Consider the following 288,358-nt stretch of genomic DNA (forward strand, 5'->3'; position numbering starts at 1 on the left):
AAGATCCATACCAAGCCAACAGAAATCACTAACTAAACTAACTACAGAATAAATGAAATATACAGTTTTAATTTGTGCTGTATCTTTAGTTATTAGTTTGCCAGTAAAATTTTATATTACTTTAAATGAATGGAGTTAATACGCAAAGCTGCAAATTATTTAAACATCTGTTATGCAATACAAGAATGAACAGTTACTGATGCTGAAAAGTGGTCATTAGTAAAGACACAAAACTGGCTGTAAATAGTTAATCAATTTTCACCTTTTTATGACACTTGGTGAATGCGTGGAAAGGAAAGGTGCCCTGCCTGGTAATAATGTCTGAGGACAACAACCAGACAGCTGCCCTACAAGCTTTAACTGTTAGTCAAACTTTGTGAAAGAAATTCAACTGGATAAAGCCTCTACAGTCCTATATCTGTCAGTTAGCAGTCTTACGCTGCAGTAGCTGTGCAGACGACTAAGAATGCAGCTGACGACGATGCTGACCAGTCCCTGTTGCTGCTGCTGCTGTTTGAGAACCCGGAGTCCTCTCCAGAGCCACGGATAATTATGGGACAGCCAATAGTTAGAACTGCAGCTTCCCCCTCCTGTCCACGCCTACCATACTCTCAATACGAATTAGACGCACCTACACTGACGCTATAATAGCTGCACCCCGCATCTGCGGGAGCGCCCAACAAACACTTCCGCACTCTTTCATGACTGAGTCTACTCTGCATCCTCTCTGCTCGGAATGCGACCGAGACTCTCCATATGCAAAGATAAGCAATGGCACAGCTACTGCCATTTCCTTGTTGCTACCGATATATTTAAATAAAGTTCCCTTAGCTATTGCCCAGCAATTTACAACATTTTCATTATATTTCCAATCAATTGTATAGAAGCAGAAATAAATACACTATTACATGGAATACATATTAAATATAGTTTCTGTAATACAGCTTACAGATTCAAAGTCAGAAGTACAGTACAAGTTATCAACGGATATTAAACAGCGAAAATTTTGGATGGTGCAGAAGGTATTTTATCTGCATTTTTGGTATTATCAACTACTGCAATGGCGGAGAATCAATAACCTTTGACAGGCTCGCCGACGGAACGTAAATTTCAAAACGTTAATGATGTTGCAGATATCGGAGAAAATATGAGCGAAGTAAGCCGAAAGGAACTTGCTGACCCAAAAAAGTTGTCTCGAATCTATTCCAAGACAATGGCTTTGCACTGTCAGCTGTGAGGGTATCGATTTCTAAAAGATCGCCTTTAATCAGTAACGAACTGTATCAGTAGTTTTGAATTATGCACTGGGAAATGACTTTTGTAGAATTCAAAGAGGTTCTCTATGAACACGAAACAGCGCCTCTTCCAGACAGCGTCGGAAATACCAATACTGACTACAGTTCAAGGGCATTAACGTTGTCACCTACGAAATCAGGACGAGAAGATGAAGATTTAGGGTACCAACCAGAATCAAATATGTAAGGCTTGGAAGAAAGTACCACTGGACATCAGAATAACTGTAGTTACATTGGCGAAGCGACATCGTAATTGGAATTTGAAAACGCTACAGAGGATGAGAGAAACTTTCAGGTTAATGAGAAAGTACTTATCGAAGAGATGGGAAGCAAACATTCAAAACGAGGTCGGTAAATTAACTCATTTAGTTAAATGGTTGTTCTACACATATGTTGAAGCCAAAGAGGGTGAAGAACACGTAGCAACAAAAACTTTTCAGCAAAGGGCAATAGCAACAAGTATGCAGTAGGAAGCAGAGAAGAGTGGTTATCAGTTCATGGCATCATCATCATGGGCAAAGCTGTTCAAAGCAAGATACAGAATACACCAACGTCATGTCGACAAATACGTTTCTGAGTAAGAAGTGACAGTACTTGAAGTTGTCTAGCTCTTCCAATGGCAGCTCAAAGCCCTGATTGCAACCTATGACCGAGATATTGTCATAAACACCGACCAGACTGGATGTGAATATCGTGTCAGTATAACATGTACATCGACACATTAAGACGAGAAAAAAACGTCTGTTGACATTGGTAATGTGAATAATGTGACACACTCGTACATTGCACAATATTCTGTCACTGCATTCAGGAAAATGCTGCCGACAGAGTTCTTGTGTTTGCAAGAACACAATGGAAAATTTGGTTTACTGGTCTATCAAGAAGTTGAAGCTCTACAGAGGAAATTTGCAAACATGTTCGTTATGTGATCAAAATTGGGGAAGTTGACCTCCCAACTATATCAATCATATTTGGATCACAGTTTGAAATCTCATGTGCCACAAAATAAATTTTGCCTGATACTCGATTCATAGGGTGGCCAAACCTACATGATGTGCTATGACTGGACTTTTGTAGATAATGATGCTTAACCGACTTGCACTGTGAAATTATACTACCGTAATGTATCTTTCTTTGTCATTCATGTAACTTTTACTTTTGCCAACAGGTAAAGAATTTCATTGCACATCTTAAAAATCATGTGACATCACATCAGAACAGAGAATTACAAAATAAGATTGATCTGATAGAAATTCATGCAATTGTCCGTAATTAGCTGCCACACCTGTCTTTTGATATGCTTTTATGTGTTTCGTACCCAACCAAAATTGATATGCAGCTGATCTGCATTTAGCATTGCGAATCAGATATGTTTTCCATGAACAGTGTCAAAGGGTTGAGATTTCGTTCATGTCTTACACATGGTGTGAGAAGTATTTATATTTTGCATATTTAAAGGTAAGTTTCACCCACTCTACAAGAATACTCGTGAGTAGATGACCAGTTAGGATTCCGCAAAAATACACTTCAAATGCATTTTTGTGCTATATATCACAATGAAAGTAACTGTAAATATGTTATACACAGTATACGTTTTTGATTATTAGTCACACCTTGCAATGTTTTACCTAAAAAAAGGGCAAAGAAAATTATTCCATTGATCAGAAAATTATGAGAGACACCAAAAAGAAAAACTCTAATGAAGAAAAGCCATGACCAGGAATCAAACATGGACCAGCGGTTATGTAGTCTAGCACCTTGATCACTCGATTGTCAACCTTGCACTGCTAGACATTTAGAATGATGGGTACCAAGCTACAACATGAAAATAAAAAATGTTAATAACTCGAATGTTAATAACTTTTGAACTCGTATTACAATAATAAAAAATGTTTGTTTTCAGCTGATCTTTCACTGTATAGCACTGAACATACAATTTCCAATCATCAAATTTGAACTCAATTATTGTTTCAAAAACTAGAGCATGTCTAGCAAACAGTCTAAACATATGCCTCTTTATTTTCGATATAGAACATCCTTGTAAAACTTGATCAAAATTGTCGATAGACACATTAGATTCTCCCCTTGTCAACAAAGGAAACTGGCGCTGAAGGTTTCTGAAGATGGCCTGGTTTCTGATTGAGTGTTAATTAAAAGGAAAACTCACTTTGCCGGATTTTGTGTCTCACACTGAATTTTCATTTGCTTGGGTATGGATCTTCCAAACACCGACCGATCAAACTGTTTCTTACAGAAACTAGTCCTCTCCCTCTAGCTGGTTAACCAGTAACATGTGTGCTACCATCCTTTACAGAAAAAGAATGTCGTTCTTTCTCTCTCTGTTACTTCGACAAATGAGGTGCACTGCATTGTTACCGTCGGTGTCTCCTCCTAACTTATGATCTATTTACGTGAGCCAGTGCTGACGGGTCTTACATTGCATACACATTTGGTTTTTGCACAGCCGAAATATTTGGTGGTGTATCACATTTTCAAAGCCCAGGACTGCGCGTTCTCTATCTGTTTCTGAGGTGTTTATCTCTAGTTTTTCAGTGCTTTCTGGGAAAACGGCCAGCTTTCTACATTTTGAGTTCAGTGCCATCTGCTAAAGTGAGCTACCTTCGTAATTCCATTTCCAGATCGTATATGTTTTCGCCAGGAGTTCGTTCCACTGGATATACTGTCTGTGTTTCTATACAAAGCCCGACATCTTGCGGCTGTGCCACAAAGCAATAGTCGTTGCCCAGTGGGCCATTGATCCTCGAGCCTCTGTCCAGTGGTCTTCCAAGGACTGGCACTGAGGGGTGGCAGACTGCATTGCTTCAGGCGATCTGCCCATCTTTTCACAGTCCAGCTACTTTCAACGTTTTCTTGCTTCCATAGGGCATTCAAATTCTAATTAAGGGAAAAGAGTGGTAAGGCTGCATTAGTTCTTTACCAGCAGTCACTAGTACTATTGTTTATCATACTTTTCAGGATGTCAGTTAAGTCTTCCAATCAAATGGGATTCATTTTGTGGATCTGCACATGTTATGAGACTGTTTCCAGAAAAACAGTCCTGTAGCAAGATCAGATTAACTCATCTACATCTACATCTACATACATACTCCGCAAGCCACCTGACGGTGTGTGGCGGAGGGTACCCTGAGTATCTCTATCGGTTCTCCCTTCTATTCCAGTCTCGTATTGTTCGTGGAAAGAAGGATTGTCGGTATGATTCTGTGTGGGCTCTAATCTCTCTGATTTTATCCTCATGGACTCTTCGCGAGATATACGTAGGAGGGAGCAATATACTGCTTGACTCTTGAGGTATGGTCTCGAAACTGTAAGAAAAGCCCGTACCGAGCTACTGAGCGTCTCTCCTGCAGAGTCTTCCACTGGAGTTTATCTATCATCTCTGTAACGCTTTCGCGATTACTAAATGATCCTGTAACGAATCGTGCTGCTCTCCGTTGGATCTTCTCTATCTCTTCTATCAACCCTATCTGGTACAGATCCCACACTGTTGAGCAGGATTCAAGCAGTGTGCGAGCAAGCGTACTGTAACCCAATTCCTTTGTTTTCGGATTGCATTTCCTTAGGATTCTTCCAATGAATCTCAGTCTGGCATCTGCTTTACCGACGATCAACTTTATATGATCATTCCATTTTAAATCACTCCTTATGCGTACTCCCAGATAATTTATGGAATTAACTGCTTCCAGTTGCTGACCTGCTATTTTGTAGCTAAATGATAAGGGAACTATCTTTCTATGTATTCGCAGCACATTACACTTGTCTACATTGAGATTCAATTGCCATTCCCTGCACCATGCGTCAATTCGCTGCAGATCCTCCTGCATTTCAGTACAATTTTCCATTGTTACAACCTCTCGATACACCACAGCATCATCTGCAAAAAGCCTCAGTGAACTTCCGATGTCATCCACAAGGTCATTTATGTATATTGTGAATAGCAACGGTCCTATGACACTCCCCTGTGGCACACCTGAAATCACTCTTTCTTCGGAAGACTTCTCTCTGTTGAGAACAACATGCTGCGTTCTGTTATCTAGGAACTCTTCAATCCAATCACACAATTGGTCTGATAGTCCATATGCTCTTACTTTGTTCATTAAACGACTGCGGGGAGCTGTATCGAACGCCTTGCGGAAGTCAAGAAACACGGCATCTACCTGTGAAGGCTCTCTGAGTCTCGTGGACGAACAGCGCGAGCTGGGTTTCACACGACTCTCTTTTTCGAAACCCATGCTGATTCCTACAGAGTAGATTACTAGTCTCCATAAAAGTCATTATACTCGAACATAATACGTGTTCCAAAATTCTACAACTGGTCGACGTTAGAGATATAGGTCTATAGTTCTGCACATCTGTTCGACGTCCCTTCTTGAAAACGGGGATGACCTGTGCCCTTTTTCAATCCTCTTCTAGTGACGTACGGTACACCGCTGCAATAAGGGGGGCAAGTTCCTTCGCGTACTCTGTGTAAAATCTAACTGGTATCCCATCAGGTCCAGGGCCTTTCCTCTTTTGAGTGATTGTAATTGTTTCTCTATCCCTCTGTCGTCTATTTCGATATCTACCATTTTGTCATCTGTGCGACAATCTAGAGAAGGAACTACAGTGCAGGCTTCCTCTGTGAAACAGCTTTGGAAAAAGACATTTAGTATTTCGGCCTTTAGTCTGTCATCCTCTGTTTCAGTACCATTTTGGTCACAGAGCGTCTGGACATTTTGTTTTGATCCACCTACCGCTTTGACATAAGACCAAAATTTCTTAGGATTTTCTGCCAAGTCAGTACATAGAACTTTACTTTCGAATTCATTGAACACCTCTCGCATAGCCCTCCTCACACTACATTTTGCTTCGCGTAATTTTTGTTTGTCTGCAAGGCTTTGGCTATGTTTATGTTTGCTGTGAAGTTCCCTTTGCTTCCGCAGCAGTCTCCTAACTCGGTTGTTGTACCACAGTGGCTCTTTTCCATCTCTTACGATCGTGCTTGGCACATACTCATCTAACGCATATTGTACTATGGTTTTGATCTTTGTCCACTGATTCTCAACACTATCTGTACTTGAGACAAAACTTTTGTGTTGAGCCGTCAGGTACTCTGTAATCTGCTTTTTGTCACTTCTGCTAAACAGAAAAATCTTCCTACCTTTTTTAATATTTCTATTTACGGCTGAAATCATCGATGCAGTAACCACTTTATGATCGCTGATTCCCTGTTCTGCATTAACTGTTTCAAATAGTTATTGCCACGAGTCAGTTCTCTGTTTAACTGCTCAAGGTAGTTTTCAGATAAAGCACTTTAAAAAATTTCACTGAATTCTTTGTTCCTGCCACCCGTTATGAACGTTTGAGTCTCCCAGTCTATATCCGGCAAATTAAAATCTCCACCCAGAACTATAACACGGTGGGGAAATCTACTCGAAATATTATCCAAATTATCCTTCAGGTGCTCAGCCACAACAGCTGCTGAGCCAGGGGGCCTATAGAGACATCCAATTACCATGTCTGAGCCTGCTTTAACCATGACCTTCACCCAAATTATTTCACATTTTGGATCTCCATCAATTTCCTTCGATACTATTGCACTTCTTATCGCTATAAACATGTCTCCCTTTCACTGTCCAGCCTGTCTCTGCGGTATACATTCCAATCTGAGTTTAGGATTTCATTACTGTTTATGTCTGGTTTCAGCCAACTTTCTGTCCCTAGTACTATATGGGCGTTGTGGCCATTTGTTAATGAGAGCAGTTCTGGGACCTTTCTATAGACGCTCCTGCAGTTTACTATTAGCACATTAATATTGTTATTCCCTGTTGCATTTTGCCTACTCCTACCTTGCCGCGTCTCAGGAGGCGTCTTGTCGGGCCTAGGGAGGGAATTCTCTAACCTAAAAAACCCACATGTGCACTCCACACGTACTCCGCTACTCTGTTAATACCAGCATATTCTCTTAACATTAGCATATTTTTCATTAATGATTTAATAACGAGATATCTGAGGTCTCAAGTTATTTCTGGCAGTATCCTTGCGTAACTTCAATGAATTATAGGCATCTGAAATTGCACTCACCTTACAGAAAGGAGCCTTTCATAACACATTTGAGCCTCAATTCACACTCAAATGGTATCTTTGCCAATTTCAACTTCTTAGCAAATAATTCTCAGATGATCTATCTACAGATGAAGACTAAGAGAGATAGTAAAATATTAGGAAGCTGAAATACAAAATTAAATTAAGTTCTATACACAATTACAATCACTTGAATACGTCAAGTAGTAACACATCAATGTACAACAAAACAGGCCAGGAGAGATAGTGTGCAAACATATCTGCACTGTGATTGTTTGAACTGAAGGCTACAGTTAACTACATCATTACATATAGTTTGTCACTATGAGCTTAAAATATTCATGACATAAAACTGAGAGCTGAATACCACTTCCCCAAACTACAAACTAGTGAAACATAACATAAATACAGGTACAGGTGAGCTAGATCTGCAAAAAGTGTGTTAAATAATAGTAACCTACATATTTAATAGACTTGTGGTAAACTCGTCTCAGGCAATCGCACATGTACACTGTAAACAATCAGTATGAAATAACTGCTAAATTAAGAGCAGTTTGACAAGTGTGAGCCAGCAGAAAAACATAATCAAACAAAAGAAATAGTCAAATAGCAGGCAGAAGAGGCATAATAACATATTAGCAAATAATTCGAAAAAACTTTTTACAGAATTTACTTTGTTCATTTAGCGACCAATATGGTTAATTTTTCCATTATTAAAATAATCATCTGATGATGACCTGCTCAGAAGTTGAAAGTAGCAATAATACCATTTGTGTGACCTGAGGCTGAAACATCTGCTGATATTTACAATTAATTGAGATATAATTTACTGCTGTGTGATTTGAGGCAGACTTCGCTTAAAACAGTTACTGACTTAATGCTTAAAAGTAATGTCTTATCAAGGAAATGTGCATTTCACTTTATTATGTGAATAAGCTAAATTGGAATGGTATGTTTCCTTATGTTGATGTTTTTGGATACAAGTTCAAAGTTGCTATAGAACGACAAGAGGTGAAAACTTGAGATACTAGTGTTGCATAAAATAAGGAAAAGGCAATCACTCACCTATAGCAGACCGATTCATGGAGCACACTGACAGAAAAATGTACTAACACAGTCTTTCTGATACTAACTCTTTTTCTAGTAATAGCACACACATTCACACACACAACTGCACAGGCATTCAAACACATACTCCGATGGCCACATCAGATGACTTTTGCCATTGCCACAGAAATGTGCCCTTGTGGTTGTGTGTGTTAATGTGTGTTTTACTGTTAGAAAAAGAGTCTTCAAAATCTAGTGCGAATTCTGTTTTCTGTTATGTCCAACTGTGTTCCATGTATCAGTCCACTACAAGTGAGTGATTGCCTTTCACTTATTTTACATATTGGTCCATCCAAGAATTTCCATTGTTGTTATACTGTTGACTTCAAGTAGGAAAGCATTATTGTTCTTTTTGACACTGTTCTATAGTTGGTTGGTGGCTGCAGCCACTTGCTATTAGTTAAGGCTAGCCATCGGCAGACCATCACACCACAACATGTCAACATCAGGATGTATTCACATTGGACGTCTCATCACATCAATCAGCTTAGCCCAGTATCGAACAGTGAAAGTGAGATTACAAGATATTATCCATTATAGGAAAAGCAGGAGTATAGTACTAGAATTGAGGAATTTATGATGATAAAGCTTATTAATGGCCAAAGCAAATTTCATTATGGATATTCTTGATGAGATTTGTACTCTAAATTTTTGAGAAGTTAAACAACATTTCAAAACCACGATATATATTTGCTAGCAAAAAATATATACATAGAAACTTGTCAAACAATATTTATAAGGGAATAGATAGACCCTATTTACCTTGTCCATTATGTTTTGTCCGATTTAACAAATAACACTTGTGTTCCTCTCCTTCAATAGAGCTTCCTTTGTCACTTAATTGAAGGTTATGTAATGAAAATTGTTTCATCAATTTCTGTTCTTATTTATACATGAGGAGGAGTTAGCTCTGTTTTGTTATTATAAAACTTAAATAATTTTACTCTTTTACATTTATGCTCCCGCTTATGGAAGAACAGTCAATGGAATATCCAATTAATCAAAATAGTAAAAAATTAAGATTAGGAAGGCACAAAAGCACAAAACAGGATACTATAACAGAAGTGAGCTTGCGGAAAATATGTTAGCGTCTGATTTTAGCAGACGACAACGCATTTCCGGCTCCCTTCCCCACCTCCCCCCTTCAGCCAACAAACGTCACAATAAGAACTTTCTTCTCGAGAAACTTTGAGTTGAAGTTCGCAGCCTGTATAATGCAGCCATTGGGAGTGCATTGTGGAATGTTTTGATGTGAGGTGATGGAAATTGGTAATTGCCCTTTAGTTCGTTTAGTTTTATTTTCATATTCCATAGAAAATATTTTCGACAACTCACCATGATGTGGAACATGGTAGGTTCACAGATAATATACGTTTTCTGTGTGAAATCATGGCTATATGTGGATCATTTACAGAATTCTATTTTTTGAAATACTAGCTTACAACAAAATTTGATGGAAATAACTCAACCACGGTCATGCTACCTACTCAAAAAATCCTTTTATCGAATAACTGAGAAAGAAAGAGAAAACTGTGTCATTTTTTGTAAACTATGATTTATTTGTCTCATAACATACAAATGCTAGTCATTTCATTGGAATACAGGAGACAAATTAATATAAGCTTAATACAACTTCACTCATATAAAACAACAGTAAGTAAGATAGAGCAGTATTTAAACATTAATGTAACATTTTTGTGAAAATACTTCTATATTTACATAACAAAACAGTTGATAAATACATCTTGCTTAAATATTTAGTTCATTCTTCATTAAATCTTCACCTGAATAAAACATATTCAGTTCATTCTTCATGAAATTTTGAACTGAATAGTAGCATCACTGAAGCAGAGTATCTTTAGTGTCCTTTTCAGTGAATCTACATTCATATTCAAAATCTTCATGGCTTTTAGCTTATTGCAAATTTTGATTGTGATACATTGGGAAGTATAAGACATTAATTTAAACTATGGGCAGGGAGTGTCTTTATTTCCTGTATTATAAGTGTGATCGAAACAGTTTTCATTGTATAGTTCTAAATTGCTATGAAAAAATTATAGCATAGATATACAGGGTGAGGACCATTAATAATTTCAGATTTTTAAATAAAGGAAAACAATATTTCCTTGGATGCACACCACACACATTTTCAAATGATTCTTTCTGTAATTTCAGTATGCACAATATGTTGCTAGAGTATTCCCAAAAAACAGTAACATACCTTATCACCGAATGGAAGAAGCTATGGTATGCAATTTTCCTTGTGTCCATGTCAGTGGCATTAGCTAATATTTGTAATACAAATGTAAAGCTAGATTGTTTACTAGATATTACACATAATTATTCTAGTTCAAATTTTTGTCTAGGTTTAATCTAAAAATTTCACAGAATCCTCTTCGTCTAGTGTTTGATTTTTATGGTTTATTTTAATTTCCTGGAATGTTGACTGTTTTGCTTTGAACTGTGTCAAGGGTATTTTTGGGATGTTCAGGCTTAATCCATTGAGCTGAAACCATATTTCAAAATGATCTATTTACAATGCAGACAGGGTTATTTTCTGACTCATTATCCTCATTTGATACACATGTATCTTATACAAATAAATGTGATGGGTCATTTGTATTCACTGGTATGGCATGAATGTAAAACAGAAATAAAATATATCCTAAGATAGAACATTGAGGGACTCCTTGTGTAACTGTCTTCCATTTAGTAGAATAATTTATTGCATTTGTAGAGAAAATCACTCTTTTCTTCTATTATATAGGCACAAAGTAAGCCAATGTAGAACACTGCCAATAATTTCATACCTGTCAAGTTAATGGATAAAAAGTGCATGATTTACTGACCCAAAGGCTTTAGTGAACTCGCAAAAAATCTGTGCAACTTTCTTCTTATTGTCAAATGATTTGTTACTCTTGTAAACAATCTTGTTCATTGCATCTGTAATGCTTTATCTACACTGAAAGCTAAAGTGGTTTTTCAAAATGATCTCATATTTTTCTACAACAGCAGCAGCTTTTTTCAAATACATTTGACAAGATTGGAAGAAGAGAGATGGGAGAATAACTTCCCATATCTACTCTTGATCATTTTTTTCAATAATCGGTGTCCAATTATTCTACATAAAAATAAAACAATGGAAACTCCAGGTAGGAAAAGATATATTGTTACTTATCATGAAGACACACCAAGTTGCAGACAGGCACGATTAAAACACTCTCACATGCAGCATTTGACCACAGCCTTTGTCAGTAAAGACACTCACACACACACACACACACACACGCACACACACAAGGAAGCACACTTCACGCACACACGGCAGCCAATTCCAGCACCTTGGGTCAGAATGAAACATCATGTTGGATGCAAGCAGCAATATGTGGGGGGGGGGGGGGGAGAAGGGGAAGGGATAGTAGTAAATGGGTGGGGAGAGAGACGAATGCTGTTTGGTGGAGTGTGCAGGGACTTGGCACCAATAGGTGCAGTGTCAGGACTTTGTGGGGCTGGGTGGTGGGGAGAAAAGAACGAAAAAGGAGAGGAGTGGGGAAATATGGGCAGATACATTGGCAGAGAGCTGCAAATAAACATACTGGGAGACAAGAATGGGGATCAGATGATAGGACATAGGGGGTGGAAACTTGCGTGGAGGTTGTGGGGACAGTATGTTACTGTAGGTTGAAGCCAGGATAATAAAGGAGAATGCGTTGTAAGGATAATTCCCATCTGCGCAATTCAGAAAAGCTGCTGGTGTAGGGAAGGATCCAGATGGCTCAGGTAGTGAAGCAGCCATTGAAATCAAGTGTGTTACGTTCTGCTGCATGTTGTGCCACAGGGTGGTCTACTTTGCTCTTAGTCATAGTTTGGCAGTGGCCATTCATCCTGGTGGACAGATGGTTGATAGTCATACGAATATAAAAAGCTGTGCAATGATTGCAGCAGACCTGGTAAGTGACATGGATACTTTCTCAGGTGGCCCGACCTCTGATAATCCTGTGACAGTACTGGAATAGGAAGTGCTGGGTGGGTGGATTGGGCAGGTTTTCACCTGGGCCTTCCACAGGAATATGATCCTTGTGGCAAAGGGCTGGGATTGGGAGTGGCATAGGGATGGACTAGGATGTTGTGTAAGTTGGGTGGGCGTTAGAATACCACTTTAGGAGGGGTGGGAAGTATTTTGGGTAGGATGTCCCTCATTTCAGAGCACAATGAGACCATCACTAAACAAGGGAGTTTTGTCACTGCAGATATGCTGTCCTTGCGTAGCCAGGCTATATGGGAGGGATTTTTTGGTGTAAAAGTGATGACAGCTTTCAGAATGCAGGTACTGTTGTTGGTTGGCGGGTTTAATGTGGACAGGGGTGCAGATGCCGCCATCAGAGAGGAGGAGGTCAACATCTAGGAAGGTGTCACACCGGGGTGAGGAGGACCATGTGAAGGAAATGTGAGGGAAGGGGTTGAGGTTGTGAAGAAATGATGGGCAGTCTTGGCCCTGGGTCCAGATCATGAAGATATCAAAAATGAACCTGAAGTAGACTAGGGATTTGGTGTTTTGGGAGGCTAGGAAGGTCTCCTTTAGATGACATATAAAAATGTTGGCATGAGAGGGTGCCATGTCGTGGCCAATGGCTGTGCCATGGATTTGTTTATATACCTTCCCTTCAAATGAGAAGTAATTGTTGGTTACTAACTTTACCCTAACCTGTTGAAATGTTCCTTGATATAGGAATTTATCTTTGCTCTGTACTTGTAATTTACTGTCCTTCTGTTTATCACATCGCTTATTTCAAGTTTAGAAGCTTTGTAGATGTCTGGCTGTTCAAATGATAATTATTGTCTCACTGTAAATTTATTCCTCGTTGCTGTTTCAGAGACAATTCGTCTCCATGTGTCTGAATACAGGTTTGTGGTCCCAGCTGCATTGATCATGTGAAGCTTCTCCCAAACACAATATGTTATTCAGATGTTTACTCTTTGCTGAGGTTGGATTCCTGGAAGTACACCAATTTTTGCATTTGGTACTCCAACGTTTTTAGGGTTCCATACCTCAGTTCGTAAAAAGGGAAACCTTATAGGTGCACTGTGTTGTCTGTTTATCTGTCCAACTGTGAAGAGCCCTTTTTCTCAGGAATGGGTAGGTCTATCAAGTTCTGATTTATGTCACATATTAAGGTCACTTGGCGCTGTAAAAAACATGCTTCTAAATCATTGCAATCAAAAGATATGGTCATTTATGCCACATACTTTGATATTCCAAACTTACTCATCAAAACATATAGGTACTTCTCTTTGGCCTAAGATCATGAAATTTAGTGTGAAGCAAGGTTTCATAGTCCAAGTAAAGAAAAAATCCGAAACCTGTTAATTTGTAACAAAATCACATTAAATATGTTTCTTGTCATTTGTTACCTACCTGTCTGTCTGCCCATCTGTTAAGACCTCTTTTCTCCAGAATGGATAGGCATATCAGGTTCAAATGCTTAGGTCTATGGTCCCTTAGCGGTGTACAAAATTTAAGGTTCTAAGTCAATACAATTAAAGTTACAGCCATATTCCATATATTTTGATACTCACAAACTCACTCAGTAAAACCCATAGGGTACTTCCCATTGACCTAGAATCATGAAATTTGGCAAGAAGCAGGACTTAACAGTATAAATCAAGGAAAACTATCTGAAAATTCTTAAAGTGTAATTATATCACATAAAAATATCTTTTTTGCCATTAGAATTTTTATTGGTTGGTTGGTTGTTTTGGGGAAGGAGACCAGACAGTGAGGTCATCGGTCTCATCGGATTAGGGAAGGATGGGGAAGGAAGTCGGCCGTGCCCTTTGAAAGAAACCATCCCGGCATTTGCCTGGAGCGATTTAGGGAAATCACAGAAAACCTAAATCAGGATGGCCGGACGCGGGATTGAACCGTCGTCCTCCCGAATGCGACTCCAGTGTCTAACCACTGCGCCACCTCGCTCGGTAGAATTTTTATTGGATTCATCATCCATCAAAAGTATAGAAGAAAATATTACTGCATGCAAACATAAATTATAAGTTGTAGTTATTGTTTTAGTAAGTAAATAACAACATTTTGTTAAATATTCCCTCTCTTCATATAGAAACTGAAGACCTCAGCTAGCTTCCTTCCGTATGTCCGGGCTACTCTCAGGAACTGCTATAGACAATTGGAATTCCAGAACCGATATCTTGCCAGTATTGATATCGATAGTAGGCAAAAATCGATTCCAGGGATGGACGAATTATCTGTATACATAATTAAGTTTGTGCAGAGCCCTCAGTGCACGAGTCCTGCTCGCACATGGCCAATTTTTTAGCATACTGTCGTCCATATCGCCAATCTCATCTCTGACAGTATTAGTTTCATTATTGCGAAGTTTATTTACTCTTGTATGTTGCTTTGGCCTGTTTAAATTTATTAATTGACTACAGTATTCAGTTTGTTCCACAACTGCTACGCATTCTTTTGAGAAATAATATATCGCTTTGCTGATTTTCGCGTCTTTGTCCATTACTGATATTTTACTCATTTTCTTGGTTATAGTCCACAACAACTGGTGTTTTCAGGCAACTACAGTTCTGTTGACGCTTCAGGTCTTCATTTTCCTCCGTCAATAATCGGATCTCACTTTTCAGAATCTCTATTTCACGTAACAGCACTTTTACACGTAACAGCACTTTTATAATTTCATCTTCCGACTTCACTGCCAATGCTAAATACGGGTATTGTTCTAAACGCTCGGATCACGGCCATTGTAAATTGTCACTAATGAATTTTAAACATACTTTGGCGCATTTTTCAAGTAGCAGTAACCAATCGTTGCAGTTAACTCAGAAAATTCCTTTAATTAAACGTTGAATAATAATTGTTTATTTTATTTTGTAGAGCCTTTGGTTTCTCGGATACGAAAATGCCTGTAAATGTTGGCATCGGATTGGCCAGCCTGACTGGTAAATCACCGACAGACAACTTTAATGCACTTAAGAGCAAGGGACTAAGCTGCTAGGCGCGATGAGGGCAAATTAAGTGGCTGGTGTGTCAGTGGAAACTAGCACAAAAGTACATAGGTACGTTGTTTACTCTTTTACCAATAGCTGTAGAAACTCGAATTGAGTGAAGTAGGTGGAGAGTTAATAACGTTGAATGGCTTTAATTCAGTCAGTGTTTATTTTAATACCGCATTTTGATGTTAACCTACCTAATAGTTTTCGGCTTGCAATTAAACGCGCTGCAGTGAAAGCTGTGTAACTGTTTGAACATGTGTGTTTTAATGTGTGTGTTGGTATTAGCCATTTAAATCGAGAATGACACCGCAAGCCTGTTACGTAAGTTACGAACAGATGGCAGCATAGAGCATAAGCAACGTCCAACGAAGATGGTTGATGTCCGACTGCCCGTAGTTGTTGCCATACATGGACGAGATTAGAGACCTGAGTTTTTACTGGCGTATGCAACGTTCAAATAACTATGGGAATGCAGTCGGGTGACAAGTTATTTGGACAAAAATGCGATTATTTTGTGTGTGTGTGTGTTCAATTAGTCCTTTCAATAACCTTGAATCAACTGATGAATGCGAGGTGTCACGCAGGCATTGATAAATCATTTTGAATACTTATGAGCGCAAAGGAGAGTATTGAAATTGTTTTGTTAACTTTAAAAGAGCAAATCAACACACCAGTGTGGCATTGGAACGGGATGACACGCAGAAGAAAACGAATTTCTGAGCTTTGTAATTCCTGATACAGTATTCGTTGTCGATCTGAAATATGTTGCAAGACGACATAACGCGTGTACTTACACAGAGTAAAATCACCGAAAATTAGCGAAACACTCATTTCGTAGTTGCAAGTGCAGTTGCATTTGTTGTCCATTACACCTTGTAAATATGTATCCCGTTTACACAGTGCGTAATAATTGTTGCCCAGTGGTATCATGTAATTAAGTGTATTGTAAGAAATGACTGGAAGACAAATAATACAAAAATTGTAACAGCTCTGTATTCAAATTTGCACATTTTGTATAACTTGAGAGTGTTCATGCAACAGGTATCTCACACCAATCAGTGGAGTTCGTCCACCACATTTTCGTTTATGTGGTGATGTACATTTTAATTTGATCCACACTTCTCTCGTAATAAACAGGCTGCACTGTATGGATGAATGAAATCTTACTTATCGTTGATTATTACAGACCAATAATTTCTGTCATTGGAAGTGAAAATAATTAAGTTGTTATGTATATGCAGTAGATGGATGTCACATGCCCTAACAACTTATTTTCTTAGCTTTTCTCCAGACATATCGAAATTTGGAGATTGTAATACATGCAACTGAATAGGAATAATATCATTTTCTCAGTCACCTAGATCTCCCATAAATTATTCAGTTTTCTAAGTAAATTTATCGAAAATAAATTGGTAGCTTGATATTTAACTGTGCTTATTGTAAATCATGGGCTTTCACTCTTATGGCTGTTTAATGAGTTACTGTCATTACTTCATATGTGAAGAAAACGGACATAGATTGGCATCAGATATTGCAGCTGGGTGAAAGATAGACATTTTTTATTTTCAGAGTAGCAGTTTTACAGTTAATTGCATGGTTCATTTAAATTGTTTTTCTAACACAAATAAACTGCAGGAGACTGAAGATATGATACAATAGCTTAAGAAGTACTACAATCCCTACTTCTCTGTTGATATGGATTTTGATTCTTTTCACACTCCTTAATGGTGGGATTAATTTAACGAAACCGGGGGGGGGGGGGGGGGGTTAAAAATGAGCAAACCAATATGAAACTAGTCGGGCAGTAACAGACTGAATTTTCAAAATGTAATACTTGGTAGTTGATTCATATGTTACCCAGTGTTGATCTAATATGTTCTTAGTCATCAGAAGGAATAGGATTGTTCTAAATGCCTAGTAATTTTTGTTGACAGCCGTTGCTGGTTGAATGCTTATGACAGTAACCATGAATGAAGGGTATTCTTTGATTGATTTGTTTGTGAGCAATTCCATGACAGCCATTTACTGTAACATTGTGTGTACAATGGAATTTGGGACTTAAATTCTTATTGTTTGATTTTAACGCAGCTCATAAAATTCTGATACACTTTTTGTTCATTCAGCAGTTGTCACGTACACCTTTCCGTGAATTAGTAGAGCTGTATCTTTTAATAGGTCATTGAACACTCGGTTAAATGAAACCATTAAATCCCAACTTTTCAAAGTACTGGATGCCATTATTAGCAGATCTTCGTGTCATTTTATCTGCAGATATTATTTCTCTCCCACCAGAACCAGGTGTATTGTATTGTGCTTAGCCTGGATGTACTGGTGTTGAACTTCAAAGGTGTTGATAGACATTTTCAGGAAATACGGAAGCGTCCGATCCCTAACGGGACAAGCGCGGGAAATGGGGTGTTTTGGGTGGGGGGCAAACTAAATATAAACAAATTTAGACGCCTTGCGTAGCTACAAAGTGTAAGTGAAGACAGCCATGCATGAATACCCACCCACCTCCCCAGGGGTCGTAACCCCTGCAACCCATAGAAGATAAAGATGCTTCAGTAGCTGATTAGTGTTTTTTGTCTTTTTAAAAAAAATCTCATGGGATAGAACGAACAGATCAGAAAAATAAATACAATAAACTAAAACAGAAATTGGAGGAAGCAGATAATTAAAATTAGTAATAAGTGTTTTTAAATTTAAAAAAAAAAACTCACGAGATAGAACGAACAGATCAGAAAAGTAAATAAAATAAAACAGAACTGGAGACAGCCACACTCAAACCAAACTCCGCGCCGTCATGACGTCACACATGACGACACCCTTCCGTCACGGGTCAAAGCCGACGCGTGGGATCGGACGCTTCTGTCGACCCCATTTTCATTAACTAGAAGTTTTCCAACAAGGGAAGGAGAGGCAGTACTGTACAGTTCCATGTAATTATGCACCAATGCCCCCCTGTCAGCAGTCGGCACATGAAAAGTAGTATGAAGATTGGGAGGTGTGTTGATTTAAATGAAGAGAGTGAATCGAATTGAGCAATCTACATCTGCGTAGTTACTCTGCAATTCACACTTAAGTACCTGGCAGAGGGCACATCGAACCATTTTCATACTACTTCTCTACCGTTCCCCTCTCGAATGGCGCGTGGGTAAAAGGAACATCTAAATCTTTCCATTTGAGCTCTGATTTCTCTGATTTTATTATGATGATCATTTCTCCCTATGTAGGTGGGTGTCAACAAAATATTTTCGGATTCGGAAGAGGAAGTTGGTAATCGAAATTGTGTTCACTAATCCCTGTATCCGTCATGACGCTCTCTATTAGATCAGGATTATTTGTGGCTAAGAGGTCAAGTGTGTTTTCGCAACCATTTGCAATTCGTGTGGCTTCATGAACTAATTGTTCAAATTGATTCTCAGAGAAAGCATTTAGTACAATTTTGGAAGATATTTTCTGTCTTTGAACACGTATTTTCGCCAACAAATCTAGGGTATTTTGAAGTCTCCACCAATGAAAACTGTATGAGAGGGGTACTTATTTGTAATGAGATTCAAGTTTATATCATCTGAGTCGGGGGGAGGGGGGGGGGTAGGAGCAGCCAATTATTATTATTTTGGTATGGCTGTTGAGTATAAGCTCTACCCATAGCAATTCTCAGGAACTATCTGATTCAACTTCACTACAAGATAAACTGTTACCAACCGACACAAACACACCACCACCTACTTTATTTACTCCATCCTTTCTGAACACGGTTTGCGCCTCTGTAAAAATTTTGACAGAATTTATTTCCGGCTTCAGCCAGTTTTCTGTTCCCATAACAATTTTAGCTTCAGTGCTTTATATTGGCGCCTAAAGCTCTGGTACTTTTCCAACACAGCTACAACAGTTTACAACTACAATACCGACTGTTGCTTGGGCGATTCTCGTCGTTTCTTTGCCCTGTACCCTTTGAGACTCGAGCCTGTTTTGATCTTTCCAGAGACTGTCTAACCTAAAAAAAAAAAACCCTAGTCCACACCATACAGCCCCTGCTACCCATGTAGCCGCCTCCTGTGTGTAGTGGACACCTGACCTATTTAGCGGAACCCGAAACCCCACCACCCTATGGCGCAAGTCTAGGAATCTGCAGCCTACATGGTTGCAGAACTGTCTGAGCCTCTGATTCGGACACTCCACTCTGCTTCGTACCAAAGGTCCGCAATCAGTCCTGTCGATGATGCTGCAGGTGGTGAGCTATGCCTTCATCTCGCTAGCAAGACTGGCAGTCTTCACCAACTCAGATAGCCACCGGAAACCAGAGAGAATCTCTTCCAATCCATAGTGACACACTTTGTTTGTGCCAACATGAGCCACCACCTGCAGTAGGCTGCACCTGTACCCTTCATGGCATCCGGAAGGACCCTTACCACATCTTGGATTATTGGATGACTCCCCCCACGTGGTATGCACACGGAGTGCTCATTGGATTTCTTCCCGTCCTTAGCTGCCATATCCCAAAGGGGCTCCATCGCCCGTTTAACATTGGAGCTCCCAGTGACTAACAACCCCACCCGCTGCGCTTGTTCGAACCTCTCAGGAAGACCGGCGACTGCCACAACAGGCAAGGCCGCCCTTGTTGGTTCAGAAGTACTTTCAGCAGTGGGCAGTACCTCAAACCTGTTAAGGAGGCGTAAGGGTACAGCCTTGCGGCCAGCACCAACTTTTGCCTTCCGTCCTGGGATTTGCGACCCCCACCGTGGTTCGCCAATCACCGTGGGGCAAGTGAAGTGCAGGGATGTCTGAATCCAAGGGCGCAGTGGCATCTGAGATCTCAGGCGATGCTACAGGTTCCGGAGGCATCGGAAGCGCTCGCCTTGGGTGTCCCAATGTCACCAAGGCCCAGGGCAACAGCCTGGTGCCTGTCGACGACAGCTTCCAGCTGTTTACGGACGGTGGCCAATTCCCCCTGAATCCGTACACAGCAGGCACAGTCCCTATCCATCCCTAACAATTTTTATCCTCTCTTTCATCTCACAAGCCTTTCAAAACAAACAGATGACTGACAAATATGGGAATTTACGCTCTACGGGCACTAAAACGCAATGCTTCAACTCTCAAATACTATAATATGCCCGAAATTTGTGATTAAACTATGCAAGTACCCAAAATGATGCAAAGAAATTAAGAATTAAACTACAAATAAGTGAGCTAAGAGTGCAACTTGCTTCTGGCTGCTGCTTATCCAATGGCGGCAGGGAGCCCACTGGCTGTTCAAAACAGAAACAGATGACTGACGACTACGCGAATTTACACTATTCAGGTACTAAAACACGATGCTACAACTCTCAAATACTATAATACCCCGAACTACTGCAGTGTAGAAATTTTTGGCACCAGTTGACTAGAAGAAGGGGCTGTTTGATAGGACACATCCTGGAGCATCAAGGAGTTGTCAGTTTGGTAATGGAGGAAGTGTGGAGGTAAAAAATTAGAGAGAGCGAAGTATGAATACTGTAAGCAGGTTCAAATGGATGTAGGTTGTATTAGTTACTCAGAGATGGAGAGACTTGTGTAGGATAGACTAGCTCTCCACAGAGCTTCACCAAATCAGTCTTTAGACTGAAGACCACAGTAACAACAGTCTGTGTGTAGATTCTCAGTTCCCTTTGTTTGTTTGTATGTTTGCAACAGTTCAGAAGTACCTTTACAGCTGCCCTTCTCCTTGACTTTTGATATACATAGGGCAGATGTTGCCAGTGGCAAACAACAGATTCAGTAGATTGTTATAAGCATCTTCATTGACTGCGTAAGATTAGGTATTGTGTGTATCTTGACTGGCTTCGTTCTGGGATATGATTACAGTTTCAGATTTCTACCATTGTCTGAAGTTAGATGAGAAGTTTCCTAGAAGAAACTTGTGGTCTTGGGTATCTCGTAACAAGAGAGAGATATGTCCTGGTATTTGTGAAGTGGTGTACGCGTTTTACTGTAGTTTATAAAACTAATTTCCAAAACACAGTATTTCCTTTGTCTTGTTATTCAGTAGGTTACATGAACAATGGTTAAGAGGGCAATAGAAGGATCCAATTATCATTTTATGCCCACCCCTGATACTGAGTTTTGCCCAAACAATCTCACATTCAGCTTTGATTTCTGTGTCAGTGGATTTGAGTTTCTTGTCTACTGCAACAAATACACCAACCCCACTTCCCACTTGCCTATCCTTCTCATATACACTTAAATTTTCCTAAAAAGTCTCAGCCATCAATTTCAAGTTCCAACCAACTTTCTGTACCTTGTATTATGTGAGTGTCACTGCTTTTCTTGAGTGCTTCAAACTCTTGCAACTTGTTGTGATTGCTTTGACAGTTAGCAATTAGGATTTTAATATTCCCATGTGTGGGAGGCTTTTTTTTTTTCTATCTTACACTGATACTTCTGTGTTTCCTACAGCTATCGTTGTCTAGATTGGATGGAGAGTCATCTACTCTAAAAAACTGTCGTGTGCACTCCACACATTGTGAGCTACCTGAGTAGCAGCCTCTGATGTATAGTACACACCTGACTCACTTGGGGGGGATCTTACATTTCTCAGCCCTAAGGCATAGACTAGGAAGTTGCAGCCTAGCTCGTCACAAAACTCTTGAACTCTCTGGTTCAGTCCTTCCACTTGACTCAGAACCAAAGGGCCATGATTGTTTCTGGGGGCAGTGCTGCAAATTGTGAGCTTTGTTGAATCTCCTTACATGAGGCTGGCATTCTCAACCTTCTCTGCCCATCGCTGGAATGACCCAAGAATGACTTCCGAGCCCAGACAACAGGCATCATTTGTTTCAGTGTGTGCCACAAAGGACCTCAAGCGTTTTGGTTAGGGGGATTGTTACAACACCGTGAGTCCTCCCTGGTTCCCATCCACCCTGTACGGGACACCTAGATCTACCACTGACCAGTGGCGCATACAGAAAAACCTCAAAGAAGGGGCACTAAAGATATCTTGACTTACCTCACAACCGGTTGTGAGCTCTGCAACATCCATGTAGGCCTACTAATTTATATTTACGTGACAAACCCTATTTCTAGGGCTATATTTTAATTTTGACAAATGGATTTATGCTGACATTTGTAAAAACGGCGATGATACATCAGTCCATACTAATGTAAAATTGCCTGCCTTCTGAAGAAGACAAATTTAAATTTGTTGAAACCTAGGTAAAGAAATTCTTTATCCATTGCAACTGGTCAGCTGTTAATAATTTTATTAAGTGGAACCGTTGCTGTTGTGCAGCTATGTTTAAAATACTGAATTACTAGTTTCCTAAAACATTTTGATGTTATAGTTGTTAGCAAACTTGATAACAGAGTTAATTTATGATAAATGCAGATAATATATAAGGCTATTCCTCTTTCAGGGAAAACTTGATGTAACACAATATTTAGTTAGAAATTCTACTACAGTAACTTAAATCACAAACGCCGATTTGTTACAGATTGCTCATAGGTTATGCAAAGGTCAATGGTAAGTTCCAAAAATTCTCAATAACGCACATTCACTTGCATAGATATACAATTATATTCAGAGGTGATGTGTACTTGGGCTGAACTGTGATCCATAAACATTGATTTTCTATGAATTAAATTGTGTATGTGAAACACTCGTACCACTAACTTACAAAAATATAGTTTTGTAAATATCAAAAAATTCTGAAACTATCTATTTCTCACATAATTGTGCCATAAAATCAGAGAAATAATGTTTTGAATGAGGATAGACCTACTGTCCTCAAAAATTTTGAAAAAGCACAATTTAAACCTACAGTTGACAATATCAGTACTAGTTTATTGTGACACTTGTGAATCTTCAAAATTTCGCAATACAAATGGGTACTGATACAATCAGTGAAAGACTATGCAGAAGAAGCGACATGAACAGTAAAATATGCAAATCTAGAACTTTAAATCAACTCGTGGTCTTGTGCAAGGGGCCTCACAGAAGGGGAAATTCTTATGTCAGCTTTTATATAAAAATAAAAATGCATATTGCAGGAATTTTTCACTTGGCTGATTCTGTGCACACTTCTACTCTGGTGTGCCAAAGGAGAAAACTGCAGCCTAAGTTTATTTTGATCAAAATCACTAAAATGTGCAGCATAACAAAGCACGTCTTCTGTCTGTTGCAGCTAACAATGCAATGCAGCAGATAATGTATGGATACATGCCCTTCGCAGTACTTTCTGTCATTCTTATCAGCTTGTCTAATCTCAGGCTGTCTTATTCTTCACTCAAGGGGACCAGCCAGTAATGGCCAACTACGCATCCAAGCTGATGGCTGACCAGTGCCATCAGTCGTCCACTACTGTAACCTCTGGGTATGCTTCAGGGACCACAATTGAGGGTGATGGTGAAACATTCTGTAACAGGGAGCCGAGGTCTGAACTGCTCAGACTGTGGGGAATATATTTATTTATTTATCCTGATCAGATTAGGGCCATCAGGCCCTCTCTTACATCGTACCAGTGTTTCACACATGCAGCATTTTACACATCATAGTTACATCATGACAGTAGTTTGAATAAGTAAAAACTGGCAGTATTTTTACAACAGCTGCTATACATAAAAATTATGATAAAAGCAATAATAATAACAGTAAAAGAGAAAATGAAATAGTAATTGTAAAATGAAAAAACAAACTGTCAATAGTAATGAAGATTTGTGCAGATGTACATTTATATATTGGTGTATAAAGTAGCTGTTTACTGGTATAGTGAGTTTTGGGGAAGGGAGATTTAAGGAGGCCGCATCAGTTAAGAAAAAACTGGGAACTGAGGAAGATCTAGTAGGAAAGAAGGAAGTAATGGAGTGAAGTGCATTCATGTACAGAGGAAGGCATTACTGTTGCTTAAGTAGATACATCATTAATTGTTGTTTGAAGCCAGACATGTTTTTAAGTTCTCTAATATAACGAGGGAGGTTATTCCAGAGTCGGGTTCCTGCTACTGTAAAGGACTTTGAGAAGGTGATTGAGCAATGTAGTGGAACAGAGAGGATTTTATTATAATGGGAATGTGTATTTCTGACATGTTGTTCAGACAAGAGCGTTAAGGACGAGGAGAGATACGAGGGACAGTGTACATTTATAAGACAGTAGACGAGAGTGTTTGTATGGAAATCTCTGCGTTCATCTGCACGCAGCCAGGACAGTTGTGCATATGCTGGTGAAATGTGATCAAAAAGTCGATCGTCACAGATATATCTGACATTCATGACCAGTTCCAGATGTAGTGAATCTACCTGAAGGAGACCTTGTAGGATAATATCGCCGTAGTCAGTGATTGGGAGTATAAGTGTATGGACTAATTTCTTTTTCAGATCAAAAGGGAAGAATTTTTTATATTTTTGTAGGGCTGATGCTTTTTTGCACACTGCAGTTACGTGCTCTGTCCAATTTAGATTTTCATGTATTATTACTCCCAAACTCTTTGCTGAGGGAGAGAAGTTGATATTTGTTCCATTTAGGATTAGGGATGGTTGTTGTTGTTGTTGTGGTCTTCAGTCCTGAGACTGGTTTGATGCAGCTCTCCATGCTACTCTATCCTGTGCAAGCTTCTTCATCTCCCAGTACCTACTGCAACCTACATCCTTCTGAATCTGCTTGGTGTATTCATCTCTTGGTCTCCCTCTACGATTTTTACCCTCCACGCTGCCCTCCAATACTAAATTGGTGATCCCTTGATGCCTCAGAACATGTCCTACCAACCGATCCCTTCTTCTAGTCAAGTTGTGCCACAAACTTCTCTTCTCCCCAATCCTATTCAGTACCTCCTCATTAGTTATATGATCTACCCATCTAATCTTCAGCATTCTTCTGTAGCACCACATTTCGAAAGCTTCTATTCTCTTCTTATCTAAACTATTTATCGTCCATGTTTCACTTCCATACAAATACTTTCAGAAACGACTTCCTGCCACTTAAATCTATACTTGATGTTAACAAATTTCTCTTCTTCAGAAACGCTTTTCTTCCCATTGCCAGTCTACATTTTATATCCCCTCTTCTTCGACCATCATCAGTTATTTTGCTCCCCAAATAGCAAAACTCCTTTACTACTTTAAGCGTCTCATTTCCTAATCTAATCCCCTCAGCATCACCCGACTTAATTCGACTACATTCCATGATCCTCGTTTTGCTTTTGTTGATTTTCATCTTATATCCTCCTTTCAAGACACTGTCCATTCCGTTCAACTGCTGTTCCAAGTCCTTTGCTGTCTATGACAGAATTACAATGTCATCAGCAAACCTCAAAGTTTTTATTTCTTCTCCATGGATTTTAATACCTACCTCGAACTTTCCTTTTGTTTCCTTCACTGCATGCTCAATATACAGATTGAATAAAATTGGGGAGAGGCTTCAACCCTGTCTCACTCCCTTCCCAACCACTGCTTCCCTTTAATGCCCCTCAACTCTTATAACAGCCATTTGGTTTCTATACAAATTGTAAATAGCCTTTCGCTCCCTTTATTTTACCCCTGCCACCTTTAAAATTTGAAAGAGAGTATTCCAGTCAACATTGTCAAAAGCTTTCTCTAAGTCTACAAATGCTAGAAACGTAGGTTTGCCTTTCCTTAATCTAGCTTCTAAGATAAGCCGTAGGGTCAGTATTGCCTCACGTGTTCCAATATTTCTATGGAATCCAAGCTGATCGTCCCCAGGGTCGGCTTCTACTAGTTTTTCCATTCGTCTGTAAAGAATTCGTGTTAGTATTTTGCAGCCGTGACTTATTAAACTGATAGTTCGGTAATTTTCACATCTGTCAACACCTGCTTTCTTTGGGATTGGAATTATTATATTCTTCTTGAAGTCTGAGGGTATTTCGCCTGTCTCATACATTTTGCTCACCAGATGGTAGAGTTTTGTCAGGACTGGCTCTCCCAAGGCCGTCAGTAGTTCTAATAATGTAATGTTGTCTACTCCCGGGGCCTTGTTTCGACTCAGGTCTTTCAGTGCTCTGTCAAACTCTTCACGCAGTATCATATCTCCCATTTCATCTTCATCTACATCCTCTTCCATTTCCATTGTCCTCAAGTACATTGCCCTTGTATAGACCCTTTATATACTCCTTCCACCTTTCTGCTTTCCCTTCTTTGCTTAGAACTGGGTTTCCATCTGAGCTCCTGATATTCATACAAGTGGTTCTCTTTTCTCCAAAGGTCTCTCTTAATTTTCCTGTAGGCAGTATCTATCTTACCCCTAGTGAGATAAGCCTCTACATCCTTACATTTATCCTCTAGCCATCCCTGCTTAGCCATTTTGCACTTCCTGTTGATCTCATTTTTGAGACGTTTGTATTCCTTTTCGCCTGCTTCATTTACTGCATTTTTATATTTTCTCCTTTCATCAATTAAATTCAATATTTCTTCTGTTACCCAAGGATTTCTACTAGCCCTAGTCTTTTTACCTACTTGATCCTCTGCTGCCTTCACTACTTCATCCCTCAAAGCTACCCAACCGAGCGAGGTGGCGCAGTGGTTAGACACTGGACTCGCATTCGGGAGGACGACGGTTCAATCCCGCGTCCGGCCATCCTGATTTAGGTTTTCCGTGATTTCCCTAAATCACTCCAGGCAAATGCCGGGATGGTTCCTCTGAAAGGGCACGGCCGACTTCCTTCCCCATCCTTTCCTAATCCGATGAGACCGATGACCACGCTGTCTGGTCTCCTTCCCCAAAACCAACCCCAAAGCTACCCATTCTTCTTCTACTGTATTTCTTTCCCTCATTCCTGCCATTTGTTCCCTTACGCTCTCCCTGAAACTCTGTACAACCTCTGGTTTAGTCAGTTTATCCAGGTCCCATCTCCTTAAATTCCCACCTTTTTGCAGTTTCTTCAGTTTTAATCTACAGTTCATAACCAATAGATTGTGGTCAGAGTCCACATCTGCCCCTGGAAATGTCTTACAATTTAAAACCTGGTTCCTAAATCTCTGTCTTACCATTATACCTTTTAGTATCTCCAGGGTTCTTCCATGTATACAGCCTTCTTTCATGATTCTTGAACCAAGTGTTAGCTATGATTAAGTTATGCTCTGTGCAAACTTCTACCAGGCGGCTTCCTCTTTCATTTCTTCCCCCCAATCCATATTCACCTACTACGTTTCCTTCTCTCCCTTTTCCTACTTCCGAATTCCAGTCACCCATGACTATTAAATTTTCAACTCCCTTCACTATCTGAATAATTTCTTTTATTTCATCATACATTTCTTCAATTTCTTCGTCATCTGCAGAGCTAGTTGGCGTATAAACTTGTACTACTGTAGTAGGCCTGGGCCTCGTGTCTATCTTGGCCACAGTAATGCGTTTACTATGCTGTTTGTAGTAGCTTACCCGCATTCCTATTTTTTAAATTCATTATTAAACCTACTCCTGCATTACCCCTATTTGATTTTGTATTTATAACCCTGTATTCGTCTGACCAAAAGTCTTGTTCCTCCTGCCACCGAACTTCACTAATTCCCACTATATCTAACTTTAACCTATCCATTTTCCTTTTTAAATTTTCTAACCTACCTGCCCGATTACGATGGTACGGATTCCCAATGTTTTGGGCTAATGAGCTTAGAGTGACCAACAAGTACCGCTTGGGCTTTAGATGGATTGAGGTTTAGTCCTGTGTTCTGTGCCCATTTTGATAGTGCATTGAGATCAGTATTGAAATTTTCTATAGCCTTCTTAAGATTGATTGGTTTTGGATTTCGATACAACTGAAGCTCATCAGCATACATGTGATATTTGCAATATGTCAGAACCAATGACACATCATTGACATACAGAGAGAAGAGGCCGTGGGGAAAACACTGGTGCTTAAGGAATCATTGAAAATGTCTGGTGTAGAGGGCAGTTGTGGATCATTAATAAGTTGTACCATCTGGATAGTGATGCCATCATGTCCAGTAGATGCTGATCTAATCTACATGATGGCTTTCTTGACAGTACTGCAAGTGACGTGCTGTAGATAGAATGTTTCTTTGCTACAGTCGTTAATCCCCATGAAGTAATCAATGACTATCTGTTTTTTTCCGGTTCAATTGTGGTTTTGGGTAATGTGAAGAAAGTCCCCATAAAGAAAAGACCCTGAACCAAGTGATGTGCTGATGAGCTGGATATAATTCTGTTGGTGCCAAACCTCAGGGGAACCTACTTCACTCCAGTGTTATAAAGCTTACCTGAGCAATTGGTGCTATTGTGAAGACTGAATAGAAAGAAACTTGGACCCTGTTATATGGAAATCCCTCGAACAAAAAAGATGGTTCACAGGGTGTATACGCCCTCAGACAACCGGCAAAACAACGGGAATTTTAAACACACACACACACACACACACACACACACACACACACACACACACACACACACACACACACACACACACACACACCTGCCATCAGGCTCAGATCAGACGTTCAAGATCCTTCAGTGCCTGTCCTCCCACATTGAGTTTCAGAGGGTCTGCTTCTTCTGGAAAACTTTCCTTCTAAATAATGGTAAAATGACATATGTGAGCATTGCATTGGGGTCAATTTCAGTTGCGTCAGGAAAAAGGGGCTGATGACCCTGTAGTTTGGTCCCTTTATACCCCAAACCAGCCAACCAACCAATTTCAGCAATAGACCCCCATACATTGAGATGTTAAGTCATAGGATACCTCCTAATATTGCGTCGGATCTTCCTTTCATCTGCAACACAGTGTAACATGGACTCGCGAAGTCATTGGAAGTCCCCTGCAGAAATATTGTGCCATGCTGTCTCTATAGCTGTACATAATTGCAAAAGTGTTGCCAGTGCAGGACGTTGTGCACAAACTGACCTATGGCCCATAGCTGTTTGATGGGATACATGTTTGTGATCTGGGTCACCAAATCATTCACTCGAATTATCTCTAATGTTCTCCAAACCAGTTGTGAACAATTGTGGCCCTGTGACATGGTGCATTGTCATTCATAAAAATTCCATCATTGGGAACATGAAATCCATGAATGACTCCGAATGGTTTCCAAGTAGCTGAACATAACTGTCTCCAGTCAGTGATTGGATCAGTTTGACCAAAGGACCCAGTCCATTTCATGTAAACACAGCCCACACCATTATGGAGCCATCACCAGCTTGCACAGTGACTTGTTGACAACTTGGGTCCATGGCTCTGTAGGGTCTGCATCAAACTTGAACCCTACCATCAGTGCCTACCATCAGTGCTCATTAAACACCGGAAGTTAATTTCCTGCAATTATTGCTTATCAGTAGCGTAATCTCCATAAGAATAACACAGGGCGGAAGTGAATTTTTGAGCAACACGGGTTAAGTAAATATACTGGGCGCTGAAAATTTCTAAGTCCGAATCAAGGTCACGCGCAGCCACAAGTCACAGCGCCGCGCTGGCAGACAGGCCACAATTTTCCAGTAACTGATATTGTTACGAGCCGAGGAGAGGTGCTGCAGACAATGTCGTACTGTTGGCAAAGGCACTTACATCGACTGTCTGCTGCCATAGCCCATTAATGCCAAATTTTGCTGTACTGTTCTAATGGATGCATTTGTCACATGTTCCACATTGATTTCTGCAGTTATTTCATGCAGTGTTGTTTGTTTGTTAGCAGTGGCAACTATACACATACATCGCTGCTCTGTCATTAAGTGAAGGCCATCGGCGACTGTGTTGTCCTTGGTGAGAGACAATGGCTGAAATTTGTTTTTCTCGACACACTCCTGACACCGTGAATCTCGGAATATTGAATTCCCTAATTTTTTATGAAATTGAACATCCCTTGCATCTACCTGCAACTATTATTCTGCGTTTTTCTGTTAATTCCCATTGTGTGGCCATAATCATGTTGAGAATCTTTTCACATGAATTGCCTCAGTACAAATGACAGCTCTGGCAATGCCCTTTTATACCTTATCTATGCGATACTACTGCCATCTGTATATGTGCATATCGCTATCCCATGACGTTTATCACCTCGGTGTGATATGCTAGCTTGTGCGGATGCTGCTTTGTGGGAAATTGTGAGTGGCCTAGATACCAGTGTCTACTTCTGTACTTAATCCATCTTGCAACGAGCAATATTTAAATGGCAGCTGCAAAAATATCTTCTCAATAGGACTAAATAGACTCTTTACAGCCAGCTTACTGCAATACAGGAATATTTGAGTGGTTGGATCATATGAGAGAGGTTATCCACAAAGCTGCTGATGCGCCAATTTTAAAATCTACCTCTCATCTGAAGAGACAGTCTTTTCCATGGTGGAACTGCAGATTCTTAATCTCCAATGAGGAACAGGAGAACGGCACTACGAAGATTCTGAAACAGTCTACCTGCTGAAAATATAGCAACATTTCACATATTTAGAACCAGGGCCAGGAAGATTTTCCAGAAGAGGAGTGAGGTCCTGACATGGATTTCTGAGTTGAACAAATAATTTCTGTGAAAAGTACAAATATTTCGAATCACTGCTATATTGAATAGTAACTTTCTAGTTTCCACTTCCAAAGATACAACTCAGGCAAAGACAGAACACTTTTTTCCAAATGACTTGTTCAGTCACATGAAGTGTCCCTTTCCATCAGTGTTGTGAAGTTGCAGAGAGGAACAGTCTGTATTTTATGTTTTGCAGTACAGAAATCCATTCACAGTGTTGCACTGTTGCCTGCAATTCTTCACCTTTGGAGGCTAAGATTCAGTAAACTATGTTACACCATCTCTACTTACGTTCGCAAGAAACCCCCCTCTTAATGCTTTCAGCAGAATGGCCACTACCTTGACTCCTGCAGATAACAATCTTAATAACCTTTCTAAAACCAGGGACCTCTAGTCACAACAGCTACTTCAGTACAACTTCATGAGATACCACTCCATCCAGTATAATTCCTGCTGCTGGAGGTGACAGCAAAGGAAACCTTCTTTCACAGACAGCACCTTGCAGAAATGTTATTCGATGTTGAGTAAATCTACAGTAGCACTTACAGGCAGAATATTATCAAGCCACTCTATGAACATTAAATACAACTCGGAGACATATACCAATGGGCTGCTTGTGTCAAGCAAATGCTATATTCTTGAAAAGTGTATTCAGCATAATTTCTTTTGCCACTGACATTTGCATCCGTAGTAAGACTTGGCAGCACAATGATTTCAGTTGATGATAAAGAGGTGGGAAAAATGGATAGAAAAAACAGGTTTTAAAGTAGGGTAAATTGGAATGTCAGTGGTGCTTATTGCAGGATTCTAGTGTGAACCGTTTACGAGATATCGTACTTTGAAAAGTTTCCACACTGACACTTGGTTGTGCCATTCAGCTGCGTAATTGCTATCCACAACGTTGTTATATTTAATTTCATTGTTTTTATGTGTTCCTTCAGTTCATGCAACTTGCTAGTCCATTAGTATGTGACAGTCCAAGCAGTAGCTTTTGAGCGGAAGATGGGATTTATCAATGCAGAAAACACCGACATGCTCACGGTGTATAGAGATTGTAGGAGGAATGCAGTTTGTTCTTGCAAGCTGTATGTGGCAGTATACTCCAGTAGATGTCAACCATCTCAGCAGTTATGTGAAAGTGGTAGTGTAACAGCTAGCTGACCTAACAGAAGAAAACAAGTGATGAGAGGAGAGGGGGGAAATTAATATGCTTGCTGCTGTTGCAGTCGATGCACATGTTAGCTCCTGCACGATCGCACAAGGAAGTGGTATGAGTCTGGCAAGTGTCCTGTGTGTTCTTCATTGACATAAGTACCATTTCTATCACATCTCTCTCCATCAAGAGCTGCATGAAAATGATCATGACAATCATGTTAACTACTGTACATGGCAATAAGACAGGATACTTCAGATGAATCATGTATCTTGTTTAGTGGTGAAGCCATCTGTACTAGTCATGGCCAGATAAACCACCGAAACATGCACTATTGATCTGTTGACAATCCTTGAGGGATTTGTTAGGTGGAATTTCAGTCTCCATGGAGTGTAAACATGTGGTGTAGGATAGTGAACCATCAGCTCACAGGCCCATTTTTCGGAACACTGTATACACACAAGTATCACAGCCTCCTAACAGACTATCTTCCACGGATGCTAGAAGACATTCCTCTGCAGACTAGGAGGAACCTGTGGTCCCAACATGATGGCTGTCCAGACCATAGTGCACGAAGTGCTGCAGTATGTCTTCACAGTCATTCAGTTCTCAATGTGTTAAATGCAGGACAAGTGACTCGAGGGAAACCTGTTAAAATATAATTTCAGAGTGCGTACCAAGAATAGGTGGTACATTAGTCCAGTAATATTTTTGTGAAAGAAGTTAGAACACAGTAAGGGAATTAATGAGTATTTTAAATGTTTGTTGAGCACAAAACACACAGACACCTGTAGAGATCCGACTCCTTACAGTGTCATCCCTGCCAGCGATAGCAAGATTTAAGACAGAAATGCTGCAGTGTTAACTGCAGATTAAGGATATTTTTATGCGCAATACTCCATGTGTAGTGTTAATGAAATAATTCAAAATGGTGGATGAAATGTGTTTAGCAACATTCAGTGTTTTTATTAAATCCAACTACTTGGTCTGATTTAAGTGTATCATATTAACAGAGACAAATGGATTCTCATTTCTTGTGACCTTGTTGAAGTTTCAGAATGATTTGTGTATGTCTGCAGTGGCAGGTGGACTGAAATGGATGTGTGTAATGGATTAAATATGTAAATTGAGTTGAATCACCAATCCCACTCTTTTCATTCTATAGGCAGTTCCTACATATTAATCCATTTTATGTTGTATACTTTTCTCCAAAGTGTGCCGGTATATGCTACACAGTAGACTGTTAAACAGAATGCATAGTAGAATGGTGTAGCAAAGGAGATGTGAAAGAAAGAAATATCCTGGACCACAAGAAGTAGCAGAAAAGGTTCCATTCAGGTTCAGGACAGATAAGGAATGGATTCAATGGCTAATACCAATAGGAAATTACATTATATTTGAAAACTGAAAAAAAAGTAACCAGTGACAGTTAAAAAGGGAATAAATGAGCAATGTAGGACTAAACGAAATGAAACCAGCAAGCATTATTATGTTATAATGAAGTAAATAACAATAGGTTGACATTTATAAAGATCAAAATGTAATTGGTAATAAATTATTAGAACTGCATACAAATGTGTAGGATCACAGAAAGACAGTAATTCCATTAGGCTTATGTGCCTTGAACATAATGATGAAAGTCTTATCATATACATGAAAATTCTAGTGACTTGCTGTAGTGTTCAAAACTTTGGGTGATATGGACCTCCATTTAGGAGGAACAGATTTGGGTTTCCCTTGTGCCTCAAGTTACTTAAGGCAAATACTCAGTGGTTCCTTTGAGGCGGATATGGCTGATTTCTTCCCTTCGCTTGTATCTGAGCTTGTCCTTCATGTCTGCTGACCTTGTTGAAATTGGCCATTGAAAAGGATATGGTCAGTTTTCTTTCCTACATGGAGTGTGTTCAAAAAGTATCAAATCTTTTGTTGGCAGAATTACATGTATTGATTTGGAGGTACATCTACCTACATACATACTCCACAGGCCACCATATAGTTCATGGCGGCTACCGTGTCATTTTCTTTCCTGTTCCACTCATAAATAGAGGGAAAAATGACTGTCTGTAAGCCTTTATATGAGCCCTAACCTCTCTGATCTTACCTTCGTGGTCCTTACATGAAATGTGCATTGTGGTAGTATAATCATTCTGCAGTCAACCTTAAATGCCAGTCTTCTAAATTTTAGTGCTCCTCAAAAAGAACATTGACTTTCTTTCAGAGATTCCCATTTTAGTTCCTGAAGCAGCTCTGTAGTACTTGCATGTTGCTCAAACCTACTGGTAATAAATCTAACAGACCGCCTCTGGTTGCTTTGATGTCTTCCTTTAATCTGACCTCGTGCAGATCCCAAACACTTGAACTGTACTCAACGACGTGTCACACTAGTGTTCTATATGTGGTCTTCTTTACGGATGAACAACACTTATCTAAAATTCTCCCAGTAAACCGAAAACCAAAGTCGATTATTCATCTTCCCTATTACATTCCTTATATGCTCATTCCATTTCACATTGCTTTGCAAGATTGTGCATGGATATTTCATAGATGTGACTTTGTCAGACAGCACACTACTGATGCTACACTCCTGGAAATTGAAATAAGAACACCGTGAATTCATTGTACCAGGAAGGGGAAACTTTATTGACACATTCCTGGGGTCAGATACATCACATGATCACACTGACAGAACCACAGGCACATAGACACAGGCAACAGAGCATGCACAATGTCGGCACTAGTACAGTGTATATCCACCTTTCGCAGCAATGCAGGCTGCTATTCTCCCATGGAGACGATCGTAGAGATGCTGGATGTAGTCCTGTGGAACGGCTTGCCATGCCATTTCCACCTGGCGCCTCAGTTGGACCAGCGTTCGTGCTGGACGTGCAGACCGCGTGAGGCGACGCTTCATCCAGTCCCAAACATGCTCAATGGGGGACAGATCCGGAGATCTTGCTGGCCAGGGTAGTTGACTTACACCTTCTAGAGCACGTTGGATGGCACGGGATACATGCGGACGTGCATTGTCCTGTTGGAACAGCAAGTTCCCTTGCCGGTCTAGGAATGGTAGAACGATGGGTTCGATGACGGTTTGGATGTACCGTGCACTATTCAGTGTCCCCTCGACGATCACCAGTGGTGTACGGCCAGTGTAGGAGATCGCTCCCCACACCATGATGCCGGGTGTTGGCCCTGTGTGCCTCGGTCGTATGCAGTCCTGATTGTGGCGTTCACCTGCACGGCGCCAAACACGCATTCGACCATCATTGGCACCAAGGCAGAAGCGACTCTCATCGCTGAAGACAACACGTCTCCATTCGTCCCTCCATTCACGCCTGTCGCGACACCACTGGAGGCGGGCTGCACGATGTTGGGGCGTGAGCGGAAGACAGCCTAACGGTGTGCGGGACCGTAGCCCAGCTTCATGGAGACGGTTGCGAATGGTCCTCGCCGATACCCCAGGAGCAACAGTGTCCGTAATTTGCTGGGAAGTGGCGGTGCGGTCCCCTACGGCACTGCGTAGGATCCTACGGTCTTGGCGTGCATCCGTGCGTCGCTGCGGTCCGGTCCCAGGTCGACGGGCACGTGCACCTTCCGCCGACCACTGGTGACAACATCGATGTACTGTGGAGACCTCACGCCCCACGTGTTGAGCAATTCGGCGGTACGTCCACCCGGCCTCCCGCATGCCCACTATACGCCCTCACTCAAAGTCCGTCAACTGCATATACGGTTCACGTCCACGCTGTCGCGGCATGCTACCAGTGTTAAAGACTGCGATGGAGCTCCGTATGCCACGGCAAACTGGCTGACACTGACGGCGGCGGTGCACAAATGCTGCGCAGCTAGCACCATTCGACGGCCAACACCGCGGTTCCTGGTGTGTCCGCTGTGCCGTGCGTGTGATCATTGCTTGTACAGCCCTCTCGCAGTGTCTGGAGCAAGTATGGTGGGTCTGACACACCGGTGTCAATGTGTTCTTTTTTCCATTTCCAGGAGTGTATATTGGAAAATTATGGGTTTGTTTTTGACTCATCTGCATTGACTTATATTTTTCTGCATTTAGAGCTAGTTGCCATTCATAACACCAATTAGAAATTTTGCCTAAGTCATCTTGTATTCTCCTGCAGTCGCTCAACACACCAACACATTATACATCAAAGAATGATCAGCAAACAGCCACAGACTGCTGTTTACTGTGTCTGCCAGGTCATTTATGTATGTAGAAAATTGACAGTGGTCCTAACACACTTCCCTAGGGCACTCATGACTATACCCCAGTCTCCGATGAACACTCGCTGTTGAGGACAACATACTGGGTTGTGTTACTTAAGAAGTTTTCGATCCACTCACATATCTGGAAACTTATTCCATGTGCTTGTACCTCGTTAACAGACAGCAGTGTGGCACCGTGTCAAGTGCTTTATGGAAATCTGTTGCTCTGCATCCATAGTTCGCAGTATATAATGTGAGAAAAAAGCAAGCCGAGTTTCGCACAAGCAATGCTTCCTAAAACAATGCTGATTTGTGGGAAGAAGCTATCCCTTCTCAAGGAAATTTGTTATATTTGAACTGAGAATAAGTTCAAGGATTACGCAGCAGGCCAATCTTAAGGATATAGGTTTGTAATTTTGCAGGCCCGCTCTTTTGCGCTTTTTATGTATGGAATCACCAGCACTTTTTTTTGCGGTCACTTGGGATTTTGCGCTGGGCAAGAGATATGCGATAAATGCAAAGCTAAGTAAGGTGTCAAAGCTGTAGAGTACTCTTTGTAAAACTGAATTGGAATTCCATCAGGACATGGTGACTTATTTGCTTCCAACTCTTTAAGTTGTTTCTCTGTTCCAAGTATGATTATTACTATGTTGACTGTTTGGGACTCTGTGCAGTGGTCAAACAATTGTATGTTTGTATGGTTCTCCTGCATGAACAATTTCTTAAACACAACATTTAAAACCTCTCCGTTGATTTTGCTGTCTATAACTGTCACACCAGGTTAGTCAATAAGTGACTGAATGGAAGCCTTAGACCCATTACCGATTTTACATAGGATTCGAATTTTCTTGGATTCTCTGCCGTCTATCTGCTCTTTCAAGCAGAAATACTCTCCTAGCCTTCTTGATTGATTTATTAGCTTTACTGACCAAAGTTGCTATGATGACATCATGCTCACTAATCCCTGCCTCTATACTGATTAGTTTAGGTCTGTTTTTAGCTACAAGGTCTAAAATGTTTCCATGGCATGTGGGCTGCTGAACTAGCTGCTCAAGACAGTTTTTGGAAGAGTATTCAAAAGAACTTCGCAAAACTGTCTATCTGTACCCACTGCAAATGAATCTATAGATGTGCCAGTCTATACTTTGTAGGTTAAAGTTGCCTCCAACTAATATGACGTGATCTGGATATTTCTGCGCTACTGAACACAGACTTTATTTCAGCGACTCTAAAACCATCCTAATAGAATTGGGTGGCCATTAAAAATGTGCTACAATTAGCTTGATTTCACAGTAGACCCATTATACATGCCCACATAACTTCACTATCACACCCAAATTCGACCCCAATAGAGACAATATTTTTGTCAGTTGCAACCAACAGCCACACGGCCAGCCTGCACATTGACCCACTGCCTCAAGCGATGCGAAAGCATTACCACCCATCACTCACCCTCCTGTGAGTGCAGATCCAGTGCATCATGTATACTGGGCGGTGCACAAAAGGCCATGGGCGAAACAAGTGACTCCTGATACGTCTCATGCAACATGCCAGATTTTGCACCACTGATACATCATGAGGCAGCAGCCTGAAGAGTGAGCGTGACCAAAAGCACATTCAGCTGTTCGCAAACTGTGGACAGCTCCTCCTGCGTCTGTACACACAGCATACACACGTCATATCCATCCCAGTATTACTAAAATCAATATAATAGAGGGAAACTTTCCACGTAGGAAAAATATATCTAAAAACAAAGATGATGTGACTTACCGAACGAAAGCGCTGGCAGGTCGATAGACACACAAACAAACACAAACACACACACACACACACACACAAAATTCAAGCTTTCCCAACAAACTGTTGCCTCATCAGGAAAGAGGGGAAGGAGAGGGAAAGACGAAAGGATGTGGGTTTTAAGGGAGAGGGTAAGGAGTCATTCCAATCCCGGGAGCGGAAAGACTTACCTTAAGGGGGAAAAAAGGACAGGTATACACTCGCGCACACACACACACATCCATCCACACATACACAGACACAAGCAGACACATTTAAATTGTGTCTGTGTATGTGTGGATGGATGTGTGTGTGTGTGTGCAAGTGTATACCTGTCCTTTTTTCCCCCTAAGGTAAGTCTTTCCGCTCCCGGGATTGGAATGACTCCTTACCCTCTCCCTTAAAACCCACATCCTTTCGTCTTTCCCTCTCCTTCCCCTCTTTCCTGATGAGGCAACAGTTTGTTGCAAATGCTTGAATTTTGTGTGTGCGTTTGTGTTTGTTTGTGTGTCTATCGACCTGCCAGCGCTTTCGTTCGGTAAGTCACATCATCTTTGTTTTTAGATATATTTTTCTCAGTATTACTAAATTATGAAATGACAATAAAAGCACAGACAGAAACCTAGATATGCCATCTGCTAACCTCGTGACATGTCGCCAGTGGACGCTGATGCTTTATGGCTGTGTAGCTGGCTGTTAGCAAATGACAACAATTTACAGTAATGAAAACGTGAAATTACTCTTCTTAAATAGGAAAAAACGCCCAAAATATAAGAAATATGCTACTAAGGGTACATTGAAGAAGTTAAATATGTTACTTACCACTCTCCAGACGTGTACCAGGTGCTAGCTGGAGTCTGACTGATGCTTACTAGGCTCAAACGAACGGTCCCCGTCTCTTCAAAACAAGCAAATGAATGACTAGTGCACTACTGACTGTCTGAATTTATACTTAGCTACAGACCTGCAATTAAACCTCTTAAATAGAGGAAAAATGCACACAAAATTTAAGAAATATGCTGCTAAGGGGACAAGTACAGCACAGGTGGGTGCATTATCATGATAGAGCTACCAAGGTTCTTTTTTTTTGTGCTGCACAGCATAACAAACATGATGTGAAAGACCTCTTGGTAGTATTTATTTGTGATTGTATGGCCTTGTAGTGCATACTTATGATGCACCAACCCCTGAGAAATGAAGAGAATGGTCAGGATGTCCACTGGCCACTACACCTTTACCCATGAATCGCTCGTGGCATCGACTCAGAAATCCTGTTGAATATTGTTTGCCTAAATTTCATGCAGTATTGCTACTCAATTTGTTCAGTAATTTTACAAGTTAATGGAATTCAGAGGGTGCTCTCTACATGTCATCAACCAACTGAGGTGGCACAGTGGTTAGCAAGTTGTACTCTCTTTCTAGAGGACGAGGGTAAAAATCCCTGTCCTGTCAGTCAGATTTAGATTTTCCATGATTTCCCTATACCACTTTTTTAAAGGCAAGTTCTGTTATGGTTCCTTTATTTCCTTTCCCATTCTTTCATAATCTGAGCTTCTGCTCCATCGGTAATAACCTCGTTGCCAACGGCATGGTATGCACTAATCTTCCTTTCTTGTTTTACCAGTCGTTACTCATAGGCTGATTGCCAGTGATTGACACTTCCTGATGACAGGAAAAACTCCATGATTGCACGTGGATATCCCCCACCACATGTACTCCAGAGAGTCTCCCACACTTTTTCATTAGTTTACATAGGAAAGGAGGCAATTTGTTACTCTTTGAAAACACTTCGTTTTTTGTTGTATCTGAGCTTGTGCTGCATGTCTAATGACCTTATTGGCACTGGACCATTAAACCATAATATTCATTGTATTATTTGACATTGGAAACTTCTCGAAAATGTCATATATCTGGATACACTTTAAAAAAATGTGCAAAGAAGTTAAAAATTCATATATAATACAGGATGTTTGGAAATTCCCATTACAAACTCCTAGGACTTGTAGAGGGGAGTGAGTACATAATATTTTGAATAACATCACATGTCTAGAAATGTACCGTTTCTGTGCTATAGCGATTTGAAAATGTGTTTACCAGGTAGGTATGCAACAGGGCAGTAATGGGGGTGGGGGGCAGGATTGTTATGCAGGATCAGCTTGTGTCATTTGATGTCTTGTCCTACCTCTCTGTCCGGGTTTGAGCCTCATTCAGCTGTCTGTGAGTGTTAGAGCAACATGGTTGATTAGACGTTTCCAGTATACACTGATATGATACTTCTGGGTGGTAATGGAAGAGCTGCACTTCATGTTTATCAACATTGTTCTCCACAATGTCCGACTCCATCATATACCCTCTTTGCCGAAATGGCTTTGAGAAAAAGTATCTTCACCATTAGCAGGCTTGACAAGGTGATGCAGCACACCTGAGTTGGAAGATACCGTACTGCATCACGTTGAAGAGAACCCATCAAAGAGTTGATGGTATTGACAGTGGCATTAGACTGTTTGCCAATGATGCTGTAGTGTACAGGAATGTAGTATCACATGAAAGTTGTGAACAAATCAATGAGGATTTGCAGAAAATAAATGTGTGGTGTAATGACTGGTAGTTATCTCTCAAAATTAGTAAGTGTAACCTACTGTGTATAACAAGGCAAAAATTCCCATTAATGTACGAGTACAAAATAAATGCCCAGTCTTTAGAAGCGGTAACATCCATCAAGCATCTGGGTGTGACTGTTCGAAATGATCTCAAATGGAATGATCAGATTACACAAGTAACGGGTAAGGCGAACTCTAGATTGCGGTTTATTGGTAGAATCTTGAAGCGATGCAGTCCTTCAACAAAGGAAATAGCTTACAATACATCAGTTCGTCCAGTCTTAGAGTATTGTTCATCTGTATGGAACCCTTACCAGTTGGGTCTGATTCAAGAGATTGAGAAGATCCAAAGAAGAGCAGCAAGATTCGTGACTGGTACATTTAGCCATCGCGAGAGCGTTACAAATCTCATAGAAAGATTGAAGTGGGGCACAGTCGCAGATAGACGGCGCACTAAACGGAAGGGGCCACTCATTAAATTCCGAAATCGGATCTTCACTGAGGATGTAGAGCATATATTATTACCACCAACTTTGAAATCGTACAATGGTCACCATTCAAAGATAAGGAAAATTTGAGCTCATACTGAGGCGTTCAGACAGTCATTTTTCCCTTGCGTGATCTGCAAGTGGAACAGAGGGGGGGAAATATGACTGTGGCACGAATTGTGCCCTTCGCCACACACCGCTTGGTGGCTAGCAAAATATAGAATAAGCAATTTCTTTGGTTATTAATGAGGGGAACTGTAAAACAAGTGATACAATGCGTCACGCCTATTCAGTTACTTGTAAAAGTGGTTTCTTACTGACATGTCTTCAAATGGTTGTAGCATGGAAATGGTACATTCCTGGACATGTGCTCCAGTTCAAAATATTATCTTCTCACTTCCCTATACAAGCCCTAGAAGTTTGTAATGGGAATTTCCAAACACCCTGTATGAGAGATATTTGATTTTTAGATCTTTGTCATGTTTTGTCAATAATTGAGAAATTTGGTTTTGCATTTTCTCTCTCTCTCTCTCTCTCTCTCTCTCTCTCTCTCTCTCTCTCTCTCTCTCTCTCTCTGATAGAAACTTTTCCCGCTTATTCCCTTCTTTTCCTACCACAGCAGGGCATGTGATGCATAGAAGAAGAACTTGATACGTCAGTAAAATTTTGATAGTTTACATATGTGAAATTGAGTTAACACGAAAGTAATTTTACACCTCAGACCAGATTTTATGTGCATGGAATTGTGAGATCCCATATGATTATAATGGAGACACTTTAAGTCATATTTCTCCATAGTTTGTAAATTATGTTTTCACGTCACACTGCATTTTATACGCACAAGTAAGGTAACTTTGAACCTCTGCACCTCAGAAATGGGTAAAGGTACGTAGAGAATTTTCATGGTTCTATGAGACTGTAATTTTAGGAATTTACCATAAAATTTACAGCTGTTTACCGTGCTTAGCTGTCTTGGAATCCAAAACTGGGATTTGGTGTGCTGCTGATGGCAAAAAAATGGTGAAAAATGCCTTTTTGGCTGTTTCCTCAGGAATTGCCCATGATTTATGCAAATACACCATTTATTCATTCATTCATGGCAATACCCATCAGTTTAATTAAATCATGGGTTTATCATGAGTATTCCCATCACCAATCAGTTTATTTAATTTTTACATGCTTATTTTACGTGTATGAGTAGAGTAATTTCAAACCTCTGTATCTGGGAAAGGGATAATATATCAAGAAAATTTTCAACGTTATTTATGTGCATATTTTACTTATGCTAATAGTGTAACTTGGAACCTGTGTGTCTTGGGAATGGATAAAGATATAGAGAAAATTGTCAAGGTTGTGTGAGATCTGGATCTTAGGAATATTGTAACATTCTGATGACTTAAAGTGTGGGTGTGGGTTGTACTGATTTATTTCCCCAAACCACCTTTCACTTCTTTACGAGGTGACATATGTGGAATTTTGCAGCCCCTCTTCTTTATGGGATAGTTGGCTTCTGGAAAATCTCTTGAATTCTTCTCTGTCAAATAGCGCTAGGCACAGGAATTTTTAAGCCTGTTTCTACTTATAAAATGAAGTAGACATACAAACTTTACTTTTCATCAGTTAACGATGTATTTGACTTTTCATGCACAGTATAATTCACACTTTCAACATACATATGTAACTTTCTGTAGGTACCTCATACTGTTGAACATTAGAAACAAAATGAGTTACAATTAAAAGAAAGTTGGCTTGACTACCATGAGTTTCTTAAAATGAATCTGAAAATACGTCTTGCCTCTACCAAGGCTGAGTCAAGAGTCTATATGAGTACTTATTCAACTATTCTTGTTTCACATAACAATAGTCAATGACACAATAAGCACAGAGCGGCATGTAAACTCCACGGTTCTTCATTACACATACACTAAAACCTCTATGGATTGCCCGACAGGTACTTGTCGGTGCCGTTCGACCGCTGCGTCTACTTGCTTCCTGTGATTGATTTTAAACCTGCACACACTGTTGAGGATTGGCAAGAGGGTCAACCCACTAATATAAGGGAAGCCGAAAGGCATGCGTTTTAGCTCACGCAGGCTGGCGTGAGGTCTGGAACAGGACAAGGAAGTAGACTAGAAAAAAAAGGATGTAGCTGGTGGAATACTTAATTTTAATCCATTAATGTTGAACGTAGCTCTTGTCTGTACATTCTTTACAATATCAATAGCAACTGATAATGGCGCCTTGCTAGGTCGTAGCAAATGACATAGCTGAAGGCTATGCTAACTATCGTCTCGGCAATTGAGAGCGTAATTTGTCAGTGAACCATCGCTAGCAAAGTCGGCTGTACAACTGGGGCGAGTGCTAGGAAGTCTCTCTAGACCTGCCGTGTGGTGGCGCTCGGTCTGCAATCTCTGATAGTGGCGACACGCGGGTCCAACGTATACTAACGGACCACGGCCGATTTAAAGGCTACCACCTAGCAAGTGTGGTGTCTGGCGGTGACACCACATTCCTCCCCTGCAAATCGGCATACGGTTGTGTTATAAGGCTTCCGCCCGCCGTGGGGAGGACCCCATGTTGACGTATGCGATGAGGTGGGGAGCCTAACAACAGGCGAGGCTGTGCCACCCGCACCCTGCCATTCGGTCCGAGGGGAGCTAGGAAACGCCTGTAAACCTGCTCCAGGGTGCATGCCAACATGCGGTGTATGCGCCCGCAGAGAGACAGGAGGGGCCGAAGGGTCGACCTCCATCGGGCCGGGGCACCCGATGGGCGAAGACGCCATATGGTCCGGAGCGGGCAAGAGGTCCATGTCGGAGGACAACTGGTCACGGGACGCGATCAGCGGCGCTTGACCCAGGGAGGCACCCGGCGGTTGCAGCGACGCGTCCACTGCGGGCGTCGCCGGCGGGAGAACAGGCGGCGGCGCGTCGCCATGGGGCAAAATGGACGGCAGCGTCGGTAACACCTGGGGCTGAGGCGAGCCAGTAGATGGGTCCCAAGGGCACTGACCGGACAGCACCGTCGCTGAAAGCAGACGGGGAGCGGCAGAACCCGTGCGACGACAGAGGCGCAGCTGATTGAGATGCTGGCGCACCTCACCAGAGGCCCCCAAAACCAGATACATAGCGCGGCCGAGGCAGCGGAGAATGCGCCCTTCCAGCCAACGCCGTGAACCTCGATAGTGACAATAGTAGACAATGTCGCCTGGAGCAAAAGCAGGCGTCTGCCGCTGCACAGGAACCTGATGCGGCAGATGTAGCAAAGACATCAAGGTTTGATGAGGACGACCATGGAGCAACTCAGCCGGCGAGCGACCATCTCGGGGCTGAGAGCGATGCGAGGACAAAAAGAGCAATAACGCGTCCTCCCGAGAATGCGACTCTTTTAACTTCAACATCTGTGACTTGAAAGTCCGGACCAATTGTTCAGCGGCACTGTTTGAGTGTGGCGAAAACGGCGTGGTTGTCAGATGTTGAATACCATTGGCCTTGCAGAAAGACTGAAATTCTGCGGACCTTAATTGTGGGCCAAGGTCGGGAACAATAGTCTGCGGAAGACCTTCAATGCAAAAGATAGCAGATAACGCTTGGATGGTGGCAGATGACGTCGTGGAAGACGTCCAGACAACAAAAGGAAAATTACTGAATGAATCTACCAGAACCAACCATCGAGCATTCCAGAATGCACCAGCAAAATCGATGTGTAAGCGTTACCAAGGGGAAGTGGGTGTTGGCCATGCAAAGTATTTCCGCGGTGGTGCGGATTGTTGTTCGGGACATGCCATGCAAGAAGAGCACATAGTCGTAATCGCAGCATCGATTCCGAACCAAGTACAGTGCTGACGAGCAAGTTGTTTCGTTCTCACTATACCAAATGTCCTTGGTGGAGAAGCCGTAAGACAGAGGACTGTAACGAACGTGGGACCACGACCCTGGACTGATCATTATCAGAACGCAACAGCAAAACACCATGTCAAACAAAAAGTCTCTCCTTGTGAGCAAAAAATTGGCGAACCAACGGATCCCCGATCCGTGACTTTGACAAGGGCCATTGCGTAGCAACAAAATGCAGAAGGTAGCAAGGACAGGGTCAGCAGCTGTGGCTGTAGCTACACGATGAAAATCAATCGGAAACGATTCGACCACGTCATCAGTTTCCGCATCAATGAACATGCAAGCAAGTTCGGAGGAATCGAATGTCCTATCCTCAGCAACAGGCAAACAGGACAACGCATCGGCGTTTCCGTGCTTAGCAGTGGACCGATACAAGATATCGTAGCGGTAATGCGAGAGGAAAATAGACTAGCGAATGAATTTCTGCGCTGTACGTGGAGGTACAGGCTTGTTCGGATGAAAAAGCGATGTCAAAGGTTTGTGGTCTGTGATGATGGTAAAGTGACGACCATACAAGAAATCATGAAACTTTGTAACACCAAATACGAGAGCCAATGCTTCTTTCTCGATCTGTAAATAATTTCTTTGCGCAGACGAGAGCAATTTGGACGCAAAGGCAATAGGGCGATCATGTGATCCATCTTTGTGCGCAAGCACAGCACCGATCCCGAAATCTGATGCATCCACTATCAACAAAAGGGGTTTCTGGGGATCGAATGGCATAAGGCAAGTATTGGAAAGCAACGCCGATTTCAAATGGCGAAAGGCGCATTCGCATTCCGTCGTCCAGACGAACGGAACACCTTTACGGCGTAAGCGATGAAGCGGGGCTGAAATGGAAGAGGCTTGCGGCAAATATTTGTTATAATAATTATTTTTCCCAGCACACTCTGTAGCTGCTTCAAATTCTGCGGCGAAGGCAAGTCTTGTATGGCTCGGAGGTGCTCGGGACTGGGACGTATGCCTTGGGCATTGAGTACATGTCCCAGGTAGGGTAAGTCACGAGCAAAAAAACACACATTTGTCCTTCCGCAAGCGAAGATCATTTTGTCGCAAGACCTGAAATAATGTTCTGAGATTGGCTAAATGTTCTTCTTCCGTCTGTCCGGAGATCACAATATCGTCCAGATTCGGACAGTACATCTGGAGATTGTGGCGAAGCCATTACACAAGTAAATCAGTGCAATATCTGTGGTGTCACCGCCAGACACCACACTTGCTAGGTAGTAGCCTTTAAATCGGCCACGGTCCGTTAGTATACGTCGGACCTGCGTGTCGCCACTGTCACTGATTGCAGACCGAGCGCCGCCACACGGCAGGTCTAGAGAGACTTCCTAGCACTCGCCCCAGTTGTACAGCCGACTTTGCTAGCGATGGTTCACTGACAAATTACGCTCTCAATTGCCGAGACGATAGTTAGCATAGCCTTCAACTACGCCATTTGCTACGACCTAGGTTGTAGCAAATGACGTATCTGAAAGCTATGCTAACTATCGTCTCGGCAAATGAGAGCGTATTTTGTCAGTGAACCATCGCTAGCAAAGTCGGCTGTACAACTGGGGCGAGTGCTAGGAAGTCTCTCGAGACCTGCCGTGTGGCGGCGCTCGGTCTGCAATCTCTGATAGTGGCAACACGCGGGTCCGACGTATACTAACGGACCGCGGCCGATTGAAAGGCTACCACCTAGCAAGTGTGGTGTCTGGCGGTGACACCACACACACAAACGTGATGTTCAGTAGGTAGGATTTTACCATGCCACACTCATATCTAGAATATGGTGTGTTTGAGATGGTAGAAGGCTGAGTGGTTCTAGAATTTACACAGAAATTCTCGAATCACTACAATATATCATAAAAATTTCAGCCATTTGCTGTGCATAGCCATCATGGAATCCTTGATTGTGTTTTGGTCCCCTGGCGACAGCAAAAATATAGTAAAAAAACCTTTTTGGGTTTTTTTTGGAGGGACCGCCCGTGAACTAACAGAATCTCCATAAAGTCTCATCAATCCCTCCATACACTACATTGAATGCAAAAACTGTCCAACAGATTCGCTCCATTTGTGTAACCAGAAAGAAGTGTATAATACTTGTACATTAATACTGTACTGTAGGATAGTGACACTAAGATGATCCTTCTGTTGTGTATACAAATGGTCCCTAGCCCCAGGACTATCCAGAACACTTGACCCTAATCATCAATAGAACCTGAGGTATGAGCACTGGAAAATCCCATTTTGATGTGTGGCATTTTGGAACTAATTCTTAACCAAGGTGTCACATGCATACCAATTAGACTACATTTTCATGGAACAGTCTGTTGGCAATTGTAGGGAATGCGGAGATAGTGGTAGTTGCTGTGAAGAGAGTCAGTATTTGAACTAGTAAAATTAAGAAACTTGGTAAAGATGAGTGGTCCGCAGCTCGTGGTCTTGCAGTAACATTCTCACTTCCTGCGCATGGGGTCCCAGGTTTAATTCCCAGCAGGGTCAGGGATTTACCCTGCCTTGAGATGACTGGGTGTTATTGTGTTGTCTCCATGATCATCATTCATCCCCATTACGGTCGGAGGAAGGCAGTGGCAAATCACCTTCACTAGGACCTTGCCTAGTTGGCGGTGCGGATCTCCCGCATTGTTCCTTACACTCCTCAGAGTATGGGACCTCATCATCATCATCATCATCATCATCATCATCATCATCATCAAAGATGAGTGACAATGTAAGAAATACAGCCTAAAAACAATGTATTTATCAACATCAGTTGTTGAGCTGTAATTTTGGGAAAGAAAATTCATACAAGTATATATTTATAAAGCTCATGACATGTAAAGAATTTTGTGGCCATTTCTACAGCATGGAAAAGTGTGACTGTCATATGGACACTGGAAACTTGATCTTGTGGTTAAACATTTAATAATAGCATCAACTCCATCACATGCATTTTTGCCTTGACTAGTGCAAAAAATTCCATTATGCAGTTACTCCATTATCTTTCTTATGATGGCACAAATTTACAAAATTCTTGGTATTTACATTGTACAGAACTGCCGTCATGGAAGTAAATGATGTGTTGGATGTATGGTATTTGCTCCTGTATATAGGTGAGAACAGCATTCTGGTAAACACAGAATGTATTTGTATCAAGCTGCAAACAGTCACTTAATCACAGTGAGATCGCCATAATGTGATCTTCTATTTTATAGTTGAAAACAGCAGGATAAAGAGTGACTTGTATGTTCTGCCAGTGAAATTCTTGTGTGGCATCCAGAAGGAAATATGCATAATTTTCTACAAAATCCACTCTAAAGATGCATGAAGTATCAGGGAGCGTCCTCTTGCTTGATTTTAAGTAGTGACTCTTAGATTTCGATATGTAATGAAGTTGGTTCAAGTTTTTAGACATGATGATCAACAAAATCATTCACTGTCTTCATTAATGTGTCCATTGTAGGTTGATCAGCTTGGATCCATTGCTTGTAAATAACATTTTCAGAATCTTGTAAGGATTCCAAGGAAGAAATTAAACAGTTTGTACTCTTCAGTGATGTAGCATTCACTCCTCATTTTCTAGATTGTAGTTAAGTTTCTGTATAAGTTCAGTGAATGTTTCTTTAACATGTTCAGCATGCATCATCAGTTTTGTATTTTGGTTTTGAGGACATACACATAGGATACACGTTCAAAGATGTATACAGTAATGCATTCTTTTTTTTATCTGAAGTTAACAAAACTTTGTAAAACCAATTTTATCAGAAGGATATTTTTCTTTGAAACCTAAGTGCATACTTTCAGATTGTGCAAAATGAGTCTTTTCTTGTCTTGTACACTCTTTTGCCAATTTCTCAATGGACATATAAACAATCCTTTTTATGTTCAAGAATTCAACTCATTCCATTGTCATAGTAAAAGCCATAGTAAAAAATCTGGACATGTTTAGGCACATCCTTACGTATTCTGTTTGCCACTTTATAATAGAAATGTCATTGGTTTCCTTGCCACGTACGCAGTAGCATTGAAAAATATTCATATTTTTTCTTGGTCTCTGTGAAGCTGGTGCTAAGCTAAGTGTATGCAGTTTTTCTGTGACAGTGCTTCTTTTAAATTTCTCTTTACATTTTTGCTTTAAACTATTACAGTTTGTGCATTCAGGACTGCCATGTTCTTCAGACAAATTTTCCACAGGGACATGCAGCACTCCTCATACTTTTTGCTGGAATTTTAATGCTAAGTGACAAGACTTGGATCAAATGTATTCTGGGTGACTTGTGTCGTGTTCTTATGGTAACCTTAAATAGTGAAATTTCAAGAAATTCATGGCTTTCATTAAGTTTTCAGAGGGTTGTACGTGGATCTGATGAATATTGTGTATTGAAAGCTTCACAATCATCCATTTCTAGCAAGCTATTTAATGTAGAAGATAAAGTGGCCTGTTATCCACCTTCAAATGTTCCAAATTAGAACCTCTGATGAGAAGAATGAGCACTGTCAGTGTTTCCACAGCTACTTCTTAGCTTCAGTAATTAGTTGTGACCTAAGAATAATTTAATTACAAATACAATTATCATGGGAGATAATACCACTGATAAAGCATGTGTAAATATTCAGTCAATCCCTCTGAGCAGGCATGTCCACAGGGAACCAGACAAGCATGTCTGGGGAAAGTGAGGCAACTCAGAACAGCCAATGTGAGGTAAACGTGATGGGCTGAACTTCATGGTTAGACTTTTACTGCTAGTAGATATTCAACAGTTAACTATGGTAGCAGTATGTGGATGTTCACCTGCAACCTATGACTGAGGCTTATCGAAATTTAAACAGTAGTGCACTGTCCATGTAACTGTGTAATATTGGGAGTTGTGAAAAGTGAAAGTAAAAGACAGTGAAACACAACTGTGCCTCTGTCAGCTACATCATTTAAAGTAGTCTGTGTTGTAATTCCAAAACCCATCTTTCAGCCAGTGTAGCAACGCAGTACATCGACACCGAGAACAGCAAATGAAGAAAGAAACAAAGTAGATGAACCGCTACAATTGCATAGCTGTCACCTTTCCACCATCAGTTCATTACACACTGTATGACTATACATCTTCTTTAAGAAGCATTGACTCCTTGCTTCAATTTATTCTAGACTAGCATTTTATTTCAGACTTTGCCTACATGTACATATATCATGTATATTACACTCATATCACCCTCACCCTCTCTTTTATCCATCTCCTCATCTGCCCTCTTTCTGTCCGTCACCTCCTCCCCCTCTCTATTCCATCTACTCTCCCTCTCCCTCCAACACCTCCTCACCCGTCTCTCTGTCCATCTCTTCTTCCCCTCTCTTTATCTCCTTCTCCCACTCTTTCTGTCTGAATACTCTTCCCACCTCTCTCTGTCCATATACTCTCCCTCTTTCTAGCCATCTCTTCCCCCCCCCCCCCCCTTTTCTGCCCATTTTTCCCTGTCACTCTATTTTCAACACCACCACAATGGGAGCTGGTTCTTAACACCACTGTACTTGTGATTACAAAGGCTTTCTTGGCATAATAATTCATAATATTCTTCTCGGGTGTGCAGCCGGATCATAACATCATCTTGACACAATATTTTTGCGGTCCAACTGGCCGCCATCTTCAGGTGAGAGTGCTGGTACACGATCTCGCCGGAACTGACTTCTCAGCGCAAGCGGCGGCCCCTATATAGACCGCAGAAGGCCCACAATGCGTATGTGAGAAGGTGCCGTAACTGCCCTCTAGCGCAAGTAAACATACCGCGCTGCCAGTGGTGGAAAGAGGCGAAATCGAGATATTGCTATCAAAAATTAAAAATTATTCCGACGATCGAAACACAAACCGTTGTTTTTTAATGTCTGATAACACCAGGTTCCAAGTCTTACTTAAAAGGTAACCCTTGTCTCTATTAATAAGATTATCAAATAAGCGAATCTCTATTGTTTCCCTCCCTCGCTACACCATGGGAGGAATGTAGGGCTACAGAAAGAAGAGAGCCATATGCGCCTTGGTATTTAGTCTGTAGGATAATGAATGGGGACTCCTTTCTACCTGTGAAGCCTCAAGTTTTTGTTGAACATGTTAAGGATAAGTTTGGGGAAGTGACAGCACAGTCCAAGACGAGAAGCGGTGCAGTCTTGATTCAGACAACATCCCCAACGCAATCCTGCACATTACTGGCTGGGTTATATTCACGTTTCCGTCACCCCCCGTGAAAGCCTCAGCATGGTCCAGGGGATTATTTTCCATCGTGACGTCCTCTTGCAGTCTAATGATGAGCTCCATGCCAATCTAGAATGGTGGAGTGTTCATTTCATTCTGGCACAGTTGCAGGAGACCCAAAGACAACAGGGTTGCTACCAGTGACTTCGTCTAGGCATTTGAGGGTGATTCATTCCCTAAAAAGGTCAAGGTGATTGTTTACCTCTGTGATGTTAAACCATACATCCCTCCCCCTATGCGGTGCTTCAAGTGCTGTAAATTCAGGCACATGTCTTAGTCAAGACTGTGGACATCCACTGCATCCAGATACTCTGTGTATGCCTTCTCCCACTTGTATCAGCCGCGGAGAGCAGCACACCCCCTGCTCACCAGACTGCACCGTACTCCAAAAGCAGCGGAAAATCATGAAGTACAGGACCCTGGACCAGTTGACTTACCAACAGGTTAAATGTAAATTTGAACGATTACACCCCGTTCGGTTGATGTCCTCATAGGCTGCAGCTGCATTACCATCGCCATCACAAGTACCAGTCGTACCACACACTGTGCCATGAACAGTGGTCCCTCTGGGCCTCCAGAATACATCTGCCTCTTATTGGTAGGGGGAAAATCCCCTTCAGTTGCTCCCAAAGTACCTACTTCAGGAGCAAGGACCCCCAAATGCAGGGGACCTCCACCCCCTCCCCCGCTGGAGAAGCAACAGCCTCCTCCAGCTCCTCTCGTGTAGAAGGGGTCTTGTGGGACCCTCTCTCCCAAGGTGTCCACTGTTGCCACAGCGGACACTCGCCAGTACTAAAGGAGCCAAAAGCTGCTGGACGAAGGGCTTCATGGTCTTCCTCCGTGCCTGAAGCTACTTCAGAGAAGTCCTCCCAGCTGGTCGCCAAAGAGAAGTGAATGGGCAAGCAAACAAAGAAGTCTGCTAAGAAAAAGGACCCTGTGGTGGCCCCAACACCACAACTCTCTACCAATTCTGCACCTGTGGATTAGGTGGAGATTTCAGCGTCCCCTAAGGATCTGGATCTCACTGATGCCTCATCCACAATAGTAATGGATACAAATACTCAGTTGGTGGCAGCAGGTGACCCTGAGGCATAACCTGCCTCCTTGCATGCTTCATGACTTCCCAGCCTCATGATAACGTCATACTCCAGTGGAACTGCTGCAGGTTTTTCCACCACCTGGCTGAGCTGCAGCAACTGTTAAGCTTTACACATGCTTTCTGCATTGCCCTCCAGGAAACCTGGTTCCCCTGCCCTTCGCGGCTGCAGGGGTATTACAAGAACCATAGTGACTATAATAGAGTGTCAGGTGGAGTTTGTGTCTATGTCCTGAACTCAGTATGCAGTGAACCTGTGCCCCTTCAAACCCCTCTTGAAGCTGTGGCTGTCAGGCTAAGGATGATGCAGGACATAACTGTCTGCAACGTATATCTTCCTCCAGATGGTGCAGTACCCCTGAATGCATTGGCTGCACTGATTCATCAACTCCCTAAACCTTTCCTACTTTTGAGAGATTTTAATGCCCATAACCCCTTGTGGGGTGGCACTGTGCTCACTGGTCAAGGTAGAGATGTCGAAACTTTCCTGTCTAAATGCGACCTTTGCCTATTAAATACTGGGGCCCCCACACGTTTCAGTGTGGCTCATGGTTCCTACTTGGCCATTAATTTATCCCTCTGCAATCCAGGACTTCCCCCATCTGTCCACTGGAGAGCCCACAGTGATTTGTGTGGTAGTGACCACTTTCCTATCTTCCTGTCACTCCCCCAGTGCCATTCTCCTGGACATCTACCAAGATGGGCTTTAAACAAGGCAGACTGGGAAGCCTTCACCTTTGCTGTCACTGTTGAATCTCCCCCACATGGTAACATCAGTGTGGTAGTTCAGCAGGTCACCAGAACGATTGTTTCTGTGGCGGAAAACACAGTCCCTTGTTCTTTAGGGTGCCCCCGGCGAAAGTTAGTATGTTAGTGGTCGCCAGAAATCACTGAGGCCATTAAAGAGCGTCGACAAGCTCTACAGCAACATTAGTGGCACCCTTCCCTAGAACACCTAATAGCTTTTAAATGGCTCCCTGCCCACATTTGCCAGCTTATAAAAAGATGGAAACAGGTGTGTTGGGAGAGGTATGTCTCAACCATTCAGTGCCACATGTCACCTCCCCAAATCTGGACGAAGATCAGACAGGTTTGTGGGTACCAGACCCCAACAGGTGTTACTGGCTCAACATTAATGGCATGTTATCTACCAATGCAAACGCAGTTGCCGAGCACTTTGCTGAGCACTATGCTCGAGCCTCTGCGGCAGAGAATTATTCCCCAGCATTTTGCACCCTCAAAGGGCAGATGGAAAGGAAAGCCCTCTCGTTCACTGAACATCACAGTGAACCCTATAATGCTCCATTTACAGAGTGGGAGCTCCTCAGCGTCCTTGCACATTGCCCCGACACAGCTCCTGGGCCAGATCGGATCCACAGTCAGTTTATCAAACATCTCTCGTCTGACTACAAGCGACATCTCCTAGTCATCTTCAACCAGATCTAGTGTTATGGCAGCTTTCCATCACAACAATGGGAGAGCACCATCATTCCAGTGCTCAAACCCAGTAAAAACCCTCTTGATGTGGACAGCTATCGGCCCATGAGCCTCACCAATGTTCTTTGTAAGCTGTTAGAACGTATGGTAATTCGGCAGTTGTGTTGGGTTCTGGAGTCACGTGGCCTACTGGCTCCATGCCACGGTGGATTCTGCCAGGGTTGCTCTACCACTTATAATCTAGTTTCCCTTGAGTCTGCCATCCAAACAGCGTTTTCCAGATGCCGACACCTAGTTGCCGTCCTTTTGGATTTACAAAAAGCTTACGACATGACCTGGGGACATCATATCCTTACCACATGTAGGAGTGGGATCTCCAGTGCCTGCTCCCGATTTTTATCCAAAATTTCCTATTGCTCCGTACTTTCCATATCCAAGTCAGTGCCTCCCATAGTTCCCCCCATATCCAGGAGAATTGGGTACTGCAGCACTCTGTATTGAGTGTATCTATTTTTAGTGGCCATTAACAGCCTAGCAGCAGCTGTCAGGCTGTCAGTCTCATCTTCTCTGTATGCAGACGACTTCTGCATTTTGTACTGCTCCTCCAGTACTGGTGTTGCCGAGCGGTGCCTACAGAAAGCCATACACATGACACAGTCATGGGCTCTAGCCTGCGGCTTCTAGTTTTCAGCCGCAAAGTCATGCTTCGTACACTTCTGTTGGCATCGTACCATTTATCTGGAACCAAAACTTTATCTTAATGATGATCCACTCATTGTAGTGGAGACATATTGTCTCTTAGGACTGGTTTTCGATGCCCGTTTGATGTGGCTTCCTCATCTTTGTCAGCTGAAGCGGAAGTGCTGGCAGCACCTCAATGCCCTCTGCTGCCTAAGCAACACCAACTGGGGTGCATATCGCTCTACGCTGCTGCAGCTCTACAGAGTCCTTGTTCAATCCTGCCTTGACTATGGGAGTCTGGTTTATGGTTCGGCAGCACCCTCAGCATTGCGTTTACTTAACATAGTGCATCACTGTGGCATTCGACTGGCAACAGGAGCTTTTAGGATGAGTCTGGTGACCAGCGTCCTGGTCGAGGCCGAAGTCCCTCCATTGAAGGTTAGGCATTCACAACTGCTGTGGGGTTTATAATCTCAGAGCACCAGTAGTCTCAGAGACACGGGCAAAAACTTTTTTTTCCCCTTCCTAGCATATAGGCTGCCCTGCACGGCAGACATTTGTATAGGAACAGTATCGGCCTGTCAAATCAACCTGCTTTGCAGGGCAACTTACGTGATACAGTTTTCCCAATCCCAACATGTAGGCTCCCCTACATTAAAGGTATATTGTGTTGGAGTGGTATTGGCCTGCTTAATCAACATGTTTTGCAGAGCAGCTTGTACGTCAGATGCAAATAAAGGATTTTCAAGCCCCTGATATGTAGCCTGCCTGACATGACAGACTTGTTGTGAGGGCAGTAACAGCCTGCTTTATTGAACTGTATTGCAGGTGAGCATGCCGATGAGCATGGCTGGGGACAGATTGAAAGGGATAGAGGAGGAAGTGGACAGTTAAGAGGGAAGGAGGGCAAGATGCTTGAGGCAGTTGGAGGGTTTAGAGGGATAGTGGTCAGGTGGAAAAGAAATAGGGGGAGTCATAGATGGAAATAGAGAGAGGGAGGAGGATATTGCCAGAGGGAGGGTAGAGGAAAGTGTGAGCAGAGAGAGGGGTGGAGGAAATGGGCAGAGAGAGGGGTAGCAGGAGATAAAGGGACAGACAGAGTGGGAAGCAGGAGATGGGTAGAGACTGGAGGATAAGGTGGACAAACAGAGGGAGATTGAGGTGAACATGGGGGCAGGAGGAGATCTGTTCAATATATGTGTCGAACACACGTGCAGGTGAAGCTGCAGGAAAAGGCTAGTAATTGCATAAGTTGGAAGGAGAGAATTGTATATAATTGTGTAACTTGGAAGACATCTCACACTTAACCAGTTTATGACAAAGAAAAGTGTGTAGCTGAGAGCACAGTGGATAGCATGTCTTATGTACAAAGCATACATTACTGCCGCTGTCATACCTTAGCAGAAGATCGTTCTGAGAACCCGAGGAAATTCTGGTCCTACGTAAAATCACTAAGTTGCTCAAAGGCGTCTATCTAGTCACTCATTGACCAGTGTGGTGTGGTAATAAAAAGACATGAAAAGGGAAGCTGAAGTGTTGAAAAAAATTGTTCACTCATGATGGTCATTCAGGCATACCTGACAAAAAGAAAATTACAACACCAAGGAGGGGTTCTGCGACATGTGTGAAAGTTGGTATGCGTGTTCAACATCTGAAAGATGATGTCTGTTAAAATTTTGCTCCAGTTGCATAAGAGTGGCAGTAGTAGTGCCACTATGAGGATGCAATCAGGTTTGCTTTAAATATATGCTATAATATTCGTGAGCAATAGTTACCTTTGACACTGGACATGTTGAGTTGATGTTAATCAAGAATGCCTTTATGGGAACAAAGATGCCATTCTCAACACCTCTCTGCATTTGAATGAGGTCGTGTAATAGGGCTATGAGAAGCTGGATGCTTCTTTTGCAATGTTGCAGGAAGACTTGATGTGAATTTAGCCACTGCTGGCAATGGAAGATGACTCTGGACGCCATGTGGCACTACCATTGTGTTCGGTGGATGGCTCTGGCAATTGTACTTCTCTTTATCTTTATTTGCCATTGACCACATGTAGTGAAATAGGCTTTATAATGATGTCAAGATACATATTAGTTAGTGTTTACATTACAAGTACAAATTATTTATGCTGCATTAATCAGTTGTACAGTATTGCACTCATAGACTTTAAACTCAATTTCTATGTTAAAAGTATCCAAGAATTCTGTAAGACTGTCTGTTAACTGTCTGTGCAGTTTACTTTTAAAATTATTGAAAAGTGTAGTGAGTGCAGTAAGTGGTAATCTGTTAAATAATTTCAAACAGTTCACTTTGTGAGAGTTGCCTGTTTTTGTCAGCCTATGTCTAGGAATGTCAGTACTCTCTTTGTTTCTGGTGTCATGAAAGTGTACATTCTCTCTGGTGTTAAATTTTGTTCTGTTCTTTTTAGCATATATCAGTGATGCATAAATATAAAGATTTATCACTGTCTTTATTTTCATTTTGATGAATAAGAGACGACAGTGTTCCCTTGGGCCAACCTTGCACATTATTCATAGCACCTTTGTCTGCATCAGTATTAAATCTCTGACATGACATTAGCGGCCCCATGGTAACAGCCCATAAGGTATATGAGACTGAAAAAATCCAAAGTAAGCTGTTCTGTTACTCACTAGATCAGACAGTTTCCAGATGAGATAGGACACCCTTAATAACTTTTTGCAGACCTGATTGATACGGGGTTGCCAGTTAAGTTTGGAATCAATGTGTATTCCAAGCAATTTTACGGATTTTGGTTCTGCCTCTTTAGCCAGTCCCAACTGCAGATGCTGAGTTTTCTCCGGATTACATAGAAGTTTGTTAGCTGAGAACTAGTTTAGTGTTAAGGTGAGTGTGTCCTGTAATTTATCGTGTAGCTTTGATAAATCTCAATCTGTGCTGATTAAGGTTTAATCATCCACTTAGCAGATAACTGACTCAGGCCAACATAAGATGGCAAATCATTAATTTCAACAATGAAGAAGAAAGGACCCAGGACAGAGTCCTGAGGTATACCAGATGTGACACTATACATAGAAGAGTGTCTATTTTGAATTGACACAATTTGTCTCCTGTTATTTAGATAAGAGTTGATTATTTCTAACTGTGTGTTATTTATACCATAATACTTTAGTTTGGTTAGTAGGATGTCAAAGGGGATAAGCTGTACTCAGATCACAAAGTTCAAGTGAGACTGTTTGTTTATTTTCAAATGCAGTTTATGTCTGATTAACTATGTCAAGGACTGCAGAGGTGGTATTTTTCCCTTGTCGAAAACCATGCTGTCTATTACACAGAAGTTCATACTTTTCAAAATAGTTGGTTAGCTGTTTGTGGAAAAATGCTTCAGATATTTTGGAAATGGTTGGTACAATAGACACTGGTCTATAGTTGTCAGGGAGGTGTTTTTCCCCCTTTTTGTATATAGGTATAACTTTGGAAATTTTTAGCTGATCAGGGAAAACAACTTCTGCAAAAAAGCAAGAGGATTGCAAATGAAGTGTATTGTCCTTTTTATTGTGTAGTTAGATACCCAATAGTAGTCCATACTTTTCGAGTTTGAACATTTTCTAACAATATTTATTAGATCTGTGGGTGCAACTTTATGTAGCTGATCAGCAAGTATATCAACCGCTAGTATGTCTGACTGTTTAATTTGTGATTGTAATTCATTTACTGTAGTTGTAAAATATTTAATGAGCTCCTCTGGCTCAAGTAGAACATCTTGTGTTCGGTTAGAAGCATTTCTCATTTAAAATATCCCAAGTAGCCTTGAATTTGTTTGGGGCTCCTTCTATGTAATTTTCATAGGCAGCTTGTTTAGAAAGTTTAAGGTTGGCTTCATAATGTTTTTTACATTTCAGGTAGTCTTTATAATAAGTATCCTTTTTTTCTGTTCCACATTTACCATCGTTTTTATGCTTTTTGTACAGCGAAAGCATCTTTTCCTGGATACTAGCAAGGTCATCAGTGTACCATTTAAGCTTTTTACCTTTTCTATTTGGTTTAGTACTGATTCTTTTCATTGGAGAGCAAGAGTGCCGTAAGTCAGTGTATGTCTTATGGAAATTATGAAATAGAGTTTCAACAGTTGATAGATCTGTGTCATATTCATAAACAAAGTCCCAGCTTATCTTTCTGAGGGAGTCTGAATAACTTAACTTATTACTCTTTCTGATCTCCAACCCATGTCAAGTTTGGCTTCTTATTTGCAACCTTATAATTCTTATCTGACTGTGTGTACTAGTATCTTAGGAGTAGAGGATCGTGATCTGCAAAAACAGTCATCTGCAATGCTTACACTATGTAAGTCTCTTGAAAAATTAACTATATTATTGTCCAAACAGGCATTTCCACATGTCAGGCTATTGTTGGTATAATATAGATTTAGTGATCTGAGTAGGTTTAAGAATGTTTCTGTGTTGAGTTCCTTTGTGTCTTGCGAGTCAATGTTGACATCACCACATATTGCTACATTTGTTTTGAGCTTTAAGATTTTTCTCATCAGCTGTTCAAATTTTTTGAAAAATAAGTTAACATCACTGTTTGGAGATCTTTAGAAGATCTTTAGAAGCTGGAGATCTTTAGAAGCTAAAAATAACAATATTTTGGTCTATCAGTCTTACACAAGTAAATTCGCTATTTAATTGTGAAGAATAATAATATGTAGTGTTCACCATTGGAAGTCATGTAGTTACCTGCTAGGCTATTGAACTACGCCGTCACAGTACATATATTCAATACTGAAATTTGTCATAATTTGAGAAGATCAGTAATATCTATACTTACAGCACTAGAGGAAAAATGACCTTTATTACCTATTGTTAAAGCTGTCAGTGGCTTAATAAGAAGCAACAAATATTTTGGATCATTTGCCTATTAACATAAAATGTCTTGAAAGAGAGCAAAGCAACTTTGTAATCTAATTTAAAATCCTATTTCCTGGACAACTCCTCGTGTTCCATTGACAGATTTATACTTAAAAACTGTTAGCCAGTAAAAAAGAAAAGAAAAGATATAATTTCGCAGATTGACAAACCCAATATATTAGTTGTAACTGAACATTGGTACAATGAAGCTCTGATTAGCATTAGTCAACCACTGTATATGAAATTCTGCACAGCCTTCAGTAGAAAAGACAAGACTGGGGGAGGTGTAGCAATTTTCACTGTAAATGAAAGTAATTTTAATGTTATTGATGTGAGTGCCTTCTGCTTGGAAGGAGTCTCAGAATTTGCTGCAATAAATCTAAAATGGGTAGAGATAACATAACAGTTATCGATGTTTACAGGCAACCTGTAGCAAATAAAGATACCTTTTTTGTAAATCTTTCTGACTTGCTTGTATATATAGACACAACATTTTCTGGGCCAAATGGTCATGTAAATATTATAGGTACAGGGGATATAAATATAGATTTATTAACAAATGATGTCAGCACCAAAAAGTTACATCATCTGTGTGATGAATTTAACCTGACCCCATTCATTCGGGAACCCACTAGAGAAATTGGCAATAGTAAAACATGTCTTGACAACATAATAACAAACATGACCCACCTATCCCACAGTGCATTGGTTTTAAAACTAGGCATCTCAGATCACCATGCAGTACAGCTTAAATTGGAGCTCCATGAGGCCCCCACTGTTACCACAAAGCAACAGTTTGTAACTAAAAGAATAATATATAATGGCAACATAAATAGACTAAACTGCATGCTAGCACAAATAAAATGGTTTGAAAATAATAGCTTTTCATATGATAGCTTTGCTGCTGATTTCTATTACTGCTTTGATACCATGTGCCCAGTTGTAATCACAAAAATGAAACAAACAAAAAATATAAACAAACATATTTGGGTAAATAGTAATGTCACCGAAGAGAGGGAAAAATTAAAACTACTCCACAGTGCAATGCTGAATAATAGAGAGATTCCTGAGCTAAAGGAAGCCTTCAAAATATATCAAGCACACTATGAGGACTTACTCACACAGACCAGGAGCAACTATGTTACAAATAAGCTTCAAAACTCACACAATGTAACTGCTGGCTTCTGGGCAGTCATAAACAGCTTTAGAACCTGCAATGACAAATCCTGTATGGACTTTATTATTAACCACAATGGCATGCTTATAAAAGGCCAACTGGAAATTGCAAATATTTTTAATGAATATTTTTCTTCTGTAGGGGAAGCCATAAATGACAAACATAAGAACATGTACTACAGTTTTAAAGGTAATACATGTGACCATAGTATATATGTAGCCCCCACAAACTGTGCAGAAATAATGGGAATCATTAGCTCTCTAAAACCCTCAAATTCAGCTGGGCATGATGGCCTAAATACTAATGTTTTAAAAGCCTGTAGCCAAAATGTCTCTGTACCTCTGTCTGCAGCAGTCAACAATAGAATCAGGCACCTTTCCAGACAGACTAAAAATAGCACAGGTAACACCCATTTTTAAGAAAGGTGACAACAACAAAATAGAAAACTACAGACCAGTCTCAATCCTTCCTGTCTTTTCCAAAATAATTGATAAAGTTATATACAACAGGATTATAAACTTTCTTAACAAACACAACCTGATGTTCGAAAATCAAAATGGATTCCTAAAAGGTAAATCAACTAGCACTGCAGCTGCTCAACTAATTGAAGAGGTGTTAGGAGGTATCAAAAGCAAGGAACGTGTGGCAGGTGTATACCTAGACCTGGAAATAGCCTTTGATTGTGTGAATGTTGACATCCTATTAGACAAGCTATGGAACATGGGCATTAGAGGCGCTGCTTATGACCTAATAAAGTGTTATAAGAGCAATAGAAAACAGTTTGTTCTACTTAAAACGGAAAGTGGTGTCTACAAATCAGAGATCACTTGCATAAAATAAGGCGTGTCCCAGGGCTCGGTGTTGGGCCCCCTTCTGTTCTTGATCTATGTAAATGATGTTAAATACTGTGCTATAAATTCCAAAATTGTTCTGTATACCGATGACACGTCCATTGTATGTAATAAGGAATCATGTAATGAACTAGAGGCCAAGTGTTTTAATGAAAGCCACTTAAATGTAAGCACCAGTAAAACATGTTTGATGGAGTTAAACAAAAGTAGTTTGAATAATGAAATTAAATTATACATGGGCAACAAATTGGTAAAGAAAGAGTCTAGTGTAAAATTCCTTGGCGTAACAATCCAAAGCAACCTGAAATGGGACACAAATATTGACTCCCTAACAACTAAGTTGTCAAAAAATATATTTGCAATCAGTACTATTAGCAAGTTCTGTAGAGACACCGTAGTGCTAAAGACTGCATACCAAGCTCTTTTCTCCTCTCACTTGAACTACGGTATTGAAATTTGGAGGGCAACAACCAGAGCTAATCTAGATAAGCTACTCATTCTTCAAAAAAGGGGTGTGAGAATAATCTGTGGAGCAAAATATAGGGAATCTTGTCGCAACTTGTTTCCAAAAACAGAGGTGTTAACTGTTATAAACACATACATTCTAAAAGCCATATTGCTTGTGGAAAGACTGCACCCAAACACTTATTCAGATTTCCACCAGTACAATAATAGAAATAAAGAAAGATTTTACATTGGCAGCCACAGAACAGCACTTTACGAAAAGGGGCCTCAGTACGCAGGTATAAAATTAGCTAATGCACTGCCTAGTGCAGTCATGGCTCTTCCTACAATTAAACTGAAACATCAGCTTAAGAAATTTTTAGTAAAACACCCTTTATACCCATTAGAAGAGTACCATACTTATATGAAGAACAACAAATGCTTTGTGAAATTATGTGAATAGAAATCAGTAAACATCTTATTGTAATTTTGTTGTAAATTAATGACGCATTCAGAAGAATGTGTCTTGTGTATTGCACAAATAACTTTAATCATTACTGTTTCTTTGTACATGTGCAGTGTACCATTCGATGTTGAATAAAGCTATTATTATTGTTATTATTATTATTATTATTATTATTATTATACTATCAGACTTGGTAACCCGTTTAAGATGAACAACACTAATGCAAAAACTTCCTGGCAGATTAAAACTGTGTGCCCGACTGAGACTCGATCTCGGGACCTTTGCCTTTCGCGGGCAAGTGCTCCACCATTTGAGCTACCGAAGCACGACGCACGCCCGGTCCTCACAGCTTTACTTCTGCCAGTACCTCGTCTCCTACCTTCCAAACTGGCAGAAGTAAAACTGTGAGGACCGGCCGTGAGTCGTGTTTCGGTAGCTCAGATGGTAGAGCACTTGCCCGCAAAAGGCAAAGGTCTCGAATTCGAGTCTCGGTCAGGCACACAGTTTTAATCTGCCAGGAAGTTTCATATCAGTGCACACTCCGCTGCAGAGTGAAAATCTCATTCTGAACACTAATGCACTCTGATCGTAATTGTACCTGTGACACAGAACTGAAAATGTAATCATTTACATATCCATCGGTGATGTGTACATGCATGAAGTTACATTGACATCTGATCATGTCTTCTGAGAGCTTGGCTTTTTTTGTATTTAGAATGGATTGATTGACACATTATGCTGCACTTTGTTTCTGTCCTTTTGGTGTGTAATTTAATAACATGCAATGTTCTTTTGCCTTGTGCTAAGTAGCTTGTCTTTTCTTTGATAGTTTTGTACATATTCATGTGTTTTTCTCTTTTAGGTTCTGAGCTCATAAAAAAAGAATTATTGTTATTACTTAGAGCCACAAGAAACATAGTTGCAGAAAACCGTTGAATATCTATATTTGAGGAATACCTTAGCTCTTTAAAGTGTTTCTTACTTTACTTCTGTGGTCAGCTGTGTATTTACAGCAAAATCGTTAATAACGAGCTTAACACCAGCAGTCAATTTAAAAGGGATAAATAAAAAAACAAAAATATCTATGTTCGCTACATTGAATGCCGTTACAAGCTCAGATTTGAATGGTGCTTTTAATTCTCTCTCTCTCTCTCTCTCTCTCTCTGAATTGATGATATTGTTATCACTTCATTTTTTACATTTCATTGAATTTGTGTCACTTTTATGATGTTACTGTTTTTTTCTAGATTGAGACATGGAGGACATAGATGAGAAAGAAAAATCACCTACCCCTTCAGATTTATCATCAGATGATGAAGATAGTGTTTGGTCCAACACTTCTTTGAGTGTTGGTGAAAGTGAAATTTGTATTGGTGATTGTAATGATGAAGATTTTTATGATGTAGAAGCTGCAGCTAACCTAACAGTGGAAGAACAAAATAAAGTGGATGAGGTAAAGTTTTATCTTTTATCCACGCTAATGATTGAAGCAGAAGAAATGAATTAAAATTTGTGCTTCGATCATTATCGTAGATAATGAAGAGACTTAAATGTCTCAGGGCAACATGTAATTATATGATCTATTTTATCTTCTAGCTGCTGCATCTGTAAAAGAAATAAGGATTTGCAGTATCCAGTAAACATGAATAGAAGTATTTTCTGTTGATTATGCTTCTGGGGAACCTAGTTTTAAAAGATAGTTCGTTACTTATTGTTTTAGTACTAACAGTATCTACTTTCTGGAAGTTGATTTTTTTAACATCTTTAAAAGATGGGTTCTTTGACTTTTAACTGTGGAGGGAAAAGATGGAGTCATAAATTTTTAATACTAAAAAATAAAAAAACACTGTATATGAAACAAAAACAAAAATTAAATGCAAACTGTTTGAAAGTGCATATCAATGCACAGTTGTGTAGTCTAAATCTGCTGCTGGATAACATTCGGTACCATGCTATCCCATCTCATGCATTGTAACATGTTAGGATTGTCCTTGGTGTGCTTTCCATGAGGTGGTCAATACATTGCTGCTCAAGCCTAATTCACTCTTCAAAAATGGCACTCCTGATGTTACCCAATGGACGAGCAAGATTCATACCTCTTTGCATTGCAAGTTTCAAATGATCCCTAGCATGGGTAATTTAAGTCAACTTAGCACATACTACTGACCATTCTGTTCAGTTGATTCCAGCCTCCTGGGGCAAGGGTCAGAGGTGACGACTGACATCTGCACTTAATAACAACTCAAGACATGTCTGGCACAGATCCATGCTGAATGTTTGGGGCTGCCTGCCAGACAGTGCACTGGCACTTCTACAATGACCATCAGGGGTCACATAAGAGCTGCACTCAGCAATGAAGACAGGTCAATTCCATTGGTCCAAGGTCCATTCCAGGTACTCCCTGGCCCACCTTCTTTGCCCTTCACAGTATTAAGAGATTTGTTCTGTTGTTCATAATGGGCAAGTAGACACCAATTTGATTGTGTGCTCTCCACCTGGGTTGATACAGCTCTTCCATTTGCCCGTATCTTCCCTATGAGCCATAATTTTTTGATCCCCTGCGGGTTTGGGGGTAAGAATAGGCCCGCGGTATTCCTGCCGGTCGTAAGAGGCGACTAAAAGGAGTCTCAAATGTTTCGGCCTTAATGTGATGGTCCCCTAAGGGGTTTGACCACTAGATTTCAAAATTTTCTGTTAGTGCGTACCATTTGGGGAAGGACACCTTACGTGGTGCATTCTATATCCATCTCGCCCTAAGATCTGGCACAACTGATATTGTCATGGAGTTGGCCTTACACTGAGCTTCCGGTCACATCAGCTGCTGTGTGTTCCGGGTAGCATATATGCCCTCCATTATGAACTTCCATCTTCGCCCTCCTGATACATATGGATATTCGACACCCGACATCCAGCATGGTAGCCAGTCCGTTGTGGTGGGGTTGTCATGTACCCTCTTGGTGGTAGCCCCCTGACTACACAGGAATCGCACTGCTGATGCCTGAGCTGCTACCTCCCTACGTATGCCGAGGAGTAGATGCCTATCCCTCTGGGGCATCGGGGACTCCCGGCAAAGGCCATCCTGCCAGGTGGTCTTTGCTGTGGCTGGGTGGCACCCGTGGGGAGAGCCCCTGGTCGGAGTGGATGGCATCAGGGCGGATGACCCGCAATGAAGTGTGGTACATCATCTCTCGCTGGTGGGCCTCCACCAGCAGTCTCTACGTGATCGAGGTCGAAACTCAACGGGAAGAAATTTGATCAGAGATCATTTCCCTCCCTGGCCACTCCATGGGAGGAACGTAAGGCTAAAGAAGGCAGTGGAGAATATTCACCCAGGTACCTCGTGTGTACGCGAGTTGATGGGGAATCGCTTATGTCGACCAAGCCCCCGTTTTTTGTGGAGCATTTAGAGGACAAGTTCGGGCAGGTGGAGGGCTTGTCCAAAATGCGCTCTGGTTCAGTGCTTATCAAAACAGCATCCTCTGCCCAGTCATGGAGGTTGCTCAATTGTGACAAGCTGGGGGATGTTGTTGTGGATTGGCCAGAGCGCCAACCCACAATGAGAGGAAGCCGAAAGGCACGTGTTTAACCTCACGCAGGATGGCGTGAGGTCTGGAACCAGACAAGGTCTTTATAGTAGCAAAAATAGTACGTAGCTTCTGGAATACTCAACTTTAATCCATAATTGGTGAACATCGGTCTGACGGTACATGCATCACAAGATAAATAGCAATTGATAATGGCGCCTTGCTAGGTAGTAGCAAATGACGTAGCTGAAGGCTATGCTAACTATCGTCTCGGCTAATGAGAGCGTAATTTGTCAGTGAACCATCGCTAGCAAAGTCGGCTTTACAACTGGGGTGAGTGCTAGGAAGTGTCTCTAGACCTGCCATGTGGCGGCGCTCGGTCTGCAATCACTGATAGTGGCGACACGCGGGTCCGACGTATACTAGCGGACCGTGGCCGATTTAAAGGCTACCATCTAGCAAGTGTGGTGTCTGGCGGTGACACCACATTCCTCCCCCGCAAATCGGCGTAACGGTTGTGTTATAAGTCTTCCGCCTGGAGCCTAACAACAGGCGAGGCTGTGCCACCCGCACCCTGCCATTCGGCCCGAGGGGAGCTAGGAAACGCCTGAAAACCTACTCCAGGGTGCACGCCAACATGCGGTGTATGCGCCCGTAGAGAGACAGGAGGGGCCGAAGAGTCGACCTCCATCGGGTCGGGGCACCCGACGGGCGAAGACGCCATGTGGTCCGGAGCGGGCAAGAAGTCCATGGCGGAGGACAACGGGTCACGGGAAGTGATCGGCGGCACGTGACCCAGGGAGGCGCCTGGCAGTTGCAGCGACGCGTCCACTGCGGGCGTCACCAGCGGGAGAACAGGCGGCGGCGCATCGCCATGGGGCAAAATGGAAAGCAGCGTCGGTAACACCTGGGGATGAGGCGAGCCAGTAGATGGGTCCCCAGGGCGCTGACCTGACGGCACCGTCGCTGAAAGCAGACGGGGAGCGGTAGAACCCGTGCGACGACAGAGGCACAGCTGATTGAGATGCCGACGCACCTCACCAGAGGCCCCCAAAACCAGGTACATAGCGCGGCCGAGGCAGCGAAGAATGCGTCCTGCGAGCCAACGCCGTGAACCTCGATAGTTGCGATAGTATACAATGTCACCTGGGGCAAAAGCAGCTGTCTGCCGCTGCACAGGAACCTGATGCGGCGGATGTAGCAAAGATATCAAGGTGCGATGAGGGCGACCGTGCAACAACTCAGCCGGCGAGCGACCATCTCGGGGCTGAGAGCGATACGTGGACAAAAAGAGCAACAACGCATCCTCCCAAGAATGAGACCCTTTCAACTTCAACATCTGTGACTTGAAAGTCCTAACCAATCGTTCAGCGGCACCGTTTGACTGTGGCGAAAACAGCGCGGACGTCAGATGTTGAATACCATTGGCCTTGCAGAATGACTGAAATTCTGCGGACATGAATTTAGCACTGCATTTGCTTGCTTGCGTGGCAGCTGTGCAGACGGGCGCGAGGGTTGTTTACTGTTCAGTGCAGCGCGCCCGGCGTGCCGGTGAATGCGACACACGGCTGGTGAAGTTTCAAATGATTTCTGAGCAAATTCAAGTGTGTCCTGTCGATCCAATATGTCCATCACTTGTTGAAGGGAGGGATTGACTAGTTTCAAAATCTGTTCCCTTATACGAACATCAGAAATGTCCTGTGCAATTGCATCACGCACCATAGTATCTGAATAAGGGAGTCCACATTGACACTCAAAAGCACAATCCCTAGTAAGGCCTTGAAAGGTTGCAACCCACTCCCGATTAGTGTGACCTGCCGTACGTTGTGTACAAAAGAAGGTATACCTTTTTGCAACGACATTGACTGATTATTTGAAATATGCATCTAATGCAGACAAAATTTCGTCGTAGGACAGAGTTGCTACGTCGCGTTGGGGAAATAATTTCACTATCACACGGTACGTCTGGACGCCTACGGCGGAAAGGAGAAAAGGCTGCCGCTCATTACCTTGAAGTCTGTAGGCGGCGAGATGGAATCCAAATTGGCGTGACCACTCCGTCCATCTTTCCAGTGCAGCATCAAACGGACGAAAAGGTGGTGCAACAGCGTGTTGTGGCTGCGGTAGCGGTGGAGCGGCGGCTGCCGCATCATTTTGCATTGCACGTTGACCCTGGACAAGCTGTCCAAGGGCATCCAATAAGGCCTGCGTCTGCTGATTCTGCAAGCAATAAAATTCGGACAGTACAACTGGAGATTGTGGCGAAGCCATGACACAAGTAAATCTGGGTAATATCAATACGTACGCAAAATTCTCGTCTCCAACTGTTGTGGATTGGCCAGAGCGCCAACCCACAATGAGAGGAAGCCGAAAGGCACGTGTTTAACCTCACGCAGGATGGCGTGAGGTCTGGAACCGGACAAGGTCTTTATAGTAGCAAAAATAGTACGTAGCTTCTGGAATACTTAACTTTAATCCATAATTGGTGAACATCGGTCTGACGGTACATGCATCACAAGATAAATAGCAATTGATAATGGCGCCTTGCTAGGTCGTAGCAAATGACGTAGCTGAAGGCTATGCTAACTATCGTCTCAGCTAATGAGAGCGTAATTTGTCAGTGAACCACCGCTAGCAAAGTCGGCTTTACAACTGGGGCGAGTGCTAGGAAGTCTCTCTAGACCTGCCGTGTGGCGGCGCTCGGTCTGCAATCACTGATAGTGGCGACACGCGGGTCCGACGTATACTAGCGGACCGCGGCCGATTTAAAGGCTACCACCTAGCAAGTGTGGTGTCTGGCGGTGACACCACAGATGTTTCAGTTAGCATCACGCCGCATAAAAGTCTCAACATGGTCCAGGGTATTATATTCCACAGGGATCTTCTTCTGCAGTCCGACGATGAATTGCGCGCCAACCTCGAACAACGAGGTGTTCACTTCGTCCGGCGCGTCCATCGGGGTCCGAGGGATAATCAGGTAGCCACCGGTGCCTTCATCTTGGCCTTCAAGGGTGATGTCTTACCCGAAAAGGTTAAGGTGATGGTTTACTGTTGTGATGCGAAGCCATATATCCCTCCTCCGATGCGATGTTTTAAATGCTGGAAGTTCGGGCACATGTCATCCCACTGTACTTCCGGCATCACGTGTCGAGATTGTGGACATCCTTCCCATCCCAATACTCCATGTGCCCCGCCTCCTATCTGTGTTAACTGCAGAGAACACCATTCCCCCTGCTCACCAGACTGTAGGATCTTCCAGAAAGAAAGGAAGATAATGGAATATAAGACCCTGGACCGCCTGACCTACACCGAGGCAAGGCGGAAATATGAGCGGCAACCGCCTGACCTACACCGAGGCAAGGCGGAAATATGAGCGGCTACATCTTGTGCCAATGACATCCACCTATGCCGCTGCTGCAACACCAATTCAAACCTCTCCCGTGTCGTCGCATACAGGTCGATCTCTGCTCTGTCAGAATTCACCGGTCCCCTTGGTTGTGGGGGGCCCTCCACTCCCTATTGCTCCTGCTCCATCTACTTCAGGAGCAACACCACCCGAACCATCGGCGACATCTGTTCCCCCTTCCCAGCCGGAGAAGCGTGAGCCTTCTTCGGCTCCTCTCGCGCAGAAGGGGTCCCTTGGGGCCCTCCCATCCCAGGCTTTGCCCAGTGCCAAAGCAGACACCCGGAAGTTTCTCAAACAACCACCGGTCGCTGGTCGTAGGGCGTCACGGTCGTCATCAGTCCCTGAGACTGACACAGTGAGGCCCCCCCCCCAGCCTGAACCACCGAAGGCACAGCGCGCAAAGCAGTCCCAGAAAAAGGCTCCCAAGCATCCTGACATTGCGGTGGCACCTGTCCCACCGCAACCTTCCAACTCTGCGTCTGAAGATGAGGTGGAGATTCTGGCGTCCGCTGAGGACCTGGATCTCGCCAGTCCCTCAGACGCGATGGATAGCTGTTGCACAGGTAGTGACTCAGTAGCAGCAGAGGCTCAGGAGGCGTAATCTGCCTCCCCAGTCCCTTCACACCTTTCTCAGTCATGGACAATATCATCCTCCAGTGGAACTGCAGCGGTTTCTTCCACCATCTAACTGAGCTCCGACAACTTATCAGCTTTCACCCTTTCTTCTGCATTGCTCTTCAGGAAACTTGGTTTCCAGCAATGCGAACCCCCGCCCTCCGTGGCTATCGGGGTTGTTATAAGAACTGGGCAGCTTATGAAAGGGTGTCTGGTGGCGTTTGCCTCTATGTCCTTCACTCTCTGCACAGCGAGTCTGTCCCTCTACAAACACATTTAGAGGCTGTCGCTGTTCGGGTGTGGACGCCACAGGCTGTTACCGTCTGCAGTCTTTACCTTCCACCGGATGGTGATGTCGCGCAGCATGTCCTAGCTGTGCTGATAGCCCAATTGCCGCCACCTTTCTTGTTACTGGGCGACTTCAACGCCCATAACCCTCTGTGGGGTGGGTCGGTGGCGACAGGTCGAGGCGCCACCATTGAGCATTTATTGGCACAGCTCAATCTTTCACATTTAAATGATGGTTCCTTCACACACTTCAGCGTGGCGCATGACACATACTCCGCCATCAACCTTTCAATCTGCAGCCCTAGCCTCTTACCGTCTGTCGACTGGAGTGTGCACGATGACCTGTGTGGTAGTGACCACTTTCCGATCTTTCTGTCACTGCCACAGCGTCAGTCTTCTGGGCGGCCTTGCAGGTGGGCTCTGAATAAGGCTGACTGGGACTTGTTTTCCTCCACTGCCACTATTGAGCATCTCTCTAGTGATGGCATTGATGCGGTGGTTCAATTGGTCACCACCGTCATCGTTACTGCCGCCGAATCTGCCATTACCCGTTCTTCTGGGTCCCCTTGGCGGCGGACTGTGCCTTGGTGGTCGCCTGAGATCGCTGAAGCGATTAAAGATCGCGGCGGGCGCTCCAGTGTCACAAGCGGCATCCCTCCATCGAACACCTTATCGCCTTCAAACAGCTGCGTGTGCGAGCCCGCCGCCTTATCTGCCAACGCAAGCAGGAGTGCTGGGAGTGGTATATGTCCACCATTGGCCTCCATGTCACTCCATCGCAGGTCTGGGCCAAGATTCGACGCCTCTACGCCTATCAGACCCCTGTCAGCGTCCCTGCGCTCTCACTGAATGGAACAGTTTGTACTGACTCCGACGTCATTGCAAACCGCTTGGCAGAGCATTTTGCTATGAATTCCGCTTCTGCGAATTACCCCCTGGCCTTCCGCTCCATTAAAGAGCGGATGGAACGTCGGAGCCTTTCGTTTCGCACCCTCCATCCAGAATCGTACAATGTTCCATTCAGTGAGTGGGAATTTCGCAGTGCCCTAGCCGCTTGCCCTGATAGCGCTCCTGGGCCAGATGGCATCCACTGTCAGATGCTGAAACGCCTTTCAGTGGACTGCCAGCGATGGCTCCTCGACCTTTACAACCGTCTCTGGGTCGAGGGTGAGTTTCCAATGCAGTGGCGGGAAAGTATTTTTATCCCCATTCTGAAACCAGGCAAGAACTCTTTGGAGGTGGACAACTACCGTCCCATTAGCCTCACCAATGTTCTTTGCAAGTTGCTTGAATGGATGGTGAGCCGGCGCTTAAATTGGGTTCTGGAGTCTCGGGGCCTTCTGACTCCATCTCAGGGTGGGTTCCGTAAAGGCCGCTCCGCCGCCGACAATCTGGTGAGCCTGGAGTCGGCCATCCGTACTGCCTTTGCCCGCCGTCAGCACCTGGTCACTGTCTTTTTTGACATGCGGAAGGCGTATGATACGACATGGCGTCATCACATCCTTTCTACGCTTCATGGATGGGGTCTTCGGGGCCCTCTGCCGATCTTTATCCGAAATTTTCTGTCATATCGTACCTTCCGCATGCAAGCCGCGACCTCCCATAGTTCCTCCCGAGTTCAAGAGAACGGTGTGCCACAGGGATCTGTTTTAAGTGTCTGCCTGTTTTTAATAGCCATTAACGGGCTCGCTGCGGCGGTGGGAACGTCTGTCTCAGCGTCCTTGTATGCTGACAACTTCTGCCTTTACTACAGCTCTATTGGCATTGCAGCTGCTGAACGTCAGCTACAGGGTGCTATCCGTAAGGCGCAGTCTTGGGCTGTAGCTCATGGGTTCCAGTTTTTGGCAGCCAAGACCCGCGTTATGCATTTCTACTGGCGACGCACTGTCCACCCGGAGCCGCAGCTTTATCTTGACGGCAACCTCCTTGCAGTGGTGAAATCACATAGGTTTTTGGGTGTGGTTTTTGATGCCCGGTTGACTTGGCTGCCTCATATTTGGCAGCTTATACAGATGTGTTGGCGGCATCTAAATGCTCTGCGCTGCTTGAGCCACACCCGCTGGGGCGCCGACCGATCTACCCTGTTATGGCTCTACCAGGCGTTAATCCAGTCCCGTCTGGATTATGAGAGCCTGGCTTATGGCTCAGCATCCCCATCTGCGTTGCGGGTGCTGGACCCAATCCTCCACAGTGGGATACGCCTTGCCACTGGTGCTTTCCGGACCAGCCCTGTGGACAGCATACTTGTGGAGGCAGGTGTCCCTCCACTGCGGTTACGGCGCCAACAATTGCTGGCTGCTTATACTGCCCATATTTTCAGCTTGCCCGGGCATCCCAGTTTTCGTCTCCTGTTCCCGCAGTCAGTCGTCCATCTCCCTGAACGTTGGCCCAGGGCTGGATGTACGATCGCGGTCCGCATCCGAGAGCTTCTCTCCGAGCTTGGGGCTTTACCTCTTCCGCCTCCTTTCCGGGCCCCTCTGCGTACACCCCTGTGGTGTGTGCCTCGCCCTCGCCTTCAGCTTGAATTGGCACAGGGCCCGAAGGACTCAGTCCCTCCTGAGGCCTTCCGCCGCTGCTTTCTTTCCATCCTCGCAATGTCAACGTATCAGGGCTCTGGCATTGTTTACATTGACGGCTCGATGGTTGCTGGTCGTGTCGGTTATGTGCTAACTCTAGGGGACCATTCCGAACAACGTTCATTACTGGCTGGCTGCAACGTTTACACTGCTGAGCTGGTCACCATAATTCGTACCCTAAAGTATATCCGCTCCTGCTCAGGTGAGTCCTTCGTGATGTGTAGCGATTTCCTGAGCGGTTTATGAGCTCTCGACCAGTGTTTCCTTCGTTCTCGTCTGGTGATGGCTATCCAGGAGTCCCTGCATACTCTTGCCCATTGCGGCCGATCTGTGGTTTTTGTGTGGACCCCCGGCCATGTTGGGATACTCGGCAATGAAAATGTTGACCGCCTGGTGAAAGAGGCCACCAGTAAACCACCTCTGGACATTGGCCTCCCGGATACTTGATTTGCGAGCAGTCCTCCGCTGACAAATATTCTCGCTTTGGGACGCTGAGTGGCGCGATCTAACCACGCCCACTAAACTCCGTGTTATAAAGGAGACAACGACTGTGTTGCATTCCTCCATGCGAGCTCCTCGCAGCGACTCTGTTGTCCTTTGTCGGCTCCGTATTGGCCACACCCGGCTGACGCACGGCTATTTACTGCGCCGTGAAGACCCGCCTCTATGTCGATGCGGGTCTGCTTTGACGGTGGTCAACATTTTGTTGGACTGTCCACTTTTAAGTGTGCTCAGGCAGACGTTTGCGCTGCCTGATACGCTCCCTGACCTTTTAACTGATGACTCTGCCATGGCATGCTTAGTTTTACGTTTTATTCGGGCAGGGGTTTTTTATCATTTAATTTGAGTGTTTGTTATGTTTTTTGTGTTGATTCGGGCCTTTGGCCTACGATTTTAAACTGAGTTTTTAATGTGTCTCTCGGTATGGTCGGCCAACCACCGTCACACTCTGTGTGATTTTATTTCGTTTTGTCTGGTCCTTGTCTACGTTTCTCTTCTTCTGTGTCTCTGTCTACATTTCTCTTGTTCTGGGTTGTCTGTCTACTATTCTGTGGCACGTTTTTTATTCTCTGTGTGTATTTTTAGTATTTGGAAAAAGGGACCGATGACCGTCGCAGTCTGGTCCCTTGAATCCCCCAAACCAACCAACCAACCAACCAACCAACCAACCATAAATTTTTGGTAGCAGTCTTCATCTGTATTGTTGACTAAGAGTGAAGCTGTGAGGCAAATCTTAAATTTTGTATGTCTCACTGCCATAAAGTCACAGTTAACACACAGTCTAAGCTTGAGATGGTCCTGTGAGGCATGTTGACAGATTAAGGGTTATATACAAGCCACATTGTCCAGTTCATGACTGGACACTCAGTGTGCTCTACTGAACTGTGTGGTGAATGTAGGTTCACTTTTACCTCCATTACATAGGTAATTTCCTGTGGTCAAAAGAGTTTAGGGAAAGAGGTATCTGATCTAAAAGAAAAAACTATTCAGTGAAAAACTTTTTTGAGCAGTTTATGTATCTGTATAGTGGCAGTGGTGATTTGAAATTTGGTTGTGTCAGAACAAAGCAGCTCCTTTATTTGAGAGCGGTAAACTGCATTTGCATAATATACACAAAGAGACATTAGTTATTTCAACTCCAAAAAAATATGGATAAGTGTGGAGTAGGGCTCGTGCGTCATAGATTCTGTACAAACTTCATTAAATATAGATAGTTCATACATCCCATACTTGGTTTAAGAATCATGAAAGAAGGTTGTATACATGGAAGAACCCTGGAGATACTAAAAGGTATCAGATAGATTATATAATGGTAAGACAGAGATTTAGGAACCAGGTTTTAAATTGTAAGACATTTCCAGGGGCAGATGTGGACTCTGACCACAATCTATTGGTTATGAACTGTAGGTTAAAACTGAAGAAAGTACAAAAAGGTGGGAATTTAGGAGATGGGACCTGGATAAACTGAAAGAACCAGATGTTGTACAGAGTTTCAGGGAGAGCACAAGGGAACAATTGACAGGAATGGGGGAAAGAAATACAGTAGAAGAAGAATGGGTAGCTTTGAGGGATGAAGTAGTGAAGGCGGCAGAGGATGAAGTAGGTAAAAAGACGAGGGCTAGTAGAAATCCTTGGGTAACAGAAGAAATATTGAATTTAATTGATGAAAGGAGAAAAGATAAAAATGCAGTAAATGAAGCAGGGAAAAAGGAATACAAACATCTCAAAAATGAGATCGACAGGAAATGAAAAATGGCTAAGCAGGGATGGCTACAGGACAAATGTAAGGATGCAGAGGCTTATCTCACTAGGGGTAAGATAGCTACTGCCTACAGGAAAATTAAAGAGACCTTGGGAGAAAAGATAGCCACTTGTATGAATATCAGGAGCTCAGATGGAAACCCAGTTCTAAGCAAAGAGGTTAAATCAGAAAGGTGGAAGGAGTATATAGAGGGTCTATACAAGGGCAATGTACTTGAGGACAATATTATGGAAATGGAAGAGGATGTAGATGAAGATGAAATGGGAGATATGATACTGCGTGAAGAGTTTGACAGAGAACTGAAAGACCTGAGTCGAAACAAGGTCCCGGGAGTAGACAACATTCCATTAGAACTACTGACGGCCTTGGGAGAGCCAGTCCTGACAAAACTCTACCATCTGGTGAGCAAGATGTACGAGACAGGCGAAATACCCTCAGACTTCCAGAAGAATATAATAATTCCAATCCCAAAGAAAGCAGGTGTTGACAGATGTGAAAATTACCGAACTATCAGTTTAATAAGTCACAGCTGCAAAATACTAATGCGAATTCTTTACAGACGAATGGAAAAACTGGTAGAAGCCGACCTCGGGGAAGATCAGTTTGGATTCCGTAGAAATGTTGGAACACGTGAGGCAATACTGACCTTACGACTTATCTTAGAAGAAAGATTAAGGAAAGGCAAACCTACGTTTCTAGCATTTGTAGACTTAGAGAAAGCGTTTGACAATGTTGACTGGAATACTCTCTTTCAAATTCTAAAAGTGGCAGGGGTAAAATACAGGGAGCGAAAGGCTATTTACAATTTGTACAGAAACCAGATGGCAGTTATAAGAGTCGAGGGACATGAAAGAGAAGCAGTGGTTGGGAAGGGAGTGAGACAGGGTTGTAGCCTCTCCCCGATGTTATTCAATCTGTATATTGAGCAAGCAGTAAAGGAAACAAAATAAAAATTTGGATTAGGTATTAAAATCCAGGGAGAAGAAATAAAAACTTTGAGGTTCGCCGATGACATAGTAATTCTGTCAGAGACAGCAAAGGACTTGGAAGAGCAGTTGAATGGAATGGACAGTGTCTTGAAAGGAGGGTATAAGATGAACATCAACAAAAGCAAAACGAGGATAATGGAATGTAGTCGAATTAAGTCGGGTGATGCTGAGGGAATTGGATTAGGAAATGAGACACTTAAAGTAGTAAAGGAGTTTTGCTATTTGGGGAGCAAAATAACTGATGATGGTCGAAGTAGAGAGGATATAAAATGTAGACTGGCAAGCGTGGAGGGTAAAAATCGTAGAGGGAGACCAAGAGATGAATACACTAAGCAGATTCAGAAGGATGTAGGTTGCAGTAGGTAGAAGCTTGCACAGGATAGAGTAGCATGGAGAGCTGCATCAAACCAGTCTCAGGACTGACGACCACAACAACAACAACATCCCAGGAAATGAGAGTTTTTAAATTTTTTAACATCCCTAAGGGGTCGTAGACTTTAGAATGTGACATAAATTTCAACTTGATACGTGTATCCATTCCTGAGAAAAAGGGGTCTTAACAAATTCTGAATGGATCCAGAGTTTACTCTTTTTCGTATGCTATCTAATGTGGAAGGATCGTGAGATAACTCATGTTTATTACAAATTACCTGTAGACTACGTCTAGCTAGATGTTTACACCAATGTGCTTAATAACAACTCAAAACATGACTGGCTCATATCTGTGCTGAATGTGTGGGACTGCATGCCAGACAGTGCACTGGTACATATCTGCCTCATAAATCTTCTGCAATGATCATCACGGATCGCATAAAAGTTGCACTCAATGTAGCAAACATACCTGTGTTCATGTTCCTTTCACTTATTTAGCATCTTGAGTGTATTTTGATATTTCAAACAGTTCAGAAAATAGAAGAAAATGAATGATTTGGAAATGCTTTCGGGGTGGTTTTTTTGAGTGGTGTTCAGCCATTCATAGGGAGTCTGACTATCTGAATGACTGTGTGAAAGAGTATGTGTATTGTTCTGAGGACAAAAACCGTGACAGTGATTTTTTTAGACCTATAAAGAAGCATAAGGAGGCAGTGTTGTCAAGTGGTTCCAATAATATCATTGGTGATTCTGTCCGCACGAATTATTTTTGTTGCCATTATGACAGTGATGATAGGTGTGAAGTTGACAGGCAACCACGTACACAACTGTTTGAAAGCACTCTGGGATGATTACACTTCCAATGCAATGTGATTCTGTAGCCTCTGTGAGGATACATATGTTAGTGATGACTTAGTTTGAATTGCTTTGCAACAGTTAGTGCACTTGTCATGATCAAACCTCAGTGAAATGTAAAACATCGCATAAAGCAGTCAATGGTCTCTTGTTACACAAAGAGACATGAGAAACTCCGTGTCCTGATGCTTCTAATGTGACAAACAAGAAAAGATAGATGCAAAGATTATTGGCCAACAGACCCTGTAATAGCTACCCCAATATTTGCACAGTGAGTTGCAAAAGATTTGAACATATTTGGACTTACTGGCAATTTTAATGACACAAAATGGAAAAATAGTTCTGAAAGACTCTTCAAAGTTCAATCTGTGCTGGGTTAAACTCATGATGCTTTACAAATTGGAGCAATAGTTTTCCTTGGATAAAAGGATGATTCCTTGGAGAGGATGCCTGAGGTTTCTAACTTACAACCCTCGAAAGATTACAGAGTATGGGTTACTTGTTAAGATGCTGTGTGAGAGTGACACAGGCTATATCTGCACTATGGAGATTTACACTGGTGAAGGGAAGAAATCGGACGAATCTGTTTTCTCAGTTCATCATTATCTTGGTATGTGGCACCACATCTACCTGGGTAACTATAGTAACAGTAACTCTGCTGCAGAGCTACTACCGATAAACAAAACCAGAGTCTGTGGTACTATTAGGGTTAACAGAGGTTTACAGTAAACTCTGAAAGCCTTAGCATCAAGAATGGAGAAAGGTGGCATAGTTTTTTTGTAGAAAAGGTGACATTCTTCTTCTCATCTGGAAAGACAATCAGGTTGTCAGAATGATATCAACAATTTAAGGCTCTTCTGCCACAAATAAAGGAAAGAAAAATAGAAAAACTGGAGAAGGGTGTTTGTAAATCGTAACAATGCCCATATGAAAGGAGTCGATCATATGGATCAGTACCTTTCTTACTATCCTATTCTAAGTAAATCTATGAAACGCATAAACGAAGTTATCTTTCATCTATAAACTGTGGGCTTTTCAGCTCATTTGGAATTTAGAATGCCATGAATCCAGAGAAAAAAAATAAAGTAGGAGCAGATTCTCCTTTCAGTAGCAAAACACTGGATTATTGATGATGATAACAAAGGCTCTTTTGACACAGAGAGAAATATACCCAGTTCATGCTATAGTGGATCAGGATAACACTACATGAAGAGCCATCTGGAAGGCTGTTGGGCGACGTGAAGCAGCAGGAACATGTGTCCAATTCAAACAATAGAAAAAAAATTACAGACTTGAGGTACAGAACCCTAAACAGAAACACAGAAGCTAGTGTAGCACACAGACCATATTCAGTCAGAAACAGTGTGTGGTATCTGATAAGTCGCATATACCCCTTGGTTCATGCTCAAATGCTGAGTACTTCTGGGAACTCAGTCTTTACTGACTCGATACAGGCTTGGTGAACCCAAGTTTCGTATCCTGGGGTCTGATGGGCACCACCAGTTCTCTGTAACTGTAAGCTCTAGCATGCTTCAGTGGACACCATGTGGAACATTGTGTAGGGAATGAAGATCTCTGCTTTATAATCTGGATGACAAGAAGGGAAAAACTTTTTAAAAGAACCTCATTCTCAAGGTATGCTGCTTGCTGATGGAATGGATGGCTATTGAGGCAGAAATTTCGTTAGCGACAGCCTCCAGAGAACCCACCACAGTTCATTTGTATAAGACTTACCCAGGCAAGTGGGGCTCTGTCTGGGTGGACATCTGTTGTCCGAGCTGCTTGCGGCCCTTCTCTCAGTGAATCAATTGATCTGCTCATGAGCATTCCTAACCAGTCCAACAAGAGAGCCTGTGCACAAATCCTGGGGTCTGATGGGCACCACCAGTTCTCTGTAACTGTAAGCTCTAGCATGCTTCAGTGGACACCATGTGGAACATTGTGTAGGGAATGAAGATCTCTGCTTTATAATCTGGATGACAAGAAGGGAAAAACTTTTTAAAAGAACCTCATTCTCAAGGTATGCTGCTTGCTGATGGAATGGATAGCTATTGAGGCAGAAATTTCGTTAGCGACAGCCTCCAGAGAACCCACCACAGTTCATTTGTATAAGACTTACCCAGGCAAGTGGGGCTCTGTCTGGGTGGACATCTGTTGTCCGAGCTGCTTGCGGCCCTTCTCTCAGTGAATCAATTGAGCTGCTCATGAGCATTCCTAACCAGTCCAACAAGAGAGCCTGTGCACAAATTAGGAAAAGTTATGGTAACAGACCAGAGACATGTCAAAATGTTTTAGTGATTGTTGAAAGGAAAAAGGGCACTTCAGCTAAGGTGTCTTCGTTGTGTATACAGAATGGTCTAGAATTGTGGTCTTTAAACATTTTTGCTCAAGGTTCAGTAGTAACTTTGCGAGGTGGCATCTTGGGCTCCATATGTATCAATCTTATTATTGATTGGTAACGTGCATAAATTAGTATGTTATGCACCCCTGATAGTCTAGCAGTAATTGGCTGCTGGGCCCCAAGTACTGATTATTAAAAGTTGGCACCATTTAGAACACTAGAGTCAACTGTTCTCGGTTTCAGATTGCTACCACCTTCAGCAACCCTAAAGTTGTGAGTCATCTACATTTATATACATACTCTGTAAGCCACCCTACAGGGCATGGTAAAGGGTACCCTGTACCATTACTAGTCATTTCCTTTCTTGTTACATTTGCAAATAGAGCAAGGGAAAAATGACTGTCTGTATTTCTTTTTATGAGCCCTAATTTCACGTATCTTATCTTTGTGGTCCTTATGCAAAACGTATGTTAGGACAGTGGAATCATTTTGCAGTCAGCTTAAAATGCTAGGTCGCTAAATTCTCTTAATAGTGTTCCTCGAAAAGAACATCGCCTTCCATCCAGAGATTCCTGTTCGAGTTCCCAAAGCATCTCCATAAAATTTATGTGTAGATCAAACCTACCAGTAACAAATCTAGCAGCCTGCCTCTGAATTGCTTCAATGTCTTCCTTTAATCCAACCTGGTACAGATCCAGAATAGGTCACTCTAGCATCCCATATGTGGTCTCCTTTACCGATAAACCACACTTTCCCAAAATTCACCCAATAAACTGAAGTCCACCATTCATCTACCCTCCCAAAATCCTCTCACGTCCATTCCATTTTATTTCATTGCAACTTTATGTCTAGATTTTTAAATGTGGTGACTGTGTTAAGCAGGACATTACTAATACTGTATCTGAATGTTATGTATTTGTGTTTCCTCATCATTCGCATTAACTTTCCTTTTTCTGCATTTAGAGGTAGCTGCCATTCATTACACCAACTACAAATTTTGTCTAAGTAGTCTTGTACCCTCAAACAGCACTCAACTTTGACACTTTCTCATACACTGTGGCGACATCAGCAATCAACTGCAGATTGTGATCCATCTACATCTACATGATTACTCTGCCATTCACATTTAAGTGCTTGGCTTGTGGTTCATCGAACCACAATCATACTATCTTACCATTCCACTCCCGAACAGTGCGCGGGAAAAACGAACACCTAAACCTTTCTGTTCGAGCTCTGATTTCTCTTATTTTACTTTGATGATCATTCGTACCTATGTAGGTTGGGCTCAACAAACATTTTCGCATTCGGAAGAGAAAGTTGGTGACTGAAATTTCGTAAATAGATCTCGCCGCGACGAAAAATGTCTTTGCTTTAATGACTTCCATCCCAACTCGCATATCATATCAGCCACACTCTCTCCCCTATTACGTGATAATACAAAACGAGCTGTCCTTTTTTGCACCCTTTCGATGTCCTCCGTCAATCCCACCTGGTAAGGATCCCACACCACGCAGCAATATTGTAACAGAGGACGAACGAGTGTAGTGTAAGCTGTCTCTTTAGTGGACTTGTTGCATCTTGTAAGTGTCCTGCCAATGAAATCCAACCTTTGGCTCGCCTTCCCCACAGTATTATCTATGTGGTCTTTCCAACTGAAGTTGTTTGTAATTTTAACACCCAGGTACTTAGTTGAATTGACAGCCTTGAGAATTGTATTATTTATCGAGTAATCAAATTCCAACGGATTTCTTTTGGAAGTCATGTGGATCACCTCACACTTTTCGTTATTTAGCGTCAACTGCCACCTGCCACACCATACAGCAATCTTTTCTAAATCACTTTGCAACTGATACTGGTCTTCGGATGATCTGACTAGACGGTAAATTATAGCATCATCTGCGAACAACCTAAGAGAACTGCTAAGATTGTCACCCAGGTCATTTATATAGATCAGGAACAGCAGAGGTCCCAGGACGCTTCCCTGGGGAACACCTGATATGACTTAAATTTTACTCGATGATTTGCCGTCTATTACTACGAACTGCGACCTTCCTGACAGGAAATCACGAATCCAGTCGCACGACTGAGACAGTACCCCGTAGGCCTGCAGCTTGATTAGAAGTCGCTTGTGAGGAATGGTGTCAAAAGCTTTCCGGAAATCTAGAAATATGGAATCAACTTGAGATTCCCTGTTGATAGCGGCCATTACTTCGTGCAAATAAAGAGCTGGCTGCGTTGCACAAGAACGATGTTTTCTGAAACCATGCTGATTACGTATCAATAGGTCGTTCCCTTCGAGGTGATTCATAATGTTTGAATACAGTATATGCTCCAAAACCCTACTGCAAACCGACGTCAGTGATATAGGTCTGTAATTCGATGGATTACTCCTGCTACCCTTCTTAAACACTGGTGCGACCTGCGCAGTTTTCCAATCTGTAGGTACAGATCTATCGGTGAGCGAGCAGTTGTATATGATTGCTAAGTAGGGAGCTATTGTATCAGCATAATCTGAAAGGAACCTAATCATTATACAATCTGGACCTGAAGACTTGCCCGTATCAAGCGATTTGAGTTGCTTCGCAACCCCTAAGGTATCTACTTCTAAGAAACTCATGCTAGCAGCTGTTTGTGTTTCAAATTCTGGAATATTCCATTCGTCTTCCCTGGTGAAGGAATTTCGGAAAACTGCGTTCAATAACTCTGCTTTAGCGGCACAGTCGTTGGTAACAGTACCATCGGCACTGCGCAGCGAAGGTATTGACTGCGTCTTGCCGCTTGTATACTTTACATACGACCAGAATTTCTTCAGGTTTTCTACCAAATTTCGAGACAATGTTTCATTGTGGAACCTATTAAAGGCATCTCGCATTGAAGTCCATGCCAAATTTCGCGCGTCTGTAAATTGTAGCCAATCTCCTGGATTTCACATTCTTCTGAACTTCACATGCTTTTTCCGTTGCCTCTGCAACAGCGTTCGGACCTGTTTTGTATACCATGGGGGATCAGTTCCATCTCTTACCAATTTATGAGGTATGAATCTCTCAATTACTGTTGCTACTATGTCTTTGAATTTGAGCCACATCTCATCTACATTTGCATAGTCAGTTCGGAAGGAATGGAGATTGTCTCTTAGGAAGGCTTCTAGTGACACTTTATCCACTTTTTTAAATAAAATTATTTTGCATTTGTTTCTGGTGGATTTGGAAGAAACGGTATTGAGCCTAGCTACAACGACCTTGTGATCACTAATCCCTGTATCAGTCATGATGCTCTCTATTAGCTCTGGATTGTTTGTGGCTAAGAGGTCAAGTGTGTTTTCGCAACCATTTACAATTCGCGTGGGTTCATGGACTAACTGCTCGAAATAATTTTCGGAGAAAGCATTTAGGACAATCTCGGAAGGTGTTTTCTGCCTACCACCGGTTTTGAACAAGTATTTTTGCCAACATATCGAGGGAAGGTTGACGTCCCCACCAACTATAGCCATATGAGTGAGGTATTTTTTTGTTACGAGACTCAAATTTTCTCTGAACTGTTCAGCAACTATATCATCGGAGTCTGGGGGTCGGTAGAAGGAGCCAATTATTAACTTAGTTCGGCTGTTACATATAACCTCCACCCATACCAATTCGCACGGAGTATCTACTTCGACTTCACTACAAGATAAACCACTACTGACAGACACAAACACTCCACCACCAATTCTGCCTAATCTATCTTTCCTGAACACCGTGTGAGACTTCGTAAAAATTTCTGCAGAACTTATTTCAGGCTTTAGCCAGCTTTCTGTACCTGTAACGATTTCAGCTTCTGTGCTTTCTATCAGCGCTTGAAGCTCAGGGACTGTCCCAGCACAACTACAACAATTTACAACTACAATTCCGACTGTTCCTTGATCCAAGCACGTCCTGTATTTGCCATGCACCCTTTGAGATTGCAGCCCACCCCATACTTTCCCGAGGCCTTCTAACCTAAAAAACCGCCCAGTCCATGCCACACAGCCTCCGCTACCCATGTAGCTGCCAACTGAGTGTAGTGAACTCCTGACCTATTCAGCGGAACCCGAAACCCTACCACCCTATGGCGCAAGTCAAGGAATCTGCAGCCTCTGATTCAGACCCTCCACCCGGCTCTGCACCAAAGGTCCGCAGTCGGTTCTGTCAACGATGCTGCAGATGGTGAGCTCTGCCTTCATCTCGTAAGCAAGACCGGCAGCCTTCACCAAATCAGATAGCCGCTGGAATCCAGAGAGAATTTCCTCAGATCCAAAGCGACACACGTCATTAGTGCCGACATGTGCCACCACCTGCAGCTGGCTGCACCCTGTGCTCTTCATGGCATCCGGAAGGACCCTTTCCACATCAGGAATGACTCCACCTGGAATGCACACGGAGTGCATACTGGGTTTCTTCCCCTCCTTAGCCGCCATATCCCTAAGGGGCCCCATTACGTGCCTAACATTGGAGCTCCCAACTACTAATAAGCCCACCCTCTGCGGTTGCCCGGACCTTGAAGGCTGAGAATCATCCACTGAAACAGGGCAGGCAGCTGCATCTGGCTCAGCCAGAGACAGTACCTGAAACCTGTTTGTCAGACGCACCGGGGAGACTTTCTGATCAGCCTCCAGGGACGTCTTTTGCTGCCTGCCATGCCTTGGAACGACCTCCCAATCAACCACAGGCGAGGGCTCAGCCCCACTGCGGGCAGCGACCGGAGCAACCACAGCGGCAGACCGATCTGGGGACAGACGGGACGAGGTTGACATCCCCGTGATACCCAAGTCCGGCTCCCCACAATGGTGCCCATTGGCAACAGCCTCAAGCTGCGCGACCGAAGTCAGTGCCGCCTGCAGCTGTGAGAGAAGGGATGCCAACTCAGCCCTCATCCAAACACAGCAATCACAGTCCCTGTCCATTCTAATCGATGTTGAACAACAGTTACTGAAACACGAGTCTGTGCCTAGATAACACAAGGGAAACACGCAAAGAATGTTTGAACTAACCTGTACAAATGCCTAATGACTGTGCTGCAATCTACCTGAATTTACGATTACAGTAAATAAAACTCAAAATTACACCTCCTATACGAAACTCAACTATATAACAAATAAATAAGCTAGGAGTATACAACTTGCTGCTGGCAGCTGCTTATCCAACGGCGGCAGGGAGCATCCTGTCCGCCATATCATTTATGAATATAGAAAATTATAGCGCTCCTATCACACTTCGCTGGGGCACTCCTGATGACACCCCGATCTCTGATGAACACTTGCTATCGAGGACAACACACAATTTTCTATTACTTAAGAAGTCTTGGAGCCACTCACATATCTGGGAACCTGTTACATAAGCTTATAGCTTTGTTAACAATCTGCAGTGTGGCACCTTGTCAGATGCTTTCAAGAAATTTAGAAATATGTAGTCTGCCTGTTGTCCTTCATTGATAGTTCACAGGATATCGTGTAAGAAAAGAGCAAACTGAGTTACGCACAAGTGATGCTTTCTAAAACCGTGCTGACATGTGGAGATAAGCATCTTGGTCTGAAGAAAATTTGCTATCTTAAAACTGAGAATATGTTCAAGCATTCTGCAGCAAACTGATGTTAGGGATGTTGTTGTTGTTGTTGTTGTGGTCTTCAGTCCTGAGACTGGTTTGATGCAGCTCTCCATGCTACCCTATCCTGTGCAAGCTTCTTCATCTCCCAGTACTTACCGCATCCAACATCCTCCTGAATCTGCTTAGTATATTCATCCCTTGGTCTCCCTCTACAATTTTTACTCTCCACGCTGCCCTTCAATGCTAAATTTGTGATCCCTTGATGCCTCAGAACATGTCCTACCAACTGGTCCCTTCTTCTTGTCAATTTGTGCCACAAACTCCTCTTCTCCCCAATTCTATTCAATACCTCCTCATTAGTTATGTGATCTACCCTGGTCAAACACACTTCAGTTTACTGACAGCCCTTTGTATTACATTGGCTGTTATTGGATATAAACTGCATTTTTCTTTCAAGTATTGCAGTTCCTCACTTTGTGTTTGCATTCCATTACTTGTGATCAAGTTTTGAGCTACGTTAATATAATGATCATTAAATATAATAACCTATCATAAACAGTTTCTGCAACAATATTATGAGAAGAATAGTTGCTACTTACTATAGTGGAGATGCTGAGTCACATATAGGCACAACAAAAAGACTGTTGGAAAGTGAATTTATACAGCCAACAAGCTATTTGTCGAAAATAGATCACACACACACACACACACGATCTCAGTCAATGGCAGCTGAAGCCTGGATGCGAGCAGCAGTGAATGATGGGAGAGGCAGTTGGGTGGTGGGGGTAAGGAGGAGGCTGCAGTGGGGGAGGGGAAGAGATAGCAGGGCAGGGTTGGGGGATGGTAAAGTGCTGCTTTTGGGAGCGAGCAGGGATGAGGTGGAGAGAGAGTAGGGCAACTAAGTGCAGTCAGGAGGTCAGACAGGGGTGGGGGGTTGGGGGGGGGGTGGAAGAGGGGTTAGTGGAAAAGGAGAGAAATGAAGAATGTTGTGTTGGGTGGCCTGCTCAGCAACAGGGTGGTCCAGCTGTTTCTTGGCCACAGTTTGTCAGTTGCCATTCATGTGGACTTTGTTGTTTGGCATTCAGGCGGACAGACAGCTTGTTTGTTTGTCATGGCCATGTTGAATGCATCACAATGGTTGCAGCTTAACTTGTAGATCACATGGCTGGTTTCACAGGTAGGGATAGGTAATGTATGGATAGGTAATGTATGTGACCAGATTGGTATAGGTGGTGGTGGAAACATGTATGAGTCAGGTCTTGCAGCTAGGTCTATTACAGGGATATGAGCCATGAGACAAGAGGTTGGGAGCAGGGTTTATGTGGGGATGGACAAGGATATTGTGTAGGTTTGGTGGGCAGCAGAATACCACTGTGGCAGGGCTGGGAAGAGTAGGGGTAGGACATTTCTCATTTCAGGGCATGATGAGAGGTAGTCATAACCTTTGCAGATAATGTAATTCAGTTCCTCCAGTCTTGAGTGATACTGAGTTGCGACGGGAATGTTCCTCTGTGGCTGGATGGTGAGACTTTGGGAGGTGGTGGGTGACTGGAAAGATAAGGCACTGGAGATCTGTTTTTGTACATGGTTGATAGGATAATCACGGTCTGTAAAGGCCTCAGTGAGACCCTTAGTATATTTCGAGAGTGACCACTTGTCACTGCAGATGTGATGACCATGGATGGCTAAGGGACTTCTTGGTATGGAATGGGTGGCAGCTTTTTGAAGCAGAGTGGTGGTTAGTAGGTTCGACATGGACGGAGATAGTGATGTAGCCGTCTTTGAGGCAGAAGTCAACATCTAGGAAGGTGGCTTGTTGGGCTGAGTAGGGCCAGGTGAAGTGAATGGGTGAGAAGCTGTAGAGGTTCTGTAGGAATGTGGATAGGATGTCCTCACCCTTGATCCAGATCACAAAGATGTCATCAGTGAATCTAAACCAGGTGAGGGGTTTAGGATTATGAGTGTTTAGGAAGGTTTCCTCTAGATGGTCCATAAATAGGTTGGCATAGGATGGTCCCCTGTAGGTAGTAGCCATATTCCAGATTTGTTTGTAGGTAACGCCTTCAAAGGGGAAGTACTTGTGGGTGTGGATTTAGTTGGTCATGGTGACTAGAAAGGAGGTTGTTGGTTTGGAACCTGTTGGACGGTGGGAAAGGTAGTGTTCAACAGTGGTAAGGCCATGGGCATTAGGGATGTTAGTGTAAAGGGTGATGGCATCAATGGTGACAAGCAGGGCACTGTGTGGTAAAGGAACAGGAATTGTGGAGAGTCAATGGAGGAAATTGTTGGTATCTTTTTATATGGTAGGGTAGGTTGCGGATAATAGGCTGAAGGTTTTGGTCTGGTGGGAGCAGAGATTCTCTCAGCCAAGGCACAGTTACCGGCCACAATGGGGCACCCTGGGAGGTTGGGTTTATGGATTTTAGGAAGCATGTAGAAGGTAGAGTGCAGGGTGGGGTGGGGGGGGGGTGGAAGGGATGAAGAGAGAGATTGACTCTGGGAAGAGATTCTGGGATGGTCCTAAGGATTTGTGGAGATACTGTAGATGCTGCTGGATTTCTGGAACGAGGTCACTGTGGCAGAGTTTGTAGGTGGATGAATCTGACAGTTGGTGGAGTCCTTCTGCCAGATAATCCTTGTGGTTCAAAACAACAGTGGCGGAGCCTCTGCCGGCAGCTGGCAGGTAGGATTATAAGGTCGGAATCAGTTTTTAGGTGGTGGATTGCAGCTCTTTCTGAAGATGTAAGGTTAGTTTGTGAGTTGAGGGATTTGGGAAATGATGGTGAGGCAAGGTTCAAGGCTAAGAAATTCTGGGAAGTTAACGGGGTGGGGATGGGGGGTGGGGGGGGTGATTTGGGGACAGTGGCAGTGGATCACAGTTGGATGGAGGAGTGAACTGAGTGAGGCAGGTTTTAAAATTGGTCTTCGATTGAGTCTGATAGGAACTGGGAAAAGGTAAGAAGGACATGAACAAGTCCTGAATGAGTGAATTTAGGAGTGAGGCAAAAGGTGAGACCTTTGGGAAGAACTGATACTTCTGTGGGGACGGGGTTAAGCTTTTTCGCTGCTACTATTACTTCCCTGTACTTTTTACTAAAGCATTTAATATTTGTCTTCAAAGTAGTCTTCTGTTTTTCATATTTATGTAGCATTTGGGACTTTCTGATGACTTTTTGAACCCCTCCCCCTCCTTGTTATCCATGCATTAGATTTTTTTGTTCACTTTAATTCTCTTCAATGGGAATGAATTATTTTAACAGTTTTTATATAAGAATGTGTTGCATTTTACACCTGCAGAACTATAGATTTCCTTGTTTCAATTTACATCTTTAACATAAGACCCTAATGTTGTCTTTATTAAGTAATCTTGTCCCTACATATTTGTGTTTGGTACATTTCTTGAGAGATTTCTTTAAAAGCAGTTTAATTTCTGGGCGATCAGAGAAACCAAGAAACCTGGATTTATGATGTCAGCTTTATATCCACATTTTGATATATCAATGAATATTTGGTCAATTATAGTTTCACTTTTGCTGTCGTATCTTGTGAAATATTCTACACATATATCTGTATTGTATGTTCTTTGCAGAGCGACCAGTTTCTGCCCTTTGTTTACTGTTATCTCTGAAATCAACATTGTAAACCTGCAGCACAAGAAATTATGTATTTTTACTTACTGATTAGACAGTTGAGAGGTTTTCCGTATTATCAGAGAACACTTTCAAGTTGCCAGATGGGGCTCTATATGTTCATGCAATTATAGTTTTACTTTCTGGTAGCTCACATAAACAACACTCAAAATCTTTTTCAATACATTTGACATTTTTAAATCAAATTTCCCATGATTTAATACATGTTCTTACATATAAAGTCAATGGCCTTACTGCAGTGGTAACAATTGGTTCCTGTTGTACCACTGTCTGGCTTGGCTAGCACTTGGATGGGTGACTGGGTCTGGCGAGTGCTGTTGGCAAACAAGGTGCACTCAGTCCTTGTGAGGCCAATTGAGGATCTGTTTGATTGAAAAGTAGCAGCTCCAGTCATGAAAACTGACGACGACTTGGAAAGTGATGTGCTGACCACATGCTCCATACTTGCATCCAGTGACTGTTATTGGCTGAGGGTGACATGATGGTCAGTTGATACTGTTTGGCCTTCCAAGGTCTGCTTGGATGGAGTTCTTACATAAGCACATCTTCCACCAGCTCTTTATGTTTCCCTACACAAGCTGGTAATCATCTGAAAATCTGACATTCCAGCAGAACATTTTTGTATTTCTTACAGCCAAATGTCAACTACACAGAGGGCTGATAGCTGCTTCCATGTATCATTCAAATGGCCCTATAGTTCATATAATTTATTGATTATGCCAGTTAGAGAATTAATCAAGTCTATACGAGGTACATTTCTAACCTTATTGATTCTTGGGAGTGAATATTCTTTTTTCATCTTTGTCGTGATCTTCACACCCTGTAAATCCAAGACTTCTACTTTGTCTTTGTCTGCAGTGGACTGGGCCATAAAACCCCTCCCAACAACGTAGTTAAATGCTACATGTTCACCTTCATATTACATTCTGGATTCACTACTGTATTATAATGCCTTTATTTGCATTTATAGATAGACATTTTTGTTGTATAGGTCTTCAGTTTTACTATAGAAAATATAGCAAAGTCATCTGCAAATGCAAGACAGTTCATTACAATTCCTTTTTTCTTTTTCTTCACAACCCTATTGGTGATATCTTACATTTATTCAGTATTTCATTCCAATTTCTTATTGTTTTTCCTAGAACACAATTAAAAATAACTGGGGATAAGTCGTCACCTTGCCATACACTATGTTTGTTTTGAAGAGCTGAGATGTTTCTCCCATAAAATTCAGTTTAGGTACTGTGCCAGTAAGTGTTTCATGAACTAGATTTTCTGATTTAGACTTCACACCAAATTGTCAGAATATTTTATTTGTCAGTCAACACAATCAAATCCTTTCTTTGAAATCAACAAACATTACTACATCTTTTGAATTTAGTAATATGTGGCAACTGGTAGACATCAAATTAAATTTTTATTCAACAGATGGTCTGTCTTTCCCAAAACCATCTTGTTATTCTCCTAAATGACTGTCTGGTGTTGTTTCTACTCTGTTTAATAGAATCTTGGAAAATATTTTATGTACAACTGGTGGCAAAGAAATTCCTCTGTAGTTGTTAGCATCTTATTGCCTTTTTAATGCAGTGGATATATCAGAGCTACCTTCGACTCTCCTAGGATTTTTTCTGTTGTTGATATTTCTTCAGATATTAATTTTAGCTCATCTTTTTTTTGAATTTTTGGTAGAGACCATTTCAAAAGTTCCACTGTAATAGTCTTTTCCACTAATTTTAGTCTGCAGCTCATGGTCTAAAGGCTAGCATTGCTGCCTCTAGATCACGGGGTCCCAGGTTCGATTCCCAGCCGGGTTGGGGATTTTATCTGCCCAGGGACTGGGCGTTTGTGTTGTCCTCATCATTTCATCACCATCATTGTCATTCATGACAGTGGCTAGATTGGACTGTGTAAAAAAATTGGGACTTTGTACGGGTGCTGATGCCCATGCCCTTGAGCACCCCCCAAACCAAACATCATCATCATCATCCACTAGTTTTATTGTTTTTCAGGGTTTTAATTACTTCTTTCATTTCTTTTATAACTGGATGTAAATCTTCTAGATTTTCATGAGTTCTCAAAATTCCAACTCAAGGATTGGTTCTGGATGATTAAAAACTGAATCAAATAGTTTGCAAGTATTTTGAAATCTTCAGTGCTGCTTCAGCCAAGTCCACCAAGGTTTGGTATCCTTTCAGTTTGTCCTTAAATGTCTGATGAAATCATGGAAACTGCAGATTGGAATGTCAACTGTGTAAGGGAAAAGATAGCTTGCTGTTCACCATAAAGATGACATGTTGAGTTGCAGACAGGCACAATGAAAAGACTGTTACACATTTAGCTTTTGGCCAAAGCCTTCTACAGATAAGAAAACACACACACAAGCAAGCACATCTCATGCATACATAACTGCCATCTCTGGCAGCTCGGCTTGGAATGCAACTGTCATGTTGAATGGAAGCAGCCATCTGGAAGGTGCATGGGGGGGGGGGGGGGGGGAGAGAGAGAGAAGAAGGTATAGCAGATCATAGGTAGGAAACAGAGAAGAGTGCTGTTTGGCAGAACATACAGGGGCTAGGAGGAGGCACAACAAGACTACAAGCAGGTGCTCCATCGGGAGGCTGTAGGTAGAGAGGTGGGAGTGGAAAAGGAGAGGAGCAGGGAAGGGAAAAGACATGCAGGTGCATTGGCAGAGGGTGGGGCACATAAAAAATGTAAGGGGACATGAATAGTGAGGAAGTGATAGGATGGAGGGGGCAGAAACTGTAGGGTAGAGGGTGTGGGGACAGTATGTTACCTTAGGTTGAGGCTGGGATAATTTAGGGAGTGGAGAATGTGTTGTAAGGATAACTGTCATCTGCACAGTTCAGAAAACCTGGTGATGGATGGGAGGATCCAGATTGTGGTGTGGATTGTGAAACAGCCATTGAAATTGAGTCTGTCATTTTCAGCTGCATGCTGTGCCACAGTGTGGCCTACCTTGCTCTTGGCCACAGGTTGGCGGTGTCCATTCATCCTGTTGGACAGCTGGTTGGTAGTCATAGCAATGATTGCAGCAAAGCTGGTATGTGACACAGCTGCTTTCACAGCTGGCTTGGCCTCTGATGGGATAGGATAGGCTTATGACAGGACTGGAATAAAAAGTGCTGGGTGGATGGAATGGGCAATTCTGTCACCTGGGTCTTCCACATGGGTATCATCCTTGTGGCGAAAGGTTGGGATTGGGAGTGGGTCAGAGGTGGACTGGGATGTTGTGGAGGTTGGGTGGGTGATGGAACACCAAGATACACTGTCCCTGGGTGGCCATGCTGTATGGGAGGGATATTTTGGTGTGGAAGAGATGACAGCTGTTGAAACGCAAGTACTGTTTGTGGTTGACGGGTTTAATATGGACAGAGGTGTGAATGGAGCTATTTGGGAGGAAGAGGTCAATGTTCAGAAAGTGGTATGCTGGGTTGATGAGGATCAGGTGAAACAAGTGAGAGAGAACATGTTGAGGTTGCAAAGGAATGAGGATAGGGTATCCTGGCCCTGAGTCCACATCATGAAGATATCATCAGTGAACCCAAACCAGACTAGGGGTTTGGCATTTTGGGAGGCTAGGAAGGTTTTCTCTAGGTGGCACATAAATGGGTTGACAAAGGAGTGTGCCATGTGGGTGCCCATCGCTGTGTCATGGATTTGTTTGTATGCCTGTCCTTCAAAGAAGAAATAGTTATGAGTTAGGATAAAGTTAGTAAGGTATATGAGGAATGAGGTATTGGGCTTGGAGTCTGAAGGACATTGGGAAAGGTAGTGTTCAATAGTTGCAAGACCATGAACACGAGGGATATTGATATGTAGGGAAATGGCATCAACAGTGATGAGTTGGGATCCAGAAGGTAAAGAGGTATGGATGGTGGAGAAACGGTGAAGGAAGTGGTTGGTACCTTTGACTCAGGAGGCTAGATTATGGGCAATTGGTTGGAATCTTTTTCCTTACATTTTTGATAAAACCAGAGTATATATTTTTTGTTTTCCTCAATTTCTGCAAGTTTCCTCTTTTCAGAATCACTTTTACTTCTTCTAATTATCCTTGCTATTTCCTACCATTGCTGTTTAAATATATTATAATGTTAAATATTAATTGAGAATTTCCAGTTTTGCCATTTTTTCCATCTGTGTGAAAGTTTCTTCACATATTTGATTGCACCATCTTTTGTATTTATTTTTCATTGACTCAGATGTTTCCTGTCCAGCATTATTAATGTATTTAGATAATTCTTGTCAATTGTTACATTCAGCTATTATAATTGTCTTGACTTTTTTGAATAAATTCTTTTGTTATAGTAAGTCTTTCTGTATTATATTTTACTAGTTGTGATTTTTTTCATATTTTACTATTTAGGACATTAACATTTATAATTTTTTTCATGTTTATTTTCTAATTTTTTGCTTTTGTTTATTTTGCAATTTGTTAACATACCAAATTTAATGTCACAGGCTTCAAGAATTCAAGAGGAAAATTTTTTTACTGCAGTAACAGACACTGCAGAGAAAATATTATCATGCCACGTGCAGTACAATGATATAAATGATATGATAGCAGACAGACGAAGTTTCTTGGTGGATGGTGATTCCTTGTTGATAAATGCAGTAGAAAGAAGCGGTTTAGAAAGTGCTGGAGGTGGACAAATGTTGCACTGCGTGTATTTATGTGAGCGCCTGCTTCAGATTTTTACAAGAGTTAGTGGAACCTTTGAAATAGTGTTTTCTAAAATGTGGGACAGAATACTGAAGGACAACCACAGCATCCGTTTGGCCAAATCAGTCTTAAAACATCATTTCAGATACAATACAAAATTCTTTGTTCATGAAGTAAAAGCAATTTGGAGTGAAGATTTTAGCCAAATTCTTATGCAATTGAGACCCAGTTTTTTGCTGTGTGACATTTTACCTGAAGAATGTAGCTCATATTTTTCTGAGGATAGTTACAGATGGGTGAAACTGATGTCCTCTGCAAACATTTTGTACAGTGTTGGACAAGGTCTTCCTTGTGTTGATTTTCGTGATATTAGTCTGGGTGTTTCTACAATTTGGGCATATGTTATTGATTCTGTACCTACAATCAGTGAGTGGCTTCCAGTCTTCTCTAGGATGTTTATGAAAATCACAAAAAATGAGGATACGGTGGAGACACTGGTTCAAATTCCACAAGACTTATTTAATGTTAGAAGACTCCTATATATTGGCTCTGCTGTTATGTACCTTACTTCAAGCAAAGACACTGATGCTGTAATGTTAGTAAAGATACTCCTCCTGAAATGTGCAGTTCTAGATGTTATGCCCCTGAAATTCAGAGCATGTCCACCTCCACTTGAAGTGCCAAAGGAAGCTTCACATTTTATAGCAGAAATTCACAAATTCATGCACTTAATAATGGAAAATGTACTGACATCTGATTGTTGTTTTAGTACAGTACCTGACATTTGGCAAGGTAACTTATTTTTGAAGCTTCTTGTGACATTAAAAAATAGTGCACTTGAAAATAATTGTGGACTTGGCAGTGTAATGGGAGAAATTTATGTTAATTTAACAAATATTTTGAGTGCTATTTGGGGAAGCACATTGGAGCCGTTTCCAATAACATTAAAAGGCTTAAAATGGACCCAGGAAATAAAATTTAAACAGAATGAAAATTCAAAACTTAATACTGGAGCTGCAGCTCTTGCACAGTTTAACCAACTTCTCCCAATATCATGCAGTCTTACAAGGGAGTTTTGTGGTGAAGCAGTTTTAAACAATCTTGTTAGACTTCAAAATCATGCAGCAGAAATGCAGTCATTTATTTCTAGAAACCTTGATTTTGAAGAAAGACATCACTGGCATTCTCGGAAGAAATTGACTGATGATTTCAGCAGAATACCTGACAACAAAGCAACAGTTGGAAACAGTGTAGACCAAAGATATGCTAGGAAAAGAGTACAGAAACATCAGGCTCAATTTGCAAGGTACATGAATATTTATGGAACCAATCTTGAAGGAAGATTGATACAAAGAGATGTAATCATTAGAGAACCCAAACTAAGCAACAACACTGCTAGTGTGGTTAAAAGTGAAAAGCATCAAAAGAAGAAGCCTGAAAAACAAAAAAAAGGCAGATATTATAAGAAAACAGAATAATGAGGCAAAAAGGCGTCAGCATGAAGATGATGACAAAATTATGTTTAAAAAGAGCAGCACAATAATTAAAAAGTTTCGCATGAAATTTGAATTTGATGAGGCATTACAGGAATTAGAGTTACTGAAAAAAAAATTAAAAACTGAATTATTTGAACTGGAAATGCTATTACTGCAAGCAGAAATTTTGCATAAAAAATTACAGATTTATTTTGAAGAGAAAGGTGCTGGAAGTTCAGATGTTGTTGAATTGTACAAAAACCTATTCCTTCTCTTGAGAGACATTCTTATTGGTTCAGAGTGCAAGTATGAATTATCTGCTGAAAACAAAAAACAGATAGCATATTATCTAACTTCTTTGAACATGCCTGATATCAGCAGTGAATGGAATTTGCCACATGTTCAAAATAATGCAAAAATGACAATTATAGATCTAAGAATGTCCTGGGCAGAATTTCAACTGAAACATTTAGGACCTTATTTGATACGAACAAATCAAGGTGAAATTGATGATGAACTAGGCTTTGCCCCAGATGATTGGCAGAGAATGCTAATTGATGTTGTAAGAAAACGTCAGTCTGCAGTTGTTGTTGCTCCAACTTCCTCTGGTAAAACTTATGCATCCTACTACTGCATGAAATCAGTACTGAAGGAAGGATATGAAGGAATTGTTGTGTATGTTTCCCCCACAAAAGCTCTTGTTAATCAAGTAGCAGCAACTGTGTATGCACGCTTTAAAAATGTTATAATGCGAGATGGTCAATCAGTTTATGGAATATTTACACGTGATTATAGAGAAAATGCATTGACCTGCCAAATATTGGTGACTGTACCTGAGTGTTTGGAGATCTTGCTTTTGTCACCTCACATGTGCAGTTGGGTTAAGAGGTTGCGTTACATTATATTTGATGAGATTCATTGTTTATCAGGAATTGCTGGTGGGCTGTCATGGGAAACTGGATTGTTGCTCACACGTTGCCCCTTTTTAGCTCTTTCTGCAACAATTGAACAGCCTGAAATTTTGCAACGTTGGTTGCAAGAATCAATGAATTTTAAAAAGAATAGGGATATGCAGGATGGCTGCAAACAGGATGATTCACATTATATGGTATCTCTTATAACACACAGTGAAAGACATAATGATCTTAAGAAACATATCTATGTACATGAACAGAATTCATTGGTTCACATGCATCCATATGCATGTCTGATAAATAAGATAGTGGACACTTACAATGGTATTCCAGCTCATCTGTCCCTCTCTGCTGAAGAGACATTATCATTGTTTGTCACTCTACAAGGCATAGAACAAACACACACAGATGTAGGATATTTAAGACCAGAAAGATTCTTCAGAAGAAATAGCCAGAAACTTTTTATTACCCGATCATCAGTTAAAGAGTATGAAAAGGAACTGAGGGAATTACTGGGTAAATGGGCACATGAATTTAATGATTCATTTGCATCTGTTGTCAGCCATTTGGGTCATGGTGCACAAAATCTTATTCACAATTTGCCAGTGAAAGAAGTAACATCTCAACTTCCATCTTTAATTGAAACTTTGGAAAAAAACAAAATGTTTCCAGCAATTGTGTTCCTGTTTAATCGTAATCTAATACATAAATTTTTGCATAAACTAAATGAATATTATGATGAAAAATCACAAGAAGTTTTGAACAGTTCTTCAGATGATGATGATAGAATAAGTATTGCAACACAACCAAAGACAATAAGGAAAGGTAAAGAAGTTTATCTGAGAGAAAGAAGAACATATTCTTTGGGACTGTTGAAGGGAAATGCCTCTTCTATGCGCAGTGTTGGAGTTGTAGACAGTGATGATTTAAAATATATTGAAATGCGTCTCATAAGGAAAGGCCTCAGGAAAGATCATCCATTTGTGCAAGGGTTAAGAAATGGTATAGGAATTCATCACGCTGGCCTTAACTCAGTACAGAGAGGAACAGTTGAAATGATGTTCCGTATGAAAGTGCTGAATGTTGTGTTTGCGACCTCTACCTTGGCTCTTGGCATACACATGCCCTGCAAGACAGTTGTTGTGGCTACAGATAGTCCATTTCTAACACCACTGAATTATCATCAAATGTCTGGGCGTGCAGGAAGACGAGGATTTGATGTTGAAGGACATGTTGTATTTTGGGGAGTAAAGGAATCAAAGATTCAGAATCTCCTCACTGGAAAACTGCCAATTATGTGGGGTAACTTCCCCATGACTGTATCTTTAGTGCTACGACTTCTCCTCCTTGTCAGCATGTGTGACGTGTCAATGCCAGAAAATAATGCTGATAGGGAATCAATTCAGAAAGAGGCAATATCGAGGTTAGTATGACACATTATTACTGCTGTCCAGTAAACAATGGTTATTGGTGTTTTTTGTATAATGAAACTTCACTTGTGGTAAAAATTTCATGATTTTTGGTAATACAGCTATGTTTTTTTTTTTTTTTTTTTTTTTTTTTTTTTTTTTTTTTTCCATTTCATAATAGAACATTGAGGAGTCATTAATATATTTTAATATTAATCATCCAACATTTTGGCATGTGGACATGACAGATTGATAAACAATTCCTTGAATATCACAGTGATAATAGTACTTTTTCCTGTTGTAGAGACCATAAAGCTAATGTTATTTGCACATTATGAATTAAACTAATGGTGCCACATGTTAATAAAATTTTAGCACATAAAATTGTATGAATTAAAAAAAATATTTTTATTGAGCATTTGTTATACAATATTGTAGGTCTGTAAACTTCTACTTAAAAACAGTTTTCCAGACTTATATCTTAACATCTTTGCTCATTTCTCCCAGGGCTTTGACTTTCCTCAACTGCAACTTAATCTATCAGCATTTTGCAGAATTAAAGCAGCAAATGAAACATTTCTTCGCTTTCTCCACACAGTTGCTGATGTTGCAGGTATGCTATGAAATTGATACGTTAACCTCTTGGGTAAGCTTAACAATTTCTTCAAAAATTTTATGTGTCTCATATCAGGTTGTTTATGCTTAGTAATTCAGACATCTCTGCCCAAACTCTTTGCCTTTACAAATGTCTGCTTGTGTCTGTGTATGTGCGGATGGATATGTGTGTGTGTGCGAGTGTATACCTGTCCTTTTCCCCCCTAAGGTGGTAAGTCTTTCCGCTCCCGGGATTGGAATGACTCCTTACCCTCTCCCTTAAAACCCACATCCTTTCGTCTTTCCCTCTCCTTCCCTCTTTCCTGACGAAGCAACCGTTGGTTGCGAAAGCTTGAATTTTGTGTGTATGTTTGTGTTTGTTTGTGTGTCTATCGACATGCCAGCGCTTTCGTTTGGAAAGTCACATCATCTTTGTTTTTAGATATATTTTTTCCCACGTGGAATGTTTCCTTCTATTATATATATATATATATATATATATATATATATATATATATATATATATATATATATATATATATATATATATATATCTAAAAAGAAAGATGATGAGACTTACCAAACAAAAGCGCTGGCAGGTCGATAGACACACAAACAAACACAAATATACACACAAAATTCAAGCTTTCGCAACAAACTGTTGCCTCATCAGGAAAGAGGGAAGGAGAGGGAAAGATGAAAGGATGTGGGTTTTAAGGGAGAGGATAAGGAGTCATTCCAATCCCGGGAGCGGAAAGACTTACCTTAGGGGGAAAAAAAGGTAGGTATACACTCGCACACACACACATATCAATCCACACATACAGACACAAGCAGACATCTTTTAATATGTCTGCTTGTGTCTGTATGTGTGGATTGATATGTGTGTGTGTGCGAGTGTATACCTACCTTTTTTTCCCCCTAAGGTAAGTCTTTCCGCTCCCGGGATTGGAATGACTCCTTATCCTCTCCCTTAAAACCCACATCCTTTCATCTTTCCCTCTCCTTCCCTCTTTCCTGATGAGGCAACAGTTTGTTGCGAAAGCTTGAATTTTGTGTGTATATTTGTGTTTGTTTGTGTGTCTATCGACCTGCCAGCGCTTTTGTTTGGTAAGTCTCATCATCTTTCTTTTTAGATATATTTTTCCACGTGGAATGTTTCCCCTGGAAATTGAAATAAGAACACCGTGAATTCATTGTCCCAGGAAGGGGAAACTGTATTGACACATTCCTGGGGTCAGATACATCACATGATCACACTGACAGAACCACAGGCACATAGACACAGGCAACAGAGCATGCACAATGTCGGCACTAGTACAGTGTATATCCACCTTTCGCAGCAATGCAGGCTGCTATTCTCCCATGGAGACAATCGTAGAGATGCTGGATGTAGTCCTGTGGAACGGCTTGCCATGCCATTTCCACCTGGCGCCTCAGTTGGACCAGCGTTCGTGCTGGACGTGCAGACCGCGTGAGACGACGCTTCATCCAGTCCCAAACATGCTCAATGGGGGACAGATCCGGAGATCTTGCTGGCCAGGGTAGTTGACTTACACCTTCTAGAGCACGTTGGGTGGCACGGGATACATGCGGACGTGCATTGTCCTGTTGGAACAGCAAGTTCCCTTGCCGGTCTAGGAATGGTAGAACGATGGGTTCGATGACGGTTTGGATGTACCGTGCACTATTCAGTGTCCCCTCGACGATCACCAGTGGTGTACGGCCAGTGTAGGAGATCGCTCCCCACACCATGATGCCGGGTGTTGGCCCTGTGTGCCTCGGTCGTATGCAGTCTTGATTGTGGCGCTCACCTGCACGACGCCAAACACGCATACGACCATCATTGGCACCAAGGCAGAAGCGACTCTCATCGCTGAAGACGACACGTCTCCATTCGTCCCTCCATTCACGCCTGTCGCGACACCACTGGAGGCGGGCTGCATGATGTTGGGGCGTGAGCGGAAGACGGCCTAACGGTGTGCGGGACCGTAGCCCAGCTTCATGGAGACGGTTGCGAATGGTCCTCGCCGATACCCCAGGAGCAACAGTGTCCCTAATTTGCTGGGAAGTGGCGGTGCGGTCCCCTACGGCACTGTGTAGGATCCTACGGTCTTGGCGTGCATCCGTGCGTCGCTGCGGTCCGGTCCCAGGTCAACGGGCACGTGCACCTTCCGCCAACCACTGGCGACAACATCGATGTACTGTGGAGACCTCACGCCCCACGTGTTGAGCAATTCGGCGGTACGTCCACCTGGCCTCCCGCATGCCCACTATATGCCCTCGCTCAAAGTCCGTCAACTGCACATACGGGTCACGTCCACGCTGTCGCGGCATGCTACCAGTGTTAAAGACTGCGATGGAGCTCCGTATGCCACGGCAAACTGGCTGACACTGACGGCGGCGGTGCACAAATGCTGCGCAGCTAGCGCCATTCGACGGCCAACACCGCGGTTCCTGGTGTGTCCGCTGTGCCGTGCGTGTGATCATTGCTTGTACAGCCCTCTTGCAGTGTCCGGAGCAAGTATGGTGGGTCTGACACACCGGTGTCAATGTGTTCTTTTTTCCATTTCCAGGAGTGTATATGTTGTGTGTGTGTGTGTGTGTGTGTGTGTGTGTCCATCACCACCACCCACTCTCTCTGATCATATCTTCCTTCCCCCTTCCTCTGACTACATCCTCCTTCCCCTTTCTCATTCTATCTCTACCTTCCTTTCTTCCTTTTCTACCTGTTCAGCACCCCTCTACACATTTCTAGCTGCCTCATGCATCTCCCCTCTCTCTGTCCATTTCCTCCTCCCCTGGCTCTACCTATTCCCTCCTCTATCCATCTCAGTTCTCAGCCTTGCTCATCAGCACATGTAGCCTGTGGAATACAGTTCAATAAAGCTGGCTGATACTAGCTCCACACCTGTTATGCAAGGTAGCCTACGTGCTGTGCCTCTGACAACTAGCCTGCCCTTAAAAGTAGTTTGATTTGGCAGGCCAATATTGTTCCCATACAACATATCTGTCGTGCAAGGCAGCCTATACACCAGGAATGGGAAAATATTTATTTTGCCCATACTTCTAATCCTATTAAAGCTACTGATACTCAAGAGGCCTGCTGTTTCTGTGTCAAATTTGTTTCAAATCGATCCAGAGGTTTGGGAGGAGATCCCACACATACATACATGTTCTAATGAAAATGTGGCCCAAATATTTAACTTTTTGGACTCCAATGAATGATTTACTCAATTTTATAGCAACACCTTTTTACGAAAATCTGACCAATACTCTTCTAGTGTCTCTTTATGACCTTCCCGTGTTCTAGCAATAATCATAACGTCATCTATGTACAGTGTATGAGGAGCTTTTTCACGACATATGGAGACAAACTCTGGTACAGACGCCTCATAAACACACTTACTGACACTTTCAGACTGAATGCACACACACACTCTGCTCTACATGGACAGAGGAGTCCAAAAAATGTAGACACTCTTTGGTAGTTAATATCTTTCAAACAGAATGACATATTGTGGCAATTTTGCATGGTAGCGTTGTCCATTGTGTTCTCAATGGATCTTGGCTCGTGTTTTCCAGTGGATGAGAGTGCAGTAATGAATTAGGTAAGATTGTCGTTTGATCAATGCAAGGCTGTATTGGAGTGCTACTGAAAGTATGAAAACATGATGGAGGTACAACAGCAATGCCATAATGTATACAGAGCTCAGTCACCAACACAAACAAGAATTTACCGTATTGGGGATAAATTTGAAGCCTACGGTACTGTCCAGGATGTGTACAAGGAAAGGTCTGGCCAAACAAAAACATCATAAAGTTCAGCTTCCAGTGCTGTTGTGCTGCAACATTTTACAAGGTCACCTTGGAAATCTGTGAAGCAGGGTGTATGTGAAAGTGGGGTAAGCCAATCAAGCATACAACAAATTCTAGCTGCAAAGTGGGAAGTGTACATTCCAAGATCGCTGCATACTATGAACGAGGACGACCCAGATGCGAGTGGTTTGTAGGCATGCTTTGCAGGATGAACAGTTTGCAGGGTTGTTTATCTGATCTGATGAGGCACTGTTCAAACTGAATGGTACTGTAACCCCCACAACTTTGCGTACTGAGCTCCTGAAAATCCTCACGTTCACAGGGACAAGCATGTTAATCTACTGGGTGTAAATATGTGGTGTGGTTTGATTGGCCCATTCTGTTTTTTAAGGTACAGTAACTGGTTAGGTGTATCTTCATATGCTGCAAACATCAATGTTACCTGCCATCCAAGAGGTTTTTGAAAGTGAAATATTTGTATCTTCAATAAGATGGTGCCCCGCCTCACTACCACAGAGAGGTCAGAGACTACTTGGATGAAAATCTACCTGGATGAAGGGTAGGTTGAAGAGGAGCTGTTGAGTACTCACCAGTCTCCAAACCTCACACGTATTGATGTCTATCTATGGGGGACCTTTTAAAATGAAGTTTTATCAACAGACACCAGCTACACTGAATGATCTATGAGAATCCGTGGAGGCTTACTATGCAGCTATCACATGGACAACACTGGCAGCCTTAGTCCGTTCAACAGTGCAGTGGCATCACCATTGTTTGGCTGCTAATGGGGGTCACTTTGAACACACAAAATAATATCCCCCCCCCCCCCCCCGTGCGAGAATTGTTGGCTATCAAAGTGTGTCTGCATTTTTCTGAACCCCTCTGTATATAACAGATATGTGGACTTAAAATTTCTTGAATCTTCAAATACTAACACTTCTGATTTATAATCCACCAGAGATCACACCTACCTCAGCATAGCTGAATGCTATAATTTCAGATACATATTATTTGCTTTTCAAATTAAGTACAAATTGATGTTAAAATTTAATACTAACTTCATTGAATGTTTTAGAATGTTCTTAATAAAGAAAATTTCAATATCAGTTATCACCTTGACTTGATCTCCTATCAAAAATCAGATTATTGAAGTTACAGTGCCCACTTGTGTAAATTTTTTCCAGCCAAAGATAACTTTTATTTTTTCATTCTTGTTTAATCTTCCTAGTACTACTTCTTTATATATTCTCTGCTCAAAATTATCAACATAAATCAGAACACCAAGATTTTTAAATTAATTTCAACATTTCACAGAAGTTTTAAATGCAGCACTGTGTGTACATTGTCATACCACATAACAACTTTTAATGTTTTGGAATAGATTGTAGCTATTACGACATTTCAAAACCAGATTGCAACTCCTGGTATTTTAAGATATCAAACCAGACTGGACTGAAAGTTGTACTACACAAATCATTACGTTCTTTCTTTATTAACTGTTAACAATAATAGTCACAGCAAAATTTGATGCTCTTGGCATCTTTCTCATCCCTCTTGCCACTTGATACGATGGTGAATGTATCTGCTGGCATTAACTGCTCTCACAGATGTGAATTTCTTGCAGTGCCACTCACGGAACAGAATAAAACAACATCTTTTGTAGTTATATGCAAACAATACAAATAATATTATCATGAAATCTTAAGTCATAATTACTTTAAAACATCGTTTTGACTGACCATACATCATTGCTGCTGGAAAAATCAATAATTATACGATCGAGTATTTCATATCACTACATTAGTCTCCCACTAAGCACAATGATATATGCCCCCTAAGTGTAATGATGTATGGTTTCATCAACCTTTTTAAATCTGTCAGCTACTAATAACATAATAACAATCGTTTCATCTGTGATTCTGTTATAACCAAAACCAAGCTACTATATACTATACACTATTATAATACTAAATAATTGTAAGTAATAAAGATTCCACACCATTAATTATCATTTTAGAGTGGTATAGATTTTATCAAGTTATTTTAATTTTTTGTACGGAGGCACCTTGTGTTTGCTCATGGAACAGAGTAAAACAACATCTTTTGTAGTTATATGCAAACAATACAAATAATATTATCATGAAATCTTAAGTCATAATTACTTGCTGTGAAAGGATAGTACATTTAACTCATTTTCACATTTTATGTCATATACTAAATACCTATTGTTTCCATACTTGTTCTTTATTGAGACACTTTTCAGTGGGATTATGGCTAAGTAGAAAAGTGTATGTTTATTAGAATGTCCCATGTGTATGTGGGCTCACCTTTAGTCCTTAACAAATGCTGTTAACATTGGCTTGTTTCTCTTATTGGGTGTTGCAACGTTAATAGTGTTTCCAAATTTAGTACCATCTTTACACACTTACACTGACATTTATGTACCCTATTAACACAGTTTTGTACAGGGAAATGTCTTTAACTGTTTGTTTAAACTTTACCATCAACAGTATTGCAGGTAATAATTTTCTTTTTATTTCCTTTCATGACACGACATTATATCTAATTGTAACAATAAGTTTGGTAAACACACTTTCTTACTAATCTTTATCCTATAAAAGCAGAGGAAGCTACATTATAACCATGCTTTATCGAACAAAAGTGAGGCATTTCTTAAATAAGATTATAATTTCAGGGAATTTCTGATTTGTTTCTTCTCCATTCCTACCAAAAATGTCATAAGTCTTTGCTATTACAAATAGGGAAACAATCTGCTGGCATATTTGTCTCTTCATTTTTCTCTTTGGTACCTTTTTCTGTGCTGCAAACCTGTACTTAGACAATCTCGTACCTCCTCTGACTTTCCATTGGATGGTCTTTTTGGTGCAAACTCTGCTTGGACTTGGTTCACGATTTTTGTCTTGCTTTCCAGTTTCACTCCCAGCACTGTCTTCACCTTCCATTAACGATAATATGGTCCCCATTATTTGGTTTGACCTATCATCTTTTCCAAATTTTTACAGAAGTGCATGCCTTGCAGAGAAGGTCATCCACTGTGATGTATCCTCTGCCTCTGTACCTTTTCACCCTGACACCCTTCCTTCCTGTTGTTGTAGTACACCCAAAACCCAGCACAGTAGCCATCCCATTGTGGGGAGGGGGAGGGGAGTCATCAAGTACCTGCATTGTAGCACCCCCCTGACCATGCAGGGATCGCATTGTTGGTGCCTGCACTGTACACTCCCCGTGTATGTCGTGGAATATGTGCCCATGATGACTGGTGCATGGGGACTCCAAGCAACAAACTACTGGCCAGGTAGCATTGCTTAGGCTGGATGATTCCCATGGGGAGAGCCCCATTTGGAGTATGTGTCACCATGGTGGATAGTTCGTACATGAAGTGACTTAAACTTTCTCCTGCTGATGGTCACACAGCCCCTGCAATCTCTTTGAATGGAAAGAGCTCAAATGATGCCACGAAATTTGATCCCAACACATTCCCTTCCCTGACCATGCTGAGGGAGAACATAAGATTGGATGACAAGGAGAAAAATACTCCCCTTAGTAGCTGGTCTATACCAGGACTGGCAGGGACGCCTTTTTGGTGACAAACATTTATATTGTGTCAGTGAATTTACAGCCGTCTCTAAGATGAAGAGCAGCTCCATCCTGATTAAAATGCCATCTCCAGATGCTGCTCTCTTGTGAATTGTTAGGTGACACAGCTGTAACTGTCATTCCCCACAAGAGTCTCAGTATGGTCTAGGGCATCATCTTTCACTGTGATCTTCTTTTGCAATCTGACAAAGAGCTGCAGGCCAACTTAGAGTGATGGGTGGGATGTGCACTTCATTTGTCATGTCCATAGAGAACTAAAGGAAAACATCTTGGCTTTCAAGGGTGATGTGTTGCCTGAGAAGGTCAAGGTAATGGTCTGCTGCTGTGATGTGAAACCCTATGTTCCTCCTATGAGATGCTTCAAGTGTATGTAATTCAGACTTAACCCTTCTGGTTGCATGGTTACCCCTGTCTGCAGAGATTGTGGTCATCTATTGCATGTGAATGTTCGTTGTGCCCCTCCCTCCAGCTGTGTAAGCTGCAGTGAGCTCCATTCTCCATGCTCATCAGATTGCTCCAGTTTTAAGCATGAGAAGAAAATCTAGGAGTATAAGATACTGGAGAAGCTCAAATATCAAGATGCCAGAAAAAAGTATGAGCAACTTAATCCCATACAGATGACCCAATCTTATGCTACAGCCGTAGTGTCATCACCTTCTCTGTCAATGGTGCTTTCCCCTGTTGTGCCTCTTACAGTGGGCCCTCAGAACGGCCCACTAATGCCTGACCCCTAGGCAGTTGGGTGTCCTTCCAGTGCTTCCACTGCACCTACTTTGGGAGTATTGGCTTCCCACGTGCTGGTATACCGGTCCCTGTCCCCCAGCGAGAGGTGCCTCATTCTCCTCCGGCTTCTCTAGCTAGGAAGAGGTCCCTCAGAACTCCGTCTTCCACAGTTTCTCCTGGTCCCCAGCCAGACTGCAACCGGTGCCTGTAGGAACCACAGTCCGTTCGCTGCTGGACTTCTCGACCTTCCTCTGTCCCTGAAACCAATTCAGGGAAACCTTGCCAGTCCTTGTCTTCTAAGGAGAAAAAGGACAAATGGAAGTGCTCTAACATGAAGAAAAAACTGGTGGGCCCCATGCCACCGAACTCTGCTTGTACTCCTTCTTTGCCCAAAGTGGAGATCCTGGTGGCTCCTGAGGCACCACATCTCCCCAGGCAATGTGCCGCAGAACCTATGTCAGTGGATCCCCTGACATCTCAACCGGTGGCAGCACATGACTCTAGATCATAAACTGTCCCCCCCCCACCCCCCTCCTACATCACCTAGTCACTTCATGCCCCCTTAGTATTCAGACTATCTGACTCCTCCAGTGGAATTGTAACAGAATTTTCTTCCACCTGTCTGAGCTATGGCAGCTTTCAAGCACTCACTCTGCATTCTGTATTGCCATCCAGGAAACATGTTTTCAAGCAAGTCAGACGCCTATCCTTTTTAGCTACCAAGATTGTTGTATGAATCATACTGACTTTGTGAGAGTATTGTGTGGAGTGTGTACTTATGTTCTGGACTTTATCTATAGTGACCTTGTGCCCCATGATACACCTTTGGAGGCTGTGGCTCTTCAGGTAAGGGCACATTAGGATTTTACCATCTATAATGTTTATCACCCTCCCAATGATGTCATGTCCTAGGGTGTACTGTCTACATAACTCATTCAGCTTCTCTCAACTTTCCTGGTCTGGGGCAACTTCAACACCCATAATCCTTTGTGGGGTGGAACAATGATCACTGGTCATGGTGAAGACATCGGAAATTTACTGGCACAGCTCGATCTTTGCCTCTTAAACTCTGATGCACCCACACACTTCAGTGTAGCACACAGAACTTATTCGGCCATTGATCTTTCCTTTTGCAGCCCTGATCTACTACCATCTATCCACTGTAGAGTTCCCGATGACCTGTGTGATAGTGACCACATCCAGATGTTCCTGTCCCTCTCTGGGCATTGCTTCCCTGGACGCCCACTCGTTTGGGTTCTCAGTCATGCTGACAGGGATGGGTTCACCTCTGCTGTTGTCCTCTCCATCACAAGGGAGTATTGATGTGGCTACTCAGCGTACAATGGCAGCCATTCTTTTGGCAGCCAGCCAAGCCATCCCCTCATCCTTGGATCTCCCTGTCGGAAGACGGTGCCCTGGTGGACCCCAGAGATGTCTTGTCCATTAGAGATTGTAGACGTGCTCTCCAACAGCACAAGTGTCACGCTTCACTGGAGTACCTCATTGCCTTTAAATGGCCCCATACCCATGTCCGCTACTTCATAAAATGACGAAAGCAAGAATCTTGGGAATGCTAAGTTTCCAACATTGGATCACATAGCTCTCCAGTTATGGGCAAAGATCAGATACCTCTCGGCTTCCAGTCCCCTGCTGGTGTACAAAGTATTTCATTAGATGGTGGCATTTATACTGATCCAGTGGCTGTTGCCGAACATTTTGCTGAACATTATGCTCATATATCTATGTCTGAGAACTATCAGCTGCCTTTTCACTCGTAAAGCAGAGGGTGGAACAGATGCACTTACCTTTTACTAAAAGACATCTGGATCCAAAGAATGCTCCAGTCAGTGAATGGGAACTCTCCAGTGTCCTAGCCCATTGCCCTGATATTGCCCCAGGGCCAGACCACATCCACAACCAAATGCTGAAACATCCTCCAGTGGATTTTCAGTGTCACATCCTTTCCATCTTTAATCAGATCTGGAATGAGGGTGAGTTTCCATCTCAGTGGCAAGAAAGACGTGATAGTTCCGGTACTGAAATCAGGTAAGAACCCCCCAGAGATGGACAGTTATCACCCTATAAACCTTAGTGGCATTGTCTGTAAGTTGCTTGAATGCATGCTGAGGAAGAGGCTATGTTGGCTGCTTGAGTCTTGGGGCCTTTTGGCTGTATCTCAGGGCAGTTTTTGCAAAGGCTGCTCTACTACTGATAATTTGGTTTACTTGGAGTCCACCATCCAGACAGCTGCTGCGTGTCGCCAGTGCCTCATCGCTCTGTTTTTACATCTACGGGAGGCTTATGACATGACATGGCATCATCACATCCTTACTACATTACACGAGTGAGGTCTCTGGACTCCATTCCTGATTTTCTTACAAGAACTTCTTGTCGCACCATATGTCCCGAGTTCAAGGGGGTGTTTCTCTCAGGGCTGTGATTTGAATGTCCCCGTCTTTCTGGTGTCCATCAGTGGTCTAGCAGCAGCTGTGGGGACTTTGGTATCTCCCTCCTAATATGCCAGCGATTTTTTTGTTACTGTTGCTCCTCTAGTACGGGTGTCACTGAGCGTTGCCTACAGAGCACCATACAAAAGGGGCAGCCATCGGCTCTCACCCATGGCTTTCGATTTTCAGCCACCAAGACTCATACCATGCAGTTTTATTGCCATTGTACTGCCCATCCACACCCAGAGCTTTACGTACACAATTAATTACTTCTTGCAGTTGAGAGACACCATTTTTTGGACTGGTCTTAGATTCTCAGCCGACATGGTTTCCCCACCTCCACCAACTTAAGTGAAAGTGTTGGCGACACCTCAGTACACTTCACTGCCTCAGAAACACTAGCTGGGGTACAGATCTCTCTACTCTTTTGCGACTCTACAAAGCCATTAATCTGTCTTGTCTTGATTATGGGAGTAAAAATATAAATGTCTTGGTGACTAGGGCCTCCCGTCAGGTAGACTGTTTGTCGGGTGCAAGTCTTTTGATTTGATGCCATTTCGGTGACTTGCGCGTCGATGGGGATGAAATGATGATGATTTGGACAACACAACACCCTGTCCCTGAGCGGAGAAAATCTCTGACCCAGCCGGGAATCAAACCTGGGCCCTTAGGATTGACATTCTGTCATGCTGACCACTCAGCTACCGGGGGCAAATGATTATGAGAGTCTTGCATATGGTTCAGAATCATCCTCAGCATTGCAGATACTAGACCCCATTCACCATTGTGTGGGTTTTAACTTGCAACATGAGCCTTCTCAACTAGCCTTGTGAACAATCTACTAGTCAAGGCTGGAATCCCTCCATTACCTGTCAGGTGCTAACAACAGCTCATGAATTACACTATATGCATTCGTAGCTTCCCAGAACATTCCAACTGCCATCTCCTTTTCCCTGGATGGGAGCTCTACCTCCCACAACAGTGACCCAGAATTGGGTTAATGATTGCTGTGTGCCTACAATCTGTCTCTTCAGAACTGCAACTTTCTCCATTATCACCTCTGGTCAGGGAGACATCGCATCTGCCACCACATGCCCTGACCTCAGAATTGTCTTGAAGTATCATTTGTTCCAAGATATTCTGTTGACCCCACAATTTTTTGCTGCCTGTTCTTGGGTGTTCTCAAGACATGTCCAGGTTCAGAATTTGTATTTACCAATGACTCAACAGTCGACGGATGAACAGGCTTTGCATCCACACATGCATGGTGCAGTGAACTCCACTCTGTGCCAAATGGCTGCAGAGTCTTTACTGCTGAATTAATGGCCATAAAACTAGCTCTTAACCATGTTCATTCTTGCACTGGCAAGAGTATCCTAATCTGTAGTAACTCCCGTAGCAGCCTTCAGTTTATAGACTAGTGCTACTCTCCTCACCCACTGCTTACAGGTACCCAGGATTTTCTCTCTGACCTCCATCAAGCTGAATGGTCAGTCATTTTCATTTGGACCCCGCATGTTGAGATTTCAGGAAATGAATGAGCTGACCGGTTGGCCAAATTGGCCACCTGGATGCAGATTGTGGGAATGAGGGCCCCAGAAGCAGACCTTTGGTCATTTACATGCCATTGATTGCTGGAAGTCTGGAATTCAGAATAATAGGTCCTGATCTCCCCTAATAAACTGAAAACAATTAAGGAGATCACAACCACATGGCAGTCTCCCCTGCATGTTTCTTGCAGGGAAGACACCCTCCTCTGCTGACTCTGCGTTGGCACACTTGGCTGACTCATATTCTCTGACATGAGGATCCTTATCACTGCCTGATGGTAGCTCATTTACTCATAGACTCTAATTTGGCTGCTTTGAGGTGACACCGTAATCTTCCTGCCACACTATCTCTGGTGTTAGCAGATGACACCAAAGCGGCTGACCTAGTGTTATGTTTTGCCTGTGAAGGTTGTTTCTATTCATTCCTTTAAGGCAGGGCTTTATGGCCTCAGTGACCACCTGAGGGTTTGGTAGGGCATCCCTCTCCTGCGAACCTCAAAGTTTTTATTTCTTCTCCATGAATTTTAATACCTATTCCGAATTTTTCTTTTGTTTCCTTTACTGCTTGCTCAATATACAGATTGAATAAAATCGGGGAGAGGCTACAACCCTGTCTCACTCCCTTCCCAACCACTGCTTCCCTTTCATGCCCCTCCACTCTTATAACTGCCATCTGGTTTCTGTACAAATTGTAAATAGCCTTTCGCTCCCTGTATTTTACCCCTGCCACCTTCAGAATTTGAAAGAGAGTATTCCAGTTCACATTGTCAAAAGCTTTCTCTAAGTCTACAAATGCTAGAAACGTAGGTTTGCTTTTTCTTAATCTTTCTTCTAAGATAAGTCGTAAGGTTAGTATTGCCTCACGTGTTCCAACATTTCTACGGAATACAAACTGATCTTCCCCGAGGTCCGCTTCTACCAGTTTTTCCATTCGTCTGTAAAGAATTCGCGTTAGTATTTTGCAGCTGTGACTTATTAAACTGATAGTTTGGTAATTTTCACATCTGTCAACACCTGCTTTCTTTGGGATTGGAATTATTATATTCTTCTTGAAGTCTGTGGGTATTTCGCCTGTCTCATACATCTTGCTCACCAGATGGTAGAGTTTTGTCATGACTGGCTCTCCCAAGGCTGTCAGTAGTTCTAATGGAATGTTGTCTACTCCCTGGGCCTTGTTTCGACTCAGGTCTTTCAGTTCTCTGTCAAACTCTTCACGCAGTATCTTATCTCCCATTTTGTCTTCATCTACATCCTCTTCCATTTCCATAATATTGTCCTCAAGTACATCGCCCTTGTATAAACCCTCTATATACTCCTTCCACCTTTCTGCCTTCCCTTCTTTGCTTAGAACTGGGTTTCCATCTGAGCTCTTGATATTCATACAAGTGGTTCTCTTCTCTCCAAAGGTCTCTTTAATTTTCCTGTAGGCAGTATCTATCTTACCCCTCGTGAGATAAGCCTCTACATCCTTACATTTGTCTTCTAGCCATCCCTGCTTAGCCATTTTGCACTTCCTGTCAATCTCATTTTTGAGACGTTTGGATTCCTTTTTGCCTGCTTCATTTACTGCATTTTTATATTTTCTCTTTTCATCAATTAAATTCAATATTTCTTCTGTTACCCAAGGATTTCTATTAGCCCTCATCTTTTTACCTACTTGATCGTCTGCTGCCTTCACTACTTCATCCCTCAGAGCTACCCATTCTTCTTCCACTGTATTTCTTTCCCCCATTCCTGTCAATTGTTCCCTTATACTCTCCCTGAAACTCTCTACAACCTCTGGTTTAATCAGTTTATCAAGGTCCCATCTCCTTAAAGTCCCATATTTTTGCCGTTTCTTCAGTTTTACTCTGCAGTTCATAACCAATAGATTGTGGTCAGAGTCCACATCCGCCTGTGGAAATGTCTTACAATTTAAGACCTGGTTCCTAAATCTCTGTCTTACCAGTATATAATCTATCTGATACCTTTTAGTATCTCCAGGATTCTTCCATGTATACAACCTTCTTTTATGATTCTTGAACCAAGTGTTAGCTATGATTAAGTTATGCTCTGTGCAAAATTCTGCCAGACGGCTTCTGATTTCATTTCTTCCCCCCAATCCATATTCACCTACTATGTTTGTTTCCTTCTCTCCCTTTTCCTACTGACAAATTCCAGTCACCCATGACTATTAAATTTTCGTCTCCCTTCACTACCTGAATAATTTCTTTTATCTCATCATACATTTCTTCAATTTCTTCATCATCTGCCGAGCTAGTTGGCATATAAACTTGTACTACTGTAGTAGGCGTGGGCTTTGTGTCTATCTTGGCCACAATAATGCGTTCACTATGCTGTTTGTAGTATCTTACCCGCACTCCTATTTTTTTATTCATTATTAAACCTACTCCTGCATTACCCCTATTTGATTTTGTGTTTATAACCCTGTAATCACCTGACCAAAAGTCTTGTTCCTCCTGCCACCGAACTTCACTAATTCCCACTATATCTAACTTTAACCTATCCATTTCCCTTTTTAAATTTTCTAACCTACCTGCCCGATTATGGGATCTGACATTCCATGCTCCGATCCGTAGAATGCCAGTTTTCTTTCTCCTGATAACGACATCCTCTTGAGTAGTCCCCGCCCGGAGATCCGAATGGGGGACTATTTTACCTCCGGAATATTTTACCCTAGAGGACGTCATCATCATTTACTATATACATATTAATTATTTTTCTCACTGCCATTGCTATCCCATGTTAAGGACATTATAGCCCCAGAAAGACAATGCTCAGGGACCCGCCAACATGTTAAGTCCTTCACAAATTCCTATATTATTGAGTTAAAGAGAGAGACTGTATCGCCCTGCCCTGAAATGCCTTCAACCCCTGTCATGCACAGATCCACTCTAGTAAGCCCCATATTTGATCTCACATAGACCATCACATTGATCCTTTATTTTATTTATTTTACACATCTAATTCTGTAGGTCCAAATTGAGGAGCAAATCTCCAAGGTCATGGAATGTGTCAGTACTTGAAATTACAACATGAAAGTAATAACAGATAAAATAAAATGTTTATGAACTCCCAAAAAAAGACAAGCCGTAAGTTTATGTAAACGCAGTCAACAATATAACAGAGGAATTAGTGTAGTTTTTCAAGGAACTCCTCAACAGAATAAAAAAAGGCACCCACAAGGCCTCTTCAGTTTCTATTTGAACGCACGTTGATTACTGCTAAGATTTTTGAATTCTCGTGGCAGCTTACTGAAAATGGGGGCAGCAGTATACTGCACACCTTTCTGCACAAGGGTCAAGGAAGTGCAATCCAATGCAGATTGCATTTCTTCCTAGTATTAACTGAGTGAAAGCTGAGGTTCGCGAACTTACACCACGTATCACCAGAAACACCCATTTCTGAGCTAAAAATATCCTTTGAGAATGGGAAGAGTTACCCCAAAATATAATACCATATGTCATAAGCAAATGAAAATTAGCAAATTAGACTACTTTTCATGTTGGACTATCACTTACTTCAGATACCATTCGAATAGCAAAAATGGCATCTGTAAGCCTTTGAACAAGATCCTGAATGTGGGCTTTCCATGACAGTGTACTATCTATCTGAACACCTAGAAATTTGAACTGTTCAGTATCGCTAATCATATGCCCATTCTGTGAAATTAAAATGTTGGGTTTTGTTGAATTGTGTTAGAAACTGTAAAAACTGAGTCTTACTGTAATGTAACATTAATTTATTTTCTACAAGCCATGAACTTATGTCATGAACTGCACTATTTAAAACAGAGCTAATGTTGCACACAACATCCTTTACTACCAAGCTAGGTTCATCAGCAAGCAGAAATATTTTAGAATTACCTGTAATACTAGAGGGCATATCATTTATATAAATAAGGAACAGAAGTGTCCCCAGCACTGATCCCTGGGGCACCCACCACTTGACCGGGCCCCACATCAAGCCATTCTCAACAGTGTGAATAATGACATTTTGCTGTCTGTTGTTAAAGTAAGATGTGAACCGATTGTGAGCTATCGCCCAGATTCCATAATGGCCCAACTTCTGCAGCGATATTTTTTGGTCAATACAATCAAAGGACATAGGTAAGTCAAAAAAGATGCCTAGCATTCGAAATCTTTTATTTAATCCATGCGGTACCTCACAGAGAAAAGAGAATATAGCATTTTCAGTTGTTAAACCATTTCTAAAACTGAACTATACATTTGATAGCAAATTATGTGAGATAAAATTTCCATCATTCCTGCTTCTGGCAGTCTGTAGATGATACATCTGTGGTGTGGCACCCTGGAACAGAGATATTAGCTATATTCCTCCAGTGTCTGAACTCACTCCATCCGAATATACAATTTGCCATGGAAATGGAGAAAGATGACTTCTTACCATTCCTGGATCTAATATTTACAAGAAAAGCTGATGGTACAGTGGGACATAGTGTCTATTGCAGACTAAGTCACACAAAGTTATATTTTCAGGCCACAAGTGGTCATCATCCTGCACAATGTGTAAGTGTCTTACACTCTTTGGTACTTACAGCACATGTGGTTTCAGATACTGAGAGTCTACCTGGTGAGCTACAACACCTAAGAATGGTATTCAAACAGAAGGACTATTCTGAGGAAGTTACATCTACATCTACATTTACAATGGTACATTGAAGTCCACCTTACGATGCTTGGTGGAGGGCACCTCATACCTCTACTAGTCATTTCCTTTCCTGTTCCACTTACATATAGAATGAGGGAAAAACAATTGTCTATATGCCTCCATATGAGCCCTAATTTCTTGTATGTTATATTTGTGGTCCTTCTCTGCAATATATGTTGGAGGCAACAGAATTGTTCTACAGTCAGCTTCAGATGCCAGTTCTCTAAGTTTTCTCAATAGTGTTCCTCGAAAAGAATGTCACTTTCCCTCCAGGGATTCTCGTTTGAGTTCCTGAGGCATCTCCATGACACTTGCTTATTGTTCAAACCTGCCAGTAACAAATCTAGCAGCCCGCCTCTGAATTGCTTCATGTCTTCCTTTAATCTGGCCAGGTATGGATTCCAAGCACTAGCTCAGGAGTCAAAAATAGGTCTCAGAAGAGTCCAGTCTGTGGTCTCCTTTACAGATGAACCACACTTTCCTAGAATTCTCCCAATGAACCAAAGTGAACCATTCAGCTTTCCTACTAAAATTCCCACATGCTCATTTCACTTTGCGGCATTACACCCAAATATTTAACTGTCGTGACTGTGTCAAGCAGGACATTACTAATGCTGTATCCCAACATTATGGGTTTGTTTTTCCACATTAACCTACATTTTCCTACATTCATCTCACCAACTATATATTTTGTCTAAGTCATCTTGTATCTTTCTAAAGTCACTTAACAACAACACCTTACCACACGCCACAGCTTCTGCAGCAAGCAAACACAGCTTGCTGCCCACCCTGTGCACCGAATCATTTATGTATATTGAGAACAATAGTGGTCCTATCACACTTTCCTGCAGTACTCCTTATGACTTTCCTGCAGTACTCCTTATGATACCATTGTCTCTGATGAACATTCATTATCAAGGGCAACATTCTGGGTTCTCTATAACTTAAGAAGTCTTCGAGCTACTCACATATTTGTGAACCTATTCCTTGTGCTTGTACCTTCTTTAACAGCCTACCATGAGGCACTGTGTCAAACGCTTTTTGGAAATCTAGAAATATGGAATCTGCCTGTTGCCTTTATCCATAGTTTGCAGTACATCATATGAGAAAAGGGCAAGCTGAGTTTCGCATGAGTGATGCTTTCTAAAACGATGCTGATTTGTGGGCATAAGCTTCTCAGTATGAAGAAAAATTATTATATTTGAACTGAGAATATGTTTGAGGATTGTGAAGCAAACATATGTTATGGATATTGATCTGTAATTTTGTGGGTCCATTCTCATGCCCTTGAACAAAGGAGTTACCTCTGCTTTTTTCAGGTCCTTTAGGACTTTGCACTGGGTGAGAGATTTGCGATAAATGGAAGCTAAGTAAGGGGCCAGTGCCGTAGAGGACTCTTTGAAAAATCAAATCGGGATTCTGTCCAGACCTGGTGACTTACTTGTTTTCAACTTCTTCAGTTGTTTCCCTATGCTAGGGATGTTCATTACTATGTTGCCCATATGGGAGTCTATTTGATCATCAAATGATGATGTGTTTGAATGATTCTCCTGCATGAATGATTTCTTGAAACTGAAATTTAAAACTGTGGCTTTCATTTTGCTATCTTCAACTGCCACACCAGATAGGCCAGCAAGTGACTGGATGGAAGCCTCAGATCCACTTAGCAATTTTATGTAGGACCAGATCTTTTGCTAAGGTGTGAAGATGGTTGTAGTTGTATGCTTCGCATGTAAGTCTTCTCACAGATGCTCAAATCTCTACTAACCTTTGCTTGTCATCATTTGTGTGTTCTCTTGTGAACTGAGAGTGCAACAGCCTCTGCTTTGTCAGCAGTTTCCAAATCTTATCCCGTCATTCATCCACTTACTAATCACATAATTCTCTAGACCAGGCGCGGCTCGTGGTTTCGATACTAGTTAAGGCTGCGGTATTTATCGATCGGAGCCAACATAGACCTAGGGTTACGCTACAGATTAGTCTGACATAAACAACTAAGAATTCAGGGGGAGGGGGGGCATATCACTCTCTACCCTTAATTTTACGTACTGTATCTTCTATAATCAGGTAATAAATATCATTAGAAGCTAACTTCGAGTTAAAATCTTTGGTTAGTGTTTCTAAACGTCATCATTACATTTTCCGACACTTTGCAAAAAATCATATGAAAAGACGCGTTTCGGAGAGATCTTTAATGCTATGAATGTTAACTTTGCGGCTGCTTAATATTTTAAGTGTTTTCAGTTCTAAACTTAAGGCGTTTATTGCGGTTTACCTCCAAAGCTCGAAGTTTACGAGTTCGCATGACGATACTGTGATGTTTTGGTGACGTTACAGGTCTTGTGCAAGTACAACTCACTAAAGTCTTGCAAAATACTCCGAAAAAGAAACTTGCTAATATCACACGATATCAACAAAAGCAGTCAGCATCAACAAGCAAGGAAAGTAAAGTAATGGGACAAATTTCGCGCGTTTTGTCCTCTAGTCACTTATGAAACTCTCGCTAGATGGTAGTACTGTTATGTTACTGTCGTCTAGTGCACTCTGGCGGGATATTTGCAAACTTATTCTAAATGTGGATAAAATAGCCAATGGCAGAAACAAAACTACTATGTAAAACATTATAAAACAATAATACTAAACGTCGATTAATGACGCATCGAAGCGCAGTAGAGATGTGCAGAGACAGAGATTGGATAGCAAAGTTTCGGCCACTCTACATTCCTTTATTACATAGATAGTGGAACGTGAAAAACGTGTGGTGGTTGGTATGACACCCTTAGGCTGCAAGCTCTGAGCCTTCGGGTCGCCCATAAAGAGCAGTATTATGTAGAAGCCACGCCCCCAAACCGCTACTACATGCAGCTTACGGACGTTCCAAGGCGCAGCCTAAACACTACTAACCGTTCGTAAAACATCTATCGATACAAACAGTTCCAAAAACGTTGACCGTCGTTATTTTAATCGGAATGGGAATTATGCGAAATTCGTCCTGATAATTTAAATTATGTAATACGTTCTTGCGAAATTTACTTTAACATATATTTTGGGGCGGATCCACCTCAGAGCCTTTAATTACGAGCCGCGCCTGCTCTAGACCACAATTTACAATGTCCTTAAACTCTGCACATAATTCCTCTACATCCATCATACTGAAACTAACTGATGCCACTCCATGCTCTATGTGAGACGCTAGCAACTGCTTATTTGCTCTTTCCAGCAGAAATACTCTCCTAGCCTTCTTGACTGATCTATTAACTTTTGTAACCATAATTGATATAGTAATATCACGATTGCTGAACCCCATTTTTATACTGACGTCGTTGATAAGGTCTGGCCTATTGGTAGCTATGAGGACTATGATTTTTACATCATGAGTGGGCTGCCAAACTAGCTGCTGAAGAGAGTTTTCAGATAATGTGTTCAAAAAACTGCCTGTCTGTACCATCTGCAGTGAATTCATAGGTATCACAGTGTATACTCAGTAGGTTAAAGTTGCCTCCAACTAGCTAGGCATGACCTGGGTATTTATGTGCTGCAGACCATAGACATTCTTTGAATGACTCTAGGACTATCACAGCAGAATTGGGTGGCTGGTAAAAACATCCAACAGTTAACTTGGTTTCTCCTAGACCTGTTATACACAACCCGATAACTTCACTGTCACACTCAATTTGAACCTCAGTTGTGACAATATTTTTTTCAACTTCAATGAACACATCCATTGTGAGAGCTCTAATGTGTCTCTCTGATATATGCTCCATGACTTGCTAAATATCTCAGAGATTTCCACTTCGGGTTTCAGCCAGTACTTGGTCCCGACAATAATTTGAGGATGAGAACTTTCCTGAAGGCTAGTAAATTCGGGAACTTTGTTACGAATAGTTCAACAGTTTACTGATAATATTTTGACATATGAAATGTCTTTACTCTGAATGCAGTCGGACTTCCCTAGCTGTGTACTGATTAGTGAATGGTCACCACAGTACCTCAAACTATTGCCTGGCCTCATGCACACTCTACAAGTACTCTGCTCCATGAGTAGCTGCTTCCTCTACATAGTGCACTCCTGACCTATCAAGGAGAGTCCTACAAATTTCCAATCAATAACACAGGTGTAGGAACCTGCAGCCCGGACCATCACAAAGTCGATGAATCCTTTGCGTTTAGACCCTCCACTTGACTCCAAACCAAAGGACCCTGGTCAACCTTGGAAATGATGCTGCAAATTGTGAGCTTCTTTGCAGCCCTGAACACTATCTGCCTAAGGAGCTCCATAACACTCCTAACGTTGGAGCTCCCGGTAACTAGCAACCCCCCCCCCTCCTCCCCCATGTGTCTGCTTGGACTGTACTGAAGGAATAGCCACCTGTCCTCTCACAGGGTGAATGGGCAAGGCCAGGTGATCAGTCTCCACATTGACTCTAAGCTTTGAGTCACACGAACACATTACCATCTGCCTCTCATCATCCTATAAGTGCAGATCCACTGCATTGGTACAGTAGGAGCTGCATCAGTAGTAGGGCCCGTGGATGAAACAAGCAATGCCTGAGGTATCCTATGCAATGCACCAGATTCTCTGCCATTGCTACACACTGAGGCAGCAGCCTGAAGGTGACTGGCCATAGCCAAAAGTGCATCCAGCTGTTTGCGAACTGCGGCCAGCTCCTCCTGAGTCCGTACTTAGCATGCACACATCCTACTCCTCCTAGCTAGACTGAAAAAGTAAACTAAGACTAACTGAAAACATAAACTATAAAAGCAGACAGATCCCAGATATGCAACTTGCTACCCTCCTGATGTGTCAACAATGGATGCTGATGCCTCAATTAGCTATGTAGTTGGCTGTTCAGAAGAAATGAAAACTGTGCTACAGACTGCCTGAATTTACACTTAACAGAATGCGAGCTTATACCACAAAAAATGCACAAAATTTTAGAAATGTACTATGAGGAAAACATAGGAAAAGATAAATTCTTAACTTGCCGCTCTGTAGATATTTATCAACCAAGAGCTGGAGCCTCACAGACTAATCGCGCATTCCGTTCTAAGCAAGTTCAGAGCAGGGATGGAAATGAAGATATGGAGGCACTATTCGCAATGGCGTTCTTGTCATATTTTGGCAGTTCATCTAGAAGAACAGAAAGAATCTTCAAGAAACGTGACATCAAGTGCGTGTTTTTTGGCCACCAGTAGAATTAAGGAATTTGTTATGTTCAGTCAAAGATGATCTTGACCTCAGGAAACATGCCATATATAAGATCATATGTTAATGTGGGAAATCTAATATTGGGCAGACATGCTGAACTGTGCAAGAATGTTACATCATCATACATACATGCCTGGGGCAAACTGATAAATCAGCAATAGTGGAGCATTGCCTGAAAATGGGGAATCACATGTTTTATGAGAAGACTGAAATTTCATCATCAGTGTTACCTTTCTGGGGCTATTTTCTGAAGGAGGCATACATATCCATATGGTGGACAATCTTATCAACAGGGATGCAGGATTTAAGGTAAGCACTGCCTGGTATCCAGCACTGGCTGCTGTTGAATTCAAACAAAAGGAACAAGAACTTCTAATTCATGGCTCAGTGCAGTGCACTGGTGAGATTTAATTCAATTTTTAACCAGAGGAGCACAGTCTTTGCCCACAGGACATATGCCCAAGGCCTTTCTAGCTCCCGACACCGGGCATGGTGTTCTGCTTTCCTCCAACTGTGAGCGTCTTCCCGTGGACATGTATTGCCTGCTCCTTGCCTGACAAATGTCGATGCTGCTGCTTGAATATAATCAATCATGTCTTACGGCAGTGACAACAGCATCTAGTACCACCTGAAGATGTTGAACAGTTGTATCAATGAAATATTGAGGGATTTGCACAATATGATGTGGCACAAACTCGAGAAGTGTATTTGCAATTCTCTTGTTCGCCCAAGGGCCACCTTTTTACTCTTGAGCCTTTGTGTGGATTTTGTTCTTCATCTTCTCAATTGTATCTTGGTTCTTACAAAAGAAATTTTCTTTTTGAAAATTCTTTTGTTTGGGTACTTTATGCCCACATTGTTGACGCTTCATCATATCATGAGCTACACCTGTGGAGAATGCTTCTCACATGCATTTGAAGAGAATTCAGTGATTACAGACATGTTCTTATCCACTCTTATGGTCTGAATATGAGCATTAGTTCTGTAAGGTATCAAGAAAATACAGTTATTTTCAAAACCAGTTTTTTAAATAAGACACAACATCTAGCGTATCTTTTGACCACCAGCAGAATTAAGGAATTTGTTATGCTCAGTCAAAGATGATCTTGATTGATTTTTCCAGCCGGTCAGGGTGGCCAAGTGGTTATAAGCGCTTCAGTCTGGCACCGACGACCACTACGGTCGCAGGTTCGAATCCTGCCTCGGTCATGGATGTGTGTGATGTCCTTAGGTTAGTTAGGTTTAAGTAGTTCTAAGGTCTAGGGGACTGATGACCTCATAAGTTAAGTCCCATAGTGCCATGAGCCATTTGAACCATTTGATTTTTCCATTGCTGTCTCAACCAAGACATCCTGCTGAACTACAGCATTTTTACAGTCAGTTCACTCGGCTAGTCAAAATATCTTTGTTCTAAAACAAAAAGAGAAAGAAATAAAGAATCTTTGCTTAGCACATTGTCAGTTTCTTTATGAACACAGATTATTTAATTTGAAATATTCTTCACTTTTAGAAGGTATATTGTCCTATAATCTCATGAAACTTCAAGCATTCACACTTCTGATTTTATAAACCACGTAATTTCTTTCTGCCTGATATCATAACTACCTCAGTGCAGTTGAATGAAATAGTCTCTGATACATAATAGACAGTTTCCATATTAAATGCAAATTCAATTTAAAATTCAGTACTCACTTCACTGCACCTTTTAGAATGTTATAAATAAAGAATATTTCAACATCAGTTATCACCTTGAGTTGGTCTCCTATCACAAATCAGATTATTAAAGCTATAGTGCCCAGTTGTGTAAGTTTTTACTAACCCAAGATAACTTGCATTTTTTCATTAGTGTCAACATGAATCTCATAATTTTCTTCCTAGTACCACTTCTTTAGGTATTCTCTTCTCAAAATTGCCAGTATAAACCAATACAAGTGTTGAATTAACTTCAATACTTCACAAAAGTTTTATTGCAGCACTATGCATTCAGTCCCCCCCCCCCCCCCCTTGAAACACGGACATTGCCGTTGGTGGGGAGGCTTGCGTGCCTCAGTGACACAGATAGCCGTAACGTAGGTGCAACCACAATGGAGGGGTATCTATTGAGAGGCCAGACAAACGTGTGGTTCCTGAAGAGAGGCAGCAGCCTTTTCAGTAGTTGCAGGGGCAACAGTCTAGATGATTGACTGATCTGGCCTTGTAACACTAACCAAAATGGCCTTGCTGTGCTGGTACTGCGAACGGCTGAAAGCAAGGGGAAACTACTGCCATAATTTTTGGGAGGGCAGGCAGATTTACAGTATGATTAAATGACGATGGCGTGCTCTTGGGTAAAATATTCCGGAGTTAATATAGTCCCCCTTTCTGATCTCCGGGCGAGGACTACTCAAGAGGACGTCGTTATCAGGAGAAAGAAAACTGGCATTCTACGGATCGGAGTGTGGAATGTCAGATCCCGTAATCGGGCAGGTAGGTTAAAAAATTTAAAAAGGGAAATGGATAGGTTAAAGTTCGTTATAGTGGGAATTAGTGAAGTTCGGTGGCAGGAGGAACAAGACTTTTGGTCAGGTGAATACAGGGCTATAAATACAAAATCAAATAGGGGTAATGCAGGAGTAGGTTTAATAATGAATAAAAAAATAGGAGTGCGGGTAAGCTACTACAAACGGCATAGTGAATGTATTATTATGGCCAAGATAGACACGAATCCCACGCCTGCTACAGTAGTACAAGTTTAAATGCCAACTAGCTCTGCAGATGATGAAGAAATTGAAGAAATGTATGATGAGATAAAAGAAATTATTCAGGTAGTGAAGGGAGACAAAAAATGGGTGACTGGAACTCGAGAGTAGGAAAAGGAAGAGAAGGAAACATAGTAGGTGAATATGGATTGTGGGGTAGAAATGAAAGAGGAAGACGCCTTGTAGAATTTTGCACAGAGCATAACTTAATCATAGCTAACACTTGGTTCAAGAATCATAAAAGAAGGTTGTATACATGGAAGAATCCTGGAGATACTAAAAGGTATCAGATAGATTATATACTGGTAAGACAGAGATTTAGGAACCAGGTCTTAAATTGTAAGACATTTCCACAGGCGGATGTGGACTCTGACCACAATCTATTGGTTATGAACTGTAGAGTAAAACTGAAGGAACGGCAAAAATATGGGACTTTAAGGAGATGGGACCTTGATAAACTGACTAAACCAGAGGTTGTAGAGAGTTTCAGGGAGAGTATAAGGGAACAATTGACAGGAATGGGGGAAAGAAATACAGTGGAAGAAGAATGGGTAGCTCTGAGGGATGAAGTAGTGAAGGCAGCAGACGATCAAGTAGGTAAAAAGACAATGGCTGGTAGAAATCCTTGGGTAACAGATGAAATTTTGAATTTAATTGATGAAAGGAGAAAATATAAAAATGCAGTAAATGAAGCAGGCAAAAAGGAATACAAATGTCTCAAAAATGAGATTGACAGGAAGTGCAAAACTGCTAAGCAGGGATGACTAGAGGACAAATGTAAGGATGTAGAGGCTTATCTCACTAGGGGTAAGATAGATACTGCCTACAGGAAAATTAAAGAGACCTTTGGAGAAAAGAGAACCACTTGTATGAATATCAAGAGCTCAGATGGAATCCCAGTTCTAAGCAAAGAAGGGAAAGCGGAAAGGTGGAAGGAGTATAAAGAGGGTCTATACAAGGGCGATGTACTTGAGGACAATATTATGGAAATGGAAGAGGATGTAGATGATGATGAAATGGGAGATAAGATACTGCGTGAAGAGTTTGACAGAGCACTGAAAGACCTGAGTCGAAACAAGGCCCCTGGAGTAGACAACATTCCATTAGAACTACTGTCAGCCTTGGGAGGGCCAGTCATGACAAAACTCTACCATCTGGTGAGCAAGATGTATGAGACAGGCGAAATACCCACAGACTTCAAGAAGAATATAATAATTCCAATCCCAAAGAAAGCAGGTGTTGACAGATGTGAGAATTACTGAACTATCAGTTTAATAAGTCACGGCTGCAAAATACTAATGCGAATTCTTTATAGACGAATCGAAAAACTGGTAATAGTCGACCTCGGGGAAGATCAGTTTGGATTCCGTAGAAATGTTGGAACACGTGAGGCAATACTGACCTTACACATTATCTTAGAAGAAAGATTAAGGAAAGGCAAACCTACGTTTCTAGCATTTGTAGACTTAGAGAAAGCTTTTGACAATGTTGACTGGAATACTCTCTTTCAAATTCTAAAGGTAGCAGGGGTAAAATACAGGGAGCAAAAGGCTATTTACAATTTGTACAGAAACCAAAAGAGTCGAGGGGCATGGAAGGGAAGCAGTGGTTGGGAAGGGAGTGAGACAGGGTTGTAGCCTCTCCCCAATGTTATTCAATCTGTATATTGAGCAAGCAGTAAAGGAAACAAAAGAAAAATTCTGAGTAGGTTCACCGATGACGTAGTAATTCTGTCAGAGACAGCAAAGGACTTGGAAGAGTAGTTGAACGGAATGGACAGTGTCTTGAAAGGAGGATATAAGATGAACATCAACAAAAGCGAAACGAGGATCATGGAATGTAGTCGAATTAAGTTGGGTGATGCTGAGGGAATTAGATTAGGAAATGAGGCACTTAAAGTAGTAAATGAGTTTTTCTTTTTGGGAAGCAAAAGAACTGATGATGGTCAAAGTAGAGAGGATGTAAAATGTAGACTGGCAATGGCAAGGAAAGCATTTCTGAAGAAGAGGAATTTGTTAACATTGAGTATAGATTTAAGCGTCAGGAAGTCGCTTCTGAAAGTATTTGTATGGAGTGTAGCCATGTATGGAAGTGAAACATGGACGATAAATAGTTTGGACAAGAAGAGAATAGAAGCTTTCGAAATGTGGTGCTACAGAAGAATGCTGAAGATAAGGTGGGTAGATCACATAACTAATGAGGAGGTATTGAATAGAATAGGGGAGAAGAGGAGTTTGTGGCACAACTTAACAAGAAGAAGGGACCGGTTGGTAGGGCATGTTCTGAGGCATCAAGGGATCACAAATTTAGCATTGGAGGGCAGCGTGGAGGGTAAAAATCGTAGAGGGAGACCAAGAGATGAATACATTAAGCAGATTCAGAAGGATGTAGGTTGCAGTAAGTACTGGGAGAAGAAGCTTGCACAGGACAGAGTAGCATGGAGAGCTGCATCAAACCAGTCTCAGGACTGAAGACCACAACAACAACAACATGCATACAGTGTCATGCCATATACTAACTTTTAATATTTTCAATAGAGTGACTGTTATGACATTACAAAACCAGATTACAACACTTGACATTTCAAGATCTCAAAACACACTGAAAGTTTTTCAATACAAATTATATCTTTTCTTCTTTATTCATTTTTAACAAAAGTAGTCATAGCAAGAACTTGATGCTCTTGACACCTTCGTCATCTCTCTGGCTGCTGACGTGATGGTGTGTATGTCTGGTGGCATTAAAGCTTGAACTTAAAAGATTTTTTTTTCCAAACTATATTCAAAAAAATAATAAATATTTTTTTATTAAAGAGAAACATTCTTTAATGAATGACATTTCATATAGATATGTAAGGTGAGTCAGTAGAAAAGGTACTTGTTTTGATGGGTGATATAGCATTACTGATTCTGAACAAAAAACTTGATGTGGATGTATGCCCTGTTCCAAATGGTTTCCGAGATAGAACACTTTTAATGTACATTTCTACATATTTTCTGTATCATTCATTGTCCTTGTTTACAATGTATGACAGTAATATAGAGGAAGTTGAGACGAACATTTTGATAAAGGATGCTTGTGGTCTATCAAGTCGGATAACTACCTCAAACTGGCCTACAAAAAGTACCTAAGCTACAGTGCATGCGCGTCATGTGAGATTTTCAGTATTCTCGCGACCTCTCTGTATAAACTATTAGTCCTAGACAAAAAATAAATAGGATTTTTTTTTGTAGCAAATTTAATTTAGTTCAGTTGTGTTCTGAGACATGCTTTCATTGGAATGTGTAGTTTTCGAGTTATTAACCCTTTCAGACCTGGTGGTCACAATTGTGTACATAAAGTTTGTTCACTAATATTTCGCTGACAAGAAATGTTGGGTGCATCCAAACCCACTTTTCACATTTGTGTATGTTTCTTTTAGCCATTCTCCAGCAGCTGCTGCTCTCTTGTGAGCAGTCTGTGAACCACATAGCAAAATATACTCTCTGGTGTTGTCTCTCTGTGGGAAGCCATTACTCGTTGACTTTATTGCTATAATAGTCACATTGTGGGTTTTGTTTATGAATGTTTTGTGTGATTTCCTTCTTTTGGAAACATTAGACATTCTTTCAGTGGAATTTTCAGCAATTTTATTCAGTTCATATTTGTGTTATGTATCAGGTAAGACTAATGTACACATTTGTGTACAACAGGTCCTTAATGGTGTAAAATAGAAAAAATAACCTAAAATGTGTGTCAGCTATATTTGCATGGCTATGGTAGTTACGTATGGGAATTTTTCAATTAATTTCAGTATCAGCAGCAAGAAAGGAGAATAACTGACCTGTACATATGATTTTATTTTATATTGCTGGCTTTTGACTTACAAATATGGATAAGAAATATCTTTCTGTGGAGAAAGATTGGGACTTGATTATGGTGGCGTTTCTGACATTAGTTTGAGAGGAGATGAGGATGACAGTGTACCACTTATTGAAAGGCAGGCTCCACAAATAGTAAGACGTGTTGGAGCAAATAAAGTGGGCGTGAATGATGTGTGTAGAGACACCATATCTGAAGATGAAGATGATGGAGAGGTAGTGGATGATGAAATGAACTTTTTATGCAATGAAAACAACCCAGAATTGAATAACCTATGTGACAACATGATGGTGACACCTAAAGAATCCATAAAATGGAAACGCAAGCCTCTAAGTACCATTGCAGAAACATACAAAGCTCCAAATTTCGAAGAATCTCTCTTGTGTTCTCCAATGCAATACTTCAAAAGATATATACCAGATGATTTGTTCACTAGCATGGCAGCACATGCTCATATTTATGCATTACGACGAGGCAAAATCTCATTCAAGCAGACAACTCCTCAAGCATAAGAGATGCTATTTGGTTTGCATATATTGACTGGCACCTTGAAATTTCCCAGATTATGAATGTATTGGGATACAAGCCTGAAGGTAAATGTATTTTGGGAAAACATGTCACGAGACAGATTTTTAGAATTACGAACAAATTTACACTTGGTGAACAATCTGGAAAAGCCACCTGAAAATAAGTATAAATTTTACAAAGTCAGGCCAATTTACTCAGCTGTTCGAAAATGCTGCAGTGAACTTCCTATAGAAGAGAATGTTGGTGTCAGTGAAGGAATTATTCCTTTCACTGGGAAGTTTTCTGCAAAGCAGTGTGTCAAGGGGAAACCAAGTCCATGGGGAATCAAAGTCTTCATGTGAAAAGAGTGGAATAGTGCATTATTTCCTTTTGTATCAAGGTATCAATGCAGCAGGTACTGTCCATCAAAACAGATCTAGAAAGTACTTGCCTTTTTCAGGTGATAAAACAATAATGAAACAAACCAGAGGTTAGTGGGAAGAATTCACTAGTGCTGATGACATTACCATGTGTAAATGGTTAGACTATAGGCCAGTTGTATTGTGTTGAAACTTTGTTGGTAAAGGCTCAGTGGATAAAGTTGAGTGTTGGGACAAAAAACACCATAAATATTTGACAGCAGAAAGACCTGAAATAGTGAGAAGATATAATCATGCAATGGATGGTGTGGAACCATTTGATCAATTGACAAGCTACTTCAGAGTTTTCATCATATCTCAAAAATGGGCTTTCCGTATGATTTTTCATGCTGTTGACTTTGCCATCGTGCAAAGTTGGTTGGCATACAAGATGCAGACAACCTGTATATCCAAAAGAAGAAGCAAATGGACCTTCTTTCCTTTCATATCAGGGTAGCAGATGGATTGATACTGTGCCAGAAGAAAGTGACTGAAAAGAAGAGGGCGCGTCTGTCTGATGAAGAACTGCCTTCAGAAATCAGAGTAATACCAAGAAGAAGAGGAGAATTATGAGCAGCTACAGAGATACAGTTTGATTCCATTGATCATTTGCCTTTGCATGATGTAGGAGCTCCAATTCGCTGCAAATTTCCAAAATGTACAGGGCGTTCTAGAATTCAGTGCAGAAAATGTAAAGTACATTTATGTCTACAAAAGGAAAGAAATTTTTTTTGCAGTTTCATGCGAAACTTTAAAATCAGTGTTTTGACCATTGTTGTTTAAATAAGAACTGTAATTTGGAATTATTTTTATTGTTTCTTCTGTTTTAAAGGGAAATAAAGAGTGGCATACTTGATCCATAGTGTTAATTTCCGTAATGTATGACATGAAGCTCGAGACCTGATGAACACAATTGTGTACATTAAATATCTAGAAAACTAGAGATCAGGTGAAATTTTTTTTTTAGAAAAATGTTGTCAGGATAGTCACCTGAATGTAAAAATATTGTCAGATATTTTTTTAATAAGTAAATAAAAAATCAGGTCTGAAAGGGTTAAAGAGAAATGTACAAAAGTGATATTAAACGTGTTCTATCTTGGCAACCAGTCGCAATAGGACGTATGTCCACATGAATTTTTTTGTTCAAAATCACTAACACTATCAAGTCTCAAAGTATGTACCTTTCCTCCTGACTCACCCTGTATAAAGACAGCTGTTAAAACTCAAAATAATAGTTTGAATGTCACTAATAATAAAATCCTGAGTATACTCGTACATTGGACGTTTGACTAACATATCTTGAAACTTGAAGTCATTTTTTTAGTTTCTGTGTAGGTATGAAGTCTATCGAAGTATTTCAGAATGGTTTCCTGTGGACACAAATCTTTTAGGAGCTGTCTGGAGCACAGTGGATGTATTTATCTATACCACTGGTGAGCACTTGTCAGACAACTGATGAACTGTTGTCACTTTTGGTCTGTAACGAAGTAACACCACATTCTTCTTCACTTCCTGAGCTGCTAAATTCAATGTCAGACTGAACGTCATATAGCCATTCTTTTTTAAGGCATTGCCTAGACGACAGTACAGAAGAGATTCTGAAAGTATGCATTTTGTTGCCAAGTAACTAAAGCTGCACACAGTTATGACGATATCTACTGGCAACCACTCAACCCAAACAAATGTAGTACCAGATGCTCTCTAGCAGCTGAACACTTAACTATCAGTGATGAAATGGATATAAGCATGGTTTTAATTTTTCAAAAGTCTGTTCTTAAGTTGGCCAAATATACTCGGGATTTTAAGTTTCTGTCAAAATAATAAAAACGAGATAACTCATGGTTTTGTGTTAAGGAATAACTGCTCTCACAAGTGAAGATTGCCATCACTGCCAATTTCTTGCTGCACTGCTCAAGGCTCAGAATAAAACAACATCTTTTTTAGTTATAGGCAAACAGTGCAGATTAGATTATCATGAAATCATAAGTCATAATTAAATTAAAACCTCCCTTCAACTTACTAAATATTGCAGCCGCTGGAAAAACCAATAATCATCACTATATGATTCCATAACACAAAGAATCAATAAATGTCTGTGTGTCAGCCAATAATGTTGTCATATCTATAGCCAAATTTAGGACCTTTTTTTTTTTTTCAAAACAAGTACTCTTCATCTAAATCTACATCTACTTCCATACCCTGTGAACCACTGTGAAGTACATGGTAGATGGTGCTACCCATTGTACCACATGTTAGGTCTTGTTCCCATCCCATTTTCATAATGAGTGTGGGATAAATGAATGTTTATTTGCCACTTTGCCCTCTGCAATTAATCTAATCTTATGCTTTGCAACCTCTGTGAGAGCGATAGATGATTGCAGTTGAAGTGTGACATGACATTCTAAGGATTGCATGTCCCACTTGCCAGCTTCCTTGACAGCAAAAGATGTTTGTGACATTTGGTAGTAAGTAAGTGTAGGGACATCCCACTGTGGTAGATGTTATTGCGATGTGTGCAGATGGGAGAACAGCTTGAACCTGTCACTTCTACAATGCGAGACAGCAAGTGAGTATATATCCACCTGCTGTGTAAGGACACTTGTTCTATAGTGGCAGTCTTTGAAGATCTTTACAAGACAAGGGGAAAAAAGGACAAGGTTATGGCTACAATGGATGGCATGACAAAGGCTGTCAAATTGACTTATGTTAAAATATACACTCTAAGACAGGGATAGTCAACCTTTTTTACCTACTGCCAACTTTTGTATCTCTGATAATAATGTAATTTTTTCAAACTGTCCACTGGCTCCATAATAATGATGATTTGTAAAGTAGTGCAGCAAGAAATTGGCAGTGATGGTAGGGCTATAAAGTAGCAGAGTTAAAGCAAGTTAAAGCATATAATAACAGTCGTAAACCTGATACTTTATGACAAATTATTGTGAGAACCCAATGCAAATGTTTTTAAAACCTCTGCCACCTTCTGCCCACATCTACATCTACATTTATACTCCGCAAGCCACCCAACGGTGTGTGGCGGAGGGCACACTGTCATTACCTCCCTTTCCTGTTCCAGTCGCGTATGGTTCACGGGAAGAACGACTGTCTGAAAGCCTCCGTGCGCGCTCTAATCTCTCTAATTTTACATTCGTGATCTCCTCGGGAGGTATAAGTAGGGGGAAGCAATATATTCTATACCTCATCCAGAAACGCACCCTCTCAAAACCTGGCGAGCAAGCTACACCGCGATGCAGAGCGCCTCTCTTGCAGAGTCTGCCACTTGAGTGTATTAAACATCTCCGTAACGCTATCACGGTTACCAAATAACCCTGTGACGAAACGCGCCGCTCTTCTTTGGATCTTCTCTATCTCCTCCATCAACCCGATCTGGTAAGGATCCCACACTGATGAGCAATACTCAAGTATAGGTCGAACGAGTGTTTTGTTGATGGACTCCATTTTCTAAGCACTCTCCCAATGAATCTCAACCTGGTACCCGCCTTCCCAACAATTAATTTTATATGATCATTCCACTTCAAATCGTTCCGCACGCATACTCCCAGATATTTTACAGAAGTAACTGCTACCAGTGTTTGTTCCGCTATCATATAATCATACAATAAAGGATCCTTCTTTCTATGTATTCGCAACACATTACGTTTGTCTATGTTAAGGGACAGTTGCCACTCCCTGCACCGAGTGCCTATCCGCTGCAGATCTTCCTGCATTTCGCTACAATTTTCTAATGCTGCAACTTCTCTGTATACTACATCATCATCCGCGAAAAGCCGCATGGAACTTCCGACACTATCTACTAGGTCATTTATATATATTGTGAAAGCAATGGTCCCAAACACTCCCCTGTGCCACACCAGAGGTTACTTTAACGTCTGTAGACGTCTCTCCATTGATAACAACGTGCTGTGTTCTGTTTGCTAAAAACTCTTCAATCCAGCCACACAGCTGGTCTGATATTCCGTAGGCTCTTACTTTGTTTATCAGGCGACAGTGCGGAACTGTATCGAACGCCTTCCGGAAGTCAAGAAAAATAGCATCTACCTGGGAGCCGGTATCTAATATTTTCTGGGTCTCGTGAACAAATAAAGCGAGTTGGGTCTCACACGATCGCTGTTTACGGAATCCATGTTGATTCCTACAGAGTAGATTCTGGGTTTCCAAAAACGACATGATACTCGAGCAAAAAACATGTTCTAAAATTCTACAACAGATCGACGTCAGAGATATAGGTCTATAGTTTTGAGCATCTGCTCGACGACCCTTCTTGAAGACTGGGACTACCTGTGCTCTTTTCCAATCATTTGGAACCCTCCGTTCCTCTAGAGACTTGCGGTACACGGCTGTTAGAAGGGGGGCAAGTTCTTTCGCGTACTCTGTGTAGAGTCGAATTGGTATCCCGTCAGGTCCAGTGGACTTTCCTCTGTTGAGTGATTCTAGTTGCTTTTCTATTCCTTGGACGCTTATTTCGATGTCAGCCATTTTTTCGTTTGTGTGAGGATTTAGAGAAGGAACTGCAGTGCGGTCTTCCTCTGTGAAACAGCTTTGGAAAAAGGTGTTTAGTATTTCAGCTTTACGCGTGTCGTCCTCTGTTTCAATGCCATCATCATCCCGGAATGTCTGGATATGCTGTTTCGAGCCACTTATTGATTTAACGTAAGACCAGAACTTCCTAGGATTTTCTGTCAAGTCGGTACATAGAATTTTACTTTCGAATTCACTGAACGCTTCACGCATAGCCCTCCTTACGCTAACTTTGACATCGTTTAGCTTCTGTTTGTCTGAGAGGTTTTGGCTGCGTTTAAACTTGGAGTGAAGCTCTCTTTGCTTTCGCAGTAGTTTCCTAACTTTGTTGTTGTACCACGGTGGGTTTTTCCCGTCCCTCACAGTTTTACTCGGCACGTACCTGTCTAAAACGCATTTTACGATTGCCTTGAACTTTTTCCATAAACACTCAACATTGTCAGTGTCGGAACAGAAATTTTCATTTTGATCTGTTAGGTAGTCTGAAATCTGCCTTCTATTACTCTTGCTAAACAGATAAACCTTCCTCCCTTTTTTTGTATTCCTATTAACTTCCATATTCAGGGATGCTGAAACGGCCTTATGATCACTGATTCCCTGTTCTGCACATACAGAGTCGAAAAGTTCGGATCTGTTTGTTATCAGTAGGTCCAAGATGTTATCTCCACGAGTCGGTTCTCTGTTTAATTGCTCGAGGTAATTTTCGGATAGTGCACTCAGTATAATGTCAATCGATGCTCTGTCCCTACCACCCGTCCTAAACATCTGAGTGTCCCAGTCTATATCTGTTAAATTGAAATCTCCACCTAAGACTATAACATGCTGAGAAAATTTATGTGAAATGTATTCCAAATTTTCTCTCAGTTGTTCTGCCACTAATGCTGCTGAGTCGGGAAGTCGGTAAAAGGAGCCAATTATGAACCTAGCTCGGTTGTTGAGTGTAACCTCCACCCATAATAATTCACAGGAACTATCCACTTCTAATTCACTACAGGATAAACTACTACTAACAGTGACGAACACCCCACCACCGGTTGCATGCAATCTATCCTTTCTAAACACCGTCTGTACCTTTGCAAAAATTTCGGCAGAATTTATCTCTGGCTTCAGCCAGCTTTCTGTACCTATAACGATTTCAGCTTCGGTGCTTTCTATCAGCGCTTGAAGTTCCGGTACTTTACCAACGCAGCTTCGACGGTTGCCAATTACAATACCGATTGCTGCTTGGTCCCCGCATGTCCTGACTTTGCCCCGCACCCGTTGAGGCTGTTGCCCTTTCTGTACTTGCCCAAGGCCATCTAACCTAAAAAACCGCCCAGCCCATGCCACACAACCCCTGCTACCCGTGTAGCCGCTTGTTGCGTGTAGTGGACTGCTGACCTATCCAGCGGAACCCGAAACCCCACCACCCTATGGCGCAAGTCGAGGAATCTGCAGCCCACATGGTCGCAGAACCGTCTCAGCCTCTGATTCAGACCCTCCACTCGGCTCTGTACCAAAGGTCCGCAGTCAGTTCTGTCGACGATGCTGCAGATGGTGAGCTCTGCTTTCGTCCCGCTAGCGAGACTGGCAGTCTTTACCAAATCAGATAGCCGCCGGAAGCCAGAGAGGATTTCCTCCGATCCATAGCGACACACATCATTGGTGCCGACATGAGCGACCACCTGCAGATGGGTGCACCCTGTACCCTTCATGGCATCCGGAAGGACCCTTTCCACATCTGGAATGACTCCCCCCGGTATGCACACGGAGTGCACATTGGTTTTCTTCCCCTCTCTTGCTGCCATTTCCCTAAGGGGCCCCATTACGCGCCTGACGTTGGAGCTCCCAACTACCAGTAAGCCCACCCTCTGCGACTGCCCGGATCTTGCAGACTGAGGGGCAACCTCTGGAACAGGACAAGCAGCCATGTCAGGCCGAAGATCAGTATCAGCCTGAGACAGAGCCTGAAACCGGTTCGTCAGACAGACGGGAGAGGCCTTCCGTTCAGCCCTCTGGAATGTCTTTCGCCCCCTGCCACACCTTGAGACGACCTCCCACTCTACCACAGGTGAGAGATCAGCCTCAATGCGGGCAGTATCCTGGGCAACCACAGTCGTAGTCCGATCGGGGGATGCGTGGGACGAGCTGGCCGTCCCCGACAAACCCCCATCCGGACCCCCACAGTGATGCCCATTGGCAACAGCCTCAAGCTGTGTGACCAAAGCCAACACTGCCTGAAGCTGGGAGCGAAGGGATGCCAACTCAGCCTGCATCCGAACACAGCAGTTGCAGTCCCTATCCATGCTAAAAACTGTTGTGCAAACTTCTGAACTAATCTACAGAGAGCCCAAACAAATCGACAAAATTTAAACGGTTATTAAAATGCAAGATTGCCTAGTAAATGCAGTAATGCTGCTACTTGCGCACTGCTGACACACTGCTCGGCGGCGGAAGGAGACTACGCGATTTTACACTATTCAGGTACTAAAACACGATGCTACAACTCTCAAATACTATAATACGCCCAAAATTTATGAATTAAACAATGCAAGTACCAAAAACACGCAAAGAAATTAAGAATTAAACTATGTAACAAATGAGTGAGCTAGGAGTATACGACTTGCTGCTGCAGCTGCTTATCCAACGGCGGCAGGGAGCACACTTGTGGGCTGTAGGGAACAGGTTGACAACCACTGCTGTAAGACATTGCAAAATTGTGAACTTTGGCAGCCAATGTATGAAAGTGTGATGCTGCAGTGCCATTTCTCTGTGCAGCAGGCAGGCATAGTAAACAGGGGATACGTTGATACCAGGGCATAAAGTCTTTGTAAATTTCATTCCATGTACTCAGTTGCCTTACAGACAGGTGCATGAACAACATCCACAGATGACAGCATTTGAAAGAGGACGTGTAGTTGGGCTCAAAGAAGTTGGTTGGAGTAATTGGCAAATTCCTCAAAATTTGAATGGGAGCCATGTCATTATTCAATGATGTTGGAGGAATGTGTGAACCAAGGCAGAAAACAGCGTCAAGACAGAAGCAGTCAACTGGGATAGACAACAGAATTTGAGGACTTTAACAATCAGCAGAGAGGCACTCAGAGCCCCGGATTCTTCGTTATCATCAGTCCAGTGCTTCAGTGACCACAAGGATCATTAAAAGGTGGCTCACAGAAAGAGGTCTGAGGTCACGCCATTCCTTGCACTGACTGCCATTGATCTCTGTACAACAACAAGCCTGTTTGCAGTTGTGTCAGGGACATTCAGCCTGGAATCTCATTGACAGGAGTAGAACTGTCTTCAGTGATGAGTCCTGCTTTGAACTGAGTCCTGATGACCAGTGCAGATGTGTCTGGAGGTACAGCAGACAGCAGTGGGATATCAAACTGACAATCGCCTGCCATACAGTCTAACAACCTAGGGTGATGGTCTGGGGTGCCATTTCATTTCATAGCAGAACCCCTTTGGTTGTCATCCATGGAACTGTGGAACTCTTATCGCACAACAATATATCAATGATATTCTGTGCCCTGTTTTGTTGCCCTTCATGGCAAGCCATCCTGGGCTTACATTTTAGCAAGACAATGCCTGTGCACACACAGTGGGAAACTCTACTGCTTATCTTCATGCTTGCTAAGCCCTATCTTGTCCAGCAGGGTCACCATGTCTCTCCCCAAATGAGAATGTTTGGAGCATTAAGGGCAGGGCCGTCCAACCATCTCAGAATTTTGACATCTAACTCATCATGTGGACAGAATTTAAAATGATACCCCTCAGGAGAACATCCAGCAACTATATCAAAGAACCCCAAACCCAGTAACTACTTGCATAAGAGCCACAGGTGAACCAACATATTATTGACTTGCTTAATTTGTGAAGTTGTGTCTCCTGTATAAATTATCCAGTTTTTCTGAAATTGTAAGTATTTGTTTGGCTGTACTCATACATGACATCTACCAATTTTTGTTCCACTTGGATAAGAGGATCTATCGACCTGCTTAGTATATGAGATTGTATTGTATTAGATGAAGTTGTAAAAAATAGAATTAATACAGGAGGTTTAATGTTCAGTTGTAAATGTCATTCAGGTAGCTTTGAAGACAAATAATGCTCTCTTTTAGCACCCACACATGCAAAAGGAGAAAAGTCCTCTAAAGACAGCTGGAGCTCAATTACATGGTACTGAATTTCAGGTATAGCTGAGCAAACTTAAAAAAAAGGTGACTGAAAGAAATTTTATTAAATAAATCTACTAATATCAAACATAAGAGGATTACAGTTCACATAAAGGAGATGTAACATCATGCCATACCAAACCAAGTGCCATCATGGTTCCATTTCATTTTAGCAACTGTGACAGGATGCTGGTTATCGGTGCTAAAGAAAGAGAGAAGAAGAAGATTCCATGCAAATGTCGTAAAAATAATTTGGGAAAATTTGTCACTGCCAAATATGACTGAAACAAACAACAAACAATAAGGAAGAATAAATGTATGCAGTGCACCATAATAAAGCGATCTACAAGAAGAAAAGTAACTTCAAATATTTGTAAAAGAAAATTGAATGAAGAAGGTAACTTCAAAATTATACTTCATTTTCCATAGCAACTCAACAGCAATGGTAGACACAGCGATGTTGAAATCAAATTAGACACGGAAATGCAAGAAGATGTCATTGTTTAACTAAGAAAATTTCCTGTGTGGGACAAAGGGCTTTAACTCACTCCACAGTCCTTAACACAGCTCAAGCAGCTGATGATTGACAAGAAGATGTCTCATCTCCACACATCATCCACAGCACACTTCAGATAAATTTGAAAAAATTAGATGCAGTGTCTAATACTATTACAACAAGAGACAAGCATTGTCAGATTTAAAGAGACAGGGGAAGGAAGTAGCTACAAAAGTAGACTCTAGACAGAAATTAGTAGAGCAGAAAGAACAACAAAAAGTTGAAAATAGAAAGGGTTTTAAAAATTTTGGGAAAAAATAGAAAATATCAAAACATGTAATATAGAAGCGAAATTATTATAGTTACCTAAGGAGGTACTGGTTAAGATAGAAAAACAGCACAACTTAGTAAGGAATGAGGTTAAAGAACAGTTCAAAGAGGTGATCGATAAGATACAACTAGGAGAATTGACAACCCAGAAATTTGAAGATATACATAATCAAATCTCAGATACTTGAGGTTGGGTAGAGGTATTAGGAGAGAGCAGAGAATTTAGCGGAACACAGTGTACTCAGACCATATTGAATAATTTGGAGCAACACATCAGAAATTAGTAGAGCAGAAAAACAACTAAAAATTTCAAAAATCTTGGGAAAAAATAAAAATATCCAATGGAGCTATGATAGTAAATACCATGACTTTGAAAAATGTTTAAGTTTTAAAGAATGCATTGAGGAAGATTTGAGATTTATAAACATTGTTTTGGAATGCCAGGTGTGGCATAAATGGGTTTTTGTGTTTTGAGTGTTACGATAACAAGTGTGACAACAGTAGTAAGTACTGGAGTGCATTGCCATGGACTCATTATGTAGTGTGTGAATTAAGTATACATATCTGTCCATAAAGGAGAAAAAAGTTTAGTTATAGTGGGCTGTGCATGGTATTATGCATGCTACGTATGATAAACACATTATATTCTGTAGTGAGAGTTGTAATGTTTGTAAGAGGAACAGGAGAAGGAGAAGTAAGTTGAATCTATGCTCCCGTCCTGGAGGAGGTCATAATAGTTAATCTTGAGGACATCATCAATCATCATGGACATGGTGTCACACTTAACCTGGTACACTGCTGTGCATACTTTTATTTATTATAGTCTTATAGAAATCTTTTCTTTATATTTGTGTTGTTTTATTCACTTACTCAAGGCAAAATAGTCACCTTTTGTAAGTAGTTATTTTATGTTAAGTGATGGTGATGGTAATATTTTTGCTTGCGTTATAAATGAAATGATTGTATGGTATTGATGGCCAGAAGTCCCCACCTGGGGAAGTTCAGCCACTGAGTTGCAAGTCTGTTCAGGTGATGGCACATTGGGCTTGCTTTATAGACAAAGTGAGCCATCCATTCAACTATTATGGATCATCTGATACAATAAGCCAATTAAATGTCACCACAAGAGTGAAGGGGCTTGCTTTATAGACAAAGTGAGCCATGCATTCAACTGTTATAGATCATCTGGTACAATAAGCCAATTAAATGTCACCACAAGAGTGAAGGGATACAAAGAGAATGTGACTTTCACCAGTATTTCAATGGAAAGTTAGTACTGATTAAGAATTATCACTATAGCTCATATATAAAGAAAGAGTAGCAAAATTTTTCCAGAATGTTATTGACCATTTAAAATAGTGGGTATGCCGCATTCAAAAGGAGTATGTTTAGTAGATCCCAAAAAACAGGGTAAGAAAAATATTTGTGTAATATCAATTTAATATTAGAAAAAATGTTACATGCTACTGATATGATAAAGAAAATGAAGTCCCCAGGGAAACTAAGCTTAAAGTGAGCTTGGTGGCTTGAAGTCTGTCAGGTTTACCGATTTAACTGTTTCAATATTTCCCATTTAGTTTTCCTTGTGAAGAGTGACATATGTGGACAGGCAAATAATGGAAACTGATTAATAATTGCTGCTTGAATTACTAAAAAAATGATTGGAAAGAATAGTTGAAAGAAATTGGAAGGTAATTTATAAATCTGTGCACATATCCTGGGTAAACTTTAACTGGTACAAATATCAACAGGCCTTCAATGTCAGTACATTTAAGATCAATATGCATGATTTGAATTACGTACTGCTTCACATTAATTCCATTGTGCATAGTCCTGATTATAACAATGCTGATGCAGAATCACTTCTGCGACGCTCGTGCAAATTCCTCTTGTCTGCTGCATACCTCCTGATACAATCTTGGCAGCAGGCAAAATGATGAACAGATTCGTGTGGTTGTGCTGAATGTACAAATAAACTTTGCTTTCCTAATAACTTTTTATAACTTTTTTTTAATGTATAGTTGAAATACACATTTTTAAACAATACTGGTATGACGGATTTAATCATACATCCACCCGCTACCAGTTGTAGAAACAAACAGGTGAAGATACAGGAATTAATAAATTGAAGAGCGTATTTCTTCTTCCTTTTTTTTATGCAAATGTATCAAAACATTATCCTTGCCACAAAACAACTGCTTAATTTATCTTCATTGTGGTCTATAAGTCATTCAGTTTTAATATAGCTTACTCATATAAAAAAGAAAAGAAAAAAAAAACAAAAAACAAAAAAAAAGATTCAATGTACTTGAAGCAGTTTCTTACTTTTTCAACTAACTTTATCTCATACTGTCCTCTCTTAGATTTAGTTAAAATGGAAAATTATTGTTTAAGAACATGGTGGAAACATCAAATATAAGAGGTACAGAGGAAGGGAAACCATTCCCTAAATGAGGTTGTGGCATGCTAATATGTAAGCGAGAAACCAGAACTTTACACTTGTGTACTCCTTAAAGTTTTAAAAAGAGAATACGTTTGTGCTAGGACAGTCTAATATATTTAAAATAAGAGCAACAATATTTTTAGGTAGCATTAGTAGTGAAGAGTTTACAGACATTACTGATCTACTAAAATGATCTGCGATCTGAAATACGGTATTATAAAAATGAACTATATATGGAATATCAGCACTGAGATACTAAATGAAAAGAATTATAGGTATGAATGTAAATTTAGAGGAACATGGGAAAGAAAGTGTATAGCAACCAGGAAGAATCAGAGGGTTAAGGAGCATTGTCTTTGTTTAAATGAATAAGGAAAAAGGGTGGTCACATATTGGTGAGTGTTTATGATGCAGTTTTCCTGATATGATAAATGTGTTGGAGAGTAAAAGGTACATGGACCTTCGGAAGGGAGGGCCAACACTTAGATTAGGTGTCTCTACAGAAAGAATGACCTGAACCAAATCATGGAAGGTGGATTTTTAAAGGGACGCTGACATCTCAAATGGAAAAGAATTAAGAAACATCTGCTCCTAGAAGGTGGTGTAGAAGTTAGTATTTGTTGTTCTCAGTCAAGAAGGGTTATCCAAAATAGTAAAATGTAAAGAGACTTACCTGGTTAGTGTCAAAGTAAGACAGCAGTTTTTCTGTGCACGTTTGATTTTTTAAATGTCCACAATTTGCAGTTAGCAGTTGCAGATTGAATTTACAAATAAGCATGTAGCTCCTCTGGTGCACAAAAGAAAGAAGATAGCTAGCCTATGCTTAAACATTCATTGAGTGGGAGTGAAGCAGCAGTGGCTACCACTGCTGCATAAAAGATACACAATATACATTCATCAGTATAAGGTGACAAGGCAAAAGCAAGCTTATGAATTATTTCACTTGTAAACAATCCACAAAAAAAACTTGTATGGGAGTAAGTTAATAAAAATGAAATATGTTCCATTAGTGATTATGGCAACTACAGGAGAATTATACAGATGATTGGCTAAACAAATAATAAACATAATATTTCAGACACAATAAGAGTTTGGTAATTTAAAGATACATAGTCGAGTGGCAAAGTGAAATATGATGCATGCAAAAGACGTCGAGTAGAAGGTAACTTTAAGGGCAAAGGATTGAAGAGGAGAGAAAAGCTCTCATTGATTCTGGAAAAGAAAGTTTAATTATATTGAGATGATTACATACAATCATGTATACAGAGAATTTTTAATTGATGTTGTAGTTGTATTTTATACAAAATAATGCTGTCAAAGACAATGCATATGATAAATATAAGAAACAGAGTTCTGCAAACTAGACCGTGATTAATAAAAGCAGAAATGAAAGTTATAGAGATGGGATTGAAAGAAAAGGGCTCAGTTAACAACCTGTTGTAATTAGTTGATTAAGATGGTTCACAGACATCTTTCATCTGGTCATGTGATTAAGTGATCACATCTGATTAAGTGTGAAATCACATTTTTGAGATGACATGTCCCACTCCCATGTTCATTATGTTTAGTAATACGTGTCGGAACATCCTACTGTGGGAGATATTATTACAATATGTGCAGGTGGGAGAACAGCTTGAACCCATCAGTTCTACAATATGAGATGATAAGTGAGCGTATCCACCTGCTGTGTGGGGCTGCTTGTTCCTTGATGGCAAGCTTTGAAGGTGTTATGAAGAGAAGGAGAAAAATACAAAAGGACTTGACTGCAGTGCATGCTGGCTACAATGCATGCTGTGACAAAGAACTGTCGAATTGGTTTATGTTAAAATATACATACTGTCTTGCTCTTGCACAAGCTACATAAGTTTAAGACAGTCTGTCAAGCTTGTAGTATATGAAAGTGCATTGTGAAAAACATGGAAAATGATGATGTTTTAAAAGAGAGAGTGAATACAGAAGGTTTAAAGTTGACTTGTATACACCATTCAACTAGCTTGGAAGACAAATCATGCTCTCTTTCAGCACCCATCCATGCACAAGAAAGAGTCCTGTGAATACTACTGGAGCAGGGCCACTGAATAGCAGGTGCAGCTCAGCAAAAATGTAAAGAGAAGCAATCAAAATAAATTTTATTAAATAAATCTACTAATATCCATAAGGGGGTTAAAGATTGCACACAAGAGATGTAACACTGATGCCATTCCAAAAACCACCAGGATTTCACTTCATGTCATATTCTTGGATTCCTCATTTGGAGCACATTCTTTAAAGTTTGTAAGTAGGCTTTCACAACATAGTTTGTATCCCTTTCCAAATGTCTTCTGGTTCAAGTGTCTAGCATTTCCATGATGCCGTCCCATAATTCAAACAAACCTGTCACCATTTGTTCACCCTTTTTTACACAGGTTCGTTATCCCTAGTTAGACCTGTTTGAAATACACTGTCCGGTTACATTAATGTGACCACCTGTCAAAAGCCTGAATAACCACCTTATGTGGTGCAGACCATAGCAAGTCATGCAGGAAGAGTGTCGGTGACACTGTGGAAGGTATCAATGGGGATGTGGGATCATGCCGATTCCAGTGCTGTGTCCAGCTGCAGGAGGATTCTCACTTAAGGATCCACAGCATGTTCAACCCGATTGAGGTGGTACCTCAGATTGTCGAATGTGTTTAAATCCAGATAGTTTGGTGGCCAGGGGAGTACGGTAAACTCATTCCGGTGCACTTTGAACCATGTATGTACACTGTGACACATCGCATTGTCCTGCTTGTAGATGCTATCGTACCAAGGAAAAACAAACCACATGTAGGCAAAAATCAAACAATGGAAAATCCAGGATAGAATGTAACAATATTATGAGAAGGAAAGTTGCTACTCACCATATAGTGGAGATGCTGAGACTCAGATGGGCACAACAAAAAAACTCTCACAGTTAAAGATTTCAGCCATTGGCCTTTTAAGGCAACTTTCCTTCTCGTAATATTATTACAGACCTCATGTAGGGGTGGACATGGTCCCAAGAATAGATGTGTATGTATGTTAGTCCATGGTGCCTTCCAGAACAAGGAGATCGACCAGGAAATGCCACAAAACATTCTATAGACCATAATGCTCTCACCTCCAGCCTGGAGCCTTCTGACTTGTTTGCTTTCGACTTTTCGCGCTATACATAGCAGTGGCCATCTACCTGATGGTACATAAAATATGATTCATTTGAAAAGGCCTCCTGTACATCTGTTGCCTCACAATGGATTTTCAGTTACAGTATTGGCATGCAAATTCCAGTCTTCATCGCTGTTGAACAGCAGCTAGCATGGGTGCATGAACCAGGTGCCTGCTGCAGAGACCCATATGCAGCAATGTTCACTGAACAGTCATTGAGGAGACACTGTTGGTAGCTCCTTGGTTCATTTGGGTGGTGTCCGCCCATGGTAGCTGAGTGGTCAGTGCGACAGACTGTCAATCCTAAGGGCCCGGGTTCGATTCCTGGCTGGGTTGGAGATTTTCTCCGCTCAGGGACTGGGTGTTGTGTTGTCCTAATCATCACCACTTCATCTCCATCGACGCACAAGTTGCCGAAGTGGCGTCAAACCGAAAGACTTGCACCAGGCGAGCTGTCAACCCGACGGTATTCTCTGATACACATCTCTGCAGCTGTCATTCACCCCTGTCATCTATGGCCTGTGATGCATCACAGTTGCCTTGGCACCATTTGCAGATAGTGTCATATTGCCATACACACTACAATAAAACATCGATTATCTAACTCCTTGCGTTATCCTACCATGTGTCCAATCATCCATCTGACATCTAAACAATGTGCCAGTGTTACCGATAAATTTTCCTCCTGTCACAGCAGGTGTCTATCTGAGTCACACTCCTCACATGTTCTCAGTTGAGTTTATTACTGTATTTCTTTTAATTTTAAAGTAGAAGTGTAGTTTTATATCATTTATTAACATGTGCTGAATCTGAAAGACTAAAAATTGCTGCAGATCAAGAAGGTGCTGTATGCACAATTGAACGGAAACTAAATGTTTCTCAAGAACTTGACAGAGATGAGTCAGTCACTAAATTAGCCTCTGAAATGGGTGTTGGAGTGACAACTATTAAAGAATAGAAAAAGAACCAAACTAATCTTGAAGTTTTTTGTTAACCATAGATGGTGAAAACACTTTCAAAACTACAAATGCATTGAAAAAACAAAAGAAGACTTGAGCTTTTGCATTATACTGTGTGGGGTTGGTTTTATCAGCAAAGACATTTGTAATTGGCAAATCTAGAGAAAACAAAAGCCTTCAAAAACATAAACATGTCAGAACTTCCTGTTTATTACAGAGTTAAAAAAAGTGCTTGGATGAATGGTAATTTCTTCATAGAATGGTTTTTTGATGCATTTGTTCCAGCTGTTAAGAAATGCTTGAAATCAAAAGACCTTCCTGCCTATGTAACTGTATCAGTAGACAATGCCCCAGCTACTCCTCTAAGTCTGAACTTCAATAAGATATAATAGCTATTTATGCCACTGCCCCCCCCCCACCTCCACTGCCCCCCCCCCCCAACTACCCTCCTCAAATGACTTCAGTAGCCCAACCAATGGACCAGGGTATTACTGAGTGGTTAAAACAATATAGGAGGAAATAAGTCAGCACTTAGAGAAAACAAAAGAGGATGGTGATTGTTTTGAAGCAGTGAAAAGCCTCATCATAAAAAATTCATTTTACACAGTTGCTCGAGCTTGGGGAGAGCTGAACCACTCTACAAAAATCGTGGAAGAAGGTTTTTTCATGCCTAAACCAAGGAGAAGAACTTCCAGAAATTAATGAAACAGACACTGCAGATTTAGTCACTGATTCGCAAATTCTTCAGAATGATATACAGCCTGCTGATGTAGAGTAATGGCTAGCAGAAGGTGACTTTGCTGATGTTACTAGGGAAGAAACTGAAGATGATCAGATCAACAATCTTGTTTTCCAACAGTGCAGTGTTGAGCAAGAGGAGTCAGATGATGAAGAAAAGACAGAAAAGATCATCCACTATGCAGAAACGGATGTGTTTGAGACTGCCTTCAAATACTTGGAACAACATTCAACTGCTACAGCTATGGACGGATTGTGGGCAAAGAAGTGGCATGACGCAGCAAAGAAATTGAAACAAAAAATATTTCACACTTTTTAATTTGATTTCAGTGTCTAAAATTTTCTGTTTTCCTGTCTTTTTATTAGAAATGTAATTGTTTTACATAATTTTGATTTATTAGAGTGTTTTGAGCTTTTTAAGTGACTTGTTTCAATCTCCCCTGATTATCTGACCTTTTTAGCATCCTGGCCACCCTATGGTCCATAAATGATAGTTAATTGAGATTCTGCTTCATTAACCACAGCAGCACATAAACAGTGTTATGTACTTAGCCATTTTGGAAATGCTGCCTGCCTTGTCCACCAAATCATTTATGTATATAGAGAACAACTGTGGTCCTATGACAATTCCCTTGGGCACTACTGACAAAAACCTTGTCTCTAACAAACACTCATCGTCGAGGACAGCATTCTGTGTTCTGTTAGTTAAGAAGTCTTTGAACCACTCGCATATCTGTTAACTTATTCCATATGCTCGTATCTTCATTAACAGCCTGCAATGGGGCATCATGTCAAATGTTTTCCGGAAATCTAGAAATATGGAATATGCCCATTTTCGTTCATCCATAGTTCTCAGTATACCACGTGAGAAAACAGCAAGCTGAGTTTTGCACAAGCGATGCTTTATAAAACCTGCTGATTCATTGAGTTAAGCTTCTCAGTCTCAAGAAAGTTTATTATATTCGAACTGAGACTACCAAGGATTCTGTGGCAAACAGAAGTTATTGATATTGGTCTGTGATTTTGCGGGCCCATTTATGCAAGCTATGTAAGGGACCAATGCTGTAGAGCACTCTTTGTAAAATCAAACTGGGGTTCCATCCAGACCTGGTGATTTATTTGCTTTCAAATGCTGGTGTAATAGTCTAGAAGGGGTCACACAAGTGTCTTATAAGCAATCTTCTTTGTAGAATGACTGAATTTTCCTGGTATCCTACCAATGAATCAAAATCTACCACCTGTTTTACCTATGATTGAGCCTATGTGATTATTCAGTTGCATATAACAACAAATTGATATAAGCTGAATTTTTGGTGATTGGTTGCAGTTGTGACTGATTTTGTAGTCATAGGATACTAGTTGTTTTTATCTTGTAAAGCTGTTTTACATTCCTGGACATTTGAACCAATTTGTCAATCTGTGCACCACCTTGAAATCTCATCAAGATCTACCTGAATATTTGAGCAGCTTTCCACAGCCATTATAGGCAACAAAATCATGTGCAAAATACTGTTGTCTTCAAGGTCATTAACACACAATGCGAGCAGCAAAGGAACTAACACACTTCCTTGTAGTATACCTTAAGTTACTTCTACATCTTTCATTGACTCTCTGTCCAAGATACCAGGATGCATCTTCCCAAACAAGAAATTTTGTTTGCTACCCCCATATAAGCATACCTTTGCAAGCCTTGATATGGTACTGAACCAAATGTATCTTGGAAGTCAAGAAATATAGCATCTGTCTGACTGCCTTTATATGTGGTTATCAGTTGTTAACAGAACCCGTGCTGGTTGGCCCACAGGAGATATTTCTGTTCAAGATACCATATTTGTTTGAATTGAAAATGTGCTCTAAGAGTATACTACACATATTTAATATTGGACAGTAGCTTTATGGATCACTTTGTCAGTCTTCTTGTAGATGGGTGTGCCCTGTGATTTCATCCAACTACTGGGCACAGTAGCATCTGTGGTGAATTGTGGTTAAAAGAGGGACTAACTCGTTCACAAATTCTAAACATAATCTGATAAGTTTTCCATCACACCCTGGAGCCTAATTCAATTTTAGCAATTCCAGATGTTACTTAACATTGCTGATACTAATATCTTTTTCACTCCTCTTGGCAGTGGTATAAGAATTAGACTGGGATAGTAATCCTGTATCTTCCTACAAAGGAATAGTTGAAAAGAGAATGAGACACTTGCTTTTTCTTTGCTAACCCCAGTTTCTGTTCCTGTGTTATCAATGAGTATCTGGATATTACTTTGATGCCATTGACAGCATTTATATGTACAAGTAACCAGTATTTCTACAGGTTTTGTGAAAGGTGTTTTGATAAGATTCTGCTATTGAAATCATTGAAGCCTTCATGCATTGCTCTTCAGACAGTGAGACACATTTCATTTAGCTGCTCTTGGATCTGTGCTTTGTAAAGAAACTACTACTACTGTGCAACAGATGTAAAAACAAAGGCAGTATATTCTAAAGTCATATCTGGTTACTCAGAATAACAAAAGCCATTATTTGAAATAAGCAAGAAGTTAAGTTAGAGATTTTAGATGATTTTATCAAAACATCAAGCCAATGAATATCATTGAGAGACAATTTACGTTGAATTGTAATGCAGAAAGAAATAAATTTTAAATAAAGTACTTAAAGTATGGGGTGTTGAATAACAAAGTTCTTCCATGTACATTAATAGCTAGACAGCTAATTCCATATGTTCCTGTGTTTATTGTTTCCAGTAGCAGCCAAAAACAGAACTTAGTACATTCTTCATTTAACTTTCACTACCAAGACAACTCCTGTTACATCTTAAAAGTTTAACAAATAATATGAGCTCAAAAATGTGATCTGGAGGTTTCTACATATTAACAAACACTGACCTGAGAATAACTGAGCTACAACTAACTTAACACTGTCAACAACTTAACTCTGCTGTACTGGTGAGCACAGCTGCCTCAAGCCTTTATAAATATGCAACATTGCTCTTTTATAATGTTGTTATTGAGACATGTACATAATTAAACTTGACGTTAAAACTTGTGGTTTTACAAAAGTTTAGGGTACTGAATTTTACCAAAAAGTACAAATACATTTAAAAGAAACAGAATTTTGATTTAATGTGTTCTTCTGTATATATTTTTAGAAAATGAGATTTGTAAACAGTTAATTCCTGAAGACTTTAAATTACTTTTTAATTATGCATTTACTTTAAATGCTAACATTCTGCACACTTTAAATTATCTGGTTGTGAAGTACATTATTGAACATAACTGAAATTACTGCTGTTATTTTGCAGTAATTTTATAGTGTCAATTTTACTTACTATATGTGTACTCCAAAATGAAAATAATGTGTGTTTGAATTCAGCAGCATTTGTAAACCCATACAGCAATAAACAAAGAATGCAAGATGCTAATAGTAGTTACAGGACATTACAGTATTTGTGATTTTGCATTGGATGTTAAACTAGATATTAAGGTCAAGTACTACACTAATCTGTTACCTAGCAATATCGTAGACAGTCCCTTTTACCGTGAACTGTTAAACTAGTTACATATTTATTTATGTGTGGTTACCTGTTTTTGTAAACTTCAGTCACAGTTCCTCTACATGCTGAAATTGAGAACTACAGGTTCAAGGTCCTTCTTAGAGATATGCCACTACTGCCTATTTATCTAAGGGGTCAGGTCTGTTTGTTTCACATTAGTCTTAATAAATTTCCATCATTAGTGGTCTTCCAAACTGTCTATAATTATGTTCATATGTATATTCTGCACACCATTGTGAAGTAAATGACGGAAGATGCTTCCCATTGTAACACTTATGAGGACTTCTTTCTGTTTAATTGATGTAAGGAGTGTGGCAAGTATGATTGCTTAAATGCCTCTGTGCAGACTGTAATTAGGCTGATCTTGTCTTTATAGTCCCTGTAGGAGCAGTAGAATAGAATAGAAACTTTATTGTCACATAACTTGTCATACACAATCAGATGATTGGGACATAGGTGACTCGTCAGTTTAAAGCTACTTTCTAATTGTAAGTATACAGAGTAATTACAGTTATTTTGTAATTTTAAGTACCACAAAATGATTTAAAATAATCATGTTGAGAATAAAGTAAAATTAAGAATAAGTATTTACTTACAGTACTTTTTAGCATGACAGAATAAAATGTAACATCAGGCACAGTTATTTGTGACAGTCAGTCATAAATTCTTCTACACTGTAATATTTACATGCTAGGTATTTTTTTAAATGATGTCCAAATTCTTCTGCTTCATAATTTTTAAATTTTTCATAGACTTTATTTCCCAGCCTCATACCCATATAGTAAGGTGTCTTCTCCAGCAGTTTTTGGCTATTAGTTGGTAATTTGTACTGATATTTATTTCTTGTTTCATAATCATGCTTTTAAACAGGTTATCCTCAAAAAGTTGTGGATTTAGTTTGTTGTTGTTGTTGTTGTGGTCTTCAGTCCTGAGACTGGTTTGATGCAGCTCTCCATGCTACTCTATCCTGTGCAAGCTTCTTCATCTCCCAGTACCTACTGCAACCTACATCCTTCTGAATCTGCTTAGTGTATTCATCTCTTGGTCTCCCTCTACGATTTTTACCCTCCACGCTGCCCTCCAATGCTAAATTTGTGATCCCTTGATGCCCCAGGACATGTCCTACCAACCGATCCATTCTTCTAGTCAAGTTGTGCCACAAACTTCTCTTCTCCTCAATCCTATTCAATACCTCCTCATTAGTTACGTGATCTACCCACCTTATCTTCAGCATTCTTCTGTAGCACCACATTTCGAAAGCTTCTATTCTCTTCTTGTCCAAACTGGTTATCGTCCATGTTTCACTTCCATGCATGGCTACACTCCATACAAATACTTTCAGAAACGACTTCCTCACACTTAAATCTATACTCGATGTTAACAAATTTCTCTTCTTCGGAAACGATTTCCTTGCCATTGCCAGTCTACATTTTATATCCTCTCTACTTCGACCATCATCAGTTATTTTACTCCCTAAATAGCAAAACTCCTTTACTACTTTAAGTGTCTCATTTCCTAATCTAATCCCCTCAGCATCACCCGATTTAATTTGACTACATTCCATTATCCTCGTTTTGCTTTTGTTGATGTTCATCTTATATCCTCCTTTCAACACACTATCCATTCCGTTCAACTGCTCTTCCAAGTCCTTTGCTGTCTCTGACAGAATTACAATGTCATCGGCGAACCTCAAAGTTTTTACTTCTTCTCCATGAATTTTAATACCTACTCCGAATTTTTCTTTTGTTTCCTTTACTGCTTGCTCAATATACAGATTGAATAACATCGGGGAGAGGCTACAACCCTGTCTCACTCCTTTCCCAACCACCGCTTCCCTTTCATGCCCCTCGACTCTTGTAACTGCCATCTGGTTTCTGTACAAATTGTAAATAGCCTTTCGCTCCCTGTATTTTACCCCTGCCACCTTCAGAATTTGAAAGAGAGTATTCCAGTTAACGTTGTCAAAAGCTTTCTCTAAGTCTACAAATGCTAGAAACGTAGGTTTGCCTTTTCTTAATCTTTCTTCTAAGATAAGTCGTAAGGTTAGTATTGCCTCACGTGTTCCAACATTTCTACGGAATCCAAACTGATCTTCCGCGAGGTCCGCTTCTACCAGTTTTTCCATTCGTCTGTAAAGAATTCGCCTTAGTATTTTGCAGCTGTGACTTATTAAACTGATAGTTTGGTAATTCTCACATCTGTCAACACCTGCTTTCTTTGGGATTGGAATTATTATATTCTTCTTGAAGTCTGTGGGTATTTCGCCTGTCTCATACATCTTGCTCACCAGATGGTAGAGTTTTGTCATGACTGGTTCTCCCAAGGCCATCAGTAGTTCTAATGGAATGTTGTCTACTCCTGGGGCCTTGTTTCGACTCAGGTCTTTCAGTGCTCTGTCAAACTCTTCACGCAGTATCTTATCTCCCATTTCATCTTCATCTACATCCTCTTCCATTTCCATAATATTGTCCTCAAGTACATTGCCCTTGTATAAACCCTCTATATACTCCTTTCACATTTCTGCCTTCCCTTCTTTGCTTAGAACTGGGTTGCCATCTGAGCTCTTGATATCCATACAAGTGGTTCTCTTCTCTCCAAAGGTGTCTTTAATTTTCCTGTAGGCAGTATCTATCTTACCCCTAGTGAGACAAGCCCCTACATCCTTACATTTGTCCTCTAGCCATCCCTGCTTAGCCATTTTGCACTTCCTGTCGATCTCATTTTTGAGACGTTTGTATTCCTTTTTGCCTGCTTCATTTACTGCATTTTTATATTTTCTCCTTTCATCAATTAAATTCAATATTTCTTCTGTTACCCAAGGATTTCTATTAGTCCTCGTCTTTTTACCTACTTGATCGTCTGCTGCCTTCACTACTTCATCCCTCAGAGCTACCCATTCTTCTTCTACTGTATTTCTTTCCCCCATTCCTGTCAATTGTTCCCTTATGCTCTTCCTGAAACTCTCTACAACCTCTGGTTTTTTCAGTTTATCCAGGTCCCATCTCCTTAAATTCCCACCTTTTTGCAGTTTCTTCAGTTTCAATCTGCAGTTCATAACCAATAGATTGTGGTCAGAGTCCACATCTGCCCCTGGAAATGTCTTACAATTTAAAACCTGGTTCCTAAATCTCTGTCTTACCGATATATAATCTATCTGATACCTTTTAGTATCTCCAGGATTCTTCCAGGTATACAACCTTCTTTTATGATTCTTGAACCAAGTGTTAGCTGTGATTAAGTTATGCTCTGTGCAAAATTCTACAAGGCGTCTTCCTCTTTCATTTCTACCCCCCAATCCATATTCACCTACTATGTTTCCTTCTCTCCCTTTTCGTACTGACGAATTCCAGTCACCCATGACTATTAAATTTTCATCTCCTTTCACTACCTGAATAATTTCTTTTATCTCATCATACATTTCTTCAATTTCTTCATCATCTGCAGAGCTAGTTGGCATATAAACTTGTACTACTGTAGTAGGCATGGGCTTTGTGTCTATCTTGGCCACAATAATGCGTTCACTATGCTGTTTGTAGTAGCTAACCCGCACTCCTATTTTTTTATTCATTATTAAACCTACTCCTGCATTACCCCTATTTGATTTTGTGTTTATAACCCTGTAATCACCTGACCAAAAGTCTTGTTCCTCCTGCCACCGAACTTCACTAATTCCCACTATATCCAACTTTAACCTATCCATTTCTCTTTTTAAATTTTCTAACCTACCTGCCCGATTAAGGGATCTGACATTCCACACTCCGATCCGTAGAACGCCAGTTTTCTTTCTCCTGATAACGATGTCCTCTTGAGTAGTCCCCGCCCGGAGATCCGAATGGGGGACTACTTTACCTCCGGAATATTTTACCCAAGAGGACGCCATCATCATTTAATCATACAGTAAAGCTGCATGTCCTCGGGAAAAATTTACGGCTGTAGTTTCCCCTTGCTTTCAGCCGTTCACAGTACCAGCACAACAAGGCCGTTTTGGTTTAGAAAACTTAATTGTCTCATAGATAGAGAGGCCAGTAACAATCATAAGATCAAGGGCCGTGAACAGAGGTCTACACGATTGTCTTTTTTCTGCACCTACCATGACTCTAATGATTTTTTTGTGTAGCCTAAAGACTCTCTGTAAGTTTGTTTTCTCTGAGCCCCAAAACATTATACCATACCTAATCACAGATACAAAATATACATGTTATAAAACTTTTTTGAATGGTGTTCGTATTATACTGCTTGTAACATTCATTGCAAATATTAGACTATTTGGACGGTGACACATGGCATCTACATGGTCTGATTTCTCATCCAGGCCTCAATTTCAGCCAGGGACTGCTGAAGATGACTATTTAAATTTTCACTTTTCTTGCAACAAATTATTGCTGTAGAGTCATCCGCATAAAGAATAGTGTCTGAATTTATGTTAGTCGGCAGGTAATTTATATAATACAAGAACAATATTTGGCTAAGGATAGATCCTTGTGGCACACTTTGTTCTGTCTTTTTCCAACTTGAGAAGACACTCTTACAGTTTCTTTTATTACTATTCTTTGTTTCCTGTTTAATAGGTATGATGACATCCATCTCTGTGAATTTTCACTAAAACCATATGCTTGTAGCTTGTGAAGGAGTAGTTTGTGATGTACTGTGTCAAGGGCTTTACTTAGGTCACAAAAGATGCCCGATACATTCATATTTTTATCTAGACTACTACTAATTTTTGTAATAACTTCATTAATGGCTTGCACAGTGCAGTGTCTTCTTTGGAAACCATGCTGATTGTTCTGGATAATATTATGCAGATTATTATAGTTAACTATCTGTTTCCATGCAGCTCATTCTAATATTTTGGAAAATATTTTTAACAATGAGATTGGTCAGTATGAAAGGGATTGTTGTATATTTCCAAATGCCCCACTTAAAGCTTTTTCTTGACACTTTGTCAGCAGGTTTTTGGGAGATAGTTGATACCTATCTTAAAATGTGTAAAATGTGTACAATTTCAGGCTTTTCAGCATCTCCATGACACCCTTACATGGGTCAACTAACCTGTCACCATTTGTGCTGCCTTCTTTGTTTAAGTTCAGTATGCCCACTCAATCCTATTTGGTATGGGTCCCATTCTTGAGCAGTATTCTAGGATGGATCCCATGAATATTCTGTAAACAATATCTGCGCATACAGATTGCATAACTAGTGAACCAAAGTCTGCCACTCGCTGCACATACCACTGATCCCCACTGTCTGTTCTAAGTTACTGATACTGATACTGGTTACAAATTCACTGGCGAAGTACTGAGCATGGGATACAGTGACCATGATGCTCAGCTACTGAGCGTTGACATGGAAAATAGTAAAATCAGCCCCAAAAAAGTATTTCAAAGAAACTTTTCAGATGGCAATATTAGGATTTTTAACTTCCTATTAGCTAAGGAAAATTGGGACAGTGTTTACATGCAAACAACTGTTGATAATATGTTCTTAAGCTTCCATAACACCTTCCTTTATTACTTTAATACAGCATTTCCTTTTGAAACAAAAACTTCAAGCAATCAAAATAGAAAGTCGTGGGTAACCAAAGGAATCAAAATTTCTAGTGAGAGAAACAGATTTCTCCAATATTGCTCCAAAAAATACATAGTCACTGAAGAATTTTCTGACTATTGTAAAACCTACAAAAAAACTTATCTTAGAGTGATTAGACAGGCAAAACTTTTATGGAATGATAATTTCATAAGAAACTCTTCAAACAAAATGAAAGCTATGTGGAAAGTTATTAAAAAAGAAACTTGTAGTTCAACACCTAAAAAGGAAAACATTTCTCTAACACTTAATGACTCTAAGGTCACAGATCCATACACAGTTGTAAACAAGTTCAATGAATATTTCACCTCACTAGCAGAAGATCTCATTCAGGCAAACTGCAAGGTATCGTTCTTCAATTCCACCAATACGTCAAACAGCACTAATGCTACAATGTTTGTTTATGAAACAAACCCTGATGAAATTATGAACATAATAAAATTGTTACACAATAAAATCTCTAGTGGCTATGATGAAGTACCTGACCTCATATTAAAGGTGTGTGCTCCCCATATAGTAAAGCCATTATCAACCATCTACAACCAATCATTAAAAACTGGCATTTTTCCAGATGCTCTCAAAATAGCTAAAGTCTCACCATTACTAAAGAAAGGTTCCCCGGATTTAGTATCCAATTATAGACCATTATCCATATTAAGCATCTTTTCAAAAATCCTGGAAAAACTTTTTTATGACAGGCTTATAAATTTCATAAAAAACCACGCACCAATCAACATTCAACAACATGGTTTTAGTAAATCTTTATCCACCCAGACAGCAATTTTTGAACTGTTGGACCACATACTGAAATCAATTGACCAACATAATATAGCTGCAGGTATCTTCTTAGATCTCTCTAAAGCCTTTGACGTACTAGATCATAAAATACTGCTTGCTAAATTGGAAAGAAGAGGAATAAGAGGAGTGGCTCACAACTGGCTATGCTCTTACCTACAAAACCGCAGACAGAAGGTATCACTTCAATACGATATTAATGTACAGAATAAAATAAATAACACAGTTTTCCTCTCGGAGGAAAGAACAATAAGATATGGTGTTCCCCAGGGTTCTGTTCTAGGGCCATTACTTTTCCTCATTTACATAGATGATCTTGTTGAACGTATGAGCCCACAAAAAACTATCCTGTTTGCTGATGATACAAGCATAGTGTTGACTGGATCTAGCCCTGAATCCCTTCAGACAATATCTGATAACTCTATGGAAAAACTTTCTGAGTGGTTTAACAAAAATGGCCTAATTGTTAATAGTGGGAAAACTGTATGTATCAACTTCCATCTAATTCCCACATCCAGTCAAAAAACTATCCAAGTAAAGTTAAATAACGATAAAATTGAAAATGTAAATGCAACAAAATTTTTGGGTCTATGGGTCCAACAAAATTTAAAATGGGACACACATATAAACAACTTATCAAAGAAACTCTCATCATTGTGCTATGGACTAAGAATACTAAAATCTACTACAAGTAAATCCACACTAATGCAAGCATACCATGCGCAGTTCCACTCATTGCTCCGCTATGGAATCATCTTTTGGGGAAATTCAACTCACAGCACAAATATATTTAAACTACAAAAAAGAGCACTGAGGATAATCTGTGGCCTCAAAAAGCTGGAATCCTGTAAATGTCAATTTATAAAACTTAATGTTCTAAGCATCCCATCCCTATTCATTCAAGAAACAATCCTATTCACCAGGGAATACATCTCAAGAACAGGCAAATTAATCCGAAACAATGATATACACGCTCATTATACCAGAGGGCAATCTAATATCCATCAATTTTTTTCAAGGACATCATCATACCAAAACTATATAACGCATCTGGGTGTCGTATTACACAATAAAATTCCAGAACAAATAAAAACTGCTCCAGATCCAATATTTAAAAATAAACTAAAGGCATTTCTGACAAAGCACTGTTTCTATTCAGTACAAGAATTCCTGGAAATGAAAAATTATAGAGTTCCTTTGTAAAATACTGTGATTAGAGTAAAACATTCTGTAGGCAAAATAATAACCTAATTTCTACTATACACAACTGTGTTTCAGTTTCACTTCCCAAAATTTTTCAACTCGCTTTTGAATGTACAAGTACACATTCTATTAGTATTAAAACTTAACTGTCTGTGAAATCTCAATGTTAATTTCATGTTTAATGTAGTTTTTAAATGACATTGTCCTTCTGTTGTGTTTCCAGTTGACATTTTCACTATTCTGTAATCTCAGTGATTATCTGTGTAAATTTAAAGTAGCACTACATTGCCTACATGTTTCTTAGTTCCCCATGTAAATTGTTTGTATTCTCTGTATGTGAAGTTACTATATTCATCAACGAACAATTTTGTGTACATTTTTTTAAATGGCAGTCCATTGCCTATTTTTTTTCTCCAAACTACATATTTGTTAAGAAAAATGACTTGTCCTATATCATGTGTACTTTGTACAATATGTGATCCACAGGATGAATAAATAAATAAATAAATAAATAAGTGGTTTTCAGAAAAAGCATTTATATTGTTCAACAGGTTGTCTTCTCACACCCACCACTTCCTAAACTGTAATTGTGACAATAAGTTGTTGGTTGATTAAAGCCTCCTGCAATATTTACAATATGATTGGGGTACATTCTTGCAAGCGAGCTGACGTTATCTCTAAAGTTTTCATTTATACCTGGGGATTAGTCTGATGGTCAATAGAACGACACATTATAAGTTCATGCCCAGTCTTTGGTACTGAGTGTTGCCAAAAAAGCCTTGTTTGCAGCTGCAGTTTTTGTCTTCATGGATTTGTGTTTCACATCTACTGTAACAGGAAAACCACCTCCACTTTCCATTAGTCTATCCTTTTGATGTACATTTGGATTTTGTCCAGATATCTCACCGAAGTCAGTTTAAAGTATTGGCTATCATTCTTGTCATTCTGTACCTAGTATTATGTGAGCTCCACTCCTTTTTAGGGGGTCTTAAAACTGTGTGACTTTATTTCAAACGTATTAGCAGTGAATCACTGGAATTTTAATAATCTCACCTGTGGGTCTTATACTAATACTTTGGGGTCCAGTGCAGCCATTATCTGGACTGGACAGAAAGTCGCCAAATAAAAAACACTTGCATGCATCCCAGATATCACCAGCTACCTGGCTAGCAGCCTCTGATACTTGACCAGCTCTCAACCCTGTGGCACAAATCGCTCAGAACCAGGGAGCCATGTTCAGTCCTAGGGGCAATAGTGCAGATTGTGAGCTTAGTTGAAATTCTACAAGCAGAGTTGTACTTCTCTGTTTTCTCTACCAGTATGATCGTAAGACCGATATGAATCCAACATTCATTTCAATGTATACCACAATCCACAGCTGGTTACATCTTGCCCTTTCAGTGGCATATTGGACAGCTTCTTTATTTTCATTAAGACCCCCTAGACATACTCACCGGTGCATTATGTGATTCCTTTTATGGCTTTGTGCCACTTCACTGAGAGTGCATAGATAGGAATAGATCTCAAAAATTCTTAGAACAATAAAAGAATTTACTGCTTATATAAAATCTTGTAAAGAGGAAGTACTTTGCAAAGTTCAGCATCACTTTCAATCTTGTTTGTGTGTCTGTTGTGTGAGAGGTTACCTCTGCTCCTTCCATTACGTGTGTTCCATCCAGGACTATCTGTTTATGAAAATAATCACATCTAAAAAAATTGTTTCCTACTACAGAAAAAATATTTGCTCATTTATTTCATTAGTTAATTTTAATAGGTAAGTTAATCTTATCTGCCTGGTACACCATCTTAATTTTTCATAATGCGTGGCCTTCTTGCTTGTATATTTTTCACAGAATTTGAAGGTTTATGGATTACTCATGTTTATTGTTTCAGAAACTTCTGGATGATAATGGCAGACCACAGCATCTTTCTTCGGGGATAGTGACGCATTTACATTATCATGAACCAGGGAATCTTGTTTTTGCGTATCTGTTGCGGAGTGGACTTCTACACAATATATGTGTTACTGAAAAAGATGGGAGTATATCAAAAGAAACACAACTAAATGTTGTTCTCTTGATGGCTCATCTCTTCACTCACAAACGTTTACATCCTGCAATGCTTAAGAATAGGTATTGCAATTCTGTTGTGAAACTAAACGATTTACCAACTGAAGTTGTTGAGGTAAAGTATTTTTATCCTGTTGGTTTTATATCTCATCTTATGATCTGTAAGTAGAAAATGAGTTTGTACCATATATAAATTTACTCTATGCTCTTCTTAATTTTTAAATGAACTAAAATTGAAGGCATATAACAAATTTTTAAATTTTTTACTTTCTGAAGTTTAGAGAGATTTTAATGAGCTGATTGGTAACTAGCTATTCTTCTGTTCAGTTTCACACTTTTGACTAAATCAATTAATTTCCAAAATCAAACAGAAGTCACTGGATCAAATTTTGGACATCAGGGCAGAAAATGATAATGAAGTCTCATTTATAATTCTTGGTGGTTAAAGCTATAGTTCTTTTTATTTCTCTGTGTACAGATGCACATGAAAGAAAATGCTCTTTTAAGTTTTTCCTGCCTTGAAGGACAAGTACTTGAAATGTAGATTCTGTATGAGGTAGATAACTAGTGCAGTGCAATAAAGGACACTGGTTATTATTGTCAGCATTTATGTCATATAATCACCATTAGAAAAAATATGTACAGGGTGTTAAAAAAGTGTTAAAATATTATGGAATGTAGTAGCATTCTGCAAAAGCAGAAAAGTGCAATAAACATGGATTCAGAAACCTGTTCCTTCTGAAATCTGAACACTTGTGCTTAGGAGGCACTGAAAGACATTTTGTTCATGTTAGTGTGTGTTGCTGTACAGTGAATTACTCACAACTCTGGTTATGTGTTGTGATATCTGACCTACTTAAATAAATGGGTTCATTTTTTGTTTACTGTCACTGTGCTGTTTGTATATAAAAATGGCTGAGTACATTTTCTTTTCTCTTTTTCACATCTTGTTATCCACGGAACTGTACTATTCCATAAGAGATGTTGAGATATGATTGTCCACAATTTTTCAGCTAATGGTAATAGCCTGTGAGCTCATGCCCCCTGTGCCGAAAAATATCCATATCATAGAATACCAACAGGTAAGCTGTTTGGCTGAATTTTCCAGCATCTTAGGGCACAGCTCCTCAAGCACCCCACAAGGTAAATGGTTTAAGACTTTCTGAATTTGTCTGCCTGATATATTTAGTGATTAGAAATCGTGGAACCTGCACATTAACAGATGGCATCAGCAGAACATGTGAGTCATCTTATTGTCTGAGCAATACTTCACTAACATTTGCTGTATCCGCACTAGGTTCATCACATCCAGACCCTAAGGCCTCAAGACGAATATGGAAGTTTGCAGTTCTTCCAAAAGATGTTGCAAAAGTGTTGTGTTAACCTAATATTTTATTTACTGATGAGTTGAAGTTCACAAGAGGTGGTGTCACGAATTCTCATAATCATCTTGTGTGGTCTGATGAAAATCCCCTTGCAATCACAGAAAGAGATTACCAGCACTATTTCTCAATCAACAAAATGGCAGGTGATGTTAATGGCAGATTAATAGGGTCATATATGGTACCCCATGATTTAAATTGGGTTCATTATACCTTTTTCAGTAATATATTACATTGGTATATGAAATACCATGTCAGCTAAGATTACAGATGTACGTCCACAGAATCTCTTGTCATGGCTTTGCATCTCCACCTGCGATTCAACTATTTAGGTGAGGACACTTTCCAGGGTATGTCATCTTCTTCCGTTGTCTCCTGTCCTCTTTCGCCCCCATGACAATATTGGATTTCTCTGCACCCAATATCCAGCACAGTTGCCGGTCCATTGTGGTGGGGCTGTTATCATGTACCCATTTGGTGGTAGCCCCCTGACAACACAGGGATCGCACTGCTGATGCCTGAGCTATAAACTCCCCACGTATGCCAAGGAGTAGATGCCTGTTTTCCTGGGGCATCAAGACTCCTGGCAACAGCCAGCATGCCAGTTGGCCTTTGCTGTGGCTGGGTGGCACACCTGGGGAGAGCCCCTGATCGGAGTGGGTAGCATCTGGGTGGATGATTTGCAATGAAGCAGACTAAGTCAACTCTTGCTGGTGACCGTATGGCACCCGCAGTCTCTAAGAAGTGCAAGACAGAATACAATGTTGACAGGTATGACCCTAAATCGTTACCCTCCCTCACTACACCATGGGAGGAACACAGAGCTACAGAATGGAGAGAGCCATATTCGCCTCGGTTTTTATTCTGTAGCAGAACCGATGGGGGCTCCTTTCTACCTACGAAGCCTCAGTTTTTCATTGAACGCCTTGAGGATAAGTTTGGAGAAGTGACAGCGCTGTCCAAGATGTGAAATGGCATAGTCTTGAATCTTGATTCATACAGCATCCAGAGCCCAATCCCGAGCATTACTTGCCTGTGACAAACTGGGTGATATTTCTGTTTCTGTCACTCCCCGTAAAAGCCTCAACTTGGTCCAGGGGATTATTTTCCATCGTGACCTCCTCTTGCAGTCTGACAACGAGCTCTGCACCAATTTAGAATGGTGGGGTCTTCATTTCATCTGGCACGTTTACAGGGGACACAAAGACAACAGGGTTGCCACCAGTGACTTCATCTTGGCTGTTGAGGGTGATTCATTGCCTGAAAAGGTCAAGGTGATGGTTGAGAGCTGTGACATTAAACCATACGCACTTTCCCCTATGTGGTGCTTTAAGTGCTGGAAGTTTGGGCACATGTCAAAGCACCTACTTCGGGAGTGAGGCCCCCCCCCCCTCCCAAATGCAGGGGACATTGGTCCCCTCCCCCATGCTAGAGAAGCAACAGCATCCTCCTGCTCCTCTCGTGCAGAAGGGGTCCCTTGGGGCCCTCTCTTCTAAGGTCTCCACTACTGCCACAGTGGACAATCGCCAGTGGAGCCAAAAGCTGCTGGACGAAGAGCTTCATAGTCTTCCTCCATGTCTGAAGCTGCTTCGGAGAAATCTTCCCAGCAAGCTCCTAAAGAGAAGTGAGAGATCAAGCAAACTAAGAAGAAGTCTGCTAAGAAACAGGACCCTCTGGTGGCCCCAAAACCACCACTCCCTATCAATTCTGCATCTGAGGATGCAGTGGGGATCTACATCTGCATCTGCATCTACAGTGTTACTCTGCAATTCACACTTAAGTGCCTGGTAGAGGGTTCATCAAACCATTTTCATACTACTTCTCTACCATTCCCCTCTTGAATGGCGCGTGGGAAAAAGGAATGCCTAAATCTTTCTGTTCGAGCTCTAATTTCTCTTATTTTATTATGATGATCATTTCTCCCTATGTAGGTGGGTGTCGACAAAATATTTTCACTTTCAGAAGAGAAAGTTGGTGATTGAAATTTCATAAATAGATCTCGCCGCAAAGAAAATGGCCTTTGTTTCAGTGACTGCCACCCCAAATCATGTATCAAATGTCCTCCGTCAGTCCTACCTGGTAAGGATCCCATACTGCACAGCAATATTCCAGCAAAGAACGGACAAATGTAATGTAGGCTGTCTCTTTAGTGGGTTTGTCGCATCTTCTAAGTGTTCTGCTAACGAAGCGCAGTCTTTGTTTCGCCTTTCCCACAATATTATCTATGTGTTCTTTCCAATTTAAGTTGCTCGTAATTGTAATTCCTTGGTATTTAGTCAAATTGACAGCCCTTAGATTTGGACGATTTATCGTATACCCAAAATTTAATGGATTTCTTTCAGTACCCATGTGGATGACCTTGCACTTTTATTTGTTTAGTGCTAATTGCCACTTTTCGCAACATACAGAAATTCTCTCTAGATCACTTTGTAATTGGAATTGATTATCTGATGATTTTACTAGATGGTAAATTACAGCATCATCTGCAAACAATCTAAGGGGGCTGCTCAGATTATTACCTAGATCATTTATATAAATCAGGAACAGCAGAGGGCCTATGACACTACCTTGCAGAATGCCAGATATCACTTCTGTTCTCCTCGATGATTTACCGTCTATCACTACGAACTGTGACCTCTCTGAGAGGATATCACGAATCCAGTCACACAACTGAGACGATACTTCATATGCATGCAATTTGATTAATAGTCGCTTGCGAGGAATGGTATCAAAACCTTTCTGGAAACCTAGGAATATGGAATCGATCTGAGATCCCTTGTCAGCAGCACTCATTACTTCATGGGAATAAAGAGCTAGCTGTGTTGCACAAGAACAATATTTTCTGAATCCGTGTTGGTTATGTTCAATAAGTCATTTTCTTCAAAGTGATTCCTAGTGTTCGAGTACAGTATATGCTCCAAAATCCTACTGAAAATTGAGGTCAGTGAGTAATTCATTGAGTTACTCCTATTTCCTTTCTTGACTATTGGTGTGACCCTTGCTACTTTTCCAGTCTTTAGTAACAGATCTTTCGTCAAGTGAGCAGTTGTATATGATTGCTAAGAAAGCAATCATATACAACCGCTCACTTGACGAAAGGTCTGTGCAGACCTGGATCTCACTGATACCTCATCCACCATAGAAATGGCTAAAAATACTTAGAGGCAGCAGGTGACCCTGAGGCATATCCTGCCTCCTCGCGTGCTTCACGCCTACCAAGCCTCACGATAACGTCATCCTCCAGTGGAATTGCGGAGGTTTTTTCCACCACCTGGCTGAGCTATGGCAACTCTTACATTTTACACCTTCTTTCTGCATTGCCCTTCAGAAAACCTGGTTCCCGGCAATCTGGACCCTTGCCCTCCGCAGTTAAGGGATATTACAGGAACTGTGGTGACTATAATAGAGTGCCAGGTGGAGTTTGTGTCTATGTCCTGAACTCAGTATGCAGTGAACCTATGCCCCTTCAAACCCCTCTGGCTGTCAGGATTTGGACGACACAGGAAATAACTGTCTGCAACATATATATCCTCCAGATGGTGCAGTATCCCTGAACACATTGGATGCACTGATTTATCAACTCCCTAAACCTTTCCTACTTTTGGGAGATTTTAATACTCATAACCCCTTGTAGGGTGGCACAGTTCTTACTGGGCAAGGCAGAGATGTCGAAAATTTAGTGTCACAACTCGACCTCTGCCTCTTAAATACTGGGGCCGCCACACATTTCAGTGTGGCACATGCCACAAGTTTGGCCATTGATATCTTGGTTCGCAGACCTGACCTTCTCCCATCTCTCCACTGGAGAGCACATGATGACCTGTATGCTAGTGACCAGCTCCCCACCTTCCTGTCAGTGCCCCGGTGTCATGCCCATGGCCGCCTGCCCAGATGGGCTTTAAACAAGGCGGACTGGGAAACTTTCACCTCTGCTGTCACCGTTGAATCTCCCTCACACAGTAACATCAATATGGTGGTTGAGCAGGTAACTACAGTGATCATTACTGTGGTGGAAAACGCAATCCCTCGTTCTGTAGGGTTGCCCCAGTGAAAGACAGTCCCTTGGTGGTTGCCGGAAGTCGCTGAGGGAATTAAGAAGTGTCGGCAAGCTCTACAGTGGCACCCTTCCCTGGAGCACCTCATAGCCTTTAAATGGCTCTGTGCCCCTGTACGCCAGCTTATCAAAAGGCAGAAACAGGAATGTTGGGAGAGGTACGTGTCTACCATTGGGTGCCATACGTCACCTTCCCAAGTGTGGGCAAAGATCGAACAAGTTTTTGGGCATCAGACCCCAGCAGGTGTTCCTGGTGTTAATATAAATGGCGTGTTATCTACCGACGCAAATGTGATTGCCGAGCACTGTGCTGTGCATTATGCTCGCGCCTCTGCATCGAAGAATTACCCCCCAGCCTTTTGCACTCTCAAATGGCGGATGGAAGAGAAAGTTCTCTTCTTTACTACATGCCACAGTGGACCCGATAACACCCCATGTACAGAGTGGGAGCTCCTCAGTGCCCTTGCACATTGCCCCAACACAGCTCCTGGGCCCGATCAGATCCACAGTCAGATGATTATTCATCTCTCGTCAAGTGACATCTCCTCACGATCTTCAACCAAATCTGGTGCGATGGCATCTTTCAATTGCAATGACAGGAGAGCACCATCATACCAGTGCTCAAACCCAGAAAAAACATGTTTGATGTGGATAGCTATTGGCCCAACAGCCTCACCAACTTTCATTGTAGGCTGCTGCAACGTATGGTGTGTCGGTGGTCTGGTTGGTTCCTGGAGTCACGTAGCATACTGCCTCCGTGCCATGGTGGCTTCTGCCTGGGTCTCTCTACCACTGATAATCTTGTGTCCCTTGAATCTGCCATCCGAATAGCCTTTTCCAGATGCCAACACCTTGTTGCCATCTTTTTTTATTTACAAAAAGCATATAACATGACCTGGCGACATCATATGCTTGGCACATTATACCAGTGGGGTATCTGGTGCCCGCTCCAATTTTTATCCAGAATTTCCTGTCACTTCATATTTTCCGTGTCCAAGTTAGTGCCTCCCATAGTTCCCCCCATATCGAGAGGAATTGGTCCCACAGGACTCTGTATTGTGTGTATCTCTATTTTTAGTTACCATTAACAGTCTAGTAGCAGCTTTAGGGCTGTCCATCTCACCCTCTCTGTATGCAGATGACTTCTGCGTTTTGTACTGTTCCACTAGTACTGGTGTTGTTGAGCGGTGCCTACAGGGAGCCATCCACAAGGCGCAGTCATGGGCCCTAGCCCACGGCTTTCAGTTTTCGGCCACAAAGTCATGTGTTTCGAATATAATGAATTTCCTTGAGACAGAGAAATTGCTGTCCATGCATCAGCATGGCTTTAGAAAGCATTGCTCCTGCGAAATGCAATTCGCCCTTTTTTCACACGATATCTCGCGAACCATGAATGAAGGGTATCAGACGGATGCCATATTCCTTGACTTCCGGAAAGCGTTTGACTCGGTGCCCCACTGCAGACTCCTAACTAAGGTACGAGCATATGGGATTGGTTCCCTAGTATGTGAGTGGCTGAAAGACTTCTTAAGTAGTATAACCCAGTACGTTGTCCTCGGTGGTGAGTGTTCATCGGAGGTGAGCGTATCATCTGGAGTGCCCCAGGGAAGTGTGGTAGGTCCGCTGTTGTTTTCTATCTACATAAATGATCTTTTGGATAGGGTGGATAGCAATGTGCGACTATTTGCTGATGATGCTGTGGTGTACGGGAAGGTGTCGTATTGAGTGACTGTAGGAGGATACAGGATGACTTGGACAGGATTTGTGATTGGTGTAAAGAATGGCAGCTAACTCTAAATATAGATAAATGTAAATTAATGCAGATGAATAGGAAAAAGAATCCCATAATGTTTGAATACTCCATTAATAGTGTAGTGCTTGACACAGTCACGTTGATTAAATATGGGCGTAACATTGCAGAGCGATGTGAAGTGGGACAAGCATGTAATGGCAGACAGTCATCTTCGGTTCATTGGTAGAATTTTGGGAAGATGTGGTTCATCTGTAAATGAGACGGCTTATAAAACTCCAATACGACCTATTCTTGAGTACTGCTCGAGCGTTTGGGATCCCTATCAGGTCGGATTGAGAGAGGACATAGAAGCAATTCAGAGGCGGGCTGCTAGATTTGTTACTGGTAGGTTTGATCATAACGCGAGTGTTACGGAAATGCTTCAGGAACTCAGGTGCGAGTCTCTAGAGGAAAGGAGGCGTTCTTTTCGTGAATTGCTACTGAGGAAATTTAGAGAACCAGTATTTGAGGCTGACTGCAATACAATTTTACTGCCGCCAACTTACATTTCGCAGAAAGACCACAAAGATAAGATAAGAGAGATTAGGTCTCTTACAGAGGCAAATAGGCTGTCATTTTTCCCTCATTCTGTTTGGGAGTGGAACAGGGAGAGAAGATGCTAGTAGTGGTACGAGGTACCCTTCGCCGTGCACAGTATGGCGGATTGCAGAGTATGTATGTAGATGAAGATGTAGATGTTATGCACTTCTGAGAGCATCGTACCATTCATCTGGAACCAGAACTTTACCTTCCTGACGATCCCCTCACTGTAGTGGAGACGTATCAATTTTTAGGACTGGTTTTTGAGGCCCAATTGACTTGGCTTCCTCACCTTCGTCAGCTTAAGCAGAAGTGCTGGCAGCATCTCAATGTCCCCGCTGCCTTAGCAACACCAACTGGGGTGCAGATCGCTCTACACTGCTGCAGCTATACGGAGCCCTTGTTAAATCCCGCCTTGACTATGGTAGTCTGGTTTATGGTTCGGTGGCGCCCTCAGTATTGCGTTTACTCGACTCAGTGCACCACTGTGGCTTTCAACTAGCGATGGGAGCTTTTAGGATGAGTCCAATGACCAGCATCCTTGCGGAGGCTGGAGTTCCTCCATTGCAGGTCAGGCTTGCACAACTGCTTTCCAGTTATATTGCACATGTTCCTAGTTCTCCTGCGCATCCAAATTACTGTCTCCTTTTCCCACCAATGGTGGTTCATCTCCCTCATCGGCGGCCTAGGTCAGGGGTTACAATTGCAGTTACGTCCAGTCCCTTGTGTCTGAACTGGAGTCCTTGCTATTCCACCTATACTTGAGGTCTAATCGCGTACACCTAGGCTGCAGCTTCTCCTGGAGCTTTCACATTTTCCAAAGGACTCTGTTCACCCTGCGGCTCTTCACTGTCACTTCATCTCGATTCTTGACATGTACCGAGGCCATTAAGTGATTTACACTGACAGCTGGATGGCTGATGGTCATGCCGGCTTCGCATATGTCCATGGAGGACATATTGAAGAGCACCCTTGCCTGACAGATGCAGTGTTTTCACTGCAGAGCTGGTGGCTATATTTCGTGCTCTTGAGCACATCTGCTCATGCCCAGGCGAGTCATTTCTCCTGTGTACTGACTCCTCGAGCACCCTACAAGCTATCAACCAGTGCTACCCTCGTCATCCTTTGGTAGCAACCATCCAGGAGCCCATCTGTGCCCTGGAACGGTCCGGTGGTTCAGTGGTGTTCTTGTGGACCCCAGGACACATCGGAATCCCAGGCAATGAACTTGCTGACAGGCTGGCCAATAAGGCTACACGGAAACTGCTTAAGGAGATCGGCATTCCAATAACTGACCTGCGTTCGTCTTTACGTCGCCAGGTTTTTCGGTTTTGGGAGACAGAATGGCAAAGTCTCAGTACACACAACGAACTGCGTGCCATTAAGGAGACTACGAATGTGTGGCAGTCCTCCATGTGGGCCTCCCACAGGGACTCTGTGGTTCTCTGCCAGCTCCGCATTGGTCATGCTTAGGTGACGCATGGCTATCTTCTGCACCTTGAAGACCCACCTCAGTGTCGATTGAGTGCCCGGTTGACAGTGGCCCATATTCTGGTGCACTGTCCCACTTCGACTGCTCTGCAACGAAATCTTCAGTTACTGGACTCATTGCCACAAATTTTATCTGGCAACGCCTCATCAGCTAATTTAGTTTTACATTTTATTCGTGAGGGTGGGTTTAATCATTTGATCTAAGTTTTAGCGCATGTCCTTTGTCCCTCTGTGTCCTCCGCCTTAGTGCTTTTAGGGTGGAGGTTTTAATGTATTGCAGAGTGGCTGGCTTCTCCTTTTTATTCTCATGGTCAGCTATCCATGGTAATCTGTTTTGTCATTTTAATCTCTTCTATCTGTTTTTTGCTTTCTGTGGTTTTCTTCTACCCTTTTTTCGTTTGATGTGTTGGTTGTCCTTCTGTCGTTCTTGTGGTTTTTCCTTTCTCTCCATTTTGTGTTGTCAGTCTTGCTTGTTTTATTCTCACCCTTGTGGCATTGTCTTATTCAGAACAAGGGACCGATGACCTAGCTATTTGCTCCCTTCCCCCATCTTTTAAACCAACAAACCAACCAACCAGCAGCTCAAATGTGTAGCAGTCTTTTGGTTCTGCCTATCTGCTACTCATATCCTCCTCTACATGGCAAGTAGAAGTCTATCCTTTTCATAATATTGTCATATTGTAGAAAATATGACATTTGTAAAAAAAATTCCAATTAAGTATTTCATGTTTTTTTGAATCAACAAATGTAGTTCATTTCTATTATCAACTACTTATACATTTTCTTTTAAGCACACTATTCTGAGATTTCAAATTGGGCACTTAACACTTATTTCGTTCTCCTTTTTTTCTGAAATACCAATAGATCAACTTCAATTTGATAAAGTAAATAATATTTGCAGAATAGAGCACTTGATTGCAACATATTTTAACTCACTGGTCTTGAATCTGAATTGACTTATCTTCCCTTTATGTATAAATACAAAATACAATGAATTGTTTCATTCAGCAGATGGATAAATGCTTTCTCTTTCTTTAGATTAGGTTATATAATTTAATTACAATAGTTAGTGGTTCATTTTTTAAAAATTTTTACAATAAATAAAAATGACTGACTATATGACGTGGCCGCCATCTTGTAGCTGCTGTGCATCAGGTAATAGATTGCAATGTCTGACACTGTCAATGTACATATCAAGTGATAAAGACATACCACGTTGTCACAATTCACATTAATTGTAATGACTGTACACTAAGTCATTCAATAAACAGTGTATGTTGACCTCTTCATAAAGTTGGCAATGCACAATGGGCGCTTATTTAACTTTTATTTCTCTGCATATGATCAAATTTCTCAAATTCATGCTATGATATATAAAGAACAGAAAGAAGAGTGGCAATAAACACAATGACACATAGGTCCCAGTACTATAATATATAACCTGTAAATAATTTTTTGTAGGCCTTCTTAAGTTTGTGTAGTCATTCCTGAAGGGCTTCTTCATCCAAACAGTTTTTGTTATGATTTCCCATAGGAAATTAAATTTTTCTGTTTTTGTGTTTCTTTATTTCCTAATTACACAATAGAATTACTTCTTTTTTCGTGTAAAAATTATTATACAGTATCTGATTGTTCAAATGAAATGTTGGGAATAAAAAATTGAGATTTATTCATCTCATAACTTACAGTTGCTGATCAACGAGTTAAGAGTACAGGATATATATATCAAAAAATGGGTAATACAACTAAATGTATATAAAACTACAATTAATGAGAGACAGCAATGTTTTTGTTGTTGTGGTCTTCAGCCCTGAGACTGGTTTGATGCAGCTCTCCATGCTACTCTATCCTGTGCAAACTTCTTCATCTCCCAGTAACTACTGCAACCTACATCCTTCTGAATCTGCTTAGTGTATGCATCTCTTGGTCTCCCTCTACGATTTTTACCCTCCACGCTGCCCTCCAATACTAAATTGGTGATCCCTTGATGCCTCAGAACATGTCCTACCAACCGATCCCTTCTTCTAGTCAGGTTGTGCCACAAGCTTCTCTTCTCCCCAGTCCTATTCAATACTTCCTCATTAGTTATGTGATCTACCCATCTAATCTTCAGCATTCTTCTGTAGCACCACATTTTAACCATACAGTAAAACTGCATGCCCTCGGGAAAAATTACGGCTGTAGTTTCCCCTTGCTTTCAGCCGTTTGCAGCACCAGCACAGCAAGGCCGTTTTGGTTAGTGTTACAAGGCCAGATCAGTCAATCATCCAGACTGTTGCCCCTGCAACTACTGAAAAGGCTGCTGCCCCTCTTCAGGAATCACATGTTTGTCTGGCCTCTCAACAGATACCCCATTGTGGTTGCACCTATGGTACGGCTATCTGTATCGCCGAGGCACGCAAGCCTCCCCACCAACAGCGAGGTCCATGGTTCAGCAATATTTTCATGTTAATGTAAGTTTTCGCAGTTACATTTACACAACAAGCCTACTGAAAGCTATATTCTGCTCAGATAATTAATTCATCCTTCATTGAACTCTGCAGTTGAGTATTATGATCTCTGAAGTAGAGTATCATGGAGCTTTTTTTAAATGAATATAGCTTCATACTCAGAATGTTCCTTCCTTTTAGTTTGTTGTAAATTTTTGTTTTGATATGCAGAGGAGTCAAGCATGTAAATTTAATCAATGAGCAGGGAGCTTTAAGTTATCTTCTTTGCAATACATCTGTGTTCAGAACATTTTTCCTTAAATGATTGTAAATTCCTATGCAAATAAAAAAGGCAATGATATTGTAGCCCTATATGGAGGGAACTGATAATAATTGCAGGTTTTAAATAACAAGCAACATGATTCCCTTGGATGAGCAAGACACCTGTTTGTGATCTTTCTTTTCAGCAGTTTCAGTATATGCAGTATGTTGAATGAGCTTAAAAAAATGTTTAAATAAATAAATTCTTGGTGTCCATGCGAATGGCAGTAGCTAATATTTGCATTTCAAATGCAAAGCTACATAATTTGCTTTCTAGATACTCAACTTGTTTATTACAATATATCTAGATTTCATTCCAGGAATTTGACTGAGGGATTTTGGCTGTTTTGTTCTGAACTGTATCATTTAGTTTTCTGGGATGTCCAGGGTTAAACGGTCTCAGGAAACCACAGAACAGGTGGTCCGTCTAAAAGGGGGCAGGTAAAACACAGTAAGATAGTTGTAGAAACAATTGGTATTGTAGTTGTAAATTGTCATAGTTGTGTTGGGATAGAACCAGAGCTCCAAGCCCTAATAAAAAGCATTGAAGCTCAAATAGTTATAGGTACAAAAGCTGGCTAAAGCCGGAAATAAGTTCAACTGAAATTTTTTCAAACGATCTAACAGTTTTCAGAAAGGATAGATTAAATACAGGTGGTGGTGGAGTATTTATTGCTGTCAGAAGTAATTTGCCTTGTAGTGAAATTGAATTAGATAGTTCCTGCGAAATAGTATGGGTAGAGGTTATACTCGACAATCGGACAAAACTGTTAATTGGATCATTTTACCGACCCCCCCCCCCCCCCCCCGACTCAGAAGATAGAGTTGCTGAACAGTTCAAAGAAAACTTGAGTCTCATTTCAAATAGGTGCCCCACTCATACAATTATAGTCAGTGGCGACTGCAATCTAGCCTCAATATGCTGGAAAAATTATACATTTAAAACCGGTGGCAGGCATAAAACGTCATCCACAATTGTACTGAATGCTTTCTCAGAAAATTATTTTGAACAATTAGTTCATGAGCCTACTCGAAGCATAAATGGTTGTGAAAGCATACTTGACCTCTTAGCAACAAATAATCCGGGACAAATAGGGAGTATCATGACGAATACAGGGATTAGCGACCACAAGGCAATTGCTGCTAGGCTGAATACCCTAACACCCACAACCATCAAAAAGAAACACAAAGTGCATCTATTTAAAAAAGCTGATAAAAATGCTCTTAACACCTTTTTAAGAGAAAGTCTCTTCTCCTTCCGATGTGATCACGTAAGCGTAGAAAAGATATGGAATGATTTCAAAGAGATAGTATTGACGTCAGGTGGGAGATATATACCACATAAACTAATAAGTGATGGTACTGATCCCCCATGGTACAGAAAACAGGTCAGATAGCTGTTGCAGAAGCAATGAAAAAAGCATGCCAAATTTAAAAGAATGTAAAATCCCGAAGATTGGCAAAGTTTTGCAGAAGTTAAAAATATAGCACGTGCTTCAATGCGAGATGCTTTTAATAATTTCCACAATGAAACTCTGTCTCGGAATCTAGCAGAAAACCCAGAGAGAGTCTGGTCATATATAAAGCACACAAGTGGCAAGACACAATCAATACCTTCACTGTGCAGTAACAACGGTGAAGTCACTGATGACAGTTCCACCAAAGCAGACTTATTATCGGTTTTCCAAAACTCCTTCGCCAAAGAAGATGAAGTAAATATTCCCGATTTCCAATCAAGAACAATTGTGAAGATGAGAAACATAGAAGTAGATATCCTCAGTGTAGCAAAGCAGCTTAAATCACTTAATAAAGGCAAGGCTTCTGGTCCAGACTGTATTCCAGTCAGGTTCCTTTCAGAGTATACTGATGCAATAGCTCCATTTTTAGCAATTATATACAACCACTCGCTCAGAGAAAGTTCTGTACGTAAAGACTGGAAAGTTGCTCAAGTCACACCAATACCCAAACAGGGAAATAGGATTAATCCACTGAATTACAAGCCCATATCACTAACATCAATTTGCAGCAGGGTTTTGGAACGTATACTGTATTCTAACATTATGAAGTACCACAAGGAAAACTATTTACTGACACACAGTCAGCACGGATTCAGAAAATGTCATTCTTGAGGAACACAACTAGCTCTTTATACTCATGAAGTAAGAGTGCTATCGACAGGGGCTGTCAAATTGACTCCATATTCTTAGATTTTCAGAAGGCTTTTGACACTGTTCCCCACAAGCATCTTCTAACCAAACTGTGTGCCTATGGAATGTCGCCTCAGTGTGCGACTAGATTCATGATTTCCTGTCAGAAAGGTCACAGTTCATAGTAATAGACGGAAAGTCGTCAAGTAAAACAGAAGTAATATCCGGCATTCCCCAAGGAAGTGTTACATGCCCTCTATTGTTCCTGATCTATGTTAACAACATAGGAGACAATCAGAGTAGCCCTCTTAGATTATTTGCAGATGATGCTATCATTTACTGTCTTGTACAGTCATCAGATAACCAAAATGAATTGCAAAATGATTTAGATAAGATATCTGTTTGGTGCAAAAAGTGGCAATTGACCCTTAATAAAGAAAAGTGTGAAGTTATTCACATGATTACTAAAAGAATTCCCCTAAATTCCGATTATGTGATAAGTCGCACAAATCTGAAGGCTGTAAATTGAACTAAATACTTAGGAATTACAATTACAAATAACATAAGTTGGAACAATCACATAGATAATGTTGTGGATAGAGCAAACCAAAGACTGTGATTGATTGGCAGAACACTTAGAAGGTGCAACAGAGTGACTAAAAAGACTGCTTACACTACACTTGTCCGCCATATTCTAGAGTATTGCTGTGCGGTGTGGGATTCGTATCATGTGGAACTGACGGATGATACTGAAAAAGTTCAAAGAAGGGCGGCTCGTTTTGTATTATCGCGAAATAGGGAAGATAGTGCCACAGACATGATACATGAATTGGAGTGGCAATCATTAAAACAAAGGCGTTTTTCGCTGCGACGGGATCTTCTCATGAAATTTCAATCACGTTTTCTCCTCCGATTGCGAAAACATTGTGTTGGCACCCACCTACATAGGGAGAAATGATCATCATGATAAAAATAGGAGAAATCAGGGCTCACACAGGAAAAATTTAAGTGTTCATTCTTCCTGTGCGCCGTTCAAGAGTGGAACAGTAGAGAGACAGCTTGAATGTGGTTCATTGAACCCTCTGCCAGGCACTTAATTGTGAGTAGCAGAGTAATCACGTAGATGTGGATGTAGCTGTAGATGTTAACCAGTTGGGCTGAAACCATGTTTCTAGATGATTTATTATACTGATGATGCAGACAGGTTTGTTTTCTGACTCCTGGTCTTAAATTAATATAAATGAATCATCTGCAAGTAAAATTGATGGGCATTATCTAGTAATATTATCTATCTATTTGTAATTTATTGCAAAATGAAGAGTACTGGCATCTCAGAACTTGTGTTGGTATATTCAAATGGCATGCTAGAAACATGCACCAGGCCCATTGAATTTCATAATTGTCATATGTTGAGGGGCAGCAGCTTATGTTGGCTAGTAAGTTTGAAACTGTGTTTTAGATATGTGATTGAGGATTTCATGGATGGTGACAGTAACGACATTTACTTAAGTATATTATCTGCGGTATTTGAAATGGATATCCACTTGAAAAGAAAGGAATGCGATGTAGGGCAGAGATTACAGAAATTTGAAATCTCATTCATTTGTGTGGTGCTCCTGTCCTTATTTCAGTATGCAGTTGTGATAGGAACAAACATGTAATTGTACAAATGTTCTATTTCATTATGTTTCTGGCTTCACAATCTTAGTTATTTGCCTGAAATAAAACTTCAGTCCATCATCAGATATCTAACTGATGTACTTTATATTTCTTACTTTATTTATAGTTTGCAGGAACTTTCTTGTGTAAGTAACAATGTATTTCAGGTAATCGAGCGGTATAACAATGAAGTTAAATTCTTATTTGACCACTACTTTCGGTGTGTCGCGGAAGACTGTTCGAGAACTATGGGAGAGGATACAGTTCTCCCAATTTCAGAGTTATGTATTGAACCAGAATCATCATACATGAAGGAAGTAAAAGGTAAGTTTGCATGTAAAAATCTTTTAATATATCTTATGCTTTGAGAAAGCATGACATCACTCACGTTATCAATGAAACTACTAATGTTGAACAGCATGTACTGAATTGATTTGGCCGTTTCAGTTGTCGAGGCATAAAATCTGTCTTGCAAGATAATTGATGTGCACTTATACCTTTATTTTTGTTGTTATTAAAAGCTACTGTAGCATCCCTTTACTGAAAATGTATTTTGCTTGATTGAAAAAAAAAAAAAAAAAAAAATCTATGATGGAGGCTGATTTGTGTTTGTTATATCTGACAGCTTATATTATTGCATTATTCAGCATAATTTATTTTAGATATTAAACCCTGTGCTAGACATAGTTTGAATCCACAAATTAAAAAACATATATTATAATTTTTTTAAAAATCATGTCAGTCAAGAAGAGCTACCACTAAATTCTATTTTATTCACAACCAATTTCTTCCTTCAGGTCATCATCAGGTAGTTTAGTGATTTATAACAGCTTAATGATAATATTAAAACTGTGATACCAGACAATGAAACATCCATGCTACATCACTATGTTAAGTGGTAAAATACATTACATTGTGTAAGGGCAGTGATATTGATAGGATGATATGTAGCTATCAAAATATACCATTATCCCAGTTGCATAGGTTAACATTCTGGTGAGCACTTCCTACCCACAGATAGGAGGTAGCAAGTTTTGACACCACCAGAGCAGTTGCAGTTATGAGCTCAATGTGAACAGTGGCTGATACTGGTAAAGGCTTTTTGCCAGGTCTGAAGTGAGTAACACCACTCGTGTATATTGGCATGTTCTGAAACAGTAGAGGTGCTGTTTCACAAGTGAAATTTAGTATCTACATTTCTATACAGGGAACTTTGACGAGTTTATTATTTTCCCGGGAATCTGAGTTTGCACCAAGTGCAATAGTTAGCACCAAAATGCATGATGATAAGTGTGTGCAAACTGTAGTATGAGTAACAATAGACATGATAGGAAATGTTATATGTGTTTGGAACAATTAACAAATGTGATGTTGCCGATAGATGCCTTTTGCTCATAAAAAAAATCCTGTCACCGTTGTCAACCTTTCTGCCAAAACTCTGACCCGCAGAAATCTCATCACTTTCTAAAGGCCTCATGTTAACCCTAAAACTAAGTTCACCCATGCTGGACTTGTAAACGACATTCTTTCCTTTACTTGTTCTTCACAGTAGAATTATTTCTTTGCCACACACTCCACCAACAACAGCCAACCAAACCCACACAGAACCTTGTTTAAAACAGTTCCAACCTCCCTCCAACCATGATCTTCCTTCCCTTCCACCCAGTCCTCCTTTGTTAACCTTTCAGAGACCCTTCACTTCTAACCTGGTCTCGCCTTCCTTTCCTAAATCCCTCCCCAGTGCATCCATCATCATTCTTATGGAACCAACAGCTATCCATAACCTGCAAACCAAACCAGACCTTATCATCCTTCCTGCACATGAAGGCTCTACCACACAGGTCATGAACCATGGTGACTATGGGACTGATGGTCTCTGACAATTTTCTGATACCTCTGGAAGCAAATCTTACAACTATGATCCCATCCCCAAAGTTTAACAGGACCTCCAGCAGCTCCTCAACACCTTAGGTCATTTCTGAATCAATCTCCCTCTTCTCATCTGCAACCTCCCCCTGCACTCGTACCTTTTCCCTATTCCACAAACTCAGCCCCATAGGTCTTCCTTCTGGTCATTCTGTTGTGGCAGGGTACAGTGCACCCACAGTACAAATCTCTGCTTTTGTTGATAAACACCTCCAAACTCTTATCCTTAACCTCCCATCCTACATTCAAGACACCACTCACTTCCTCCACTGCCTTTCCACAGTTCCTGTCCCATTACACCAGAAGTCTTGTTGGTCACTGTATATTTGATGGCCTTATACACCAACATCTCCCTTGCTTGCCTGATACCAAACCTACCACCTGTTTCATAACTCTGACCCATAATTATTTCACTTTCGAATGACTAATCTATAAACAAATCCATGGTACTCCCATGGCTACTTGCATGGCATCATCCTATGCCAGCTTATATATCCAGTCAACACCTAAATCACCTTGTCTGGTTCAGATTCATTGATGACATTTTCATGCTGTGGTGTCATTGCAAGGACAACCTTTGTGCTTTCTTCCATAACTCAATATTTACTCCCAAATCCACTTCATCAGATGGTCCTCTCGGCTCAATGAGCCACCTTTCTAGACATCAATCTCCACCTCAGATGGCTCCATAAATAGTCTGTTCATATCAAGCAGACCAGTTACCAATAGTACCTCCACTTTGACAGCAATCACCGGTTTCATTTCAGAAAGTCTCTTCATTACAGCTTCGCCACCTGTGGATGCCATAGCTGCACTAGAAAGCACGAGTTGTCGAAATATACTGACAACTTTACCAGAGCTTTTGTTGACAGACGGTATCCCATCCAGTTCAGCCATAAACAGATCTCTCATGCCATCTCCTCTGGCTCCTATAAGCCTGTTAATCAGCCACCAACCGGCACTCCTCTACTCACCCAGTATCACCTTGGCCTTGAAATGCCACCAGGGGCTCGACCACCTCTCGTTGTACCCTGAGATGAGGAATATCCTACTCACATCACCCAAAGTTGGGTTCTGCCATCCATGTTATCTATAGAATATCCTTGTCCATCACTATTCCAGTCCTTTTCCCCTTGGGTTATTCCCTTGTGGTTGAGCCAGTTGCAAGAATTGTCTCATACACCCATCCTACCACAGTCCATTCATAGATATTTTCTGTATTACAAAAGGCGAGGTCACTTGTGAAAGCAGCCATGTTGCATATCATCCATGCTGCAAAAAATGTGCAGGATTTTATATGGGTATGACAATTAATCAACTGTCTACTTAACGTGAATAGCCTCTGCCAAACTGTGACAAACTGCAAACTTGACCACCCAGTTGCTGAATACGCTATAGACCACAATGCAAATGTCTTCAACAGCTGCTTCACCTTGCAAGCCATTTGGATACTCCCTTCCAGCACTAGCTTCTCTGAACTGTACGGAACGGGATTGTCTCTGCAACATATCCTGTGCTCTCGCAGTCCCCCTCACATAAACCTCCACTAACCAGTTTCCCACTGCCTCCTGTCTTCTGTCCACACCATTCCTTCTACCATCCAGAACAGGTACTGCCATCCCCACTCCCGCCCCCCCAATCCAGAACAGGCACTGCCATCCCCCTCCACTTCGAGCGAGGTGGTGGAGTGGCTAGCGCACTGGACTCGCGTTCGGGAGGACGACGGTTCAAACCCACATTTGGCCATCCTGATTTAGGTTTTCTGTGATTTGCCTAAATCGCTCCAGGGAAATGCCGGAATGGTTCCTTTGCAAGAGCACGGCCGACTTCCTTCCTTGTCCTTCCCTAATCCGATGAGACCGATGACCTCGCTGTCTGTTCTCCTTCCGCAAACAACCCAACCCATCCCCTCTCCCCCTCCCCAGCCACATGTGGGCATTCTCTCTCTCTCTCTCTCTCTCTCTCTCTCTCTCTCTCTCTCTCTCCCTCTCTCTCTCTATCTATCTATCTGTAATACCTCTCTTTCTTTCTCTCCCCCACTCCCTCCTCCTCCCTCTCCCTCTCTTTCTCTCCCTCTCCCTCCCTCACCCCCTTTTCTATGCCTATGTCTTTCTTTCCTCTCTCCCTGTTTCCCTCCGCATCTCCATATTCCTCTCCTTTCCACCCCTCCCTTTCCTTAGCCGGCTCTCTACCTCTCCCTTCCCTTTATATGCTGTACCCTCTGAACTTCTTGTGCAGCTGGTGGGTCATCTGTGGAAAGACCTGCATCACATTATCCCACTACCCTCTCCTTCCTTCATATGTCCGTCCCTCTCTCCCAGTCCCCAACTGCCCAGGCAACTGCTGTCAATAATCAACAGTCAGAATCACCGTGATCAAGGGCATGTGTCTTTGAGGTTTCTGTGTGTGTGAATGTATGTGCTTCCACTAGAGAAAGAGCAAAAGCTCAAAAGCGAGTGTAAATAGTTTTCTGTTGCATGTTTCTGTGTGCCCCATATCAGTCTACTATTGGTGAGAGGTTGCTTTTCCTTTATTTTGTGTGTTATTCCTGTCACTTTTGTTACATATTGGCCTAGGTTATCTTAATGGCAATTTACACACCTTGTGGCTTCAGATAGGTGTATGGTTAGAAACATTAATTAACAGCACATGTGATTTAGAGGCAGGTAACCTACGCCGATAGTTAGGTCTATGCTGGGAGAGGAGTGGTATTACATTTGTTGCTAGTGAAATATTACCAAACACTGATTCATCTTCAATCAAGTTCCAAAATTCTATGTGGCAGCACCTTATGAACATTGATAGCAGATTTTTTCAACGTGGAACTTTTTATGATTGAGCATAAAATAATATTGAAACAAAACAGAAAAAATATGCGAAAAATGGAGAAAAAGTGGAAGACTGGCAAATTTACCCTTTTGTTGCTGCGTGAATTTCTTGGTTGTATGTGCAGCAAGCCCCCTCCACGAAAAAAACAACCACACCATAACACCATTGTCTCCGAATTTTACTGTTGGCGCTACACCTGCTGGCAGATGATGTTTGCCGTACCCACATCCTGCGGTTGGATCGCCACATTCGTCATTCCACACAAAGTTTTTCCACTGTTCAATTGTCCAATGTTTATGCTCCTCACACCAAGTGAGGCGTTGTTTGACATTTACCAGCGTAATGTGTGGCTTATGAGGCAATCCAAGTTTTCTCACCTCCCATCTAACTGTGGATCCTGATGCAGTTTCGAATTCCTGTGTTATGGTCTGGATAGATGTCTGCCTATTACACATTATGACCCTCTTCAACTGTCAGCGGTCTCTGTCAGTCAACAGATAAGGTTGGTCTGTACAGTTTTGTGCTGTACATGTCCCTTCATGTTTCCACTTCACTATCACATTGGAAACAGTGACCTAGGGATGTTTAGAAGTGTGGAAATTTCGCGTACAGACATATGACACAAATGACACCCAACCACCTGACCACGTTCGAAGTCCTTGAGTTCCACCAAGTGCCCCATTCTGCTCTCTCACAATGTCTAATCACTACTGAGGTCCCTGATGTGTAGTACCTGGCAATAGGTGGCATCACAATGCACCTAATATGAAAGACATATGTTTTTGGGGGTGCCCGGATACAGACTGGTTGAATTTCAATTTTATCAAATTGCATAGGTATTGCCTCATACTGCCTTGCATTTTATAATGAAAAGTTGGATCCTGTTTTCTCTACAACACTTAAAAATGATTATTAAAATTTTTTTTCTGCTTCTGACTTCTTGTTAACAAACTTTTCATTGAGTTTGATAGAAACAATATTCCAAATTGTTTTAATTTTGTAACTAGCTGTGCTTCATGATCAAACAGACCATTCGTAACAGGAAAAGTTTTTGTTTGAGGAAATTTATCTTGCTCTATGAACACATTATCTATCAGTGTGCTGCTTTCATCTATCACCCGAGTAGGAAAATCAATAACTGATGTCAAATTGAAAGAACCAAGTAATACTTCAAGGTCAAGCTTTCTATCAGACTCTTCCATAAAATCTACATTGAAATCCCCACAAACAATAATTTGCTTCCCTCTGTCTGAGAGATAGCACAACAAAGAATCCCAGTTTTTCAAAAATAGCAGAAAATTTCCCAATGGGGACCTAAAAATGGCTACAATTATCAAAGTACCATTATTTAGTGTAAGCTCACAAGCACAGCTTCTATATGTTGCTCTACACAAATTTTTTTAGTTTCCAAATTTTTCACACTATGACAGATGTTAACTTATAAGGCAACTCCTCCTCTGTCCATTGTTTCTCTACTTACAAGTTCTGAAAACTTTTATCCACCTACATTTACCATTGCCATACTTGTCACTATTTGATTTTCAGACAGCCGTAGTACATCTGTTCCAACCTCAGCTTCTAAATCTCCTAAACAAACAAGAAGCTCATCTACTTTGTTTTTTGATGCCTCTATATTCTCATGAGAATCTTGTGACATATTAACTTTATTTTTCATTATGCTGTTATGAGAATATTATGATATTTTAATCCTCTAGTACCTGTCTGTCTGAGATTCTCATTAAGCTGAATTTCAATCAATGTTGGATGATTGGACACTGATCTTAGCCTAAAAAAGAGGTACTCCCATGAGTACCAGTGCCTCTCCTTAAATATTTTGCTATTATACCAGCCAATTTACCCTTCCCTTTCCTATTGAAATGCAGGCCATGTCTTGTGAAGTCCCACCAACCAATACTATCAGCAGTAACCAAACCTATGCCTTACAAAGCATCCACCCAAAGCAGCTCCATATTGACCCTCCTGACAGAGCTGTTCAATTGGGGCTGATAATAATGCATGAAAGCTGGAATCAAGGCAACATTTGTATGGTTCACCGCAGACACTATTTTTACCAGGTCACACTCGACATTGTAGCCCTGATCCCTGTAAGTACTGTTTCCCACTACATCCACTACCACAACATGATCCTGCTTTGTAAAACCCATGCACAATGCCCCTACATCCTCTACCTCTTGGTTAAGACATGCACTGGGCTAGAAAATACTTGTGACCTGGTAGCTGTCACCTAATTTTTCCTGCAAGATATGGCCCACACCTCTTCCATGGCTACTATCTAACAACATAACTTTCCTCCTACTTTCTACTTTTTTTTTTTTTGAAAATGTTGGTTTTGTAGTGAAAGTCTGTTGAGTGCTGACTACACTTACATTTACTTGAGCTTCTTCCTTCATTGACTGAGGTAGCAAGGCAAATCTGTTGTTTGTGCCATTGATGAAACTGTCAAATACTGTTCTATTTCTGTGGACCCTGTTGCTTGCTACCACTTCACGCGTCGTCACTCTTCCCCCTTAACATTTTCAGTTCCTCTGTAGCAATATGAAGTTCAACCTTAAGGGCTCTAATCTTCCCTTCCAGTTCAGCTATCTTGCTATCCCTTGAACATACTATGCAATACCGTGGAAGAGACCCAGTTACTTCCCGAATTCCCATGCCACTACATACCCCCCCCCCCCCTCTCAATGTAACCATCAGCTGCACAGAACCCCAGAACTAACTTTCCTATAGCAGCCAAACACTTATCACTCTTATGTAATTCTTCATGCTTTCCCGGTGATTTGTTGATATCTTGGATATTCAGGAATCCAGCCGGATATTCGTGTCGTTCTCGCACGATATTTCAACAGCATGCCTCGCTGGTTGTTTACAATATGTTCACAAAATTTATCTATGCAATAGCAGTAATATTGTTTTAACTACAGATCACAAGAGTCACCAAAGTTATGTGGAACACTAATGTACGTATATACTATTAATATAATAATATAATGCACTTAAACTAAGCGTTGAAAATCAAAATTTGTATACCCAAAAAATTAGGCCTGAGATCGCATATGCGCAGTATGTACTTTATGCATTTTGAAAGGAAATAAAAAGATAGAAATTAAAACCTTTAATTAAGTGAATAAATATGGCACTACTAAATATTACATATGTGTAATGGAAACAAGCTAAATTCTTCACTTAATACTTAAGCAAATGTCTTAAATTTGTAAGTAAAGCTACATCTAAAGTATGCGAAAACCAGCTCTTAGGTTATGTTTTTGTTTTTATTCAAGAAATACTTTGAAACTAGTGAAACCTTCAATAGGTAATACGAAATAGACTGTAATTAACTTCCTTATGGTGTAATATAAACTTAATTGACAGTTATTATAAAATTAACTACTTATCTTCATGAGCTCAATATTCAAGGGTGTGCAAATCTGTGCCAGGGCTTCCAACTACTCTTTTGGCATGGATCAAAGTCCCAGGCCATAGTCTTAAGGGAGTGCTGCATTGAACAGATCTTTTGGTGCTATATATCTGCAGTAGACCTGAAAACATCTAAAACTGTGGCTCTAAAAGTGTACAGGACACCAACAGGAAATTTGTAAGCTTGTTTAAGCAATTAGAGACTGTACTAATAACACTTCGTGCAAATAATTGGGAAGTCATTTATTTGGAGGTTTCAATATTGATTTCATCATTGATACTACTGATCAATATTGTATAAAGGTAACTATGTACATCTTTGGTTTGTTCACAATAGTACCATTCCCAGCAACATCAGAAGGACATAACACAACAGCAACTGATAATTTATTTCTGAATCCAATTGCTTTTCATGAAATAGATGTGTGCCCGTAATAAATGGTTTATCTGACAATGGTGGTTGGTTAGAAGCAATAAAGCATCTCCACTAATCAGGTTTAACTAAGGAGGGAATTGTACAATTCCACAGAACTGTAAATGCTCACCCAGTCACATTATTCAGAGAAAATTTGGGAAGAAGCTTATCATGGACAAGCACTACAGGGAAAACTTATTTCTTCCCAATTATTCTGCCAAGACCCAGTCAATGGGGCCAAAGGAGCATGTAGAGGTTCATGGCCCTTGGGGTGGAAATGCCCCAGAAGGGGGAAGAATCAGCAGTCAGTGGAATGAAAATGCAGAAGGCAATGGAAACCATTGCATTAAAGACCCATCAAGTTTTGGGAGGTGTTTGTCTAGGGGAACTGACCATGTGGGAAAAAATGAGATAAAACCAGGTACATAATAAAATTCTGTGAATTGGAGCAGGGAATATTAGAAGTCTGAATGTGATAGGGAGGAGAAAATCTTAAAAGAGAAATTCCAAGGTTCAATATAGATATAGTAGGAGTCAGTGATGTGACTTGGGAAGAGGATAAAGATATTTACACTGATGAACACAGGATAATATCAATAGCGGCAGAAAATGGTGTATGTTTGTTGAAAGTAGAAAAATAGGCCAAAGACTGAATTACTGTGAACATTTTGAATGATAGGACTATCCTTGTCAGAAGTGACAGGAAACCAACAGCAGTGGATCTGGTATATATGCCATGTCACAAGCAGAAGACAAAAAGATAACAAGAGTATATTATAGTAGGTAATGGGTAACCGAGTATCTAAAGGGAAGTACAAATCTAATAACCATGGGTAACTGGGGTGTTATAGCAGGGAAAGGAATAGAAGAAAGAGTTAATGGAGAATACAGACTCAGTATTAGGAATGAGAGAGGAAAATGATTCCTTGAGGTCGGCAATAAATTTCAGCTATTAAATCCAAATATACTGTTCAGTAGTCTCAAGAAGAGGTATACTTGGGAAAGGACCAACCAGAGACATGAGAAGAAGTCAGTGCATTATATCATGGTGAGACTGAGATTCAGAAATCAGATGGTAAGAGCTAATCGGGAGCAGATATAAACTTTGATCACAGTTTAGTGATGAGTGAAGTTAAGAGGTTCACCAAGAAGAATCAGTAGGTAAAGAAGTGTTGTGGAATGTCATAGTGTGTTTTAAAGGTCTCTGAGACTGTAGATACTGTGACAATGACTACCATTATTGGTACGCATGCAACAGCATGCGCTACCTCCCCCCCCCCCCCTCGCCCCCCCCCCCCTGCGCCTCTCAGAGTAGCACTTGCAAACTACATCCTTATTTATTTGCTGGATGTATTCCAATCTCTGTCTTCCTCAACAGTTTTTCCCTATACAGCTCTCTCTAGTACCATTAAAGTCATTCCCTGATGTCTTAACAGAAGTCCTATCATCCTGTCCTTCGTCCTTGTCTGTGTTTTCCACATATTCCTTTCCTCTCCATTTCTGCACAGAACCTCCTCATTCCTTACCTTATCAGTCCACCTACTTTATAACATTAATCTGTAGCACCACATCTCAAATGCTTAGATTCTCTTCTGTTCTGGTTTTCCCACAGTCCATGTTTTACTGCCATATAATGCTGTGCTCCCAATGTACATCCTCAGAAATTTCTTCCACAAGTTGAGGCCTATGTTTGATACTAGTAAGTAGACTTCTCTTGGCCAGGAATGCCCTTTCTGCCAGTGCAAGTCTGCTTTTGAAGTTCTCCTTGCTCCGTCCATCATTGGTTATTTTGCTGCCTAGGTGGTAGAATTTTTTAACTTCATCTGCTTCATGACCATCAATCCTGATGTTAATTTCTCGCTGTTCCCGTTTCTGCTACTTCACATTACTTTCATCTTTCTTTGATTCACTCTCAATCAATATTCTGTACAGATTAGACTGTTCATTCCCTTCAGAACATCATTCTTCTTCACTTTCACTCAGGATAGCAATGTCATCACCGAATCATATCATTGGTATCCTTTCATTTTGAATTTTAATTCCATTCCTGAATTTTTCTTTTATATCCCTCATAGCTTCTTTGATGTACAGATTGAACAGTAGGGGTGAAAGACTACCGTATTTACTCGAATCTAAGCCGCACTTTTTTTCCGGTTTTTGTAATCCAAAAAACCGCCTGCGGCTTAGAATCGAGTACAAAGCAAGCGGAAGTTCTGAAAAATGTCGATAGGTGCCGCCACAACTAACTTCTGCCGTCGAATACATGTAGCGCTACACAGACATGCTTTGTAGGCACAAAGATAAATACTGGCGCCGAAACCTCTGCATCAGTAAATAAATTAAAAAAAAAGGTGGAAGACGAGTTTTTTTTCTCCGTCCCGAGTTTCGACCACTGCATTTTCATACATTATCCAACGAAGTAAATACAAATTCCGTATTGCTCATCTTCGAATGTAGCAGAATTTCAATGTACTACGAAAATCCGACTGGCAAGACTGTTTGAGATGTTTGTCAATATGGTCAACTCTACGTTCTGAATTTTTTCCTACCTGTAAGAAGAGATGGTTGCTAATAGGAACCCGATGAAATGTGAATCACATGCATTATTCTTTTCGCCATCAGAAAAATATGAATATAAACATTTTGCCATGTATTCTTTCGTGTTTGCTGCTATCTCGTTTAAATCCTGTCTGCCTAATAAACTACGAAACTAGAGTGAGACAACAGCAAACGCGGAAGAATGTACGTATCGTGTCATGTTTATATTCGTATTATTCTTATGCCTAATAGTGATACAGTCAGAAATGAAGCACGACAACTGACTAGATTTTTAAATCTAAGATGACTAACTTCTGTGCAGAATTTGATGTACTAAAGAAGCGGCCGCAAAGATTTTGAAACTGAGAAAAATTTTCGCCTAACTCTCGTTCCGGACATGTTCTATTATACGCAGTCTATTATTTGGTTCTTGTTGATCATTATCAAATAAAGCAGCAGTGTAAGTAACAACAAATAGCAGTCCCTTGCCATTGTTTCGCTAATGAGACGATCTTTTTCTCTCCTTTTTTTAAAAAAAAAAAAAAAAAGCGGCAGTAGCGCACACAAAAGAAAGCCATGCCGCGAGCGGTGACAGGCCGTAAACACTCACTATCAGAATGCGACAAACAATGCATGACACAGTACAGTAATGCATTGTCAGCTTAGAGTGACATAAACACCTACAACAAAGAAAACGGCACTTATCAGATCAAAGCAAAATAAGCAATCGATTCAAACCAGACGAAGCACGTGAAAAAGAAAGGGTACCCGTATAAATACGGACGGAGCGCCTGACGCATAGCAATGGCTACCTGGTAAAGCTTAACTGCTAAGCTTACGATTCGAACCAAACTACTGTAGCTGTATCTTCATTCATTCGACCTAAATCGTGTCTCATATTACAATGGACCAACTTTGTTTCGATTTGGAGTTGCGGCATAAAACTTTTCTGTCCCCTTGAATTTCGAGTCTCAAATTTCACGTGCGGCTTAGATTCGGGAAATTTTTTTTTCCTTTATTTCGAGTCTCATTTTTCAGGTGCGGCTTAGATTCGAGTGCGGCTTAGATTCGAGTAAATACGGTACATCCCTGTCTTGCACCCATTTCAATCCGAGCATGTTGTTGTTGGTCATCCACTCATACTATTCCCTCTTGGCTCTTATGCGTATTGTATATTATCCATCTCTTCCTCTAGCTTAACCCTATTTTTCTCAGAATTTTGAACATCTTGCACCATTTTACATTGTCGAACACTTTTTCAGGTCGATAAATCCTATGAAAGTGTCTTGAGTGTTCTTTAGTCTTGCTTTCATAATCAACCGCAACATCAGAATTGCCTCTCTGGTACCATTAACTTTCCTAGAGCCAAACTGATCGTCATCTAACACATCCTCAATTTGGTTTTCCATTCTTCTATATATTATTATTGTCAGCAACTTGGATGCATGAGCTTTTAAGCTGATTGTGTGATAATTCTTGCACTGGTTAGCTCTTGCGTGTAATCGTGTGAATGATATTTTTTCGAAAGTCAGATGGTCTGTTGCCAGACTTGGATCTTCTACATGCCAACTTGAATAGTCAATTTGTTGCCACTTCCCCCAATGATGTTAGAAATTCTGATGAAATGTTATCTATCCCTTCTGCCTTATTTGATCGTAAGTCCTCCAAAGCTCTCTTAAATTCTGATTCTAATGCTCTTCTAAATCGACTCCTGTTTCTTCTTTATCATGTCAGACAAATCTTCCACCTCACAGAGGCCTTCAATGTACTCCTTCCACCTAGCTGCTCTCTCCTCTGTATTTAACGGTGGAATTACCATTGCACTCTTAATGTTACCTCCCTTGCTTTTAATTTTGCTGAACGTTGTTGTAACTTTCCTATATTCTGAATCAGTCCTTCCAACAATCATTTCTTTTTTGATTTCCTCACTTTTTTATGCAGCCATTTCGTCTTAACTTCCCTGCACTTCCTATGTATTTCATTCCTCAGCAGTTTTTATTTCTGTATTCCTGTATTTCCCTGAACATTTTTGTACTTCCTTCTGTCGCTGATCAACTGAAGTATTGCCTACTGAACTATTCCTTATTGCTGTATCTACAGCCTTAGAAAACTTCATGCATGTCTCGTTACTCATTAGTACTTCCATATTCCACTTCTTTGTGTATTGATTCTTCCTGACTAATCTATTAAACATCAGCCTACTCTTCATCACTACTGAATTGTGACCTGAGTCTGTATCTGCTCCTGGGCACACCTTTCAATCCAGTATCAGATTTCAGAATCTCTGTCTGACCATGATATTATCTAACTGAAACATTTATGTATCACCTGCCCTTTTCCAAGTATAGCTCCTGCGCTTGTGATTCTTGAACAGAGTATTTGCTATTACTCGCTGAAATATATTACAGAACTCAATTAGTCCTTCTCCTCTCTCATTCCTTGTCCCAAGCCCATATTCCCCTGTAACATTTTTTTTTACTCCTTCCCCTAAAACTGCATTCCAGTCCTCTATTACTATTATATTTTCATCTCTCTTTACATACTATATTACCCTTTCAATATCCTTCATATTCTTTCTATATCTCCTCATCTTCAGCTTGCGACGTCAGCATGTATACCTGAACTATCATTGTCAGTGTTGGTTTGCAGTTGATTCTGATAACAACAACACTATCACTGAACTGTTCACATTAACACACTCGCTGCCCTACCTTCCTATTCATAATGAATCCTACATCCATTATACCATTTTCTGCTGCTGTTGATATCACCCTATACTCACCTGACCAGAAAGCCTTGTCTTCTTTCCATTTTACTTCACAGACACTTACTATGTCTAGCTTGAGCCTTTGCATTTCCCTTTTCAGATTTTCTAGCTTCGCTACTACGTTCAAGCTTCTGATATTCCACGCCCCAACTCAAAGAACGTTATCCTTTCATTGGTTTTTTAATATTTTTCTCATGGTCATCTCCCCCTTGACAGTCAGAGATCCAAATGGGGGACTATTCCATAAATTATTGCCAATGGAGAGGACATCTCGACACTTACAGGCCACATGTCCTGTGGACACAAGTTACATGTCTTTAATGCAGTGGTTTCCATTGTCTTCTGCACCCTCATGCCAATGATCATTGCTGATTCTTCCACCTTTAGGGGCAGTTTCCCACACCAAGGACAACAGAATGCCCTGAAGCTGTGTTCACTCCTCCACTCTCTTTGACAAGGCTGTTGGCAGAATGAGGGTGACTTCTTATGCCAGACTCTTCAACCACCAGTGCTGGTTATTAATCAAAATTTAAGCAGTGGTGGGTTTTGAACTCAGGACCGATGATATTTTGACTACTAATCAAAGATGCTACCCCTAGACCGTGGTTGCATACTGCCTAACATGTTCTAAAATGCCGCACACAAAAATGGGGTTCTTCCAGAGCTCATACCTCAGGTTCTGTTGGTGACAAAAAGGCACAGTCAGTTGTTTGGGAAAGTCCTTGGACTTTGGACTATTTGTATATCCAACAAAAGGATCACCTTAGTGTCACTATACTACAATACAGGGTCAAAGTGTGAATATTAAATGCTTCCTCCTGCTTAGGTAAATGGAGAAAACTGTGTGGTCCTTTTTATATTTGATGTGGTCAATTGTGGGTTTTAAGGGGCTTTTGGGAGGCATCATAAGTTCATGGCCACTCCTTAGAAAACTCAAAAAAAGTGTTATTCTTTTTTTTACTGTGTTTTCGTACCAAAACTGAGTTGCAGTTTCCAAAAGGCTATGCACAGCAAATGCCTGAAATTTTTGAGGTATATTCCTAAGATCCCAATCTCTAACAACCTTGAAAATTTCGATCTCAAACAATCTTGAAAATTTTATTGATATCTTTGTAGGTTTCTGAGATACAGAGGTTCAAAGTTAACTTAGGTGTACACATAAAATACACATGTAAAAAGAAATACACATGTAAAATCTGATGTGAGGCGAAATCTAAATAATAAATAACCACAGAAAATTGCTCAAATTTTTGTGTTATATAATTTAGGCCATCTTCCTGTTTTCAAAAATCTTTATCCATTATCAAAAAACACCCAAAAAACATGGTTTTTGGGTAACCAAGCTGCAGATTCCAAGATGGCTATGAATAGAAAATGGGAATAATGTTTCGATATATTTCTAAGATACCCATCTCAAACAACTTTGAAAATATTCTTAATATCTTCATCCATTCTGAGACAGAGGTTCAAAGTTACCCTACTTGCGCATGTAAAATACGCACATAAAATCTGGTGTGAGTCAAAAATGTTGTTTATAAAGTAACATAGCATGGAGAAGTATGCAGTAAAATGTTTCTGTTATCATAAGAAGTGTTCTGTTGTAGTACAAAAGCATGTAAAAAAATATTTGTGCGTGTAAAATCTGGTCTGAACTGTAAAATTATCTTTGCGTTATTTCAGTTTTGCGTAAGTAAACTACCAAAATTTTACTGGCCCATAAAGTTCTTAAGTGACATGCCCTGCTGTGGCAGGAAAAAGAAGGGAGCCAGAGGAAAAATGTTCCTATTGGAGTACAAGAAAGTGAATTAGCTCCTGTTGAAAAGCCATTGGCTGAAAAAGGTATATCAGCTGCCTCATTCTACCTTCCTCAGTGCCTTTAAAAATTTTCCCAAAAATTTTGCAATGTGGACATATTAACACCGTAAGCTGAGGGAGAAGAAGTGAGTGGCAGTGGGAAAAAGACAGAAATATAATAAGTACTGGAAGATAGTAGACAATGATTGTGTTGTAGAAAGAACGAAAGAGGCAATGGAAGTGTGGGAGAAAGAGAGGGTCACAGGGCAGTGGAACATACCGTATTTACTCGAATCTAAGCCGCACTTTTTTTCCAGTTTTTGTAATCCAAAAAACCGCCTGCGGCTTAGAATCAAGTGCAAAATAAGTGGAAGTTCTGAAAAACGTTGGTAGGTGCCGCCACAACTAACTTCTGCCGTCGAATATATGTAGCGCTACACAGACATGCTTTGCAGGCACAAAGATAAATACTGGCGCCAAAACCTCTGAGTCAGTAAATAAATTTAAAAAAAGGTGGAAGACGAGCTTTTTTTTCCGCCCCGAGTTTCGACCACTGCATTTTCATACATTATCCAACGAAGTAAATATAAATTCCGTATTGTTCATCTTCGAATGTAGCAGCATTTCAGTGTACTATGAAAATCCGACTGGCAAGACTGTTCGGGATGTTTGTCAATATGGCCAAATCTACGTTCTGAATTTTTTCCTACCTGTGAGAAGAGATGGTTGCTAATAGGAACTTTCATGAATTGAGAATCACATGCAGTATTCTCTTCACCATAAGAATAATATGAATATAAACATTTTGCCATGTATTCTTTCGTGTTTGCTGCTATCTCATTTAAATCCTGAGTGCCTAATAAACTTCGAAACTAGTGTGAGACAGCAGCAAACGCGGAAGAATATACATATCATGTCGTGTTTATATTCGTATTATTCTTATGCCTAATAGTGATACAGTCAGAAATGAAGCACGGCAATTGACTAGATTTTTAAATCTAAGATGACTCTAATTTCTGTGCAGAATGTAATGTACAAAAGAGGCATCTGCAAAGATTTTCAAACGGCGAAAAATTTTAGCTAAACTCTCGTTCAGAACATCTATCATACTCAGTCTATTATTTGGTTCTTGTTGATCATTATCAAAGAAAGCAGCAGTGTAAGTAACAACAAATAGCAGTCTCTTGCCATTGTTTCGCTAATGAGACAATTCCTCTCTTTTTTTTATCGTAAGCGGCGGTAGCACGCACAAAAGAAGTGATGCCGCGATCGACGACAGGTCGTAAACACACATTATCAGAATGCGACAAACGGTGCATGACTCAGTTCAACAACGCATTTTCAGCTTAGAGTGACGTAAACACCTATAACAAAGAGAACAGCACTTATCAGATCAAAGAAAAATAAGCAATCGATTCAAACGAGACGAAGCACGTGAAAAAGGAAGGGTACCCGTATAAATACGGGCCTGATGCATAGCAATGGCTACCTGGTAAAGCTTAACTGCTAAGCTTACAACTCGAACCAAACTACTGTAGCTGTATCGTCATTCATTCGACCTAAATTGTATCTCATATTACAATGGACCAACTTTGTTTCGATTTGGTGGTGCAGCCTGAAACTTTTCTCTCCCTTGGATTTCGAGTCTCAAATTTCAGGTGTGGCTTAGATTCGGGAAAAATTTTTTTCCTTGATTTCGAGTCTCATTTTTCAGGTGCGGCTTAGATTCGAGTGCAGCTTAGATTTGAGTAAATATGGTAGCTGACAGTGCAGAACAGTGCTAGCAAAAGAGTGAAGGAGACGGTGCTAATGGGAGAGGAATAAACAGAAGGAGAAATTGGAAGTGGATGAGAGCCAGTAATAATGAGAAAGTAGCAGTAACTCAGAAAGAAGGAGACTGTGGCTGTAAGAGAGGAGGCAGTGACAGTGACAGTTAGAAAAACATAATGAATAAGGCTGAATGAGTCAGTGAGAATGGGAAACTGAGAGAGGATGGGTATGAGCAACACAGCAATGGACTAGTGGGCTTGAGTGAGTTACAGTTAGGGGAGTTTGTGGGCGTGAGAGATGAACTGTACATTAAAAAGTGAGCTAATATGGTCCCACGACAAAATTTTTGGGAAAATTTTTAAAGGTGCTGAGGAAGACAGAATGAGGCAGTTGATACCCCACTTTTCACTCAGTCTTTTACACAGGAGCATGTTCACCTTTTTGTGCTTGGACAGGAGCATTTTTCCATTGGTTGGCTTATTGGCGCGCGAGGGGGGGGGGGGGGGGGGGGCAAACAGTGAGGTCATGTGTGTGTCCCATCGGCCATCGAATTAGAGAGAAGGATGGCGAAGGAAGTCGGCCGTGCCCTTTCAAAGGAACCATCCTGGCATTTGCCTGAAGCAGTTCAGAGAAATCACAGAAAACCTAAATCAGGATGGCCAGACATACTTGTGAAGCGTTGTCCTCCCAAATGCGAATCCAGTGTGCTGACCGCTGTGCCGCCTTGCTCGATTTTGCCATTGGTATTTTTATGTTTTATACAGTTTTGGTTGTAGTATATTTACCAAAACAGTGTGCTCACCCCATATTTCAGAGTACTGTACATCTATGTGGCTAAAATAATGTTTCTAAGTGTTGTAAACTTAAACATTATTTTTTAATTTGTTACGTTAGATTTTTAGTGATCTTACCTCAATCTGTTATCAGTCCCCTGAGTACCTTAGAAACTTGGTTTCAGCTAAACAGGTTGAATCTAAACATATCAAAGACTCACATGATGCAATTCAAAACCAAAAACCAAATAGTCAAAATGTGAGCAAATTAAGATTGTTCGCAACAACCAAGATATAGAAGAAGTGACTCAGTCAAATTCTTAGGTATAAATGTAGGTAAAAATTTGAGCTGACAGGCTCACATTGAGTATCTAGCAAACAAAGTGAGCAGCTTTGCATTTTCAATTTAAATATTATCAACTGCAACTGACATGGACACAAAAAGTAGTGTATACAAACTACTTTGAATCCTTTATTAGGTTTGGTATTGTTTTTTGGAGTAACTCAACAAACATAGTGCAGATGCACAAATACAGAAAAAAATCATTCGAAATATGTGCACTGCAAATCATAAAGTATCATGTTATCTATTATTTAGAAAACTTAACATAAATTATTTAGAAAACTTTAAAATATTAACTCTGCCATCTCTATACATATATGAGGTTATTATATTTTTGTACATCAGACATGAATTATTCGAGGGAAAACATTTTGTCCATTCACATGATACTAGAAACAAAGAAAATTCTATGCCCCCCATTCACCGCCTCAGACTTTATGCCCAGCAACCCCAATACATGGGAATGAAAATTTGTAATGAATTAAAATGGAAGAAGTTAATGCAGATGAATTTAGGTCCACTTAAAAGAAAGCTATATGAGGCATTGACACTGAAATGTTATTACTCAGTGGATGAATTCATGCAGGATAAACAAAATTTGAGCTGTATACAATGTGTTACATACTCCAAGAAATATCCTTCTATTGTTATTATTTATTTTAGTACTATTATTTATTAATGGAAAAAGTCATTGTAACTGTGCTATAAATTTTTGACATGTGTCCTGTGTGCAAACCAAATGGATTGCAAATGTACGTTATGAGATGAATAAAACACAATTCAAAAAATTGAAAAAGACAAAAGTTCCAAGAACCACCTGCGAAACTGATTTCATCATGTGTATTTCTGCTGTCATTACAGAAATTGTTTTGAATACCCAGTTCTTAAAGGGAACTTGTAATGCTCATAGCATAAGAAACACAGAAATTAAAAGACAATCAGATACTGTTCTATAAAACATTGCACCAGCCATAATGTAACTGCACTGTGAAAGCTGTTTTGGGCATGGGACAAGCTAGATTTTGTTTTCACATGGCTGGAAATCACCCTGCCTGGTGTCATGCAGTTAGAAGCTGCTTTGAATGGGTGTGCTGGGTGTACTACCAAGAGATGCATGCCAGAGGTACTGAAGCTACTGACTATCTTCTCCTGTGGACACTATCTCCTCTACAGTAAGTGCAGGATCCATCACCTCTCATCCACTTGACTGCGGGTGATGTGTCGGTGGTTGCTCTTGAGGCTCTGTACAGGGGAAACAGGGACCAGAAGATATTATGCTCATCCCTGTAACTAACAAGTTTGAGGTGGTGTCTTCTGCTGAAACTGAAACTGTTACAGTGAGACACACTTTTCCTGTTGAAAAATCTTGTGTGTCCCATGTCAAGAGGAGACAAAGGCAGGAGGATAGGGGCCTATTAATTATCAGCAGTTCTGAAGTATGGTAAATAGCGGTACCTTTTAGTGAAATGGCAGCAAGGTATGGGAAGCATCATCTTGTGCACTCATAATGTATGCCTGAAGGCCTCATTCAGTATGTTGAAGAGGTTATTCAGGCAGCCATTCCAGGAACAGTGCAACAAACTGCAGATTGTGATGCATGTTGCAACGAATGATGCCTGTTGTCTGGGGTTTGATTTCATGTTTGAATCATTCCAGCAACTGGCGGAGAAGGTTGAGACAAACTGCCTTGCTCACAGAATTTCAATTATCTAAACAAATGATTGGGGTAATTGCAGTCTTATTAAGTGATGAGTATGATAAGACATCTGGTGAATAATACTAAATCCTTCTCTAAAAACTACCTAGAACAAATTTTTATGAAGCCCATTCATTATGGAAATATACTGGATCTAATGGCAACAAATAGATCAAAACTTTTTGAGGATGTGCATGTTTAAACTGGTGTTAGTGACTATGAGACAAACAAAGATTGCTCAAGTACAAAGGGTGCCTAAAACAAGTCAAAAAATTTATGTGTTCAGAAAACTTGGTAAAGAGGGAGTAGCATCATTTTGCAATGAAGAACATTATACAATTAGCTTTGGGCAGGAGCATGGAGAATAACTGTGACTAAAATCTAAAAGCACACGAGACATTGGATACATATACACTTACGAGAACAGTTCATGGTGGGAGGGACTATACGTGGTATTCTTCTTGTAAAGCAACTCCAAGGAAACAATAATTATAATAGGTCTAAAACACAACATAATGCTATAGATAGATATATACTAAATGTGAAGCACATTCAGCTGTTAGAAAAGGCAGTTCATGAAGTCTGTGGCACCGAAATTAGTATCCATACAATCGTGAATGACACTGGAACTGAATATAGCAAATCAAGATCAGAAGTGCTCACTTCTGTTTTCAACTGTTCCAAAAGATACAGAATTACTACCCCAGCCTAATTCTCATACCACTGCAAAGACAAATGATGCATACATTATTGTCAACAGTGCCAAATAACATCTAAAATTGCTAAAATTTAACAGGGCCCCAGGGTCTGATGGAATATTTATGGGATCCTATACAAAATTTGTGGATAAGTTAGCCTTTCATTTAAGCATATCCTCTGAACAGAAAACTATGTGCAGTAGTTGTAAGAAAGCACAGGTCATGAGAAGGTAGCAGAAAAGGATCCACATGTTATAGAATCAAAGAACATATTCACATCTGAAACACACTGAGGTGTCTCAAACAAAAGGACCCTGTCCATGCCGACAACCATAGATTCTATAAACATTGTTAATGCAAAAGACAACTTTTGCTTTTCTCATATGACATCCTGAAAGCTACAGATCTACAGTCAGATGGATGTTGTACGATGTGTCTTGATTACTAAAAAGCATCTGATACAGTACCACACCAATGCTTATTAATAAAACTATAATAGTATGGAGTAGCAAACACAATTTGTGACTAGATTGAGGATTCCTTGACCTACATCTACAGCTACACAACTCATTTTTCCACAATTCCTTTGTGAGACATACATCAGTGGCAGAATAATGGTTGTACAGACATCTTCATATGTAGGTCCTCTGAATTTACCCAACATGGTATCATGAGAACAGAGTTATCTTCCTTTCAAGGACCGAGCGAGGTGGCGCAGTGGTTAGCACACTGGACTCGCATTCGGGAGGACGACGGTTCAATCCCGTCTCCAGCCATCCTGATTTAGGTTTTCCGTGATTTCCCTAAATCGCTTCAGGCAAATGCTGGGATGGTTCCTTTGAAAGGGCACGGCCGATTTCCTTCCCCATCCTTCCCTCACCCGAGCTTGCGCTCCGTCTCTAATGACCTCGTTGTCGACGGGACGTTAAACACTAATTTCCTCCTCCTCCTCCTTCCTTTCAAGGGTTCCTATTTAAGTTCCCTGAGCGTTTCTACTGACCAGTTGCAATCCTACCACAATGCCTCTGATTTCGTTTTATATCTATTGTCATGTATACTTCAGAAGGACTCCAAACACTGGAACAGTATTCAAGAATTGGCCACACTAGTGTCTTGTACATGATTTGCTTTACAAATACACTGCACAGTCCCAGAACTCTTCCAGCAAAGCTAAATCACCCATTCTCCTTCCCTGATACTAATTTTATATGATTGTCCCATTTCATATGGCTTCTTAGTATTACCACTACAAACATACAGGTTACATGCGCAGGGTGTTCATCACCAATATTGTAATCAGATATTATACCTCGCTCTTTCTTTGCTGTACACGTCATCGTACAGTTAAAGACAGCTACCATTCATTCCAACAAGTGGAAACTGTCCAGGTCTTTTTTGCAATCCCTTACAGTCGCCCAGTGACAATACTTTCATATATACAACTGCATTATCACCAAACAACTTAAAATGCTGCTGATGGTTATATACAGGATGTCCCAGGGTTTGTAGTGGAGGTGGAGCGGGACACATCATTGCCAGTTGAGAATTGTGTAGCAACCCATGGCCGCCAACATCAGGGTAGTAAGTGGTAGCAGAGGTCAAAGCTCCAAAAGGAAATGAGATTGATTCATTTGAAACATTTATTGGGAATAATGAGTATAAAGACATTTCAGACTCCACAAGATTGTGGTATGTAAGAGATTTCATGGCTCCCTACAGAAAGAAATCAAGGCTTGATAAAACCAGTGAGTGTGGGGGCCAGGGAAACAGCCCACCACACCCAATCCATTGATGTGGGAATCACCTGTTCAAATGCCAAGGAACAGCCAGTCCAAAATGAGCAGATGCCCAATCATATTGGAACTACATGCTGTGCCTCACATTTGCTGGAACATCTTCAACCTAGAGGGGAAGAACCTGTTTCAGAAAGATCTGATAATTCATGGTGATCAATCAAGATCGTATTAATTACAGCCTAACTAAACAGTTAGTAACCAAACCTGCCCACACTTTAACTGTGGAATGATGTTCTGCTGCATGGTGTCACACACCAAGGGTGGTTTTCTGATGTCCACAAGTGCTCATTGTGGTGACTGAATCTGCCATCCCTAGTGAATGTGACCTCATTAGTGAACAACATGTAAGCTGGAAAATGCACATCTCTGCCACATTGATGCAGAAACCACTGTGCAAAATGCACACACATGATTTGGTCATCAGGGCGCAGTAACTGCACCATATGGAGCTGAAAGGTGTATAAGGACTCATCATTTGTTGGACACTGCTAAAAAACATTCTTGTGTTGGAGGGAATGGTGCTTGGATTAGTCTCCACAGTATCCAACAAATTTTCTTTCCTAATGACAGAATGTGCCAATCATGGCCTGCCCTCATTAGTCATGCCACTTCTTAATGACCTGTACTCGCACAGATTTCAATGCAGACATGCAAACAAACTGTGTTATGGTTTATATCTGTCACGTAAATGTTCTGATAAATGTGTGCAGTGCCTCGTCCATTGCACTCAGCTATTCCATATGATAAGTGCATACCTGCAAGCTCGCCATTCATGTACTGCTCCGTGCTCCTCATATGCTGGTTAGGGCTTGAGTGAGTAACTCCTCACATTCTCCTCCGATACTCTCGTGTACAGCACCACCTAGTGTCATATCATGATGAAACTTCCTGGCAGATTAAAACTGTGTGCCGGACTGAGACTCGAACTCGGGACCTTTGCCTTTCGCGGGCAAGTGCTCTTGCCCGCGAAAGGCAAAGGTCCTGAGTTCTAGTCTCGGTCCGGCACACAGTTTTAATCTGCCAGGAAGTTTCATATCAGCGCACACTCCGCTGTAGAGTGAAAATTTCATTCTAGAAACATCCCCCAGGCTGTGGCTAAGCCATGTCTCCGCAATATCCTTTCTTTCAGGAGTGCTAGTTCTGCAAGGTTCGCAGGAGAGCTTCTGTGAAGTTTGGAAGGTAGGAGATGAGGTACTGCCGGAATTAAAGCTGTGAGGACGGGACGTGAGTCGTGCCTGGGTAGCTCAGTCGGTAGAGCACTTGCCCGTGAAAGGCAAAGGTCCCGAGTTCGAGTCTTGGTCCAGCACACAGTTTTAATCTGCCAGGAAGTTTCATATCAGCACACACTCCACTGTAAAGTGAAAATTTCATTCTATAGTCATATTATGATGTTTGTAACCATTGGTTTCTGTGCAATTCTCAATTGTTATGATGTGCTCCACCTTTTCCAGACATTTGTTGCAACATTTCTGGGACACCCCGTATATTGAAAACATTATAGATTTTAGTACACTTCTTTGGAGAACAGTCAATTTTACTTTCGTTTCTGTGGAACATTTCCTTTTTTTGTATTGTGCTCTGGGGTCTGTAAGTCAAATATTTCTCGAGCTAAGACATATTTGCAAAGATACTCCGTATAATCTTATCTATGTCAGTAGATGTTGTATATGAATAAAACAAGCTGTGATTCATTCAAATGTTTTTTCTCAATCTTTGCTAATTCTTCGAGGGAAGCTAGTTTTCCTCCAGGCTTAGAATAAACTCTAGGATGCTGCAACAGACAGATGTTAGCTATGTTGGTCCATTTGAAATATTTGAAAAGTATAAAGTTACACTTATCAAGTTAATGTATATATATCTTATCAATTTTCTGCAATGTACATGAAAATGATAGAAGTTAACAATGAGTGAGAGTGCTCTGGAAGGCATGCTGACAGCATGTTATTCACAGCTCAAACACCAGTTGTCAGAAACACACTGTATGGAGGTGGGCACAAGTGAGTGCACTCAGAGATTGTTAACAGAAAATTGTCGTTATACCAAAACAACACTTTGAATGTTTCATATGGTATGTGAAATTTTTGAGTGTTGTAAAGACACAGCGAGTTTTCAGATGTTGGTACAACATTATTAGTCCATTCTTTTTTGTGGATAAGACTATTTGTGCTGTCAGTGACCTTGAAATGATCAGTCAGTATGTGATCCCTCAGTTATAGCAAGATGGGATACTGGACACCATTATCTATCAGCAGAATGGCACTCTGCAGCATTGGGCTCTCATAGTGTAGGAAAACTGAAACCAGATAACCAGTGATCGCTGGTATGGCCAGTACCAAGGTGTATCTATCCCTTGGCCTCGTAATAGCCCCAACCTAATGCTTAACAGAGTGTTTTGTATGGGGCTTCGTCAAGCCAACAGTCATATGCACGAAGACCACAGAATCCGGGCAAAGTATGGTGGCAGATTGCAGTGGCCTGTCAGCAAATCAATCCAGAAATGCTGCGCGCCAGGTGGTGCAACATGCCTCATTCACTTTACGTTTTTCCATATCAGGTGTTCTGATATTGATATCACTCATTTGTGAGTCTGTGTGTGATCAGACATTACTACAGTAATATCCTCTTTTTCAGATAAACTTTTAAATGTGGAATTTAAAATTTCTGCTTTCTGTCTGCTGTCTTCAAGTTTTAATGCCATCAGATCCCTGGGAAAGTGAGTGGAAGGTTTAGATCAGTTCACTGATTTTATATGTGCCCATAATTTCTTAGAATTTTTTGATTAACCTTTAGCCAGGATCTGACTGTAAAAATTATTGTAGGCACCATGCAAGGCTCTTCTTACAGATGCGTGAGTTGCTATTAACTTTTCTTTACATGGGATTGTGAGAAAAGGTTGTGTTATATTGTCTTGCATGGTGAGTCATTGACAGGTGTAGGAGCAACTTGAGGTGTGCCCCAGGGAAGTGTGTTGGGAGCCATGTTGTTCATGATTAGTATTAATGATATGAAAGACTTGACAGACAATATTAATAGTAACCTCACATCACATTTTTGCAGAGGATTTACACTACCTGAAAGAAAAAAAAGGTGAAGCTCCCAGAATGGTTGGACATCAACGTAAATTTGTACAAGCACACATCATCAGTGGGTATAGTAATGATTAGAGTTGCAATTCTCTTTTGACAGATAAAACAGCTACCAGAGTACGTTAGTGTCATTCATATTTTGTGCAGTTAGCAGTCCTGGTAGGGACCATTTGGCTGGCAGTTCGAATTGGGAAATACCATTATTTGTGGGGCATTCAGATGTGCAGTGGCCCATTGTTGGACTGCATGGGATGCGAGGGCACGTGTACTTGTCAGGCTTTCTGTTGAACACATTGACCACCACAAGGGAGGATAGCAATATTGTGCACCAAGCACGCCGTAACCTGTTCACATCTGCGACTGCCATCTGAGAACAAGTAATAAACTCGCCACAACATTTTGTGTCATTCCATTTTTGAAAATTATTCCCCCCCCCCCCCTCTCTCTCTCTCTTTTTTTCAAATATCGTAAATCTGGGGCTGATGTGCAGAGCAGTCTGAGTTATTGTGGGTAGTCTCTATACGACCCGTGTTTACCTTTAGTGATTTTTGCTGTTTCCCCTTCGTTTACTCTCGCGTCAAATGAAAACAAAATGGATATCTGTGGCTGGGAACTATCAAGAGAATTAAAATACATTCACATAATTACGGAAGGCCAAAATATGTTATTAATTTCAGATTTTATTTTATTTCCCCCTTTCTGACAGTCAAGCATTAATCACCTTGCAGAACTATGAAGTTATTTTTGTCTGTTTGCTAAAGAAATTTGACTTTTATTAACCTTTTCTAAAGAGGCAGTCAATTTATTTGAAACAAAATGTTTAATTCCACAATACTGGCTAGTTTCAACTGTTTGCTGCATTTCGAGTGCACATTTTCATTTTCTAGCACGTATGGCATTGTGCCATAATAAAGAACCAAACATGATATAATACAGTACTGGTGCTCCAAGAAAATTTACATCCTGGAAACCACACTGAAAAGCTTAATATCAGGTCTTGGTCTACTTCATTGGGAATCTGGACATATGAATGTGCACTTTATGTATGCACTTTAAATGTGCACAGTTTAGTACGGTTCATGAAATTTCGATCTCCTAGGAGTATCCTCTGATGTCTTGTTTCTTTTATGACATAATGTATGATCTTTTAATGTTTTACACTTTCACGTACTTATGGGCATCCTACGTCATGATAGCTGCACAAGTGCGGTGTCGCCTGTTATCTGCGCACACTGGCATCTGCTGAAACGAAACTATTTCTAACAGATCGCTGGAAAATATTGCGAATGGTGGTTTGAAAAGCGTTACTTTCAAAGGAAATATCCTTTTACGTAAGTTGAACTATGTGCAAGAATGTACTATGAATTTCTTAAATCACAGAGCGTTTGACTCTCATTTAAAAATCAACTCTTTGATGATGAGCCATTTAGAAGAATTTCGAACCCTCAAGATCAGACATTTATGTCATTATTAAAAATTTTACTGGCACATTTGTGTGATATATCTTAAAGTGTAACACGTGAAAAAAGATCAACATTGTATGTGAAAGCATAGCTTCTCTTGCAGCTTATTAACCTTAGAGACCTATCTTATATGTGAAAGATTTGCTTTTCTTGTAGCAACACTGTGTATATTAATTTAAACTATTAACTTTCCCTGTTTGTGTGTTCGTGCTACTTAACAGTGATGTTGCTTTTGGCTGACTACATCACGTGTCCTATGCTCTGAATATCCGCTGTCATCGGCTGGTGAGATCACATGACATGAGCTATGACTGACTTACAAAAGCACATCGCAATCTCGATTTTAGTGATTTGGAAAGTAACATGCGGTGTTTGGTGGAATTCAAATATATACTTTCGTAATACGAAAATACAAAGCATAGCAGCATACATGTTGCTGCACAACAAAGATATTTCTAAAACATGCCTTTTTCCCTGAGTTTCGTTTTCTAAAGTGCCGGGAAATTCAACGCCTGTGTATACAACTATAACCATTCAAAGGATTGGTAAGTTTTGCAGTTCGGAGGGAAAATATAATGTCATTTAACACGGAAAAAGTGTGTTTTCACCCGGAAGAAAGTGTATCTTTAACCGGGAAATCCGGGAATTTATTTATTTTTTACCTTGTCCGCGTATACGCCCTGTAAGCAGCAGCCAGAGTAAGAAATTACCATCCCATGCATAAGCTTTCATTAATGCAACACAAACTGCTGCCTTTGCAGCGGTGCCATGATGAAGATGCACAGATTGCTGATGAATAGCATCACAACGGGTAATTTCCAACAATGATTACTCTCGAAGTCGTGGGGTCCAAACGATACATATCGAACGTGCGATCCTAAATCAATCATGCAACTCAGTTGATTGGCATTATGACTATGTTTACGGTGGTCACTACAGCAACGACAAAAGAAGAGCGTTAAAAAAATACTTATAATTACAAAGGAGACGACTTACCTTACTTGTCGGTGTTGTCGTCATGTTAAAGTCCATGTGATGTGTACACTACGGGAACAATTTCCTTCTTGCCATTAATTCACGGAGGTGTGTAACTTACAGCAACTAAGGGAATGGCGGAAAACAGATAAAAATGACAATCACAAATAATTGTTCATAACGCCCACCACAAGAGTCGCGTAATCGATGTAGGATCGCATGTTCAATATTTATTGTTTGGACCCCGCGACTTTGAGAGGCAATCATTCTTGGAAATAACCTCACATTGTGCTCAGCAATCAATCACATTTCTGAACAGTTCTGGATGACCTATGGAGATGTCCAGTTCTTCCAGTGTTTTGGAGAAAGACAGGGGTGCCATGCCTGATATCACGGTGTGGGGAACCATCAGATATGACTTCAGGTCACAGCTGGTAATGACTGAGGGCATAATGGAATGTCATGGACATTCTGCATCCTCGTGTCGTACCTCTCATGCAACAGTATTGTGGAGCCATTTTTCAACAGGGCAATGAATTTCCACACATGGCACATGTCTCTATGAACTGTCTGCATGATGTTGAGAGACTCCTATGTCCAGCAAGATCCTCAGATATCCCTCCGAGAGAACATATGTGGGATCAGTTCAGATGCCAACTCCATCCCATTGTTAGTACCGGGATATCAAGTACCAGGTACAGCAGTTGCGCGGCAGCTTGCTTCAGGAAGGGATACAGCTACTTTCTGACACCTTTCACAAGCATAGCAGTGTATGAGTCCAGGCCAGAGTAGGTGCTATGTCATACTAATAAATGGGCTCATACTGCCAAGTTGTAAATTTGACTTGATTTTGTAATCTCTGAAATAAAATCACATACCCTCTCAACCCATCTACTTTCATTTCATTTCCTTGTCCCTTTGTAGGTGGTTCACTTTTTTTGACAGGCCTTGTAGATATCTGTAACAAAGAAACTATCTGGGAAAAGCTGCACAAATATTCATACAGATCTTGATAAGACTTAAAAATTAGTACACAGAATGGCAGCTTGTTTTAAATGTTCAAAATTTTTAAATTTTTTACTTCACAAAAAGAAAAAAATGAAACCTGGTATTATGACTACAATATAAATAAATCACAACTGGATAATTTGACTTATAAAAATACCTGTATGTACCAATTTGTAGGGATATGAAATGGAATTATCACACAGGCTCAGTCACAGGTAATATAGGTCGCAGACTTCAGTTCATTGGCAGGAAATTGAAAAAAAGCAATCGGCCTACATAGGAGATTACTTACAAAACACTCGTATAGCCCATCATAGAATATTGCTCCAGTTTATGGGGGACACACACACATACGTGCGCGCACACACACATGCACAAGTGCGCACGTGCCCACACACACTAAATAGATACTAGGAGGTATTGAACATATGTAAAGAAGGGTAGCAATTATGCTCACAAGTTTGTTTGTCCTTTGGAGAGCTTTACAGAGATGATAAAAAAACCTAAACTGGCAGACTACCCACAGAAACCTACTTAAAAAGTTTCAGGAACCTGCCTTAAGTGAGGCATCTAGGAATATTCTACAAACACGAATGTAGCTCTCATGTAAGGACTGCAAAGACTAGATTATACCAATTACAAAGGTATCTAAGCAATCATTCTTCCAGTGTTCATTATGTAAATAGAACTGTAAGAAACACTAATAAGTTGTACAGCAGTAAGTACCCTCTAACATTTACTTCAGTGGTTTGTCATGTACAGATAGAGATGTGAATGTAGACCTCACAAGGCAGTTCAGTTGAAGAGAACCAGCAGTCACATAAGTTGGACAGATAAATACATGTACAAGGAAGGCAAAGCAACTTTGGGTGACAGAAGAAATACTGCAATCGTTCAGTTAAAGGACATACAGGAAAGAGAAGGATAATGCAACGTAAGTTACTTAGGAATAAATCAGTAGGATGTGCAGGAAAGGTAAAAATAAAATGATTGCAAGAAAAATATGTAGAACAAAATCATCATCTGGCAAAGATGATAAGTGTGTCTTTCGTTGAAATGTAATGGAATTTCAATGCAGCTACCAGGATGAAAACCTGACAAGATATCATCAACAGTATACTCCAGGAAAGTCTACAGTCACTGAAGTCCACATTCAGTGAAAAGATATAACAACTTTCAGTGAAATTAAAACCAAGAATTTCAACATTAAGAATACAAAAGGAATGCAGAAAGAATTTTTGCAGAGGATAGAGCAGTTGGTGGAAAGAGTACACTGAAGTCTGCTGCAAAGAGAGGCAAATATCTACTGATGTGATAAAAGAAGAATTGGGTATCGATTTGGAAGAAATGGGAAATCCGTTACTAAAGTTGGAGTTTGACAGAGCTTTGAAAGACTTGCTAACAAACAAAGCAGTAGGGATAGAGAACATCCCTTCTGACTTTACAACATTATTGGGGAATCAGCCTGAAATGATAATTCAAAAGTTTGTCTAGAATCTGTGCTATTGTAGTTATACCATAAGATTATCAGATATATATATATATATATATATATATATATATATATATATATATATATATATATATATATATATATATATATATATATATAGGTACCAGGATGGCCCCCGTACGCCAACCTATTCATGGGTTACTTAGAGGAAGCCTTCTTGGTTACCCAGGCCTGCCAACCGAAAGTTTGGTACAGATTTATTGATGACATCTTCATGATCTGGACTCACAGTGAAGAAGAACTCCAGAATTTCCTCTCCAACCTCAACTCCTTTAGTTCCATCAGATTCACCTGGTCCTACTCCAAATCCCATGCCACTTTCCTTGACGTTGACCTCCAACTGTCCAATGGCCAGCTTCACACATCCGTCCACATCAAACCCACCAACAAGCAACAGTACCTCCATTATGACAGCTGCCACCCATTCCACATCAAACAGTCCCTTCCCTACAGCCTAGGTCTTCATGGCAAACGAATCTGCTCCAGTCCGGAATCCCTGAACCATTACACCAACAACCTGACAACAGCTTTCGCATCCCGCAACTACCCTCCCGACCTGGTACAGAAGCAAATAACCAGAGCCACTTCCTCATCCCCTCAAACCCAGAACCTCACACAGAAGAACCACAAAAGTGCCCCACTTGTGACAGGATACTTTCCGGGACTGGACCAGACTCTGAATGTGGCTCTCCAGCAGGGATACGACTTCCTCAAATCCTGCCCTGAAATGAGATCCATCCTTCATGAAATACTCCCCACTCCACCAATAGTGTCTTTCCGCCGTCCACCTAACCTTCGTAACCTCTTAGTTCATCCCTATGAAATCCCCAAACCACCTTCCATACCCTCTGGCTCCTACCCTTGTAACCGCCCCCGGTGTAAAACCTGTCCCATGCACCCTCCCACCACCACCTACTCCAGTCCTGTAACCCGGAAGGTGTACACGATCAAAGGCAGAGCCACATGTGAAAGCACCCACGTGATCTACCAACTGACCTGCCTACACTGTGACGCATTCTATGTGGGAATGACCAGCAACAAACTGTCCATTCACATGAATGGACACAGGCAGACAGTGTTTGTTGGTAATGAGGATCACCCTGTGGCTAAACATGCCTCGGTGCACGGCCAGCACATCTTGGCACAGTGTTACACCGTCCGGGTTATCTGGATACTTCCCACTAACACCAACCTATCCGAACTCCGGAGATGGGAACTTGCTCTTCAATATATCCTCTCTTCCCGTTATCCACCAGGCCTCAATCTCCGCTAATTTCATGTTGCCGCCACTCATACCTCACCTGTCATTCAACAACATCTTTGCCTCTGCACTTCCGCCTCGACCGATATCTCTGCTCAAACTCTTTGTCTTTAAATATGTTGGCTTGTGTCTGTATATGTGTGGATGGATATGTGTGTGTGTGCGAGTGTATACCCGTCCTTTTTTCCCCCTAAGGTAAGTCTTTCTGCTCCCGGGATTGGAATGACTCCTTACCCTCTCCCTTAAAAGCCACATCCTTTCGTCTTTCCCTCTCCTTCCCTCTTTCCTGATGAGGCAACAGTTTGTTGCGAAAGCTTGAATTTTGTGTGCATGTTTGTGTGTCTATCTAAGTGCCAACGCTTTCGTTTGGTAAGTCACATCATCTTTGTTTTTAGATATATTTTTTCCGACGTGGAATGTTTCCTTCTGTTATATTCATATCATTAATTTGAACCCAACAATTACGTTTGTTATTGTCACTGTTGCATTTCGAAATCTTTTCTGTCGTCTTATTTTCTCTTTTTGTTTTTGCCAGTAGTTTCACTTTGTATTCACCTTCTCCTTTTTACCGCAATCTGCTATACAATTTTATCCCGCCTATATATACTCAACAATATGTCACCCACTTCCATACCATAACAATTCCCCCCCCCCCACCACCACCACCACCTCCCCCCCCCCCCCCCCCCCCTCCTTTCGACACTATCGCTGCTATAAAATCCACCGATTCTAGTCCACAAACAGTTCCTTTCACCTATTAAACAACCATTTCGTCTAGTTCTGATAACTTTCTCTTTATTTCCATTTCCGTTTTTCGCTCATCACTGATAATTTTTAGCCGATTCCCACGGGTTTTAACGTCATTATTTCTTCGCCAGACAATTGTTAGCCTCATTTTCATAATCTGCCACCACAAAACCACTCCTTTTAATACATTTACACGCAGTTTTTTCGAAATTTTCCCGAATTTCTCCATCCCTTAACGTGTTTTGGCGGCAACACAACCACCTAACCTATTTGCACATCGTTGTCTACTAACCCAAGTTCACCACAGGATCAACATAGCCCAGCTTTAACCAACACTTTTTCGCCTTTTTTCACAACAGATCTCGAGTTACTTTCTGCAGTTATTTTCATTTTCATTTCAACCTCATGTTACACTTTCCACTTTCTAATACCATGTCACCCTCACAACCCCCCCACAACGACCCCATTAAGTTTTATTTACATTCCCTCTGCAAACATGCCTTCACCCTAGCCAGATTACGCTCGCATATTTTATTTTCTCAGGCTTGTCTGACATTTGGCATTACCCCCAAAGGCCTCACACTTAAAGTTCCCATCTCTGGCTGCAACCCTTCTTTCCATCAGTCCCTATACCAGTTCCAAACTGAACAATCCATTGCCCTCACCCACCTAATCCTTCACCTACACATCAACTCAGCCAATGAACACACCCGTCAACTCCTATCCTTAATAAAAGTCCTCAATCTTTCCTCTCCCACATCCACACCGGCTATTCAGAGCATCCTCCTACAGGCCAACCGCAAATTAGAACAGCATGCCACCCTTCACCTCATAAAACTATCCAATCTCCTGGTTTCCCACCTCCGGAAAGGCAACTCACTCACCCTTCACAACCTTTCCAGCAAACCTCAACCACCTCTCATTGCACACAAACCCAGTCTCTCCCATCTACTCAATCTCCCACTTCCAGCTCCACTCCCTCCAAAACCTCAAAATTCCAATCAACACAATCTGGTACCACAACACCCTAATTCAGTAGTTAACCTTTCCTCCGAACCTCTCTCCCAATCCGAAACCTCTGTCCTATCCAAAGGCCTCACCTTCAGCCCCACTCCCAGATTCAACCAAACAGCCCTCGTCAAAGATTTACTGTCCTACACTCGTACTCTCTGCTGGAAGTATCACTTTGCCACAAAGAAAAATGATCCTAATCCTACCCCTAATGATCCAACTCCCCAAGACACTATCCAAATTGAACCCTGCCTGGAACAGTTCCGTCCTCCGTCACAGTGGGACCCACCTCCTCTTCCTCAAAATCGCCCTCTCCAAACCTTCCAGGAATTTCTGACTTCCAGCCTTGCCTCTCAGTCCTTCTTAAAAAACCTTAATCCTACTCCCAACATCACCACTGCTGAAGCCCAGGCTAGCCGTGATCTGAAGGCTGACCGGTCCATCGTCATTCTTCTGGCGGACAAGGGTTCCACGACCGTGGTACTTGATCGTCGGGAGTATGTGGCTGAGGGACTGCGTCAGCTTTCAGACAACACCACATACAAAGTTTGCCAAGGTAACCCCATTCCTGATGTCCAGGCGGAGCTTCAAGGAATCCTCAGAACCTTAGGCCCCCTACAAAACCTTTCACCTGACTCCATCAACCTCCTGACCCCACCGACACCCCGCACCCCTACCCACTACCTTCTTCCTACAATTCACAAACCCAATCATCCCGGCCGCCCCATTGTAGCTGGTTACCAAGCCCCCACAGAACGTATCTCTGCCTACGTAGATCAACACCTTCAACCCATTACATGCAGTCTCCCATCCTTCATCAAAGACACCAACCACTTTCTCGAACGCCTGGAATCCTTACCCAATCCGTTACCCCCAGAAACCATCCTTGAAACCATTGATGCCACTTCCTTATACACAAATATCCCGCATGTCCAGGGCCTCGCTGCGATGGAGCACTTCCTTTCTACATCTACATCTACATCTATACTCCGCGAGCCACCTTACGGTGTGTGGCGGAGGGTACTTATTGTACCACTATCTGATCCCCCCTTCCCTGTTCCATTCACGAATTGTGCGTGGGAAGAACGACTGCTTGTAAGTCTCCGTATTTGCTCTAATTTCTCGGATCTTTTCGTTGTGATCATTACGCGAGATATATGTGGGCGGTAGTAATATGTTGCCCATCTCTTCCCGGAATGTGCTCTCTCGTAATTTCGATAATAAACCTCTCCGTATTGCGTAACGCCTTTCTTGAAGTGTCCGCCACTGGAGCTTGTTCAGCATCTCCGTAACGCTCTCGCGCTGACTAAATGTCCCCATGACGAATCGCGCTGCTTTTCGCTGGATCATGTCTATCTCTTCTATTAATCCAACCTGGTAAGGGTCCCATACTGATGAGCAATACTCAAGAATCGGACGAACAAGCGTTTTGTAAGCTACTTCTTTGGTCGATGAGTCACATTTTCTTAGAATTCTTCCTATGAATCTCAACCTGGCGCCTGCTTTTCCCACTATTTGTTTTATGTGATCATTCCACTTCAGATCGCTCCGGATAGTAACTCCTAAGTATTTTACGGTCGTTACCGCTTCCAATGATTTACCACCTATGGCATAATCGTACTGGAATGGATTTCTGCCCCTATGTATGCGCATTATATTACATTTATCTACATTTAGGGAAAGCTGCCAGCTGTCGCACCATTCATTAATCCTCTGCAGGTCTTCCTGGAGTACGTACGAGTCTTCTGATGTTGCTACTTTCTTGTAGACAACCGTGTCATCTGCAAATAGCCTCACGGAGCTACCGATGTTGTCAACTAAGTCATTTATGTATATTGTAAACAATAAAGGTCCTATCACGCTTCCTTGCGGTACTCCCGAAATTACCTCTACATCTGCAGATTTTGAACCGTTAAGAATGACATGTTGTGTTCTTTCTTCTAGGAAATCCTGAATCCAATCACAAACCTGGTCCGATATTCCGTAAGCACGTATTTTTTCCACTAAACGTAAGTGCGGAACCGTATCAAATGCCTTCCTGAAGTCCAGGAATACGGCATCAATCTGCTCGCCAGTGTCTACGGCACTGTGAATTTCTTGGGCAAATAGGGCGAGCTGGGTTTCACATGATCTCTGTTTGCGGAATCCATGTTGGTTATGATGAAGGAGATTTGTATTATCTAAGAACGTCATAATACGAGAACACAAAACATGTTCCATTATTCTACAACAGATTGACGTAAGTGAAATAGGCCTATAATTATTCGCATCTGATTTATGACCCTTCTTGAAAATGGGAACGACCTGTGCTTTCTTCCAGTCGCTAGGTACTTTACGTTCTTCCAGAGATCTACGATAAATTGCTGATAGAAAGGGGGCAAGTTCTTTAGCATAATCACTGTAGAATCTTAAGGGTATCTCGTCTGGTCCGGATGCTTTTCCGCTACTAAGTGATAGCAGTTGTTTTTCAATTCCGATATCGTTTATTTCAATATTTTCCATTTTGGCGTCCGTGCGACGGCTGAAGTCAGGGACCGTGTTACGATTTTCCGCAGTGAAACAGTTTCGGAACACTGAATTCAGTATTTCTGCCTTTCTTCGGTCGTCCTCTGTTTCGGTGCCATCGTGGTCAACGAGTGACTGAATAGGGGATTTAGATCCGCTTACCGATTTTACATATGACCAAAACTTTTTAGGGTTCTTGTTTAGATTGTTTGCCAATGTTTTATGTTCGAATTCGTTGAATGCTTCTCTCATTGCTCTCTTTACGCTCTTTTTCGCTTCGTTCAGCTTTTCCTTATCAGCTATGATTCGACTACTCTTAAACCTATGGTGAAGCTTTCTTTGTTTCCGTAGTACCTTTCGTACATGATTGTTATACCACGGTGGATCTTTCCCCTCGCTTTGGACCTTAGTCAGTACGAACTTATCTAAGGCGTACTGGACGATGTTTCTGAATTTTTTCCATTTTTGTTCCACATCCTCTTCCTCAGAAATGAACGTTTGATGGTGGTCACTCAGATATTCTGCGATTTGTGCCCTATCACTCTTGTTAAGCAAATAGATTTTCCTTCCTTTCTTGGCATTTCTTATTACACTTGTAGTCATTGATGCAACCACTGACTTATGATCACTGATACCCTCTTCTACATTCACGGAGTCGAAAAGTTCCGGTCTATTTGTTGCTATGAGGTCTAAAACGTTAGCTTCACGAGTTGGTTCTCTAACTATCTGCTCGAAGTAATTCTCGGACAAGGCAGTCAGGATAATGTCACAAGAGTCTCTGTCCCTGGCTCCAGTTCTGATTGTGTGACTATCCCATTCTATACCTGGTAGATTGAAGTCTCCCCCTATTACAATAGTATGATCACGAAACTTCTTCACGACGTTCTGCAGGTTCTCTCTGAGGCGCTCAACTACTACGGTTGCTGATGCAGGTGGCCTATAGAAGCATCCGACTATCATATCTGACCCACCTTTGATACTTAACTTAACCCAGATTATTTCACATTCGCATTCGCTAATAACTTCACTGGATATTATTGAATTCTTTACTGCTATAAATACTCCTCCACCATTGGCGTTTATCCTATCCTTGCGGTATATATTCCATTCTGTGTCTAGGATTTCGTTACTGTTCACTTCCGGTTTTAACCAACTTTCCGTTCCTAATACTATATGCGCACTATTTCCTTCAATAAGAGATACTAATTCAGGAACCTTGCCCTGGATACTCCTGCAGTTTACCAATATTACGTTAACTTTTCCTGTTTTTGGTCTCTGAGGACGGACGTTCTTTATCAACGATGATAATGTTCTCTCTGGTAAGCCGTCAGGTATTTTATCGTTTCGCCCAAGGGGGGGTCCCTCTAACCTAAAAAAACCCCCGTGTGCACGCCACACGTACTCTGCTACCCTAGTAGCTGCTTCCGGTGTGTAGTGCACGCCTGACCTGTCTAGGGGGGCCCTACAGTTCTCCACCCAATAACGGAGGTCGATGAATTTGCAACCATTATAGTCGCAGAGTCGTCTGAGCCTCTGGTTTAGACCCTCCACACGGCTCCAAACCAGAGGACCGCGATCGACTCTGGGCACTATGCTGCAGATATTAAGCTCAGCTTGCACTCCGCGTGCGATGCTGGTTGTCTTCACCAAATCAGCCAGCCGCCGGAAGGAACCAAGGATGGCCTCAGAACCCAAGCGGCAGGCGTCATTCGTTCCGACATGTGCTACTATCTGCAGCCGGTCACACCCAGTGCGTTCAATAGCTGCCGGAAGGGCCTCCTCCACATTACGGACGAGACCCCCCGGCAAGCACACCGAGTGCACACTGGCATTCTTCCCCGACCTACCCGCTATTTTCCTGAGGGGCTCCATAACCCGCCTAACGTTGGAGCTCCCTATAACTAATAGGCCCGCCCTCTGTGACTGTCGGGACCTTGCCGGAGAATCGGCCACTGGCCCAACAGGCGAGGCATCCTGTGGTGGCTCGGAAACGATGTCATCACCACTAGGAAGCACCCCGTACCTGTTGGAAAGGGGTAAGGCAGCCGCCACGCGGCCAGATCCCACCTTCGCCTTTCGGCCAGGCACGCGCGAGCCCACCACTGTCCGCCATTCACCCTGGAGTGATGGCTGACCGGTAAGATGCTCACTGCCGGAAGACGCAGCGACATCAGGGGTTCCATGTGATTCCAAGGCCACCGAAGTAGGCATAGGTCTCACCACAGTTGCCCCAACGCCACTACGAGCCGACGCCTGCGCCTCGAGCTCGATGAGCCTAACAGACAAAGCCTCCACCTGTCCCCGAAGAGTGGCCAATTCTCCTTGCGTCCGCTCACAACAACCACAGTCCCTACACATGACTATGTTTACCTTACTCTATACGGTGACAAATTCCCAAGATAATCTTCTGATGAGCTACTCTGATAATCAAGAAACACTCACTGAAATACGAGACGCGAAAACTACGCTAGGTTTTCCCAGAAAAACTATTTAAAAGCTAAGCGCAGCAAATAAGTACAAAAACACTGTTATTGAAATAAAAGGTTCTACCTAGTAAGCACTCGAACACGCAAGAAATTACAAAAATAAACTAGTAATTACACAGATAACTGAAAATAAGTCGCTGCTGTTTGTAAAATATGTAAGAAGCAAACGGTGTACTCGCCTTAGTAGTAGCAGGAGCTAGCGATGCGCTCTCGCTGACGGTCTAACGCCGATCACCTGCCACCCTACCTAAAACCTCTTTCCTCATTACCTTAGCCAGCTTCATCCTGACCCCCAACTTCTTCACTTTTGAAGACCAGACATACCAACAATTAAAGAGAACAGCCATGGGTACCAGGATGGCCCCTTCGTACGCCAACCTATTAATGGGTCGCTTAGAGGAAGCCTTCTTGGTTACCCAGGCCTGCCAACCGAAAGTTTAGTACAGATTTATTGATGACATCTTCATGATCTGGACTCACAGTGAAGAAGAACTCCAGAATTTCCTCTCCAACCTCAACTCTTTTGGTTCCATCAGTTTCACCTGGTCCTACGCCAAATCCCATGCCACTTTCCTTGATGTTGACCTCCACTTGTCCAATGGCCAGCTTCACACGTCCGTCCACATCAAACCCACCAACAAGCAACAGTACCTCCATTACGACAGCTGCCACCCATTCCACATCAAACAGTCCCTTCCCTACAGCCTAGGTCTTCGTGGCAAATGAATCTGCTCCAGTCCGGAATCCCTGAAGCATTACACCAACAACTTAAACCAACAACCTGACATCAGCATTCGCATCCCGCAACTACCCTCCCGACCTGGTACAGAAGCAAATAACCAGAGCCACTTCCTCATCCTCTCAAACCCAGAACCTCCCACAGAAGAACCACAAAAGTGCCCCACTTGTGACAGGATACTTTCCGGGACTGGATCAGACTCTGAATGTGGCTCTCCAGCAGGGATACGACTTCCTCAAATCCTGCCCTGAAATGAGATCCATCCTTCATGAAATCCTCCCCACTCCACCAAGAGTGTCTTTCCGCCATCCACCTAACCTTCGTAACCTCTTAGTTCATCCCTATGAAATCCCCAAACCACTTTCCCTACCCTCTGGCTCCTACCTTTGTAACCGCCCCCGGTATAAAACCTGTCCCATGTACCCTCCCACCACCACCTACTCCAGTCCTGTAACGCGGAAGGTGTACACGATCAAAGGCAGAGCCACATGTGAAAGCACCCACGTGATCTACCAACTGACCTGCCTACACTGTGACGCATTCTATGTGGGAATGACCAGCAACAAACTGTCCATTCACATGAATGGACACAGGCAGACAGTGTTTGTTGGTAATGAGGATCACCCTGTGGCTAAACATGCCTCGGTGCACGGCCAGCACATCTTGGCACAGTGTTACACCGTCCGGGTTATCTGGATACTTCCCACTAACACCAACCTATCCGAACTCCGGAGATGGGAACTTGCTCTTCAATATATCCTTTCTTCCCGTTATCCACCAGGCCTCAATCTCCGCTAATTTCATGTTGCCGCCACTCATACCTCACCTGTCATTGAACAACATCTTTGCCTCTGCACTTCCGCCTCGACCGACATCTCTGCCCAAACTCTTTGTCTTTAAATATGTCTGCTTGTGTCTGTATATGTGTGGATGGATATGTGTGTGTGTGCGAGTGTATACCCGTCCTTTTTCCCCCCTAAGGTAAGTCTTTCCGCTCCCGGGATTGGAATGACTCCTTACCCTCTCCCTTAAAAGCCACATCCTTTCGTCTTTCCCTCTCCTTCCCTCTTTCCTGATGAGGCAACAGTTTGTTGCGAAAGCTTGAATTTGGTGTGTATGTTTGTGTTTATTTGTGTGTCTATCTACGTGCCAGCACTTTCGTTTGGTAAGTCACATCATCTTTGTTTTTAGATATATTTTTTCCCACGTGGAATGTTTCCTTCTATTATATACACTCCTGGAAATTGAAATAAGAACACCGTGAATTCATTGTCCCAGGAAGGGGAAACTTTATTGACACATTCCTGGGGTCAGATACATCACATGATCACACTGACAGAACCACAGGCACATAGACACAGGCAACAGAGCATGCACAATGTCGGCACTAGTACAGTGTATATCCACCTTTCGCAGCAATGCAGGCTGCTATTCTCCCCTGGAGACGATCGTAGAGATGCTGGATGTAGTCCTGTGGAATGGCTTGCCATGCCATTTCCACCTGGCGCCTCAGTTGGACCAGCGTTCGTGCTGGACGTGCAGACCGCGTGAGACGACGCTTCATCCAGTCCCAAACATGCTCAATGGGGGACAGATCCGGAGATCTTGCTGGCCAGGGTAGTTGACTTACACCTTCTAGAGCATGTTGGGTGGCACGGGATACATGCGGACGTGCATTGTTCTGTTGGAACAGCAAGTTCCCTTGCCGGTCTAGGAATGGTAGAACGATGGGTTCGATGACAGTTTGGATGTACCGTGCACTATTCAGTGTCCCCTCGACGATCACCAGTGGTGTACGGCCAGTGTAGGAGATCGCTCCCCACACCATGATGCCGGGTGTTGGCCCTGTGTGCCTCGGTCGTATGCAGTCCTGATTGTGGCGCTCACCTGCACGGCGCCAAACACGCATACGACCATCATTGGCACCAAGGCAGAAGCGACTCTCATCGCTGAAGACGACACGTCTCCATTCGTCCCTCCATTCACGCCTGTCGCGACACCACTGGAGGCGGGCTGCACGATGTTGGGGCGTGAGCGGAAGACGGCCTAACGGTGTGCGGGACCGTAGCCCAGCTTCATGGAGACGGTTGCGAATGGTCCTCGCCGATACCCCAGGAGCAACAGTGTCCCTAATTTGCTGGGAAGTGGCAGTGCGGTCCGCTACGGCACTGCGTAGGATCCTACGGTCTTGGCGTGCATCCGTGCGTCGCTGCGGTCCGGTCCCAGGTCAACGGGCACGTGCACCTTCCGCCGACCACTGGCGACAACATCGATGTACTGTGGAGACCTCACGCCCCACGTGTTGAGCAATTCGGCGGTACGTCCACCCGGCCTCCCGCATGCCCACTATACGCCCTCGCTCAAAGTCCGTCAACTGCACATACGGTTCACGTCCACGCTGTCGCGGCATGCTACCAGTGTTAAAGACTGCGATGGAGCTCCGTATGCCACAGCAAACTGGCTGACACTGATGGAGGTGGTGCACAAATGCTGCGCAGCTAGCGCCATTCGACGGCCAACACCGCGGTTCCTGGTGTGTCCGCTGTGCCGTGCGTGTGATCATTGCTTGTACAGCCCTCTCGCAGTGTCCGGAGCAAGTATGGTGGGTCCGACACACCGGTGTCAATGTGTTCTTTTTTCCATTTCCAGGAGTGTGTGTGTGTATATAATTTTGTGTGTATGTTTGTGTTTGTTTGTGTGTCTATCGATGTGCCAGTGCTTTCGTTTGGTAAGTCACATCATCTTTGTTTATATATATATATATATATATTTTTTTTTTCCACGTGGAATGTTTCCCTCTGTTATATATATATATATATATATATATATATATATATATATATATATATATATATATAACAGAGGGAAACATTCCACGTGGAAAAAATATATCTATTTGTGTTTGTTTGTTTGTGTGTCTATCGACCTGCCAGCGCTTTTGTTTGGTAAGTCTCATCATCTTTTTAGATATATATATATATATATATATATATATATATATATATATAAAGATGATGCTTCACCAGGAAAGAGGGAAGGAGAGGGAAAGACGAAAGGATGTGGGTTTAAGAGAGAGGGTAAGGAGTCATTCCAATCCCGGGAGCGGAAAGACTTACCTTAGGGGGAAAAAGCACAGGTATACACTCGCTCGCGCACACACACACACACACACACACACACACACACACACACACATATATCCACCCGCACATACACAGTCACAAGCAGACATTTGTAAAGGCAAAGAGTTTGGGCAGAGATGTCAGTCGAAGCGGAAGTACAAAGGCACGACTGACATCTCTGCCGAAACTCTTTGCCTTTACAAGTGTCTGCTTGTGTGACTGTATGTGCGGATGGATATGTGTGTGTGTGCGAGTGTATACCTGTCCTTTTTTCTCCCTAAGGTAAGTCTTTCTGCTCCCGGGATTGGAATGACTCCTTACCCTCTCTCTTAAAACCCACATCCTTTCGTCTTTCCCTCTCCTTCCCTCCTTCCTGATGAAGCAACCGTTGGTTGCGAAAGCTCGAATTTTGTGTGTATGTTTGTGTTTGTTTGTTTGTCTATCCACCTGCCAATGCTTTCGTTTGGTAAGTCACATCATCTTTGTTTTTAGATATATTTTTCCCACGTGGAATGTTTCCCTCTATTATATGTAAGCTGACTTCTGATAATTCCTGTGTGTCTGAGTAAAATCACATAGATCAGATAAAAAGCCTCAAAAACTTGGGTCCAAAAACTTGACGTAAAATTAAAACTTGTTTTCATGTTGATTGTATCAAATCTTGGGCAACACCAGGCATAATGCAGTCCCTCTGTATGTGCTGTTCTCAGATAGGGGATAAGTTAGTTGCACTTTGTAAGCAGCTGTAAGTCGCTTTGACTGCAATCATATCATTGTAATTTGCTGCAGATGGATGTGTTGGGGGTACCAAGAACCATGTACCAAAAGCACTTCAAATATTATCACTGCTGTAGGTACTGTCTCTCCTACAGAATACAGGATCTGTCACAACTTGTTGCTTGACTGTGAATGATGTCCGTAATAAGCTTAGGTGTCTTGTACAGGAAAGGCAGGACCAGGGAGAACTCAGGATATTACATGCCAGTGGGGGCCATTCCGGCTTGGTATTGACTGGAGCCTTCTGATATCACAATGAGACTGCACAGAACAGTGCAGCAGTGTAATTAATTATATGACAAATGTGTCACACCACAGTTGCTGTGGGTTGTTATTCATTTTACTTTCAGTTTGGTTCAGAACACAGTTGGACAAATCAAATCAAGTGGCATGACAGATGTATTACAGGTTGGGACTAAATAAATGATATGTAAGATAAAAAATAACTCACTTGTATGATGAAGAAGCAGATATTAATGTAACCTGTTCCAAATTTCAATTGCCGTTTACTGCATAAAGACACAATCCATAGCTGTTTCCTCCATGTGGCACATTTCTTCACAGTTACCAGCTTTGCTACTTGATTCAGATACATAATTTTTAGTAACGTCCTTACATATAACATATACTATAACTGTGTCATACGTCTCAGGAAACTTTTGTTTCAAAATAAAGCTCAGAGACTTTGACATTTTTCTGTTTGCACACTCCATTTACAAGAAAAGCAGCAAATTCTTCTTTGGAAAATAAAGACCACCATGAGACAGGATTGATATTCAGTCTACATTATGTTTTCCTACATCACTTCTTGCTGCTGGAAAACCTAACTACACTGCTGGCCACCGTAAATGCAACACCCTGAAGGAAGCATCCGAATCAAGTAAAATTTACACCATGAGTTTGCAGCGATGAGATATGCAACTGATTAGAATTTCAGCGCAGGCGCACATCACGCGCTCCTGTGGCGCCACCTCATAGCGCCATTTAAGGCTTGGCGATTTCGACGAGTGTACGTTCGGCACGTGTGTTTACCTTGTGGTTGTTTCACAAGACGATCAGTTATGCCTCGTAGACAACAGTGAACATCGTTTGATCAAGTATCCGAGTTCGACAGAGGAAGGATAGTGGCTTACCGAGATTGTGGATTATCATACAGAGAAATCGCTAGTCGTGTTGGACGAAACCAAACAACTGTAATGCGGATATGTGACCATTGGATGCAGGAGGGTACGACGGACCGACGTGGTCGATCGCATTCACCTCGGTGCACCACTGCACGTGCTGATAGGCAAATTGTGCGCATGGCAGTGACGGATCGCTCAGTGACATCCCGAACCGTAGCACAGCACATTGCGTCTGTAACGCATCATCCAGTGTCTGCGCGTACCATTCGACGCCGTTTACAGCAGAGTGGTCTGTCCACAAGACATCCATTGCTTCGTCTACCATTGACGCAGAACCACAGACGTCTCCGTCGCCAATGGTGTGATGACAGACGGATGTGGACGGCAGAATGGAATGACGTTGTCTTTACTGACGAGGCACGCTTCTGTCTGCAGCACCACGATGGTCGGATTCGAGTGTGGAGACACCGTGGAGAGAGGATGCTGGACAGCTGCATTATGCACCGCCACACTGGTCTTGCACCGGGTATTATGGTATGGGGCGGTATTGGATATTACTCTCGCACGCCTCTAGTACGCATTGCCGGTACTTTAAATAGCCGGCGCTACATATCCGAGGTGCTGGAGCCAGTTGTCCTTCCTTACCTTCAGGGCTCGGCCACAGCCATATTTCAACAGGATGATGCGCGACCACACGTGGCACGCATTGTTCAAAGGTTCTTCGTCAATAACCAGATTGAATTGCTTCCATGGCCGGCTCGCTCTCTGGATCTTTCGCCGATAGAAAACATGTGGTCCATGGTTGCTCAACGAGTGACCCAGATTACATCTCCAGCTGCCACACCAGATGATCTTTGGCATTGTGTGGAAGCTGCTTGGGCTGCTGTACCCCAGGAACACATCCAACACCTCTTTGACTCAATGCCGAGACGTGTGGCAGCGGTGATCTCCAACAATGGCGGCTACTCTGGCTACTGATTCTGGCAGGAACCACATGTCACAGACGTCTGTAAACGTAATCATTTGATACTTGGTCAACATGTTATCTACAAAATAAATTTTGTTGTGCTACCTCTTGTCTTTCTTGGTGTTGCATTTACGGTGGCCAGCAGTGTATTTATCAATGTTTTGACATTTAAGTAAAATGTAGCTTGCAGTGTATTTCACCACAGTTGGAAAAACATCCAAGATTACAGAATCGTCACACCCTGTTACCACATCTGTAAATAAATTTCCTTCAAGATACTTGGATTCTGGGCTTTCTGGCCATTCGTCAACAACATTTATTCAGAGCTCAGTGACAATGAAACATAGGGATGCAGAATCTGAATCAATGTCACATTGAGAAGACACTGTTTTTAATTCTGCAGGAACTGACGTGTTTCCAGAGAAGAGAAATTTTATTGATGTAATATAACCTCTTTGGGGAAGAAAAACAAAAATCTGTCTCTGTCTCTAATTAGAATTGCTCAAACAATGTCTAGGAACTCTTTAGAGTATTCTCCTGGATTGTGAGATTCATTCCAAATCCACTACACAGAGATGAAGTTGAACATCCATGATAGGAACTCTTTAGAGTTCAAGATATTGCCAAAGAGTTCAGTAAATTTACTTTCAATGTCTCTGATAAGAACATACTTCAAGGCCAGAGCTGGAAATAGGCATGCTGCCATTTTGCCTTGCTTATGCAGTTGCATTTAAGTGTAGTTCGATAATGTGCTAGTTACCATTAGTAAACCTTTTTATGTTTAAAAAGTTCCTGTATAGCTGCCTATCCAGTCTGCATTTATATTTCTTTGTCCATTTTTGGAGTGTTGCCCTACATGACAAAGGAGTTCTTCCCTTTCACAAATAGGAGTAGGATTTTGGCATTAGAGTTCTGAAAGTCAATGCTAAGGCTATGTTCTCTAAATTCCACTTCACCCTTTTGTTTTCATTCAGCATCATATTTGCCTGATGTAACACATTTTGACAATACATTGCTTACACTTTTGTGTTAATTTGGTTTTTTCTTTGTACCAGTTACCTTTTTATCCATTTCAATGAAAGAAAATGGCAAAGAACCATTGTTTTACTTCATAAAGCTATGTCACACTCATTTAGTGCTGATTTTTTTTCTGTGGTTTTAGTTTTGTTAAGTTCAGTCCTGGCCCTCAATTTCTGAATTCACTGTTTCACTGAGCTCGTGAACAGGATCTGTAGCTGGGGTCTGGTTGACTTTATTTTGGTGACACAGTTTTTAAAGTTGTAAAAGTTTTTTTAAAAAAATAAAAATTCAGGCAGTGAATGGGATTCAAACTCGCAACTTTCAGCATGTCAGGTGTGGATCTTATCCATTACACTACACAGCCACTTCAATTAACACTGTTATTATTACGGGTTCCGGAGCAGTTAGTGAAATCTGCAGGTATAAGAGTTCAGTTGCAAGATGTACTATAGTCTTGGCCTGAAATAATTAACACACATTGTAAAGAGGGGAAGAGAGAGAATTTATTTACCGAAGATATGAAGTTATACTCCCCCCCCCCCCATGAACCATGGACCTTGCCGTTGGTGGGGAGGCTTGCGTGCCTCAGTGACACAGATAGCCGTAACGTAGGTGCAACCACAATGGAGGGGGTATCTGTTGAGAGGCCAGACCAACGTGTGGTTCCTGAAGAGAGGCAGCAGCCTTTTCAGTAGTTGCAGGGGCAACAGTGTGGGTGATTGACTGATCTGGCCTTGTAACACTAACCAAAACGTCCTTGCTGTGCTGGTACTGTGAACGGCTGAAAGCAAGGGGAAACTACAGCCGTAATTTTTCCCGAGAGCACATTTACTGTATGGTTAAATGATGATGCATCCACTTGGGTAAAATATTCCAGAGGTAAAATAGTCCCCCATTTGTATCTCCTGGCGGGGACTACTCAAGAGGATGTCGTTATCAGGAGAAAGAAAACTGGTGTTCTACAGATCGGAGCATGAAATGTCAGATCCCTTAATCGGGCAGGTAGGTTAGAAAATTTAAAAATGGGAATGGATAGGTTAAAGTTAAATATAGTGGGAATTAGTGAAGTTCAGTGGCAGGAGGAACAAGACTTTTGGTCAGGCGAATACAGGTTTATAAATACAAAATCAAATAGGAGTAATGCAGGAGTAGGTTTAATAATGAATAAAAAAATAGGAGTGCGGATAAGCTACTACAAACAGCATGGTGAACGCATTATTGTTGCCAAGATAGACACGAAGCCCACGCCTACTACAGTAGTACAAGTTTATATGCCAACTAGCTCTGCAGATGACCAAGAAATTGAAGAAATGTATGATGAAATAAAAGAAATTATTCAGATAGTGAAGGGAGACGAAAATTTAATAGTCATGGGTGACTGGAATTCGGTAGTAGGAAAAGGGAGAGGAGGAAACATAGTAGGCGAATATGGATTGGGGGTAAGAAATGAAAGAGGAAGCCGTCTGGTAGAATTTTGCACAGAGCACAACTTGTTGTTGTTGTTGAGGTCTTCAGTCCTGAGACTGGTTTGATGCAGCTCTCCACGCTACTGTATCCTGTGCGACCTTGTTCATCTCCCAGTACTTACTGCAACCCACATCCTTCTGAATCTGCTTAGTGTATTGATCTCTTGGTCTCCATTTACGATTTTTACACTCCTCGCTGCCCTCCAATGCTAAATCCCTTGATCCCTCAGAACATGTCCTACTAAGCGGTCCCTCCTTTTTGTCAAGTTGTGCCACATACTCCTCATCTCCCCAATTCTATTCAATACTTCTTCATTAGTTATGTGATCTACCCATCTAATCTTCAGCATTCTTCTGTAGCACCACATTTCGAAATGTGTCGAGGAGCATGAAAGAGAAGCAGTGGCTGGGAAGGGAGCGAGACAAGATTGTAGCCTCTCTCCAATGTTATTCAATCTGTATATTGAGCAAGCAGTAAAGGAAACAAACAAAAAATTTGGAGTAGGTATTACAATCCTCGGAGAAGAAATAAAAACTTTGAGGTTTGCCGATGACATTGTAATTCTGTCAGAGACAGCAAAGGACTTGGAAGAGCAGTTGAACGGAATGGACAGTGTCTCGAAAGGAGGATATAAGATGAACATCAACAAAAGCAAAACGAGGATAATGGAATGTAGTCGAATTAAGTCGGGTGATGCTGAGGGAATTAGATTAGGAAATGAGACACTTAAAGTAGTAAAGGAGTTTTGCTATTTGGGCAGCAAAATAACTGATGATGGTCGAAGTAGGGAGGATATAAAATGTAGACTGGCAATGGCAAGGAAAGCATTTCTGAATAAGAGAAATTTCTTAACATCGAGTATAGACTTAAGTGTCAGGAAGTCGTTTCTGATAGTATATGTATGGAGTGTAGCCATGTATGGAAGTGAAACATGGACAAAAAATAATTTGAGCAAGAAGAGAATAGAAGCTTTTGAAATATGGTGCTACAGAAGAATGCTGAAGATTAGATGGGTAGATCACATAACTAATGAGGAGGTATTGACTAGGATTGGGGAGAAGAGGAGTTTGTAGCACAACTTGACTAGAAGAAGGGATTGGTTGGTAGGACATGTTCTGAGGCATCAAGGGATCACCAATTTAGTATTTGAGGGCAGCGTGGAGGGTAAAAATCGTAGAGGGAGACAAAGAGATGAATACACTAAGCAGATTCAGAAGGATGTAGGTTGCAGTAGGTACTGGGAGATGAATAAGCTTGCACAGGACAGAGTAGCATGGAGAGCTGCATCAAACCAGTCTCAGGACTGAAGACCACAACAACAACAACATGAAGTTATAATATCCAGTAGAAAAAACTAATGAAACTGAGCAACATATTTTATTTATTTCATACACAATGTAGTGAGTCATTCACTGCTGCAGAGTAATCCAGTATCGCTTTAAAAAAGCATTGAATTTATGTCAATGAATTTATTTTAATGTAATTTTTCAGTTATAATTATTTTGAGTGGTATTTATGTTTTGACTTTGAAGGTAACAGTAGAAGTTTGAGTCTCTAATCTCATTCAAAAATCTTCAGCTCAAAAATTCATTGAACACACAAGTGCAGTCTTCACAATCACTTTGTCCAGACATTTGTATTGAACTATCCATTCATGTTGCAGTTGCTCATCTTTGGAAAAACAGTGGTTAATAATGTTGTCATATTTCAAGCAGTATTAATACATACTGCCATGGTACAATTACAATGACCCTTGTCCATGAGTGACACAAAACAAGTTATTTTCTTTGAATGCATACCACGACTTCTGCTGAATTCACAGTCATGACAGTCCTCATAGTGATGTCGAGGTGCACAACGGCATTTGGGAATTTCTTGCTTGCCAGGGGCCAAAATGGCCTACCTCCTCTTTTTATATTTATACTTTGATTGCTCCTGTCCCCCTAATCAACAAATTGAGGTGCTGCCTTCCACTGAAAATAAAAGTGTGCTAATGAGGCTCACTTCACCGGTGGCAAAATGCTGTGTCCTGTGTCAAGGGGAAGAAAACACAAAAGGTTAGGGGGCCAATAATCATTGGCAGTGCAAAAATATTGCAAATAATGATACCCCTTAGGGAAATTGCTGCAGTGGGTGGTAAAGAAGACCATGTGCACTCAGTGTGCATGCCTAGGGGACTCATTCAACATGTTGATTAGGCTATTCCAGCAGACATTGAGGGAAAAGTGTGTAACCAACGCAGATAGTGGCACACATTGGTCAAAAAATGCCTGTCGTCTTTCCTCTGAGGTCATACTTGGATCATTCCAGCAGCTGGCAGAAGAGGATCAAGAATACCAGCCTTATGCATGAAGTTCCAACAGAGCTCACAATCTGCAGCATTGTATGCACCAGAACAGATTGTGCCCCCCCCCCCCCCTCCCCCCCAATCCCTCCCCCGCCCAGTTCTGAGTCAAGTGGACCGCCCAGTTCTGAGTCAAGTGGAAGGCTTGGACAAGAGGCTACAAAAGTTCTGTGACAAGCAAGATAGTGACTTCCTAGACTTGTGCCTGTGCCATAGAGCTGAGAACTGCAGGATCACCGGAAATGGCCCAGGTGTGCACTACACATCAGAGGCTAGTAGCCAGGTAGCTGACTGTGTGCAAGCAAGGTTTGTTTGAGATTAGTCAACTCTCCATCCAGTCCAGATAGATGTATCAATGTAAGACCCAAAGAAATGCCTCCCATAGGCAGAAGTATTAAAATCCTAGTGGTAACTGCTGTATCATCCACAATAAAGTGCTAGTCTGAAGTGCTCCTAAAAAGCTGTTGAATCTCACATGATACTAAACACAGAATGCTGGTTAAAACCTGAGGTTGACAGTAGTGAGATTTTTCATGCAAATTTAAGTATATATCAAACTGATAGGCTAAATAGAAATGGAGTTGCTGTATTTGTCACTAGATCCACCAATACAGAAGTTGAAGCTGGATGTGAGATCATTTGAGCAAGACTCGGTATCAGGGATGGACACACAATTCTAATTGGATCCTTCTGTCGATCACCAGACACACCTTCTGGGAGGAATCCTCAGTTTTCTTGAATGTAAGTTTACGAATCGTGCTCTTAAACATTGGAGGCAGCTTGCATTGTACAACAAATTGGGATAATTACAGTTTTGTTAATAGTGAACATGATATCTATACTGCGAAACATTACTAAATGCATTTTCAGAAAACTACATAGGACAGATAGTTCGCAACCCCACTTGCTATGTAAATGGCAATAAATATACCTGACCTCTTTGAGGACATCCACATCGAAACTTTTTAACAGTGACAATGAGCCAGCAACAGTGGCTACCAAAATACAAAGGGCATATAAAACAAGTAGAAAGATTTATAAGTTCATTAAACTGTATAAAGAAGCAGCAGTTTCATACCTCCATGAAAAACTTGAAACTTTTAGCTCAGGACAGGAGCATGTAGAGGAACTATCACTCAAGTTTGAAAGAATAGTTTTCCTTGCACTGGATAGATACGTACCTGATATAGCAGTTAATGGGAGAGATCCTCCTTGGTATACAATAATTGTAAATAAATTGTATACAACAATTGTAAAGAAGCTTCTAAAAACAAAGGATAGGACTATAGATAGAGATGTTGAATGAAATGCATTCAGCTGTCAAGAGAGCAATGCATGAAAACTTCAGTGACTGCTGTAGCAGAGTATTGTCTAATTATCTTTCTCAAAACACAAATAAATTTTCATGATATGCAAAGGCTGTTAGTGGCATTAAAGTTAGTGTCCAGTTGTTCACAGTTGAGACAGGAACTGAAATCTGAAGGTAGCAGATCAAAGCAGAAATGCTTAGCTCCATTTTCAAATGTTTCTTAACAAAGGAGAACCCAGATGCATTGCTCCAATTTAATCCCTGTTCCACTGGAACGATGAGTGAAATAGATATTACAATCAGTTACATTGAGATACAACTGAAACCATTTAAATAGAACATAACCCCAGAGCCCACTGAAATCCCTGTCATATTCTATACCCTATTAGTGGCCCAGAGAACAGAGTTCCAGGGTACAAAGAAAAACACAGCAGAGGAAGTACTAACCTGACTATAGCAGATGTTGAATGTGACTACCATTCATCTCATGGCACATTTTCTGGTGTGTGGGCATGTATCAGAATGTTCTCTGAATTTTTCAAAAGAGATCCTGTCTGACACCATTTTTGGACTAAGCCTTCATGGCATTGGGTTGGTTGGGTTGTTTGGGGGAAGAGACCAAACAGCTAGGTCATTGGTCTCAATGGATTAGGGAAGGACAAGGAATGAAGTCGGCCGTTCCCTTTCAAAGGAACCATCCTGGCATTTGCCTGGAGCGATTTAGGGAAATCACGGAAAACCTAAATCAGGATGGCCGGACACGGGTTTGAACCGTCGTCCTCCCGAATGCGAGTCCAGTGTGCTAACCACTACGCCACCTCCCTCGGTCTTCATGGCATTGTTTGCTGGCACTTTGAACCATTAAATTTCTCAGCAAAAATCTGACCACACCATTTGCTCAACTTTGTTGTCATGTAACTTTCCACAACTAACACCTACTGTTCCACTGTGAATACCATCAGCTTCTTTGTACTGCACCACTCACACTGACACCACCTGCACTGCACTCTGAACCAGTGTGGATCACATGGCAGGTGTACAAATGGTGTACATGTCACAGGTTGCGGTTATATGCATACATTCACATCCAGTCGTATCCATTCATCCAGGCCACTTTTATTTGCCTCACCCTGTATCTGCTACCATAGATCCCTCCAACAAAAAACTGTGTCCAGATGCTGGTAGAAAGTGCAGATCTGTCTACAAGAAGTGTAGCAGAAATGTTGTAGAATCTTAGAACATGTCCTGAGGTCAAACTTAAGGTGGTATCTTGAATAGAGTGACTTCCTCCATGGATTTCAAAGTGAAACCCAACTCGCACTTCTCTCTCATACCATCCTGAAAACCATCGATTGAGGCAGTCCAGTAGATGCAGTATTTCTTGATTTCCAAAAATCATTTGACTCAGTCCCACATCTGCACTTATCAAAAGTGCAGTCATATACGGTATCCAGAAAATTTTGTCGCTGGCTTCAGCATTATTATTATTATTATTATTATTATTTTTTAGGGAAGATGCAGCAAGTTATCTTGCAAGGAGAATCAATGGTTTTCAGGATGGTATGAGAGAGAAGTGCGAGTTGGGTTTCACTTTGAAATCCATGGAGGAAGTCACTCTATTCGAGATACCACCTTATGTTTGACCTCAGGACATGTTCTAAGATTCTACAACTTGAGATGTGCCCCAGGAAGGAGTATTGGGACCCTTGCTGTACATGTTGTGTATTAATGAATTGCAAACAATATTAATTGTAATGTAGACTTTTGGACATGACACATTTATCTATAATGAAATACTGCCCGAAAGAAGCTGCACAAATATGGAGTCAGATCTTCTTCACATTGGTGCAAAGTTTGGCATCTTGCTTTAAAAGTTCAGAAATGTAAAAGTGTGCACTTCAGAAAACATAAAACCATAGTATCCTATGACTATAATGTCAAGGAGTCACAGTTGGAATTGGTCAACTCATCTAAATACCGGCCGGCCGGAGTGGCCGAGCGGTTCTAGGTGCTGCAGTCTGGAACCACGCGACCGCTATGGTCGCAGGTTCGAATCCTGCCTCGGGCATGGATGTGTGTGATGTCCTAAGGTTAGTTATGCATAAGTAGTTCTAAGTTCTAGGGGACCGATGGCCTCATCAGTTAAGTCCCATAGTGCTCAGAGCCATCTAAATACCTGGATGTAACACTTTGTTTGGATATGAAATGGAATGATCATATAGGTTCAGTCATAGATATAGCAGGTGGCAGACTTCAGTTTATTGGTAGAATTGTACACAGTTTACAGAAAGCATTGGTTACAAATCATTTGTGCAACCCATCACAGTATATTGCTCAAGTGTGTGCAGCACATACCAAATAGGACTAACAGGCCATATTGAACACAGACAGTGAAGGGTAGCACACATGGTCACAGGTTTGTTTTACCTGCATGAGTGTCTCACAGAGATGTTGAAAGAACTGAACTAGCAAACTCATGAAGAAAGATCTAAGCTGTCATGAGAAAACCTACTTATTAAGTCTGAAGAATGAGCTTTAAGTGATGACTCTAGGAATTTACTTCCCAAGCTCCTTATATGAGTTGAGCAGAAAAAAGCCCTAATAACCAGTACAATGAGACATAGTTTCTGCATGCACATCACGATGGTTTGCAGAGTATACGAGGAATCAAGATACCTGTATTGGATGTTGCCCTAGAAAAAGTGTTAAGAGATCATAAAAGGGTGCCAGATGTTCCAAATTCTCAGAAAAATATATGAGGGTTGTACCAAAAGTAAGGTTCCTATATTTTTTACAAATAGAAAACATTGTTTATTGTTATTAATTTATACATCATTGAAAAGCTTACACTTTTGTCTATTTTTCAACATAGTCTCCATTTTTTGACACACTTTTAAAGTCGGGGCGCAAGCTTCTGTATTCCTAAGTCGAAGAAGTCTCCCGCCAACCTGTTGAGAAAGCGTGTGACCTCTGCTCAGACTTCATAGTCGCTCTTGAAGCGTTTGCCACCTAAGTTTTCCTTTAGCTTGGGGAAGAGGTGATAATCGCTGGGGGCTAAGTCCGGGCTGTACAGGGGATGGGGCAAAACAGTCCACTCAGGTTTCTTCAAAAGCTCCTGTGTTTGACGAGCGACATGGGGTCAAGCATTGTTGTGAATAAGCACTACTCCCTCTGTCAATCATCCCCTCTGGCGATTATGGATTGCTCGCTGGAGTTTGGTCAATGTTTCACAATATCTTCTGAGTTTATTGCTGTTCCAGGGTGCCTAAAATCGATGAGGAATACCCGCTTCTGATCCCAAAACACAATCACCATAACCTTTCCTGCTGACTGCATTTTTTGAATTTTTTTGGTGGTGGTGAACCAGAGTGACACCACTGACGAGATTGTTGTTTTGTTTCAGGGGTGTAATGAAACACTCATGTTTCATCTCCTGTGATGATAGAGTGCAACCACTTTTTTTTGTTGCCTCCCCCCTCACACTTTTGAAGAAACCTGCAAGCACAGTCAAGGCGTTGCTCATTGTGTCCATCACTCAGCATCCGGGAGACCCAACGAGCATACATTTTGCGATAACCAAACGTTTCTGTTATTTGTTAAATTGTGCCATGGGAAGCTCCAGGAATGCATTCAGCAAGTTCACGGACAGTGACCCTCCGATTTTTGAACAGCTCACTGTTGATCTTCTGGACAATCACGTCCGATACCGGCGGTCTTCCACTCTGTTCTTCATCGTGAACTTCCATGCGACCCTCAGCAAAAGCCCTGCACCAATTGCAGATGTGTTGAATGGAAGTGCACTCTTCACCATAAACCTCAGTCAGTTGCTGATGACTCTTCATGGGCAGTAACTTCCTTGCATGGAGAAACTGTATTACTGCTTGAATCTTGCACTTGGCAGGAGCAGCGATCAACACTTCAGTCTTTGACGGCTGCCAAGCCAACACTGAGCAATGTAGCAAATCATGGATGGGCGGGCTTGAGAGTGGGGGAACTACCGCACATGCCACTGTTGTCAGATTTAGCCTAGCACCTTCCCACGAGGCTGTAGCTCATTGGGAACCTTACTTTTGGTACAACCCTCGTATACACGCTATAGGAAAAAAAACGAGTGATATACAAGAATCAAGAGGGAACAATAAGAATGGAAGACAAAGTGAAAAGTACAGTATTAGGATTAGAAAGGTCATAACTCAGGGACTCAGTCTTTCTACCATACTGTTCAACCCTTACACTGAAGCAGTGATGTAAATGAAAGAGAAATTCAATAATGGGATGAGTTCAGGGTGAAAGGTAATCAGTGGGAAGATTCACTGATGAAATTGCTATCCTCACTTTTAAAGAATAATTGCAGTACCTTTTGAGTGAAATGAACAGTCTAATGAGCACAGAGCAGATCAAGTGTAAAACTAAGGTAAAATGAAAGTAATGAGGAGGAGTAGAAATAAGGATACCAATAAAATTACCACGTGGTTCCCAGTTTTGGTGTTACATAAAAACACAAGGAGGACATAAGCAGAGCATGGACAATGAGGAGATTTCTCACTAAAACAGGTTGACTTGTACCTAATGTTTGTATTAACTGAAGAAAGAAATCTTTAAGAATGTAGTTCTCTAGCACAGCATTGTATGTAAACTAATCATGGCCTGTGGGAAGACTAGACCAGAAGAGAAAAGAAGCATTTGAGATGTTGTGCTATAGGGGGATGCTGAAAAGATCAGGTCCTGAGAATTGATGAGGAAATGAGAATGTAGAAAATGCTGACTAGAAGAAAGGACAGGTTAATAGTATGTATTTGAGACACCCAGCAATAACTTACATGCCACTGGATGGAATTGTAGAGGAATAAACTGTAAGGTAATACAGCGATTGGAAAATATCCGGTGAATAATTGTAAGTGCTCCTCTGTGATGAAGACGTTGGTCCAGGAGAATGATGTATAGTGAGCCACATTAAAACCAGTCAGGAGTCTGATGGGAAAAAAACAATGTTCCATAATTCTTCAGTCTGTCATAAAATCAAAAACCGTGCTCTACACACAAAGAACACAAAGTTCCAAGAACAAAGCAAAGTCAATTTGAAGCATTATTAGGCATTAAACAAAGTTACTTGTATAGTAAATGATATTCAACTCCCTGATGACAGTAGCAGTGAGACAGATAATCTTAAAAATCAAATTACTGGTCTATGAATACAAAGAATTCTTGCCAATATTAACTGAAGATACAGGGATAAAAATGGACCATAAAATCATATACCTTAAACTGAACTGGACAGACTTGCATATTTCAGAACCAGACATCAGTTTTTCTAAATAAACTGTGAAAAGCATCACAAAAATCATTATTTCACTGCATCAGTTGCAATCAGGCAATGAGTCAAGACGTATTTCCTGAAAGAATGAAGTGAGTGATGTGATATCCATTTATAAAAGTGGACACAGGAAAGTGACTTTAAATATCAACCCATCTCCTCCATGGAATCTTTTAAAAAATTGAGGAAGTATATTGTAATAAAATGTTCAACTGCCTTTCTGACAGGTAGCTTCCATAAAGTTTCTCTACGGTACTACTTCATAAATTCAAATGTGGTATAACTGAGCAAGAATAATTACTCTGTCAGAATTTTCTGCAAATGTTCCAACGCTGTAAGTTGTGTCGATCCTAAAATTGTACTAGAAAAACCAGAATGGTATGGCATTAAACTCATTTTATGTTGCTTGGTGTGGTTTTTTCCTTGGTCTACAACTTCTCTCCCATTCGCCCCCCACCCGCCCGACACACACACACACACATCCTGAGTGAGATGGCGCTGTTTTGCGCAGTTGTTATAGCATGTGATATCAGCAAAAACAATCACTTTGTTAGCAGCAGGCAGCACAGCCCCAGTGGCCAAGACACTGGGAAAAGTTGTTAAGTTTGCTGATTTTATTTATTTATTTTATTTATCCATACATTGACAATACATATTATATGGATGTCGTCAAGGGTACATGTAAGCCATTTCAGAGAAATGGGACACAAACAATATATACGTAAAAAAGTACAGAACAGAATAATACAATGAAGTTAATAATAATACAATTAAATTAATATAGCCTGCATACATCCCTGCTTGTTATTTTAAATGCATAGTCTGTTTTTCATAAGGCTTTAGTTTTGTCCTCCCCAAACGGCAAGTCCTTATATACACAACACTGCTTAAGTGTATATTTACATCACACAACAGCTGTCCTTTAAGTATGTAAATGCAATGAATGATTAGGTAATGAATGATTAGGTACAGATAGAATATTTTCCATTTGCCTTTATAAATATCATCAGAAAAAATTTATTGACCTACATAGTCATTTACAGAATAAAAACCTTGTTCTACTAGAAATTTTTTAAATTCTACAGAAGCATAATGACAAAGAACCCACACACAACCACACCAGGCACAGCCAGGAGCTTACAACTCAGAACTGGTTCACAGAAAACAGTTTAAACTTTAATTTAACAAAGGCTTATGTTATGCCATTCCAAACAAATGAAAGAGACTTACAGGTGCCAGAACTAGAGACCATTGGGGACATACTGTATGAGGCTTCATGTGTGAAGATCCTAGACATCCAGATGACAAAATGTGGTAGCACCAGCATGTTGATAACTTGACGACCACAGATACACATTTCTGTCTGCTTTACACTTAGAAATCTCTTTAATTGTGTTGATGTGCAGACCAGACTTTTAGGATTCTTTGTCAACAGCATTATATGGCATAATCTTCTGGAATAATATAGCTAAAATCAAAAGAAGTATTTATTCTACTGAAGTATGGAGTAAGAATATTATGTATAGCTGATAAACAATAATTTTGCAAATGCCTCTTCAGTGATTTTGTGTGCTAATACATGTACTCTCTAATGTTATTTATGACTAATAATAAGAATGAAATCATGTGCAATGCACAACTGCAATACTAGAAATGTATTAAACGCACTGAAATGAAATGAATGGATTAATGGGGACGAAGTCAGAACAACATAAGGATATGAAATGACATCAGTCTTAATTATTCAGATATGATGAATATACTGTTTAGTTAAATTGTAGTGGCAATTGATAGTCATGCCTAACTTGGACTCAGAATGTAATTTCTTGCGTACTGCAAGTAGTCACCTTAACATTTAAGCTATCTGAGTATGACTCCAGGTCAGACTTGATGTTCATTGGCCTTGATGTTTTCACTTATGATTTCTGTACATTAAGGCTTACACTTCCATGAGGGATATATATATTTGAAATTAATTATACAAACAAAAGTGATGGATCAGTGGAAATGAAATCAATGAAGATGCAATGTTATGATCCTCATGGCAGGGTAAGCCATTGTTCTCCACTGTCTTTAATACTAAAGTGGGGGTGTTTACAAATAACCCATGGGAGAACCTATGGAAGTAGTATTCAGATCTCATAGGTGGGAACATTAGTCACAATAAAACTTAGAGGCAGGCCTGGAGATGTGCATAGAGGAAGTGTGTGTAGATAGTCCCATGGCTAAGGTGATTACATATAATAAGTAGGAAATATGGGCTCAAACCCCAATCAGGCACAAATTTACCAATATCACAACAGATTCACAATACAAGAAGCAAAAGTAATTTCTTTATAGTCTCTGCATTCCCACAGCAAGTAGGAAATATGGGTTCAAACCCCAATCAGGCACAAATTTACCAATATCACAACAGATTCACAATACAAGAAGCAAAAGTAATTTCTTTATAGTCTCTGCATTCCCACATAGGTTTCAAAAGGGAGTTTTGTATTGTGTTGCACAAATCTATAATAGGTTGCCATTAGGAATAGGACAGGAAATTGAAACTTACCAGATATTCTGAAGGAAAGTAAAAGAGTACCTCATTACAAAGATAGTTGCGACCCACTCACATTATTTATCGGAGAAATTGGATTTGCAGATGCAAATGCTACTTATCTTTATCGTTTGGATTAAGCAGATTCTACTTTGCCAGTATATAGACAGCTGACAGTGTTTACTGTGTGTGTGTGTGTGTGTGTGTGTGTGTGTGTGTACATATTTATCCACTATAAGATGGTTTTTTCCCCCAAATTTGTCATGTGAAAATTTAATTCTGACGTAAATATATTCACATAGAATGCAAAATGCAGTCGAATAAATGAAACATAAGATTCAACAACAGCAATAAAGCAGAACTGTTGATTTTTAAGGTTGGTAACTAATAATGAAACACACCATTAGCCAGAAATGGTAGCACTAGAAAGGCTAGGGTTAGCATATTGTTGTGATTCACTTTGCTTAGTGCTGTAAGAATGGTAAGTCGTAGTGCTTGATAATAGAAATAAATCACAGCTTTTACCCTGTTGAACAATGTGGATCTAAGTGTCTGCAGTTCACAAATGGTTCATGCAGAGTACATGACATTAATTTTAAGTTAATGGTTATTCACAAAGCAGTGGCTACGATCAGCTGTGCAGCAGGAAGACAATTTGATGACACAAAAGTGAATGTCCATAAATGGCATCAGATTAAGAATAACAAATTAGATTACCATTTCTACATGCCGAACTTCCAGGAGACTGAATCAGGAAAGAATTCATGAAGGTTGTTCAGTAAGCACCAGCATAACACAATTATTTGAATGAAGTCACTCGAGGCAAAGAGGAAATTTTCAACTTCATGCATCTCTGAATTCAAAGCAACTATGACCTGGTACATGACGATGATGAAAATGGTGAGGCTTATGCTACGATGCAGAACAAAACCAGGTTGTGATATCCCACGGCCTTTGGCAAAAACTGCTTGAGTATCAACATCATATAATCTATCTAAGAAAACATTATGACTGTTTACAATAGGTTGATGTTAATATTTTTAGGCAGAGTTTAAGATACTTTACATCAATAAAACATTTTGTTTATTTGATTACTCACAATATTGTAAAAATAAAATTCTGTCAAGGAGCCTCTTCAAAAACAGGGGCCATGTTATATCCAGGGTCATCTTATAGTCAAGTATGGAACTGTATTTTGTCCCACTATAAATTCTTGCAAAATATTAATTCACATCATTATCATAATATACATAGAATGCTCTGAATATTTTCATTTGGGTTTCTGTATGGATATCTTGTCAACTGAGAAACCAACTCCCACAGATATGCTCTACCAAATTTGCTTCTCCAAATTGATTTCTGTTTCTTTTAATTACACTTATGCTCTGGAATGACTGGAACTATTTCACCCACACTCGGTATGAATATGACTTACTAATTGAGAAAAAAACTAGTGCAGGGCTTAAATATCCTTAGCTCCCCTAAGGGTATGGATGTTGGTTTCAAATTCACAAGTTTCAGAATCACTGTGCAGATGGGTGACCGTTGTGATGATGATGATAATGACTAGCTATAGGAATAGTGTTGGGGATGGGCGTGCAAAGCTGACAGCTAGTAAACATAATTTAAAATAGAATGAAGGCTTTCATGACCGGATTACATAGCTGCTCAGAAACCTTTCGGGATTTGAGGTCATGGTCTACAAGGGATAGAAGAGTTTCTTGGGCCACAACCTCACAACCTGAAAGGTTTACCAGCAGCTATAATTTAAAATAACCAATATTTGTGTCAAAGTGTAGTGGCATGTGTTCTGCAAGTGCAAACTTTTGTTGTTACGTACAACTCAGTGTTCTGTTTTGATATGGTGCAAATATATCACTTTCCATGACAGTTTTCCTGCAAAAAAGATTTCAAATAATATTTTTTGCAGTCTTTAGTTTCTTAAGAGAGTTCTTGTAATTTTGCTTGACTATTTACTGTTGTGTGTTGAGTGATGCTTATATTTCAGTTATGGTGAATTTGTGAACATCAACACTTAATTATTTGTGTTTTTGTTCCTTCTGCATGTATAAAACATAAGAATTTTATTTAATCATAATATATTATTTCAGCTGAAAATGAGTTACCTCACCTCCTGCAGGAATTTATGGTGGAGTATGAACCACGGGTCATATGTTCAGCTTTCATTGCACTCTCAGGTTATAATGACAATGGACTTTATTCCGAAAAAGATACCATCTCCAATTTAAGGCATCAGGTAACTCTACTAATAATGTTGAACTACAGTTTTTATTTATGTTCTTGAATTCTAATGTCTTGTTTTGTTGTAGGTATTCACTGATAAAAAAATAGTTCCAATATTTGAAGTAAATCAGAGTCTTAATGGTTATGCGTGGGACTTCTATAATCATGGTATACAGGAAGCCATCATAAGGGACAATTTAATGAGACATGGTGACGATTTCAATTATCTGAGAGATTTTATGTTAGTTCTGTTAGCAGTGAACACAAGTCTGCAAGATTTTGATGATATTGATGAAAACAGTGCAATTATAAAAACTTTTGGAATAATAGCAGAAACTTTCAGAGAGAAATTTAATAAAGCATACAATATTGTACAGGACTGATTGTTAGGGAATTAATAGTACAAAACTTGGAGTACGTGCCTTAAAAATCATGTTGACCTTGCAAAATGTAATCTACATTTTAATTCAGATGGTGACTGCTGTGACTGAGCACACAGGAGTCATAGACACTGTTATTCCAAAATAATGATTTTATGAAAATATACTATTTTTTATCCAAGTTTTTATTGTGGTTTAAGAAGTAAATAGTGGATCACAACATTATAACATTAACACAATCAGCAGGTTATTAAGTTTGATCTTATAAATTTTTTGAGTAGGGAGATTTACGGACAAACCATGTATCTTGTTTTTAATATAAAAAATGGGTTCAGGAAAAAAATCAATAAATACAACTCATTTTTATATATGAAGTATTAATGATGTGTTTTATGAATAAAAATAACTTTTGTATTATCCTTCTTTTAAACTGTTTCATGTACAAGGTAATAAATATGGAGAATCTGAATGTGAAGCACCAATGTAACAAGTGCCTTGTGTTTAATGTAAAAATGGATTTTAGAAAAAAATAAATATACACAACTCATTTTATTTATGGAGTAGTAACGCTCTGTTTTATGAATAAAAGTGCGTTTTGTGTTAACCTTCATTTAATTTTCTCATATGTAGTATCTGTAATTTGTCACAGGTATAGGTCAGTTACTAGCTCAGCACTTGAACCAGACAAGTGCCACAGATTAAGATATGTTGGAAGAGACAGAAATAGCAACTGAATAACACATTTGAGAAACTTTACACGCAATTTTGAGGACTGTGGGGGGGGGGGGGGGGGTTGAAATTTAGACTTCTTGAAATGTCATTTTAACGTAGTGCTGGTGGATTTAACAATTAAACTAACATCCTCAGATGTTAGTTTAATTGTTAAATCCACCAGCACTGTTATTGAAAAGCATTTTTCAGCAACAGCACTAAAACTGAGTTGAACACTGTATTATGTATGATCTAGTTTTCTACGTAGAACTAAATAAAGAAAGCACGTTATATGGAAAATATGGAAATACCACTAGTAGTGCACTGGATTTGGAAGATGACCGTGGCATACACTGGGTGGGATGAAGTGATATCAGCAGAATGTGTTCATAAATACCAAAGCTGCTATTGGAGTGATATGATTTAAGAAAGAAAAAATTGTGCCATACTGAATTGTCTTCCACTGTGGGCTGGTCCAGTGGTGATGAGGTAAATGCAGGTAATTTAGAAATCTCCAGGCATGAGACCAGTGGTCCTGCAACCTTGAGTTTCCAGACTTGGCTAAGTAACTTCACTGGGCATGGTCTCTGCTCTTACTCCTACTGTCTCCACATCGATGTAAATTGTAGGTTTTAGTGTGTTGTGGGTAGGGCTGGTAATGCCTAGAAGTTGACTCCTGTAATGGTGGTGTAGGTTCTTCAGGCCACCATGTTAGTAGGCCGCCATGTTAGTAGCTGCTTTTGGTGGCATGTGACATCACCACCAACTGCCTTAATGGTGAGTAGCTTTTGGCATCTATAGTACTAGCTGTCAACCACAGGGAGCATTTGTAGGTGTAGTATTAAACTGCCGAGTCTACTTTGAAGAGGGACATTGTTGTTATTACTGGGTTGCTGTTGCAGGTTGTGGACCAAAGACGGTGTACCAGTGTCTGGCACCTACAGTGAAAATCTCAGCTCTTCAGAGCTGCTGGTGGTTGGGGTGAGGTAGATACACTTATAAATGGGATGAGGATGTGCTCGAAACCATTTATTGTACAAAAATCTGCTAATACTATGGCTTATAACTGAGGTGTGTTATCTGGGCTCCCCCTCCGTGGCAAAAAGTTTTGCCACAGCTTTCACCATGGCTGCAAACGTGATGGATATGATGCATGTGACATCAAGGAATGTTTATAGCTCATCCATTATGATAAGTCATATGGCTTCATGAAAGGACCTGCAAAATTAAGTTTGCTCAATGTCTCAGGTTCCCTTTTGAAATTAATTTTTGGACAATACACATGTGTGATTGCACAAGCATTTTTACAGGATATACCCAGGTGTGATTTATGCTGTACAGAAGCTTTGTGTGTGTGTGTGTGTGTGTGTGTGTGTGTGTGTGTGTGTGTGTGTGTGGGCGCGCGTACGTGTCTGTGAGCGTGCGCTCGCCTGTGTGTGCATGCGAGCACGCGCAAGAGCGTGTCTGTGTGTTTCCAAAGATGACATGATATTATTACCTTGTTCTTCATGGTCAAGATACTGCTGCAAATTTAATGAATGATTATCAAAATACGAGTATATGTTTCAATGGATGTGTGACTGCAAGCTAGATGAGATTTGGCCGAACTGTGTGTGTATACAGAGTGGTTGTATGATTGTAATGAAAGTTCCAGTGTGAAATTTTAAATTTTTCCTGTGACTTAAAAGTGTCACAGAGATTTCAAGATTGCAGCTGGTCATTGTTAACTTCACTCCTCAATATTTCAACTGGACATCTGCCCGTCATATTCAGGTGAGTTATCAAAGACTGACGAAGATGTTCTCCGCCCTGCCCAGTATAGTGCAGGGAGAATATTGCCATGCATGTGTCAAGAGTCATGGTGACAGATGGAACACACTGCCCAGCGACAGTGGCCTCACCAATGGAACTGCAAAGGTCAGCTGTCTTCGGCACTGCAGCCATAAGAGTATTCTGGTGTCTTTGTCTGGACCAAATCTCAGGGATAACAGGATTCCATGCATTATGCAGCTGGTAGCCACTGTCAAGGTTCATTAGACATTCATGGTACATATTTCAACAAATTCTTTTAAGGAGTCCCAAACAGATATAACTGTGGCCATAATTAATATTTTGTCATACTCCATTGAATGTCTGTTGGAGATAACAGGGTTCCGCAATTGCCAACTTGCTAGGTTACATAAAGTGACTGCAGTGTTCTGTGAGCATTCTTCCACTGTGCCTGTTGTTTTCCTATAAAGAATATAACACACTGGCAAGGTATTTTGTAAATTCCCACCTGCTGCAATAACAAATTACCCTTCACTACTCCAGTGGGTCTGAAATCTTGTATGGTGGGTGGAAAATCACTTTCACCTGAAAATGCTAAGCAATACTTCTTGTTATTGTGAAGGAAATATTTCCAATGAAGGAAAGAAAAGCCAGGGACTGTTGGCACATTATCATCTTTATCCCCTACAGGGTTCTTGGATTTAGCTTAGAATGCCCTGTTAATTTACCAGGTAGATTATCCATTGTCTCTGAACACTATCTTTAAGCTCTTTAGGCAAACTTTCTGCATCCGTCAAATTATGCAATCTATGTACATGGATTTTAAGTGCATTTATGGTACTGCCAGGCGGTGTGGTCCATGTGTCACCATGATTCTGGTGCATGCACCACAATATTCTCAGCACGCTACATAGGGCAAAGCAGAGAACTTCTTCGTCAGTCTTTGATGGCTCTCCTGAGGATGACTGGCAGGTGTTCAGTCAAAATATCATGGAGTGAATTTTACGATGACAGGCTGCAATCCCAAAATCTCTTCGAACATTTAATTTGCTGGGAAAACTTTAAATTTCACATCAGATGCCTTTGTAAGGAGGAGATGGCCTCACATATAAGAAGTTTCAACAAGCTATGTGGCATGAGAGCAAAACTTTTATTCTGTAAGTTTTTTAATGAGATGTCAGGACTGTGGCATAATACCAAAATTTGCTAGAGTAAGGCCAGTCATGATACTGTTAACAAGAAAGTTTGTTTTAAAAGATGAAGATTGGATGCCATTTCAGAAGAACTCTTCCACCAACATCTGAAGGTTGCAGCACTTCTCGCTCCTGTATATCATGTAACTGGGCTGATAAAGTGATTTCAGTCAAGTTTGATTGAAGTTTTATTGGATATACACTGAAGAGCTAAAGCAACTGGTACACCTGCCTAATATCGTGTAGGTTGGTTGGTTGTTTTGGGGAAGGAGACCAGACAGCGTGGTCATTGGTCTCATCGGATTAGGGAAGGATGGGGAAGGAAGTCATCCGTGCCCTTTCAGAGGAACCATCCCGGCATTTGCCTGGAGTGATTTAGGGAAATCACGGAAAACCTAAATCAGGATGGCCAGACGCGGGATTGAACCGTCGTCCTTCCGAATGAGAGTCCAGTGTCTAACCACTGCGCCACCTCGTTCGGTTATCGTGTAGGGCCCTCATGAGCGCGCAGAAGTGCCACAACATGATGTGGCTCAAGTAATGTCTGAAGTAGTGCTGGAGGGAATTAATCCTACAGAGCTGTCCATAAATCGGTAAGAGTATGAGGGGGTGGAGATCTCTTCTGAACAGCCTGTTGCAAAGCATCCCAGATATGCTCAATAATGTTCAAGTCCGGAGAGTCTGGTGGCCAGCGGAAGTGTTTAAACTCAGAAGAGCATTTCTGGAGCCACTCTGGAGCCATTCTAGATGTGTGGGGTGTTCCATTGTCCTGCTGGAATTCCCCAAGTCCATTGCAATGTACAATGAACATGAATGGATGCAGGTGATCAGACAGGGTGCCTACATACATGTCACTTGTCAGAGTAGTATCTAGACATATCAGGTGTCCCATTATAACGTTCTGCTTGGATCGTTACCTTTAACTTAGCTTTCTATTGCCTGGAGTTCATTTGGTGAAAGAATATAACAGTTTCCAACTTCACAAAATTTATTGACAACTGAACTGCATACTTGTCATGTTAACAAAAACACTGACTGACATACTTCACAGATGTATTTGACTGACTGACAAAACAACACAATTGACCGCCTAGCAGCCTCATTGCATTGCTTTATATAGAATTTTAACAATAAATTTCAAAATAACCCATTGTTAATTTTGTACGATTTTGTTGTTATAATTAAAATTTACAAAATGTAAAGAAACTTATGTTACAGCCGAATAAGGTATAAAATACAATATAATTGACGTAATTTTTATAGTATCATCACTAGTTTTAAATATGAAAATCGACCTTAACTTTAATTCCATAATGTCTCTTGTATTATTTCAGTTACATAATTAATTACAGTTTAGATTTGGATACTAACATTCAATGACAGTACAAATCTCATGCTTTATCTGACTACGTACGTAAAATTTACAAATAAGGCCTCAAATTCTGAAAACAGCAAAGTTGTGTGATGTAAACAATTGGAGAGTTAATTAGAAATGTAATTACAAAGGATATCAATTACAGAGGCGGACATAAAAATAGATAACAAATGAAAATACATTGCTTGGTAATAACTTTTAAGCCGTTTCTCAAGATAATGAGGTTCTCTGTGTCAACCCACCAATCAACTGCAATTAAGGTCATTAGAGGTGCCAGCCATTTATGCCAACATTTCCACAGCCTTTTAATATTTGCTGCCAAATATTTAACACTTCAATTTCTTGATTAAACATCTAACTCAGCATCTGTACATAATTTTGTTAATGACAACAATCCCCTGACAATCACGATAATATACGTCCTTCCGGAACATTCTACATGCTTTCACGATGAATATCAAGTGTTTTAGCAAATTGGACAGAATGAGATATATAAAGACACACAATCAAATCCCTAGAAAGCACTGACTCGCCAGAGAACCACGCGGATGCATACAAATAAGGTGGTATCAGTCTCTTCATTAGAGTCTTGTGGAAGGCTGTATTGTTACACAACCCCTCCTCCCCCACCCCCCCAGCCACTCTTACAAGTATTACTTGTATGAATGGTTGCTAAATAAATATACACAATCCAAAAAATCAAAAAAAGTTTTCTTTTCTTAGCTGTTACTCCAGTCACTGGTTCACATTGCACATTGGCAGCTCACAATCATCAGTCCTTTTGCGCTGTCCATCTTGTGTCTGCAACCCCTCTTTTTTTGGCAGTCTCTACACTGCATCAGCACAGTCCACTATTAGTTTTACAGTTTTTAATTTTTTCATCCACGTCAGGTAAGGATCTTGGATACAGTTCTCTAGGTAGGAACAGGGATGAACTCATTACTCAAGGTACTCGTGCAGGTTTCAATTAAGATCACCTCAGGTATAAATACATCAAAATCATTCACATAATATCCCATATAATTAACATATTTATAAACAAAATTACACAAAAACAAGCATCTCTAAACTGTAAAGATTTAGCAATATACAGATTAAAGTTAATGAACAAAATGAATTATATATGTATCCTTTCTTTTTGATTAATACACTCCTGGAAATTGAAATAAGAACACCGTGAATTCATTGTCCCAGGAAGGGGAAACTTTATTGACACATTCCTGGGGTCAGATACATCACATGATCACACTGACAGAACCACGGGCACATAGACACAGGCAACAGAGCATGCACAATGTCGGCACTAGTACAGTGTATATCCACCTTTCGCAGCAATGCGGGCTGCTATTCTCCCATGGAGACGATCGTAGAGATGCTGGATGTAGTCCTGTGGAACGGCTTGCCATGCCATTTCCACCTGGCGCCTCAGTTAGACCAGCGTTCGTGCTGGACGTGCAGACCGCGTGAGACGACGCTTCATCCAGTCCCAAACATGCTCAATGGGGGACAGATCCGGAGATCTTGCTGGCCAGGGTAGTTGACTTACACCTTCTAGAGCACGTTGGGTGGCACGGGATACATGCGGACGTGCATTGTCCTGTTGGAACAGCAAGTTCCCTTGCCGGTCTAGGAATGGTAGAACGATGGGTTCGATGACGGTTTGGATGTACCGTGCACTATTCAGTGTCCCCTCGACGATCACCAGTGGTGTACGGCCAGTGTAGGTGGTCGCTCCCCACACCATGATGCCGGATGTTGGCCCTGTGTGCCTCGGTCGTATGCAGTCCTGATTGTGGCGCTCACCTGCACGGCGCCAAACACGCATACGACCATCATTGGCACCAAGGCAGAAGCGACTCTCATCGCTGAAGACGACACGTCTCCATTCGTCCCTCCATTCACGCCTGTCGCAACACCACTGGAGGCGGGCTGCACGATGTTGGGGCGTGAGCGGAAGACGGCCTAACGGTGTGCGGGACCGTAGCCCAGCTTCATGGAGACGGTTGCGAATGGTCCTCGCCGATACCCCAGGAGCAACAGTGTCCCTAATTTGCTGGGAAGTGGCGGTGCGGTCCCCTACGGCACTGCGTAGAATCCTATGGTCTTGGCGTGCATCCGTGCGTCGCTGCGGTCCGGTCCCAGGTCGACGGGCACGTGCACCTTCCGCCGACCACTGGCGACAACATCGATGTACTGTGGAGACCTCACGCCCCACGTGTTGAGCAATTCGGCGGTACGTCCACCCGGCCTCCCGCATGCCCACTATACGCCCTCGCTCAAAGTCCGTCAACGGCACATACGGTTCACGGCCACGCTGTCGCGGCATGCTACCAGTGTTAAAGACTGAGATGGAGCTCCGTATGCCACGGCAAACTGGCTGACACTGACGGCGGCGGTGCACAAATGCTGCGCAGCTAGCGCCATTCGACGGCCAACACCGCGGTTCCTGGTGTGTCCGCTGTGCTGTGCGTGTGATCATTGCTTGTACAGCCCTCTTGCAGTGTCCGGAGCAAGTATGGTGGGTCTGACACACCGGTGTCAATGTGTTCTTTTTTCCATTTCCAGGAGTGTATTTCAGTGTATTCCACTATACAGTATATTTGACCCCCCAGATCTCTTTTAACTCTTTATGATATCAAACATGAACTTGCCGACTGTTCATCATCACACCATCTTGTAATAACAAACTTTTCATAAAATGTCTTTTGCCACAGTGCAACTTGTCCATTTAGTAACACGTGTACATCTTTAACATTGTCCATTTGTATATCTTATTAGCAAATTCATAAAATCATGACCATGTCTGTAATTCTTAAAAAACCACCCACAAAATGAAATACATGCTCTACAGTATAACTACAACAACTGGTCAATTACTACTGTAGGAAAGGCAAATTTAGTACACAGTTTACATTTTCAAACTATTCCTCAAATAATGTCATTTAATAGTCATTTTACATATAGAAAACTTATATTACAGAGAATGGATAGTATTTACAGTAAAAGATAACTTTATTACAGGTTTATAGATGAGTAAAAGATGTAGCATCTGAAAATGAAAAGAAGAAAATAGAATGCTGCATAGCTCAGAGACCTTGTGCTCGTCATGCACTTGTGACAAAAATGTGTCCTTCTGAGGGCTTTTTACATTATCTTATTTTTTCTTGGTGTTTGACACTTGCTTATAGGGTTTCTGTTCAGTTATGTTATGTAAACCAAATAACCTTCCAGACTTTGGATAAACTAACCTGTATGCATTTGGGTGTGGCATAGACTGAATTTTGAATGGACCAATATATATGTCAAAGAACTTCTTTAATTCATTACTTATAGCCTTGGATTTTTCATGTGTTTTCACCAGGATCAGATCATCGATTTTAAAATTTGTAGGTTTCAACTTCTTATCATGTTTGTTTGTCCTTAATTTCACCCGTTGTCCCATTAATTTCTTGACTATTTCTTCTCTTTTCTGTGGACTCATAACCTTACATGCTGGGAATTCAATTAACTCATTGCTCAGATTCGGTCATTTCTGGTGGTACATTATTTCATATGGGCAGAACCCAGTAGACGGATGTTGTAAGCTGTTCATTATATCTTCAAAGCTGTCTACATACTGTATCCAACTTACATGATTTTTGTTGTAATAAGTTCTAAATAATCTCCCTATTTCTCTCATGTAACGTTCAGCCAGATTGCTTGACGGTTGATAAGCAGATATCGGAATATGGTTAAGGTTCTCATCCTCAACAAATGTTTTCAAAGTTTAGAAGTAAATTGTGCCCCATTGTCAGAAAGTACAGAACATATGCTCTTCTGTTTTCCTACCTTTGTGAAATAGTCTCTTCTAATTTTCAAAATGATGTTCTTACTTGTTGCTTTCTTCAACGGATATAGTTTAATGAATTTTGAAAAAAGATCCACCGTGACAAATATGTAACAAAATCCTCCTTTAGCCTTAGGCAATGATCCATAAAGATCAACTGCTACAAGTTGTAGTTGTTCTTTTGGCAAGATGTTCAGCATATAACCTTTGCAGATTTGATTACTAACTTTTAGCCTCTGGCACCTGTCACATGTAGATAATTGCTTCCTCACTCTCCTGGAAATGTTGTAAAAGTACACATTTTCTTGGATCTTTTGGATACATTTCAGTGTCCCACAATGTCCGAATCTCTTATGTACATACACTCCTGGAAATGGAAAAAAGAACACATTGACACCAGTGTGTCAGACCCACCATACTTGCTCCGGACACTGCGAGAGGGCTGTACAAGCAATGATCACACGCACGGCACAGCGGACACACCAGGAACCGCGGTGTTGGCCGTCGAATGGCGCTAGCTGCGCAGCATTTGCGCACCGCCGCCGTCAGTGTCAGCCAGTTTGCCGTGGCATACTGAGCTCCATCGCAGTCTTTAACACTGGTAGCATGCCGCGACAGCGTGGACGTGAACCGTATGTGCAGTTGACGGACTTTGAGCGAGGACGTATAGTGGGCATGCGGGAGGCCGGGTGGACGTACCGCCGAATTGCTCAACACGTGGGGCGTGAGGTCTCCACAGTACATCGATGTTGTCGCCAGTGGTCGGCGGAAGGTGCACGTGCCCGTCGACCTGGGACCGGACCGCAGCGACGCACGGATGCACGCCAAGACCGTAGGATCCTACGCAGTGCCGTAGGGGACCGCACCGCCACTTCCCAGCAAATTAGGGACACTGTTGCTCCTGGGGTATCGGCGAGGACCATTCGCAACCGTCTCCATGAAGCTGGGCTACGGTCCCGCACACCGTTAGGCCGTCTTCCGCTCACGCCCCAACATCGTGCAGCCCGCCTCCAGTGGTGTCGCGACAGGCGTGAATGGAGGGACGAATGGAGACGTGTCGTCTTCAGCGATGAGAGTCGCTTCTGCCTTGGTGCCAATGATGGTCGTATGCGTGTTTGGCGCCGTGCAGGTGAGCGCCACAATCAGGACTGCATACGACCGAGGCACACAGGGCCAACACCCGGCATCATGGTGTGGGGAGCGATCTCCTACACTGGCCGTACACCACTGGTGATCGTCGAGGGGACACTGAATAGTGCACGGTACATCCAAACCGTCATCGAACCCATCGTTCTACCATTCCTAGACCGGCAAGGGAACTTGCTGTTCCAACAGGACAACGCACGTCCGCATGTATCCCGTGCCACCCAACATGCTCTAGAAGGTGTAAGTCAACTACCCTGGCCAGCAAGATCTCCGGATCTGTCCCCCATTGAGCATGTTTGGGACTGGATGAAGCGTCGTCTCACGCGGTCTGCACGTCCAGCACGAACGCTGGTCCAACTGAGGCGCCAGGTGGAAATGGCATGGCAAGCCATTCCACAGGACTACATCCAGCATCTCTACGATCGTCTCCATGGGAGAATAGCAGCCTGCATTGCTGCGAAAGGTGGATATACACTGTACTAGTGCCGACATTGTGCATGCTCTGTTGCCTGTGTCTATGTGCCTGTGGTTCTGTCAGTGTGATCATGTGATGTATCTGACCCCAGGAATGTGTCAATAAAGTTTCCCCTTCCTGGGACAATGAATTCACGGTGTTCTTATTTCAATTTCCAGGAGTGTACTTTATCTATACTCCAATATACTGCTCTGGCTAACACAATCTCCAAGCATTACTGTCTGCACTTTATCATCTGAAAAGTATACCCTTGTGCACTTTATAATACTGCTCTACTTTCTCATATCCTCTCTTACCCAGATAACTTTTAACTAACTTCTAGTTGAAATCATGGTTCTGATATCTACAGATGTAATTACAAATTTTCCTGATTTCATTCTCATCTTTCAACACTTTTAGATACATAATTCGAAATTCCCTTTCTCACTAATCACTGTTATTTTCAGCTTTGCCTCCCATTGGCAATCTTGATAGAGCATCAGCAATTAGATTTTCTTCAGCTTTTATATACTTTACTGTATAGTTGAACTGCTGGAGGAATAGTGCCCACCTGGTTATCCTGCTGTGATGCAAAGAACACTCTTGTATATAGATCAAAGCCTTATGGTCTGTGTATACCACTACTTGATGTCCTAATAAGTAATTCTTGAATTTGGTGAAAGCCCAATAGACTGCTAACAATTCTTTTTCGGTGACTTCTCATGTTTTTGTAAAATTCTACTGGCAAAAACTATTGACCATCTACAATCTTTTCTTGAAACAAATGAGCTCCCAGTCCATAGTCACTGCTGTTGGTCATAATGCAAAATGGCTCTGTAAGATCAGGTCTGTGTAACATTTTACTATTGCACAGCTGTTTCTTGATGTTGTCAAATAAACTAAAAACTAAACTCCTCCTGAACAGGTCATAAAGGCCCAACGGTACCGACTGGCCGCCATGTCATCCTCAGCCCATAGGCATCACTGGATGCAGATACGGAGGGGCATGTGGTCAGCACACCACTCTCCCAGCCGTATGTCAGTTTCCGAGACCGGAGCCACTACTTCTCAGTCAAGTAGCTTCTCAGTTTGCCTCACAAGGGCTGAGTGCACCCCACTTGACAACAATACTCGGCAGACTGGATGGTCATCCATGCAAGTGCTAGCCCAGCCCAACAGCGCTTAACTTCGGTGATCTGACAGGAAGGCCGTTGGCGATGTTGTCCAGTGTTTCCTGACAATCCTTGTCCCATACCCAAATGGTGTTCTTCTTCAACAAGTTGTTCAAACGTGGTGCATTTAAAGCTTGATTGCTGACAAACTTCAGGTAGTAGTCACAAATTCCATAGAACAATTTAAGTTGTTTCTTAGTCTTGGGCACAGGAAATTTTGCAATGGCTTCAAGTTTTTCTTCATCAGGTAAGATTCCTTCTTCTGAGATGGTATGGCCTAAAAATTTGAGCTGTTTAATTCCGAATTTCCACTTCTCTAGTTTAAATGACATGCCTCCCTTTCTCAATCTGTAACACACCTTCACCCAACAAATGTATTTGTTCTTCCCAACTCTTTCCTGTTACAGGTATGTCATCAACATAAAGGATTAGTTTGCTTAACAGTTTTTTTCCTAGAACAAAATTCAATGCTCGGATAAATTCTGCGACTTGATACATTAAGGTCAAGTGGTACAACACAATAGCAATAACATTTTCCTCCATACAAAAATGCGGTATATTTTCTAGATTGAATCTCCAATGGTACCTGATGGAAACCTGCTGTTAAGTCTAAACTAGACATGTACTTCATATGTTCAATCTTATGTAATAACTCATCTATGTTCTCAGGGTGATCAGTTTCCCTCTCAAGGTATTTGTTTAAACGTCTTGAATCCAGCACAAGTCTTACTCCACCATCACATTTGGAAACTACCACCAACCGGTTATTGTATGCACTATTGCACCTTTTAATTACTTCCCACTGTTCCATCTTTTGTAGTTCTTCTCAACAGATTTTCTTTTTGAGATGGGTACTCCATATGGTTTGATGAAAAATGATTTGTTTAGTTTGGTTCTAATTCAGCATACTTCTGTTCACTGCATTCTTCTTCATTGTCTTTCTCGTTAACATCAATCTTTTCATTTGCACAAATCACTTTTCTAATTTGAAAATTATTCTCTAGGCAATTTTGGATGATTAGTTCAGTCACATGTGTTACATCTGTCTTTGGGTTGGTAAGCCTTAACTTTTTGTTATTCCAGTCAAAATCTGCATTTACTCCTTGTATCCAATTCATTCTGAACAAAATATTTTCATTGAGGTCAGGTACTACAAAACATCCTTGGTTATACTGTACATCATTAATGGTGAAAGATACTAAGGCTTGTCTGTTTACAACTTTGCTGTTTCTACTAGTTGCTCCCTTAACTTTGATTCCAATAACAGGATATTCTTCAAAATCAGCACTGTGTCTTATCTGGTCTCTAAATTTTTCAGAAATGGCACAAACGGCTACCCGTATCTAAGAGGCAAACTCCGTCATAATTTGCAACTTTTATACATATATACGGGCAACCCAAAATTTTTTCCTTCCTGCTTTCCTAATCTTCATGCGACAAATCATCCTCAATCTCTCTAAAGTCCAAGTCGTTTATACCATTTTTGCTTGCACAATCTCTCTTACTTGTCTGAATTTTACTTGGAGCTACATCAGATGATTGCTTGATGTCATGTCCCTCTTTTACATACTGTCTTCTTTTCCTGGAACAGATCTCACTGTAAGCCTGCTGATTGGTTCTATCTTCCCAGTCGGAATGTAATTCTTCACAAATAATCTTGATGACCCTTTTTACTCTGTCACTGTCACTATAACCCTTGTAAGTATCCCATAAAGTTTCTAGCATCACATCTAAATCATAATGGCTGTCGATATGTTCCGTATCTGATGATACCTTTCCAGTTTCCATTGGTACAATCTGGTTCTTATATTCTTCACAAATACTACTGACATCATCTTCTTTACCATTAATTAAATCTTCTTTAACCTCCATATACACCTTGCCGTCTATACAATGATCATCAGAATTGTTGACAAGTACACTAGTACAGGTATCATCACTTAAGTGCTTAACAGGGATAGATTCTTCCTCCATTAATTTACTTAATCCAAACTCATCAAGATTACCATCAGAACCAACATGTTCTTTGCAAACTTCTTCACCACACCAATTATATAGACTTGAGATAGTTTCCTCATCTAATGGAACTTCTTCAACCTTCTTACAGATGCTAATACTTCTATCTTCCACACTTTCATTCATACTTTTCCAGAATTTACTGTCAAACTGTAATTTGCTAATCTGATGTGCTCTTCTTTCATTAGTTCTGACATTTCCACTCCAATATCTTCGATTACTGTGTCTTGTGTAATTAATTTCAATGTCTCTTGGCCGTGTTTAGCCTGATTTCGGTACATATTTCTTGCCCCAAACTGACAGGCATCCGTCAGTTTAAATTGCCTTGTTTTGATTGGTGATTATCTAATTGTCTGTCTAATTGTCTGTTACTATTCTCCCATGCTCTCTCCCTGTTGTCATGTCCTCTGTTTCCATTCCCATTACTACTGTTGATCCATCTGTTATCATTTCTATTGTAACCACTATTATTATTCTGATTTTCATTATCATTCCTGCCTTGATTCCTGCTCTGATTCCACCCCCCAGATGGTTGACTCCCAAATCTGCCATTATTTAATCTCTCATCTCTCTCAAAGGCTCTTTCCAACTTAACCTACATATCTCAAGAACTGATCTACAAAGTCGTCTGTTCCATAAATCAACTCCCACTGTACTCTTTTCGGTAATCTCCTTTTTAAGGCATCTGTTTGTATAAGTTCATCAAAAGGTTTTTCTAAGTATACTAATTTCCTCAATTGGCTTTCACAAAAACACTTCAAGCTACCATCACCTTCCCTACACATTCGACCATTCAAAAACTCACTTTTAATCCTAACTTGCTCAGATTCTGACCAAAACTTATTTAAACCTCACATTACCAAGTGGGGTATTCTGACTACCGCAGGTTGATTTTTTCCCTATAATAATGTTACCTGAAGGGCAACATGCCTGTGGTTTCATGACTTTGTACTAAAATGATTGATGTTGAATCACACTCACAACTGTCTAATTTTTTTTGGCTTTATCATTGTTATTCAAGTCATTTATTGGTGGGATTGTGAGACTACCTCGCTTGGTATGGAACGTCTTATTTTCTTATTTGTAGAAAAAGAAGATTTTGGAAAATATATCTGTCATTCATCTTCTTTGTTGAGTTATGCCATGTTTGTTATTGTTGCTGGTTACTATTGTTGAGCTGAATTTGATGTTCACTCTTGAGTTGACATTACACGAGTCAGTATTTCATCTGCAAGTAAGGATGACCAAAGGACTTTCTAGCGAAGAGATCATGGAAATTCTATACAATTCTAATGTCAGTGATGATGAAAATGAATGGGACATAGACAATGAACTGAATGAATATATGGAACTTCTTGACAAAGACCATATCATAGCATCAGATGAAGCTGATGATGAAATATCAAAAGATACTACACATTCACGTCAATAAGTAGAAGAAGAAGAAGAGTATGAAGAAGAAGAAGACACTGGAGATTTGTTTGTTTCTAGAAGTGGACTACAATTTTCTAGTGAACCACCAAAAGGTGGGCGTCGTCGACGTTGCAACATTTTGAACATAACACCTGGCCCAGTGAACGATGGAAAAACAATAACGTAGTCATTTTTATTATTTATCTCACTGGAAATCATGAGCATAATTGTAGAAGAAACGAACAGGAAAGCCAAACGAATAATTTCTTTGTGGAATGCAGCTCATTATTCGAACAAAACGACATGGAGAGATAAGTGTATGCTGTATTAGCAATTCTAATAGGAGCTGGTCGAACTCGTGGACATCACACAAGTGCTTCCAATCTGTGGGGAGGTAATATTGCCTTTCGGCAACCATTCTTTTCTGCTGCCATATCAAGAAACCGATTTTTGTCTATACTGAAATGCTTGCGATTTGACAACAGAGCACAGAGAATTGAAGAAACCAAGGACAAGCTACAAGCCATCAGGATAGTGTTCGACAAATTTCAATCTAACTTTTGCAAGAACTTCTGTCCTTATGAATACTTGATTAGTGATGAACGATTAGCAACGTACCGAGGAAACTGCCCCTTTAGGGTTTATATGAAGAGCAAGTATGGCATTAAAATTTGGGTTTGTGCCAATGTGAAGACATCTTACTTATTACGGATCCATATTTACACAGGAATGGTGGACAATACTCGGGAAGTGAATCAAGGACCGAGAGTTGTTTTGCATCTGATGGAACCATTTCTGAATAACGGTCATGGTGTAACAACTGATAATTTTTTCACCAGTTTTCCATTGGCTACTGAACTACTAAAACAAAACACGGCATTGGTTGGTACCTTGCGTTCCAATAAGAAAGAGATTCCGAAGGAATTCTTGCCAAACAGAAAGAGAGAAGTTCACTCTCCAATGTTTGGTTTCACAAATGACTTGACCCTAGTTTCCTATGTTTCAAAGAAGGTAAAGGCAGTAATACTACTCTCTACTCAGCATAATGAGAGACAAGTGAGTGGTGAAGAAAGTGAACTCAAACCTGAAATCATACTGCACTACAACAAAACCAAAGGTGCTGTAGATAATGGGGACAAAATGACAAGAGAATACAGCTGTGTTAGAGGAATGAGGCAGTAGTCACCAAGAATCTTCATGGAAATGATAGATATTGGAGCACTGAATGCATATATTCTGCACACTCAAAGATTTCCTGAATGGCAGAAGAATAACCGAAGCTGACGTAAACTCTTCACGACTGAACTGGCATTTGGACTCAGCAAAGGCAACATGGAAGAAGAGCCAAAAATAACAACGGTCTTCATAAAGATGTACAAGATGCACTGAATTTGCAATTCCTACAGCAGTGGTCCAGACCCAGCATTCCAAGTTACCAACACCACAACGATGTCAAGATTGCAAGAGAAACAAAGATCGGAAAACAAGATTCTGTTGTGTAACGTGCAAGAAACCTGTTTGTAATATACACAGAGAAGAAACTGTTACTGTGAAGTGCATGCAGTGCAAAAGTGTACTTGACTGAAAAGTTGAAAAAAGTCTTGTGTTATTTTACTGGAGTGACTGTTGAGGTACATAGGTTATTAATTTTCTGTTCTTTGAGTACTGAATTTAGTGAAAGATATAAATTTTTTTTTGTGCTTTGTATCTGTGATCTGATTAAATACTTCTAATAACCTGAAAAGCTGTTTTTCAATACTAAATAAACCCATTCAATAGAAATAACGAAATCTGAGAACAAATATTATAATAAAACACAAAACTCTTTTGGGGTAGTCCAAATACCCCACTTGGTAAAATAGAGGTGTGAAAAAGCTTGGTAACGGGAGGGTTAAGAACTTTCTTTCAAATTCATCATATGACACGGTAGAGTTTACATTTTGATTGGCCCATGAGATTGCCTCCTCATCCAAAAATCACTTAACAAATTTAATTTTAACATTGTCTGTCATGTCATTGCTAAAATTATCCTGACTATGCTCTAAAAAATCAACAGGATGCAATTTCCCATCTCCTGGAAAGCATTTTAAAAGTATGCCACCCCATACACAATTAATATTGCTAACAAAATTTCTTGGGCTAAATCCTCTTGCAATTCTACAACTTTCTTTCTTAAATCTACAACATTATTTTTACACAAATCTATTTCTTCATCACATTTTAGTTCTACATTACTTATTAGATTAGAAATATCTGTAAGTTTTAACTCAAGAGTTCCTTTTGTAAGTTTCTCCTTTTTCTTCTAAGATTCTCCTAGTCTGAACAACCCCTACTTTAAGTTTGGAATTTTCTACTTCTACATGTTCATTTAGTTTTTCGAATCTTTCCTCATTTTTGGACAATTCTGGTGTGAAATTAGTTTCTAATATCTCTAACCTCCTTCTACTGCCCCTACACAAGTATTGTGTTCACCCTGCCCTGTCTCAACAGTAATTTTTAGTGCTGCCAAACCATGCTGGATTTCCCTTATCTTACTAGTATCCTGCCTAATCTGTCCCATCTGTTCCTTCAATTTTTGTCTAATCTGTCCCATCTGTTCCTTTCCTTCTTGCCTCATCTATCCCATCTGTTCCTTCATTTCTTTCATATGCTGCATTAATAACATTAACAAATCATCTGCGCCTACTCTTCCCTGTGCAATTGGAGTACTTGTGGTGACATTTTCGCTGGAACCATCGCCACCAAAACTTTGATGTACACTTGGATTACTGTTGGATGATAGTTCACTGATACTTGATCCTAGGTCCGAAGTATTTTCTATAGATTCACTGCCTAAACGCTTCTCTTCATTCATTTTTGTAGTCTCGTTGTTGATCATACAAACAAAAAATTAAAAAAAATCACACAACACTGTTTAAAATTAGGAAATTAAAAGCACAGTTACTCATCTGAATTACAGTGGCGCAGTCTGAGAATTTGGTCCATTATCATCAGGTAATGATATTCGACAGATGATTTGCAATCTTCCCACAGCAAGCGATGATTTTTTTTTTCCTTCGGTCATACCATAGACTGTCACCACAAATAATTCTCTGGGGAAAAGTTGTCATCATTTATCTCATGCATTGGTTTTTTACATAGCCTGAAAAAGCCACTCATTACACACAGTTCCAATTTCAATCAGTCTAGAGAGAGTATTTAGTAAAGTTTCACATAATGTTTATCACGCCAACCATAACGAAACTATAAGCTTCCCAATTAATTGTTGGATGATTAATGTTTTCATAGATGATTACAGTATGATTGGGGAACTGACGTACAAGTTAACTGAGGTTTTCTCTAAAGTTTTTGGTTACATCAATAGATGAGTCTGGTGGGTGATAGAAGGATCCAATTGTCATTTTCTGCCAGCCCCTAATACTGAGTCTTGCACAAATGATCTCACATCCAGCTTCAGTTTCTGTTTTGGTGGATCTGAGTTTCTTGTCTACTGCAACAAATACACCACCTCAATTTCCCATTTGCCTATCCTTTTGATATACACTTAATTTCCCCATAAATCTCATTGCTGTCAATTTCAAGTTTCAATCAGCTTTCTGTACCTAGTATTATGTGATCTTCTATGCTTTTCATGAGTGCTTCAAACTCTGTGAATGCTTTGGCAGTTTACCATTATGATTTTAATACTTTCGTCTGTGGGAGGCATTTCTTTCAATCTTACACTGATACTTTTGGATTTCCTATAGCTGTTGTTTTCTTGACTGCATGGAGAGTTTCCTAATCTAAAAAGTCTTTGTGTGCGTCCCACACACAGTCAGCTACCTGAGTAGCAGTCTCTGACTTGTAGTGCACACATGACCTTTTAAGGGAACCCTACAGTTCTCATCTCTATGGCACAAGTCAAGGAAGTCTCAGCCTACATTGTCACTGAACCTTCGAAGTCTCTGGTTCAGTCCTTCCACTCGACTCAGAACCAAACCACAATGAGTTCTGGGGACATTGCTGCAAATTGTGAGCTTTGTTGAAACTCCACACGCTGTTCTGGTCTTCTCAAACTTCTCTACCAGTCACCTGAATGACCCAAGAATGACCTCAGAACCCAGATGACAGGCATCATTTGTTCCTATGTGGACCACAATCTGCAGTTGGTCACACCCTGCTCTCTGTGGCTGCTAGAATAGCCTCCTCACCATTCTGAATGCTGCATGCAGGCATACAGACTGAGTGCACCTGATGTCCTCTCCTGCCCCTTGCTGCCATTTCCCTAAGGATAAAATCATTCGCTAAAGAACTGCTGATGATTAATAGGCTCTTAAACTTTTGTGTTTGCATCCTCCTGACACCGGACAAAACAGGTCTCCCCAAAACATGTGGATTGAGGCCCACTGGCTCAGTTTCAGTGAAAGACAGCACCTCAGACTTGTTGGTTAGGGGGGTCGGTACAGCACCCTGAGTCCTCCCTGGTGCCCGTCCACCCTGTACAGGATGCCTAGATGTACCATTGACACACCACTTGCAGTCAAGTGGACAGATAATGATATATCCTGTACTTTCTGGGAGGAGACAGAAATCACAGGAGAGGATAGCACTTAAGGTATGTCTGATCTAACTATCACAGGTACATGACTCTTGGGATTTCTTCCAACACATTGATTCGCACCAGCTACCAACCATTTTACTGTAATCAGGGTGATTTTCAGCTGCTTACAAACATCAAGCAACTCATCTCGTCTTTGAGAACAGCATTCACAGTGGGCCTGCATTTTGACTGGTGCAACGTATTAACAGGCAATGAACAATTAACTTTAAATTAAGCCCAGTGATTATCTTTTAATCTGTTGAGCTAAAGAGGTGATAATTACCTATAAGAACTGAAGCAGATACATAAAAACAAGATTTCTGTTAAAGCAATAGAAAAACGTGGAAAAAATTAATATTTTCCTAAAACGTTTTGATGTTAGTTATAGTTGTTAGCAACCTGTAAAACAGAGTTAATTTATGATAAACACACATAACATACAGGGCTGCTTCTATTTAAGGGAAAACTAGATGTAACACAATATATTAGTTAGAAAATCTGCTACTGTAACTAAGTTACAAATGCCGATTTACTACAGATTGATCATAGATTATGCAAAGGACAATGGTAGCTTCCAAAATTTCTCAAAAATGCATGTTTATTTGCATTGATACCCAATGAAATTCACAGGTGACGTAATATTTGGCTGAACTGTAAACCACAAATGCTGATTTGCTATGACATAAATTACGTAACCAAAACACTCATATTGGTAATTCATGAAAATACAGTTTTGTACGCATCCGAAAATTCTCTAATTAACATGTTTCTCAAGCAGTTGTACAATGAAATAAGAGAATGATTGTTTTGAATAAAGATTGTGTACTGTTCTGAAATTTTTTTAAAAGAGCACAATTTAGTTAAAGCCTGCAATTGACAATACAAGTACTAGTTTATCGTGGCACTCGCAAATGTTCAAAATTTTACAATACAAATGGGTGATGCAATAAATGAAAGATTACACAGAACTGATATGAACAGTAAAATATGTGAATCTAGAACTTCAAATCAGCAGACGATCTCGTACATGCCGTCTCTCACAAGGCAAAATTCCGTCAGCTGTTGTAAATAACTAAATGTGCGTATTGCATGGATTTTTCACTTACCTGATTCTGGGCATACTTCTGCACTGGCATGCTAACGAACACTGCAGCGTAAGTTTATCTTGACCAATATCGCTAAAATGTGCAGTATCAACGAAGGACGTCTTCTGCCTATTGCATCCAACAATTCTATTGGTGCACAGTCGTCATTCTTCAGGTTTACCAATGGTGCGTGATCCTGCATTGAAATAATCATGCCAAGTATCTCAGATGTAAATCATGTATCCCACATAATTTATTATGCATATTCTGCTGATTACAGTGCCATCTGGTGGTAAAATTTTCATGAACTTTGTTTCCGTAATGTTTCCTCCTACTTCTATAACATTCCATTCCAGTTTGATGTCATCCTAATCACTGGTTCTATAACATTTCCTGTTATACAAAAAATAGCAAATACTTATGTCATTTGGACGTAACTGCTTTTTGAAAGGTATTGCTCAATATTAGAACTGTTTGCAACAGAATGTTACTTTTAAGTTATCCTTGTTCCTGTAGGGGTGTTTATTGTATATTCTACTCTGCTGTAATATAATTTTTATAACTAGATTCATCATGCACAGTGGAACAAAAACTTATCACTGTAATTAAGGAACTGATGTACACATGACTTTTGAGTTCATTTGCACTACATTAATTGAAATCGGTAAAATACTTTGATTGTGACAAAGACTTTCACATACTAGCTGAACTCTGAAAAATTCTGTCTCCATACTGACTTGTTTGGTTACACCCATGCTACATTAAAGAAAATCATGACAGTTACACAGCCTGCATTTCCTTATTGCCAGTGTTACATTGATTAAGTTACAGTAAAAAATGTGTGATTTACAGCAGGTCTCTTGCCTTGTATAATAGTTTAAGTCATTAAAAAACTTCTGATATTATTACAGTTTTGGTTGTGTGACTTTTTCATATGAAATTGAATGAAATGTTTACTTTCAAAAACATTTTTTAAAAATTATATTTTATTTAATTCACAGATCCCATCACTAACATATTTTTCAGTGTTTATATGAGGTGTGATCAAAAAGTAACAGGGATTTTTGTTTTTCTTAAAGAATCTTTGTTTGTTCATCAACATCAACTTTGTCCACAGATATAATATACTTGTGCCAGCACTTTTTTCAGTCTTGGAAGCGTTTCTGAAACTCAACTTTTCATTATGCTGTACAGTTCCTTCAGAGATTCTGTTTTTATCTCATCAATGGTGGCAAAACAACATCCTTTCATGGTTCTCTTCAGCCTGAGGAACAGAAAGAAGTGAAGGGGTCTATATCCAGGGAACACAGTGGCTGAGGAAAAATAACGGTTTTGTTTTTTGCCAAAAAATCACAAACAATCATTGAGGTGTGAGCGGGAGCATGATCTTGAGGCAATATCCATTAGTATTTTTGCTGCAATTCTGGTTGTTTTCTTTGGATTGCTTCACACAAATAGTGCATAACTCTCAGGTAGTATTCCTTATTGACCATATGACCACAGGGCAAGAATTCATGTTGCATCATGCCATTGTAATCAAAGAAAACAATGAGAAGGACCTTCATTTGTGATCGAACTTGAATTTTTTTCAGTCGTGGCTCTTTGTGCAGTTTCCTGTGCAACAGCTGGGCCTTGGTTCTGATGTTGTTCCCATATAAGCATATTTCATCTCCTGTTACAACTTTCTCTAGAAGTTTTGGATTGATGTTGACTTTATTCAGCAATTCTTGAGCAATGTTGTTTTTGGTGGAAATTCAACAATTCCAGAACAAATTTTGCTGCTACATATTTCATGGCCAGACATCCATAAAAATTGCTTAGCATGAGCCAAAGGATATGCCAACGTCATCAAAAACCTCTCTGATGATGATTTGGCAATTTTCAAGAACCATTTTCTTTACTTCTCCCACATTGTCATCAGTAATTGATTTGTTAGGGCGACCAGGGCAGTCATTGTCTTCAACATCTTCTAAGCCCTCTTTGTAACATTTGACCACTCACAAACTCATCTGACTCATAGTACAGGGGGTCTCACAAAAGATACCCGGGAGGGGTCTTCAGGTTGCACGGCATGACCACCAGTTGCCGCCACCATCACATCCAGTGCCATGCCTGACTCTCGGACACTACTCTGCTGGTAGTCAGCTGGGTATGCACCTCCCCTGAGTTAAACATAAACAATGTTGCCATCTGATTAACGTAACTTACCTTTATTTGCAGTAGTTGCTCAAATGATGTCCCTCTGTGGTAACAGCAGCCTGACACCTCCTGAACACATTAGCAAATACTCAATGAATTTCGGCTGCTGAAATCTGGGAAATGACTAGCCGGATCCAGTCTTCCAATTCTTCAAGCATGTGGGGATTGGTTGCCTACACCTTGTCTTTTAACATTCCCCAAAGATAAAAGTCACACAGATTTAGATCTGGAGAACGAGGAGACCAATCAACTATCCTGTCAGCAAAAACACTTCTTATTGCTGTCATAGAAGAATTGGCAGTGCGTGGTCTTGCATTGTCATGCATGAAATAACCATATACCTCTTTGTTGGATGGTAGTTGTTGAAAAAAAAAGAAAGGATACTGTGTGCTATGCACGTACCTGACAGAAGGTATTGTTTTGTGGAAAATAATTGGTCCAATAATTCATCTTGTACTAATTGCCCACCACACTCCTGTTTTCACATTATGCAGAGGTTGTTGATGTAATTCATGAGGAATTTCAGAGCTCCAACGTTGATTGTTCTGAGAATTTACATACCCTGACAAATGCAGCCATGCTTCATCATAAAGAAAGAAACATATCAGGATCAACTTCCCCATTGTGCACAGACTGTAACAGCCAGTTGCATTAACAATGTCAAGCAACAGTATCTGAGTTCCTCACTTGATGCACTACCATTATTTTGTATGGTTTCAATTTCAACTTGTGCACAGCTCTGTGAGCAGATGCTCTTGACATGCCAGTCTGAAGTGCCAAAGGGTGCAAAGATTTCCTCAGACTTCTTTCTAAGGCCTCCCCTACTTTGCCTAATTTATTTTTAATTAAAACACTAGGTTCTTTGGGGCTTTGTTTCTATAATTCAGATCCAGGCTCTTGAAATTTCTTCACTAATCAGTGGGTCATTGAATCATTGGGAACATGCACACTGGGAAATTTTTGTATGAATTGAAACCGACATTCCACATACAATTCTGTTTTTGCATAGTTCAACACAAGAAACATTCATTGATCCTTCACATATACATACACAAAACCTGGAAACTCAAAACAAAACACCCAAACACTCAGTTTTACAGATAGAAGACACGTGAATGGTTTTTCTGTCTGAGGACAGGGCACAGCAACATATAGGCAGGGAGAGCCCTGGACTTGGCACTGTCGCAATAATGACATCTAGCAACAGTATTTGAAGTGATTAAACTTGACAAAAGAACTCAAAAGAAAACACCAGTACACTCAGTAACACAGTGCAGGGGACACACACAAAGTATTGGTGTCCGAGTACCTGGCATGGCGACATCTGGCAGATGCAGTGGCAACAGCTGGCAAATGCGACCTGCAGACTCCTCCCAGACTCTTTCGCGAGACGTCCTGTAGATTCACCAAAAGCCACAGTCAATATTATGGATGTGGTGTTGCATTTTATTCCATTTTTCAAGCAAAATTTAATGAAAGTTCTTTGATCCATATTTTTGAAAGTAAAAATTAGCGAAGCACTCAAAAATACACATAGCCTTTTCAACTGTTAACCATAAACTAAGTATTCAAAACAGATGAAAATGCAAGCATATATCAGGAACATGTGTGTCAACAAGATAAAAAAAATATGAAAACTGGATGTGTAAAGCCCAAGAAATTAAAAAATTCCCATTAGTTTTTATCACATCTCATGTGCATTGTTGCAAACATACCTTCTGAGGTGAATTCTGTATGGGCAGTGATTTACACAATAAAATTGAGTTAATGATCAAAAGCTACAATTGCGTGACACAAAAGTGGAAATATGAAGAAAAAAAAAACAGCAGCTACTGCAAATGTACAAGAAAAATATGCAACTATAAGACCAAAAACATTACTAGTCCTGGTATAAGGCATTTTAGTATGTGTTATCCCAATCTGTCATAGGTGTTACACACTTCCCCAGAGCCTTGTGCATGGGAATTATGCACAAGACTGCGCCAGGATGTGCCCAGGTCAGATCGGGATATGGGTGAATGTTGTAACAGTCGCGACTGTGAAGCAGGAAATTTGGCGACCCTGGACCTAGAATAGAAAATGGGAGTGGTGCCATCTTGACAATAAACATTTGCCATTGACTCTGATATCAATGTCCACTCAAGATGACTGGTCAGAAAGCAGTGTTGCCATGAAGGCATAATACAAAAACAAGGAGAACTACATGGCCATGCAGCATGTATTTTGTGCTCATTACAGTCTAGTACATCATGCCCCAGTCCATAAGCAAATGTTATCAAAAAGTGTAGGTACAGAGCTGTGAGAAAACGGGTGATATGGTGTAAAATACAGGTGGAAGTACAAAACACATGTGCACACCAGTGAATATTGCAAGAGTGGAAGAAGCCTCCAGCAGAAGTACCATGCATTCTGCATGTAAGCATACACTGCGACTTAACATAGTGGAACACAGTTTACAGTGAATATTGCGCAGAGACTACAGTACCACCTATATAAAATTCAGATCTTGCAAAAACTGAATATAGACCATGCATTTATTGGGAATTGGCATTAATGAACAAGAAACCAGATCTGTGCAACAATCTGATCATGAGTGATGATGCCAATTTTTACATGTCAAGCTTTGTTAACAAGCAAAACTTTAGATACTGGTCATGTGAAAATCCTGAAATATTTCATGAAACACAACCTGACAGTCAGAAAGTGGTAGTGTGGTGCAGTGTATCATTGTTTTTTTTATTTATTTTTCTTTTTATTTATTTATTTATTTTTTTTATTTTTTTTAAAGGAGAGTACTGCAGGAATGCTGCTACTGTGAATGTAGAATGTTCACATACTGAACCATTTCCTAGTGTGGGAACTTGCTGATCTTCCTGTAACTGCAAACACATATTCGGATAATGCGCCACAGAATATATTTCCTGGTCATCTGATTTCCAAGAAAGAGGACATTTCCCAGCCTCCAAGATCCCCTGATACTTGAGCTTCTGATTTCTTCCTTTGGCATAATTTGAAATCTCAGATCTTCCAGTGTGACCCATGACATACCATTCAGAAATTGAAGGATCAAATTTGGGAGTAAGTTATTTGAATTCCAGTGCCATTCATGCAAAACGTACCATAAAAGACTTGCAATGTATGTGAAGGAAAATGGTAGCCACTAGATGTTGTCATTTTGAAGTGATGGACATTTTAATTTGCAAGCAATGTAAATTTATGTTGCATTTATTTTATAATGCTATGAATAAATTGTATCTTTGGTGGAAGTTTCAAAATCACCTGTTTCAGCACCTATTATGATAGCTATGTTTCTTACAAATTAGCAAAGAATATGATTAGCTAAAATCCATAAAATATTGAGATAATATTGATGATATTTTTAACACCTGCAACACATAATAAAAGTTATGACAAAAATATATATTCATCATCATAGGTGTCTGCAAAAGGGTTGGGGGTAAAGAGGGGACACTTCCCCTCTTCTGGAATCTGTATACAAACTTGTTATACATTATGAAATTCTCTCAAGTTTGTAGCAATCATTGTCTGCAACTCCACAGTACTGCTGGTGTAACATTGCCATTGGTGATGAGAAATACTGCAGCTTCAACTGGCACAACACAGGCCATCCCAGGAGGGATGGTCAATATTCAGGGACATATCAGGAGCCACCATTCGAAGCAAAGAGGCCTAGTAACCATGGGCTCTAAAGTGTGTACCTTAAGGGCTACATGCACTTGATTATTATAGTTACCATCCATAGATTTGTTAATATGCAACTTAATCAGTCGCATGTTTAATATAATAGTGTGTGTGCAAGACAAATAAATAGTTCAGTGCTAGCATAGCAAGAGATCCACATTTGGATTGATGTTTCTAGTTTACATGGAACAGAGTTATCCCATCGGATAATTTGTTGACCTCTGGTGAGCATTATTAGTCGCAACTTAATAGTAACATGTTGAAATTATGAATGACTACATGTATGACATATCCAACAAACTGTCCCATTTGACAATATAATGATTTGCAGCAAGTATATGGTTACAGTGTAATCAGTAGCATCTAACTTATGCAAACGGAATGTAATAATAATTGACCCTTCACAGGCATACCACAATACAAAGCTCTGGGTTTTTATATTGCTATGACTGTGCAAATTCTCCTGATCTACATGATTTTATAAAACAAAATGCATATAGTTGTAAGTTAATCATGACATCAAATAGATGGCATGTGTTATGTACAGCATATATTCATAGACAATAAGACTGAATCAAAGAAAATATACGTTGGTGACATAAATGTGAACAGTATGTTTGAAGTTGCAACTCAGCTATAGTATACATATATTATTCATGGACTTCTTCAGATACTGTAACAACAGTAGTTAAGTTGTGTTGTGGAGAATCATAAGGTTTTGTTCAAATCTATATATGAGAATTTGTAAATATTTCTTAAACATGAACAGTATATTGGTATGACAACATTGGTCATAAATCTGCCACTTATAATTGGCCAGGAACAGTAAACAGACACCTCACAATTAAATGACTCTCTATCATTGCTTAAATTAGAAAGTGTATTGGAACTGGCCAGGAATAATAAATGGATTTCACACAGTTAAATAGCTCTCAACCATTGTTTGAACTAGAAATCATATTGGAGTTGGCCAGGAGCAGCAAACAGGCACCATAAAAATAAATGGCTTACAATCACTGTTACATAATGAGAATAAAATAAATTTAAGAATGCACTGAACATAGATTATTGTTGAAGAGCCCAGTTCCTGACAGATGTACAGCAGCCATGATTGAATAAACTTGAATCAAAATGCTTAACACAAACATGTTGGTGTGTACAGCTGACAGCACTAGTGTAACTATGAGTAGGAGGCTAAGAAATTTGCTTGATAAGAGGAAAAGACATCTGCACAGCAAGTGTTGAAAAAGACAGACAACTAGGAGTTGAAACATAGATCATATATGTAGGCATATTACAGTAACATGGCAAAATAAAAAAAGAGGGTCAGTCATCACCCAAGAAGAATGCATAAGTGGAAAAAAGCTTATGCCTCCTTATAGGAATGCAGTGGAGTATCAAATGGACAAACTGATACATGTTGTGTGTAGTGTATGTTCAGCATGTGTGACAATTCCTGGCAGATTAAAACTTCATGCCAGACCAAGATTCAAACTCGGGCTTTAGCCTTTCGCAGGCTGCTCTACCAACTGAGCTACCCACGCACAACTCATGACCCGTCCTCACAGCTTTACTTCTGTCAGTACCTCGTCTCCTACTTTCCAGACTAGAGCACTTGCCCATGAAAGACAAAGGTCCCGAGTTTGAATCTTGGTCCAGCACGCAGTTTTAATCTGCCAGGACATTTCATATCATTGCACACTCCCATGCAAAATGAAAATTTCATTCTGGAATATGCGTATGGTCATTGATAGCATTCATACAAAATAGAGTGTCTTGATAGTGTATGAACATTTATATAGTTTACATAATAGATACTGATGATAATGATAATATAACAAAATGAATATATGTAAAAACAAAGATGATGTAACTTACCAAACGAAAGCGTTGGTATGTTGTTGGTGTCTCTGTCAACATACCAACGCTTTCGTTTGGTAAGTTACATCATCTTTGTTTTTAGATATATTTTTCCCATGTGGAATGTTTCTCTCTATTATATTCATACCATTAAAATGAATATATGTTTAGACAGCTGTTCCCTCAAACCAATACTGCCCTAAATGATATGTAAATGTCACTCTACAAGAAGTATCCACTGATCCAATACATGTTTGATTATCACTGGTTCTATTTAATAATGTAAAGTGATAAGTGTTGAGTTGATGTACATGTATATTGTCCAATGTGGAGAAAATTCACTATTCAGTCACGCTGCTCAGATGTTCTGGAAGGTATTGACAGGCATGCGGAGCCGTGCAGACTCCAGTGACAAGGGCAGCTATGCTAGGTTTCTCAGTTGACAACCCATAGCCCAGTTGAGGTGGTCCCACAAATTCTCAATAGAGCTTAAATCTGGGACATTTGATGGTCAGGGGAGTACAAAAACAAATCCAGGTGCTCTTTGAACCACACACATACAGTGCAAGCTGTGTAACATGTTGCATTGTTCTGCTGGTAGATGCCATTGTTCCAAGGAAAAACAACTGCATGCGGAGATGAACATGGTTACCAAGGAGAGATGCATAACTATGATGACCATTGCACCTTCCCGAATGATGAGATTACCCAGAGAATGCCATGAAAATATCCCCAGACCATAACACTCCCTCCTCTGGCCTAGACCATTCCAACAATCTTACTACTGATGGAGCATAAAACGTGATTCATCTGAAAAAGCCACCTATTGCCACTCAGTGGAAATCCAGTTGTGGTATTAGCTTGCCAATGGCAGCTTGCCGATCAGCAGCAGGCAACAGGGGTGAAAGAAACATGCGTCTGTGGTGGAGGCTCATACGCAGCAACGTTTGCTGAACAGTCGTTGAGGAGACTGTGTTGGTAGCCCCTTGATTCATATGAGTTGTCAGCTGCTCAGCAGGTGCACATCTATTTGCCCATACATATCTCCACAGCCATCATTCACCTCTGTCATCTATGGCTCACGTGCACTACAGTTGCCTCGGCACCAGTTTTGGATAGGACCATTTTGCCATATATGGTACACTTTAACAATGGCATCATGTGAACAGTTTACAAACTTATCCATTTTGGAAATGCTTCTACCCTTGATCCAAAAGCCAACGATCATGGCCTCTTAGACATCAAATAAATTGCTCCATTTCTGCGTTACGACAATGACTACACTATTATCTATGTCTCATAGAGATGCTTTATGTACCCTCCACTGCTAGTGCTGCAAAATGCCACCTGTTATTGGTCATTGCAGATTGATGTTGAACATAGGCAGAGATCATATTAATGTGACTTGGTCCAAGTAATTATCTTGGAAGTAAAATGAAAACACAAATGGACCGGACTTAAAATACACCCACAAAAGAGGTGTGTGCAATTATGTGGTAAAACATAGGCCTGTTATATAATGTGGAAATGTAAAGGATCTTCAGTGAAAATAAACTCATGTCATTAGACTTAGAAATGTCAGGTACTCTCACTATATTTTATATAAAGTACTTTTGGTACTAAGATGAATGTACCCGCAAGATGAAGCTTGAACAGTTATTGGTGATACGAAATTCTCAGCCACATACATTCAGAAAAAGTCATAATAAGTACAATTGAATGTATAAAGACTTGATAATGGTTAACAAGATATACAGGTATACTGTAGACATTTCTGTCGTCAAATATCGGAGCTAAGTGCAGTCTGATGTGGATGATACAGTATGTAGTTAGTTTGTTCATACATCATAAAGGAGAACATTCGTAGTGACCCAAATTTATTCAGGTACCAGCTTATTGGCTTAGCTGCTGTCTGTTTGGTTCATTTCATTGTATTGTGGGTTGTTTCTGTGGACTGAATTGCCTGTGAATTGTGTTTATTAATGGAACTGTATATCTATATCTACATCTACATCCATACTCCGCAAGCCACCTGACGGTGTGTGGCGGAGGGTACCTTGAGTAACTCTATCAGTTCTCCCTTCTATTCCAGTCACATATTGTTCATGGAAAGAAGGATTGTTGGTATGCTTCTGCGTGGGCTCTAATCTCTCTGATTTTATCCTCATGTTCTCTTCGTGAGATATACGTAGAAGGGAACAATATACTGCTTGACTCTTCAGTGAAGGTATGTTCTCGAAACTTTAACAAAAGCCCGTACCGAGCTACTGAGCGTCTCTCCTGCAGAGTCTTCCACTGGAGTTTATCTATCATCTCCGTAACGCTTTTGCGATTACTAAATGATCCTGTAACGAAGCGCATTGCTCTCCGTTGGATCTTCTCTATCTCTTCTATCAACCCTATCTGGTACGGATCCCACACTGCTGAGGAGTATTCAAGCAGTGGGCAAACAAGACTACTTTAACCTACTTCCTTTGTTTTTGGATTGCATTTCCTTAGGATTCTTCCAATGAATCTCAGTCTGGCATCTGCTTTACCGACGATCAACTTTATATGATCATTGCATTTTAAATCACTCCTAATGCGTACTCCCAGATAATTTATGGAATTAACTGCTTCCAGTTGCTGACCTGCTATTTTGTAGCTAAATGATAAGGGATCTATCTTTCTATGTATTCGCAGCACATTACACTTGTCTACATTGAGATTCAATTGCCATTCCCTGCACCATGCATCAATTTGCTGCAGATCCTCCTGCATTTCAGTACAATTTTCCATTGTTACAACCTTTCGATACACCACAGCATCATCTGCAAAAAGCCTCAGTGAACTTCCGATGTCATCTTCAAGGTCATTTATGTATATTGTGAATAGCAATGGTCCTATGACACTCCCCTGCAGCACACCTGAAATCACTCTTACTTCGGAAGACTTCTCTCCATTGAGAATGACATGCTGTGTTCTGTTATCTAGGAACTCTTCAATCCAATCACACAATTGGTCTAATAGTCCATATGCTCTTACTTTGTTCATTAAACGACTGTGGGGAACTGTATCAAATGCCTTGCGGAAGTCAAGAAACATGGCATCTACCTGTGAACCCGTGTCTAAGGCCCTCTGAGTCTCGTGGACGAATAGCGCGAGCTGGGTTTCACACGACCATCTTTTTCGAAACCCATGCTGATTCCTACAGAGTAGATTTCTAGTCTCCAGAAAAGTCATTATACTCGAACATAATACGTGTTCCAAAATTCTACAAATGATCGACGTTAGAGATATAGGTCTATAGTTCTGCACATCTGCTCGACATCCCTTCTTGAAAACAGGGATGACCTGTGCCTTGTTCCAATCCTTTGGAACACTATGCTCTTCTAGAGACCTACTGTACACTGCTGCAAGAAGGGGGGCAAGTTCCTTCACGTACTCTGTGTAAAATCGAACTGGTATCCCATCAGGTCCAGCGGCCTTTCCTCTTTTGAGCGATTTTAATTGTTTCTCTATCCCTCTGTCGTCTATTTCGATATCTACCATTTTGTCATCTGTGCGACAATCTAGAGAAGGAACTACAGTGCAGTCTTCCTCTGTGAAACAGCTTTGGAAAAAGACATTTGGTATTTCGGCCTTTAGTCTGTCATCCTCTGTTTCAGTACCATTTTGGTCACACAATGTCTGGACATTTTGTTTTCATCCACCTACCACTCTGACATAAGACCAACATTTCTTAGGATTTTCTGCCAAGTCAGTACATAGAACTTTACTTTCAAATTCATTGAACGCCTCTCGCATAGCCCTCCTCACACTACATTTCGCTTCGCGTAATTTTTGTTTGTCTGCAAGGCTTTGGCTATGTTTATGTTTGCTGTGAAGTTCCCTTTGCTTCCGCAGCAGTTTTCTAACACGGTTGTTGTACCACAGTGGCTCTTTTCCATCTCTTACGATCTTGCTTGGCACATACTCATGTGTATGATGTTGCAGAAGGAGGTGTCATTTTGTACATTTTGTTGTTGGACAACAATGGAAATGTGTGGCACATCATGGGAGTGCATCAGACCATGTATATCTGGCAGACAGTCTCTGTGAGCTAAGGCCATTGTCATTCTTAAGATATTCATGCATTGTCCATGAAATTCACACGAGCAGTTACACAAAGAATTTTAAAACTGTTATCAGAACTTTCCTTTTTACGATTAACAGAGGTGTGTTCAGCCTTTGCCATACCCTTGATCAATAAACATCATGTTATGGAGTCAGGTGTGTGGAGAACTTACTGTTAATACAGTGTAGTAATAGGGTAATTTCAGTTTGATTCTTAATTACCTGCTGAGGTAGATTTACAGGTTTCCCATTCTGCAGCAGCTTCAGAAATTTCTTTAAGATTAATTTAGTGAGAGAAGATTGAATGGGGATGTTTTAATAACACTAGATAAGAAGAAATCCCAGAGAAAATTATTGAAGGATTTGAAATTTTTATAAAATCTCTTTGCCAGCACAGCCATTTTGTAGGTGCATAAAATGGACAGCAGAATAAATATGGAGTTTTTACTGTATTGTCAACTTCCCTGCATCTTCTTACTGCAAATTACTGATTTCTTGTGCTGTAAGACAAAGCTGCATGAGACTTACTTGAACATCTAAATGCAGAAACAAAATCCAAAATGTGTTTAAACCTAAGTCAAGTCAAACACTACATAAGTGACTCCCTGTGTGACCAGCACCACAATGATAAAGGATACTGTGCAGAGAGTGCAGGGAGAAGATTTTAAATGTGGAAGTGAATCTTTGAATTCTGATAGTGATGCAACTCATTGCCAGAAATCATTGTTGCTGCAGCTGCTGCCTTCATTCCTGCTGCTACCAACACTGTCGCAGCTGGCTTCACTGCCACTTCCTCTGGCTGTTTCAGCCGCCGTTTGCTGGTGCCACTGCACAGCAGCCACTCGGTCAAACATTGACATCAATAATTATTTATTGATCCAGTGAGTCAAAGTGATTTGCAGTGTTGGACATGATAAGAAACAAACGTTGTTAATACTGTAGAGTCCCTGACAGTACAAGAGTGTTTATAAAAATAAAGTAATGAGACTGAGTTACACTAGTACAGAGTGAGATAAAATATAATATATCATGATGGAGGAAGGTGTCCATGAGTGATTAAGTGAATTGTTGGGACAACTTAAGGTTAATTTGCACAGCGGATTTGACCAACTATAGCACTCAGCTTAAGGAAATGGATCCTACTGATAAACAGTCTGGTAGACCAAGAATGAGTTAGTAGTCAGGTAAATGATTTACAGGAAAAAGTGACAGAGGTAGAAAGTGGACTCCATAATAAAGTAACAGACAACGTAAGTTTTGTTCTGAATAAGCATGACATTTTGAATGAAAACGTTGTAGCACATATTCAGCAATACAAGTCAGTAAAGATGAAACAATGGAAACTCCAGGTTGGAATATCAACACTATAAAGAAATGATACATTGCTTCTTACCATAAAGATGACATGTTAAGTTGCAAACAGGCACAACAAAAAGATACTTACACATTAGCTTTCAGCCAAAGTCTTCATCAGTAAAGGAAATATACACACATTCATTCACACAAGCAAGCACATTTCACACTTGCATAACTGCCACCTCTGGCAGCTTGGACTGGTCTGAGCTATCAGAGATGGTGGTCATGTGTGCTTGCTTGTGTAAATGAATGTAAGTGTGCTTCCTTTTCTGACAAAGGCTTTGGCTGAAAGCTAATGTGAAAGTGTCTTTTTGTTGTGCCTGTCAGCAACTTAAGATGTCAATTTTACAGTAAGTAGCAATCTATCTTTTCCTTGTATTGTCAGCAAAAATGAGTTAGAAATGGAAGTCAGATATCTGACAACAGAATGTAAAGAAACTGATATGGAATGGTCTAAATAACCTCTGTATAATAAGCCCAGGTCATGGGAGGAAATGGAAACTCATTACAAAAGGCAGCACCAAAATAAAATTAAAGTGGTAACAAATATGTTTGGGGCCACTAGTCTTATTCCACAGCAGCTGTCTGAGAGAGAGAGCAAAGACCAAGTTCATTTTCTTTGGGAAAGGGAAAGAACTGATTTTCAGACAGGAGATAATAGTGATGATGGTGGTAATCAGGAGCTTCAAGGTTGGTCTGTAGGAGGGGAGCAACTGAGTTTCAACCACAGATCCATTTGAGAGAAAAACCAAATAATATGGGAGGGAATGTATATTTGATAACGAGAGACCAGCCTCACACTGAGCTCATGAACAGCGGGAAGAATTTCATACTGAGAGCAAATAATGATACGTCCGGTCAGTTCCTGAAGTTTTTATCTAACGGGAAAATCCACCAAATATTTTTTTTTTTTTAAATGTTTGAAGGGACTTTCCACAACTTATGGCACAAGACCTTATTATCTAGATTAGTCTGGCACTAGCAAATCAATACAATTTATAATAAATCAGTCATTTGGTACACCAAAGACTGAAAATTAATGCAAAGATACTTTTGAACAAAACATGAACGAGCTATGGAGCTGAATGTATACAAAGGTGAATTTGTGGTGGTATAGGTACACAGACACAATTCAAAGCATAACAATGACTGTAAAACATATTTCCCAAGTTCAGTGGGCTGTGGGAGGTGGTCAAACGACTCCACAGAAAAGCAGTCAGATTAAAAGATCCAAGGAAAAATGTAAGGCCTTTATAGTGTGGATCACAATCAAGAATTTTGCGTGTCCCATACCAGAAAAAAGTTGGTACCAATAAAGAAACATAAGTGAGAGTATCACATGTTTTATGCACATTAAAAGATATATCAAACATTTTTTGATAAGTCACTCACGTACTCTAATGTTAAGGGGAATGGGACTTCAGATCATTTGATAAACTGACTACTACTGGCATACAGGATTACTGACGTACTAACTCTGACTCAGTTCCATGAATATGTATGAACTGACTGCCCAAGCCAAAGGTTTTGATGCCAAAAGAGTAACAGAGGCAACAGAGACTGGAGTTTTTCTCTTGCAGGCAATATACGGAAATGGGTGATTACAAGAAAAACACGAGTGGGAGAGAAAAAAGAAAAATTTCTGTCATGTGACAAGAATGAGACTTTGAAGTAACAACAGGCGACATGGTATCTCATTGTATGCAATGTGTATAGAAATGCAGAATTTAATTGCAGTCTTGCCAAGTAGGTCATCTGCTATTATTATTTTATGTTAGTTGAAGATGGAGGGGGAGAAAGGAAAGGAAAGAGGCTACTGTTGTCAGCTGCATCAGAACATTACATGGAATCAGCAGCAATGAGTGAAAAAGTATACTGGACTGGGATTCAAAACCGGGCTCTCCTACTTGCTAAGAAGTTGTGTTAACCAATGCCTCCTCCAGACACAGTGTTTATTGCAGCTGTGTGAACTATCTTGGCATGCCTCTCAACCAAACCACAGTCCCACTCAGCGCCACCTAACCACAGTCCTTGTCCTCCACACTTGTTACTGTGAGATTCCCGCAAAAGGTCAGACATGAATGTGCAACCAGCAGAAGAAGGTGGATTTCTTGCCCATTGAGGTGAATTAATTATATAAATGTGTGGTGTCTGATATTTCAGACATGATACATTATACATAAATTGGAGACGGAGGGGGAGAAAAGAAAGGAATAGAAAGGGAAGGGACTATTGATGTCAGCTGCCACACATCACCACAGACAGCTTCTGGACAGCATTGTCCATCACTACTGTCACTAGCAGGCCGTGTGAAGACATGCCCGCCACACACCCAGTCAGCCACATGTGATGTCATAGACTGCAGTCCAATCAGTGCTGACCAGCATGCCACCATTGTGCTTGCACTGATTTCAGTACGAAGTGTGCAAGGCTCAAATTACACTAGCCTCACACAATTCACGTTCATTTCTTGCAGCTACAGAGCTCTAGTCTCCAATGGAGGATCTGTGTGGCAGCTGTACCACAGAATTACATGGACAGCAGCTTGCCATTATTCACCCGCGATCACAGATTTTACTGTTAGGCCAAGCTTTGGCAACAGTGCAGTGCCCACAGGTGTGGAAGAGACAAAGCGAAAAGCCAATATGAACTAGACCTCCGTCTCTTGTGGATGTTCACACCAATCATGAATTATGTCAGCCACAGGCCATGTGAGGTTGAGTAAATGCGTTCCCTGCCAACACTGAACAGGCATCAGTCGTTTGCTCTGTTCCATCACTTCCACAAATTAAACAGTGCCCCATTAGATGAGAAGTAATTTGCACATTCAGCCAGACATAAGCCCGCCCTTTGTCTCTCCATGGCCGTGAGACCTTACTATGCGCTTCATAATTGAGGAGTATGTACTCTCTGGGATAAGTGGTCAAGTTATTTACCAGAGCCACACTCCTGACATTAGTTCTGCACGGGTTTCTTCTTTTTTTTACCAACAAATATATTATTATTTAATCATGTGTTTGATCAATTACTGTCACCAGAACCTACCCCCTGAATTCCGCGCGTGGGTGTGGCAGAAAAAGTCGGCTCACTGCCCGAAGGACTTGAATGCAGCGAAAACCACCCTTTCTTGCTTCAGTGTTTTATGGAGAAAAAGGCACACTAGCAAAATATCTGTCCCAGCACTTGATCCTGAAAGCAAATTTGGTCCATAATTATGATAGTGCACAATTATGTACTTCTGAAGATATGGTTTTTAAACTTTGTGCATGCTGGTTGTTTGTCATTCACTCTGGCCCTCTACACCTGCCTAACACCCAACTGCAAAGTACTGTACACCACAGTGACAACCAGAGGGCTCCTATTTTAGGAATGTTTACAGTGAGGGAAAAGGAGGTGTGCGGGGGCACCATCTGCCAGATGTGTACCGAAACCATGTTTGAGAGAATGATGTTTTATGCAAAAAGAATATGTAATATGTCAACCTCACACACACATGTATGTTCAGTATTATACCTCAAAATCAAAATGAATAAACATAACCAATGGAAGAATTGTTATGAAATGGAATTAATGATTTTCAATTTACAATTTAATTGTGCCAATCATGCTGACGAATAATGCAACTACTTACTTCACTATAACAGTGTCTGCTTGTTTTGTCTCTTTTCATGTTGTAAGCAAATTCCACCTGTTTTATACATTGACTCGTGGTGCATAGTCATTGTGATCTGTGTTGCATACAACAAACAATCATGGAATGTATATATCTCATCCTTATTCATCTTTTGTACATGGCTGACTCTAGTCACATATGTATATAATATACTTACCTTTATGATATAATACTTACTCACTGTTGTCTTCATGTTCATTACGGAAGGTGTGATGTAATAAGATGTTATAATAAATATCCTATAACATAATTTCTGTTTTCATTTGAGTAGATCATAAACCTTCCTTGAATTCATGAAAACTAATTAATTACTCTGAGCTTTGCAATTCTGTCTTGTATGAGTGAAATACTTTTAAAAACTATATATCTCCCTGTGATAGCTGAAATTTAAAGTAGATACTGTGTATTATCTTGTCTGGTGTGAATTATAGTAATGAGCTCTAGTATTCATAATAATTAGAAACTTAATTAGAACCTGCACTTCGATGTTTTCTGATCTTTGATCTGATAGCCACGGGCATAATATTGTTGAACATAGAGATTTCTAATCAATTACTAATTTATTGTCTATGTGAATGACCTGTTGAACATATTCTAATGCTTTGGATGACTTAAAGTGGTGAAGTATGTGTGTAAACTCCCACTTCTTTAACGATACAATTTACTTGAGATTTTCAGCCGACCTTCCTTGCTGGTTAGCTTGCTGCTACAACCTCCTTATCTCTTCTTCTCCAAAGTATATTTGCTAGGAACAGGAATTTCTCAAGACTCTTTCTACTTATTAAAAAATAATCAGATGCACGCAGTTTCTTTTGCTTCACTTAACAACGTATACTCAAACATCAAAACTTTTACACGTCTAATTCTCCTCATAAACAAACACTGTCAAGTAAGTCTCTTTACGTATCCAAAGGTTAGAAACAAAGTTCATTTACACATAAGAGAAAGCTGGCTTAAAAAATCAAGTCCATTCTCATGCTGAATCTGAATACACATCTTATCCTCTCCAAGTCCAAGACGAGCATTCATTTAACAATTTTTCCCCCAGTAGCTGAGTGGAGATTTTCTCCACTCAGGGACTGGGTGTTGTGTTGTCCTAATCATCATCATTTCATCCCCACCGACGCGCAAGTCGCCGAAGTGGCGTCAAATCGAAAGACTTGCACCAGGCGAACGGTCTACCCGACGGGAGGCCCTCGTCACACGACATTTCATTTCATTTCACTACAATAGTCAAAGTTATAAAACAGCACGGAATAACACAGAAGTTCCTTGAGTCTGCCGTGTTCTTTCATTAAACTTCCATGGCACAACTGGCAAACACTTGTCGGTGCCATTTGACCGCCATGTCTACAGTCTTCTTACTACATAGTTCGGACCTGCACACACAGACAGGCGACGTGCAGTAGATAGGCTCTCTCACACTTATATTTAAAATATCATGTGTTCAAGATGGTAGAATGCCGAGTGGTTCTAGAATTTATGTGGAAACTCTCGAAACACTACATATCCCCCTCCTCAGATCGAACATGTGATATTTTGTTAGCCGGCCGGTGTGGCCGTGCGGTTCTAAGCGCGTCAGTTTGGAACCGCGTGACCGCTACTGTTGCAGGTTCGAATCCTGCTTCGGGCATGGATGTGTGTGATGTCCTTAGGTTAGTTAGGTTTAAGTAGTTCTAAGTTCTAGGGGACTGATGACCTCAGTAGTTAAGTCCCATAGTGCTCAGAGCCAATTTGATATTTTGTTCATAATCATCATGTACATTAATCTCACACTTAATAACAATTCACATTTTAACAGTATACATTGAGCAATTCTTTGATATCCAGACCTGAGTACTCATTAGTGATTCAGTTAGCCTGGCTAGTATTTCAGGGAATGTTAGACTTTATTTTTATTTTCAATCATAAACTACAGGGATTTGTGACACCTGAGTAATCTATTTTCTGTTTTCATCTTTAATACTATCTTTCCTAAATATGTATTACTTCTAATATTTTATGTAGTTTGGAGGAACTTTGGGCAACATGAAAGTGTTCCTTTGGACACTTGTAAACTTACATAAAATGTAATAATGCTCATTGTGTATAGAATTCAAACTTACCAGAATAATCCCTATAAAATGTGTGACTTCTGTCATGATACTGACCTTTTCCCCTAGGATCAGTATCTATACCTTGCCTGTGGGTTCACCATACAAGTGAACTTCCTCTTTCCATTCTGGTAGGTATGCCTCTTTATACAACATTCCTATTCATTAGGCCGCATGGTTTATTACCCCCCCAGTATACATTTCTATGTATAGTATAATTAAATATTTTCTGGTAAAGATAAAAAATCTATTCTACACTTCGTATTTACTTCTTAATACTTTATCTAATCCCTGGAGTCCTCCTCTACTTTTCAACTTCTATATGCTTAATAGATTTCATGTCTATATACTATACAGTAGGTAATATGTTTAGAAACACTATCCTACAACTCCTCAATTTGTCAAAGTATTTGCTACACTGACTTTCCTTAAATAAACATCATGTGTACTTCAATCTTGCTTGCGTTCTCTTTCATTACTCATGCCTCCTTCTTATATATACTTTCTCGATGTGAAATCGACACAGTATATCGACACAGGAGCGGAAAGACTTTATATAAAGTCTTTCCGCTCCTGGGATTGGAATGACTCCTTACCCCCTCCCTTAAAACCCATATCCTTTCGTCTTTCCCTCTCCTTCCCTCTTTCCTGATGAAGCAACCATTGGTTGCGAAAGCTTGAATTTTGTGTGTATGTTTGTGTTAACCAGGAAGGACTTCTGCGATAGAAGTAGATGAACATAGAAAGAGGGAAAAAATAGATAGGTCCTCAAATCAGAAGTAAGAAAGGAAATAAATAGAAATGATTGCTAAGATTGAAGAAGCGACAGAAGACAGCCCCAAAGGCAGGAAACCCTTACCACCCCCCTTCCCCAGGAGCGCTACCCCTCAGATACCTGGGTGAGACACCGGAGGATGTTTGGTGTTAAATTGTCTCCTACAGAATGGACATTCCCACCTTCACACTTGAGGCCCCCAAAGGAAATCTTAGCAACCCTATGGAAAAGACAAATGGTGAAGAATCAGACACACTGGTTTGTGAAGGTTGTTTGAAAGGTGTGATGTATGTTTTGCGTTAGCCATGATTTTTCTGTTCTTGTAAACCATGGTTTTATCTACAATACCCACCCCTTTCAAAACCTATACAAACCCTCCCATTTACATCACATCTCATAAAAGGTATAAAATACTCTATACAAAATAGAAACTTTATACTATATGGTATCACAGTTGTTTAATTATTCACCTCATATTATATTATCCATAAATATAATACTCTATTCATTTTATTTTATGTCAATATCACATTCTTTCTTATTCTGTGATTCTCCTAAGTTTTCTTTATCTTGAAGTCATATCCAGTTTTCTAAGTACTATGATTATAGCATACTTTAAGATGTCAGGAATAGATGACAGGATAGTTTAAGATTTTAAAGGAATTTGGTGCAGGAAAACTATTTTGGAAGAAACACCAAAAACAACTCGGAATCTGACGATCGTCACTCTGCCCGTTAACTCAAAATGTTAACATCCCTGGGGGATATGTGACTCCATCCAGATCCCATGGATCTGATATTAACTTCACTTGAGCAAGTACAGACTAGTACTTCTTGTTAAATTTTGTTTTTAGGTCTGCCCACTGCAAAACAATCACCACTTCAAGCAATTCTCATTATGCAGCATCAAAATCAAGCGAGTTGTGTTTTGAGAACAAAAATGTAAGTATTAGGATATTATTCACCCTCTTTAAAGAGTACTACCAGGTAAAATATAGTAGTAAATTTAATATGAAGTATCATACCTATTATAAGTTCTTAAAAACATCAAACTTTCTGTTCAGATAATCTAGGTCAGACATTTGTGACTTTTGTTCTGAAACTGCTACGAAGCTTAAATGTGAAGAAAACAAGGAGCTCAAACATACAGTTGCACAAATAATCTGTTGAGGCCCATTATGCAGAAAAAAACTGCTTATTGCACATTGTAAATCAGAGGACAGTATGCTGTGCTTAGAGTTTGATTATGCACAGAATCTTCCATTACCAAACTGGTAGTGAATGCACAGTTTTATAAATGACTGCTCTGAATGTACGTTTTTAATGTACACTGCCTTAATGATGGTTCAAGTGCTTTTTACTATTTTATGGAGTTTGAGGGAAGAAGGGTCCAAATTCTGTTTTCTCATTCCTCTTCAGCCTGGAATTAAAGAAGCTTGAAGACTTCAAGAATATTAAGAAAATATATTTTTTCTGATGCTGCAGTAGGGCAAAATAAAAACTTTGTTATGATTGCTTTTTGCCCATGGTTAGCAAAAACACTTGGAATACAGGTATCACACATTTTCCCAGTACATGGCCATTCATATAGTCAGTGCAACCAGAATTTTGGCAGTTATGAAAAAAAGTTAAAGAAGAGGGAAAATGTACATTCAAAGGAAGAATATGTCCTACTCCTTAAACAATGCAGGGAGAAACCAGAGCCATTTCAAGGCATTGATGGAAGTGAACTTATTAAATATTGGAAGAAAAGTTTAATGAACTACTACTCATCAAAGCCACAGGGGAAATTTCCTTTCCAGTTGCAGTCATTTGTGAGGATGCACTGTGGCAGTGATGGCCAATCTGCACTTCAAAATCATATTTTAAGACCTTTATACCCTTTAAGTTCATTAAGAAATCAACAAAACTCCCTGAAAATATTTCATTTTTGTCATTAATAGAAAAACCAACTGTAGCAGCAGCAAAGTTGAGGACATTACAGACTTGCACTTCCTTCCTGATACAGAAAAAGGCTGTATGAAGAACTTCTAGAGAAAGTAAACAGTGAAGCAGCTACTGGTCCTGAACAGGAACATAAACTATAATGGTCATGAACATGTATTTTTTGTTGATGTACAGTTTAACTGAATAATAAAATAATAAAAGCAACATTTCGCCTCAATTTTCATGATATTTTGTAGAGGTATCATGGCTTAATGGAAAAGGGGCATAAACCACTCATTATATTTTGGATAATATATCACAAATAGAAGAAATATCTTCAGTCACAGGGAATGATTCTGTATGTAAAAAGTATGGTCTAAGACAGAATTATTACATCACTGAAATATCATTATTTATCGATAAGATATAAATATACAAATCTTCAACTCTCTTTTACTAGAAATGCATTTTTCAGACTTATGCCCATAGTCCACCAAACTCCTCTGGGTGTAATAAAAGTTTACAGGATTTGTGAATTTGAAATTGGTAGTTTCATGTTGAATGATGGTGCTTGTTATTATTAATTCCATATCCACTCTCAACGACAATTCTGCATTAAAAAGAACCAGTAGTAAAACTTACATTGTGCCAATAAAACGAGAATGAATAAAATTCTGAACATGTATTCACATTTGAAATCACTCTGACTCAGTTTCATTAAGTTCCTTGTCTGTACACAATGCATTATTGTTACTGTCTCATTCAGCATTACCAGTACTGATAATGATTTCAACTACTGCAATTTCGTTGTCACACTATTGCACCTCCACTAATCTTACCCAGTTGCTGCACTTTCCTGCAGTACTGTAAAATTCCCAGTCAACATCTATTGTTGAGAGAAGAGATTCACTTGCAATCTTAAACAGATATTCTTTGGGCACATTCCCTGAAATGTTGCACACCATCACAATGATTGACTTTGGAGGAAGATTTGGGAGAATCATATTTGCAAACCACCTTACAGTTTCCAGAGTTCATTTGACCATGGTAATCAAATTTTGTGAATTGAGCCTAGAATTTTAAATGGGCTTCCCTGACAAACCCCATCCTCGATCCCACACTTGCAATAATAAGTCTTTTAGAGGATGTTCCGCAGCCCATAACACTGACATCATCATCATCCTTCTGCCAACCTATACTATCTGTCATCCAGACAGAATATTTCTGTGGCCGGTTTGCTAATGTTTCATTTCTACAATGAAATGAGACTATCAATCAATAATGTCTCCATGCTCCTATACTGCACTTTTTCCCAGGTAAATCCCATGGACAGCAAAATATTCCACAGACACGTAAGACCCCAAGTCCCACCAATCTTTTCCTTGAGTACTGGTTGAAGTTTCCACAAATTGAGAACAATCTTCTGCACCAAATAGGATTCTCTGATTGTTTTTCTCAAGACACCCTAAACGAAGTTATCAAACTGGATTTACCCAGCAGTTATTGGCCTAAGTGAAAGAGCATAAAAAAAGTCAGAAATTAGAATCTGATTTTATGCAGAATATATAGCTACAAGAAACAAGGAGAGGCCTCCAAGGGAATAACTGACTTTTTGAAACCACTTATAAAGTAGTGTAGGTTATGGTCCCAAGTATCATACAGTGCAGCCACAAGTAATTGAATAAAAGTAATGATAGCAGTTATTTCTGTTACAAAAGACTGTTTAGTCAGAGCAACTACAGCTGTGAATATGCCTTCTGGAAAATCGAAAACTGCTTCAGCTGCATTAACATCCTTTTTTATTGAACTCACAGTAAATGTCAAATAAAGAGGATTTTCATACAGCTGAAGCAGTTTTTTTATTTTCCAATACACATTTTAAAAAAAGGCCTCACAAGTGGCAGTAATTCTTGTCGTTCACTCAGTTTTTGTGTGTGTGTATGTGTGTGTGTGTGTGTGTGTGTGTGTGTGTGTGTGTGAACGGAGGGCAGCCAGCCCTCTGACCAAACACACTGTACTACTATGTCATCTACCTATTAAACTATACGATAGCAGCTGAAAATTCTTCTTCTGTATTACATATTGAGCCACCTACTGGATGACAGGCATTTATTTTACACACAAAACAAAATGACCACTTTAAAGCAATTTAGACAAAGTGGAAGGCAGTTTCAAAACACTGTCAAACAGAAAAAATTGAACTGAAATTTATCTCTTTTTGCCAGGAGTTTCTGGTGATTTTCCAAGATTCTCTTTGTAAAATCTGCGAATTCTTTTTACAGAGTTGAAACTTGCCCTGTGCATGTAACTGCATATCTTGTCAGCTGCGAGAGAGGACAGAATAATTTGTTACTCCTGATCACAACATCCAACAACATTATTAATTACATATTTTTCCTGCCTCGCAACATAACGTGCCGCCCATTGCTCTTCTCCGAGGAGTAGAAGGAGTATCTGGCATTTCAACCCATGATTGGCCAGGTGCTGCTTCGATGTCACTCATCAAGAGATTTATTATTTTACCAAGGAACTCAACACAGTACAATAGTCAATTCACAGTGGCTACACACACAGTGTTCTGTATTAAATTGCTGAGGATGACAGCGGCCGCATGTAACATGTGAGCAGATCCAAGTCAGTCGACACATACACCTACCAACTTCTGCCTCACTGTTCTCTTTGTGAATGAGCTTCAGACATTTTTCTGATTTAAGTAACTTCACTTTTTGCAGAAAGTACTTTATTGAGCACAAAACACTAACAGTCCCCAATAAATACATACTAAAAAGTATTTATGCATGTCAAACAGAATGTACACATGTATGAAAGGAGATCAGATGTGCAATCATATGAAACTGGAAACAGGAACTTACTGGACTTTTCTTGGACTCATTTAATTAAAGTTCAAAATAATTTTTTAGTGGCTGGCAAAATATTTCTCAACAATATACCGCATGACATAAGGGTATTTCATAAAAATAAACTCAAAACAGTGGTACAGACATGGTAGAAAGAAACATTCTATAACACCAATGAATTTATGTTGTTGTTGTCTTCAGTCCAAAAACCGAATAATTAATGCAACCTACATCCTTCTGAATCTGCTCACTGTATTCATCTCCTGGTCTCCCTCTATGGATTTATTCCCCACACTTCCCTCCAGTACTAAACTGGTGATCTCTCGATACCTCATAATGTGTCCTGCCAATCGATCCCTTCTTATAGTCGGGTTGCATCACAAATTTCTCTTCTCCCAAATTCTATTCAGTACCTCCTCACTAGTTATGTGATGAGCCCATCTAATCTTCTGCATTTCAGATACTTCTATTCTCTTCTTGTCTAAACTGTTTATTGTCCATGTTTCACTTCCATACATGGCTACACTCCCTACAAATACTTCCAGAAAGGACTTCCTGACACTTAAATCTATACTCGATGCTAACAAATCTCTCTTCTTCAAGAATGCTTTTCTTACCATTGCCAGTCTGCATTTTATATCCTCCATATTTCAACCATCATCAGTTAATTAGCTTCCCAAATAACAAAACTCATCTACTACTTGAAGCGTCTCATTTCCTAATCCAATTCTCTCAGCATCACCTGATTTAATTACACTACATTCCATTATCCTCATTTTGCTTTTTTTGATGTTCACCTTAAATCCTCCTGTCAAGACACTGTCCATTCCATTCAACTGCTCTTCAGAGTCCTTTGCTGTCTCTGACAAAATTACAATGTCATCGCAAACCTCAAAGTTTTTATTTATTCTCTCTGGACTCTAATTCCTACTCCAAATTATTCTTTTGTTTCCTTTACAGCTTGCTCAATATATAGATTGAATAACATCAGGGATAGGCTACAACCCTGTCTTACTGCCTTCCCAACCACTGCTTCCTTTTCATGCCCCTCGACTCTTATAACTGCCGTCTGGTTTCTCTACAAATTGTAAATAGCCTTTCGTTCCCTGCATTTGACCTCTGCCATCTTCAGAATTTGAAAGAGGGTATTCCAGTCAACACTGTCAAAAGCTTTCTTTAAGTCTACAAATGCTAGAAACGTAGATTTGCCTTTCCTTAATCTATCTTATGTGTTATGTCAATGACTTCCCAAAGATAGTAAAAAATGATACCTTCATTACAGTGTATGCAGATGACACTTCAGGCCTTTGTTGGGGAAATGATATTCTCGTCATAGAGGTAAAAAAATTTATAGATATTGCAGAGGAAAAGTTTGAAAATGACATTCTAACAGTCAACTTACAAAAAACAAATATAATCCCCTTCAATGTTGGTGATTTGCAAACTTGTATTGATTCTCAAGATAGTAATATTTTAGGGAAATCTGCAGTGAGTGTAAATTCCTGTGTATATGCATAGATAGCAAACTACTATGGACACAACAAATTGACAATGTATGTGCAAGTGTGTGTGGTATCTGCCCCTGAAACTTTGAAGGGTTGTAGCTCCCAAACTAAAAGTGATAGGAATGTAATTTAAATTGATGCATACACAGCTGGTGTTAATGATTCCAGTGCATGATAGACACAACTATTGTTCCATTTAAAAAATTGCATCTTTTTGCTGTAACTCTTTGGATAATAACACAATAAACTATGTTCGTAGCTCTGCAGACAGTGTAACGTTTCTTATGGTGACCTACCACAATAAATATCTCTGTCGCCTATTGCTTTGTAACTTACAGAGGCAAACACATTTAGGTTTCCCTCTATTATATTCATATCATTACTCTGTATATACTTTAATATATGGTAGAGGAAATAGTGTTAGAGAAATTCAAATACTGTAAAAAGACATCTAAAATCTTTTCAATTTTCCTCACTCACATCCACAGCTTTTAAAGAAATGGGTGCATGCACTTTGAAGGGAATACTGAACTCCATCAAAACATACTGAAGAATCTTAGGTGCTCACAGAATTGTGGTCCTTAGGAAAAAAGTGAGACGATTCCAGATAAAGCCGAAGCCGTATGGAAAAAAAGGTGGAAACAATGGCAGAAGCGATTATAGTGCTGAAAAAAAGAACTCTGTAGATGACAGCCTGGAAAGTGTTCTTCCGGAACACTTTAGTGGCTTTCCTTTAGACCTAAAAATTGAAAAGAAAAATATTAGATGTTAAAAAATTTATCTCGTTCAGAAATGCTTTTCTTGCCATTGCTAGTCTAGATTGTATATCCTGTGTACCTCGGCCATCATCAGTAAATTTGGTGCCCAAATAACAAAACTCATCTCTTACTTTAAGTGTCTCATTTTCTAATCTAATTCTATTAGTACCACCTGATTTAATTCAACTTCATTCCATTATCCTTACTATGCTTTTTGTTGGTGTTCGTCCTATGTTCTCCTTTCAAGAACCTGTGCATTCCGTTTAACTGCTCTTCCAAATTCTTTGCAGTCTCTGACAGAATTACGAAGTCATCAGCAAACTCAAAGTTTTTATTTCTCCTCCCTGGGCTTCAATTCCTACTCCAGATTTTTCTTTTGTTTCCTTTACAGCTTGCTCAATATACAGACTGAATAACATCAGGGATAGGCTGCAACCCTGGCTCACTCCATTTTCAACCACTAGTTTCCTTTCTTGGCCCTTAACTCTCATAACTGCCACCCAATTTCTATATAAATTGTAAATAGCCTTTCACTCCCCGTGTTTTACTCCTGCCACCTTTATAATTTGAAAGAGAGTGTGCCACTCAACATTGTCAAAAGCTTTCTACAAGCCTACAAATGCAATAAACATAGATTTGGCTTTCCTTAACCCATCTTCCAAGATAAGTTGAAGTAATAATAATAATAATAAAGATTTTATTGTCTTTAGGCCATTACAGCAATTGACAACCTCAAATGAAGTTACAATTTATAATACAGTGTGATAAGGTATTGACTACTGAAATATTTTAGTTTATATTACAATAAATGTACAGTAGGTCATCTGTTGGATTACTGCATTTTACAGTTGAAGAATTCATTGATATCATAGAAAGGGTGGGCAATAAACCATTCATGCAGTCTCTCTTTGAATGTATGTTCAGGAAGATCCTGCATGGCATGTGGCAGCTTATTAAATAGTTTGCGCCCTGTGACTTCATAGCTATTTATTGATTTTGATAGTCTGTGGTAAGATGTGTATATGTGTTTGATGCTTCTTGTGTTGTAACAATGTACATTTTCTCTACGTTTCACATCTTGTAGGTTCTTCTTCGTAAAGATTAAGACATTGTATATATAGAGGTTTATTACAGTCATAATTTTTTGTTTAGTAAATAAGGGTTTGCAGTGAGCCTTATGTGAAGAATTTGTAATTATCCTAATGGCTTTCTTCTGCAATAATAGGATGTCATGTATATGACTGCAGTTACCCCACAAGATAATGCCATAGGATATTATACTTTGGAAAAATGCAAAATAAGATGATCTGATGTATGTTTCAGGTACACAATTTCTGAATTGTCTTAATAAATAAATTACTCTAGATAGCTTACTACTAATATAGTTTACATGTTGGCCCCAGGATAACTTTTCGTCTAAATAAACTCCCAGGAATTTAACAGAACTAGGGTCATCAGATAGTGGCTTGTCTCTTAGAGTGAAGATTATCTGCTGAGTTTTATTTTCATTTAGCAGGAAACCATTTGCTCTGAACCAATATGCTGCATGAGTGAGTGTATTTTCAGCACAGGTTTTAAGATCATTAAGATTGTTACTGCTATGAAGAAAAGTCGTATCATCTGCATAAAATACAGTGGTGGATCTAATAAATGAGGGGAGGTCATTGATCATTGTGACACCATAGAATTCTAGTTTCTCTAGTAGTGGCGTGTGCTCAACACAGTCGAAGGCCTTGCTTAGGTCACAGAATGAGACCTGAGCAAAGCCTTTGTTCTCAAAAACTTTGAGGATGTAACTGACTACCGTGTTGATTGCATCAATGGTCGACATATTCTTCCTAAACCCGTATTGTGTAGCATTAATTATTCCTAGATTCTCAAAATGAGATGATAATTGTTGGTACATGATGCATTCTATTACCTTTGAGAATGTGGGTACTATTGAAATAGGCCTGTAACTAGATGGAGAGTCTTTATCTCCCTTTTTGTATACTGGGACGATCCTAGACAGTTTTAACTCATCAGGAAAATATCCCTCAAGTAAGCACTTGTTTATGCAATGGGTTAAAGGGTAGAGAATGCAATCACATGCTTTTTTTAGCAGGTTGCATGATATGCCATATATATCTAAGCTATCAGATGATTTCAGTTGTTTTACGACCCCTTGTACATATCTAGGCGATACTTCGGAGAAGGTTAGTGTGGTGTCACCGCCAGACACCACACTTGCTAGGTGGTAGCCTTTAAATCGGCCGCGGTCCGTTAGTATACGTCGGACCCGCGTGTCGCCACTATCAGTGATTGCAGACCGAGCGCCGCCACACGGCAGGTCTAGAGAGACTTCCTAGCACTCGCCCCAGTTGTACAGCCGACTGCTAGCGATGGTTCACTGACAAATTACGCTCTCATTTGCCGAGACGATAGTTAGCATAGCCTTCAGCTACGTCATTTGCTACGACCTAGCAAGGCGCCATTACCAGTCACTATTGATGCTGTAAAACATGTACCGTCAAGAGCGATGTTCACCAATTATGGATTAAAGTTAAGTATTCCAAAAGCTACGTACGTTTTTTACTAGTCTCATTTCCGTGTCCTGTTCCAGACCTCACGCCAGCCTGCATGAGCTTAAACGCGTGCCTTTCGGCTTCCTCCTAGTGGAAGCATGCTTGTTTTTAGTGACTGTCTACCCCAATTTTGGGAGAGTAACTCTGATGGACTAATGTCTGGTTTTATAATTGTGTCTCCTATTTCTTTCACTGAATTAATAAAAAACTCATTGAGTGTTTGTGGTGGGATATTAATTTTGTCTTTTTTAGTATCTGTGGCAGCACTGTTAATTACTTTCCAAGGTCAGTATTGCCTCACATGTTCCTACATTTATCTGGAATCAACTGATCGCCTCCAAGGTCAGCATCTACCAGTTTTTCCACTCTTTTGTAAAGAATTCATGTTAGGATTTTGTAACTGTAACTTATTAAACTGATAGTTCGGTAATTTTCATACATGTCAGCACCTTCTTTCTTTGTAATTGGAATTATTATATTCATCTTGAAGTTGAGGGTATTTCGCCTGTGTCATACATCTTTCTCGCCAGATGGAAGAGTTTTGTCATGACTGGCTCTCCCAAAGCTATCAGTAATTCTAAGCAAATATTGTCTACTCCTGGTGCTTGTTCTGATTTAGGTCTCTCAGTGCTCTGGCAGATTCTTCATGCAGTACTATATCTCCCATCTTGTCTTCATCTCTTCCATTTCCATAATATTGCCTTCAAGTACATCTCCCTTGTGTAGATCCTCTATATACTCCTTCCACCTTTCCCTTCTTTGCTTAGGACTGATTTTCCATCTGATATCTTGATATTAATGCAGCCAGTTGTCTTTTCTCCAAAGGTCTCTTTAATTTTCCTGTGGACAGCATCTATCTTTCCCCTAGTGATATACGCTTCTAAATCCTTACATTTGTCCTCTAGTCAGTCCTGCTTAGCCATTTTGCCCTTCCTATCAGTCTCCTGTTTTAGACATTTGTATTCCCATTTGCCTGCTTCATTTGCAGCATTTTTTATATTTTCTCTTTTCATCAATTAAATGCAATAGCTCTTCTGTTACCAAAGAATTTCTATGAGGCCTCATCTTTTTACCTACTTGATCTTCTGCTGCCTTCACTATTTCATCTCTCAATGCTATTCATTCTTCTTCTACTGCATTCATTTCCCCTATTCTTCTCTTTTGTTTCCTAATGCTCCCTCTGAAACTCTCTATAACATCTTGTTCTTTCGGTTTATCCAGATGCCATCTCCTTAAATTCCTGCCTTTTCGAAGTTCTTTGATTTTAATCTACAGTTCATAACCAATAAACTGTGGTCAGAGTCAACATCTAGCCCTGGAAATGTTTTACAATCCAAAATCTGGTTCCAAAATCTCTGCCTTACCGTTATATAATCAGTCTGAAACCTTCCAGGGTCTCTTTCACATATACAACCATCTTTCATGATTCTTAAACCAAGTATTAGTTGTGGTTAAATTATGCTCTGTGCAAAATTCTACCAGGTGGCTTCCTCTTTCATTCCTTTCTCCCAGTCCACATTCACCTACTATTTTTCTTTCTCTTCCATTTCCTACTATCGAATTCCAGTACCGCTTGACTATTAAATTTTATCTTCCTTGATTATCTGAATTATATCTTTTATCTCATTGTATAGTGGTGATAGGATGGACAAAATATTCCATGTCAGTGGCGAAAAACCGTACATGTTGAGCACACAGCCTAAAAATTTAAATGAAAAAACGATGCAGATAAGATAGGGATTTTCAAAGAACACCATGTCCACTGAACCTCATTTTCCCAAAACCTTCAAAAACAGTAAATTTTCACCCAAAGGATCTGAAGATGTATGATGAAATAATACAATTGACCAGTGTATGCAGGAAAGCAGGAAACCAACACAGTGTGAAATACAGACATTATAAAACCATTATTATTGGACAGTCAGTGTAGCAGTGGTGATTGTATTGTTCAGCTCAAAAGAGTCAGCAATCAGCCCCATCAGTATTTATTCTATGACAACCTCAATGAGGTAATAGATCGGCTACAACTACTCATGGTGTCAGCTGCTGCAAGCAATAACATTCATTCAAATGAGGTTGTCTCAATAATTTTAGAGCTTAGAGAGAGCCATATAATTGAATTAGTATGGAGATGGTAGTTTGAGAACTGCACAAACCAGCCCACAAAACATACCTTCCTAGGCGTGCTATGATTAAAGGTTTGCATGATCTTGTAGATATGAGGGAATATTCACATGAGAATAATGGAGCCAAATATATTTTAATAGTTATTGACATAATAGAGGGAAACATTCCACGTGGGAAAAATATATCTAAAAACAAAGATGATGTGGCTTACCGAACGAAAGCGCTGGCAGGTAGATAGACACACAAACAAACACATCACACACACAAAATTCAAGCTTTTGCAACAAACTGTTGCCTCATCAGGAAAGAGGGAAGGAGAGGGAAAGACGAAAGGATGTGGGTTTCAAGGGAGAGGGTAAGGAGTCATTCCAATCCCGGGAGCGGAAAGACTTACCTTAGGGGGAAAAAAGGACAGGTATACACTCGCACACACACATATCCATCCACACATATACAGACACAAGCAGATATATTTAGAGACCAAATATAAATAAATATAAATATGTCTGCTTGTGTCTGTATATGTGTGGATGGATATGTGTGTGTGTGCGAGTGTATACCTGTCCTTTTTTCCCCCTAAGGTAAGTCTTTCCGCTCCCGGGATTGGAATGACTCCTTACCCTCTCCCTTAAAACCCACATCCTTTCGTCTTTCCCTCTCCTTCCCTCTTTCCTGATGAGGC

General features: G+C 40.8%; 2 protein-coding genes across 2 annotated transcripts; both read left to right on the forward strand.

Moving 5' to 3' along the window:
• Positions 1-15,457: 15,457 nt before the first annotated feature.
• On the forward strand, positions 15,458-94,943 carry LOC126262732 (probable ATP-dependent RNA helicase DDX60). Its single transcript, XM_049959540.1, has 3 exons — positions 15,458-15,566; positions 63,594-63,799; positions 93,264-94,943. Exons 2-3 carry the CDS (start codon positions 63,602-63,604, stop codon positions 94,941-94,943), a joined length of 1,878 nt encoding a protein of 625 aa, XP_049815497.1. The 5' UTR covers positions 15,458-15,566; positions 63,594-63,601.
• Positions 94,944-94,983: 40 nt separating this feature from the next.
• LOC126262726 (probable ATP-dependent RNA helicase DDX60) lies at positions 94,984-235,997 on the forward strand. The gene is made up of 6 exons (XM_049959526.1): positions 94,984-97,277; positions 97,771-97,876; positions 157,277-157,567; positions 173,435-173,591; positions 234,933-235,078; positions 235,152-235,997. The coding sequence occupies exons 1-6, from the start codon at positions 94,984-94,986 to the stop codon at positions 235,446-235,448; spliced, it is 3,291 nt and encodes a 1,096-aa protein (XP_049815483.1). The 3' UTR covers positions 235,449-235,997.
• Positions 235,998-288,358: the final 52,361 nt, after the last annotated feature.

This window comes from Schistocerca nitens, chromosome 1 (genome assembly GCF_023898315.1).
Source record: "Schistocerca nitens isolate TAMUIC-IGC-003100 chromosome 1, iqSchNite1.1, whole genome shotgun sequence".
Taxonomy (NCBI): Eukaryota; Metazoa; Arthropoda; class Insecta; order Orthoptera; family Acrididae; genus Schistocerca; species Schistocerca nitens.

Coding starts and splice junctions, on each gene's coding strand:
- LOC126262732 (XM_049959540.1), top strand. CDS start 63,602: ATGGAGGACATAGATGAGAAAGAAAAATCACCTACCCCTTCAGATTTA. Junction 63,800..93,263: donor AACAAAATAAAGTGGATGAG/GTAAAGTTTTAT, acceptor TTAATGTCACAG/GCTTCAAGAATTCAAGAGGA.
- LOC126262726 (XM_049959526.1), top strand. CDS start 94,984: ATGTTTAAAAAGAGCAGCACAATAATTAAAAAGTTTCGCATGAAATTT. Junction 97,877..157,276: donor CACAGTTGCTGATGTTGCAG/GTATGCTATGAA, acceptor TTATTGTTTCAG/AAACTTCTGGATGATAATGG. Junction 235,079..235,151: donor TCTCCAATTTAAGGCATCAG/GTAACTCTACTA, acceptor GTTTTGTTGTAG/GTATTCACTGATAAAAAAAT.